Below are 288358 nucleotides of genomic sequence, written 5' to 3' on the forward strand. Positions count from 1 at the left end.
GTGCTGATCCCTTGAATTAAGAAGGGGATTGAAAAATTTTAAAAGAAGCAAAAGTGGAAAACCTTTTGTGAACTTGCAGTGGGAAAGAAAATGGTTAGGGAGCTTCTTCAAATAATGTAAATTGAGCAGAAACAGGTTAAACCTTCTGATTATCTTCCATTTAGGAAAAGAAGAAAAATAACATTTGAACCTCTAGTAACTGAAATTTAGTAAATGAGAAGAGCTATGGAGCTTGGCAGGCAGCTTTGATCTCCCCCCTCCTCTCATCTAACACATCCTAGACATTTATGTCAGCCATCTGAAACTGAATTTGAGCCCAAGTAGTCCATGAACTAAGCAAAGGGCTGATAGGGTTCTCTACTAAGTTTGACATACACTTATAAGGCCTAACAATATGTCACCTGCTTAGACCTCAGAAGCACAGCTTCGTTGGGTCTTTGAAGCAGCACATGATGAGCCCTTGCCAGATCAACTAGATCTTATAAATGTGGGATATATCAGCACTTACTAGGACATCTGCAGTTTTGAAAAGCTTAAAAACTCCATGAACAGACCAAGCACCAGATAACAGTTACTCACAGAGATACCCCATCTTTTTTCGCCTTCTTCCATGAATTTTTGGATATTCTGTTTACTACCAACCTTTGAGAACCAGGTCCAAACTACACCAATTCTCATTCCATTTTTGATGTCCACAGTGGGAGGATTTCTTCCAAATAAAATGCCATTATACACTGACCTGATTCATATAACCTTCCTGAGTTGCTTAACCATGGTTTATTGAATCAATGAAAATTGGCTGGGATGCATAGCTCTTTGACATAAACACTATGTTTGGTGGTGTGTAAACACATCAAAGTATCAGCCTATTTAGATCAGGACTAACACTCTAACTTTTTGGTCCTTTTGTAAGGTCTCAATAAGAATTGACAAGCCGGTACGAGCGGCACTTCCAGACATGCAGGAACAGTCTGCTTCCTGCCGTCCATTTCTTTCTTTTTGGGAGGACCCTGAAAAGGGTCAAAAATCACCCTGGAGGGGCGATTACTGAGGGGAGGACTTCCCTGCAATCACAGAAGGGCGACAGCCCTCTGCTGGAATCCGGGATCATCTCCTTTGGCCCAAAGAAGAAGAGACCGGACATAAAGATGGCCGATCACTAAGCCACTCCCTGCCAAAAGCCAAAAGCACTACCTAGCACTAAGAAACAATCTGGAGGACCTGGGTGAGCTTTTACCTTTTCTATTCCCTTAACCATCTTCCTGTGGGACTTTCCTGAAAATCTCCTTCCCCGTTTTTTGAGAAAACGGCGAATATCTACTTTGGGAACAAATCTTAAAGCCTCAAAACTACAAAAGAAATTCAATTAATTCAGCAAAGAATTTAAGCAATTTCATCTGTATTTACTAAAAAGCTTCTATTTGTTGCTGAGGATCCACTATCCTATTCTCTCTCTAAGCTGTAAATTAAAGAAAAACTTTGGACTAATCCTATAAAAGTTCTATATTAACTTGAAAGAAAAGAAAGAAAAAGAAATTCTTACATTGCATGTTATATGTTATTGATGACATCTTGTGGTGAAATCTGGTACAGCAAGTAAATTTCCTTTTTCTGTTGTGAGAGCTGATTGAATAACAGAGCTGTCCTTGAAACAATGCTTAAAGAACGTTATATTATGGAGTGGAAAAAATGGATTGATTATATCCAGAACAAATATGGGACTAAAAAGTTTCATTTAGCATTTGAATAAGTTTTCCTTTCTTTTTTCTTTTCTTTTTTTTATATGTAATATTAATATTGCTTGTAGTTATCTTATATGAGCTAGAGGGCGATAGAATTAATAGTTTATTGTTGTTAGCATATGGATGTTTATGATTGTTCTTTGTTTTTATACCTTGTACTTAGCTCTGGGAAGTCGGGGGGGAGGGGGGAATGGGGGGGAGGGACAGGGAGGGGTAGGTAGGGGTGGGGGGAGGGGGGGATTGTTAAAGATAAAATGTACTGTAAAACTTTTCAATAAAAAAAATGCTTAAAGATAAGTGTGGGAACATCCAGCACTGAATACAACTCTTCAGGAGGTGGAAAAGCTTTGACTACTATTAAAACAGCCTACATGGAAGATTTAACTGCAAACAACAAAATGGATGAATACATCCCACCACTTGATTATAAACTGATACTAGACACAATCTTGGCAATGACAGAGCAAATTAAAGCCAAACTCCAAGAAAAATCTGACAACCTAAAGCCACCAAATGAAATTCTGACTGTAAATGAGGAAAAGATAACCCAAAACCAAATAGAACAAGTGGAAACTAACACTAAAATAGGAAACTTCAAAGAACAACAAAAGCAACCTACAGAAAACCTTAAAGTCCACACATTTTCCTTGCAAAACTAACATTTGGATACGCTCCCTGGATTCAAATAAGGGGTATAGGAAAGAAAGGAAGATACATGTGAGAATTTAAAGATGCCAAGAGGGAAGTATGATTGGCACAAAAGGAAGGCAAGAGTTAGATTTTAAAAAATGAACTTGTTTTTCTTTTGGGATTCCTAAAGATAGACTATAAAAATATCTTTCTATAGATTAAAGGGAATCTTTAAAAAATATCACTGATTTTACATTTAACTTTTAGATCTGTAAAGGAAAACAAAAGTAAGCTGTTAGAATATAACTCCGAACTGTATTATAGAATTTGGAATGACATATTAAAAGATAGTATTTTAATAATTGATGTATGGTCAAGATGACTTATAGAATATTCAGTGGTTACTTCTGAACTATAGTATAGAATCTAGAATTTTATATATAAAAGATAGCATTTTAATGTTGAACAGTCAAGGCAAAAAATATATTTCTACTAACTGGTGATTTGTTAAGATGAAAACTAGACTTTAATGGTAAAACATAAGAACGTTTTGTAATGAACAATATAAGTTTTGTAGACAAAAGAATTATTCATTATTGAAATAGGGAATTGTGGGTTACCCAAAATTAAGCTTTTTCCTATATACTATAGGCTATGCTAGAATATCTTATTGCAAATTTTAAAAACAGGATATTGATATGTATTAGTGAAAATATATTTTAAATTTTGTTGATTGACTAGGTGATAATTAGAAGTGTACTAACTTGCCTATTTTGACTATGTAATTACAAAGGGAATTAGAGAGGGCATTTCTGTTGATATAACCTGAACTATTTACAACTGGTTATTTCTTAGTTTAACTACCCAACCACCATATTGTTTCACAAATACATGTTTATGTAAATATTAAAAAATCAATAAAACTTGGGGAAAAAAATAAGAATTGGCAAGCCTAGCCAAGAAGTGTAATTCCCAGGGAAGGACTTGAGACCTTTTGCTTAAAAGTATTTTGGTCTACAACTCAGTAATAATGATTAGCATAATGAATAAAATGTATCCAGAAAATCTATTTTTAAAATACTTAATAAAGGATAGATAGGTTATTTTAGGGAAAAATATGATGCAAAATTAGTGTTACTTTTATTCGCATTTTGTTTCAGCTAGACTTGTCTTTGGAGTAAATTCTTAACAAAGCACCCTGTTCTGCTGAGTTACTTGTTTAAGATAAACATAAATTTTCCAAATGATAATATACTTCAAAATATGACTTTTCCACAGATCTCATTGAGATGTGATTTCAATTTTCTAAATTCTCCAATTTCCTCACTTTTTCTTCTTCAGAAACAAAGCTAATAAATGTCTGTCATTTCTAAAATTTATACTTTGCTCCTGAACAAAAACGTTGTTTTGAAAAAGTGTTTTGAAAAAGTGACGAAGGATACAATCCTTACTCTAAAATATGCCAGAATGAGACTATATAGAAATAAAGCACAAATCAGTCTGTAACAGAAACAATATTCTGCCAGTTAAAACCATACCTTGACTAGTATGTATGAAAACTTCTAGCAGAGAGTTGCACATGTGGAACAAAGTGAAAAGAAGCCAAAAAGGAAGATGAAAAACGTAAGGCAGTGGAAGAGGGAAATTATACCAAAATCCCAGTGAAATAGAAACTCATATCTGATGTTCCCTTCTTTTGCCTGTGTTGAGATGTATTTCTAGCCACCATAGATTCAGCTGACATAATAGTAGTCCAAATAGCTTCAGGATAAGCTCACGTCCAGTTACAATCCAGTTATATAAAATTTATGTATGAGGTCCACTGACATGAACAGGACTTAGCTCTAAATAAAAGAACAGCATTCAAAATGTTTTTACAATTTAATATTCCAATTAAAAAAAAACTCCAAACTTTTATCATTTTATCAGATTTTAAATAAACAATGCTGAAATACATAACAGTTACCCACAGAACAAAATGAGCGGGGAAGGGGGAATTTGAACCAGGCATTTGTGAGCCAAGTCCAGCATTTCATCCAACTTCTGTATCAAAGCTCTGACCTTTGTAGTACTAATAGAAATTTTTCCAGCATACAAAATCAACAATTTGGGTAGAAGAGAGGAAAACTGTCTGTCATGCAGCTGCTAAGTTCAGAAGGAACACTCTTTTTAATAAACTACTTAAAAATTCAGTTCAAATTTCACTTCAGTGGAAATGTGATGAATATCTGTTTTATTATTAATTTACATAGATTTATTTATTTATTATTTATTTATTTATTTATTTATTTATTTATTTATTTGATTTCTATACTGCCCTTCTCCCTAAGGACTCAGGGCGGTGAACAGTGACATAAATATCAGAATGCACAGATAGAGATATTGAAAACAAATTAAACCCTAATTTTGCCCAAATGCAGAAGATAAATTACCTTAAAACAATAATTACAACAGAACACGTCAGACCAGACCGGATTGCTCAAACAGATATGTTTTTAGGTCGCGTCGGAAGGAGTGAAGGTCGGGAGCCATCCGGAGCTCAACCGGTAAACGGTTCCATAGGTCAGGTGCACCCACACAGAACGCCCTCCCTCTGGGAGCCACCAGACGGCATTCTCCGAACGGCAGAACCCTTAGGAGGCCCTCTCTGTGGGAGCGCACTGGACGGAGGGAGGTTAACGCTGGCAGCAGGTGATTCCTAAGGTACTCCGGACCCATGCCATGTAGGGCTTTGAAAACCATTACCAGCACCTTGAATCTTACACAGAGGACAACTGGGAGCCAATGTAGCTCACGGAGTAGAGGTGTAACATGGGAGTATCGGGAGACTCCCAACACAACTCTCGTGGCTGCATTCTGTACCAGTTGGAGCCTCCGAGTGGTCCTCAAGGGCAGCCCCATGTAAAAAGCATTGCAGTAGTCTAAACGAGAGGTCACAAGTGCATGAGTGACCGTACGTAGGGCATCCCGGTCTAGATAGGGCCGTAATTGACGCACCAGGCAAACCTGGGCAAACGCTCCCCTAGTCACAGCTATTATGTGGTCTTCCAAGGAAAGCTGTGAATCTAGGAGGACTCCCAAGTTGCGGGCCCTATCTGTGGGGGGTAATAACTCACCACCTATAGAAAGAGATGGAATGTTCTGAATATCCCGAGATGCCGGTACGTACAGCCACTCAGTCTTGTCAGGGTTGAGTTGAAGCCTGTTCCTCCCCATCCAGACCCGAACTGCTTCCAGGCAACGGGACATCACATCAAGGGCATCACTGAGGTGGTTTGGGGTCGAAATAAAAAGCTGGGTATCATCAGCATACTGGTGATACCCGATTCCAAAACCATGAATGATCTCACCTAGCGGTTTCATGTAGATGTTGAATAGGAGAGGTGAGAGGACCGATCCTTGAGGGACTCCACAAGTGAGAGGCCTCGAGCTCGATCTCTGCCCTCCTGTTAATACCGACTGCAAACGTCCCATGAGATAAGAGGAGAACCACTGGAGAACCGTGCCTCCCACTCCCAATCCCCTGAGACGCTGCAGCAAGATACTATGGTCGATGGTATCAAAAGCCGCTGAGAGATCTAGAAGGACTAGGACAGAGGAACAGCGTCTGTCCTGAGCTCTCCAGAGATCATTTATTAGTGCAACCAATGCCGTCTCTGTGTTGTGTCCGGGCCTGAAACCCGATTGGTACGGGTCCAGATAGTCAGTTTCCTCCAGAACCGAAGGGAGCTGATGTGCCACCACACTCTCAACAACCTTAGCAAGAAAGCGAAGGTTGGAGACTGGACGAAAGTTGTTTAATATAGTTGGGTCCAAGGTAGGTTTCTTGAGGAGGGGTCTCACCACCGCTTCTTTCAAGACAGAGGGGAAACAACCCTCACTCAGGGAGGCGGATATCACTGCCTGGAGCCAGATTCGTGTTTCCTCTCGAGGTGAATAAACCAGCCAAGAAGGGCATGGATCTAATAAACAAGTGGTGGAGCTCAGCTTCCTCATAATTCTGTCCACTTCCTTTGGGGTCACAGGGTCGAACCCGTCCCATATAACATCGACAAGACCACCCATGTTCTGATCGTTAGACTCTGCCCAGTCGGAGTCTAAGCCTGTCCGAATCCGAGTGATTTTGTCCGACAGATGTTGGCAAAACTCCTCGGCACGACCCTGTAATGGATCCTCCCTCACCTCTTGATTAAGGAGGGAGCCAGTTATCCTAAACAAGGCGGCCGGGCGGTTATCTGCGGATGCAATGAGTGTAGTGAAGTAATTGGACCTCGCCATCCTCATTGCTGCGAGATAAGATCTAGTAAAGGATCTTAGTCGTGATCGGTCGGATTCAGATCGGGTGGATCTCCAACGGCTCTCTAGGCTCCAGCTCCGACGCTTCATCTCCCGGAGTGCAAGAACACTCATTTCACAAATGAGCTCTGGCATTGTATCACAAATTCCAGCTCCTGGGAATCCTTACTCCCAAATTGTACCCATTTTTTTCTTTATGAAAGATGTACTTTAATGAACATTTATCTTACAAGGCTTTGCTGGAAACAAATAAATTTTAGACTGCAGCAGAAATAGGTGACACTGAGATTGTCAATGTGCCTGGACTACATTAAATCAAAATTTGAACAGTTCACTAACTTTAGGAAAAGCTTCTACCAGGAAATGATGTTAGTTTAATTTATTTTTATCACAGAGATTTCAGGTGCTAGAAATCCAAAAGAGCTTTTAACAGCCTAAGAACAATGTAAAGGCAAGGGTGAAAATATTTAAAGAGGATTTCAAATCCATTTACAGCTGCAGTTGTGGTGACAGTTTATTAAGCTTGCAAGGAAAGAGATATTTTTAAAAGTGAAATATTTACTATAAGCCAAATAGAATTGTCACAATGTCTTGACTTACTGCCATATAAAGCTGAGCATTAACATTTCAAAATGAGAACATTATCTGATTGATTCTTTAAGTGAAAGAAATTTGATCAAACTTAAAATATGAAGAAAAAGTACCAAGATAGAGAAATATGTAGGTTAGAAATACAGTAAGGCATATATAGCAAAGGTAAGGAGATATGGCATTTTATTCATCATTAGTCACTTTGTTCTTATAGCTGGAAGCATTATTTATTGACTCGTATATGAATTTAACAAATGAATGGTTTGACCATTGTACTAGACATTTTACAAAAGCCATTAGTGACATTATTTAGACTCCAGTGGTTCTGTTTCATTTGAGGCATAGTTTTTTATCAGATGTTTGTTTCTGCTAAAGGAAGAAGAAGAACATGATTTTGCAGGTTCCTGTGCAAGTTCTTATGCCCTTCTGAAAACTACATTCACCTCATTGTGAAGGTGATACAGGGATTTCAAATGTGGAGGGAAAACTGGACAATCCTCTTTGCTTGTATCAGAAGCACCTGCAAGATCAGAAGCTACCTTACAACAGATGTGGTAAGGACAGTAAACAAACTTTTTTCTCTACTTCTCAGTATCATCCAGAAGAGCTTTTCTACCTGTTGGAATTTTGGACAAAAAAAAGGATATTGAACATTTGGTACCATGTGAGAAATTTGCAGAACATTTTGAAATTACAGTTCTTTGCATTTGCCACAACTTGATTTCTAGAGTAGGGCTTTTCAACCAGTGGTATGGGTACCACCTGTGGTACATTGGCACCTAGCAGGTGGTACGTTACCATTCTATAAACGTGGTAGCAGGGGAGGGGAATGAGCTGAACCGGTGATAGCACCGCACAAGCCTGAGCGAAAGATGGCTGGAGCTGCAGGGCTGTCAGGGCTCAGCGGAAGTGCCAGGATCAGTGCCAGGCTCCAGGTGGAGCTCAGCGCTGATCCTGGTGCTTCTTCTGAGCCCAGAAGAAGCGTCGATCAGCTGGAACATTGCATAACCTCCAGTGTCTTGTGATTTACTTTCAGATGCTTGGCAACTGATTCATATTTATGACGGTAACAGTGTGCCAGGGTCATGTGAAGTGACTAAAACCTGCTGCAAACACCCAGCAGTTGGGGGGGGGGGGTAATAAAAACCAAACACCCCCCACCCCACCCCTGCTGCCAATCCTCAACAGAAATGCTCACAACAATGAAAACCTCGGACAGGAGGAAGAGCGCCGGCAGGTGGGCAGGCAGGTGTCTTGCTCGGTTTGGCTTGGGGGGCACTTTTTTCTTCTTCTTTTTTTAAAGCTTTTTATTAGTGCTTTTTTCCTTACATACATATGTTAATTTTTCAACCAGCATGCAGTCTGGGTTCAAAAACGCTAATACATAGTCAAATCCTAATCTTTGGTTCTTTCCTCTAGCCATTTGTAAAATGACTCCCAGCTTTGGTAGTATTCTGTTTCTTCTTTATCTTTCAATCTCATAGTTAATCTGTCCATCTCAGTGCATTCCAATATTTTTTTAATTACTTCTTCCTCTGGTGGTATTCCTTCATTTTTCCAGTATTGCGTGAAAGTTATTCTTGCTGCTGTTTTAATATGTAGAACCAAATATAAACTTTGCTTATTAATCTTTTCTGGTATTATACCTAATAAAAAAATTCAGGATTAAATACTACATGTTCTCCCAACATTTTTTCTAACCAAGCATGTATTTTTTTCCAATAAGCCTTTGCTTTACCACATGTCCATCAGATATGATAATACATGTCTGAATTATGTTTACATTTCCAACATCTATCTGACATATTTTTAAACATTTTTGCTAATCTTGCTGGTGACAGGTGCCATCTATAAAACATTTTATATAAATTTTCTTTATGTGCAGTTGACATTGTCAATTTATAATTTCTCTGCCATAATTTTTGCCATTTTTCTAGTTCTATATTATAACCAAAGTTTTTCGCCCACCTTGTCATTGTTTCTTTAGTTTGCTCACTTTCCATCTCTAAAATTAACAAAAAGTTATACATTTTCTTAATTAATTTCTCAACAGAAGTTAACAATATCTTATCAAATACAGTTTGTTCTTTATAAAATCCATACAGTTTCACATCTTTTTCATATCTATTTTGTATTTGTAACTGTACCCACCATGACAGGATGATACCCTGATTTTTCAGTTCTTGTTTCGATTTTAATGTCCCATCAGTATTTAAAATATCTCTATATGTCCAAATTTTTTTCAAAATCTACCAAATTTGGATGTCAAAAAGCTTCCATCATTGATAGCCACCCTGGAATTTTTACATATATTTTTGTTTTGATTTTTTCCCCCATACTGTTATCAAAGCATTTCTAATATAATGATTTTGGAAATACTTATGATTTTTATTTTTCCCGTACCACAAAAAAGTGTGCCATCCCAATTGTAAGTCATGTCCCTCCAAATATAACAACCTTTTCTTCCTAAGAGTTATCCATTCTTTCACCCATGTTAATACAGATGCTTGATAATACAAAGCCCACTCGGGTAGGCCAAAACCTCTATTTTCCTTAGCATCTTGCAACGTTTTCAACTTTATTCTAGCTTTCTTTCCTTGCCAAACAAACTTCAAAATTAATGAATTTAACTCTTGGAAGAATTGTTTCTCAAGTTTTATCAGAATTATTTGAAATAAAAATAAAATCTTAGACAATATATTCATTTTAACTTTAGCAATTCTTCCTAGTAGTGACAATTGTAAGTTCTTCCACTTTTCCAAATCTAATTTTATTTGTTTCAATAGCCTTATACAGGGCTTTTTTTGTCATAGAACACTCAGAACGGAGTTCCGGCACCTTTTTTGGATGGAACCTTGTAGGGTAGGCAAGGCAGGTTGTATGACATGTGTGAGTTCCGGCACCTTTTTCTTTTACAAAAAAAGCACTGGCCTTATATAATTGTCTTCATTTATTGTTGAGCATTTGGCTGATAAATATATACCCAAATATTTAACCTTTTTCACTATCTGTACCTCTATTGATTCTGACAATCGTTTTGGGTTTGTTTTTTTTTGCTTATCCGTGAGATTCTTTACTATTATCTTAGTTTTTTCTTTATTTATTTTTAATTTTGCTATTTCTCCATACTGTTCTATCTTTCTCCACAATTTGGGAATCATCCCCAGTGATTCTTCTAAAATAAAATCATCAGCAAATGCTTGTAGTTTATATGTTTCACCTTTTATTCGGGGGTGCTTTTTTCAGTGCCATTGTAACTTCAAACAGTCACTAAGCGAACTGTTGTAAGTCGAGGACTACCTGTACTTCATCACTTTTTTTCCTTTTTTTTTTTGGTCATCAAGTTTTTGACACCTTGCTAGGCGACTGGTGGTACTCGGATGTTGCCATATCCTAAAAGTGGTACAATGGGTGAAAAGGTTCAAAAGCCCTGTTCTAGAGTTAATATAATTCCAGAATTAGAATCCTTCTCTATTTTATTGGATGAGTTTATCTCCTATGCTTTTTAGCATCTACATGCTAAATGAAATCACTGAGATAAGATATCCTCAAATAGGATTGAGATGCTATTAATATGCAGAATATGAATATTAATATGCAGATTATAGCCCAGCCAACTTCTACTTGTCATGTAATATGGATGAGTATCAGGCCCAACCCAAGAACAATACAAAATAATCCAGTTAAAGTTCAGCTTTTTTATTTGCTTAGATCCAATAGACAGAATCTTGCTAGATTAAACATTTAGTACTCTCATCCTAATGGATATACTCTAGTAGCTATCCTGACTCTCTTTTTCTGTCTTTTATCCAGTTCTGGGCTGGGTGTCTCTTGTCTCGACCCCCATTCTTTTGAATGTGCTCACTCATACCTGGGAAAATGCCAGTTTACAGTAGTCCATCAAAATGAGGTAGTTGGCATCCTGAATCAATACTTGATTAGGTAACAGACTATATGAGGATCAATAAACAAAGATTAAATCCATAAAAAATGGATGTTTTTTTAATGAGTGTCCTGCTGGTCCTAGATGGGTTTTCTTTTACCCTAAATGCACATATTCATGCTTGGAGATGTTCCTAAATCCAACACTGACACTCGAATGCCAACTGTTTGGTAATGTGGTATACCTTTTATTACACAAACACAGAGAGAGACAGAGACTATATACTATATACCATATACCATACACTATACACTATACACCATATTATAATATATATGATATACTAACATATTATATTATATTTACAGATTTGTATCTTATATTGCAAGCTACAACCATATATTATTATGGTCTCTATATTTCCAAAATTGGCCTCTTATTTTACAATATTGCTGGATCAGGTTGTATTTCTATTGCAATAAATCACAAAAAACAGGAGAATTATATTTATTTGAATTGAATTTATCTACATCCATGTAATAGAGACTGCATACAAACTGAATGCTTTGAATATGTATACGTGCATTTTGCAATTTTTAGTATTTAAGTCTCATGGAATTGCTGGATAATAAACTCAGTGCAATGTTTCTAATTAAAATTACCTGCATGTAATCACATTAATAGATTCAGCATCTTAAGCATCTGTGATTCTAATAGTTATCAAAATAAACCAGTAAAATGCCAGGAACGAAATCTAAAACCGTAGCTACCAAAAGTTGATATATTTAGCATAATACTTTTAATAATACAGGAACAGCACATTTTGCTTCACCTATAATGCAAAGAGCTTGTTTAAAACAGAATCATGAAAATTGGAGAGAATAAGAGAACTAGCATGTTAAGTAAATTTACATAATTATTTCAAGACTCGAATCAAGCTAATGATTTTAAAAATTGTATCTGTCCAACAGAAGCATCTGTACTCTGTTTCCCTTACACAAAGCTTAATCAATTAAATTATTAGTACTCTGCAAAGAGCACAACTTTGCTTCACAGAGTTTCCTCACTAGGCAATTTATTCAAGATAGAGAGGAAATTGAAACAATCCACCTTGGCATCTCCAATCAAGATATCAAGAAAGACCATTTCTGCTAATTATTCAGTCCTGTACTCAGTCCTGAAGTGTAGTTAGTGTTATGAATCCTCAGTAGATACTTAATGACATTGGAAAACACATGTAGATGAAAAACAGAATAGGACTCAAAATTATATTAAAGGTTTTTTTTAGAAAGAATTGAGTTTTACCTTATATGGATTTTTTTCTTCATGGTTTATTATCTTATTTTGTTTATCAAATATATATGGCTGCCTATTTTACACCAGGTGATTCTAGGTGGCATGCAGTATGATATATTACTTAAGAGTACCCTACATATCTCACAAATCTGACTGTTTTTGTGAATTTTGTACATTTAGAGCCTTGGTGGAGCAGTGGGCTGATGCCTCCTTAAGTAACACCAGCTGCCTGCAATTAGTGCAGGTTCAAGTCCCACCAGGCTCAAGGTTGACTCAGCCTTCCATCCTTCCGAGGTAGGTAAAATGAGGACCCAGATGTATCTTATTGTTGGGGGCAATAAGCTGACTTTGTAATAATGCCGCTTGGGGTGTGTGTGAAAGCCCTAACAAGCAGGCATATACATAGAATGAAGGCTACTGCTAAGCTTGTAAGCCGCCCTGAGTCTTCGGAGAAGGGCGGGATATAAATGTAATAAAAATAAAAATAAAAATAAATTTATGCAATACTAAAACCATTTAATGGTCTTGCTCTCATGAAGAAATGTGAAAAAAATAAATGTAGAAAAATGATTAATTGATTGATTATATTTCAGCCACTGAAAACTAGGACAACTAATGAAGTGTGATCTCTACACAGCATATCATTGATCATATCTAACCTATATAAACATACACATGTGAAAAAGTATCATGCCAAAAGAAAAGTATAGTCAAAGCTGATGAATCATTTAGTCTGACTAAATGTTCTAAAGAGACTTTTGAAACTCAGAATGGGAAATGGATAAACAGGAATATATAATGGAAGTGCACTCTTTAATTTTTCCTTATAAAGAAAGCTTTTTTCATATATGCTGATAGAGTATTCATGTTGCTATAAAACTGTAGATTTTAATGTAATAAATCACAGCTGCACATGTTTATAACATAAATTTACTTTAGGTTTCTTCTGTGTTTTGTCAAGAGACAAAAGTCCACATTGTAGAATCATCTTGAACTGTAGAATCTGAATAATTTTAGTGAGATTTTAATTACTTTTATTGCTGCAATCTATGAAAGTCAATCTGGGAGAACAGTTGCAATGCTAGGAATTCTCATTATAGTCCCATACAAATAGCCAATGAAGATTTTTTTCCCAAACACTACTGAACTGCACAGCTGTCCCATTCAACACTGTTGCAATGAGCATGACAAAATAGGATTGTATCCATTGTCACAATTATTCTTAGTATAAACTTAGCTTTTAACTTCTAAAAGAAGTACTTCGTGTATGCAAATAGATTCTACTTTTGTAAAGTTTCCAGATGTAAGTTCAAAATGTCTGTGATATATCCCTTAATTATTTACAGAAACATGTTGAATGCATAAATGTAAAGGCTAGCTAGACAATTCATTCCAGCAAAGGCAACCCCATTCCACATTATGTAGAACTGGGTAAGGTATTCAGATTCTCAGATTCTCTTGGCCTGAAACTGTCAATTAAATGAAGAGATGGCATGAAAACTTCTTGAGACAGTTGCAATGAGCCTTCTAGAAATCATGGTTTTGCACAGCATCATTTGAATGTACTGCACAGGTCTAGTATTCAGTTAAAACCAAACACGACTTTGCATGGATTTTACACAGATCAGTTTTAAGAAAATGCCTGTCCCAGCCCAAACAACAGCAAGTTCAACAGGTTTTATGTCTTTAATCAACCAATATGACTCTCAACAAGAGACCAACATGACTTTCTTTTCTTCATGGGCATACCTGTAAAAATATTCTTTCAATAAACCCACACTTCCCTTGTTATGTATTGGTGTTGTGGTGTTACACCACGTGCGTGGCTGAAAGAGCTAACGGTTCTCCAATTGGTCAGTCCCAGGCAGCAAGCGTGGGTTCAAACCTATTGGCTGCCACCTAGGGGCTAGGCTATATATTGTGGCTGGTTGTGGCTGGTTGTGGCCCAAGCTTCAGTACAGTTCCAGCAAGAATAAAAGAATGAGTTTTCCTGTACTCAGTCTTGTGTCATCATTCCTGCTCACCAGAGCCCATGACTTAACAGTGGCGACGAAGGTGGGATCCTGCTTCGCCGTTTAAAGGGCTGAAGTCAACAAGGGGTCGGCAGTACACGCTGGAGGGAAGAGGCATTCCCCCCCCAAGCCAGCTAGTAAGTTACGCTAGCGGCCGCGTGCTCAGAGGACGCATTCCCTGAGCCTAGAAGCAGGATCTGAAGAATGCAGGAATATAAGGAAGATGCCGAAGGTTGGCAAACTAAGAGAGTTTGATGTGAAGCATCCAGAAGAATGGTCGTCTTACCTCTCACAAGTAGAGAACTATCTAAAAGCTAATCAAATTGCAGAGGAAGGCCTAAAGGCCGCCATGTTGCTTTGTGTGTGCGGCCCAGCAACTTTCGACCTAGCAGAGAAACTTTTTGCGCTGACGCCCATCGAAGCAGTATCATATGCAGACCTTAAGAAGAAGCTGACCGGGAACTTCCAGCCCAAGATGTTAGAGATGGCATGGCATTTCAAATTCAACCAAAGAGTGCAGCTACCCAGGGAGACAGCTTCGGAGTTTATCGCGGGCCTAAGGCAGGCCGCACGCCTTTGCAAGTTCTCAAATTTAGAAAAATGACTAAGAGACTGACTCGTCTGTGGCCTTTGGGACAGAACCCTTCATCAGAGACTGTTTGCTAGACCAAATCTCACGTTCTCCGAGGCACAGGACAAGGTCATGGCCAATGAAGCTGCCGGGGGTGCAGTGCAGACAGTGCAACCTAGCAAAACTTCAAAGGTCAAAGATTCCGTCTATCTTGAGGTCGCCAAATGTGTCGGAGAATCATCAGAAGATGAAGAACCCAAAATCAACAAGCTCCAAAGGCAACCAAACACGCAAAACCGTGGCAACCAACAGCACGAGAACGATTACAAGGCAGTTCTTTTACCTAGATGCAAGGGGTGCAGAGGCAACCACCTTTGCGCCAATTGCAGATTTCGCTCGGCCATGTGTAGAGCTTGCGGAAGGACAGGCCACATCACGGTGGTTTGCAGAGCCCGCCAGAGAGACAGGCCACCCAAACACCAGTCGGAGGAACTGACTAGGAGAGGTACTGGGGGCCAGGGGCCAGTTAGTGTGGGGTTCTTCAGAAGCTTGAGAAGCATTTGCCGCACCGGGGCTCAATGCCCCCTCAAGCCTAAACTTAAGCTCTTGGTAGAACTACAAGGAGTTCCATGTAAGATGGAGTTAGACTCCGGCTCTGCAGTATTGATCATTTCGCAAGACACATTTGACTTCGTGTGTAGGCGCAGTAACAATTGGGCTAAACTAAGACCCTCAGATATCATTTTAATGGATTTTCAGAATGCTCACATTAAAGTTAAGGGTGAAGCTACATTATTGGTAAAATTTTAAGCGTTTTTGGGACAGCTGGATGTAATAGTAGTAGGGGGCCAAAGAACGAGTCTTATTGGACTTGATTGGTTTGATGCTTTAGGTATTCAGATTACTGGCATAAATTGGACACAAACTGTAGACCTCATGACTGTTTGCGAAGAATACACAGATGTTTTTGATTCAACCCTGGGGACATACACCGGCCCGCCAATTTATTTTAAGTTAGATCCTAACGTTCCAATTAGGGTTGAACTTTGCAGGGTTCTCTTTGCCTTAAAGCACAAAATTGATTCCGAAATCGATAAACTTGTAGAACAGGGTGTGTTACAGCCTGTTGATGGTGAGGGAGTAGGAAATTCCTATTGTCACCCCACTGAAGTCCAACGGGGAAGTTCGCATTTGCACTGATTATAAATGCACATTAAATAAGGCCCTCAAGCAACATGCTTACCCGGTTCCTGTAGTCAACCATATTTTAGCCTCCTTGCAAGGGGGAACCATTTTTGCTAAACTTGATTTAGCACAGGCTTATCAGCAATTGCCGGTTGACGAGGCCACAGCCATGGCTCAAACAATCATGACTCACAGAGGGGCATTCAAAGTCAAACGCTTGCAGTTTGGAGTCAGTGTTCCACTGGGTATTTTCCAAGGGATTATGGAACATACACTTAAGGGTATTCAGGGCATCTGCCCTTATTTTGATAATGTTCTTATTGCTGGGGAATCCCCAGACATGTTGGCCAGAAGGCTCAGGGCTGTTTTGCAGAGGCTTTGCGAAGCGGGCCTCAAATTAAAGAAGAACAAATGTAGTATTGGGGTCTCATCAATGGAATTCTTGGGGTTCCTCATTGATGCTAATGGTATTCACCCCACTGATTCTAAAGTGAAGGCCACCAAAATGGTTCCTAGAGCAAAATCAAAAGGAGAACTGCAAGCATTTTTGAGCCTCCTAAATGTTTATCAAGGGACGCGGTGGCTCAGTGGGTTAGGACGCTGAGCTTGTCGATCAGAAGGTCGGCAGTTTGGCGGGTCGAATCCCGAGTGCCGCGTAACAGAGTGAGCACCTGTTACTCGTCCCAGCTTCTGCCAACCTAGCAGTTCGAAAGCACGTAAAAATGCAAGTAGAAAAATAGGGACCACTACGGTGGGAAGGTAACAGCGTTCCGTGCGCCTCTGGCGTTTAGTCATGCCGGCCACATGACCACGGAGACGTCCTCGGACAAGCGCTGGCTCTTCGGCTTTGAAACGGAGATGAGCACCGGCCCCTAGAGTCGGAAACGACTAGCACGCATGTGCGGGGGAACCTTTACCTTTTTTTTAAATGTTTATCATACATGCCTACCTCATAAGGCAGCAATAGCAGAGCCCCTCCACAGGCTGCTTGATAATTTAATTAATTAATTTTTTATACCGCCCTATTCCCGAAGGACTCAGGGCGGTTTACAGGGCAGCATAAAATACAATATAAAAATAGTATAAATTAAAATAGATTAAATTACATAAGCCCAACAATTAAAACAATATTAAAAGCTAAAACCCCTTCAGTCCAGGCCTGATAGATCAAAAAAACAGGTTTTCAGATCCCGGCGAAATGAACGCAGATCGGGGGCGGTCCGAAAAAAGCTCCTTGGAAATGGACTAACTTACATGAAAAAAGCTTCCAGGATCTGAAAGCCCTTCTATCAGAAAAGTACACTGTAACTCATTACATAGAGTCTAAACCTGTATGTCTTGCATGTGATGCTTCTCCCTATGGGGTGGGGGCAGTCTTAAGCCACACAGAGAAAAATGGGAAACAGGTTCCTATTGCATTTTACTCTAGGACCTTATCCTCTGCTGAGAGCAACTATTCACAGATTGATAAAGAAGCCTTGGCCATAGTTGCTGGAGTTAAGAAATTTCATGATTATTTTTATGGTTGGGATTTCACTGTCTACACTGACCACAAACCTCTGTTGGGATTGTTCACAACAGACAAACAAACCCCCCACATACTATCTCCCAGAACGTTGAGATGATCTATTTTTTGTCTGCATACAATTTTAAGTTAATTCATAAACCAGGAAAGGAAATGGGCCATGTGGATGGCCTCAGCAGACTACCACTGCCACTAATGGATCCTGATCCAGCTCCTGCTGCTAGAATACTGTCCATATAGGACTTACCTGAGTTTCCCCTCCACGCAGGGGATATTGCTGCTGAAACTGCCACAGATAAAATTCTGAGTAGAGTGTTGTCATGGGTATACACAGGCTAGTTGGAAAAAAGTCCAGGCTCTGAATTTCAAAGTTATTTTGTCAGGAGACATGAGTTGTCTGCCCATAAGGGCTGCATTTTATGGGGGAACAGAGTCATAATTCCCACTTCATTAAGAAACAGGGTCTTACACTCTTTACATGAAGGCCATCCAGGCATTGTCAGAATGAAAGCTTTAGCTAGAAGCTACCTTTGGTGGCCTGTCCTTGATAAGGCTGTAGAGGATCAAGTTCATGGTTGTTATACATGCCAGCAATCTAGGCCTGAAATGCCTCAGGCCCCAGTTCACAGGTGGGAGGAAATGCACACTCCCTGGTCTAGGATTCACATAGACTACGCTGGGCCTTTTCAGGGGCAGCTTTTCCTGATAGTAGTGGATAGCCACTCCAAATGGCTGGAAGTAATTCCAATTTGTAATATGACTACTGCTAGGCCCATCCAGGTGCTGAGAAAACTCTTTGCAACACATGGGTTGCCTGATGTCTTAGTTTCTGATAATGGGGCCCAATTCACTGCTGCTGAATTTCAGGCTTTTCTTAGAGCTAACCTCATCAGACATGCAATGTCTGCACTGTTTCATCCTTCTTCGAATAGACAAGCCGAATGCATGGTGAGGACAACAAAGGAGCCACTCTAGTGTACTGTCACATGTGACTGGCATCACAGATTGGCAGATTTTTTACTCTACCAGCATTCTACGCCCTGCACTGCTACAGGTAAAAGTCCTGCTGAACTACGTTGGGGAAGGTGTTTAATTACTAAACTGGACAGGTTGCATCCAGACAGAGTGGCAACAGAAGCCTCTCGACCAAAACCCCTGAGGGGACTGCACATGGGTGATTGGGTTTGGGCTAGAAACTATGGGCCAGGGAATTTATGGGTTCCTGGTCAAATAACCAAGGCATCTGGACCCCTATCTTACGAAGTGGAGTTGGAAGCAGGGCGACTGGTCAGAAGACACATTGACCAACTCAGGAAAAGGTTTCCAGAATGGTCACTAAGTGAGGACTGTGGCATAGGTCCCTCCCAAGGTCCTCAAACTGGCAGCCAAGCCAGCCCACACTGGAACCACCAGGGTTTGCCCTTCTCAGCAGAAGTGGAATCTGAGGAGGAACCGGGAAGCACAGAAGTGCAACATGGAACCCCTGACCAAGCAAGCCAGCTGAACCTCAGCAACCACTGTGCCTACTCTGCAGAACAGACTGACTCTGGGGTGGACCAACCTGGTGAGGCCAGTCAGAGCGTTTTGATTCCCCTTGACACTGGAGCGCAAGGGGACATGGGTCTACCCAGCCCACTGGGTAAACTGGTAGACCACAAAGTGAGGGAAACTCCAAGATGTTCCTCTAGGCCACACAAGCCTCCTGCGTACCTCACAGACTATATTGTAAAATAAAGTAATGTATAGTGTTGTGAAACTTGTACCACTACCTACAGAAACTTGGGCATTTTGAAACTGCCAGTACTGTTTTGTAAGCATGTTCATCAGACGTTGTTTAATCTCATTGTAGTCCTTACTGCATTAGTAAGCCTGTTCAGACATTGTTTAATGTCATTGTAGCCACAACAAATTTATAAGTATTATTTATTTATTATTTTTTTATTATTTCATTACGGTTGTTGGGAGTGATTAATAAGTCTGACAGTTGTTAAGACTATTTAAAGGGTGTCATAGTCTGAGATAAGAAGGGAGGGGTGTTATGTATTGGGCTTGTGGTGTTACACCACGTGCGTGGCTGAAGGAGCTAACGGTTCTCCAGCAACCCAGACAGGCCATCTCCGGTCCTGCAATTGGTCAGCCCAAGGCGGCAAGCATGGGTTCAAACCTATTGGCTGCCATCTAGGGGCTAGGCTATATATTGTGGCTGGTTGCGGCCCAAGCTTCAGTACAGTTCCAGCAAGAATAAAATAATGAGTTTTCCTGTACTCAGTCTCGTGTCATCATTCCTGCTCACCAAAGCCCACGACTTAACATCTCTTATTACAAATTCTTCATAAATACATGCATAGATGCCTATTTGGCTTTATTAATTATGGTTCTTTTAAATGTTATTCAGCATTCAAGGTATCATTATTTTTGCTTTATCTGGAATCCTTTATAAAACCAGAGTTAATTTTGAAATAAAAGATTGAATTACAGAGTGCATTTTTAATGGTTTGCCCAAAATTTATTGTACAGTACTTTGCATTTGTTGCAGTTTGAAAGGAGAACATGCAAACACTGAGATCAGTGAATAAGTGACATATGGCATTGCATTTATTTCAGGGTTTGTGGTAACTTTATTTTAAACATGTGATCATTTCTTTTTCTTACTGCAAATCTTCCTTGTGATTTCCTTACTAGCAGAGCAAACACTTCATCTTGCATTCTTACCTTTAAAATTGTCACCTGTCTATACAATTGTTCAACCATCCATGTAAGAAGAAGAAAAGGAAGATCAAATCATATATACTTTCTTAAAAGTTCTGTTCCTGTGGAACTTATTTTTAGTCTGTCCTGATCTGAATCGTTATATATATATATATATATATATATATATATATATATATATATATATATATATATATATATATATATATATATATATATATATGGATCCTTGTATATATATATATATATATATATATATTGTGTGTGTGTGTGTGTGTGTAAATTACTAACAAAGAATTTAGGGAGGCTGATATGCATTTCTGACTCATTAGTCTTCATCAGTCAGTCATACCCTTCTGAGATTCGAACCTGGGCTGCTTGCACGTTAGGCAGTGTTTTTACTTCTTGAGCCACAGGTTCTCTCTCGCTTTGTTAGCTTTTTGCAAGGGGAGAAATATGTGTCATATGTTAACTCTTAGATTACCTTGCTAGGCCCCAAACATGGGGCAAATCTTTATTTCCTGTTTTCAGCCTTATCTCAAAGGCCATCGAACAGGCTGTAGTCACACCGGACAGTTCATATATTTGTGTAAATTGTGTAATATATATATAATTATTAGTAATAGAATTATTAGTAATAGAAGTATTATTAATTAATAGAAGTATTATTAATATAAAAATTACTATTATTATGATTTATGATTTATTAATAAATTATTATTAATAGAAAAAACGATTTCAATTTTATGCATAAATTATCAGATGGAATATTTTAGGCCTTTGAAGTGTTTTCCTCTTTTCTATTAATTATCAAGTAGCTGACTGCTTGAAAGTGGTAAGGATGAGAGACTTCAGTAATTAGTTAACCTAAGTATTTTTAATAGAGGCTGTGATCCATCATATATGCCAGGCAGGCATTCCTACTGTTGCTACTACTAAAAAGTGCCTTTTATAGTGATTATGAATTTGGTAATTAGCATTATCCCCTTCATGGATTACTGCCTTGTCGTGGCGAAGAGGCTTGCATAATTCAATGAAGCTATGAGCTACGCCATGCAGGGCCACCCAAGACGGAAAGGTCATAGCAGAGAGTTCTGACAAAACATGATCCACTGGAGAAGGAAATGGCAACCCACTCCAGTATCTTTGCCATGAAAACCCTATGGACAGTACCAAAAGGCAAAACAATATGACGCCTGAAGATGAGCCCCTCAGGTCAGAAGGAATCCAATATGCTAATGGGGAAGAGCAGAGGACTAGTACTAGTAGTGCCAGAAAGAATGAAGTGACTAGGCCAAACCTGAAAGGACGCTCAGCTGTGGATGTGTCTGGTGGTGAAAGGAAAGTCCGATGCTGTAAAGATTTTTTCTCCATAGGAACCTGGAATGTAAGATCCATGAATCAAGGAAAGCTGGACATGGTCAAACAAGAGATGACAAGAATGAACATCGACATCTTAGGAATCAGCGAACTAAAACAGACAGGAATGGGTGAATTTAATTCAGATGAACATCAGGTATACTACTGCGGGCAAGAATCCTTAAGAAGAAATGGAGTAGCCTTCATAGTCAATAAAAGAGTAGGAAAAGCAATACTGGGATACAATCCTCAAAATGACAGAATGATCTCAGTTCGAATTCAAGGCAAACCATTCACTATCACAGTAGTCCAAGTCTATGCCCCAACCACTGGTGCTGAAGAGAATGAAATTGACCGGTTCTATGAAGCCCTACAGCACCTTATAGAAGTAACACCAAAAAATGATGTCCTTATCATCATGGGGGATTGGAATGCTAAAGTAGGAAGCCAAAAGATAACCGGAATAACAGGCATGTTTGGCCTTGGAGTACAAAATGAAGCAGGGCACAGCCTGATAGAATTTTGTCAAGAGAATACGATGGTCATAGCACTCTTTTCCAACAACCCAAGAGATGGCTCTACACATGGACATCACCAGATGGTCAACACAGAAATCAGATTGACTATATGCTCTGCAGCCAAAGATGGAGAAGCTCTATACAGTCAGTAAAAACAAGACCAGGAGCTGACTGTGGCTCAGACCATGAGCTTCTCATTGCAAAGTTTAGGCTTAAACTGAAGAAAGTAGGGAAAAGCACTAGGCCAGTCAGGTATGAATTAAATCATATCCCTGTTCAATATACAGTAGAGGTGACAAATAGATTTAAGGAATTAGATCTGATAGACAGAGTGCCTGAAGAACTATGGACAGAGGTTCGCAACATTGTAGAACAGGTAGCAACCAAAACCATCCCAAAGAAAAAGAAATGCAAGAAAGCAAAATGGCTGTCTGAGGAAGCTTTCAAATAGCTGAGGAAAGGAGGGAAGCGAAAGGCAAGGGAGAAAAAGAAAGATACGCCCAATTGAATGCAGAATTCCAGAGAATAGCTAGAAGAGATAAGAATGCCTTCTTAAATGAACAGTGCAAAGAAATAGAAGAAAACAATAGAATAGGGAGGACCAGAGATGTTTTCAAGAAAATTGGAGAGATGAAGGGAATGTTTCATGCAAAAATGGGCATGATAAAGGACCAAAATGGCAAGGACTTAACAGAGGCAGAAGAGATTAAGAAGAGGTGGCAAAATTACACAGAAGAACTATACAAGAATGAGCTTAACGTCCCTGATAATCACAATGAGGTGGTCACTGACCTTGAGCCAGACATCCTAGAATGTGAAGTGAAGTAGGCCTTAGGAAAGCTGAGCAACAACAAAGCAACTGGAGGTGACAGTATTCCAGCTGAGCTATTCAAAATCTTAAAAGATGATGCGGTAAAAGTGCTACACTCAATTTGCCAGCAAATTTGGAAAAGTCAACAGTGGCCACAGGATTGGAAAAGATGAGTTTACATTCCAATTCCAAAGAAAGGCAGTGCCAAAGAATGTTCAAACTATCGCACCATTGCACTCATTTCTCATGCTAGTAAAGTTATGCTTAAAATCCTACAAGCTAGACTCCAGCAGTACGTGGATCGAGAACTACCAGAAGTACAGGCAGGATTTCGAAGAGGCAGAGGAACTAGAGATCAAATTGCCAACATACGCTGGATCATGGAGAAAGCTAGAGAGTTCCAGAAAAACATCTACATCTGCTTCATTGACTGTGCTAAAGCCTTTGATTGTGTGGATCATAACAAACTGTGGCAAGTTCTCAAAGAGATGGGCATACCAGACCATCTTATTTGTCTTTTGAGAAACCTATATGTGGGCCAAGAAGCAACAGTGAGAACTGGACACGGAACCACTGATTGGTTCAAAATTGGAAAAGGAGTCCGGCAAGGCTGTATACTGTTGCCCTGCCTATTTAACTTATATGCAGAGCACATCATGAGAAAGGCAGGGCTAGATGAATCAAAAGTTGGAATTAAGATTGCCGGAAGAAATATCAACAACCTAAGATATGCAGATGATCCCACTCTATTGGCAGAAAGTGAAGAAGAACTAAAGAGCCTCTTGTTGTGGGTGAAGAAGGAGAGTGCAAAAGTTGGGTTGAAACTTAACATTAAGAAAACCAAGATCATGGCATCCGGCCCTCTCAATTCCTGGCAAATAGATGGGGAAGAAATGGAGGTAGTGACAGATTTTATTTTCCTGGGCTCCAAGATCACTGCAGATGGGGACTGTAGCCAAGAAATTAAAAGTCGCTTGCTCCTTGGGAGGAAAGCCATGGCAAATCTAGACAGCACACTAAAAAGCAGAGACATCACCCTGCCAACAAAAGTGCGTATAGTCAAGGCTATGGTCTTCCCAGTTGCAATGTATGGCAGTGCAAGTTGGACCATAAAAAAGGCTGAGCGCCAAAGAATTGAGGCCTTTGAACTGTGGTGCTGGAGAAGACTCCTGTGAGTCCCTTGGACTGCAAGGCGATCAAACCGGTCAGTCCTAGAGGAGATCAACCCTGACTGCTCTTTAGAAGGCCAGATCCTGAAGCTAAAACTCAAATACTTTGGCCACCTAATGAGAAGGAAGGACTCACTGGAGAAGAGCCTAATGCTGGGAAAGATTGAGGGCAATAGAAGAAGGGGACGACAGAGAATGAGGTGGCTGGATGGAGTCACTGAAGCAGTAGGCGTGAGCTTAAATGGCCTCCAGAAGATAATAGAGGACAGGAAGGCCTGGAGGAATGTTGTCCATAGGGTCGCGATGGTTCGGACATGACTTCGCAGCTAACAACAACAACAACAAATTAGCATTATAATTACTACCTCCCCAAAAGTAAACTAATGTTTCATTTAAAGACAACATTTTCTGTTTCTGATCTCTGGCTACTAAATAGCTGCTCTGTCAATCTCTCAAGTGACACAAAAGATCAGTCAAGTGAAAAAGCTTTAATTGAAATCATTAAATAAACTGCTCCAAACAGAATTCAATGTGAGAATATGTGAGAATATCATTTAATTGAAATGAAGTCCAACTTACTAGAAATTATCAAACACTAATACTTTCTAAAAAATAAGTCATGAGATCAGCAGGAATTCTGATATTCTAAGAAGGGTAATTTTGAAGTATTTAAAGTTCAACTTCTTTCCACTCTGTTTATAAAGAAGATATATGAATTGTCCTAAATTCTTGTGGAAAAATATACCCTAAATAAATATGAATCATTGATTTTTGAAAAAATCTGTCATATTTTGGGCATTTCTTGGCTCTTAACATTGCATATTGAATTAAAATAAATTATATTATCTCTTATTCACTTTAATTAGGTAACTCTAGGTACGTGTTTTATTAATGAACACTCTTGTGGGTTTTCTGTCATTTTAAAACCTCATTAAAGGTTAATGATTAAATATTATTAATGTCATTGTCTTTGTTCCTCCTATTCTTGTTTTCAAAAATGACTCATGGACTAGAAACCGTACAGGCTTTCTTTAATAAAAGAAACTACCAAAAATGGGTCATGAGAATTCCCTACTTTGTGCAGGGACAAATAACAGAAAACAATTGTCATTGTGTATTCTTCAAAATCAAGGGCAAATATTGTCTAAATGCTAAAAGTGCCAAGTTTATATTTATACATAAAAATACCCCCATACAGAAGCTTTGTGATAACAAATCTCATGATTATGCAGACTGAATCTTGCTTGGCACATATAGGTGCAGTACACTCTAATTTTTCAGGAATTTTTTTAACATAAACATATGTTTGGGAAAGTTGCATCAATATATTTAAAAAACTTGTGCTAAAATGAAATATTAGAGCTAAGGTAAGTACCAATCATGGTTAATTTATTAATAAAAGAACATGCTAAAATATTGAATTTATGTATTTTAATAATATAAACATCATTGTTTAATAATTTAATCATTAAACTTTCTTTCTCTTTTGGGGTACTTCTATACCATTTTTGCAATGGATATCTAATATCTTCAATTTTATTTAGATGTTTTATTTCTAGATTGGTTGATTGATTGTTAATTTGGTATTAACATCAGTAGATTTTTTCCAAGATGATCTGTTCTTAATCTGGTCCTTCAATCTTCCAAAAGTGCACCCATAACTACTATAACTGCACATCCACCTTGATGCTAATTGTCCTCTCCTTCTCATTCTTTTCACCTTGACCAGCATTAGAGTCTTCTGTATAGATAGGTCTTCATATAATATGTCCTAAGTATAATTTAAGCCTTGTCATTTGTGCCACAAGTGATAATTCTGTGTTTATTTGTGGGATTTTGTTTTGTTTTGGGTTGGGTTGGGTTGGTCATGGTATCCTCAAGTATGACACCTTTCTTCTATATGCTCAAGATATTTAACATGGGATTTATTTTCATATTATTTTCAAGACTGCAAGAATGTGAACTTGTTTGGGCAACTCAGTGAATTTATATGACATGAGATTTTAGCCTGTATTTCTTAGTCCAATATCTTTATTCCTACATAATCCCAAGGCTCCGATATGGACTTACTTATTGCCTTGTGATCATAACTACCATAAATGCCTATTGATCTTTGTTTAGCCTTTCCAATAATCTCTCCCACTTTCAAAGTACAACTTTTATAATTTTCACAATTCATAATGTTTTTGAATTGTCCATAGTTTTTACAGCTCTTTTTGTATGACACGCAGTCATGTTTAATGTGATACAGAAAGCTTTTTGCTACACAGATACATAATCTGTGGGTTTGCACAGAGTAATTTGGTTGTAAAAAAAATTGCACTCTAAAAAAGGGAGATTATTTTGATTGACAATTTGGACAGTGGAAGTGTCTATGCTGATTTTTCCACTGCTTGATAGCATTGACCTAAATTTTCAGATTAAAGCTTTACATTTTATTTTAAAAAGTGGTATAACAGCTGAAATGAAACTTATCTAAGGCATCTATTACTACTAACCTGAAGAATAATTGGGATTATCAGTTCATTTAGGCAAATTTTCTGCACAAATGGAGCTGAGCATTTACTGGCTGGATGCCTTTCTTTACACCACATGAAGTTCACAGCAGGGGTGGGTTTTTGTTTTTTTTATTTTGCACCCTAAGAAAGAATGTGTGTTATAATTTCCCTCTGCTTTATATGTTCTTAATATACATACATACATACATACATACATACATACATACATACATATATATATATATATATATATATATATATATATATATATATATATATATATATATATGTTAAATGCTTGTTAACTATCTAGACCACCTTGCTAGGCCCCAAACATGGGACAAATCCCTATTTCCTGTTTCAGCCTAACCAAAAGCCATCGACAGGCAGTAGTCACAACAGTGACAGCTCATATCTGTGTAAATTTTTTTTTAGATTGCTAACAAAGAATTAAAGGGAGACTGATATGCATTTCAAACTTATTTGTTTTCATCAGTCAGCCATACCCTTCTGAGATTCGAACCTGGGCTGATTGCACATAGGCAGTTGTTTTAACCTCTAGGCCACAAGCTCTATCTCACTTTGTTAGCTGAGAAGCAAGGGAGATATGTGTTAAATGCTTGTTAACTATCTAGACCACCTTGCTAGGCCCCAAACATGGGACAAATCCCTATTTCCTGTTTCAGCCTAACCGAAGGCCATCGACAGGCAGTAGTCACAACAGTGACAGCTCATATCTGTGTAAAAAAATTTTTTTATTTTATATATATATATATATTCATTCATATATATTTTTTATATATATTCATTGAGCGTTTTAACAACAATAGTAAGAACTAATACAAAGTAAAATAGAATGGGAAAGAAGAAAGAGTAAGGAAAAAAGAAAAGAAAAAGCTAAAAGGGCAAAAAAGAAAAAGTAAGGATAAGAAGAGAAAAAGAAAAATAGAAAGGAGACGATATTTTAAAAGACATAAAGATGTGACTATTAGATTATCTTGTCCAATCATTAAATTCATAAATTGCAAGTTCATTTTTATGCCCCCCCAAAAATCACAAATCAGTCATTGATACATATAGATGTTGTGTTTTCCCTGCTCAAAAAACTGAATTTCACCATTTCAGAAGGTCTGTCATTTTCACCAACTTATTTTTCCATGTAGTATTGCCAAACCTTTCCATCTTTGTGCATACAATAATCTCACTAAAGTTATTATAAAAGAGTATCCCATGGCTCTTTTCTATCTGTTTTCAGTTTCAGGTTCTAGAAGGAAAAGTTCTAGTTTCAATTGAATATTAATCTTTAAACTCATCTTAATCATTGTATGAATTTGAACCCAATATTTTCTAGTTCTTTTACGAGTCCACCAAGCATAATAAAATGACCCTTCTTCTTGTTCACATTTCCAACATAAATTCAAAGTAGCCAATAGAATTATTTAATAGTTCACTGTGGAATTTAAGCCAAACAACAGCTGTAGTGCGAGAACACGAAGGATATACAAATATAGAATATAGGAAGGATTGAGGAATTTAAGCATATTCTTCCTTCTTGGGGTTTTTTTCCTTATAAATACTCCTGAATGTCTTTTTTTAGAGTAAGAAATAATCAAATGCCTTCTTTTCCTTGAGTAATTTCTTTTCTTCAAATAGCTGCAGCTGTTTTTAATAATGATGCCTTCTGTTTATAATGGAGAGGCAATCTCTAATGTGCATATTCAAGGTTAGAGTTTCAGACTCCTCATTAAAAAATCTACTGTTATACCAAGATGATTCATGCTACAATGCTTTTACTAATTGAATTAATAGTTACACTTGCTTACTAAAGAGATTAACTTCTGTATCACCTTCACTAGATGGGTTAGTTGCTAGACAGCCCACACTAGGGGTTTAGTCCATGCTTCCTATGTCTAGGGATAAAAGCTGTAATACATCTTTCATGAAGAAAATAAATGCTACTCTGCCCTCAGTAGGAATATCTATCTTTATATCTTAATTGTCTCATTTTAATCATTGTAATCATTTTTCTATTGTAGCCTTCCTTTTGTTGTTTGTTATTGTCTACAATATATCTTAATTTATGACAATATAGAGAATTCATCTTTAAAATATTTCCTTTTTTTACATCCTAGCTTTTGGATATTTTTTTTCATCCCCTTTATTATTATTTTTTATAAATAATTCAATAAGTAGTAGTACCTAATGCTACCTAATAGTACTTCCTCCTCCTATTTTCTTCATAACAACAAGCCTGTGAAATTGGGCTGACAGACACTGTTTGCCCTAAAGACACCTAGCCCATTTGATGCCTAAAGGTGCTCTAGAACTCACAGTTTCCTAATTTCTAGTCTGTTGCCTTAACCACTAGACCAAATTGGCTCTTTTTTTCCTTTTATAACAGGGGTCTTCAAACTTGGCTCTTTTATGACTTGTGGACTTCAACTCCCAAAATTCCTCAGCCAGCGTGCCTGGCTGAGGAATTCTGGGAGTTGAAGTCCACAAGTCATAAAAGGGCCAAGTTTGAAGACCCCTGTTTTACAACATCAGAAGAAGTATTGGTAATGTTTTTAAAACTTGGGGTAAAAGGGTATAGGAACCAAAATGTTAAAATATACAATAATTGGAATCTTGTGAGGTTAGCAGATCTCTCATAATTTTCACAGTATCATACATAGTACCGTATATATCCACATGCAACAGCACTGATATCTTGCATAATATTATGTAAAAGTCTAAGGTCTCACATTTTAGGATGTTCACTTAAAATAAAATTTAACAGCATTTTTTAAAAAGAAAATCATTATAATCAGTGTTTATAATCCACGGAGGCCACCCAGACAGAAATATGATGTCTTGCGAATCCCTATGACAGCATCTTGTATTCATTACCTTTGTCTGACTGGACAAAAGAAAACCTACATGCTTTTAAAAATTCATTTCTATGAGCTTCATTAACTCTTTTCTAATAAAAGGTATTGCATTTCTAGGTACTATATTCTTTCACTGTATTCCAACCAAAGGTAACTACAGTACTTGTTCAATTTATTTAATTGGAAAAATTTGAAGAAAATTAAAGAGACTTAATTTTGCCTTGATTGCATCTGCATAAATCAAAAGATCTCATAATACACTTTTTGTCTCAGTTTTGAAGTTGCAAACATTTAAAAACATAAATATGTATATGTAGGTTGAATTTGTATAAATAAATATCTGGATTTATGTTGTTTTGCCATGCATACATATACGTGTGTGTGTGTGTTTGTGTGTGTGTGTGTCTGTGTGTGTGTGTGTGTATAAACACACAATGGATCCTCCATCTTGGGGATTATTGCTGAGGCAGTCCTGCAGCAACTGGAGTCTAAAGTGATGTCCGACTATTGACCCAAATTTTGGGCCAGATATGTCGATGACATGTTCACTATTGTCAAATGGCAAGACAAGTCTATCTTCATGAAGAAACTAAATTCAGTGTTTCCAGACATCCAATTTACAGCAGAGGAGGAGGCCAATGGCACTCTGGCCTTTCTAGACATATTGGTCAGTTGCCAAACCAACGGCACCCTCCATATGACCGTTTACCAGAAAGCAACCCATATGGATAGAATGCTACACTATAGAAGCAATCATCCAACAGCTCATAAGGTTGACTGTATCCAAACGTTATTCAAATGAACAAATACACATTGCAACATGAGAGCCAAGGAAAAAGAACAAGCCCACCCATATCATATATGTAGGTGCAATGGCTACCTGACCAACTTCATTTGGTGATATAATAGGCACCAATGGCCCCGCAGAATGCAGAATGATTCAGTAGCGACAACCCGGACATGTCAATGGGGTATCAGAAGTGACGGCACGAATATTAGCACCATACAATATCTGTGTGGCCCACTGGCCAAATCAAACACTCTGTGCTAAGGTGATGTGCCCCAAGGAGCCACTAAATGAGGAAGAAAAGTCATCGGTGATCTATAGAGTACAATGCAAAGACTGCCAGTGTAATTATACTGGAGAGATGGCCAAACGGATTAAAACCAGAATCCATGAACATAAGTTGGCTGTCAAAAGGCAGGAGCAGTACTCACAAATATGGACACACATGGTCAGCAATGACCATTCTTTTGACTTCATGGGAGCAGAGGCTATTGCCCAGGACACCTCCATCTACTGAAGGAAGCCTGGCTGTTGGACATATATTCAATTAATCACCATATAGAAGCACCACCGGCTTATCAGGCATTAAAGGCTCATGAACAGCAACTAAAAACACTGCCCATGCTTGGAAAGAAAGGAGCCAAGGAAGATCATGTGAGTGAGAGAAGGTTAGATACACAGTAGGTTGGAGGAGGGGAACAAGTAAGGAGTGATCCAGTGACAACTCCCAACAGCCAGACGCAGATGGGGCAAGGAGAGAGAGGATTGCATTCAGCCTATGTACGAATGGACGGAGGGCAGCTGGAGGGAATGGGATCAACTGGGAAGGGTGACAAAGAGCAATAATGGTAGGGGAGCAGAATGAACACACTAAGACAGGGGTGTCAAACTCAATTTCATTGAGGGCCGCATCAGCACTGCAGTTGCCCCCAAGGGGCCGGGTGGGTGTGGCCTGGGTGGGCATGGCCTACTGGGTAGGCATGGCTAGAGTGCGTATGGCCTACTGGGTGGGCGTGGCCAGCTCTACATCGTTCACATCAAGGGTGCCTATGGGGGCCTGGGCAGGAGTGGGACAGATCTGGGGGTCTCTGGCAGAAGGAGGGTCTCTGGGCCAGGGCCAAGGCAGTGGGGGCCGTTCCCTCACTGTTTCCAGGATGGCTTTGTGGGCCGCATGAAACCACTTCGCGGGCCGGATCTGGCCCCCGGGCCTTGTGTTTGACATGTCTGCACTAAGATGACCAACCAGAGGGCCGGAGGAGATCCGGCAGACTGGCAGAGGTGGAATGATGCAAGGGCCATTGGGGGAAGGATGACAAGTGAATGAGGATGGCACAACTCACAAGAAGGAGGAGATGAAAGATGGACAGCAGCCTGCTGAGATCTGGTGATGGGAAAAGGTGAGGAGTGATCCAGCAACAACTCTCAATGATCGCATACGGATGAGGCAAGGAGAAAGAGCACTGCAACGCGCGCACACACCAGCGTGCAAAGAACAGCCGGTGAGGACGAGACTCACTAGAATGGGCAATGGAAGACAGGAGCGACAAGTGGATGCACTAGAGGAGGAACAGTGGACCGACAATGGAAGGGCACACATATCATTGGATTGGGACACGCAGCCAGCAAGGGTCACAGGAGAGGAAGGATCGGAGGATAGACCAGCAATAGCATCAAATAGTCGAGTGCCTTGGTGGAGCAGTGGGCTAATGCCTCCTTAAGTAACACCAGATGCCTGCAATTAGTGCAGGTTCGCATCCCACCAGGCTCAAGGTTGACTCAGCCTTCCATCCTTCCAAGGTAGGTAAAATGAGGACCCAGATTGTTGGGGGCAATAAGCTGACTTTGTAATAATGCCACTTGTGGGGGCCACGAAAGCCCTAATAAGCAGGCATATACATAGAATGAAGGCTATTGCTAAGCACATTGATTTGGCCGGCTGTGTTGTTACATCTTGATTGGTTGATGGTGTTATTGTTTGCAGATTAGTTGGCTGTTTTGTATCATCTTGTGTCTTTTGTGTTGTAACGACCTGGATAATGGGCTGTGTGATGACTTCATGAGCTCTAGTGTAGTGATATCCTGAGTTCTGTGTTGCAACATCTTGGGTGGTTGGCTGTGTTGTGACATCCCGAGCTTTAGTATTGATTTGTGCTTAGATTGTAAGCCGCCCTGAGTCTTCAGGGAAGGGCGGGATATAAATGGGATTAAAAAAAATATTTATAGAGAGACGGCAGCTCCGATCACGCTTTGCTCGCACAAGCATGAAGCCAAAGACACCAGGCTGAAGATGACGAGTGGGACCTCATCGAAACGTTGCCAAGACACTCTCAATCTTACACGGGAAAAGACCCGAATACACAAAGACCTACATACACACACACACACCACACACACACACACACACACATTGTTAAACATTGTGACTTCTGTATTTTATTAGTCTCTTACCTAAAACTGTAGTCTCTGTAAATATGGTTATTTATTTTATACTGAACTCAGTCAAGAATGCTTCTGAAGTAACAAAGATAGGATTGCCATGTACAGTCCTATGATATTAATGGCTCCTGTCCAGTTCACACTGTTCCAAAGGAGCTTGGGAGGAATCAGCTTAGTGGAGATCAGCTGAAAATCTCCTGATCATCTCAGGCTGATGATATGACCTTAAAATATGGGTTAATTTTGGTCTGAGAGCAGACCAAAATGTAAGTCATATACACATTTTTAAAAGGGCATGGGGAAGAATAATTAGCTCAAGTTATTTTTATTTTTGCATTGACAATCTAGAAGTAACAGGGTATTCAGTTAGGTGAGAATCATTCACGTTTTGTAGTCATGCAATGGGACTGTTGCAGTATAAAATAGTTCTTAAATTGCATCCACTCCTCAATATATTTTCTGCTTATGAATAAATACAGAAGAACTGAAATCTAAATACTTATTCATCTGTTCCCTCTCTTCTCTCCAAGTTGCTGAATTGATTTAATGACTTTAAGATGCTAAATGCAATTTAGATACTTTTTTATTTAATGCTCAGGAATCAATGCATAATCCTAAAGGTCATATGATAATACATGTCAGGCAGCATTATTTCACTGACAGGTGTTTTTCTTCATTGGTGAAGGATATTTCATGATGTCTAAAACACTGGCAATGAGGGAATGTTTTCTTAAAGATTCAATATAGCAATTTTCAAATATCTGGATACAATGTTGTTTACCTTCACTAAGCATGGAATCTTAATTTTAAAGCATACTTTATTGTATGTATGTAGAATATAACTTTCCAAGCCATTTTTGAAGGTTTTCCTATTATAATAGGAAAAATATACAATGATTTATTCTATAAATAAATTATATTTATTGCTTGTCAATTATATTTGACTTTTCCTATTTTTAAATAAAAAATATGCTAGCAGAATTTTGTTACACATGCTTAAGAATAGAAATAAAAAAATTATTCACCCATATTTATGTTTAATTTTGCAAATAAAGGATGGACATTATATTTTTGTAAGTTCAGTATATCAAATATTATCGTATATATAAATATTAGAATGCTAATTAGGAATCGTATGAAAGAAGAGCCAGCCGTGCCATCATTTTTGCTTGGAGCTGAACTCAAAAGGGATGAAAACCCAACAGTGAAATGAAAATCCATTCAAACTGAACACATCATCCCTCTGTATAGGTCATCAGGTCCATAGTCTCTTCACCTCCATTGAAAACTTTCAAAGGCAAGAAAACAATAAACATCAAAGCCATTCTATAGTTGTATACTGCCTTTTCAACACTTCATATTTTGGACCTTTTTAAAAATGCAGTGTCAGCAGTAAATCCTTTATGGATTTAGTCAGGCTTTTGAATCAATATCCCACAGAGCATCACACTACTGTGCCGTCTATGAAGTGCTTAAAACATGAGGGCAGAAATGGGACTGAAAGTCTGAAACACTTCCTTTCAATGGCTTTCATCCGCTTTTTCAATGTGTAACCTTTGAAGAAAGAAGATGACATAGTAACTATGCTTACAAACAGCTATAGAAAACTACATGGATGAATCCATAAAGTCAACAAAAGTCAAACTTTATCTGAAGTGACTTTATCTTGTTATCTTTGAAAAAGAAGTGGGCTAAGTACAAATGTCCACTGATTTTGGTTTACCAAAAAGTTGATAAGCCTTAACTTTGTCCTTTTCTTAAATGCCAGTTCAACCTTTTGGATTTATAAACTTTAGCCTTTAAATCCTATCCTTTAAAGATACTTTAATTCTAATGTCTGAGGATATTTACACAACAGGATTAGTATTTTTTTATAAATACATTATTAAGCCAGTCTAGTCCTGGTTATCTCATAATCAGTCAATGATCCACTAATAGATTGATATCTGTTTCTTACCTACTTTTGCATTAGTCAATGGTGAAAAATCACATATTATTTATTTGATAAAATGTGTATAATGTTTAATGGGTTTTTTTATTTTTCTGGAGAGGCATTATATATGTACATATATATGGCCATAAGTTGTGGCAGCCTTTAAGCACGAGCTCATGGTAGGGGTGGGGGAGTGGCGGTTACTATTAGGGAGACCTTATGTCCGCGGGAGACCACCGTTTCTCAGATAGTCGGGTGTGAGTCTCTCTTTGTGAGATTTGGTTCTGGGGCGCAGTTGGGCTTGCTGCTGGTGTACATTTCGCCTAGTCGCACAGCGGCAGCCCTGCCCGAGCTGCTCGATATCCTCTCAGGGTTGGTGGTTGAGTTTCCCAAACTTATAGTTTTGGGAGACTTCAATCTACCATCCCTGGGAGGTTCATCTGAGCTAGCTCGGGAGTTCATGGCTTCCATGACGGCCATGGACCTGACGCAAGTAATTTCTGAACCAACTCATGAGGGAGGTCACACCCTTGACCTGATTTTTTTATCTAGACGGTGGTTGGATGATCTTGGTGGGGGCTCTCCATTTATTATGCCCCTGTCATGGACCGATCATCATCTCCTGCGGATGGTCTTCCGTTTTGCCACCCCCTGCCGTGGGGATACGGAGCCAATCAGATGGTACCGCCCCAGACGCTTAATGGATCCTGATAGATTCCAAGCGGCGCTGGGGTCCCCACCTGCCTCCATTGCTCACAGCTCGGCGGATGCCTTAGTGGAAGCCTGGGAAAGGGCAGCCACTGAGGCACTTGACCGGGTTGTACCCTTGCGGCCCCTGACCCGGCTCAGATCCCAGCGAGCTCCATGGTTTTCCGCGGAGCTCCGGGAGATGAAGCGTCGGAAACGGGGCCTAGAGAGCTGTTGGAGGTCTAGCCGATCCGAACCCGACCGGTTGCGGTTAAGAACCTACATTAGGTCTTATCTCGCAGCGATGAGGGTGGCGAGGTGTAACTACTTCTCTACCCTCATCGCGTCCGCAGATAATCGCCCGGCCGCCCTGTTTAGGGTGACTCGCTCACTTCTTAATCAGGAGGTGAGGGAGGATCCCTTGCAGGGTCGTGCCGAGGAATTTAGTCAACATCTGTCGGATAAAATCGCTCGGATTCGGACCGGTTTGGACTCCAACTGGGCAGAGTCTGGCGATCAGGACACGAGCGGTCTTGTCAATGTTACCTGGGAAGAGTTTGATTCTGTGACCCCTGATGAAGTGGACAGGATTATGGGGAGGCTGAGCTCCTCCACATGTTTGTTGGTCCCGTGCCCTTCCTGGCTGGTTTATGCAGCTAGGGAGAGGACACGAGGCTGGCTCCAGGCGGTTATATCTGCTTCTTTGAGTGAGGGTTATTTCCCCACCGTCTTGAAGGAGGCGGTGGTGAGACCTCTCCTCAAGAAGCCTGCCTTGGACCCAGCTGTATTGAACAACTTTCGTCCAGTCTCCAACCTTCGCTTTCTTGCGAAGGTTGTTGAGAGTGTGGTGGCGCATCAGCTCCCTCTGGTCCTGGATGAAGCGGATTATTTGGACCCCTACCAATCGGGTTTCAGGCCCGGGTACAGCACGGAGACGGCATTGGTCGCTCTGGTGAATGATCTCTGGAGGGCTCGGGACAGGGGATATTCCTCTGTCCTAGTCCTATTAGACCTCTCGGCGGCTTTCGATACCATCGACCATGGTATCTTGCTGCGGCGTCTCAGGGGATTGGGAGTGGGAGGCACAGTTCTTCGGTGGTTCTCCTCCTATCTCCTGGGACGCTCGCAGTCGGTGTTGGCAGGGGGGCAGAGATCGGCCCCTAGGTCTCTCGTTTGTGGAGTTCCTCAGGGGTCGGTTCTCTCGCCTCTCCTGTTCAACATCTATATGAGACCGCTGGGTGAGATCATTTGTGGTTTTGGAGTTGGGTATCATCAATATGCCGATGATACCCAACTTTTCTTTTCGACCCCAAACCACCCCAGTGATGCCCTCGCTGTGATGTCCCGTTGCCTGGAGGCAGTTCGGGTCTGGATGGGGAGGAACAGACTTCAACTCAACCCTGACAAGACTGAGTGGCTGTGCATTCCGGCATCCCGGGACATTCAAAATGTTCCATCTCTTTCTGTGGGGGGTGAGCTCTTACCCCCCATGGATAGGGCTCGCAACTTGGGAGTCCTCCTAGATTCACGGCTTACCCTGGAAGATCATGTGGTGGCCGTGACTAGGGGGGCTTTCGCCCAGGTTCGCCTGGTGCGCCAGTTGCGGCCCTATCTGGACCGGGATGCCCTGTGCACGGTCACTCATGCGCTCGTGACCTCTCGCCTTGACTACTGTAATGCTCTCTACATGGGGCTTCCCTTGAAGACCACTCGGAGGCTCCAACTGGTACAGAATGCGGCCGCGAGAGTTGTCTTGGGAGTTTCCCGGTACTCCCATGTTACACCTTTGCTCCGCGAGCTGCATTGGTTACCAGTTGTCTTCCGGGTGAGGTTCAAGGTCTTGGTTATGATCTTTAAGTCCCTACATGGCATGGGTCCGGGTTACCTCGGGGACCACCTGCTGCCGGCGTCAACTCCCCTCCGCCCTGTGCGTTCCCACAGAGAGGGCCTCCTCAGGGTGCCTCCGGTCAGGGAATGCTGACTGGCGGCCCCCAGGGGGAGAGCCTTCTCTGTGGGTGCCCCGGCTTTGTGGAACCAACTGCCGGTGGAGCTCCGGATGGCATCAGACCTCCGAACTTTCCGTCGTGGCCTGAAGACCCATTTATTTGAATTAGCTGGTCTGGCCTGACGGGGGATTTGGGTTTTAAATTGTTGTTTTAGAATAGTATTATTGTTTTTAACTGGGCACTGATTTAATCTTTTTTTAACTTTTGTATTGTATTGTATTGTTATTTATATATGCCCTGTGAACCGCCCTGAGTCCCTAGGGAGAAGGGCGGTATACAAATTAAATAAAACGTAAACGTAAACGTAAACATAAGATCTTAGGATACCAATTCTTAATCTGATTACATTATGCCATCCATAATGGACTTAGATTTATGTAAGATGTAAAATGCAACATATCAGAAGGCTGCTGAGCTGGAGACCATTTAAGATACTCACTTTTTGACAAGCCACTTAAATTATGCTTTTATAATATTAGTATTATATAAAGTTATGTGAAACAGAAATACTAATGGGATGAAGTAATGTAATATACATGCAGGATTCTTTGCAAAAGAAACACAATCTCAGTGCTTTTTTAAACTTATACTTAATTTTAAACAATGCAAGTTTTATATACCCAGAAGCATGTTTCAGCTACTACATATTGAATTAAGTTTACATTACAGATTATCTATAGGAACATCGAAATGTAGATTGAGATGCACTGGCCAGGAGTCAAAACAATCCATCACTGTAAAAGATACTTTGAACTATTACTCTGGAGACATTAACCTCATTAATTAGGAATGTATTTATTCAAGAAATTTTCTTCACAAAGACATTTCTTTTAGGATCTAAAGAAATACATATGCCAAAAGAACAAAACGGATTTCATGAATTATATTCTGTTTGCAGATTCATGATCGTGATAAAATATTGACAAATATTATCCATAATCACATAGAGTCAAGGAGTCTATTCTATATGTTATATACTGGGTTCTGTGCTTGACTGAAGAGATGAGGCGAGTGAGTTCAGCAAGAATCATTCTTTATTTGCTTACAGGAACTGAACTGGGAAAACAGGGCTGTGAATGCAGCTATTTATACCCTGGCCTCAAGGTGGCAGCCAATAGGTTTAAAGCAACCTATTGCTGCTCTAGAAGCAGCCAATGGCAGTGCTGGAGACAGGTTGTCTGAGAAGCTGGGAGCCGTTAGCCAGCTTCCCTGCTTAAGCAACCTTCCAGCAATTAACCCCATGTGATATTCTTTAGTAAGACAAAGCCCAATGCATTACACCCCTCCCCCCTAGAATGTACACACATTATAGCAACAAAAGTAATGATTACAGCAATTACAGAGTTTACAGAGATACAAAAGTAATATGCAAAAGTACACGTTGTTCCGTATTTTGCTAATACAGAGGCTCTCCTGGCTAGCAGCAATTCAATGACACATACAACATTATAGCTCAGTTATTTTGGAACAAAATCCTGTAAATACGCAGGAGGCTTGTGAACCCTCGTGGAACACCTGGGTGATCCGGGCATTCCCCAGACTACCAGCTTGCCCACCAGGCTGGGTAGACCAGGGTCCATGAGTTCAAGTGAGTTTGGCTGACTCGGAATTCTCTGGCTGGCCATTCTAGGTCAGCCCATCCCAGAGTCTAATTCTTCCACAGAGTTAACACAGCGGTTGTAGTGTTCTGGTTGACTATCTCTGTCAGGGGCCCCATACTCCTGGGCTTTGCCCCTCTACAACCACCTCCCTGTTGCTCTGACTGCTTGGGACCTCAGAGCATGTGGATAATTTGGCCTGGCTGCCGGTTTGAGGTCCGTGGATAGGACCTGGGACAAAGTCCTTGTTTTGTGGGCGTTCTGGAAAACTCTTCATAAGCTGATCGATATGGTGATGAACAACTCACCCACCCTCTAGGCCCACTTCGTATGAGAAGGGCCTGACATTTTGGTGATTTTTCCTGGCACCCGCAAGTTCCCATGCCCATAGTTCTGGGCCCACACCCCATCACCTACTTTCAACCCCCTCAGGGGCCTTGGGCAAGAGGCCTCTGCTGCCACCCGGTCTGCAACCTGTCCAGTTTCCTGATTAGTTGCCTCCCCAGCGCAGCTCTGCTGGGCTTTTGCCTGTTGCCGTGCATGGTGTGGAATGTTGGCAGAGCAAAAACTCGGCCAGTTTGTGGTGCCAGTCCCCAGTCACTATGCACTTCAGTGATTCTTTTGTGGTGCGCACCATTCGTTCATCTTGCCCATTACTAGATGGATGAAATGGAGCCAATGTCGCATGCCTAATGAAGTTTGCCCTCAGGAAAATCTGAAATTCTGTCACAGTGAATTGGGCCCCATTATCAGACACTATGACGTCCAGTAGCCCGTGCATTCAAAGAGTTTCCTAAGCACCTGGATGGTCCTAGCAGTAGTCATATTTGTGATTGGTACAACTTCTAGCCATTTAGAGTGGCTGTTGACCACTATACAAAATAGCTGTCCCTGAAAGGGCCCAGCAAAGTCTATATGAATCCTCGACCGGGGGGTGTCTCCTCCCATCTATGGACAGGACCATGTGGCATTTCAGGCCTAGACTGCTGACATGTGTAACACCCATGTACTTGAGCTTCAATGGCTTTATCTAATCCTGGCCACCATAAATAGCTTCATGCCAAAACTTTCATGCGAACAATACCCGGATGACCTTCATGAAGCTATTGTAATACGCTGTCCCTTAATGATGTGGAAACATTGACCCTGTTCCCCCATAGAATATAACCCTTATTAGCTGAGAGCTCGTGTCTTTGTGTGAAGTAGCTCGGGAACTCAGTATCAGGGCTTTTTTCTAGCCACCCCATGTGGACCCAAGATAGCACTCTGCTTAGAGTCTTGTCTGCCACCGTTTCTGCAGCTATGTCCCCTGTGTGGAGGGGAAATTCCGGCAAGTCCTTAATGGACAAAACATGGGCTGCTGGGGCTGGATCTGGCTCGATTTGAGGCAGTGGAAGCCTGCTCAGGCCATTGCCGGGTTTGTGAATTAGCTTAAAGCTGTAAGCTGATAAAAAATGGACCAACATTCTAGGGGATAAGATGTGGGGCGTCTGTCTGTCTGTAGTGAATAACCCCAATAGTGGTTTGTGGTCTGTGAAGATCATGAAGTCCCTGCCATACAAGTGGTCATGGAATTTTTTTACTCCAGCTACAATGGCCAATGCCTTCTTATCAATTTGTGCATAATTACACTTTGCAGAGGACAGTGTCCTGGAATAAAAAGCAATCGGGACTTGAGTCCCATCACTCTCCAAGTGACTTAGGATAGCCCCCACCCCATATGGGGATGCGTCACATGCAAGGCATACCAGCATCGATTCCTTAAAGTGAGCGATTGTTGAACTGATGGAAAGTAGAGCCTTCAATTCCTGAAAGCTGCTTTTATGAACACTAGTCCACTTCCATGCAGTATTTTTGTCCAAGAGCTGGTGTAATGGCTCTGCCACTGCAGCCTTGTTAGGAAGAAATGCATGGTAAAAATTTAGGAGGCCTAGGAATATCTGAAGCTCTCCCTTCATTTTAGGGCTGGGTGCCATCTGAATGGCTTTCACTTTTGACTCAGCCATCGGCATGGATACGGAAACCCAAGAACTCAGTTGAAGGGACTCCAATGCTACACTTATTCTTTTTAAGCTTGAGGCCTGCTTCATGCAGGCTTTGAAGGACGGCTCTGAGCCTCCTTGCCAGCACCTCAGTGGACTCACCGGTGATGAGCACGTCATTGAAATAGGGGCAAACCCCCAGAATGCCTTTGAGCATTTGCTCCATAATGCCCTGAAAAATGCCAGGGGCTATGCTGACCCCAAATTGCAGGTGTTTTACTTTAAATGCCCCTCTGTGGGTTACAATTGTCTGTGCCGCAGCTGTGGCCTTGTCCACAGGAAGCTGTTGGTAGGCCTGAGCCAAATCTAATTTTGCAAACATTGTACCACCTTGCAAGGATGCCAGGTTGCGGCTTACTACTGGTACCAGGTACGCATGCTGTTTGAGAGCACGATTAATTGTGCATTTGTAATCAACACAGATTCTGACCTCCCCATCTGCTTTTAGTGGCATGACGATTGGGGTTTCCCATTCACCCCCATCTACAGGCTGCAGTACCCCTGTTCTACGAGTTTATCTAACTCAGCAACTATCTTGTGTTTAAGAGCAAATGGCACTCTATGAGGTTTAATCCTGACCGTTACTACAGTAGGATCTAGTTTAAATGTTATTGGCGGGCCCGTGTACATCCCTAGACCTGAGTCAAACACATCTGTGAATTCCTCGCATACTGTCACTAGACTCGCGACTTGCTTCCGGTTGATTCCAGTTACTTGGATGCCTAGTGCATCAAACCAATCGAGCCCAATCAGGGCACCTAGGACAACCCCTTAAATTTGACAGCCAATGTGGCCTCACCTTTGACTGCGTCTTTGGCATTCTGGAAGTCGGTCAGTATAATGTCAGATGGTCTGAGCTTGCCTCATCTCTTCCTGCGATTGCAGATGAAATTAAATGTCTCAAGTGATATAATGGAAACGGCTGAGCCCATGTCCAGCTCCATCTTGCAAGAGACCCCTTGCAGCTCCACCTGAAGTCTGAACTTTGGCTTAATAGGGCGGCGAGCTCCCGTGCAGCAAATGCTTCTGTGACTGGAGCAAAACCCTATGCTATACTTCCCCGGGGCCCTGGTACCTCTCCTAATCGGAATGTCCGACTGGCGATTTGATTGCTGGTCCCTCTGGCAACCTCTACAGAAGGAAGCGATGTGGCCAGTCTTCCCACAGGCCCAGCACGTGGCTGTCCGGAACCTACAGTCTGTACATTGGTGGCAGCCACCACACCCTGGGCACCTAAGGAAGGGATATGCCTTGTAAGTTGCCCCTTGTTGCTTGTTGCTGTGACGCTGTTGGTCGTTGTGCCTTTGTAGCTTGTCAACTTCCATGTTTTCTTCGGGGTCTTCCACATGTTCAGCGTCCTCATGGTGGATGGCTTCCTCATGCTGTGCTGTTTGGCAGGCCACATGGCTCGTACGGCCCCGCTGGTGGCTTCATCCACCATGATCTCTTTCAGTGCATCTGGGAACGACAGGGTCTCTTTGACAAAGAGTTTTTACTGTAACTCTCGATTCCGTAGGCCACAGATGAGCCAGTCCCAGAGCCTCTCCTCTACACTGGAGAACTGACACAGGCATGCGGCCTGTCTCAATGGCGCAATGAATTCAGATGCTGTTTATCCTTGCTGCTGAACCCTCTGTTCTAACGTGTGGTGCCAAGCAATTACTGACAGCTTGGGCTGGAAATGGTCGCCAAGCCGTTTCTTCAAGTCCGTGAACGTTACAGACTCCAATGGCGTCAGCGCGAACAAGTTCTCTGCATTGTTGAATGTGGCTGGGCCGCAAACACACAGGAGCGTAGCAACCTTCAGGCAGTCCTTGGTGACTTGATTGGCACAGAGATAGTTCTCGACCCTGGATAGATATGAAGACCATCTTTCCGGGTGAGCTATATCAAATTCTTCCAGCTTTCTGACCTTTGCCATTCCTGTAGGTCTTCACAGCTGAGGCCCATCATATTCTTATCCTGCTCCTCCGTATGCCCAGGGACTGGTCCTCTAGGCACATGGTCGCTAGCGTGGCTGTGCTAGACCGACCGTAGGGGGTGGGAAATTGCTTTTCCCACCAGGTGCATTCCAGCCTCTCCCCTAGTGACTCTTAGCTCTGTTGGAGGAGCAGGATCCCATCCTCATCGCCAGTGTTATATACTGGGTTCTGTGCTTGATTGAAGAGATGAGGCGAGTGAGTTCAGCAAGAATCATTCTTTAATTGCTTACAGGAACTGAACTGGGAAAACAGGGCTGCAAATGAAGCTATTTATACCCTGGCCTCTAGGTGGCGGCCAATAGATTTAAAGCAACCTATTGCCACCCTAGAAGCCGCCAACGGCGGCTCTAGAGACAGGTTGTCTGAGAAGGTGGGAGCCGTTAGCCAGCTTCCCTGCTTAAGCAACCTTCCAGCAATTAACCTCACGTGATATTCTTTAGTAAGACAAAGCCCAATACATTACACTATATTTTTACTGCTGTTCTTTTTAATCAGTGATAGTCAACTTCCTGTTCTCCTTACTGCATGGTAATAATTGTATTATTACAATTCTTATGTAAAAATCCTTAGAATTTGATTGTTGGAACTAAAGAATATCTGTAATACTAATGCTGAACTATCTATAATAGTATGCAGTATTTCTCAACAGAATATCAGACAAGTAATCAGGTGTATTATTTAATCTATATCAGTGCCTTGCTAACTGAATACCTCAAATATCATAGGAAATTATTTTTACAAATGATGGAAGTTACACAGACACACACATGCATTTACACAAAGAAAAAGAGAGAGAGATAGAGGGGGTGAGAGAGTCTGCATTTGTCATAATTTACATTTATTTCTGTGTATCTTGCTTCAAATACTTTTATCTAAATGCAATTTTGCTTTCTCAATTTTTCTTTTTCACACCTTTCTAAAATGTAACTTTCTAAAAATATTCATGTCATTCATATTCTATTACATTAGCCTCATAAATATTTTGTAAGTCAAAACACTGAGAAAGTAAAATATTATTTCACCAAAAATAAATTACACAATTTAATGTACAAAATTCCCAAGGCTATCATAGTGTTATCTGATTTTATTCCCAAAAAATCATGTGAGTAATTTACATTTAAGTCTAAGATATGCCATTATAAGACTCCAAGCCATAATTAGGGAACTGGATGCTAATATAAGAGAGCAAGTTTCATGTTATGGTAAGGCATCAGTCTAGAAACTGGGAAACTGTCAGTTCTAGTTCTATCTTAGGCACCAAATGAACTGAATGAATCTTAGTATTCATTTACTATTATGGAATTTATAACAGATTTTATTTTTTTAAAAAAATCTGCCACATGATTTCCAAGACTTTTAATAAAATATAAAATTAACATATTTTGTCTGTACATTTAATTCAGGATTCATAATGTGTCTCCTTGTATTATACAAGTGTGATATAAGAATAAATCATCACCAAGGGGTATTTTAAGTATTTATAGTATCAGTATTGTCATATAAACCCCTAATAAGTAGAAGCATCTGCCTCGAAAGGTCAGATTGTTGACATGTTAATAATTCCTGCCATAGTTTTGGGGGGGGAATCTGCACATTTTTAGACTGCCTAAAGAAAAATCTTGTGGTAAATCTTCAATTGGATAAAAGGCAAAGCAATCCATTGCGAAAGACTCCATTTATCTAAATCAGCAGAGACACTTCCCACTGCATTGACCTTCACTGAATCTTGATTTCAAGACCTTAAGAGCTGCTTTTTGAGGAGAAAAAAACCCAAGGGACCTCTGTATGCTGCCTTTCCCTCTGTTATGATAAAATAAAGGGGAATTATCTGAACTAGGGATGATGGCAGCAAGATATATATATATATATATATATGTATGTATGTATATATATGTATATATATGTATATATATGTATATATGTATATATGTATATATGTATATATATATATGTATATATATATGTATATATATATATATATATATATATGTATATATATATGTATATATATATGTATATATATATATATATATGTATATATATATGTATATATATATATATATATATATATATGTATATGTATATATATATATATATGTATATATATATATATGTTATATATATATACATATATATATATATATATATATATACATATATATATATATATATATATATATATATATATATATATATATATATATATATATATATATATATATATATATATATAATATATATATAACACTTATATTTATGTTAGGAAAACAAGTCATTGATGCTTTCATCCACAATTCTCCTTTTTGTGATTTTGTTCCAACTGCTCAGTTCCAGCAAATTATAAAAAACTGCCAGTTTCCTAGCATTTTTCCTACTACTCTCTCACCTGAACTATAGTTATTGGTGAAAAAATCCAGCTACAATATTCAACATCCTTCAGAATGAAAATATTTCCTCAGTCTAATGTAAAGTTGTTATTGAAGACAACAGCTATGAGGAAGTATATGTGAGTTCAGTATCAAGAAAGTATCTAAAATTCTTGATTTGCTATTTATTTGGGAACATAAAGGTTTTTTAAAAAAATCAGTCATGGAAACTGTTATATTTTCAGTTCGAAGGCATTAAGCAAGACAAGGTGTTGAAACAGCAACAAGTTTATTAACTCAGAACAGAACAGAAGCAAGCTAATGGCTGCTGCGCAGCTATTTATATGGTTGGTCTCTAGGCAGCGACTAATAAGTTTAAAGTAGCAGTTTTCTGCCCCAAACCTAATTATCAGCCTGGAGACAGCAAGTCTGGCTCAGTAACAGCAACTGTTACATAACACAGAAAAAGTAGGTCAGACATTAAGCAAGTGATCAGACCTTAAGCAAGTGATTTTAAGCAGAAATGGCCAATACATTACAGAAACATTAGTCAGAAATGTGGACAAACAGAAGCTTTGTTTAGACTATGCATGGCATACTGTTGGAACCACGGTATTTGCTACTGAAATTTAAGTACATTTGAAAATAAGCTAAATTTATTGCCATTTATTATTGCCAGATATCTAATTTGTTTGTTTGTGTTTTTAAGTCACCACATTAAAAATACCCCACAAAAATATAAAATAATAAAACTAAAACTAATAAAATTGCTTAAAGCCATTATAACAGGCACAATGGTGACCATTCCCTTCTCACCACCTCTCTGGAGGAATTCTGTCATTAAGAGTTTCTGGATAGTCAGATAATTTCTGTTTGTGGCCTCTATATCTTCATTTCCTTTCTGCTATTTTCTTTGCCTTCTCCTATCCAAATATCAAGTTATTACGGTAAGTGGTCTTGGGGCAGGAACAAGGGTTATTATTATCTGAATTATTTGTACTTGCTGCAAATAATTCAGGTTATCAGACAACAATACGGTATTGTTTGCAAATAAAACTACATGTACATTCATATCTTCAACCAATATACCTCTATTCTCACCCCAAGAATTCCTGATACATTTTTCCATACTTTAAAAATGAAAGTGACATCACACATTCATGTCATATTCTTTTCTCAATGTTAAACCATTTACTAAGCGTTCCATTTATTTCCATGCATACTGCCATCATACAGCATTCTTACTACATTCAGAAACAATCGCAACTCAATATGCATACAAAGCATTTTATAATTTAATTGTATTCACTTCATGTGTTCTCTACCATAAACTTATTTTTATTATATATAAATTTGCCTGCTGAGGGACAAAATAATTCAAACCAATTTGAATTATTTGAATTCCACCCCCTTTCAGCTTCAGGCTATTACTTAGAAATCTTGTTTAAAATGGCTAATTCCCTTTTAGAGAATGGGAAACAGATATCCATTTAGTGCTGTTTGGTTGACAAAGCCACTCAGATATGCCAAAATTGCAACACGACTTGTCATTTAGCTCTGTTATCTGAGGTCTATTTTGGTAGGTGAAATTGATAGTGTGGTCTTCTGGTTAACCCTAGCCACTGGCAGCTTAATTCCTGCCTCTCCAACTCTTGAATAATCACAAAGACCACATCCAGCTTGCTTACATTCCAGGTTCCTATGGAGAATAAATCTTTACAGCATCGGACTTTCCTTTCACCACCAGATGCATCCACAGCTGAGCATCCTTTCGGCTTTGGCCCAGTCGCTTCATTCTTTCTGGCGCTACTAGTACTAGCCCTCTGCTCTTCCCCAGTAACATATTGGACGCCTTCCAACCTGAGGGGCTCATCTTCCGGCGTCATATCGTTTTGCCTTTTGGTACTGTCCATAGGGTTTTCATGGCAAAGATACTGGAGTGGGTTGCCATTTCCTTCTCCAGTGGATCACGTTTTGTCAGAACTCTGCTATGACCTGTCCGTCTTGGGTGACCCTGCACAGCATAGCTTACAGCTTCATTGAAATACACAAGCCCCTTCACCACAACAAGGCAGTAATCCATAAAGGGGCATTGATTAATAGTACCATATAACTTTCAATGTCATTTCACACCTAAGAGATATGCATTCAGGCAAAAAGCACACATTTTTGTTACTTTGTTTCTTTGCTGTTACCTCTTCCCTGGATTGCTACCATTTATAGATAGCTTTTCTGTGATCAACTATTTGTGCGAGCTTTAATACTGTTTCTGGCATATCATAAATATATGCAACTATGCATGTTTTTATGGTGCATCCTGACATTTTCAATTACATTTTGGAGAGCCTTGAGTACAGCATTCCTCAGTCACCCACATAAATTTCCTAGGTTCTACAGAGTCCTCTGCATGATTTATTTACTCAGTGGTTAGCTCTGGTTATGCAATCAGATTCTACTGATTATTTTGGATAAATTTATGTGCAGAAGTGGTCTATTTAAATGGAAAGTAAGGACAAGGTCAAATTAGTAGTTATGTTTGCATACTTAAAATTATGGAATATAAAGACCTGGATCTTCTTCTATTTTTATTATTTTTGTAATATTCTGTACCTTACTGGGTTACTAAATAAGGAATAATTGAGTATAACCTAGTATCCAGTTCAATTTTCAAGTTTCAATTTCCTAGATATATCCTCCAAGAAGAAAGTACACTTCTCAAGATATATTGTCTATTTCACACATATTAGCTTTTGTCCCTCACAATATGAATTTTTCCACCATCACTGTTCTCTTTTTCCTCAATGTACACCTTTGATTCTATTGTCTCTTGCAGAGTTGAGAATCATTTTTGTTATTCTGAAATAAAAAGATTTATTGAGATTGAACCTTGCCTTCCATGTGCAGAGCCTCAAATGATGATACAGGCCTCTATCTGATTCATTCTTTCTTGCTGCTTTTCTTCTATATAGACTACTTCTGCTGAGAGCAACATTTGTTCCTACCTCTTGAACACCAAGCTTTTCTCTGGTAACATTCAAGAAGAGTTTACTCTGTGATATGGGTATGCTCTTCACTTTATGATAGTTTAAAGAAAAAGGGTGAGCTTTCAGTCCTATCATTTTCTCCTCCAGCAAGGAGAAAATCTTGCACTTGTAATATAATAAATATAGTATATTCTTCAGGTAAGAAAATAAACATATCACACATTTGTCAGCTCTCCAGCATTGTTTCCTTGGGTACCATCTTTTAGGCAAAGGTCAAGATTTGACTTTTCTGCCACTCTTTATAAAACTCCCCTATAGCATTTTGTAGATTGTCCTTGAACAACATTCCCTGACCCCTTTCTAAAGAATGTTGTTTTAGATTGAGATATCAGTTGTGAAATGTGTTCTATTTCTAACTGAATAATGAGACCCAGGCCCAGCTATAAGCTGCTCTGGCTCAGACCATTCCCATAGCAAATATCCCATTTCACACAAAAAAAAACTATTCAAAACTATCCCAAACGATCGGCCAAATTCAGGAACTCAGCTTTCTTGGAAAACTCTTTTATTTCTGATTGTTTTCGTTTGGTTTTTTTTTTTTTTTGCCCATTCTGATCACGAACTCACAATTATTATGTATCACTTGTATTTATCTTGATATCTTCAAAAGGCAATGTATGCATGTTTGTGACAGGATAGTCAACAAACCCAAAAGCCTTAATTCTCCAGATAATCAGATGCTTCAAATCTTTCCATATTTCCAGAAATAACATGAGATAGTGGTTTTGCTGCATAGATTATATGAAAAAATGGATATTTCCATTCAGTTCAAGATACAGTTCTGTTCATCCTTAGGAAATCAATCACATATCACAAGACAGATTACATAGTGTGCCATTAAACTTGTTAGAGAAATGAGAAATGGTTATGACAGTAGCATTTTCTTATTTAATAAAAGAAATTACAGAGGTACTGTATGTATGTAAAAATCTATGGCAGAAATATTACAACTCCAGTATTAAAACACTAAGAAAGGAAGGCAGGCTGCCTGGAAGACAAGAAGAAAGGAAGGAATTATTTCAGTATGTCTGAATAAAATTGTGATGGTTTTTTTCTGGGAGAAAGGCAATATAAATTGAAGTTGCCTACATTCCGGGCATTTAGAGCAACAACCCAAAAAAAAATTTCTTGTGTTCCTACAAGCTCTTTCAGCTACAGTGGAACAGTGCAAATTCATTGGAGAATGTAATATCTTATGGTATTCCAATTTATGTGTAAAGCACAGGAAATAATTATAGGTCTATTGTATGCTAATGTTTCCTACACAATTTGAACTACTAATGGTCAAAGTAAATTGATGGTAGATAACAGTATATAAGGAATTCAAGGTGGGCTGGACTTAGATCTCTTATGGATGTAAAGGTACTCAAGACTGGTAGCACATTTAACCCCTCCCTCAGGCTCAGACTGGTTGTCTCCTACATCATGTATAACTTATTGATTAGTTTGATTAGTTTCCTTTCATATCACTGATAGGATGGAGACTAGACTTGGATTAAGGATAATATTCTGAAGATCATTTGACTATTTCAATTAACTTCAATTTCAATTAATTTCACAAAATATGTGAAATCTGGCAATGTCATATTGGGACATTTAAATGGTTAAAAAAAATTAAAACTGCGTCTCCTTATCCCAATCCTAAATGATCCAGATAACTTTGTTGTGGGAATTGGTCTAATGTAACTATGTCATTATTATCAGATTTCTCCTATTTCAGGAACAGCTGCAGTTAATATAATAGCCTTATCTGTATGTATATATTTTTGGCTATTTCCAAAATGTATCCAGAATTGTACACATTAAATCCATAAACTGTCTGGGCTAAAAACCTTAGTGAATCTGTAATCCCATCCTACAGAAACTGAATCCTTATTTCATATAGTTCTGATCAGATTCTGAACTAAATCTTGATTTTGATCTTACCTCTGAATTTTAAGAAAAAATCATATTTAAATCCATTCTGTCTTCTGAAACATTACTACTGACTGCAACTTAAGGAACTAAATTAGAATAACACTCATCATATAATCCAGGGGTGTCAAACTTCTGGCTCGTGGGCCGGACACGTCATGCCCACCCCATTGCCAGCAATGGCAAAAAAAATTCTGAAAGGTCACACGAGGTCACATGATGTCGCGAGTTTAACATGTCTGATATAATCTGTGCGTTATGTCTTCTACTTGTGCCATTATGATATTTAGAAGTGGTATTCATTATCTATATCTGAAAGAGTTATCTTCTTTGCTTGGCACTCTCATAGAAGATAGAAAGATAAATAAAATGGGCAAAGAAGTAAATGATAACTTTTGCTAAATTATATAAAATATTTTAATTATTTTAGTTAAACATCTTATCTTAAACTTTGCCACACTAGTATTTGTAGAAAAGTTCAGAAATATTAAGGTGACATCACAATTTTACTAACTTTTTCCCCTTTCTCATTTTTTCTAGTTTTTTCCACTGCTTGCTTTTGGTCACTTATATTATCTTGCTGTGTCTCCTACTATAACATTTGCCAGTTTTTCCATTTTTCAACAATGACATTGGTTTCTTTCCCTCCTAAAAATCTAGTTACTGGCTATACTTCTATTTTCAGCTCTGCTGAAATCATTACATTTTTCAATTATCATTCAAATTTAGATGGACTGCTGTGGAAAACAGCTGCTTTTCAAGTCTGCCTTTAATTCTGCGCCTGTTATCCAATTGCACTGCAGGTAAACTGGCTTAGTCTGTAGAGTGTTCTGCCTATTGGTCAGGATAGTTAAGATGGAATCTTCCATGACATAGTTGTACTCCTGTTTTCATTTACAACTGAACTTCTAATGTGAAGTCAAGAAAAACAAATTTGAGGACACAAGGATTGGGTCACTTTATTTATTAGACTACTGGATTTGGAAAGAAACGTCTGTACCATGTAACTTGGGTTGGAGGCATTTAACATTTCTGATATTGCGCTGACTTTTCTTTCTAAAGATAGCGACTCTTTATGCTGCATATTAAGCTAAAAACTCCAGCAGATTTGGCACAGTTGGGGGACAATCATTCAGTGGCTTGTAAAACTGAATTTAAGATCAGCTATAGCAAGCAGTATTTCTGCAAATAGAAAAAGGGCTGATTGTATGAGAAAAAAAATCTTGGGGGTGTAAAGATTTTAAGAATCTAACCATACCCTACTCTCTTATTTCTGCATTCATTATTATTATTATTTTGTTTACAACTCAGTTTTTTTCGTTCTGTGTGTAAATTAATGAATTCTTCATGAAAGATAGATGGATGAATCTTTGATGCATAATTTTTTCTTGAATAGTTCATTTTTAGGATTATATTAATAATGCATACCAACATATATTTTATTTCAATATTTATGAAGCATTTATTGCAACTCATTTTTATTTGAACTCAGTTTTTTGCTCTCTACTTATGCTCATACATTTTGTCTCAAATAGATTTTACTTTTCAGAGGACATAATTCTTTTAGTGACATCGTTCACTGCCATTTCTAATCTGATGTGATTTTATTCAAAAGTCAAAAATGTCAAAAAAACAACAAATCAGACCTCTCATTTTTGATCCATAAATTTTCATCTGATACAGTTGATCTCAATTTTTAGCATCCCTTCCATGTTTATAGTATAATCTGATGATATTTAAATATTTTTACATGGAGATACCTTGATTGCTTAAGCTTCCATTGTAATTCCACTACTAAAAGCTTGTAAACACAGCCTTTCCAATGGGAAGGAAGCTGATTATATTATATCCATAGCCACAATTGATAATGTAAAGCATTTAAGGCTTATTGAAATATGCAAAAATATTATCTGGTACATTTTTATTTGATTATACCATTTCAGTTTTCAGGAAATTAGATATCTGAATATACTCTAGAACTAAATACAGAAGTATTTCAGTCCCAGCATCTACTATAACTCTTACGCTCTTCTGCAGAAATATGGAGGTTACTGATATTATCATCACATTTATTTGCTGCCATCTCTCAGTTAGAATTGATATGCTAAACTAGCACTACAGATTACTTAATTTCAGAAGAATGTGGCAAAAATTACTAACATAGGAGTCTCACACAATCAGATAGCTCATGTGCCTAATCTAGTACTCTCCAGATGTATCAGAATTCTAGTCTTAAGACATTATTACAAGGAAAAGAACAAAAGTCACAATTCAACTCACAGTAGTCAGCTATGTAAGTATATCACTGTGGTTTTTTTTTACAGTTCATGACAGTTTGGGATAAACTGATGACATCTTAAAATCTCAAATAGAAACTACCAATAGGATTTATTAAACATCTCCCAGCACCACCTTTTGGATATGGTAATCCAGGTATGAGTGGAACCACTTCAAGGTGATTCTATGAATACACCTTGGTCAACCTAGCCGGAATAATACTATGATTGGTGCTAATAAAATCATTGAGAAATCAAAGATAATTAACAGAGCTGCATTATATAGTCTATATTCTATATCCAGAAAATATTGTCCAGCATGTCAAACAAGACTATTTCAGTGCCAAGGCAGGCAATGAACCAGGCACATAAAATTCCTGGAAAAATGTAAACTATGAAATCAATAGACATTGATTAAATTTGATAAATTTCAGCCTTGTAGCTTGAGAATAGGTGTTTATTGCATTTTCCACCATCTATTACTCTTTAATTCTACACGACATACATAGGTTTATAAAAATAGGTTTTTCTTTGGGCTTGATTCTATTATTGATCTTCTTTAATTTAGGAATATTTTTCACTGATTAATAAACAATTCCTATAGGAATATTACACTACTCTTTAGCTTTCTTTTAACAATCACTATTTACAGTTTTAGTAACTGAGCATTTTTAAATACCACTACTTGTTTACCTTTTTTTTCTTAATAGGAGCTATTTAAAATATTCTTAATTCTGAAAAGACACATAAAACAAATACATACAACAGATGTGAATTGGTTATTGTTTTCTTATACAGAGCAACATGAGCCTAGATTATATGCAAACAGCTCCCCTACTCATTGGAGAACTAATGCTGCAGCTGGGACTGAAATCCATGTCCCACAGCTAGATTGCTTACAAATCTATCCAAAACTAGTAAATCATTTGAGAAGTGAAAAAAATGTAAAAAATCATGAGACAGAATGGATGTACAGCACTATTTGGGAGTCCTGCGGGAATGTTTTCTTGGCTGGATGGGCAGACAAATAGTTATTGATGTTCCTTTGATATTTTTAATTGGCAATATATATTAGTACTGTCTACAACAAAATGCTTTTATTACGAAGAAAATATTTTTTAAAAAATCACATCAGGAAAGACAAACACTATTTTAAATTCAAGTTGTAATAATGCCATGATTTACCTCAGTATAAAATGGAAAAATGTACATGACTTAATGTATTTCAGCTTTAATCATTCAACTTTTTCCCCTCTTCATGTCAAATGTATTAAGAATGCAAAAACAATTGTAAACTATTTAATAGTGATTGCAGAAAGTGGAAAACAAGAAATGTTAATTATACATATCACAATAGAAGTAACAGCCATCTAAAGAGTGTCCCACATGGCCATGATAAAATCATCTGGCTGTTTCACTTAGTGCTTTTCTATGGGTATGGACTTTGCATTTTCTAGGAAGTAGTACATTTATTTTCACTTGTCCAGTTATTAAAAGCTTTTTATTATTCATCCTATTTTGTGTACAATAGACCTGTTATCTCTTTAGAAGCTATATAGTGTTTTCCCTCACTTAATTGCTTCAAGTATGCAACTCTCAATTCATCATCTCTGCATTTGCGTTTTCCAGTATACACACACACACACACACACACACACAAATGCTGACGGCTTATATGTTAGTTACACATAGGTTTTTATAAGAGCAGTGTAACACTTCCTTCTAATGAAAACCTGTTCAAAAGAAAAGGATATGCTTATTCGTTCAGTGGTAATGACAGAAACTGTCAGGAACCTGCACTTCATATACCAGTATGTAAATAATGAAATGCCTCAGGCCTAAACAGCAACTACAAATTTCTTCCATTGTGAAATGATAGTTTCTATATGTTAATGACTCAAAAAAAATTCTACTTTGAGGTTGAAAAACACTCTAGCTGTAGTGTTCCAAAATGTCTAACTTTGGACAGCCCAAAGAGTTAGTCTTAGAATTCAGATAGCATTGACAAGCTCTTGATAATGGGAGAAGGAAAAAAAACCAATTAGGTCAAGAGAAAAGACTAAAAGCCCTGAGATATTTATATTTAAAAAAAGATTACAATTTCATACTTTTCTTCATCAGATTGTTAGTTGTTGCTTTTGCTTTTTTTTATTTAGTTTTTAGTTGTTTCTGGATTTCAACTATATCAATTCAACATCATCAGCCGGTGCCTTTAAAAGAGGTAACATTTCAAATTGTTTTCTTTCTTAGTTCAATGTACCGTATATACTTGAGTATAAGCCGACTCGATTATAAGCCGAGACCCCTAATTTTACCCCAAAAAACTGGAAAAAGTTGGTGACTCGAGTATAAGCCGAGGCTGGGAAATGCAGCAGCTCACGGTAAATTTCAAAAATAAAAATACAGGTAGATAACAATAAAATTGCTTTAATTGAGGCATGTGGAAAAGAGGGTCAACAAAAACAATATATTATCAGTATATTCAACAAAAACAATATATTATCAGTATATTCAACAAAAACAATATATTATCAGTATATTCAACTAAAACAATATATAATATTAAAGTATTAACAATAACTTTAAATGTACAAAAACCTTAACTCAATAAGCAACCAAGCTAAAACACAAGCATCAAAATCCTTCAAAACTGGATTCCTCCTCCTCATCTGTATCTGCAAACAGAGCTTCAGCTGTAGCTGGTGTGAGGTTATCATCATATACATTGTCACAGAGTTCGCTGTCATCACTATCACAGTTGTCTTCCTCATGCAAAGCAGTGTCTTCACTGCCATCCATAGCATTACTTATGCCACATTTCCTGAAGGCGTGCTTCACCATGTCCTCTGGAATCTCTTCCCATGCATCACGAACCCACTTTGCTATCAGTTCTATGTCAGGCTTCATCATATTTCCACCTTTTGTTAGTCGGGCTTGACCAGATGACATCCATTCGCACCACATCTTTCGCACACGGTCTTTGAAAGGTTTATTTAAACACACATCTAAGGGCTGTAATACAGATGTAAGCCCACCTGGAATAACGGCTAAAGTAACTTGAGAAGACTTTGCCAATGTTTTTATGTCATCAGATGTGTGGGCTCTGAACATATCCCAAACTAGCAATGATGGTTTTTTCTTTAAGGCTGCTCCTGGTCGTCCATTCCAAACTTCTTCCAGCCACTTTTTTGTTCCATCTTCATCCATCCAGCCTTTAACATGTGGGCGCACTGTAATTCGTGGTGGGAATTTGACCTTTTTAGGCAAGGTCTTTCTTTTAAAAATAATGACAGGCCGCAGCTTAGTTCCATTAGCCAAACATGACAGAACAACTGTAAAATGGTTTTTCTCATTACCTGTGGTTCTGAGTAAAACAGTTTTGTCTCCCAAACTTGCCACGGTTCTGTTGCTTGGAAGATCAAAGGTCATAGGTGTTTCATCCATATTCCCAATATCTCCCAGGTCATAGTTATGGATCTTTCTTTGTTTTATGATGAATGAATGGAATGACATCACTTTTTCATCAAGGTCTTTTGGCAACTTCTGTGAAATCTTTGTTCTTTGCCGCAAACATAGGCCATACCTATTCATGAAGCCAGTACACCATCCTGCTGACGCAACAAAATTTTCAATGCCTGGTACTTTTAATTTGTCATCTTTAGCCATTTGAAGGGCACGTAAGCGAATTCCCATGCGTGTTACGCAGTAACCATTTTGACGACACTCCATAACCCATTCATGCAATTCAGTCTCTAGAGCCACATATGGAGTTGTTAAACCACGTCGAGCTTTTTTTGCCTTTGGAATCTTTTCCAACTCAGCTTTCATTTTCCGCCACTCCCTCACTTGTTTTTCATCAACACCAAATTCCCTACTTGCAATACTGTTATTGCTTTTTTCTGCTCTTAACACAACCTTTAGTTTGAAAGCAGCTTCGTATGACCTGCGTCTTTGTTTTGGTGCAGGAGTACTAGAAGTACTGGGCTCCATTTCTAACAGGAATGGGGAGGTCTGCTAGGGAGGCGGCAGTCAAGCGTTGTTTCCCTCCTCGTGGGTGTGTGTGGGGGGGAGGGGGCAGTCAAGCGTTGTTTCCCTCCTCAGTCAAGCTTGTTTCCCTCCTCGTGCGTGCGTGTGTGTGTGGGGGAGGGGCTTGTTTCCCTCCTCAGTCAAGCTTGTTTCCCTCCTCGTGCGTGCATGTGTGTGTGGGGGAGGGGCTTGTTTCCCTCCTCAGTCAAGCTTGTTTCCCTCCTCGTGCTTGCGTGTGTGTGGGGGGGGCTTGTTTCCCTCCTCAGTCAAGCTTGTTTCCCTCCTCGTGCGTGTGTGTGTGTGTGTGTGTGTGTGTGTGTATCAAGCGTTGTGTTGTTTCCACGTGGGCCCCGCGCTGCGTCCCCGGCGACTCCGCTCCCTCCCCTCACCTCCGGGCCGGGCTTCTCACCGGCGGGCTGGCTGGCTGGTGCTGGTCCCCGGGCGAGGAAGCGAGCAAGCGGGCGAGCGGCAGCGGCATTTTCGGGGCGGCACGGGTGAGCGATGGGGGGGAAAGCACGGGTGAGCGACTCCGCTCCCTCCCCTCACCTCCGGGCCGGGCTTCTCGCCAGCGGGCTGGCTGGCTGGTGCTGGTCCCCGGGCGAGGAAGCGAGCAAGCGGGCGAGCGGCAGCGGCATTTTCGGGGCGGCACGGGTGAGCGATGGGGAGAGAAAGCACGGGTGAGCGATGGGGAGAGAAAGCACGGGTGAGCGATGGGGAGAGAAAGCACGGGTGAGCGATGGGGAGAGAAAGCACGGGTGAGCGATGGGGAGAGAAAGCACGGGTGAGCGATGGGGAGAGAAAGCACGGGTGAGCGACTCCGCTCCCTCCCCTCACCTCCGGGCCGGGCTTCTCGCCGGCGGGCTGGCTGGCTGGTGCTGGTCCCCGGGCGAGGAAGCAAGCGAGCGGGCGAGCGGCAGCGGCATTTTTGGGGCGGCACGGGTGAGCGATGGGGGGGAAAGCACGGGTGAGCGACTCCGCTCCCTCCCCTCACCTCCGGGCCGGGCTTCTCGCCGGCGGGCTGGCTGGCTGGTGCTGGTCCCCGGGCGAGGAAGCGAGCAAGCGGGCGAGCGGCAGCGGCATTTTCGGGGCGGCACGGGTGAGCGATGGGGGGGGGGAAAGCGGCAGCGGCATTTTCGGGGGCAGCGGGTGAGCGATGGGGGGGAAAGCGGCAGCGGCATTTTCGGGGCGGCACGGGTGAGCGATGGGGGGGGGAAAGTGGCAGCGGCATTTTCGGGGGCAGCGGGTGAGCGATGGGGGGGAAAGCGGCAGCGGCATTTTCGGGGGCAGCGGGTGAGCGATGGGGGGGGAAAAGCGGCAGCAGCATTTTCGGGGGCAGCGGGTGAGCGATGGGGGGGAAAGCGGCAGCGGCATTTTCGGGAGCAGCGGGTGAGCGATGGGGGGGAAAGCGGCAGTGGCATTTTCGGGGCGGCACGGGTGAGCGATGGGGGGGAAAAGCGGCAGCGGCATTTTCGGGGGCAGCGGGTGAGCGATGGGGGGGGAAAAGCAGCAGCGGCATTTTCGGGGGCAGCGGGTGAGCGATGGGGGGGGAAAAGCGGCAGCGGCATTTTCGGGGGCAGCGGGTGAGCGATGGGGGGGAAAAGCGGCAGCGGCATTTTCGGGGGCAGCGGGTGAGCGATGGGGGGGGAAAAGCGGCAGCGGCATTTTCGGGGGCAGCGGGTGAGCGATGGGGGGGGAAAGCGGCAGCGGCATTTTCGGGAGCAGCGGGTGAGCGATTGGGGGGGAAAGCGGCAGCGGCATTTTCGGGGGCAGCGGGTGAGCGATGGGGGGGGAAAGCGGCAGCGGCATTTTCGGGGGCAGCGGGTGAGCGATGGGGGGGGAAAAGCGGCAGCGGCATTTTCGGGGGCAGCGGGTGAGCGATTGGGGGGGGAAAGCGGCAGCGGCAGTTGTTGGGGGCGCAGCAGGCGAGGCAGCTTCTCTCAGCAGCCTGTTCCGAACGAAGGGACAGTTCTTTTTTTTGTTGACTGGAGTATAAGCCGAAGTGGAGTTTTTCAGCCCAAAAAGTGGGCTGAAAAATTCGGCTTATACTCAAGTATATACGGTACTTCTTCCAATCTTGTAATCTGCTTGATTCTAGCTCTTCTCTTTTTGTTCAGAAACAAATAAGATAGTTTGGTAGTTCCCTATTCTTGTTTTACCCAGTTTCCCATTTCTATAAGATTTCAATTATAATTATCAATCTGGTAACAATTTTTCAAACTACAGGTATCCTCAACATACGACCACAATTGAACCCAAAATTTATGTTGCTAAGCAGGTGAGCTGTGCCACATTTTACTATAGTCAGGGATTTTTTTTTCATAGAACGCTCAGAACGGCGTTCTGGCACCTTTTTTTTTGCAAAAAAAAAACAAAACCTCCCTCTATTGGCTTTCGAAAGACTATTGCAGTGGTAGGCAATCTTGGCTCTTTTTTATGACTCATGGACTTCAACTCCCAGAAATCCTGAGCCAGCCATGTTGAGGGGAAAGAGAGAGGTTTCCAAGCTGAACCATGCTGGCTCAGGAATTCTGGGAGTTGAAGTCCAGGCATAGAAGATGATATAATTTATGCCCAAATAATTTTTACACTTGAAGTAAGTTAGGCAAATAGTAAGGAAGAGAAACGACACTACAAAGGACAGTTAATTTTTCCCTCTTGGACCTCCAATTACTCTCTTTCATGTAGAAATTATATTATTTTTTAAAAAAATCTCAATTAACAGCAAATGAGATTTGATCAAAGCTTAATTGCTGTGCAAGAAGATAATTATAAGGCAAGGGTGTCAAACTGCTGGCCCGTGGGCCAATTGCATCATGTGGAGGCCGCGCCCACCCCAGCTCCAGCAATGTGGAAAAAAAGTCATGATACATTGTGACAAATCATGTGACGTGGCGAGTTTGACACCCATGTTATAAAATATATCTCAATATGGGGGAAGGGAGGTAGGTGTATTCCTTCACATCCCCATCAGAGATCTATTGAAAAGATTTTCACACCCCATGAAGCAAGTAGGTCTTATAAACACTTCTATTTAGTGTAAGTGTAAAATGTTTAAAAACATAATTACCATTATGGAGAGATGAAAGTTTTATAGGCCTACAATGGAAGTCAGTAGTTTAAAGCATGCTACCTTTGAAAATTTGTGCCAAACAGTTCTTGAGTTGCATGAATGCAATAAATATGTTTAGAAAGGAAGGGGATTAAATCTTTTTCCCAATAATTGAAATCCCAATGGGAATTTCTATCCGAGAATGCTGTTTGACAAATGAGGGAAGCATCCAAGTTGTGGGGCCTAGAAATATCATTCTGTAAGCTGGTATTAATTTTATTATAAATTCTAGACGTGGTAATTGCAGTCCCATTTCTCTCAATTTCTATCATGCTCGCTGAATTGAAACAGATATTTTCATCTGTACACAAAGGACAATCACTAGGTATGATTACAACTTCCATAAGCAGGGCTTTTTTTCTCATAGAACACTCAGAACGGTGTTCTGGCACCTTTTTTTTGCACCAAGAAAAAAACCCTCCCTCTGAAAGCCTATTGCAGGGCTAGGCAATCTTGGCCCTTTTTTATGACTCATGGACTTCAACTCTCAGAAATCCTGAGCCAGCCATGCTGAGGGAAAGGGAGAGGTTTCCAAGCTGAGCCATGCTGGCTCAGGAATTCTGGGAGTTGAAGTCCTTGAGTCATAAAAGAGCCAAGGTTGCCTACCCTGTACTAGAGGAGGATATTAAAATTATTTACAAGGTTACTTCTTTAGGAACTAAACTTTTAGAATCTAAAAAAGCTAATTCAAAAAAGCCAACAGGAAAGAACCTCACATTTTTCATCTGCTTCTGTCTTTTGGAAGGTAAAATTAGATAACAAAATAATCTATTTCCTATGTTAACATTTCTGCAATGAAATCAATAAAGGTAACAGGAAAGAAATGAGAAACATTTTTAACAATGTAATATGTCTAATTTAGCTGATGCTAGAAAAAAATAGTATCTTTTGTACATACTCTATTACAACTAAACCACTTTAAATTAAACAATTCTTAAGAATGAACTATTCTTAATTTGGACTTTACTTTTACTGTTTGGACTGTTCTGTGTTTTGAAAAATAGATTATTTAGAATCTAGTTATGTTACACTTCAGTCTTTAAATAATTAACCTAGTATATACATAACAATATATGATGTTTTCCATGGTGAGCTTAACATCAATAACAACATTTATTAAAAAGGCTAAAATAATTTCTGGTGGTATTATCTGTACATTAAAATTTTGTTTAGTCACAATCTTTCACTTTTCACATTCTGGACAAGCAATGGTCATGTATCCTAGCAAAAGATGTTATATATGTGCATAAGCGTAGTCAGTAGCATATGCTTTTTTAAAAAATATCAAACATGCAAAGAAACAAAAATAAGTCCAAAATATCTGTCTTACATCCAGAAATGCCAACTTTGCAACCAATATTTCTCATCCATAACTATGGCACCCTAAGGATACCTGCATACATGGAAATGCTTCTCTAGGATCAGTAATGCAGCAGGGATTGCTTTATCCTTCCAGTAACAGATTGCTGGGAAATACCAAACATGGCCTTGAGAATTCCAATGTTTGTTACAAATTTTTCTGGATGTGATTGGAAAGAGGCCTAGAAATGCCAGCACAAATACATCACACTTGCTGAACGTGCACACGCAACTAATTACAATCTTCAATTATATGTGATATATCTAAAATGAGATGGGCTATCTCAACTGCAACTTGCAAAGCGTTCCGTTTTGCGGCAAAACAATCCAGAACAAGCTGATCAGTAGAGCTTAGAGAGGACTCATTAACACAATTTTTGGGAAGGAAAGAAAAGGACAGTTTAACATCTTCCAGTTGATGTTATGTTATGTAACATCTTCTGGGAGTTGAAGTCCATGAATCATAAAAGAGCCAAGGTTGCCTACACCTGGCCTATTGGCTTTCGAAAGCCAATAGGAATTGCTGCTGAGGATGCCAAAAGACCCAGCCGGCAAATGTTGCACAGGCAAGTTGTCTGCAGTGAAGGCAGGAACTTTGCACCCCTCCCTGCTGCCCAACTATACCATCTCAACTAGGTTCAGTAAGTAAGATATTATTTGCAAATAGGATGGCAATAAATAATTTAGGCTGCATTTACATCAGGGCTTTTCAACCTTTTCAGAAATTGTACCACTTTTAGGACATGACAATATTCAAGCACCACCAGTGCTTAACAAGGTGTCAAAAACTTGATGACTAAAAAAAGGGGTGGGGGTATTTTGGGTTTCATTGGTTAGATTCATTTATTGTTATAGAAATGGCTAGTTTATAATATTATAGAAAAGTAAAAAGTTGAGGTTCAATGTTAATGCTTCCTTCTACTCCTGTAACAGAGGAAGTCAGAAGTCAGTGCCTTTTCTTTTTCCCTTCTTCCCCTCACTTTTCCCTTTTTCTCTCACCCTTCGCTCGCAAATGACCCCCAACTCACTCACACTTTGCTCACAAAAGCCTCCAGTCACTCTCACTCACTCCTCCGTCTCTTTCAAAGGCACCTCGTTCAGTCTTTCCCCCACTCACTCCGTCTCTTTCAAAGGCCTTTTGCTTGCTCGCTCACTCACTTACTGCCCCATCGCTTTCAAACGCCATTTGCTCATTCACTCACTCACTTACTGACCTGTCGCTTCCAAATGCCATTTGCTTGTTCACACACTCAGTTACTGCCCCATCAGTTCCAAATGCTTCCAAACGCCACTTGCTCACTCACTCACTTACTGCATTTGGAAGCGATGGGGCAGTAAGTGAACAAGTGCCGGTGCTGGAGACCACTGCCACAAGGAACAAGCTCTGGGTTGGGGTTCGGAGCAGCTCCGGGTGGGGGCTCAGCACAGGCCACGGCGTGGCAACTGCAGGGAGGGGAATCCCCATGGCAGCTGTGGTGAGGGGAATCCCCGCAGCATGTGGCTCTGAGCCGCAGGGGCAGGGGTGCAAAGGACAAGTGGCGACGCCATAGCAAGTCACTGGCATCACTCCCAGTGACAGCACCTCTGAGTTCCGGCACCTTTTTTTTAGAAAAAAAAGCACTGACTATAGTTTATTTTTTTTTTATTTTATTGAATTTGTATACCGCGCTATTCCCGTAGGACTCAGGGCAGTTTACAGGGCAGTTAAAACCATGAAATACTAAAAAATAAAAACAATAAAAACAATTAAATTAAATTCAAGCCCCAAGAGTAAATCTAAAACCCAGTTAAATTAACAACCCCACAGTCTGGACCAAACAGATCAAAGAGCCAAGTTTTCAGGTCCCGGCGAAATGAGCGAAGGTCAGGGGCAGTCCTAAGTTCCATGGGTAGTTGGTTCCATAGGGCAGGCGCACCCACAGAGAACGCCCTTCCCCTGGGAGTAACCCACTGGCATTCATTAACCGGCGGTACCCTGAGAAGGCCCTCCCTGTGGGGGCGCACAGGATGATGGGAAGATGATGCCGGCAGCAGGTGTTCCCTTAGATAGTCTGGACCCAAGCCATTTAGGGCTTTATAGGTCATTACCAGCACCTTGAATCTCACCCGGAGGGCAACCGGAAGCCAATGTAGCTCACAGAGAAGAGGTGTTACACGGGAGTATCGGGAAGCGCCCATCAAAACTCGCGTGGCTGAGTTCTGCACCAGTTGAAGCCTTCGAGTGATCCTCAAGGGCAGCCCCATGTAGAGGGCATTGCAGTAGTCTAACCGGGAGGTCACAAGTGCATATTTGATTCTGCTGCTGTGATTTTGAGATCAAAATTTCCAGATAACACTGGGATGTGATCTGGAAAGCTACAGCTACTGACAGTTTGCTGGGATTTGGGAAGAACTTGGCAGAATTCTAGTCCCTAATAAATGAATTGTCTATTTATTAGAGATATCTTCTGTTATGTAGCCGGTTCTTTGCAGGCAATAAGCGAGACGGAAGGTTGCAAACAGGAACATGCTTTATTTGAGTCAAGCAGAACAGAACTGAAACAGTGGCTGCTATGCAGATACTTATATGGTTGGCCACTAGGTGGCCAATAGGTTTAAAGGAAACCATTCCCACCCCAAATATACCAAAACTTCTTGAAGACAACAAGTCTGGCTTAGTCAGTAACCGTTACACAGACACACCATTAAGCAACCTTTAAGCAGCATTTAAACAGACATGTGAATCAGTACAAGTAAAAAAACCCAGTACATTACATCTTCCCTTCACTAAGCTATGTATTTGCTTAGGATGCACAACTTTCAATCCATTTAGAAATAAGTGTAAGTATTAAATTGCATGTTTATTTAGAAAGTGCAAATTAGGTCACACTAAGAGTTTTGACTCACTAAAATTTCCTGACAGTTAGAACAATTAATCAGTGGAACAACTTTCCTGCAGAAGCTGTGAATGCTCCAACACTGGAAGTTTTTAAGAAGAGATTGGGCAGTCATTTGTCTGAAATGGTATAGGGTTTCCTGCCTGAGCAGGGGGTTGGGCTAGATGACCTCCAAGGTCCTATTCAACGTTGTTGTTGTTGTTGTTGTTGTTGTTGTTGTTGTTATTTAGTCCAAATACTGTTTTATCTACCATGAGTCTTCTGCTTGAGATTAGATCAACTGATTCCAAAAGAGATTTCCAAGGGTTTCCCCAGTAGTTCCTTAAAAAAAATTCTTTAAATTATTCTCTTTCGTGCTGATTATGCCGATATAATTTTTAGTTTTACATGAATTTATGCTTGTGGAAGTTAGAAAAGGCTATAAAACTTGTATCTTTTCCATTATAAGATTTTTTTTTCATATTTGCCTACAGTTAAGCATCATGTTAGCTAATAAGAGATAAGTTGACAGAATTGAATGAAAGTCAAGTGAATGACTTACTTATGTCCACATTTAAGTGGACAAAGTTAGAAAGATTAGAAAAGCTGAAGTTAGAAAAAGCTTTAAAACTTCTATCTTTCCCATTATAAGATATTTTTTTCAATTTCATGTGCAGTTAAGTATCAGGTCAGTGATAATATATATCCGAAGGATGGAGTGAAAATCAAATGAGTAAATATTTCTGCCCACATATATTGCCAGAAAACAACTTTTTATGCATTAGAGTAATATAAAAAAGTAAAATTCTAAAAAAAGAAATATAAAGTTAGGAATAATCTCTCTCTCTCTCTCTTCCTCTCTCTCCCTTTCTCTCTCTCTCTCTCTCTCTCTCTCTCCCATTAATTAACACTCTAAAAATACAAAGTGAACACATTTCAGTTCAAGCACAAGTGTTTATAAGGAAAGACAATTGCTGTGGGAAAAGATTTTGCCTTTGCAATAAATCATTAGCAATCTATCATAAAACAAAACTAAATTAAACTTCCCCCTTCAAATGCACACTAATTTACAAGGGAATTAAAAACATCCCTGTTCCCAAACCTGGCAAAAGAATATGAAAAATCGAAAAATGTTGGCACATACATTTTCTTTCTTTGACTGCAGGATGGGGATTCTTGTGTCTAATCTTCTAGTCCAGTAATTGCATCAAATACATTATTTCATAATTGCATCTAATGCAATTATCAGACACAGAAACAATTTGTTATTCAGAAGGGTTGAATTTAGCCTTGCCTCTTCCGCTTCCTATTAAATAGAACAATTAAAACATTCTTTTAGGTAGAGTTCCCAGAAATAATATTAATAAATGAAAACTTTCCTTTCAGTTCTGACTTTTGCTGTTAATTTAGCAGAGCTTGCTACAGCTAAAATGCTGAATGTTGCTCACTACATGTCTTGTTTTATTTGTTGCACAAAACAAGGTTGGAAAAGGAGACAGAAAGCAAATGATATGGAAAAGAAAATAACCTAAAAGCATAACTGAGAGAAGAAAATGGTAGCCTGAATAAGAAAATATAAAAAGCAAGACTAAAAGGGGGAAGATGAAGTGACACTAAAAATAGATCACATATTCCAGACTGAATCTCTCCAGTCCTACACCAATGTGTATATCACTTCATGTACTACTTTTCAGAGAAACTAAAAAAAAATCTATATCAAAGACATTGAGAGTAATCTACATCAAGTGATTTCTTTCTCAGAATAAGGTATTAAGAGTCAAGATCCTGGTAACTTTATTTATTTATTTATATTTAACTTATAAGCACCTCTACTATGAACAACTCAAGGTATCATACAATACATAACAGTCCTGCCTTGTAATTTCTCCAGCTCAAACAGATGACTGCTTAAGAGAAAATTAGCACTTTTCCAGTTTCTAGTCCAACACTTTAACCTTAAGGCCATTAGCCATTGTAATATACTGTAATTGATTATTCCTGTTGCTACTGTCCCACTGATACACAAAAAACCCATACTACTGTCAAACCAAGCTGTAGGCCAGGGGTCTTCAAACTTGGCCCTTCTATGACTTGTGGACTTCAACTCCCAGAATTCCTCAGCCAGTGTGCCTGGCTGAGGAATTCTGGGAGTTGAAGTCCACAAGTCATAAAAGGGCCAAGTTTGAAGACCCCTGCTGTAGGCTGATAGACTAAGACTAGTAAAAGAAATCTAATTTAACTTTCTAAATCAGCATGACAAAGTCTGCCTAAAACACCATTACAATCCATGTGACAAGATTGTTATTGGCCAATGTCCTTGTTACATGCTTTAAATTAAACATTATTAGTTTAACTTGCTTGTTTCTTCATTTTATTTTTCTTATTATGGATTGCTAGAATAGAAAGTAACCTATGAATCTTTTAAATAAGCAAATTTTGGAAGCAATTTTTTTTCTGCTTCCTAAAGGATTTAAAATGACTTTGGACTTTTAAACTAAACATCAGTTGTAAAAACAGGTAAAAATGCCTCTTATTATTCTATAAGGTCACAATTTATAGCATTTTTTAAATTTACTATGCTACATACAGGCAAAAATATAATATATTGCTGACATTCCTCATAATGCATCCTCATGAGCAGGAAATTTTTCCCAGCTGACCATAATTTATTTGTTGTAGCAGCACAAAAAGCAGCTACTGTATGATGTGTAAATGAGATGATGTGTAAATGAGAAAGTTGAAATCATGTCTGGATCTCATGTTAGATCTCCTTTAGGATATAAAATTTAAAACTAGAGATATAAAATTTAAAACATCAAATATGTACAGTGCAAAATGTCTCAAATGCTCACAATTGAAACAAACATGATGCTAATTAAAATTTCAATGTTATCATTACAAAACACATAATTGCATATATACTACAGAAGTCATATGAAGCAAATTGTTATATGAAGCAAATTATTCTTATACTGAATTATCTTAAGATGTATTCAAATTCCTAATGCAGTAAAAAAGATAAGCTTTTCCACTTTACCTGTAAGCAAACCTTTTTAAAAGTTAGATATCTCTTTTTTACTCACTGAAGAATACATTTGAAGATCTTAAAAAAGAACTAAAGAAATAACAGAATAAAACATCTGTCAGACTAAATATGTAAATTATAAAGGTGAGACTGAGGTGGACACTTAAATTACAGTACTAGTTTTCAAGAAGTTGATGAAAGTTGTTATCACTATTAGGAGGCAGCTGATTTTATCTGTGACATTTTTAGCCTTCAAAGCCTACTGAATTTTTTTCCTGTGAGATCAAAGAAAATGCAATCAGATTTGCATATGGTTTCAGAGTATATTTCTCTGCATGCATTCCTTCCCTCTGTTTGCTTCTTTCTTACTTCATTTCAAACATTGCAAAATAGTAAAAAAAAATAACTAAAAATGGTGCAGGAAATGCGAACCTAATCCTCTGTTGCAGACAGGTGAAATGTGCAGTGAAATAATTGGTAGCTATATGCCATTATTTTCTAAATCAAAGTAATAATAATAATCAGACTATTTTTAAAAAGACACTCTTTTAATGGAATTAACCAATCTCCAGAGAAGATAGGGAGAGACAAAATGATGACACACTTCCAAATTCTGAAATAAACTACCAGCTTGCAACAAGCCTTACCATTTTTGGCTTAATCTGATGCCCTAAAGTCAAGGCCAACAAAAGTACTCAGACTAGCCCCAGCAACTTTATTTGGTCCCATAAAGCTAACAGGGTTAGTGAAGATGCCCATTATTAATCAATTGTTGTTTTAAAAAAAGAATTAACCATGTTAATATAAATCATATAGCAAAACATGCCCAAGTGTAACTGTACTTACTTTGACCAACATCTACTTATTTAATATGTTTGCTACATGAATGGACCTCACTTAAAGTCAGATGAGTATCTCCTCTATGTCATGAAACTGAGAAAGGCATCAAGCAAGGCTGCTTATTAACCCCACTCTTATTCAATTTCTATATCAACTTCATGGTAGGCTATTTCCATACCCCAAATTTTTACTTCCTGAAACATTCTGGAAGAAACATTTCTGTCCTACCTTATGCAGACAAAACAGCAATACTGTGAATAAAGCCTATTGGCCTTAAAAGAGTACTAGGAACAGTAACTAGTACTGCAAGGAAAACTATAACTCAATTATCAAGAAACTAAAAACATGGCCTTTGCCAAAAGGCCCAAGAGCCATTTCTTGAGCATAAGTGGCCACAAAATTGAGCAGGTCTCTTGTTTCAAATGGAAATAGTCTTCCATTCTGCCAGCTGTAGGAAAGCTCATATATAAGACTCTGATGTGTTTTCTATGCTTTTTAATTGACTATACCCCACTACCAGAATAAAGATTTGCTGTGATATTACCAATTTAAAAATCACAGAAGACAGGTCTTTTTTACAACTTTCCTAAAGCTAGGCAAAAATTAAACCAATAATCTGTTGGTGACAGATAAATACTCTTGGATTGCACTGACTAATTTATTTCAAATCAATAATCACACTGAAGTAAATTATACCTTTTGCATATTATTTGGTGTTACATTAAAATATATGAACAATGTGTACATTTGAAGAACTTGCATACCAAAAGTATATTGTCATCTATCTTTTGGTCTGCTTCTCTCTCTTAAAAATGGGACCTCTTTGAGCATGATTAAAGTCGTCACACTCCAGATTTTACTCAGTTTTGCTGTTTATCTATTCCTGATGCATTTTGTCTTTCATCTCTTCACTTGAATGTTGGTTAATACATGTTTATTCTTGATTTTGATCTCTGTCTTCCATGATTTTGGATTAGGGTTTGACTATTGGGCTGGATTGTTTGCATAGAAGCAGATATTATTCAACCTGTGACATAGGAACTAGGAGTCATCTTAATTGACCCAAGCTCTGACACAGGATGGTGGCCAAAAGATTAGCCATTCCCTGAATTTGCAAGATAAAACTCATGCTGCTTTTCTAGGGAGCTCCCATTAAGCAAGCAGAGAAACAGGTAAATAGGCTAATGATCAATGCCTCTGCAATATCAATCCTTTTGTTTGAACCATGAACTCTGAACTTTAGCAAAATAGATCTTAAAAATAATGACATTCTTTTCTTTTGAAATTTTGTCATGTTTTTCCTTGGCATACTAAGGTTGTTGGTGAAATTAGTATTTTTTTAAAAATTAAAAAGAAAAAGAAATCAAGAAAAAGAAAACAAAGCTGACTTATTCATGGTATAATCTCCATATGTAATATGTAATAGAAAAGGCCCTAACTTGTAGCACTTAGGGAGATCTTTGAAATGAATAAAAATTGGCCAAAGGTCTAAATATCCAGGACATATGGAGAGAAAGGAATCGTGAGGCTAGACAGTATACATATTATTCTAATCGACATAGTTCGTGGTCTAGGATTGACATGGTGTGGATGTCAAGGGAAATTAACTCTGAAGTCGAAGACGTGTGCATAGAGACAAGCACCTGGGCAGACCACAACCCTGTGAAATTTAGCTGGAAAGGGTCCAAGAAAACATCTAGATGGACTATACAAAGATCAATATTAAAAGAAGATGACTTCAAATTAAAGATGGAGAATTGGACTTCTTTTTTAAAGAAAATAAAGCTGAAGACACCTCTGTCCAAAATCACTATGAGAATACACTATGAAGAAGAGGAGAAATAAATTATAGCCCAGGAATTTTATGAGAAATTATATAAGGAAGATAGCCAGGAAGATGAGGAGAAAACGGAGGAATGTTTCAAAAAAGCAACACTACCAAAAGTTACAGAGGAAATTAAAAATATGTTGAACGAAGAAATTAGGATGTCAGTGATAATTTATGGCCATTAACAAAGAAAAAAATAACAAAGCATCGGGTCCTGACAGCCTCCCAATAGAAATTTATAAGGAACAACAAAACATTTTAGGACAACCTTTATTGGATGTGTTTAATGCGGTCCTGGATGAAGCAAAAACCACAAAGTCATGGTCAGAGGTGAATATTGTCCTGATTCCAAAAGATAACACAGACCATACATCAATTCAAAACTATAGACCAATATCTTTACTTAATTCTGACTATAAGATATTCACAACAATTATAGCTGAGTGATTAAAAAGGTTTTTAAATAATTTTATACATGTGGACCAGAATGGATTTCTAGCCAAAAGACAAACTAAACACAACATTAGGATAATATTGGACACCCTAGAACACGGGTTGGCAACCCGCGGCTCTCTTTGAGCCGTCTCCTGCGGCTCCCAGTCGCCCAGTGCGCACACACCTCTCCGAATGGGGAGTGGTGCGCATGCACCTCTCCAAATGGAGAGTGGCGCTACCCACTTGGAGAGGTGCGCGCGCACCTCTCCGAATGGGCGGAGGTGCACGCGCACCTCTGCCTGAACGGGCAGTGGCGCCACACATTTGGAAAGCTGCCGCGGCCCGTTTGCAAAGCTACCGCCTTCAGAGGAAGGCGGCAGCCTGCAAACGGGCCGTGGCAGCTTTCCAAATGGACAGCGCCACCGCCCGTTCCGAGAGGTGTGCGCGCAGCTCTCCAAACCTTTGGAGAGCTGCGCGTGCACGCCCGCCCAAACGGGCGGTGGAGGTGCACGCGAGGTCCGAAGGTGGTAGCTTTGCAAACGGGCCGTGGCAGCTTTCCAAACGGACAGCGCCATTGCCCGTTCGGGCAGAGGTGCGCGCGCACCTCTCCAAAGGGGAGACCCATCGCCGCACAGGTGCCTCCCATTTTGCACATGCGCGTGCATGGACGCACACGTGTGCACTTTTTGCGGCTCCCACTTTTTTGTTTGTGTGATGGAACCAGTTCCGAGTGGCTCTTTTCCTTTTTCCAGTTGCCAACCCCTGCCCTAGAATATTACAAAATACATAGTGGACAACAAATCGTACTATTATTCCTAGATGCCCAGAAGGCTTTTGATAACGTTAAGTGGCTATTTATATATCAACAACGTAGGTATATGGATATGGGTGAAAAATTTATAAATATAATAAAGGCAATATATACTAATCAGGAAGCTAAAATAATAATAAATGGGGAAACAACCAGGAAATTTCAAATACAAAAAAGAACATGACAAGGATGTCCTTTATCCCCATTACTATTTATACTGACACTAGAGGTCCTAACGAGGATAATTAGGAACAAACCACATATAAAAGGATTAGAAATTAAAAAAGAAATTTTTAAACTTCAAGCATTTGCGGACGATTTGGTCTTTATTATGGAGGATCCACAACAATCGGGACCAAAACTGTTGGAAGAATTAGATAAATATGGGGAAGCCGCTGGGCTGAAAATAAACAAGGGTAAAACTAAAATTATTGTTAAAACTATGACGAATAAACAGAAAGAAAACTTGGCTAGGATTATGGATACACAAATAGTTAAGTAGATAAAATATCTAGGAATTACTATTACAGCCAGATGCACTTCGATCAAAGAAGACAATTATGACAAAATAGTGACACAAATAAAAGAAGACCTGGAAAGATGGGGAAATTTGAGCCTTTCATTGTTAGGGAGAATTGCTGTCATAAAAATGAATGTATTACGTAAAAGCCTAATCCTCTTCCAAAATATTCCTATACAACTTGATCAAAAAATTTTGGGGAACCTGAACAAATTGGCATTAAATTTTATATGGCAAGGAAAAAAACCAAGGATTAAAATGAAACATCTGCAGGATGTTAAAGAAAATGGGGGTTTTGGACTACCAGACTGGGAAACATATTATCATGCATATTATTATCCAACTTGGATTAGAGAATGGATAATTTTAAAGAATAAAAGATTATTAATTCTAGAAGGCCATGATCTGCAATTAGGCTGGCACGCATTCCTATGGAATGAGAAGCAAGGTTTATATGAACATTTTCAAAACCATCAGATTAGACAAGCGCTACTTAAAATTTGGAATAAAATTAGAAAATAAAATTACATTAAAGTACCAGTCTGGTTGTCCACCCTTGAAGCGATAGTCTACCCAAATTTGTTTAATTTGGAAAAAGTACTACATACAAGGATATTACGAATGAAATGGGAGAACTGAAATCTAGACAGGAACTAGAACAACAAGGGATAAAATTGGAATGGTGGGCTTACCTACAGATACAAACACGATATGGGAAAGATAAGAAAGAGTGGGGGATAAATATTCAAGAAACTGCATTGGATAAAATTTTATTGGGGTCAGATGAGAAACAAATAAGGAAATTGTATAGTTTGCTACTGGGGTACAAAATGTTTGAGGAACAAGTTAAAGAAGACAAAATAGGATATACCTGCTGTGGAAGTAAGGAAAGACTCAGGAGGTATACCTGAAGAAATGAATAAACAATTTAAGGAATTGTCATGGCAAACACATATACAGTAACTCAGGTTGCCAGCAAATGTTACAATACTACAAAGAATACTTTAGAGATAGACAAGACTCAAAAGTGTATTGCTGAAAAAAGATTGAATTGGCAGATTTACAGGATCATAGCAGAAGAGTGTAAGAGAAAACTGGAGCAATCAATCTGACTACTTATCTCTAAAATTAATGACCTGACCTCTGATTAGAACTTAATGGATGAAGAACAAGCTCACCAGGTATACTTTCCTAGAAACTTACAGAAACCTAAAAACATTTTGTTCAGATCTGTAATCCAAATACAAAAGAAAAAAAATAGAAGAAAAATCCATGAGATTAAATGGAACGGTGAAAGAATATCCTTCTTCCAAGATATCAGCAAAGTCTACACAGCGGTGGCAGAACTACTGACAGAAAAACCTTGGGGTGATCGGTGGTCTAGAAACATATAAATGTAACATAAATAAATAAAAAATAGAAAGTCAAATCTATTTTATTTATATTTATTAAATTAAATTAAATTAAATTTGATTGTTGATTTGTTTTAGAAAGAAAAAGAACTTTACACACAAACAAAAGCTTTTCTCCTCCCCCTCCTCCCCCATTGAATGGATTCAATAGTCTCAGTGAATTCATCAATTCAATCTGGAAACTTTGTTTTTTGGATTCAGTGAAATAAGTGTGCAATCAAACTTCCAAGTCAAATACACATCTATCAATATTTTTTGGGACAACAGAGTTACAACAGAACATTGATCATTTTTAGATGTTTGATTATATTTTCTTTGTAACATCTTTCACAGAAATTGATAAATGACTTGATTAAAAATATTGGATATATCAGTACAAGTCTGTATATGTGCACATGCACCTGTGACAGAGAGACATATTGACAGACATAACTTTCATGTGTCATTTTAAATATAGACATTGCTCAAAATGCATTCCCAAGTGAAACCAGGCTAAATAGATTTCACAGTATATGAACTTATGAGAACTGACATCCCCTTTTTTCAACAGAATTGTTACAGATATGCAAATACTTAATACTCTTTAAAAAATTTCCTTCCTTGTCTACTTCAGGTGGCTTTCAAAACTTCTGCTTAATTATCCTCTTTATGACACTGTTGGTAATATGTTTTCAAATGATTTATAGACACTGTAAGAAAATATAATGTCCAAATAAAATCATGTATAGTAAGAAAAAGATGAAATAAAAGTAAGTTTATTTAAGAGAAAATATGAAAATTATTTCTCATTTGTTAAGAAAACAAAATATGTTCAATTTATTTTAGGATATGCATAAAATATTAAGGAGGGCAGGTAAAAAATTTAGAGGGATATCATTTTACAAATTATTTACTGTTGTTGTTTGAGTGTCATATTACTGGAATTCCTATGGCCATATCAGTTCAAAAAGTTAAATCAATGTTTTCCAGATATATTCTACACCAGGGGTCCCCATCCCTGCAGCCTACTATCAGGCTGTGGGCTGTTCAAAACTAGGGTTCAGGAAAGATGGGCAAGCACACACATCTGAACCTCTAATCATGTGAGCGACAGGCAAGTGCGTGCGCGTGTACAAATCTCCACTCATGCGAGCGGAGGACACTTGCGCGCAAAGCTCCACTGCACTCAAGCACACTTTGCTTGTGCTCAAAGCTCCATTCACCACTCATACTCTTTCCCCCCCCCCATGTTGGGCCGGGCCACCAAGCTGGAAAAGTTGGGGACTTTCCATTCTTGATAGAGCGGAACAGTAAATTCAGTTTTAATGCAGTTAATTAACCAGATAATAACTATATTGTACAAATAAGTCGCAGTACAATAATCAGTATCATGAAATGTATTTGTCAAGCATCATGTAATCTAAAATCAGGCCCTCGTATTTGGACTGTAGCAGAGCAAATTGTATGTACATTTAATGAACTCAACTTGTGATATTTATTTCAATATCAATTTGATCAACATGAATCTTGACAAATTTTCATTTCCTTATTTTATTCATAAGGGACATACCCAACTTGAAGAATGCAGAGACAGCACATATAAAGAGCAAAATAGATAGCAGTATTTAGAGCAGGGGTGTCAAACTGCAGGCCCGCCGCATCACAAGGAAACCAGGCCCACCCCATTGCTGGCGATGGGGAAAAAGCTCCAATACATCGCACGATGTCACGTGACGGCACGAGTTTGACAAGTCTGATTTAGAGGATTAAAAACTATGAAGAAGGAAGGATGGAAGTAAGGAAAGAAGAATGTATAGCAAACTGAAAACTGAAAACCTGTTGCTGAATGACAACTCACGTTTTGGGGGGGTTTCCTCAGGACAGTTGGATAGGTACAAGATAAATTTTAGCCTGATCTAGAACTGTTCTTAAAGTAAACTAAGAAAAATGAAAGGAAATAATGTGATTACCAGTTTCATAAAGATTTTCCTTTAAGTATATGTGTAAAATATACAAGGTTGCAAATCAGTTTAATCTTGCTATTGGAGAAATAATGAATAACATCCAAATATACAACTATTTTTGTTGTATTTGACGTTAGTTAGTTGTTCTTCCCTCTGTCTTCATTTTATATTGATATATGTAATGTAGTTATAATATATGTAATAATATAAAATAAGTTATTTTTCTTTTTCCAAAAATGCTTTCTTGCTTAATCATTCACTTAAAAATAGTATTAAATGTTTTACACACATTGTTTTCTTGTAAATCCTTTGTGTTCATTCACTGTTAAGTACTTTATCCATTTTCAAGAGGATCATACTGATCAATAGACATGAAAAGAAAGATTATATGCTGATATTTCCAACTATAATTGCTTTTTGGAACTTGTATAAGCCCAACAATTTCAAAGATGGGGCATATCAAATTTTTCAATTTTCAACTTTCAATTTCCAAACATTAAGGGTGCTCATATGTTGTGACATGCCTTGGGGATTATAAAGATATTTTGGTTACATTAATACAATTTAGATGTGCTTGGTAAATAACTACATAAATATTTTATTTATTTATTTATTATTTAAACTTGTATACTGCCCTATTCCCATAGGACTCAGGGCGGTTTACAGGGAAAAATTAAAAATACATAACATACAAAGTTAAAATCGATTAAAACTAAGATTAAATTAAGTCCCTGCATTTAAACTAAAACCCCATTAATAAATAATTAAAACCCCTCAGTCTGGGCCAGACAGCTCAAAAAACCAGGTTTTCAAATCCCTGCAAAATGAGCAAAGGTCGGGGGCGGTCCTAAGCTCTGTGGGAAGTTGGTTCCAAATGGCCGGCACGCCCACAGAGAACGCCCTTCCACTGGGAATAACCCGCCGGCATTCCTTGACCGGCGGTACCCTAAGAAGGCCCTCCCTGTGGGAGCGCACAGGACGATGGGAAGTTGATGCTGGCAGCAGGTGTTCCCTTAGATAATCTGGACCCAAGCCATTTAGAGCTTTATAGGTCATTACCAGCACTTTGAATCTCACCAGGAGGGCAACCGGAAGCCAATGCAGCTCGCAGAGAAGAGGTGTTACACGGGAGTATCGGGAGACTCCCATAACAACTCGCGCAGCTGCATTCTGCACTAGTTGAAGCCTCTGAGTGGTCCTCAAGGGCAGCCCCATGTAGAGAGCATTGCAGTAGTCTAGCCGGGAGGCCACAAGCGCATGGGTGACTGTGCGTAGGGCATCTCGGTCCAGATAGGACCGCAACTGGCCACCAGACGAAGCTGGGCAAAAGCCCCCCTGGTCACGGCTCCTATATGGTCTTCAAAATTGAGCCGTGAATCCAAGAGAATGCCCAAGTTGCAAGCCCTATTGATGGGGGATAACACCTCACCCCCCCCATCATTAGTGGTGGAACAACCTGGTTTATCCGAGATGCCGGTATGCACAGCCACTCAGTCTTGGCAGGATTGAGACACAGCCTGTTTCTCCCCATCCAAACCCAGACCGCTTCCAGGCAACGGGACATCACGTCGAGTGCATCACTAGGTTGGTTCGGGGTGGAGAGAAAAAGTTGGGTATCATCAGCGTACTGATGATACCCCACTCCGAAACCACGAATGAGCTCGCCCAGCGGTTTCATGTAGATGTTGAACAGGAGGGGAGAGAGAACCGACCCCTGGGGGACTCCACAAATGAGAGACCTTGGGGCAGACCTCTGCCCTCCCATCAACACTGACTGCGAGCGGCCCTGGAGGTAGGAGAACCACCGTAAAACAGTGCCTCCCACTCCCAACCCCCTGAGACGCCGCAGTAGGATACCATGGTCGATGGTATCGAAAGCCGCTGAGAGATCTAAAAGGACTAGGACAGAGGAACATCCCCTGTCCCGAGCTCGCCAGAGATCATTCACCAGTGCGACCAATGCCGTCTCCGTACTGTACCCGGGCCTGAAACCCGATTGATATGGGTCAAGATAATCCGTTTCCTCCAGGAACAGAGGGAACTGATGCGCCACCACACTCTCAACAACCTTCGCCAAAAAGTGAAGGTTGGAGACCGGACAATAGTTATTTAAAACAGCCGGGTCCAGGGCAGGCTTCTTGAGGAGGGGCCTCACCACCGCCTCCTTCAAAGCAGTGGGAAAGATACCCTCCTTCAAGGAAGCAGATATTACTGCCTGGAACCAGCCTCGTGTCTCCTCCTGAGCCGCATAGACCAGCCAGGAGTAAACAGGTGGTAGAACTCAGTCTCCTCATGATCCTGTCCACGTCATCAGGGGAAACAGGGTCAAACTCAGTCCCGGTAACATGCTCAAGACTGCTTGATTCCTCCATTCCAGACTCTGCCCAGTCAGAGTCCAAACCGGTCCGGATCTGAGTGATTTTGTCCACCAGATGATGACTAAACTCTTCAGCCTGTCCCTGTAAGGGTTCCTCCCTCATCTCCTGATTAAGGAGAGAGCGAGTCACCCTAAACAGGGCGGCTGGGCGATTATCTGCAGACGCGATGAGGGCAGCGAAGTAATTAGACTTCGCCATCCTCATCACAGCGAGGTAAGACCTTGTAAAGGCTCTTAGTTGCAATCGGTCAGATTCAGACCAGGTGGACCTCCAACTGCTCTCTAGACCCCGTCTCCGACGCTTCATCTCCCGGAGCTCCATAGAAAACCATGGGGCCCAGCAGGATCTGTGCCGAGTCTGGGGTCACAAGGGTACAACACGGTTGAGTGCCTTGGTGGCCGCCCTTTCCCAGGTATCCACCAAGGCATCGACCGGGCTGTGAGTGAGGGAGACAGGTAATGACCCAAGCACCATCTGGAACCGTTCTGGGTCCATTAGGCGCCTGGGATGGAACCACCTGGTCGGTTCCACAGCCTGGCAGTGGGGGGTGGCACAATGGAAGACCAGCCGCAGGAGATAATGATCGGACCATGACAGGGGGACAGCAGTTGGCGAGCCCCCTCCCAAATCATCCAACCATTGTCCAGATAGAAAAATCAGATCAAGGGTGTGACTCGCCCCATGAGTCAGGCCCTGAATTACTTGGGTCAGGTCCATGGCCATCATGGAAGCCATGAACTCCCGAGCTAACTCTGACGACTCTCCCAGGGAAGGCAGGTTGAAGTCACCCAGAACTATAAGTCTGGGAAACTCCACCGCCAACCCTGAGAGGGTGTCGAGCAGCTCAGGCAGGGCCATTGTCACACAGCTGGGTGCCAGGTATGTTAGCAACAGGCCCAACTGAACCCGAGGGCCACATCTCATGAGAAGGGACTCACTTCCGCCTATCTGGACAACGGTGGTCTCCCGCAGACATAAGGTCTCCCGTATAACCACCGCCACCCCACCGCCCCTGCCCTGAGCCCGAGGCTGGTGCAGCACACAGAAACCCAGAGGGCAAAGTTCAACCAGAGGGACACCACCCTCTGGGCCCAACCAGGTCTCATAACTATCATGACTTTTTAACATTTTGTTTGTTTCATTTCACAGGTTCATCTGTCTTTTTCTATTTGTTAAATGTTTTATTTTATCTGAGAATCTTAATACTGCTGGCCTTATTTCTTTTGAGTGTGATAACTGAAGTAGTGACAATGGTAGAAACTACCCAGCAGCCAGTCTTACAAAAGACTTATCCAAAAGTGCTTGAAAAGTGGGAATGAGTGAACAGTTCTTTTGTGAACCCTGTTGTAAATTAACTAGTGGCAATCTTTAAGAAGATCCAAGAGAGCTGGGATCAAGACAAAAACATATATCTTAGTAGAGGAAAGCTGGATTTCAAAGAGAATTTCACTTTGAAACTTGACAAACTATTTGACATCTTCAAATGCAAGTGTCCAATTGTTCTTTGTGCCACATTTGGCTGCCCTGCTGGTTGCAAAAAAGAAGCTTACATTAACTGTACTTGCCCTAAGGAGAGAAAGAAACCATAGAAGGAACTTGCTTTCATTAAAGGTAAGAGATACAAATTGGTTCATTTGGATTGCACCAGACTGGTTTGCAGAAATGACTAGTCAAAAGGCAAAACAGCGAGAGACAAAAGCTCACTAAATATAAGCAGAGAAGTATTCCAGATATTTCAATACTGACAAATGAAGTAATTATCTCTTATGATGAAAATGAAGAACAGACAACTGATGATAAAGATGAAGAGAAATGTGATGGAAGTTATGAAGAGGCTTAGACCAAACACATATGCCCTCTACTTCAAAAGAAAAGACAAAATACAATAGATAACAAATGTTGCTATGCAGAGTATAAGATAAGGTATTTATCTATGTGCCTTTGCTGCCATTACCACAGCTGCCTTCATAGATGCTAGCTTGATCATCAAAGAAAATAAGAAACTTGTGGTTGACCATTTGTAGTAAAGAGAGCCCAGAAAAAAATATGAGTCCCTAGATCAAGAATTTGATGAGCTCTATAAGAACAGAATAGAATGCATCTTCTTCAACAGCCATATAGATGCAACTAAAGTTATGCTGAAAGCAAACAATTCAGATTAGCAATTCTCCCACTACTGTCAAAGAAAAACATTATTCTGTGTGCAGTGAGCCAGGTGAAAAATATATTTATCATTTCACTCCAGAGAAAGGCTCAAAAACAAGAAAACCTGCTCAAAAAAGGCATTGACAAAAGCTTGAAGGCCATTGGAGGAGATTCTACAAATGTTAATACTGGCTATGAAGGTGAGGCCATGCACTGGTTAGAGGTCAAGCTTGACCAGAAGTTGATCTATTGGTGTGTGCACTCCACACAAATGAATTACCCCTATGATACTTAATCACAAAATTGGATGGGAAGACCATGTCTAACAACAAATGAGCAGGTAAAATTGGCAACGTGCTAGCTACTGTAACAGAACTGGACACTAATCCTTCATTCATCAATTTCAATTGGTGAGCCTCTCATTTCACTGAGCAACAGTGTTGTAAAGGATCTCTCTAGTAATCAAGTGTATGGGTATAGGATCACACAAGCAATAAGGACAGGAGAACTTCCCATAGATCTGGCTCTTCTGGAAATTGGCCCCATAAGCCATTCACGCTGGTTGACAACTGCAAATAGGTTTGTTGAATATGGGTTTAAAAACATGGCTTTAAAGGCAAAACTCTCCAAAACTTAAGAATGATAGCGGAATACATTGTTGGTGTGTAATACCCTTGTTGGTTCAACATCAAAGTAAAACATTCCTGGATTGAAGGCCCACATCATGTGTTGTTTCAGCTGCAGCAAGTCAGACTGCAAAAGAAGGCTGTAGTAGATGCTGTTTTGCCAACCATTCAGCACTCAGCATGGTATGCTTTCAGTGAAATAATAATCCAGACACACTTGTATTCAGATGACATTCGAGAAAGGAGAGCTGGTATGCAAAATATCATTGACCTGAGGGGTGCAGACGATGACGCGCTGGGAAATTTTTCTGTACCTGCAAAAAACCCCCCACCTTTAATCAGTGCCAGAACATCCAATCTGCTGGAGCTGATTGATTGGTCTGAAGGTGCATTTGAGCCACTTTTGATGTGCAAATTGACTACAGAGGAAATAAAGAAGTTAATTGATGAACCAATGTAAGTACCACTGTGGCCCTGTCATGCCCAATCAATACAGAGATGTGTGAAACAGGTCACAGAGGCAACAAGTAGAGTGTATACACATTAGAAATGTGAGGGTTATATCAGAGGCCAAGAAGCAAGTTGGCAGCTGATGTCACAGAACGAATCAAAACAAGACTTGATGAAATATGCTTAAACATTTTTGTAACTCAGATAATTGCTTTCTGAGTTTATAATTGCATGGATTATTTTTTGCTTAGCTAGATAACATTCATGCAGAAAAAACTTTAATTTTGGTAGCACAACATGTAATTTTGAGAAGATAACATTAACAGTATTTGGGTTACAAAACACTTTTGTGGAGTATATGATCAGACATGGATTTACCAAGGTAAATGTTGTACAATTGCAAAAATAACAGCAGATTTGAATTATTGGTGTAAAAACACATATTTTTAGAACCTGTCACTGAAATAAATTAATTTTAAATTGTAAGAATTAATTTTCACCCCATTAAATGAGACACGCTAATATACATACATACATACATAAACATACAGAGAGAATAAAACTTTTATCACAAGTGGTGGATGTGTACAAAATTCAAAAATTTGGAAAGAAATATATAACACTATTCACAGAATTTTAGAAATCAAATTTGAAATACACCACAATTATTCTTACTAGACATGATTCCAAAACATATTAACAACAACAAATCATATTACATTAAGATACATCTTTATGGCAGTAAAGATAAACTTAGCACAACACTGGAAAAGGGATACATTGCCAAAGATGTAATGTACAGACTAGAAATTTAAACTTGAGACAATGTATTAAAGCAAAATTAATAGCACATATCCACAATATAATTCTAACAACATTTAAGCATGAATAGTTTCCCTACATACTACATTTGTTCTGTTTTTCCTTCTGCTTGTTCTTTGTGTTCTTTTAAAATATTAATAAATAATGAAATTTTATTTAATGAGAAAAATGAAATAAAACTTGTTTTAATAAAATTCTTTATTATCCCTTTATATTTAATATATTAATGATACATTTCATTTGATTAGTGAGTTTGTATATGATGGTATATTTCATCCATATTTTGAATAACAGTTGTTAAATCCTAACATTATTTTAATTATTTTGAATTTTGGTTTTAATTTTAATTGCACTGATTTTACTGCAGTTTTATATTTTGATTTATATTTCTGTATGCCACACTGAGCTTTTCAGTAAATAGAAAGTTGCAGTATAAATAAATAATATATTTTGGCTGTACTGAGTGCTGAAAATCCAAAGTTATAAAACCTTTTTAATTATTATTTATTTAAAAGTTCATATTATCTAATATTTTTATCCACACAAAAAATTGGTGATATTTTATGTTATTTCAGAGTAGCATCTCAATAATAACGTGATTAAATTCTGTTCATTTATTGATCAGTACTTGCTTGGTCTTTTTTTTTTTATTAAAAAGTTTTAACATACATTTTATCTTTAACAATCCCCCCTCCCCCTCCCACACCCAACCCTCCCTACCCCTCCCCCCTCCCCCCCCCGACTTCCCAGAGCTAAGTACAGGGTATAAAAACAAAAAAAACCACTCATAAACATCCAAATGCTAACAACCATAAACTCTGAAATCTATCACTTTCTAGCTCATATAGGATAACTACAAACACTATTACTATTAACTATAAAAAAAGAAAAAAGAAAAGAAAGGAAGACTTATTCAAATGCTACATGAAACTTTTTAGTCCCATATTTGTTCTGGATATACTCAATCCATTTTCTCCACTCCATAATGTAACGTTCTTGCGAGTGATCTTTCAAATAAGCCGAAATCTTTGCCATCTCTGCCAGGTCAGAAACCTTTAAAGTCCATTCTTCTATAGTCGGCAGTTCCTCCTTCTTCCAATATTGACCTATTAAGAGTCTTGCTGCCGTAGTTAAATTCAACATCAACTTAGTGTCCACAACCGCAGCATCTGTAATTATACCTAACAAAAAAAATTGCGGGCAAAACTTTATCCTTTGCTTGAAAATCTTCTGCATGTTCCACCAAATTTTTATCCAAAAGGCCTTAACCTTTTTACATGTCCACCATATGTGAAAATATGTTGCATCTTCATCGCCACACCTCCAGCACTTGGGCTGATAATTCGGATACATACTTGCAAGCTTTTTAGGATCTAGATGCCATCTATAAAACATTTTATAAAAGTTCTCTCTTAAATTTTGAGCTTGTGTAAATTTTACGTTCCTCACCCAGATCTTTTCCCACGTGTCCATTGTAATAACTTCTTGAATATTTTGGGCCCACTTTATCATACAATCTTTAACAAGTTCTGTTTCTGAATCAATTTCTATCAATGCAAGATATATCCGTTTAATATGTGCTGGACCCTGCTTTCTAATTTGCTTTATCAGATTTTCATCAGTCATTGTAAAACCAGTTTTCTGATCTTCTTTCCACCTGGCCCGTAGCTGAATATATTGGAACCAAGTTTGAACAATCTTCTCATCTCGCAAGAGACTGTACGGTTTCAGACGCCAAACATTTCTTTCCAGACTTAAAATCTCCTTATACGTAGTCACATCATGTTTGAAACCAGTACTTGCTTGGTCTTGAATGGATCCCAAATCTGGAATATTTCCCACAGCATCTTCAGGGAACATTGGCATTCCAAAAAAAAACACACCCCAGAACTGATTGAGCATAAGTATGCCAGCAATTGAAGCATATATGGCTATTATGTATATCACACAGTGTTTGTATCCTGAATCAATGATACAAGTGTAGATCACAAAACCTGCTCAGATTAAACCATCCATTCATTTAGCTTCCACCTGAGCTGCCTAACACAATATATACTCTTTCTAGGTATTCCATTTCAGAGTATAAAACATGATTCATTTTGGTATCTAGTATTCAGTATCTTAATAGCATCTTCAACTCCCAACCCTGGCTTCTCAGAAACTCTGATCATGGAAATAATTCTTCTTCCTTCTGTAGGCATTATACGTCTGCCAGGTCTGCAATGAAAAGTTAGAAGTAAAATCTAATACTAACTTAAAAGAGTACTGAATAAAGGGCTGAGAAGTTCATTAGTCAATGTGAATTAGCTGTTCTCTGAAAACACTTAAAGATGTTTCTAATCTGTACACCATAAATTTACTGTAATGTACAGTTAATGCAAACCACAGCCTTTTTTTTTCTTATCATTGATAGATGATTCAAAAATGGATGCATTCATAAGAATTCAAACAACATTTTAAACTGAATGCATACATTTATTCAGTAAACAATAAATATTTGAATATATCACATTGTGTTAAACAGGACATCAAATTCTATAGATGATGTTAGAAGCCATCAAAAGACCTACAAGGAACTGTCAAAGAGGCTGCTTTACAAATATGAGCTAATATCAGAGAGACTACAAAGTTCAAGCATGATTCCTGCTTCATTGACATATTTCCTTCAGACTGACTTGACAGGGGGTGAAGAGCATTCACCCTAATCAGAAAGAATACAGAAACTAGTTCAATCCTTTTGTTGAAAACTTAACTCAGAAGGCAAAGGTCAACAAATCTCTTCCTGCTATCCATTTGTTATGAAATCAACAAGGCATTGAAAGAAAGTGAGCTGAATATGGACAGCTTAGAGATAACCTCAAATGTTGGTTACATTGTAGAACCTTTTAACAGATACAAAGGTGTTTGCAATAGTTGGCAAATTTATTAGGCTACTACTGTACCACAGGAAAGTTTGAGACAAAATAAGGAGAGGGTCACAGCCTATAATTTTACTGAAACACAGTATTAGTCTTTTTGTCTTCATGGCCCACAGGCCATTATGGAATGAGAAACTGCTTCAGTAATGGTATACATTTTCACTAAAGTTACAATACATATTTTGTTAGAAATTTTTACAGAAATAAAGGATACACACGAAAATATATAAATAACAGTTAAGAAAAAAATGGATCAAAGAAAAAATATGAAGAACAATATAGAAAATGAAAAAGATAAAGAAACAACTTCCAGCAGTTACAAATTAATCTCTATAAAGTTAAACCTTTTTAATCAGCAAGAGTAGAAATCACCATTTCATTTTTTATATTTTCAGCAAAAAGTTCATAAAAGGTTCCAATCTTTTAAAAAAGTATTTGTTTTCTCCCTGATCAGACAGGTCAGTTTTGCCATTTCTGCTAATTCTGCCATTTTCATAATCCAATTCCCCATTGTAGGTGTTTCAGTATTCAGCATTTCAGTGTTGTGCATATTATATAGTCTTACTTTGTTATGATATACAAAACCAATCTGCTCTGAGTCTTTTCCAATTGACTATCCATACATTCCTATGAAAAGTTGTAGTTTCATCTGAATATTAATAATTAAATTTGTTTTTTGTTATCTTAAATAACAGAGTTGGAAGGGACCTTGGAAGTCTTCTAGTTCGAACTCTGCTCAAGCAGGAAACTCTATACCATTTCAGAGAAATGGTTGTCCAATGTCTTCTTAAAAACCTCTAGTGTTGGAGCACCTACAGCTTCTGAAGACAAGCCTTCCCACTGGTTAATTACTCTGTCAACAAATTTCTCCTTAGTTCTAAGTTAGTTCTCTCCTTGATTAGTTTCTATCCATTGCTTCTTGTCCTACCTTCAGATGGTTTGGAGAATAGGTTCACCTCCTTTTCTTTGTGGCAGCCCCTTAAATATTGGTACAAGTACTGTCTACATATTTTTATACAATATTTCTCTGCTTTTTCATGCACGATAAAATGTTCCTTCATGTTTTTTTCCATTTCCAGAATTAACAGGAAGTACCTTTATATATTTTAAATAATTTCTTTAGTATCATACACTAATAGCATTGCACAATGTGAATTTCAATCACTTTATCCGTATTCTTTCCCACTGATTCATTTGTACAAAACCAATATTCTTAACCAACTTTATCATGCACTCTAATTATTTCTTCTTCAGTTTCAAATCTCAACCAAAGTTTATATATTTTAGCAATCACATATTCATCGTTTGTGCATAATTCAGTATTGAATTCCATCATGGTGTTCAGTTCCAGTTAACTATTTATCTACATTAAGTCTTTCTTTTAATTGGGCATATGAAAAGTAGGGTATTCATCCTACAAATGAAAGAAAGTGAGTAGCCCAATGAGGACCAACTAAAATTAAACTAAAATTAAAAACTCATGATCTCCTGGTTTAATCACTCCAAGTTGACTCCTATTAAAGGAATGATTAATTTAAAATATTTTGGATACTGTTTTAATATTGGTACACCTGAAAATTGGAAAGAAAATGCTGAAGCTTAACAAGATTTGTAAAAAAAAAATGAAAATTGAAAAAGGAGAACAGTTTTTGTTTTTAGAAAATGATAATAAAATGAAAAATAATTTGGGAGAAAAAAATACCATGATTGTTGCAAGCAAATTTATATAAATAATAGTAGATATAAATAATATATCATTATTATAAAATAATAAAAGAAAAAATCTGCATTGTTTCCAAACCTTGACCCAGACCTTATTAGAGCAAAATGAATGTATTTGTAAATTACAGTCATACCTACTGCTTGAGTGCTAAATTTGACAAGTTTTGCAATACCGAAAGAGAGCTATTGGTCAGGTTTTATCAGGCTGGAGTTCTGAGAGATCATAAAAAAAAAAAATAATAATTTCACAGACTGCACAGTGCATCGGATTTCTCTATGTGCTACAAGCTGACTTACTGATGATGCTAATGTATCATGATCTGTAGGTATAATGATTTTTATGCAGGGGTTTCCTGAGTCCAGACAATTATTTAAAAAATTGGTCTATTTTTTAAAAAAAAGTTGAAAAAGGACAGTTTAGATATTATTGACAAGTTAAAATTAAATCAAATAAAACTTGAGACCTCTTTGGAGAGTTGATAGGCTTTGCAGGGGAGAAGATTGGACTGGTCAAAACACAATGTTAGTAACTATAATCATGACTGCATTAATTTACAAAAAAATTATTCATTTAACATTTTAGTGTTAGTGATTTTAGTGACTCTAGATTCATAAATTAATTTTGCTATTTATTATATTTCCATATTTTGGCATATCAAATCCTCACCACTCAGCCCAAGAAATGATATATTGATAATAGAAATTTGTTGTTGTTGTTAGCTGTGAAGTCGTGTCCGACCCATCGCAACCCCATGGACAACATTCCTCCAGGTGTTCCTGTCCTCTACCATCTTCTGGAGTCCATTTAAGCTCATGCCTACTGCTTCAGTGACTCCATCCAGCTACCTCATTCTCTGTTGTCCCGTTCTTCTATTGCCCTCAATCTTTCCCAGCATTAGGCTCTTCTCCAGTGAGTTCTTCCTTTTCATTAGGTGGCCAAAGTATTTGAGTTTTAGCTTCAGGATCTGGCCTTCTAAAGAGCAGTCAGGGTTTATCTCCTCTAGGACTGATCGCCTTGCAGTCCAAGGGACTCGCAGGAGTCTTCTCCAGCACCATAGTTCAAAGGCCTCAATTCTTTGGCGCTCAGCCTTTTTTATGGTCCAACTTTCACTGCCATACATTGCAACTGGGAAGACCATAGCCTTGACTATTTGCACTTTTGTTGACAGGGTGATGTCTCTGCTTTTTAGTGTGCTGTCTAGATTTGCCATGGCTTTCCTCCCGAGTAGCATAAGTGTGAAAAATGGTCATAAGTCACTTTTTCAGTGCTGTTGTAACTTCAATCACTAAGCGAATTGTAGTAAGTCGAAGACTACCTATACTTTAACATTTTTTCCTTTTTTTTTGGTCACGTTTTTGACACCTTGCTGGGCGACTGGTGGTACTTGGATATTTCCTTATCCTAAAAGTGGTACAATGGGTGAAAAGGTTGAAAAGCCCTGATCTAGTCCAACCCCCTGCTCAGGCAGGAAACCCTATACCATTTTGGACAAATGGCTGTCCAGTCTCTTCTTAAAAACTTCCAGTGTTGGAGCATTCACCACTTCTGGAGGCAGGTTGTTCCACTGGTTAGTTGTTCTAACTGTCAGGAAGTTTCTCCTTAGTTCTAGGTTGCTTCTCTCCTTGACTAGTTTCCATTCATTGCTTCTTGTCCTGCTTTCAGGTGCTTTGGAGAATAGCTTGGCTCCCTCTTCTTTGTGGCAGCCCCTGAGATATTGGAACACTGCTATCATGTCACCCCTCACCCTTCTCTTCATTAAACTACACATACCCAATTCCAGCAACCGTTCCCTATATGTTTTAGCCTCCAGTCCCCCAATCATCTTTGTTGCTCTTCTCTGTACTCTTTCTAGAGTCTCAACATCTTTTTTACATTGTGGTGACCAAAACTGGATGCAGTATTCCAGGTGTGGCCTTACCAAGGCATTGTAAAGTGGTATTAGTACTTCATGTGATCTTGATTCTATTCCTCTGTTAATGCAGCCTAGCACTGTGTTGGCTTTTTTGGCAGCTGCAGCACACTGCTGGCTCATATTTAAGTGGTTGTCCACTAGGACTCCGAGATCCCTCTCACAGTTACTACTATTGAGCAAGGTAACACCTATACTATACCTGTGCATTTGATTTTTCCTGCCTAAATGCAGAACCTTACTTTTTTCACAATTGAATTTCATTTTGTTAGATAGTGCCCAGTGTTCGAGTCTGTCCAGATCCTCCTGTATCTTAAGCCTATCTTCTGGAGTATTGGCTATTCCTGCCAGCTTGGTGTCATCTGCAAATTTGATGAGTTCCCCATCTATCCCCTCATCCAAATCGTTGATGAAGATGTTGAAGAGCACTGGGCCCAGAACAGAGCCCTGGGGCACCCCACTACACACTTGATTTTGATTTTCTTCATCTAATAAGATTCTGTACCCATTTCCATCAAATCAACAGTTTCTATTCTTCAATTCTAAACCACAGCCTTTTCAGGAAGGCATCCAGTCTGGAAGAAAAGCCTGGAAAAACATCCAGGGGATATGCTGGAATGACTGGATGACAAAGCTTTCATTGTGAAACTCCACTAATTTTTTGTTCTAGGTTGCTTCTCTCCTTGATTAGTTTCCATCCATTGCTTCTTGTCCTGCCTTTGGGCACTTTGGAGAATAGCTTGAGTCCCTCCTCTTTGTGGCAGCCCCTGAGATATTGGAACACTGCTATCATATCCTCTCTCGTCCTTCTCTTCATTAAACTAGACATACCCAATTCCAGCAGCTGTTCCTTATATGTTTTAGTCTCCAGTCCCCTAATCATCTTTGTTGCTCTTCTCTGTACTCTTTCTAGAGTCTCAACATCTTTTTTACATCATGGTGACCAAAACTGGATGCAGTATTCCAAGTGTGGCCTTACCAAGGCATTGTAGAGTGGTATTAATACTTCATGTGATCTTTATTCTATTCCTCTGTTAATGCAGCCTAGCACTGTGTTGGCTTTTTTGGCAGCTTCAGCACACTGCTGGCTCATATTTAAATGATTGTTCACTAGGACTCCGAGATCCGAGATTTGTTTGGGATACTCTTAGATTTTTCAAAAAAAACCACATATCTTCACTACATGAGCATCATTCTCTTCATAAACATTTTCTTTTTCATAAGTATATATCTACCCTTTGGTTTATTGTGTTCCAAAAATTAGTTTAAAATTTATCATGGATTAACAACATTATGTTGTTAATTCATAGAGCCAATTGAAAAATTTATAGATGCCTTCACTGTGATAGCAGACAAAGTCAGATATAGGCTGTAGAAAGATAGGTTTAAATCTACTCTTAGCTATGAAAACTCACTCTCTGACTTTTGATGAATCACTGTCTCTTAGAGTACCTTTGCAGAGTTGCTATTGTAGGGCTAAATTGAAGGAACATGTCTCGGTGTGTTGCCTTTTATAAAGAAAGACAAGATACAGTAGATATTTAAAAAACTAAAAAATAAAATCATATTTTCACCTTCTATCATTTTTTCAGAGAAAATTCACATAAAATGAATGCTTCTACTCAGAGAAAACCCTTTCTATTTTGTATCTATACCTGTAAAGACTTCCTTTTTGAACATAAGAATAAAACAAGTTATTTATGCATCAATATTCTAGGTTTCATTCTCCAAAGTCAGATCATTCCACCTGTCTCTTTTTATAGGAATAAAGATGCAGCTGTTTCTTCCCAGCACAAAGAACTGTATCTCTGAATAAGGTATGTAAGTAGTGCTTGTCTTTGAATGAGTATACAAATTGCTTGTGTAAGAGAAAGAAGAAACTCTTAACAGTGTTCACACTCTTCCCATACTGATATGATATACTCCATTTTTGCAAAACTTTCATATAGTTTTATAAAACAAAGTCTCTTGATGATTAACTAAAAGAAAGCATAATCAGATGTCAATCCCCAAAGACATCAATCTCATTTTTACTAGCTGCATCTCCTCCCCAATGAAAAGGAGTTACTGGGCCTACAGTGGGGACAGAGGCCAGAATTAATTTGCCATATTAGGTTATTTTTTTTAATTGCAGTTGAAGTATTCATTTTGTAGTATTTTTTTCTTATTTCTCAGATAATTTAATTATGTTGTCTACATTTATATAACAGACAGATACAGATATTCAGTTATTTGCAGAGATATAAAAATGGTTTCACAGCTCAAAGAATACACCTATTTTATAAAAAAAATGATCAGTGTTTAGCTGAAAGAAAGCCAAGAATCACGAGGGATCCCTGAACCCAAGGTGGTTTAAGGTTATTTATTACTCTATAGAAACCTTTGGAAAGTGAACTTTCAAACTTGATTCCTCAGTGAGTAGTTAACAGGCAGGACAAGTGAGAGCAATTTAAGAAAGAGGACTCCAGGAGATAAAAGATAATTGGAAAGTGTCACCATTTCCTTGCCCTCATGGGAAACGTTAAACACAAGAAACAATCTGAAAATGTCACCATTTTCTTGTACCCAGTGAAGTAAACATGGAAATTAGTGTTTTCAGCACAACAGATTAGAAGACCAAATAAAAAGTATTTAACTGAAAGAAAGGCCAGCTCCTCAAAGGCTATCCTTACCTTTCTTTCCAGGTTCTCACCAAACAATTCATCTAGTAAATCAATTCTGTCTTCTTGCTTTCAGAAAAAAATGTCTCATTGTTTGTTTTGGTAGACTGCAATACAAAGCCTTATTAAGTTGATTTCTTCCCTTAAGGGCTCATTATCTCAAACTGCATATTAGGTGCGAAATATATTTCAGTGTTAAACTGTTTCAGACTATGAATACTGGTTCACATTGTGGGAAACGTCCATTGAAAAAGATTTTTTTATACGGAGAAAAGCTGAGCTAGGGTGGGATATTTTCTATTCTTATTTATTTATGTTTAAATAAAACATTCTAGTGAGCAGATTTGCCATCTGAAGCCTGTTGTCTTCTTTTGAATGTGGGCTAATATGAGCCTTTGCCCCTTCATGGATTACTGCCTTGTCGTGGCGAAGGGGCTTGCGCAATTCAATGAAGCTATGAGCTATGCCGTGCAGGGCCACCCAAGATGGACAGGTCATAGCAGAGAGTTCTGACAAAACGTGATCCACTGGAGAAGGAAATGGCAACCCACTCCAGTATCTTTGCCATGAAAACCCTATGGACAGTACCAAAAGGCAAAATGATATGATGCTGGAAGATGAGCCCCTCAGGTCAGAAGGTGTCCAATATGCTACTGGGGAAGAGGGCTAGTAATAGTAGCGCCAGAAAGAATGAAGCGACTGGGCCAAAGCCGAAAGGACGCTCAGGTGTGGATATGTCTGGTGGTGAAAGGAAAGTCCGATGCTGTAAAGATTTTTTCTCCATAGGAACCTGGAATGTAAGATCCATGAATCAAGGCAAGCTGGACGTGGTCAAACAAGAGATGACAAGACTGAACAGCAACATCTTAGGTATCAGTGAACTAAAATGGACAGGAATGGGTGAATTTAATTCAGATAACCATCAGGTATACTACTGCGGGCAAGAATCCCTCAGAAGAAATGGAGTAGCCTTCATAGTCAATAAAAGAGTAGGAAAAGCAATACTGGGATACAATCCTCAAAATGACAGAATGATCTCAGTTCGAATCCAAGGCAAACCATTCAATATCACAGTAGTCCAAGTCTATGCCCCAACCACCAGTGCTGAAGAGGATGAAATTGACCGGTTCTATGAAGCCCTACAGCACCTTATAGAACTAACACCAAAAACTGATGTCCTTATCATCATGGGGGATTGGAATGCTAAAGTAGGAAGTCAAAAGATAACTGGAATAACAGGCAAGTTTGGCCTTGAAGTACAAAATGAAGCAGGGCACAGGCTGATAGAATTTTGTCAAGAGAATACGATGGTAGTAGCAAACACTCTTTTCCAACAACCCAAGAGACGGCTCTACACCAGACGGTCAACACAGAAATCAGATTGACTATATGCTCTGCAGCCAAAGATGGAGAAGCTCTATACAGTCAGTAAAAACAAGACCAGGAGCTTACTGTGGCTCAGACCATGAGCTTCTCGTTGCAAAGTTTAGGCTTAAACTGAAGAAAGTAGGGAAAAGCACTAGGCCAGTCAGGTATGAATTAAATCATATCCCTGTTCAATATACAGTAGAGGTGACAAATAGATTTAAGGAATTAGATCTGATAGACAGGGTGCCTGAAGAACTATGGACAGAGGTTCACAACATTGTACAAGAGGTAGCAACCAAAACCATCCCAAAGAAAAAGAAATGCAAGAAAGCAAAATGGCTGTCTGAGGAAGCTTTGCAAATAGCTGAGGAAAGGAGGGAAGCGAAAGGCAAGGGAGAAAAACAAAGATACACCCAATTGAATGCAGAATTCCAGAGAATAGCTAGAAGAGATAAGAATGCCTTCTTAAATAAACAGTGCAAAGAAATAGAAGAAAACAATAGAATAGGGAGGACCAGAGATCTTTTCAAGAAAATTGGAGAGATGAAGGGAACGTTCAATGCAAAAATGGGCATGATAAAGGACCAAAATGGCAGGGACCTAACAGAGGCAGAAGAGATTAAGAAGAGGTGGCAAAATTACAAAGAAGAACTATACAGGAATGAGCTTAACTGTGGCAAGTCCTTAAAGAGATGGGTGTACCAGACCATCTTACTTGTCTCTTGAGAAACCTATATGCGGGCCAAGAAGCAACAGTGAGAACTGGACATGGAACCACTGATTGGTTCAAAATTGGGAAAGGAGTCCGGCAAGGCTGTATACTGTCGCCTTGCCTATTTAACATATATGCAGAGCACATCATGAGAAAGGCAGGGCTAGATGAATCAAAAGTTGGAATTAAGATTGCTGGAAGAAATATCAACAACCTAAGATATGCAGATGATACCACTCTAATGGAAGAAAGTGAAGAGGAACTGAAGAGTCTCTTGTTGCGAGTGAAGAAGGACAGTGCAAAAGTTGGGTTGAAACTAAACATTAAGAAAACCAAGATCATGGCATCCGGCCCTCTCAATTCCTGGCAAATAGATGGGGAAGAAATGGAGGTAGTGACAGATTTTATTTTCCTGGGCTCCAAGATCGCTGCAGATGGGGACTGTAGCCAAGAAATTAAAAGACGCTTGATCCTCAGGAGGAAAACCATGGCAAATCTAGACAGCACACTAAAAAGCAGAGACATCACCCTGTCAACAAAAGTGCGTATATTCAAGGGTATGGTCTTCCCAGTTGCAATGTATGGCAGTGAAAGTTGGACCATAAAAAAGGCTGAGCGCCAAAGAATTGAGGCCTTTGAACTCTGGTGCTGGAGAAGACTCCTGCGAGTCCCTTGGACTGCAAGGCGATCAAACCGGTCAGTCCTAGAGGAGATCAACCCTGACTGCTCTTTAGAAGGCCAGATCCTGAAGCTAAAACTCAAATACTTCGGCCACCTAATGAGAAGGAAGGACACACTGGAGAAGAGCCTAATGCTGGGAAAGATTGAGGGCAATAGAAGAAGGGGACGACAGAGAATGAGGTGGCTGGATGGAGTTACTGAAGCAGTAGGCATGAGCTTAAATGGACTCCAGAAGATGGTAGAGGACAGGAAAGCCTGGAGGAATGTTGTCCATAGGGTCGCGATGGGTCGGACACGACTTCGCAACTAACAACAAATGAGCCTTTGATGCACATTAATTTCAGATGTTTTGAAGGACGAAGACAGGAATGAATTTGCCCCAACTTTATGGCTGCTATAGCAGCACAGACAAAAAAACCAACAACTGAAATGCATACCAACAGTAATAATTAGACTTGTAGCAGAACACTTTATGAAAAACTAATAGTATGTATGTATAGGTGTATGCCCATTGTCTATATAGAGAGATTTTATCCCCACAGAGATTAAACTATATTAAATGTTTGAATTAGTTGCCATGTTCTTCTAACAATTTCTTTGCAGGCTCACATTGATTCAGGTGTGTCTCACCAGTAGACAAGAAAGTTACAGTGGATCTTTTCTTTCGCCCACCCTGAAACCTACAATGCCTTATTCTCTTGAAGTGGACAATATCTTTGCGCAAGGATGAAAATGCTTTTAGATTTTTTTTTTCAGGCTCCAAGAAGCATGGTAGCAATATTAATTGAAACAGAGCAAAATTTGTTCCTATTTTTAGATGTTCAGTTGGAGCTTAATAAAATGACTGCATGCCATATTTGTAAATAAAACTATAAAAAAACCTGCATTGTCATGATTAGCTAGTTTGCAGTTGAATTTTGGTGACATTATTTGGCCCATATATCAATGATATTTGTGGTGTCCATGTCAGTGTGAAATAGAGCAAAATCAAACCTAGACTCATAATATGGGATAGTTTATTGAGCCAAGTTGAACCCAAATCAGAAAGACACAAGCTGAGGCCTTAACCCATGCATATTTAAGAAAACAAATAAACCTCTTTACTCAATCAATATTGCATCCCAGTAAATGTGTAATTTATCATAATTTGATAATGTGCTTAAATCACAAGCTATATAAATTAAAACTAAAATATGCTACTTCTTTCATAGCATATTTTCTACTCAAAGTATATATAGTAAAATTGAAATTATGAAGACTTGTCCAGCATAGAATGCATCAATCCTTTTTCTGCCTTAAGATTACTTAATAATATTTTTAATTTCATCTTTGTCTTTTCATATTATCATTTGCAAAAACTCATGGCCAAGAATTTGGCTCTGGTAATAGATGGCTGTTCTCTTTAATATCATCACTTCTTGTTGTTTATGGGAAGGCCAACATTAATTGTGATTAGCAAGGGACAGTCCTGTCTGTCTAGATTATTCAAAAATAGTTAGCAGTTCATGACATGCATGATAGGTAATTGCTGGACAAAAAAGATAGGCATAGAAAGTAAAATGGGAAAAGCACATACATTTTTCTCTATAAGTAACAGGATAACACTGAAATCATAGAACGTCTGTATTTTATTTATTGTCTTGATTTGAAGTACCGTAAACAATATGGTTCCAGGAAACACTATGTTTCTTGTTGTGGCAATTTTTTCTCAAAGTTTGGTAATTTTATTTTTAACTCATGATTTTGAAACTGGATTTCTTTGTTGCAAAGATAACAAGGGATACCAACAACAGTCCTTGGTCAGTCTATATAAAGTTGTTGTTTTTTTCTCAGTAGTCTCTCGGTGATGCTAAGTTATTATGGAAAGTAGATAGTAAAATCAATAAAGAAACAACTAAAACCTACTGTAAATGCAAATGTCTCAATATGTCTAATTTAATTTCTTTTTGTCAAACAATAAATCTCTCATCACTTTTTTAGAATGCCTTGAACCCATCTGCAAACATTCTAGAGGGATAGATTAGATTATTCTTACTGAATATTTTTGAAGAATTCAGTTTCCATGAGATGGGAGGGTGAAGGTTGCTCATTTTATATAAAAAATAAGACTTTAATCTTTTCATCTGATAAATAAAACTAAGAAATTAATAAGAAATGAGCATTTCATAAGACATGTATAGTCACAAGATACTGATCAAGAGGTTGTCCAGATCAACAGACTCCACAAAAAGACTCAAATTAGAAGTGAAATTTATTAACAGAACAGAACAGAACAGAACCTTGTAATTCTGTTTGTGCTTTTCATCCCTTCCCTCTTATAATCTGTCTGTAAGTCTGTTTAGAGAGTTAGGAAATTTAGTGTGATTACAGTATGCAGAAGCATACTATACAGTATATAGTACAGTATTGTAGTACATATCCTTTCAAACTTTCTAACTCCAGAACAATACATAACATTTAGAAATGGCTCACAATCACTTCCCCATTCATTCAACTTTAAGGAGGAGGAAAAGGTACCAGAAAAAATCTGACTTGCAAGCTTCTGTTAGTAAAGCCAATCTCAATAAAGGCCTTCCTGTGGGGTTAATTTCCTGTTCTGGTTTACCTAATGAGGTTAACAATCAGGGAAGACTCAGCCTGAATCTCCTAATATTATCTCCTTTCCCAGGATTCCAGAAATGCTTCTGCATTTTTTAATTGTGTAATAGCTTCTGTATATTTACTTCAAGACCATCTCATGACTCTTTCTAAGTGGTGATCTTTATCCAAAATTCTTTCAGACTGGATGTTAACCAAAACAAATACGGTGAATAAAAGAGGATAATCCGAGCATAATGTTGCTTATTACATCTTTTTCTTTTGCAATTCTCTATTGCATAAGGACCTACATATTGAAGTTAATGATAGAGAAAGTATGAATAATAGCTAGATTTTATAATATATAATTGTGTGGGAAAGACCATTACTCTTTAATTATTCTTACAATATCATTATTAAATCTTATGAACATTTCTGAATTTCAGTTAGGATTCTTGCAAACAGAAGTATTTGGAGCATTAACATTATGCCCAGCCTTTTTTCTATTTGCCAAGTTGTTTTGCTTAATAACCAATCTTGAAAACTGATCTGCATAATTCAAACCCAGCTTATTAGTTGATTTGATTTGATTTGATTGATTTGATTTATTATATTTATATGCCTCCCTTCTCCCTAAGGACTCAGGGTGGCTCACAAACAATAAAAACTAAAAAAGAACATGAAAATAAAAAATTTAAAAAAGAATTAAACAATAGATATGTTCAATACATAGTAATTTAACCCCATAAAACCAAATTTAAAACCATAGTCAGTCCAGGCCCGATTGTTGAAACATCCATGTCTTCAGGTCACGGCGAAAGGACCAAAGGTCGGGGGCCATCCGCAGCTCCGGAGGCAGCTCATTCCAGAGGGTCAGCGCGCCCACAGAGAAGGCTCTCCCCCTAGAGGTCGCCAGCCGGCATTGCTTAAACAACGGAACTCTGAGGAGGCCGACTCTGTGGGAGCGAACCGGGCGATGGGAGGTTGACAATGGCAGCAGGTGGTCTCGCTTACTATAGTTGGGTATAATTTTCAAGGATGTTGTTTGAGATTTGTATTTCATGTGCAAGTTGAGAGTTATATTATTGAAAAACTAAGACATCTTTTCCTAAGTAGATTTCTTTTGCTTTCCATTCAGTTGTGTCCAATTCTCAGAGACTACCTCGACAAGTCACTGCAGTTTCCTTGGCAAGGTTTTTTAGTAGTGGTTTTCTGTTTCCTCTTCCCTAGGACTGAAGACAAAGGAACTAGCCCAAGGTCACCCAGGTGACTTTGTGCCTCAAGCAGGACTAGAACTCATGTTCTCCCAGTTTCTAGCCTGGTGACTTAACTACTACACCAAACTGGTTCTCAACTAAGCAGATAGTAGCACCTAAATGACTGATGACCTCATACAATTTAGGCAGGGTTACATCTGGTTAATAATTAAATTTGGACTGGACACCATCAGAAAAAAAATACAGATTTGATTGTCTGCACACACATATCCAATTTAACAATTCAGAGAAGAAGGTAATGATAAAATATTTCTGTCTTGTTGAAAACAAGAATAAAATCATGAGCTCGCTTAGATTCAACCTTGACTCAGTGCAGACTTTTAACATCCTATTATATTAAAATTCATTTGTAATTCAGTGGATGAGGCACTTACACTATTTTTATATTTTACTACCACCCATGTAACAATCCATGCATGATCAGGATAACTAAGGACACCTTATGGATGTCCTTTTGTTGTTGTTGTTAGGTGCGAAGTCGTGTCTGACCCATCGCAACCCCATGGACAACATTCCTCCAGGTGTTCCTGTCCTCTACCATCTTCTGGAGTCCATTTAAGCTCACACCTACTGCTTCAGTGACTCCATCCAGCCACCTCATTCTCTGTTGTCCCCTTCTTCTCTTGCCCTCAAACTTTCCCAGCATTAGGCTCTTCTCCAGTGAGTCCTTCCTTCTCATTAGGTGGCCAAAGTATTTGAGTTTCAACTTCAGGATCAGGCCTTCTAAAGAGAAGTCAGGGTTTATCTCCTCTAGGACTGACCGGTTTGATCTCCTTGCAGTCCAAGGGACTCACAGGAGTCTACTCCAGCACCATAGTTCAAAGGCCTCAATTCTTTGGCGCTCAGCCTTTCTTATGGTCCAACTTTCACTGCCATACATTGCAACTGGGAAGACCATAACCTTGACTATACACACTTTTGTTGGCAGGGTGATGTCTCTGCTTTTTAGTGTGCTGTCTAGATTTGCCATGACTTTCCTCCCCAGGAGCAATCGTCTTTTAATTTCTTGGCTGCAGTCCCCATCTGCAGTGATCTTGGAGCCCAGGAAAATAAAATCAGTCACTACCTCCATTTCTTCCCCATCTATTTGCCAGGAATTGAGAGGACCGGATGCCATGATCTTGGTAGTCAATCTGATTTCTTTTTTTTAATTGAAAAGTTTTACAGTACATTTTAAAAAAAACCTTCCCTCCCCCTCTCCCCCCGGGTGGCAAGGCTCCGTCAATGGCGGTCATTTTGACCGTCAGCCCCGGTACTCTTTTACGGTGGTTCTCCTCCTACCTCCTGGGTCGCTCGCAGTCAGTGTTGGCAGGAGGGCAGTGGTCGGCCTCGAGGCCTCTCGTTTGTGGAGTTCCTCAGGGGTCGGTCCTCTCACCCCTCCTGTTCAACATCTATATGAAGCCGCTGGGTGAGATCATTCGTGGTTTTGGGATAGGGTATCATCAGTATGCTGATGATACCCAGCTTTTCATCTCCACCCCAAACCAACCCAGTGATGCCCTCGATGTGATGTCCCGCTGCCTGGAGGCAGTTCGGGTCTGGATGGGGAGGAACAGGCTTCGACTTAATCCCGACAAGGCCGAGTGGTTGTACATACCAGCATTTCAGGAAATCCAGCCTATTCCATCTTTAACTATGGGGGGTGAGGTGTTGCCCCCCGTAGATAGGGCTCATAACTTGGGTGTCCTCCTTGACTCACAGCTCAGTTTGGAAGAGCATATAAGAGCTGTGGCCAGGGGGGCTTTTGCTCAGGTTCGCCTGGTGTGCCAGTTGCGGCCCTATCTGGACCAAGATGCCCTATGTACAGTCACTCATGCACTCGTGACCTCTCGAATAGACTACTGCAATGCTCTCTACATAGGGCTGCCCTTGAGGACCACTCGGAGGCTTCAGCTGGTGCAGAATGCAGCTGCACGAGTTGTGATGGGGGTCTCCCGATACTCTCATGTGACACCTCTTCTCCGTGAGCTGCATTGGCTCCCAGTTGCCCTCCGGGTGAGATTCAAGGTGCTGGTGATGACCTATAAAGCCCTAAATGGAATGTGTCCGGATTATTTAAGGGAACACCTGCTGCCGGCATCAACTTCCCTTCATCCTGTGCACTCCCACAGAAAGGGCCTTGTCAGGGTGCCCTTGGTCAGGGAGTGCCGGCTGGCAGCCCCCATGGGGAGAGCTTTCTCTGTGGCCGCACCTGCCCTTTGGAATCAGCTGCCTGTAGAGCTCCGGATGGCTCCCGACATTTGCTCTTTTCGCCGTGACCTGAAAACCTGGCTATTTGAACAGGCCAGCCTGGACTAAGGGTTTGGGGTTTACTTTTAACTTAATTTATTGGTTAGGGCTAATTAATTTAATTTATTTTTAACTTTTGTATTTTATATTTTAATTGCCCTGTACACTGCCCTGAGTCCTTTGGGAGAAGGGCGGTATATAAATCTAATAATAAATAAATAAATAAATAAATAAATAAATAAATAAATAAATAAATAAATCGTGAAAACAGCGACAATCAGGTGTTTTGCAGTTTGGGAAAAAAAAAACCTCGGGAGAAGAGGGGAGGGTGAGCATTCAGGTAGAGGTAGAGCTCCCCTAGATCCCCAGAATGATTAATCTGGGGGCCGAAGGGTGAGAGCTCCCTCGGAGCCTGAATTTAACTCCAGACTCGGGGACTCCTCTGTTTTAAGGCTTTAGAACAGAGCAGGACGCTGCAACCATCCCTGCATTCAATACTGAACTTTGGATTACTCGGACGCAGGCAGAGCTGAGCAGGAGAATTTTGAAATAGCAAGTACATGATCTTTAACTCCGGGGTGCTACTTTTTTTTTTCTTCTCCAAAGTTTAATTTAAAAGAAAGGGAGGAAGATGGCGCCAGAATGAATTTTCAGAAGAAAGTGGGTCTCTAAAAGCTGTAAAAGACTCCTTTTAAAACATTTGAAGCTGGTATAAAAGTGATTTAAAAGATTTGGAGATTTAAAAGGGAAGTAACAAAGTTGCAACTTGGGTTTCTAAGCTAAATCGCGACTTTCTTATAAGGATTGATTACAAGGATGCTGAAGAGTTCCAGATATTTAATTATTTAATTCCTAGCACCAAAGCACTTCTGATTGTTGCTTACTCTCAAAGCTCAAACATGTGATTACACTTCAAAACAACTCATATAGACCACTCAGTATCAGGCTTGCACTGACATTTGCTAAATCAGAAATCGTCTTCCTTAGAGAAATGTATTGCAAGGGTTAAAAGAAAATCCTTATATGAAAGTCATTGACCCAATTGCATAGATAATACAGTTATCTACCTATGTTACATATTTTCAAACACAGCAGTACAAAAGGTTGCCTATTCTGATTGTTCATATTCACATTTATTTTTTTCTTTGTTTTGTTTCCTTTTTTCTCAAAGGAGTTCTAGATTCAGGAAGGTTGCTTTGGACATTTATCCTATATCCTGATCATAATAAAGGCAAAGTGAAATATTTTCACATTCAGTGTCTCCATAGGCAAGTGATTATTCAATTCATTATTACAGCCAAAGGCCACACATAAATCAAACATCCAAATAAAACAAAACTAAACAGAACCATCACAAGAGGACATAGCAATACATCACAATCAATGATGAATGCTCCAACACTGGAAGTTTTTAAGAAGAGACTGGACAGCCATTTGCCTGAAATGGTATAGGGTTTCCTGCCTGAGCAGGGGGTTGGACTAGATGACCTCCAAGATCCCTTCCAACATCATCATCATTATTATTATTATTATTATTATTATTATTATTATTATTATTATTATTATTATTATTATTATTATTATTATTATTATTATTATATCTAAAATGATTATTTATGTTTCTGGTGAATCCCCAATGCTGCTGCACAGAATCTGGCCATCTGCACCGTGATCTTTGCCTGCTCTTCCTTAAGCAACCACTGGAGAGTAATACTTTCCGAACGACCAGGATAGCTATCAATTATGGGGAGGATATGGTTTTTCTAAATGTCTCTGTAGAAGGAGCATCGAAGGACTATGTGTCCAATGGTCTCCACCTCTCCTGAGCCATAGGAGCAGAGTCTTTCAGACAGTGGTGTCTTTTTGTACTTGCCATACAGGACGGCCGATGGAAATGCATGGCACTGTGCAGGCGAGAATGCTTTCCGGTGGTTTACTGACTCCAACTAAGATACCTGGCAGGTGTGACCACGTATCTAATAGAGTCTGGAGCCAGAAACAGCAGAGCTATACCTAAGTCCGCTTGCCTCTCGATGTCCTCTACCCTTTGACACAAGGTTAGTTTTGCTTGGTCGTAATCCAATTTGAGAATTGAGGCTGACGAGAAGCCTAGTTTGGCAAGGTTGGACTCAACTGCCTTGATCCACAAAGAGGAAAATTTAACTTGTAGACTTAATGGAGCAAGGCCTTGTGGAAAGCAATTAAGCCTTAGCCAGATGTTTAAGGAAGCTATACAGATTCTTGCTTTGACTTTTATCAATCCTGTCTCCAGGGGCAGAAGTGCATTAGGAACACAGCGCGGCATCTGGAGAATTGTACTGATAAATTTGCATTGAACTCTTTCCAGTGGTGTAAAACACGAAGCTGAAGGTCTGAGCAAGGTCCCGTAAAGAAGCTGTGCTAGCAACTTGGCCAGAAAGAGCTTAATTGCAGCTGGAACATAGTGTCCTCCCTTTGTGTGGAAAAATTTAAGAATGGCATTCACTGATCGTTTGCCAGAGGCAGCCGCATATTCTCCATGGGCTTTTTGTGACCCGGTGGCATGAATGACCACCCCTAGGCAGGTGGTTACCTGCTCTATTTTGTGGCTATTTAAATGCCAGGTGTAGTGTTTTGGCCTTTTTGCAAAAGACATAACCTTTGTTTTCTCATAATTTATGTCCAGTTTATTATATTTACAATACTTAACAAGGGCTCGCAAGGCTGTTTTAAGGCCAACTGGAGTCCTGGAGAGAATCACAGCATTATCTGCATAGAGCAGCAGAGCAATGCTTTGGTCACCTATTTTTTGGGGGGTGGTAATTTGGATTATTTAAACATTTTACCATATCATTTATGTAAAAATTGAAAGCAAGGGAGCCAAAATGCACCCCTGTTTAACCCCCTTTTGGGTTTCGACTGACCTCGAGAGAGACCCTTGCATATTACACCTAACTTTGAGGGATGTTTTGGTATGTAAGGCATGTACAGTAACAGATGGAGGAGTCTGTGATCAATTGAGGCAGCTTCCAGCTTCTCCCATAGTTTAGTCCTTGTAACTATGTCAAAAGCTGCCTAAATATCTACAAAGGCAGCATATAATAATACAGGTCTATCTGATGTATATTTTTCACTCAAATTATGAAGAACTAAGCACTAATCTATGGTGCCTCTCCCCTCTCTAAACCCGGCTTGTTCTTCAGCAATCAAGTTCTCAAGGTCCAGCCACTCCTTTAATTTATCTTGAAAGTGTTTGGCATAGAGTTTGCTGATTATATTTAGCACACTTATTGGTCTGTAGTTGGCAGGGTTGTCTCTCTTTCCTTTTTTATAAATTGGGACCACAATTGCCAAGCCCCAATCCTCTGGGACAAGGCCAGTGGAGTCAATATTTAATTTAATTTAATTTAATTTATTAATATTTCTATACAGCCCTTCTCCCGGAGGACTCAGGGCGGTGTACAGGGCAAGAATAAAACACAGAAATTTACAAAAACTAAAAGATAATTAAATGCATGCCCGATTAAAATACAATTGATACATAGTAAAAACCCCAATAAAAATGATAAAAAACCCCACCAATCCCCCCTCAGGCCAGGCCGGCTTGCTCGAACAAGTATGTTTTCAGATCGCGGCGAAAGGAGCGCAGATCGGGCGCCGTCCGGAGCTCAACCGGTAACTGGTTCCATAGCTCCGGGGCGCCCACAGAGAAGGATCTCCCCCTGGGGGCCACCAGTCGGCATTCTCTGACCGGTGGCACCCTGAGGAGGCCCTCTCTGTGGGAACGCACAGGGCGCAGGGAGCTTGATGCCGGCAGCAGATGTTCCCTGAGGTACTCCGGCCCCATGCCATGGAGGGCTTTGAACACCATTACTAGCACCTTGAATCTCACCCGGAAGACAACTGGCAACCAATGCAGCTCACGGAGCAGAGGTGTAACATGGGAGTATCGGGAGACTCCCAACACAACCCTCGCGGCTGCATTCTGTACCAGTTGGAGCCTCCGGGTGGTCCTCAAGGGAAGCCCCATGTAGAGAGCGTTGCAGTAGTCTAGACGAGAGGTCACGAGCGCGTGAGTGACCGTGCATAAATCATCCCGGCTTAGATAGGGCCGCAACTGGCGCACCAGGCGAACCTGGGCGAAAGCCCCCCTAGTCACAGCCACCATGTGATCTTCCAAGGTAAGCCGCGAATCTAGGAGGACTCCCAAGTTGCGAGCCCTATCTACGGGGGGTAATAATTCACCCCCCATAGAAAGAGATGGAATATCCGAATAGACCCGGGATGAAGGTATGCAAAGCCACTCGGTCTTGTCGGGGTTGAGTTGAAGTCTGTTCCTCCCCATCCAGACCCGAACCGCCTCCAGGCAACGGGACATCACGTTGAGGGCATCACTGGGGTGGTTTGGGGTAGAAAGAAAAAGCTGGGTATCATCAGCGTACTGATGATACCCAACTCCAAAGCCACGAATGATCTCACCCAGCGGTTTCATATAGATGTTGAACAGGAGAGGCAAGAGGACCGACCCCTGAGGAACTCCACAAACGAGAGACCTCGCGGTCGACCTCTGCCCTCCTGTCAACACCGACTGCGAGCGTCCCTGGAGATAGGAGGAGAACCACTGTAAAACCGTGCCTCCCACTCCCAATCCCCTGAGACGCCGCAGCAGGATACCATGGTTGATGGTATCGAAAGCCGCTGAGAGGTCTAACAGGACTAGAACAGAGGAATGACCCCTGTCCCGAGCCCTCCAGAGATCATTCACCAGCGCGACCAATGCCGTCTCCGTGCTGTGCCCGGGCCTGAAACCCGATTGGTACGGGTCTAGATAATCCGCTTCATCCAGGACCAAAGGGAACTGATGCGCCACCACACTCTCAACAACCTTCGCAAGAAAGCGAAGGTTGGAGACCGGACGAAAGTTGTTCAATACAGCTGGGTCCAAGGCAGGCTTCTTGAGGAGGGGCCTCACCACCGCCTCTTTCAAGACGGCAGGGAAGCTGCCCTCACTCAAAGAAGCTGATATAACTGCCTGGAACCAGCTGCGTGTCCTCTCCCGGGCTGCATAAACCAGCCAGGAAGGGCACGGGTCCAATAAACATGTGGTGGAGCTCAGTCTCCCCATAATCCTGTCCACTTCCTCTGGAGTTACAGAATCAAACTCCTCCCAAGTGATATCGACAAGACCACCCGCGTCCTGATCGCCAGACTCTGCCCAGTCAGAGTCCAGACCGGTCCGAATCCGAGTGATTTTGTCCGACAGATAATTGTTAAACTCCTCGGCACGACCCTGCAAGGGTTCCTCCCTCACCTCCTGATTAAGGAGGGAGCGAGTCACCCTAAACAGAGCGGCCGGGCGATTATCTGCCGACACGATAAGGGTAGCGAAGTGATTAGACCTCGCCACCCTTATCGCAGCGAGATAAGACCTAATATGGGTTCTTAGTCGCAATCGGTCGGATTCGGATCGGCTGGACCTCCAACCGCTCTCTAGGCCCCGTCTCCGGCGCTTCATCTCCCGGAGCTCTGCGGAGAACCATGGAGCTCGACGGGATCTGCATCGGGTCAGGGGCCGCAAGGGTACAACTCAGTCAAGAGCCTCAGTGGCTGCCCTTTCCCAAGCTTCCACTAAGGCATCTGCCGAGCTGTGAGTGGGGGAGGCAGGTGGGGACCCCAGCGCTGCCTGGAATCTCACGGAATCCATTAAGCTTCTGGGGCGGTACCATCTAACTGGTTCCACACACCCACGGCGGGGGGTGGCAAAACGGAAGACCAGCCGCAGGAGATGATGATCGGTCCATGACAGGGGCATAATAATTGGAGAGCCCCCACCAAGGTCATCTAACCACCGACCAGATAAGAAAACTAGGTCAAGGGTGTGGCCTCCCTCATGAGTCGGTCCTGAAATTACTTGCGTCAGGTCCATGGCCGTCATGGAAGCCATGAACTCCCGAGCCAACTCAGATGATCCTCCCAGAGATGGTAGATTGAAGTCCCCCAAAACTATAAGTTTCGGGAACTCAACCACCAACCCGGAGAGGACATCGAGAAGCTCAGGCAGGGCTGCTGCTGCGTGACTAGGCGAAAGGTACACCAGCAGCAAGCCCAACTGCGCACCAGGGCCGCATCTCAAGAAGAGAGACTCACACCCGACTATCTGCGGAACGGTGGCCTCCCGCGGAGCTAAGGTCTCCCTCATTACAACAGCCCCTCCCCCACCCCTACCCTGAGCCCGAGGCCGGTGTAGCACCCGGAAACCTGGTGGGCAAAGATCAGCCAGAGGAATACCGCCCTCTGGGCCCAACCAAGTCTCCGTGATGCAAGCCAGGTCCGCCTGCTCACCCTCAACCAAGTCACAGATGAGAGGAGCTTTATTAACGACAGACCTGGCATTCAGGTACACCAGCCGGAGCTCAGGCGGCTGCACATCCTCACTCCCGGGACCTCGGGGTAGAACAAGAGGGTCGGAACGCCTCACCGCTTGCAAGTAGCGGAGAGGCCTTCCCTGAGATCGATACGGCCCTCTGTTCCTGCACCTGCTGCCATTCCCTAACGTCGTGGGAATAGGCATTCCCACGACTTGCCCTGGAGCCCCAGGGGCGACCGACCCCCGCTCCTCCCCTCCTCGATCAATCCCGGCCCTGGCCTGAACAGTGGTTGCTGGACTGCCCCCCATATCCGAACAACCAAAAGAAGTTCCCACCCCCCTCCCTAACCTCCTAAAAAATTTAACCAAAAAACTAACCAGGGGCCTCCTATTTGGCTTATATCGGAGGCCCCTACCCATGCCCAGCCATCTCTCAGGGTCCCAACACTCGGGCCCTTCATCAAGAGGAGGTGTAAAAAGTAAGGCGGGTCGCTCCCAGGATGGGGGGGCCCCCCTGAGAGCGTATAAGGTCGTGCTAGAATAAGTCAGACGCATGATCTTAACAAGTCCGACAAAAAAACAGCAAGGCAGACCAGATCAACATGGGAGGGTCTCAAAATAAATAAATCGAAGGCAAATGACCAGAGAGCCAGCCCAGCTCCACTGCCACTAGAGCTGGGAAATCCCGGAACAGATCGAATCCCGCCCTCTCACGGCGGTCAAAGCCGGGGGGCAACCTGGTACATACAAACCGGGGGAGCAATACCCCCCAGAGCTCTCACCTCTGGGAGGCAGCAGATGTAAAAACTTAACCACTCTCCCACAGTGGTTGTACCCCGGACCTTCCAAAATTATAGGGGAGGGGAGGAGAGAAGAGGGAATTAGAGCAAGGGAGTCAGTGGAATACATCAGGGCTGATAAGCCTGTAGAGATACAGAATGGTAGGAGAACTCCGGTTACAGTTCAAAGTCATGTTGTAAGAGGACCAGATAATAGTCGGCCAGGAAGGGAAACCAAGACCATGGTAGTTCAACCGAACCACAAAACATGGTCTAGTCAGTTTCTGGCGGCGCAGAGGTTAAAATTATGTCTCATTAACGTCCGAGGCATCAGTGTCCGCATTCCCCCACCAGGCCAGGTCACCATACCAGAGAGGCCGCGGTACTCCGCGGTACTCCACTCTCCTCGCCGCCAGCCATCTCAGACACCAGCCAGGCAATATCTCCACCACTTGAACACTTCTACGCCAACGCTGCTCCAAGCCGCGATTCATAGTTAGTCAGTCAACACGCAGCTCTCCCAAGCAGCTGAAAGGCACTCCGGAACACCACCAAGCTCTAGAAAGTTGTCCCGGGCTCCGCAGGCTTCAGAACACCACCAGGATCCGCAGACTCCAGCGGGGGCCGACAATCAGCTGGCCGACAATCAGCTGGTCCATCAGGGGCCGACAATCAGCTGGTCGGCGGAGCGTAGGCCTCCAAAATCCTCCACCCGGCTCCAACGAGTTCTTAGTCAGGCTCTTAAAATTCTCAAACTCCCCCGGCATCAACATTCACTGGTCGGCGCCGCGTAGAGCAGAGCTCCGAAAAATATCTAGATCTTCCCGGCACTCCAGCCGCCTCCGCTAAGATTTGCCGAGTCCGCCGATCCCCCGCGGTCCGACAAACAGCTGGTCGTGCGACACGGGGAACTACTCAGCTCCTCCGCGTCCTCTAGGGCCTCCAGCAACTCTTCCGGGCTCAGATGGAGAACCTCGGAGAGTCCGGGGCTCGCGGGGCTCGCGGGGCATTCCGGGGCTCGCGGGGCGTTCGCGGGGCTCGCGGGGCGTTCACGGGGCCAAAAGATGATAATCCAGAAGCTCACCTCGTCCCCCATCCCATGTCCATCACAGGGGAAAATCCTGTGAGGCTCCCAAAGGTCGCCACATTGCCGGAGCTCCGCACGGAGCTCAGCCGAGCACGTCCGCCATCTTGGGCATGCTCAGTGTAAGAATTAGCTAGAATTAGGTGAATAGTGCTGCCAGGATATAGGTGAATAGTGCTGCCAGGATGGTATCCACCACTCCATATTATTCTTTAGTAATTCGGCTGAAATGTAGTCAGCTCCTGTAGCGTTGCCAATCCTGAGTTGGCCAATGAGGGATTTGTTTTCAGACTCTGAAACTGGAGGCCACTCAGGTAAATCCTTCATTATAGACCTTGTACTGTCGCTGGCGGGGTCTTCATACATTCTCCAAAAGTGAAGTTTCCAGGTTATAGGAGATATATGACAGTCTAATGGGGTATAGATTCTTTCAGAGTGGCAAGCTATTAGATGCCAAAATAAAGAAGAGTTCTTTTGCTTTGTTGTCATGATGAGATATTCCCAGGAAGACCTTGTGTCTTGTCTCTTCTTGAATGCAATCAATTGCTTGAATTGTTTTTTGAGTGTAAATAACTATTTAAGAATTGCTTTATTGCCACATCCAGTTTCGCTTTTGTACTCCTTGTATGCCACGTTAAGGGTTTTCTATACAATCCTATCAAACCATGGTTTGGAGGTGGTACAGGACCTCTTAGCTGAGAAATTTTGCTCATGTGCTAATAACGGTTGTAGCTCAGAAACTAAACTTTTATATAGTTCTAATAAATCTTGAGTTGGGTTGGCTGATATAAAGGCTGTGCAGATTTTTTGAAAATTATCCTGTTAGGGCTCTCCTTACCTTCTGATCAAGTTGTTGGGTCCATTTGACCCAGCAACTTGTAAGGCTGGCTGTAGAGATTGAAGGAATAAAATGGTCCTTGGAAGGTATCTGCCTGATAAAGGGCTTCATGTATATACACAGAGGAAGATGATCACTTTCTAGGTAAGGCAGGACTTCAAAATTTTCTATATGATGTACTAAGTCCATAGAAGTTAAGATTTAGTCAGTGGTGCTAGTTTTGGACCCTGCTATGAATGTAAAGTTGCCAGGATAGTCACCAGGCCATGAGCCATTTGATATGAAGAAGTTAAATTTATTTGCCAACTTGGCAAGACAGAGACCAGCATAGTTAGCTCTAAAGTCTTTAGATAGTTATTTAAAGTACAACAAGTACAATCTACTGAGAGCCTTGATGCCCAAACATTGATTTCAACTATAAAACCTACAGTCCAACAAGCAACAGAAGCTGAAGAAAGCAATACTAAGATGGAGGATGCCAAAGGTCTTCAAATACAGTACACCAAGACTTCAACCAACCAAACAATAACTACAACACCAGACATGACCTCTTACCTAAGCCAGATGGATTTGAAAGAAGAAGAAGACCAGATTGAATTAATATATATAAGTTTTTATTGATTAGCCCTTGGGCCATATCAAAGTGCAAAGTTCCAGCAACAAATTGTTACTAAAATTTGATAAAAGCAATTTAAAATGGAATTAGAATAAAATACGATTTAAAATGAAATGGTAATAAAATACAATCTAAAATGAAATTGTAATAGTGTATAATAATTTAAGATATAGATAAAATATGATAAAATTATATTTCGGAGTCGCCCTTGCAATCTACCCCAATCAGTCCCACATATGCAGTTCTCAACTAAACCATTTTGTTTAAGTACTGTGCTATGTTAAATGTTATTTTCAAGTTCTGGCCAGACATAAGGTAAGTTGTTTTGATATGGGGATCCCAATGGGTCATTCGTTTGGTATATAGACCAAGATACCTGTCTCTCACCCTCTTATACAGACAACAGTCAAATAGGATGTGAGCCAGGTCTTCTACCTCTGCTGCTCCGCAAATGCAGACATGCTCATTGTAGAGTATAGCATGAAATCTCCCATATCTGACCATTGTGCCAAGCTGTTCGAATCTCGCTCGCGTAAATATCTCCCTAAGATGTTTTGGGAGTTGTAACTTCAAATAACTGTCTACTTGAAAAGTACATTTGTATTTACTCAGCCATTTCAAGTTACCCACCTTACCAAGGATAGCTATATCAGTTTGTGCTTCTATATCCTTAATTCTTTGGGCAACTGTTTTTTGGATTGTTCTCCTGTTACACAAGAGACAGAAAGGCCACAGCTTCTTACAAAATTTGTTAGTTTGGTGATCCAGGAGATTTGTGATTGTAGTTTTATTTGCTCTAGTAGGCATAACTTGGGGAGTCTATCACTCTCCATTTCATTAACTTTGCACCAGTAGTTATAAGCTCTAATTTTAGATAATGCATGAATTGTATGAATTCCCAATTCAGCTCTAACTGCTGCAGCAGATGTTCTTGGATCTACACCCAAAATACATCTCAAATGCTGGGACTGTGTTTGTTCTAGGACTGTGATTGAGTAAAGACCCCAAATTTCTGCTCTATACAAGAGCATTGTGGTAACCTTAGCCTTATAAACCTTGATTAATGGGGCTAGGGACCCTGGGTAACTATGGTTCTTTAGTTTGAGCAGTAAATTCAAACAGGCTTTTGCTCTAAATGTACTCCATTGATGATGGCAGGCCCAAGATCCAGTCTTGGAAAAAGTTATACAAAGGTGTTAACCTGTTTAATTGGTTCACCATCTAATTGCCACTTATGTCTCTGATGGTTTCTTCCAAACAGATTGAATTAATGACAACTGCACTATGCCAAACATGGAGATTGGATTTAGTGGAACAAAAATTTAATGACTACAAAGGCGTCACTCTCTATGAAAAATTGATAACTGGATGGTCTCCCTGGATTCAAACAACGTGCGTAAGAAGAAAGGGAGACACATTTGAGAAGCTAAAGGCAATGATATGGAAACCTGCCTGGCACAAGAAAGCTAGAATTAGATTTAAGGGGGGGGGGGGAATGAACCTTTCTTCTTTTTCTGTTGTAAGTGTTGGGACTTGCAATAATAAAGCTTAATTTTTTCTCTCAACGGGCCAAGGAGAACTGTTAAAAGATATAAACTAAGTCTATATTTAGGATCCAGATTTTTAAGGGAATGAAAATTAGCTACAAACAATAAAACATACTTTGTTAACCATAGATGAATTGTAAGGATGACAAATAGAATATGTATGTATTTCAGACATGATAATTACTATATAATCAAATAGATCAGCTATCAGAAAATAACTTTGAATTATATTATAGAATTTGCAATGATATAATAAAAGATATTATTTTAAAAATTGATGAACTACTAAGATGATAAAGAGAATATATTTATTGTAATGATAGAGCTAAAAAAATTTCTTAATGGGATAAGGGGAATCTTTAAAAGATACATATTGACTTTATACTTAACTTTTAGACCTTTAAAGGAAAGGAAAGTTAGCTATTAGAATTGACTTATATTACAGAATTTGGAAGGAGACAATAAGTGATATTTTTCCAATAATTGGTGAACTATTAAGATGTTAAATAGAATAAATTTGTATAACATAAGAATGCACTGAAATGGACAATATATGTATTTTAAACAGGATAACTATTATATAATGAAATGGGGGAAATGTGGGCTACCCGAAAATTAAGTTTTCTTTTATATATTATAGGCTAGTTCGGAATATCTTATTCCAATTAGGTAAAACTTAAAACAAGACATGGATATGTAAATGTGAAAATATATTGAAAATTGTTCTAACTGATTGTGTTACAATTAGAAATGTATTAATTTGATTAATTTGACTATGCTATCATAACTAAGGGAATTGGAGAAGCAATTCTTGCTGATATAACTTGACCTATCTACAAATGACTTTGTTATTTACTACTGTTTACTTTTAACTACCCAACCACCTTATTGCTTCATAAATACCTGGATGTAAAACTAAAAAATTAATGAAACTTCTATTTTTTTTAAAAAAATGCAGTGTTAAAAGGGGTTAAAAAGTTTTAAAAGTTTTAAAAAGTTAACATAAAAAGAAAAGAAAAGAAAAGAAAAGAAAAAAAGAAAAGAAAGCTTTTACTTTTGGAGGAGCTCTTTACAGCCTTTGCTGCCTGTCCACCATCTTGGCTCCTCCCCCAACAACTACTGTGAAGTTATTATAATTTTCAATGCTCTCTGCCAGTTTCCTACCAGAAAAGTCAATGGGAAAGCCAGCAGGAAGTCAGAAGTCACTTCCACTGCCACCATTTCCCCTCCACCCAATCTTTCTATTTAACTGTTTAGGTAAATAAATATTGAATTATTATTATAGCTTGTTTTCCACTACAAATATTTTTATGTGTATGATATATACTCTTCTTAGATAATGATGGAACTGTCCAGCATTGGGATAAAAAATATATGGTCAGCTTAAAATTTAAAGTTCATTCTGGTAACATCAAACTGTTCTATTTTTCTCTCAAAGGGTGAGCCGAGTGTCACAGGGTTGCCTAATTACTTACAATATTAAAAAGAATACATCTCTATTTTCTTCTGTCTGCAAACTAATGTAAATAATATGGATAAATATAAGATAAATATATAATCTTAGCTGGTTTATTTTATAAATCAGAGTTGTATTAGCATTTCTATTTAATACATGTGTATATATAGACAGTAAACATATATGGAGAGAAATTATACAGAGAGAGAGAAAAGGAGAGAAAATGTGTGTGAGAGAGTATATGATTTGTTTAACTATTGTAGGGTTTACTGAATAAACCACAATTTACTAAGCCATATTATGCCATAAATTAAGATTTGTAAATCAAATGATTATGTTTACATATTATGCTAAGCCAAAACCAAGCAAAATACTATATATTTTATGAATGTGAAGAGTCAGGCATGACTTAGTGACTAAACAACATCAGCAACAAATATTTTATCAATTCAGCCCATCACTGAAGCAGCTTGACATGTCTGGAAGGAAAGTTCAGATAAAGATTTTTTAAAACTACTGGTTAGTACTTTTGAGGCAAAAGGGGTTTTCCAATGGGAAATATGCTTAAGGTTTAATGAGGTCACATTAATAGCCAATTATTTTGCAGAATTGGAAAGCCAATATCCCTCAACTGGACAAGTGAAACATATTTCACAAAATTGCAGCTAAAAATTCAACTCTAGTTTGAAAATTCTTGGATGTGTAGACAAAATCCCTTCAGACTCACAATCCATTTTAATGGATATAATTTTTAAATTTAACTCATATGTATGAATATGTATTTTATTTAATTCTGTATTACTTATGTGTCATATTTTTATTCATGATGCATTTCAGAGTTCATGGTTTCTGCTATGTGGAACTGAAAACTAAGTGGATTTGGGGAAACTAAATTGGACTAACTTATTTGGAATGCAAAAATCTGTCAATGTATGGCAACAAAGAGATACAGGATATTACAATTCTTTCATGCAATTGAGTGATCCAAATCTATAAACCACTATATTAAAAACTTACTTAGGAAGTGGAAAGGAGACAACAGAGGAAGGATTCAAAGAAGAGAGACAACTGCTGGTCCATGTTAAATTTCTGGAAGTATATTGGGAAAGAGAGTACATCATTATTTTACAGTTTTCAATTTTCTGCAGCCAATGATATGGGGATAAGAGCTGAAACATTTTAACAGAAAGGGCAAACAGAAGGAAAACCCAAGAGGCTGGGGGAAAAGAGCTGAAGGTTCCAAAGGTCAATTTAAGTTCTTTGACAGCTATATTAATGGACCCTTAGCAGCCTTGTGACATAAAAAAGACAGTTGTGTCACTAAAGCTTAAATAGTGATAAATATCATGTGATGCCTAAATTTTGACTTAAGTCTTCGAGAAGCAAGATAAGACTGCCTAAGGTATTTCCCTTTCCATCGATGAAGCCATAAGAATCCACAAATAAACTTTAACCTGACTGAAGTAATATTCATTTCTAATATGACAAGCAACTGCAGTATTTTTTTCATCTTTCCCATTTTAAAAAATGCCCAAGCCAGATTAAAATATTCTCTCTGTGTGTAAGTATGAATAGAATAGGAAGGTATGTGAATGGAAGCTAGGAAAGTAGAACCAAGCAGTTTCCAGGCTAGAGAGATCTGTTATATAAACATGCAAAAATAGATCAAGTGTCTTCCAAGGCCATCAAGAGAATGGTCAAGCATCTATTGACTTGGAAAAATGACAGGAAATGTATAAAATCACCCTTAGCAATAAATATAAAGACTTTGAATGCTGGATAATATAATGAAAAAATATTCTGTGTACATAAGGATGCATTCTTCTTTCTTTTTTTTGCAATAAAGGAATTTATGTAGTCAAGTGGCATCAGTGTGCCTTCTGCCAAATAAACCAATTACTGAACTGGATTAAAGAAATAGAGTGCTGAGATTTACAGCTAAAAATTCTAAGAATCCTGACAGGAGACAACAGATAAAAGTATTTGTTCATATGTCAGGGAGATTAACAGTAATATCTACACAGGTCAATTTCAGGTCATAAAAATGTATTTCATATCTGACAGCAAAAAACTGTGGAGTCTGTTCTGGGCTCAGTAATGTTCAGTAAATGCTTTCAGTCCTTTTTCCATGAAAAAAACATTTAAAAGGTTTTGAGAAGTGAAAGGTGAACAAAAAAAATCATTGAAGTTGTTTGCTGCCATAACTACCATTTATCTCTGTTTTTTGGTGAAGCCAGAAGTTTTCAATTCTTCTCAAAACATACTTCAAAATATTGTGAAGATATATTTACTATATTATTTCTATACAGTTCTTTCAAACAAGTCCAGAGCAGTTTACAAGTACAAACAATGCTTAGAACATTAATGTAAAGTTAGGTCTACAAAACAGAAGGGCAAAAAATAGAAATAAACTTAAAAATGTCTAATCCTGGAATTATGGTTAACCTATTTTATTGCTATTTGAAGAGAGTTGACTTTTGGATTGTGTAAGAGAAAACACAGGAGAGAATTATATAATTGGTGTGTTGTTATATTCCTGGCCATCATGGTTTAAGCAAAACTCACCAATGGAACAAACAATGAGATATACTCTTATGTACTCACACCATAAACTATTTAGGGCTTTATAGACTAATAGCAACATCTCAAATTGGTTGTGACAATCTCTCAGACAAACGCAGCACTGAATGAGATGCCATTGTGTCATTACACTTATCACTTATGCAGATTCAGTTTGCCCCAGTTGTGAGGAGGACTAGGATAGAGTACATATTCCAGAAAAGAACTGAGATTCAGAACATACTTGAAAATTCTCTTGAATCTTGATTACTCCATGCGAACATGCCCATGTGATTTTCTTGCCAACAGCACATAAAGAGTTTATTGTTATCCTCTTTTATGATGTTTCTTCAGCTCCCTAGTATGACCTGTGGCCCTGGAATTGCTTTTAATAAAATTACATCATTTATCTGATTAATAAGGATTAGTCACAATTAGACAATATTGGTTAAGACCACCTAACATGACATTTAACATAAGGATAAGACATAATATTGATGTGTAGCATATTGAATAGGGTCAGGGAACTTGTATTCCAATATATTGCTAAAATGCAAAAATGTAATCACCCATCACTGACACTCTTTGATGAAATTCTAGGAGTTGTAAGTTGTAACATCAGGAAGAGCATAGATTCCCCATTCTTAATATGGAGTTTCTAAAAAGGAAGATGTTGAAAATAAGATTGAGGTACGCTTTTGGTGGAATGGTAAATTCACAATAATTGTTGGCATATATTATGGAACAGAAAAGGCAAAAAGTTCTATGCACCATTAATCTGTGGCTTATGGCCAATGCAAATCAAACAGATTGGAGAAGAAAGCTTACTGTATTTTCCAGCGTATAAGATGACTGGTCGTATAAGACGACCCCCTACATTTCCTATTAAATTATAGGGTTTGGGCTATACTTGCCATATAAGACTACCCCTCTTCCAATGCACACCAAATAAAAATTAAAAAACATCAGATTTGATTTTAATATGGTAATTTTAATTCAAATGCTTATGACATGCAGGTACTTAGTAGGAAAACTGTCACCTATAAACATAAGGCTGTTTGTCATCAAACATGTAAATATAAAACAGTGCAAGTGGATTAAACTTTTCCTAATTCACTCTAAAGCTTTCCCTGCGCAGACCAAATGGGAGATCCACTCCAGGTTTTCCAGCCAGCCCACCCAGTTCCTGAGTCAAATGTGTCCTTAGAGCTAAGCAGCTGCTCTGGCTGCTGCATTCCCCACCTGCCTTTCAAGTTGGGATAGACTGCAGATGCTCTTCAACTTTAGAAGGAAAGACGCCCAGAACCCAGCCTGTAAAAAATCACAGACTGCAGCTTCTTCTCCAATTGGTCCCACTTTCCCTGCGCAGACCAAATGGGAGATCCGCTCCAGGTTTTCCAGCCAGCCCTGTCCCTAAAGTTTCAGCACCCTGCGTATAAGACGACCCCTGACTTTTGAGAAGATTTTCATGGGTTAAAAAGTAGTCTTATACGCCAGAAAATACGGTACTCCTTAGCTGCTTACTCCTTAATTTTGGTAAAATTAAAGCTTAGTAGTTTAAAACTAAAACAGCTAAGAAAAAAACCTGTGAGTTGGACTTAAAACTAAATAATAATGTACTCTTCATACTCCTATTTTTTACTTTGATCTTATCCATCTTGCTCAACTCACAATGGCTCTCCCCAAAAAAAGGTCCTCTATTCTATACAAACAAACAAAAGAAGATACCTTCAGGTTACAATTGGCATTTATAAACTCATATAAAGATTCATTGAATAGCCATGATATACTTAGAAGTGATCATTTTTTTTCCATTTACATTTTATAGCATCACCAGACATTTACTGTATGACAGGTGATGCAGGGACTGGGCACAGATTCTTACTGAGATAAGTATGGTCTTATTAAAGGCATAATTAAAAGAATACAATATGGGAGCTAGTTTTGTACTTTGTTGCATGATGTCAGCAGTTGTTAAGAGTGCCAGCAGGTAGTCCTGCTAGATCAAATGTAGTCCGTAAGATGGGCTCTGTGTTCATAATATTTTAAAAAAATGTTTCAACTTTGTCACTCTTTAGCTTCCCCATTTCTTAAACAAATTTTCATTAGAATTCTATTTATTAATCATTAGGATAACTAAGGTACCTTTGATACCAGACACTGAGTTCTCCATCCATAATTTATGACCACCTAACTCAGATCCCAGAGGATTCTCTGGTGCACCTTAACACCAGAAGCTAACAGCATTGCTAAGTGGCACCAATATCCAACTGTCACTTTCTTTAGTTGTATAAAAAACCGTCATTTAGAAAAGTTTGTATGAACTTCACGTCTGAAAAGAAAAGCTATTAGAGGCACCCTGGGGCTTTAAAATCCATTTTATTTATTTTATTTACATTTTAACAATGTTGAATGGGATAAACCTCTTAAGAATTACTGTATCATTTGTGAGGAGAGCTACTGAATGTTAAAGAGGCAAATACACTCAGCCATAACAAATGCTTGACTCAAAGCAGAGTGTCAGAAAATTGCTATTGTCAATCATGAATGTGACTTTATCCCTAAAATGCATGAATAAAATTATTATTAAAGTATTATTGTTATCTATCAATTTACAGTACCAGGCTGAAAAAGAATATAATTGAGAGAAACCTTAGAGGCACATAAGTTATCATTTTTCAAGGAGGTGTAAATGGTTCAAATGTTAGAACTGGATGTCGAAAAGCAAGTTTTAAACATTTGTTTAAGTATGATCTTACTCAAATAAATATCTCTCCTCACAAACTGACTAAGTAAAGTGAACGTAAGGCTTTCAAAAAAAGAAAAACACCTGATCTCCTTGTAAGAATGTGTAACAACGTAAATACAGTATATTCTTGCGTTGACTCAAACATGTCATTCAAACTTCTCATCAGTTGTGAGGCAACTGAAAGCAATACATCAGTTGTTTTATAAATCATAGCGAGAAAGGCATGCATAGCATCACTTCTATAATTCTTTCCAATCTTATCAGCAGTGGCTATGTGCTTTTGTATACATATGCTTTGAAAGCACACGTGGGCTTCATCTACATTCTATTCATGTCACAGGACTAGAAAGGATAAAGAACATGAGGGGCTTATCAAAAAACAGATTCCAGCAGGTTGTGGTCCAGCTTCCTTTTCTATACAGATTCATTGGTGCTTATTTATTGGAATCTTTTTATTCTGTTTTTAGCCATAAAATGTTGTCAGATTAACTATTAAAAAAATACATCTGGTCAGCAATGTACAAAGCATGAATACAAATTTCATTCTGGAAAGTCAAACACTTCTCTATTTGTCTACTCAAAAATGTATTTTAGCCCTGCCTTTGCAATAGTTCACCTCTATTGACCAAATTACATATTTAAACAGATATAATTTTCTCTACTTTTGTGGGCACTCCTATTTATATCAGTTGGGGCTATCCCACTGGATGACACATGGTTGCAGTATAAATCAGCAAGTAATATATAAGAGAGTGAGGAAGGGTAGACCAAGTATAGGTCTCAGTCAAATTTCAGACATTAGGAATTAGTTTTGTGAACATTGCAAAAGTAATTGAACTAGTGGTTACATTGTCTGAGATAAAAATCCAAAATACAGTATGAAGTATCTATGATAGTCATAATAGGGTTTGTATTCCAACTTGGGGTACTTATCAACACAAATAATGGCCAGGAGAGAGTAAATATGGTGTTCTATGTTTACCAACACTTGAAAAGAAAAGATATGTCTTTTAGTTTAACTCTTTTATTCAATCTCCTTGCTGAGGTGTTAATCAGTCCTGTTTCAAGATACCGGTAATTCTTTTCAAGAAAAAAGGAATAAAATAAAGGAACGTAGAAGTTGTAAATTAAGTTCTGTCTAGGGGGCAGTATAAAGTTAGTTTTTAATTTTAATTTAATTTAATTTAATAATATTTCTATACCGCCCTTCTCCCGAAGGACTCAGGGCGGTGAACAGGGCAAGAATAAAAATACAGGGTTACAAAAGTTAAAAAATAATTAAATACATGCCCATATACTAAAAATACATCTTAAAACCCCAATAAAATAACAATAACAACCCCCCCAGTCCCCCCTCAGGCCAGGCCAGCTTGTTCAAAAAAGTATGTTTTTAGCTCGCGGCGAAAGGAGCGAAGATCGAGCGCCGTCCGGAGCTCAACCGGTAGCTGATTCCATAGCTCCGGGGCGCCCACAGAGAAGGATCTCCCCCTGGGGGCCACCAATCGACATTCTCTGACCGGTGGCACCCTGAGGAGGCCCTCTCTGTGGGAACGCACAGGGCGGAGGGAAGTTGATGCCGGCAGCAGGTGTTCCCTAAGGTACTCTGGACCCCTGCCATGTAGGGCTTTAAACACCATTACTAGTACCTTGAATCTCACCCAGAAGACAACTGGTAACCAATGCAGCTCATAGAGCAGAGGTGTAACATGGGAGTATCGGGAGACTCCCAACACAACTCTCGCGGCTGCATTCTGTACCAGTTGGAGCCTCCGGGTGGTCCTCAAGGGCAGCCCCATGTAGAGAGCGTTGCAGTAGTCTAGTCGAGAGGTCATGAGCGCGTGAGTGACCGTGCATAGATCATCCCAGCTTAGATAGGGCCGCAACTGGCGCACCAGGCGAACCTGGGCGAAAGCCCCCCTAGTCACAGCCCCTATGTGATCTTCCAAGGTGAGCCGTGAATCTAGGAGGACTCCCAAGTTGCGAGCCCTATCTACGGGGGGTAATAGTTCACCCCCCATAGAAAGAGGTGGAATATCTGAATAAACCCGGGATGAAGGTATGCAAAGCCACTCAGTCTTGTCGGGGTTGAGTTGAAGTCTGTTCCTCCCCATCCAGACCCGAACCGCCTCCAGGCAACGGGACATCACATTGAGGGCATCACTGGGGTGGTTTGGGGTCAAAAGGAAAAGCTGGGTATCATCAGTGTACTGATGATACCCAACTCCAAAACCACGAATGATCTCACCCAGCGGTTTCATATAGATGTTGAACAGGAGAGGCGAGAGGACCGACCCCTGAGGAACTCCACAAACGAGAGACCTCGCGGTCGACCTCTGCCCTCCTGTCAACACCGACTGCGAACGTCCCTGGAGATAGGAGGAGAACCACTGTAAGACCGTGCCTCCCACTCCCAATCCCCTGAGACGCCGCAGCAAGATACCATGGTCGATGGTATCGAAAGCCGCTGAGAGGTCTAATAGGACTAGAACAGAGGAATGTCCCCTGTCCCGAGCCCTCCAGAGATCATTCACCAGCGCGACCAATGCCGTCTCCGTGCTGTACCCGGGCCTGAAACCCGATTGGTATGGGTCTAGATAATCCGCTTCATCCAGGACCAGAGGGAGCTGATGCGCCACCACACTCTCAACAACCTTCGCAAGAAAGTGAAGGTTGGAGATGGGACGAAAGTTGTTCAATACAGCTGGGTCCAAGGCAGGCTTCTTGAGGAGAGGCCTCACCACCGCCTCTTTCAAGACGGCGGGGAAGCTACCCTCATTCAGAGAAGCCGATATAACTGCTTGGAACCAGCTGCGTGTCCTCTCCTGGGCTGCATAAACCAGCCAGGAAGGGCACGGGTCCAATAAACATGTGGTGGAGCTCAGCCTCCCCATGATCCTGTCCACTTCCTCCGGAGTCACAGAATCAAACTCCTCCCAAGTAATATCGACAAGACCGCCCGCGTCCCACTCCCAATCCCCTGAGACGCCGCAGCAAGATACCATGGTCGATGGTATCGAAAGCTGCTGAGAGGTCTAATAGGACTAGAACAGAGGAATGTCCCCTGTCCCGAGCCCTCCAGAGATCATTCACCAGCGCGACCAATGCCGTCTCCGTGCTGTACCCGGGCCTGAAACCCGATTGGTATGGGTCTAGATAATCCGCTTCATCCAGGACCAGAGGGAGCTGATGCGCCACCACACTCTCAACAACCTTCGCAAGAAAGCGAAGGTTGGAGATGGGACGAAAGTTGTTCAATACAGCTGGGTCCAAGGCAGGCTTCTTGAGGAGAGGCCTCACCACCGCCTCTTTCAAGACAGCGGGGAAGCTACCCTCATTCAGAGAAGCCGATATAACTGCTTGGAACCAGCTGCGTGTCCTCTCCTGGGCTGCATAAACCAGCCAGGAAGGGCACGGGTCCAATAAACATGTGGTGGAGCTCAGCCTCCCCATGATCCTGTCCACTTCCTCCGGAGTCACAGAATCAAACTCCTCCCAGGTAATATCGACAAGACCACCCGCGTCCTGATCACCAGACTCTGCCCAGTCAGAGTCCAGACCGGTCCGAATCCGAGCGATTTTGTCCGACAGATTTTGGTTAAACTCCTCGGCACGACCCTGCAAGGGTTCTTCCCTCACCTCTTGATTCAGGAGGGAGCGAGTCACCCTAAACAGGGCGGCCGGGCGATTATCTGCGGACGCGATAAGGGTAGCGAAGTGGTTAGACCTCGCCTCCCTTATCGCAGCGAGATAAGACCTAGTATAGGCTCTTAGTCGCAATCGGTCGGATTTGGATCGGCTGGATCTCCAACTGCTCTCTAGGCCCTGTCTCCGACGCTTCATCTCCCGGAGCTCCGCAGAGAACCATGGAGCTCGACGGGATCTGCACCGGGTCAGGAGCTGCAAGGGTACAACTCGGTCAAGAGCCTCAGTGGCTGCCCTTTCCCAGGCTTCCACTAAGGCATCTGCCGAGCTGTGAGCAAGGGAGGCAGGTGGGGACCCCAGCGCCGCCTGGAACCTCTGGGGATCCATTAAGCGTCTGGGGCGGTACCATTTAATTGGTTCCACGCACCCACGGCGGGGGGTGGCAAAACGGAAGACCAGCCACAGGAGATGATGATCGGTCCATGACAGGGGCATAACAATTGGGGAGCCCCCACCAAGATCATCTAACCACCGTCCAGATAAGAAAACTAGGTCAAGGGTGTGGCCTCCCTCATGAGTCGGTCCTGAAATTACTTGCGTCAGGTCCATGGCCGTCATGGAAGCCATGAACTCCCGAGCCAACTCAGATGATCCTCCCAGCGATGGTAGATTGAAGTCCCCCAAAACTATAAGTTTCGGGAACGCAATCACCAACCCAGAGAGGACATCGAGAAGCTCAGGCAGGGCTGCTGCTGTGTGACTAGGCGAAAGGTACACCAGCAGCAAGCCCAACTGCGCACCAGGGCCGCATCTCAAAAGGAGAAACTCACACCCGACTATCTGGGGAACGGTGGCCTCCCGCGGACACAAGGTCTCCCTCATAACAACAGCCACACCTCCGCCCCTACCCTGAACCCGAGGCCGGTGTAGCACCCGGAAACCTGGTGGGCAAACGTCAACCAGAGGAATCCCGCCCTCTGGGCCCAACCAAGTCTCCGTGATGCAAGCCAGGTCCGCCTGCTCACCCTCGACCAAGTCGCGGACGAGAGGAGCTTTATTAGCGACAGACCTGGCATTCAAGTACACCAGCCGGAGCTCAGGAGGCTGCACATCCTCACTCCCGGGACCTCGGGGCGGAGCCAGAGGGTCGGAGTGCCTCACTGCTTGTAAGCAGCGGAGAGGCCTTCCCTGAGATCGATACGGCCCTCTGCTCCTACACCAGCTGCCATTCCCTAACGTCGTGGGAATAGGTAATCCCACGACCAGCCCTGGGGCCCCAGAGGCAACCGACCCCCGCTCCTCCCCCCCACGATCTACCTTGGCACTGGCCTGAACAGAGGTTGTTGGACTGCCCCCCTTGTCCAAACAACCAAAAAGAGTACCCTCCCCCCTCCCTAACCCCCTAAAAAAATTAGAAATTTTTAGTTGTCTGTGAGAGTAGATATACTTGTTCTGATGTAAAATTAGAGTTATATTAACAAGATTATTACCTACATCCAACCTTTATTACTTTATGCATGCATTGTTATACAAAAAGGTTGACCCATATATTGTACTTTATTTAATCCTGTCTGTAGTCAATTGATTTTTATTTAGTATAAAGTGTGTACTATTTCCTCCTATAAATATAGGGACAGTTGCATCTTCAAATTAAGTAAAAATCAATTTATCTGATCTAATCAATAAAAAACCAACTCCTGTTCAATATGCAATAAATGTCTGAAACCAAATCCAAGTTCAAATCTTGGAAAAAGAAGAAAGTCTAACAATAGCAAATCTAGGCTAAATGGTTAATTTAACATTTTAGAATGTATGTTTGTAAAAGTCCTATTTACAAAGTTAGAATGCTTTATATTGTAAAGATTATGATTTGCTTCTTTTTAATTCTATGTCCAGCTACTATTACGAACTAACATAAAACTTGTTTAAAAACAATAATTGATACATATTACATATCTCCTTTGCTAGTATTGAAAAGCATTTAAAATATGGTTAAACCTACATCCCAATTGATATGCCCTCTCTAAGATGCCCACAGTTATGTAAGTTCTTTGGTAATGTTGCAGGTTGGGATCCCTGGTAATGATACAATTGGACAAAGAGGCATTTTGGGCTTGTGTATAGAAGTGTAGAAGGTTGCTTTTCATCCATCATTGCTTTTCTTTTGTAACTTGACCTTTCTTAGTTAGGTCGTTGCGAGTTCTCTTGATAAGGTTGTAGGCCATAGTTTCTATATTGGATTGGAGTTGAGATGTAAGTTTCTTTTTTTCAGTAATTATTTGGCATTTTACATTTATTGTGTTCTATTCATGATAGCCATGGTTTGGCCTATGATCAAATATCTTCAGTAAGTGAAAATCTATCACCCTTAACTACTACTATTTTCCTATATTTTATAATCCATTAGTATTAGTTTCTTTCCACATAGTGAAAAATGTGAATATCTCTATTTCTCTTCACTGTCTAATACATGTTTATCTTGTAAGTGTTGAATAATAACAATAATTAAAATACTGGCGACCAAAGCATTTTGTATTTATAAAGCTAGAGTTTATCATCAGTCACATCTTCCGTGACTGCATGGCTGACAAGCCCTTTAGACTTCCCATATGTCAAATGAGTTTATCTAGTGATCATTGTCTGAGTGTTCCATATTTTTTTAAAAAAAGTTTATTTGGTGCTGAATGGATAGGATAGCCATAGAAAACTAGAGATCTTAATCTTATTATCATACTGAGTTTTGGACAAAGATTGCCAACCTAGCTGGTAACACATGTTTTATTCTACACAAATACTGTATGTTTATACAAAGTGGAGCCATAATCAAATAACATGAGTAGCACAGTGCAGAGTTTAGCAGCATAGAAGAAGCATTATATGTACAGTATAGTACGTATATCTAGCTTTATGTAGATTATTCAGAGAATTATTATCTTATAAGCATACCAAAAACCTATTACATGAACTTCAGTATCTAATATAGCTTATTTTGTAACTATGCAACTAAGGTTTCATAAAATAAAGTTTATCAGTTAATTCTAGTTTTGCACAATCATAAGCTGTATACAGCTAATTTAACCCACTTTTCAAATTATAATAAATAAGTTATTTGATAGGAAACCATCTTAGTTTACATAAGACCATTAGTCCAGTGGACACAATATTGTCTACACTGGCTTGCACTGCATCTCAAGGAAACTCATATCTTTTGCAATGAAACTTGTATTGTATCACTCAGATATATGCAATATGATTGCAGCCAATAACTGATCATTATGAAAGGATTTGCACAAGTAATGACAGTCTAAAAATGACACTGAAACTTACCTTCAAGTTCTAGTATTAAGTTTGACAGAGTATCTGGGATGATAGTAACCTTTGTGCTATTGCAGCCCTTTTTGCATACTTTGATGGCTCATTAGGAGGAAAATTTAAATAAAAGGTTATCCAAGGTAAGAGGTAACATAATGGAAGAGAGCTCATATGAGCCAGTAGCATTTTATTAGCCTTCTATCACTTCCTGACTTTTAATATAGATAACTTACAGGATATATGTAAGCGTATGCATGCCCTCAAATATCTGTCTCTCCTTTCCCTGACTCTCATCTCAGAAACCAGTATGTGTGCTTGTCCTTTGGCTCCATAGTAGTTCGGCTCTTCAAACCTCTGAGTAGTCTTTGACATATGTGCAGTCTTGAAGCAGTTTTCCATGTAGTCACAGAATATTTTCAGTGAAAAGAACATATCTTTCAGTAGATAGGACTTTTAAGTTCATTCATCAAGGTAACATTGTAAAGATAAAAATTATAACATTTGTTCTTTCACATTGGTTTCACAGAAAGTGTGGTTATACTAATTCTCTGACCCTAGTGAGATCTGGCCTTTTGCCAATAACAGTACAAACCAGCATGTTCAACAAATTTGTTCATTAAACCTGAAAATACCATAAACAGCTTAATATTCTAATACAAGTTTTAGTGTCATCCTCCATTCTGTATCTTCAAGGTGTACTGTACATTGCATTTGCACATTAACATAGTGAGTAGTTGTTGATTTGGCATATTTTCCATTTTTAGAAAAATATGAAAACATTTACTTCCTGTTGAGAGAATGTTAAATACCTCACTGGAACTATTACAAATTTTGGCATTAACCTTGAAATAATGTCTTTGTACAACAGCTGTGTAATCAAATATATTTTGTTTTTGAAGAGAAAAGGGGGGGGGATAATGACCACCTGAAACCACATCAAAAGTAACTTGATTTCCTGTAACTTCCCACTTCCATTTTTTATAAAGGAGAAGATAGGCAGGCTAGTCAAGAAAGCCAAAGTAACATTTTACAGATGAGTAACCATGCATATGTATTTATTTTCTTTATGTTGTTTTCCTGATTAGGCTGTTTCTAAAGTTATAAGTGGCAAATTGTAGGGTTAAGTTATCCAGACTGGTGAAATATTTAAGAATCTTACATGAGTATGTGATCTGTTCCAACTCCATGAGAAGTAAGATCGATGATGTTTCTAGGTTGTGCTCCAAAGGTTACATTTATGGCAATCTAGCCTCATTCGAAAATTTCTCAAGACAGAATTATTCCACAGAGCCTTTGAAAACTAATTTCAGCTTGTGTTAGATGACTGGAAGAATGATTGCAGGAATTTGATTTTTTTTCCTTGTGCTTTTATCTGCATTGTTTTTCTTCTTTTTTATAATCGTAATGTTTCTGGATTCTAACAATACTTTAACTAAATAAAATTGCATTAAATGCAAAAATTAAAAATTTGTTTAAAAGAGGTTATTCATTTTCATAAATACTGGGAGACTGGTGGTGTCTTCTTTGAAAGGAACAGTTCATGACCTGGGGGCACATAGCAGAATGTTAGCTTTGGCAGTAGGCAAATTCAAAAACAAAAATGTCCCTTCCTACTTCTGTAAGGTACCAGGAAAATTATGGCAGGAGAGGTGGCCATTCATAAACCTCTTTAGGATTTAAATACTAGTTATTTAAATAGTACCCAGTATGGAACTAATAATCAGTCCAGATATATCATTATAGGCTCTGGGAGAGATCATCCGTAACTTCGCGGTGAAATATCATCAATATGCTGATGATACCCAGCTATTCATCTCCACCCCGAACCAACCCAGTGATGCCCTCGATGTGATGTCCCGTTGCCTGGAAGCGGTACAGATTTGGATGGGAGAAAACAGGCTTCGACTCAACCCGGCCAAGACTGAGTGGCTGTACATACCGTCATCTCGTTTAGTCCAAGAGGTTCCATCTCTGACTATAGGAGGAGAGATGTTACCTCCCATTGATAGAGCACGCAATCTGGGCGTCCTCTTAGACTCATGACTCAGTTTTGAAGATCATATTGGAGTCGTGGCTAGGGGGGCATTTGCACAGATTCGTCTTATATACCAATTGCGCCCCTTTTTGGACCGAGATGCCCTACGTACAGTCACCCACGCACTCGTCACCTCCCGTATTGATTACTGTAATGCTCTCTACATGGGGCTGCCCTTGAAGACAACCCGGAGGCTTCAGCTGGTGCAGAATGCAGCTGCACGGGTTGTGATGGGAGCACCCCGATACTCCCATATTACACCCCTCCTGCGTGAGATGCATTGGCTACCAGTTGCCCTCCAGGTGAGATTTAAGGTGCTGGTACTTACCTTTAAAGCCCTACATGGCTTAGGTCTGGGATACTTGCAGGACCATCTGCTGCCGGGAACAAATTCCCATCGTCCAGTACGCTCACACAGAGAAGGCCTCCTCAGGGTACCGTCAGCTAGGCAATGTCGGCTGGCGACCCCCAGGGGGAGGGCCTTCTCTGTGGGAGCGCCAGCCCTATGGAATCAGCTCCCCCCTGAGCTTCGGATGGCCCAAAACCTCCAATCCTTTCGCCGCGGCCTCAAAACACTCCTGTTCCACCAGGCTGACCTGGACTGACAAGCACTTTAATTAATTTATATTTAGAATTTTTAATTTATTTTTAATTTCTTTAAATTTAATTTATTGCACAGATGATTTCAATTTTATTTTTATCTTGATTTCTGTACTTATTATATGTTTTGTTGTTAGCCGCCCTGAGTCCTTCGGGAGATAGGGCGGGATATAAATCCCATCAATAAATAAATAAATAAATAAATAAATAAATAAATAAATAAATAAATAAATAAATAAATAAATAATAAGATATGTGTAGCCTGCACTAGTTAGCAAACTGGCTCCTGTGCATTGCACCAATTTCCAATGCATGGGCATTCTCAAATAAAACACATCACAGTGATTAATATGGGATGTAACCAAGGCACAGATAATTGTTGCTAAGTACAACTGACTGCAATTATGCAAAATACACTTTGCCAAATATGAACTTCTTCTATGTAATGGAATGCATTCATATCTACAGCAACTTTCATCTCTATTCTTGAATCTAGATTTTGCTTTCAAAACAGCACCTCCATCTTGTTTTGGTTTAATTTTAGCTCATTCTTTCTTATCCAGACCATTACTCAAGGATGCTAATTGCTTCCCTGGAATTAGACACCAAGAAGCAATAAGATATGTGATTAGCATACTAATTCAAAACTCAGACAAAATACAGCCTGGTGAGATATTGTATGTCAGTTAATTAAGATTTAAACAATTGTCTTCTAGCATCATTTTCTGGGTGCATCACAACAAAAAGATTAGAACCACTGCAGGACAGTGACCTCAAGTCCAAATCCCAGTAGATAGCCAAGAATGATACTGTTATGTATTGCGTTGGTTCGAAGCACGAGGCAAGACGAGTTGGTGAAAACAGGAACATGCTTTATTGAGCTGCTGGAACAGAAGAGAGCTGCTCGTGCATCTGCACCGCTATTTATCAGGATGGCCACTAGGTGGCAGCCAAAAGGTTTAAAGTATTACAGTTCCCGCATAAATCAACCAGTGGCTGAGCAGGAGACTCTAAGTTGGGCTAAAACCCCCAAGCTGTTACACAGGCAACCATTAGCAGCAAACACAGACACGTGAACTTTGCACACAAGAAAAACCCCAATACATTACAGATACCATGACTGATAGTACCAAATGCTGCCAAGATATTTAGAACCAGCAGGACTGCACTGTTTTCATCAAATGTACCACGTAGATCATCCATCAAAGCAATTGAGGCAGTTTCAGGTTCATATCCTAGATAAAATACTGATTGAAATGGGTTCAGGTAATAAAATTCATCCAGATGCTTTTGGAACTCCATGTTAGCCACATTCTTAATTGTGTGATCTAAGAATGAAAAACAGTAAATAATCTACCAGATCCTTTTCAAAATCCATTTTATGAAAGCTTTTTCACACATCAAAGGCAATATATCTTTGCCTTTAGCTAACTTTAAGCACTGTATGTTCCTTACCACATTTTTCTATTGTCTTCATTTCTTTGTTTTTCCTTTTCTCCAGCACAGTAGCTGTGTGACTACTCTCTCACATAAAGCCAAGATTTGCAGTGCATAAGCTCAGTTGTTTTGGTGCCATTTATTTGCAAAATAAAGGCAAATGCAAGCATGGAATAAAAATGCTTTCATAAGTAATTAAAAAACAATATTCTGCATTTTCTGAAAAAATTTGTACACTAATAGTACTGTTGTAGTAGTGATGATAATAATATTGCAAACATTTCTTGGAAACATTTTCAATAAGTAAAAGAAAGTACAAAAGTTGATGATTGCTTAAAAATGTATTTGTAACTTAACTGAAGAGTTTTTAATCTTCAGGTTTTGACCAGTATTTTGTTGTTGTTGTTGCCTGGTTACACAAATCTAATTTGCACAAAAAAAACCATTAAATGTTTATTGTTGGTTCTCCTTCATCAAATAAATGTTTGACAAGAAACATGTTTCCAGATACAAGCTAAATTATTTGGAAGTTGCAATGTCTCCATGTAAAAAGATTCTCGTGAACCATGAAATGTTCTTTGTTGCATTATTTAGTAGTTATAAATGTCAGGTTAGTGTTCAGAGAGCATCATGAATGCTACAAATGGCATTTCAGAATAGCATCTGCCAGAGTTCATGTCAATACTCCTGTCAATGTCATCTTAAGTAAATCAAGTCTTTGCTATAGGCAATGGGGAAAATCCTCAAAGATATATTTTATAAAGAGAAAAATCTTATCAATAAATTTTAAATGGAACTCATGATCCAAAGCAATTATTTTAACAACAAAAGATTCAGTATAACCATTCATCAATATATTATAAAACAAGAACCAAGCTACATGTTTGAAGAATTGTAATCTTCCTTCTCTCTATTATTGTGAATCTTCCAGGTAAAATTGAGGAAATTGTTAGATATAAGGCTTTTAGTGCCAATGATCTTGGTTTTATTTTGCATATAGTGTAAGAATATTAGGAATTAATAACATTGGAAAACCTAAACTTCTATTTAGTCTGAAGTTTTTTCCATTAGTCTGTTTCCTATGGTATATCCAAAAATTAATAATATCTTATCTCATATGAAATGAGAAGATACAGACCTTAAATATTTAAGAGATATTTGGATGGATGTTCAATTTTTCACTTGAGGTCATGTATTGGATGACAATGAAAATTTTTTAATTATTTTCTCTAAAAAAATCAATACCATTTGTCCATTGCCACCCACTGACATTATTTACAATTACAACAAATATTGGAATCTTGATTTGGATCAGATGCATTTTCAGCTTCAGAGACATAAATTTATTAGAAATTATCACTTATTAGAAAAAAAATAGACCAGAATTAATATTTATAAATACCAAATAAATAAATTTGACATGCAAATTTTAAAGATTAGATTAACCAAGAACGGAAATTCCCATTTTATCTAAACTCTTTTTATAATCCTGATCAAAACTGCCAATATTTATTACATTTTTACTTATTCAATAAAAAAATAACATTGTGGATATATTATACCCCATGCATTTGTATAGAAAAGAATAAATAAATCATTGTTATGGTAATCAAAGTGATTAAATGATTGATTGATTATGTACTTTCATTAAAACATGTTTTGTGTTGTCAAATTATTTTGTGTATATCATTACTTATATTGTTATTTATATTAGTTTGACTTTAATGTGAGTTTAATACATGCATATATTCATATTATTTTGTACTATATACCTATTACATGGGAATGGAAGGTTTGACAATGAAAATGGATTCAACATACCAATCTTAAAAGATAGTTCTTCAGCAATTGCTCAGTGGATTGAAGGCCTGATCTTATATGCAACATGTATATAAACAATTACAATAAAATATAACCAACCTTTATCAAATCTGTTGTATAAAACTGCAAGTATGAAGGAATATGGGTGTGTGAGAAGCTATTTATTTATTTGTTCATTTGTTTAAAATTTTGATTTAAAATTTCTTTGACTTTACTTTTACAATCATGGAAAATAGTTTCTTGTTTAGAACCAGGGAAGATTCATTTCTTCATACATTATTTGCAAATCTTCCAAAAGAGTCTAGTTACCTACTGGATATATAATTTATTATATTTCTACAAAATATAAATATAAAAACAGGGAAAAAACCATTGAAAAGCCAAAAGGTAAGGAGGGATTTGTAAGAAATAAGGAGGGGGAAAAGGAAAGAGTAACTTGTGACTTTCTTCAATACAGTTGCAGCTATAAAATACATTAACGTTTTGCTATAAAAATCAGTAATACACAGTATTTCTATAATATAAATAATAATCTCCAATTTTATTCATAGTCATAGACTGGTAAAAAGAGTTCAAGTCCTAACCAAGGCCTAAGAGCTGTTAAAGTAGCATGTGATATATAGGCAATTCTGAGTAGGGTGTTTTTTTGCAGTCAGGATATTAAAGTCTAATAAGTCCAAAATTTCCATGTATCTAGGCATCCCTTTGGGTATTGTTCCAAGGGCTCCTATTACTTGACATAACCATTGATTTCTTCCTCCATAATCAATTTGTAAATCATGATATTTTGCTATTTTTTTTCTAGCTGTTTCTCTTCAATTTGTGCACACTGGTATTTCAATATCAATGAACCAGACGTTGTTTTTTTTTCACAATAATGATGTCAGGCATGTTGTGGGCCAGATGTCTGTCTGTTTGGATCTGAAAGTCCCATAGGATCTTGATTTTCTCATTTTCAAGAACTTTGTCAATTTGGTGTTTCCAGTAATTTTTGCTGCATTCGAACCCAAACTTCTAGCAAAGCTTCCAATGTATAAATTTGGCAATTCAATCATGACATTGTAGATAATCAGTCTGTGAAATTTTGATGCAGCCACTGATAAGATGATCCACTATTTCATTTTCCCCATTGTATAAGTGACATTTTTACTGACATGTTGGATTTTTGCATTCATGGAATAGGTCTGCAAGGCTTGTTCTTCGGCAGCCAAAATGAAGCCTTCAGTTTCTTTCTTCAGTACTCCTGATCTCAACTAGTTCCATGTTAGCTTTGTATCTACCTTTCCTTCAATGTCCTTCAGATAGTGACCGTGCATAGACTTCTTTTTCCAGTTAGAGACTCAATGCTCAATTGTTTCCTTTCGATATTCTGCTTTAAATCTTGTTGTTTTTAAGGGGTTTCCCTTATTCACCTCCTTCAGCAGAGGTTTTTTTGCTTTTTTAATGTAGTCATTTAAGCCATGTTTTTCCTCTTCCATAGTTTGTTTCATCTGTAAAAGTCCTCTGCCATCCTGAGATCAATTGGCAAATACAATTGATCAATATCACTTATTGGGTGCAGAGTATGAAGCATTTTATTAGTTTTCTTTCTTATCAAGTTCTAGCTGAGTCAAATTAATTATTCCAGCTGAGTATCATATTATAGGCACTGCCCAGGTGTTAACTGGCTTTATGATATTTCCTCCACTCAGCTTTGATTTCAAGATTTTCCAGACTTGCTTTATGTATTTTGTTGAAGTAGGTTCCTTGACTTGATTGTGCAACAGGTCAGAACCTTCCAAAACTCCTAAGTACTTGTACCTTTTTTTTTGTTTCATTGCTGTTGTGTGCTGGTTCTTTGCAGGCATTGAGTGAGATGGAAGGTTCAAAACACCAACATGCTTTATTGAAGGTCAGAACAAACAGAAGCAACAAGGGAGCTGCTGCACAGCTATTTATACAGTTGGCTGATAGGCGGTGACCAATAGGTTTGAAGTTAAGGTTTCCTGCCCAAAGACCTACTTAGCTGGCTGGAGACAACCAGTCTGGGCCGGCTAGCAACCGTTACAAGTATACACGTGAACTAGTATTAGCAATTGAATTAGCAAACAGTGCAACTCCAGCAAACACTTGCAACATATATAAAACCCAATACATTACACCCCTTCCCCTGGATGGTACACACATTCATTTGGTTACAAAATCTTTAAGCTATTTTGGGGGTCTTCGGGCTCGTACCGAGCGTCGGGGGGTGTCGGAATCTCCCGGTCTACTGGTTCATCTGCTGTGCTGGGTAGACCAGGGCTCTGTGGTTCAGTGGAGTCAAGACAACTCAAGTCCCTGGCTGGCCTGTCCCGGTTGGCCCAGCCTAAAGTCTGATGGTGCCGCTAAGTCAGCATGGCTGCTGCTGGGTGTCAAGTGACTGCCCGGCCCCTACGGTTTGGTTGGGGGAAGCCCTTTTATGGCCCCGGCCCCATTCTCTTCCATTCAAAATGTTTCAGAGTATCTGAACTGCTCTGCTGAAGTGTGAGGCTGTGGACTCCAGGTCTGCTCCCCTTGAGAGTCCTGGGCCAATGACTGTTCCGTTAGTCGCTGGCACAACTGTTCAACATGTCAGCGAATGACTTGCCCATCTTCCAGGACCACCTCATAGGAGACTGGTCCTGACTTTAACAACCTTCGCTGACACCCATAACTACCCTTACCCATAGTTCCAAGTCCAAACCTGGTCTCCCACCTGTAAGTGCCTAGGTGCTTTCAGTCATGCCATGTCAGAGGCCACTCTATCGGGCTGCAGCCTGTCCAATTTTCTTAGTCTCTTGCCCCAATGCAACTGTGTGGGGCTCTTGCCTGTAGCTATACAAGGCATTGTATGCTGGCATAACAAGAAGTCGGTCAGCCTGTGGTGCTAGTCCCCTGTAGTAATGCATTTAAGGGACCCTTTGGTTGTGTGAACCATCTGTTCTGCTTGCCCATTCGACGACAGGTGAAAAGGAGCTGATGTGGTGTGCCTAATGAGATTGGCCCTGAGGAAGGCCTGGAACTGGGCTCCATTGTCAGATACTTAGACGTCCAGCAGCCCATGCATTGCAAACAGTGAACGCAACACCTGGATGGTCCTTGCAGAAGTCATATTGGGAATTGGAACCACCTCCAACCATTTAGAGTGGCTATCGACCACTATTAAAAACAATTGTCTCTGAAAGGCCCAGCAAAATCTACATGGATTCTTGACCATGGTGTGTGTGTTTCCTCCCATCGGTGGACAGGGGCCTGTGGCATCTCTGGTCTGGACTGTTGACACATGAAACACCCGTGTACTTGGGCCTCAATAGCTTTATCTAGCCCTGGCCACTAGAGGTAGCTCCTCGCCAGTGCTTTCATCCAGATGATGTCTGGATGGCCTTCATGCAAAGACTGGCGAACCCTGGGCCTGAGTGAACTGGGGACTATGACCCTGCTACCCGAAAGGATGCACCCCTTGTGAGCCGAAAGCTCGTTTTTCTGGCTGAAGAAACTCTGGAACTCAGGGGCCCCACTATTTTCCATCCACCCTGTGTGAATCCAAGCCAACGTGCAACTTAGGATTTTGTTGGCTGCCGTTTCTGCAGCAACATCTCCCGCATGTAGGGGAAACTCTGGCAAGTCTTGAATTGCTAAAATGCATGCAGCTGGAGCCGGATCGGGCTCCACACGTGGCAATGGCAATCTGCTAAGGCCATCTGCATGGCCCATCTCTTTGCCGGGTTTGTAAACCAGCCTGTAGTCATAGGCCGAAAGGAAGATAGACCACCTCAACATTCGTGGCAACAGAATTTGAGGTGTCTGCTTGTCCATTGTGAACAAGCCTAGCAAGGGCTTGTGGTCAGTAAAGACCATGAACTTCATCTCATATAAATAGTCATAGAACTTCTTAACACTGGCCACGATGGCCAAGGCCTCTTTGTCAATTTGCATGTAATTGCGCTCCGCTGAGGACAAGATCCTCGAGTAATAGACAATGGGTGACTGTCTCCCATCCACCAATAAGTGACTTAGCACAGCTCCAACCCTGTATGGGGACGCATCACAGGCGATCGAAACTGGCAGCTTTTTGTTAAAGTGCACGAGCACTGAGTTCGAGGACAACGCCTTTACTGCCCGAAAACTCCTTTCGTGGAGCTTGGTCCAATGCCATGGGGAATTTTTGTCTAAGTGTAGTGGCTCTGCCACTGCAGCCTTGTTGGGGAAGAATGAATGATAAAAATTCAGGAGGCCCAAGAAGGCTTGAAGCTCTCCCTTGGACCTGGGGCTTGGTGCCAGCTGAATCGCTTTCAGCTTTGACTCTGCAGGATGGATGCCCTCAGCATCGATTCGAAACCCAAGCAATTCTGTGGACGGAACCCTAATCTTGCATTTGTCTCTCCTTAATCTAGGTCCCGCGACGCGGAACTGCTGGAGGTCGGCTCTAAGCTGCTCAGCTAGAATTTCTGTGGACTCTCTGGTGATGAGTACATCGTCTAAGTAGGGGCAGACCCCAGAATGCCCTTGAGCATGCGCTCCATGATCCCCTGAAAAATCCCTGGGGAGACACTTAGGTGTCTGCCATCCAGACATCATCACCAACTTGCTAGTGGTTTCGACCAGAATCCATGCAGTTCATTTAAACCAGGGGCACTCAAATTCTTGACCTTCTTTGCTTGTTTTTGCATCATTTGTTAGGTGAACATCTTCCATTCTAGTCACTTTTACAGTGCTTTCAACTTTGCATTCCTATTGTGCTTCTTGTTGGTTTTCCATAAGTTCTTCCATAAGTTCTTCCAAAATTTTAGTGTATTTTCTTTATTAGGTTTTTCACTTGGGATAGCACCATGTCCACTTTCAGGAGTCTTATAGAAATAAAACTGAAGTTGGAATAGGAAATGGAAGAAAAGAAAATCATGCCATGATTTATTGATAAAATTTCACTTCTAAAAATATTCCTTTTTATCACCTAGCATGGTAAAAAATATAAATGCAGGCATAATAAAAACTACAGCAATGATATGAAGTATTAGCACTACTGATTCAGAGTAAGGGAACCATTAATTCTAATTCCATTTTATTTGTAACAAAGAAATGTGTGTTTTATAGAAACATGGCTCTTATAGTACTAGTTTTCTCAGTTTTGTAGGTTACATAACTTGCACAGTAATGCTATACATTTATCAGTAAAGAAATAGTAAAGAATATTTATTAACATTTGAACAAATTTATACTTTATTAGCAGCCTCTATCCTAAATTATTATTACTAGTCTGTTAGTAATATCATCATTTTGCTTACTTAATGAGCTCATAGCTGAAGTTCTATATTTTATATCATTTCTATAGTCTATTGTGTATGTATGTATATGTAATAGACTACCATAAAATAATTTTAAAATCAGCAATAAAACACTGTTTATATGGTAAAAACTATTATAGTAAAAAAAGATCTATAAAATGGCATGGGCCCAGATTATTTACAGGAGTATCTTTTGCTGGCGTTAACTTCCCATCATCCTGTGCGCTCCCACAGAGAGGGCATCCTCAGGGTGCCGTCGGTCAGGGAATGTCAACTGGTGGCCCCCAGGGGGAGAACATTCTCTACGGGCGCGCCTGCCCTCTGGAATCAGCTCCCTGTTGAGCTCCAGATGGCTCCCGACCTTTGCTCTTTTTGCCGTGACCTGAAGACTTGGCTATTTGAACTTGCCGGCCTGGACTGAGGGATTGGGATTTTAGATTTTAAATTTTAAATTTTAGAATGTGTTTTATTGTTTAGGGTTACTTGGTTTAATTTATTTTAATTTTTGTATATTATGTGTTGTATATAGTGTTTTAATTGCCCTGTACACTGCCCCGAGTCCTTCGGGAGAAGGGCGGTATATAAATCCAAATAATAAATAATAAATAAATAAAATATCTATCCAGGAAGAAAACAGTTTTAAAAGACAATTTAAAAATATTATATAGTTAATAAAATAATGCATTAAAAGCATGGGAGAATTAAGAGGTTTTAGCTTGTGCACTTTTTCATTAAAATGAAGTGTGTAATATATCTGATAAGATCACAACTTAAAAAAAGCCCACTAGAATATATCCAAATCATCAGCTAAATATGGGTAATGCTGTGTTCAAAGTAATTCTAAAACTAATCTTGGTAACAAATGTGTTGCCCTTATTTACTGCCTGTATTTTGACATGTGATTTTTTACTGTATTTTTATTGTTTCTCTAATAATTTTGAGCAAATAAGTTTAATATTGTGCCAAAATGCAAATGTATTTTGATCTTCTTGAATTGTTTTTAGTTGTCTGTTTTGATGCCTAAAGTTATTTTGTCTGATCTAACCCTTGTTTGGTAAATTGATCTTTTAAAAATGTTTGAATTACTGCAGAAATTAAAAAATTGTTGTTAGTTGCAAATGTCCAACCCATTGCGACCCCATGGATAACATTCCTCCAGGCCTTCCTGTCCTCTACCATCTTCTGGAGTCCATTTAAGCTCACGCCTACTGCTTCAGCTACTCCATCCAGCCACCTCATTCTCTGTCGTCCCGTTCTTCTATTGCCCTCAATCTTTCCCAGCATTAGGCTCTTCTCCACTGAGTCCTTCCTTCTCATTAGGTGGCCAAAGTATTTGAGTTTTAGCTTCAGGATCTGGCCTTCTAAAGAGCAGTCAGGGTTGATCTCCTCTAGGACTGACCGGTTTGATCGCCTGGCAGTCCAAGGGAACATTCTTTGGCACTGCCTTTCTTTGGAATTAGAATGTAAACTGATCTTTTCCAATCCTGTGGCCACTGTTTAGTTTTCTAAATTTGCTGGCAAATTGAGTGTAGCACTTTTACTGTGTCGTCTTTTAAGATTTTGGATAGCTCAGCTGGAATACTGTCACCTCCACTAGCTTTGTTTTTGTTCAGCTTTCCTAAGGCCCATTTCACTTCGCATTCTAGGATATCTGGCTCGGGGTCAGTGACCATCCAATCATGGTTATCTGGGACGTTAAGCTTATTCTTGTATAGTTCTTCTGTGTAGTTTGGCCACCTCTTTTTAATCTCTTCCTCCTCTGTTGGGTCCCTGCCATTTTGGTCCTTCATCATGCCCATCTTTGCATGAAACGTTCCCTTTGTATCTCCAATTTTCTTGAAGAGATCTCTGGTCCTCCCTATTCTATTGTTTTCTTCTATTTCTTTGCACTTTTCATTTAAGAAGGCATTCTTATCTCTTCTAGCTATTCTCTGGAATTCTGCATTCAATTGAGTGTATCTTTCTCTTTCTCCCTTGCCTTTTGCTTCCCTTTTTTCCTTAGATATTTGCAAACCTTCCTCAGACAGCCATTTTGCTTTCTTGCATTTCTTTTTCTTTGGGATGGTTTTAGTTGCTACCTCTTGTACAATGTTGCGAACCTCTGTCCATAATTCTTCAGGGACTCTATCAGATCTAATTCCTTAAATCTATTTGTCACCTCTACTGTGTATTCATCAGGGATATGATTTAGTTCATATCTGAGTGGCCTAGTGCTTTTCCCTACTTTCTTCAATTTAAGCCTAAATTTTGCAACAAGAAGCTCATGATCTGAGCCACAGTCAGCTCCTGGTCTTGTTTTTACTGACTGTATAGAGCAGGGATCAGCAACCTGAAACAGTGAAAGAGCCACTCTGAACTGGTTCCCTCACAAAAGGAAAAACTGGGAGCCGTAAAAAATGTGTGCACATGCGCGTACATGCGCACATGCACAGAACAGGGTTTGACTGAAGAGTGGAGCCAAGGCAAGATATGCACCTACCCTGCATATTTGAATTGATTGGTTGAACTTTTTTAGTCCCACTTTTTTTTGGGGGGGGGGCAGCACATGGCAGAGGACTGGGAGCCGCGGGTTGCAGACCTGTGGTATAGAGCATTTCCATGTTTGGTTGAAGAGCACATAGTCAATCTGATTTCTGTGTTGACCATCTGGTGATGCCCATGTGTAGAGCCATCTCTTCGGTTATTGGAAAAGAGTGTTTGCTATGACCATCGTATTCTCTTGACAAAATTCTATCAGTCTGTGCCCTGCTTCATTTTGTACAAAGCCAAACTTGCCTGTTATTCCAGTTATCTTTTGGCTTCCTACTTTAGTATTCCATTTTAATTTGCTGATTCCTAAGATGTCAATGTTCAGTCTTGTCATCTCTTGTTTGACCATGTCCAGCTTGCCTTGATTCATGGATCTTACATTCCAGGTTCCTATGGAGAAAAAATATTTACAGCATCGGACTTTCCTTTCACCACCAGATGCATCCACAGCTGTGCGTCCTTTAGGCTTTGGCCGTCACTTCATTCTTTCTGGCGCTACTAGTACTAGCTCTCTGCTCTTCCCCAGTAGCATATTGGACGCCTTCTGACCTGAGGGGCTCATCTTCCAGCATCATATCTTTTTTCCTTTTGCTACTGTCCATGAGGTTTTCATGGCAAAGATACTGGAGTGGGTTGCCATTTCCTTCTCCAGTGGATCACATTTTGTCAGAACTCTCTGCTATGACCTGTCTGTATTGGGTGGCCCTGAATGACATAGCTCATAACTTCATTGAGTTACTCAAGCCTCTTCGCTGTGATAAGGCAGTAATCCATTAAGGGGAATTAAAAAATACACACACTCTGCTCTACATGGATGATTTAAATACAGACACACACACACACAAACCTACTGACCTTGAGATGATAAATCCAAATAATTTAAGCACAGCTTCAAGTTGGCTATAGAATGAATAAGAAGGAGACAGAGCTTTGTTTAGGATGCTCTATGTTCACATTTGGACTGTGAAGCATGAGCTAAATGTGTTTATTTTGGGGTTTTTTCATAAATATCATTCCTTTTTAAAAAATTTCATATTCAAAATCTATCAGAAAATATGATGATTCGCATTCTTCAAGCACACCTGCATATTTAACACAAAAAAACACCAGCAAATGAAGGAAAAATAAATTCTTCAGTTGTTCCACACTGACCTAGCTTTTGGCCTAAAGGAAGGTACTGTTCAGGTGTTAACTGAACTTGAGACGAGTGGTAAGAAGCTCTCTTTCTTATTTTAGAGCTGAATTATCAATTACATTTAATGAATATGGCTCCATGTGCCTACAATGCTTCCAAGGATCTGCAAAAAATGTATTAGGCAACACAAACTCTATGTTATATATTTTTATAATTATATTAAAATTCATGCACTATACTCACATCAGATAAATATCTTTCAGTCTATTTTGGCAAACTAGTGGTTTGTTTTAATTCATCCCTATCCCAGGATCACCAGATGACATCAATGAAGAGAATCTATACAACTGTCTACAACAAGGATCCTTACTGTATATACCGTATGATCATTTCTCATCAGAAAACATAGGCGGACTATACCCCTGTTATGTTAAATGTTTCTTTACTTACATCAACTCATCTTACCCGGTCAAGCAGGGAGGGAATGGTGCGTATTCCATTGGTCAAGGAGTTTTGATTAGTGGGATCTAGGAGGAAGGCCTTCTCAGCTTCTCATTAGACCCCAAAGGTGAGGCAAGCCTCCACTTAAGACCTGGCTTTGCCAATTAACATGGGTCTAAAAGTACAATGCAACTCTGGGGATGGCTGGTGAGCTGAGGAAGCTCCTAATCCTGGTTAACCTCCTAGCCTTTTGAATTTTGTACCTTTATTTTTATCTTTACTCAGAAATTTTTAACATTTTTAATTTTGCTTTTTTTAATTGATGCATTTATTTAGTTTATATGGTTTAATTATTCCCAAAGTCTTTATGGTAAGATGGATGGCATAGCAATTTGATTAAATAAATAAATAAATAAATAAATAAATAAATAAATAAATAAATAAATAAATAAATAAATAAATACTTTACCACTAAGTTTAGGGTAGGGATGAGATATAACGGTAATGCCTTCAAAGCAATGAAATTTGTTATGGAATCAAATGATGTTGAAGTATCTGCATGAATTTCTCTGCCACCACAGTTCTTTGTGATAGGCCAGTGTTTCTCAGCCTTGGCAACTTTAGGATGTGTGGACTTCAAGTCCCATAATTCCCCAGCCAGCAATGCTAAGCCATTTCAATGAATATGCCTTCAGTTACATTTGCCTGCAAGCTTGACATAGTATCAATGATGTTCAATTAGTGCATTGAATGGACCATTTATATTACTTTGAAAACCTATGTAGTCTATATTTTTCCTAAAGCAATATATGTTGTGTAACTAAACTATATGGCACCAAGAGGATAAAACTTTTCTGAGACCATTGGCTCTGCAGTACTAAGTTTTAGTATTGCCTCCGTATTATTTTACTGGTACAGCTTTGTTTGATGGGAATAATTTATCTAGTGTGGTGGTAATTGGCTCAACATTTTAGCATTCACCTTAAAATGTTAAGTCAAAGAAATGCAATGCAATATAGTTGCCATATTTTAATTCACATTTTAATGCATGTGGTAGTGGACATCCAATTTGAATTCATAGATTCTAATCCAGGCATGTCAAACTCGCGACGTCACGTGACGTCGCACGACGTATCGGAACTTTTTCCCGTTGCCAAAAATGGGATGGGCGCGGTTTCTCCGTGACACTCCGGCCTGCAGGCCGGCAGTTTGACACCCCTGTTCTAATCCAACAATTGATATATGGGCTTTTAGCATAAACCTCATTCTCTATTCCCAAGAATCACTATCTATATTTTATACATTATTATAAGTGCAATCAAGCTGTGATATATGAAAAGTTTTAAATACCTTATTGATTGGGAAAAAAAATATATGAATTTAAAAAGAATCTTCTCCATAAAAGAAATATTAAGGAAAGGAAAAATATTTTGGCTCTGTAATTATATCTTCAGTGAATTTAAAGTAACTACCTCATTTCAAAATTTTAGGGGAAAAACTTTCTGTCAGTAAAGTGCTCACTCAAATACTGGGTATAAATAGCCATAAAAATCCTTTCTACTGATAAAATTGTATCAAAGCCCTATTTATACACTTTTAATTATTTTTTTTGCTGAAAGGATACATAGGAGCTTATAAGCAGGGCTTTACATTTCTGTATGTAATTCATAACATCTGAACAGTTTTTTACAAATATAATAGTCCCTTTTTAAAGCACAACCATAATAATGGAATTTCTTAAATAATCTCTCAACTAGGGAATTCTGGGATTTGTATTCAATTTAATATATAATATTTATTGCAAATATTACGTTCTAAATAAATAAAAGTTCTGATGAAATCTACTTTTGATATTTACAAACAAATAACTTCAGATTGGGGAAAAAGTAAGCAAACTAAAAAAACTCTGACAGGGCTAAGAAAAAAGAATATACAATGGTGCCCCCAAAACTACTTATTATATATTTTTTAAAAATTATTTACTGTATGTCTCCATTTTTAGCAGAGAAGTATTGAAGGGTTTTTTCTTGCACATTTTTTCCTTTACATTATACCCATGGTTTGAATGAAGTCTTCTTTGTGATTATATTTTATTCTGTAATTTGGTGATTAAAAATTAGAGCAATGTCACCCATAATTCTTTGAGTCTGAATCTGAATTTGAAATTCAACATTTGGGTGGTCAATATTGATATAATTCATATCAGTTAATATTTATATGTTAACTCTAACAAAAGATTTGATTATCTTTCTATTCTCTTGTCTAAAGAATCACTAAGTATTAATTCCAGAAGAGAGGAAGAAAAAAAAAAGAAAGAGTTCTCTGATTGAGTTTCATGTAATCATTCCTCCTACATGATTAGCTTTATAAAGGGTTTGAACCTATTTTATTGTTTAAAATTCAGCGCTTTTCTGCATCACACAATCTTTGTTAATAGATGTAGTGCATAATAAATATCATTTTGTATTAATGGTAATAATATTAGCATTAGTATTAATATAACTAGAGAGAAAGAAAAATGTTCACACATGTGTGCATCTGCACAAATGTATATTGATGCATATATTCCATATCAAGACTAAACAGCTTCTATTCTGTACATTTTAAAAGATCTGAATTCAATATTTGACAGCTTTTTGTTAAACTGTTCTTGATAACCTGACAAAAAGACTTGTTTTTATGGCTACTGGATGACAATCCAGTATTTTTAGTTTCTTTGAAACCCAACACATTTGAAGGGCATCCTTCAGATTACTGAGACAGTCTGACAGTTGAGACAGGCCATCATAATAGTTTAAATTGTATTTCTGAGAGATTCTCAAAGACAGACAAGATAGGCTGCCTTGAAAGCTGAGTTTTCACCAGACTCAGCTTTTGATTTCAGGTCATCTTTTGTTAATGCAATTAACCTATGCCAAGATCTTTCATATTACCATTTTTTAAAAAGGAAAGCTTTGAAGCACATCTTTATTCATGCCTTTCATTCTGTATAACAATACTGGACACTTCAGTAATAATGGAGTGTATTATTCAAAGATGTTTCATAATTATAAAGCAGTAATTAAGTTTTACAATAATTAATGGATGTAGCATTTGCTTGATAAAAAGGCAACCCAGGAGTAGTCTTGTGGAAAAAAAATTGTTTGCTTTATATTATTTATGTAAAAAAGATAGAAAGAAAATAGATATTGTCAATTATCTCTATTCTCTTTTTCCTTTGAAATGTTAATCAGCATGCATGAAGGAGCAATGTTGGAACAAGAAGCAAATATTAGAACTTACAAATGTAAGGAGCATATTCAGCATAATAGGTTTAACCACATTAACCTAATAAATATTTATATTAGTGACAGTCTCGTGATAGTAGTCAGTAGATTTTTTAAAAAAGATAATATATTGATAGGTTAAATTATTGTCATTATTATCATCATGTGTCTCATCACTGACTGCTAATGTGCAGCACTTTGGATATGAAGGCAAGAGGGTAGTAGAGAGTATTCAGCAATGCTTGCAACTATCTGCATCTCCTAAAAGCAATAGCATCTTTTACTAGGATCACATGAGCTGCAACACAAAGATTGTTACATTTAAGGATTTGCAGAAAAGTGCTGCATATATGCCACTGTGAATTCCAAAATATCCTTTTCCCCTTGAAGAGTTACACAGTCCAATTAACTCTAGGAGGAGCACTAATTTGATCTTCTGCAATAACTTTGAAGATCTCATTTTAAATAGGTAAGTGTGGAAAAAAAGCCATGCAGTGAAAGCATGATCTTTTCCTTCTCCTTTTCCCCCTTCTCTGGACTTTAAAACAGCCTAAAGCAGACATGTCAAACACAAGGCCAGCGGGCCACATCCGGCCCACAATGTAGTTAGATCTAGCCCACAGGGCCGCCCTCAGAATGACAGTGCCCAGGAGCAGCTGCAGCTCATTTGCTTCGTCCTGCCTCGCCCCACCTTGCCTCACCATGCCTGGACTCTTCACATCACATCCAGCCTCTCCTGGCCTCTCTGTCAACACTGCTAACATCGAATGTTCTTGCTTGACAAGAGATGAAGAAGCAGCTATTTTATATGTTAAACTTGTGTATTGCTTTAAGAGATAGGGTTAAGGCTGGGAGGAGGGAAGAGGAGGATTGTACCTCAAGGCCATGAAATTAAAGAAGATAAGAACTTGGCGGGTTTTCTAATGGAAGGGAAACTGATTCTTTAAATTAATTGGAGAATATGATTAATGACAAAATTAGAAAGGTGGAGAAATATATTTAATATATTGTGCAAGGGGGTGGAGATTTCAGATTCCAGCTTTCTTTGAGCAAGCATTTGCCGGTGTATTAGGCTAAATAAAGGACTTTTAAGTTAAACAATGCCTCAGAGTCACTTGAAAAGCCCATACTTCGGAAACTTGACATCAAGCTGGAATCATTTTTTAAACTAATTAGGGAGTCCCGATCTCCTGTCGCTGTCTCCAAGTTTGGGAGGCAGTCTGCCAAAGAGTTGGGGAAGATCCCATCATGGAGGAAGAAAATTTACCTGAAGCCAGCTCCCTGCCACCAGCAGCGACCCCAGCGGGGGAAGGGCCAGCGAAGAAGCCGGCATGGAAAGAGTTTCAGCAATCCTCCCAGCTGGGAGCTAGACCCAAACAACCAGGAGAAATGGTCTGTCGTCAGAGTGGATTAAACCCAGTGGAGGCTCCAGGCGCCTTGGAGCAGCCTTGCCATCCCTACGGGCTTCAAAGGCAGAGGAGGTGGGACAACAACAAAGAGAATCCTGCACATCGTATTCCCCAGACCGGTGGGGAGCAGCCAGGCCAGCTGAGATTGAATACTCGGGTGAGTGGAAATATCTGTCTGCAGCCCAAAGTCAATCAGTTGACAATTTAGCAGAAAGGTTTGAAGTACTAGAAGTGAGAAGCACAGAACAGCTCCTGCCAAAAGAGGCCCCCAGCCCCCTTTTCGCAGAGCTAACGGCCCTCCAACCCATGGAGTTCCCTGCTAAGGCCTCCAGTCCCACAGAAGAAGAGGAACTAGGGTCCCCTCAGCAGTGGGGAGTGTGGCAGCCCCCACAGAAGGAGGGGCAGCAACCTCTGAGCCTAAATCAGCTGATAGAGGCCTTGCAGCAGATTGGGGTGTTGCAGAAGCTTGGAGAGCAACAGCCAATTGGGAGATGACAATCTCATGGAGACTGGTCACCACCCCCAAGTGCCAAGCAACCACTGAGGGGCCCGCAAGTGAGGGAGGCACCACAGCCTTTGAGACTAACACGTCTGTTAGTAGGTCATCAGCAGAGGGCGCCACTATTCCCTGCAGCCAAAATCCAGAGTAGACTATAAAGGTCTGAACACTGTGAGTGTGGAAAACAAATACCCTCTCCCCCTCCTGAAAGACTTACTAACCCACCTGGTGAAGGGGAGTGTCTTCACTAAATTAGACCTGGGAGAAGCTTATTACCGGGTGAGAATAAAGGAGGGGGATGAGTGGAAGACAGCCTTCAACTGCCCCTTGGGAAGCTACCAGTTCAAAGTCATGCCATTTGGAATGTAGGGGCCCCCAGACGTATTTATGCAGTTGATCAATGAAGTCCTACATGATCACCTATACAAAGGGGTCCTAGTATACCTTGATGACATCCTGATATACAGCACGAATATGACTGACCACATAAAACTGGTCAGAGAAGTTTTAAAGAAACTATTAAATGCCAAACTTTATGTCAAATTGTCAAAATGTGAATTTCACCAAACCCGATTAGATTATCTTAGCTATAGAATTTTCAATGAGGGTATTGAAATGGACCCAGCCAAAGTAAAAACCATAATTGAATGGCAGCCCCCAAAAACCCGCAAGCAGCTCCAGAGCTTCCTAGGGTTTGCCAACTTCTACCATCAATTTATGCCCTCTTTTGCCAAGATTGCTCTACCTCTTACAAAACTACTCAAAATGGGCAACGGAGGGGGAAAACTGTGACCCGGCCAACCGCTAGCATGGACTATGAGTTGTCAGAAAGCTTTCGAGAATTTAAAAAACTATTTGCAGCTGAACCGATCCTAAAGCACCCCTGCCCAGTGGAGCCCTTTGTAATTCAGGCAGACGCCAGCAACGTGGCAGTCAGAGTGGTGTTATTGCAAAAGAATAAAAGTGGGGTCCTGCAACCTTGTGCTTACACCTCTAAGAAATTTACTGAAAGTGAGAGAAGATGGACAGTCTGGGAGAAGGAGGCCTTCGCTATTAGGTGGGGGCTATTAAACTGGTGGCACTACTTAGAAGGGAACAAGATGCCTTTTGAAGTATGGACAGATCACAAAAATTTAGAGGCACTAAAAACTCCCCACAAATTGTCCCCAAAACAAGTACAATGGGCACAGTACTTCAACCATTTTAACTTTATTCTAAAGTACATACCAGGAAGAAAAAACTTCCTAGCTGATGCGCTCTCCCGATTGCCATAGTACAAAAGCGAACACAAAGAAGTTCACGAGGCAATTATCCCTGGTCCACAAACTGCAGCCCAACTCACACCTCACAGGACCCCTAATCCTGATGACCCCTGGGTAAAGAAAATAAAGTGAGAACTCCTCACTGATCAATGGTTTAAAGACAATCAGATATCCCTAACATGCAGGGATGGTCTGGCTTATAAGGGGGGAAAATTGTAGTTGCCTGAAGCTCTTTGTCTTAATGCCCTCAAACACAGCTATGATGTCAAACAGGCTGGACATTTTGGATATCTAAAAACTCTACATCTCACTCGCCGGCAATTTTGGTGGCCGGGACTAAAATGAGATGTAGAAAACTATGTCAAGAGCTGTACTGTATGTGCCACCATAAAAAGAATCCCAGGAAAGACCCCTGGGTTACTGCAACTGGTGGCCGAACCTTCTCAACCATGGGAAGAAATAGCTATGGACTTTACAGTATAGTATAGTATAGTATAGTATAGTATAGTATAGTATAGTATAGTATAGTATAGTATAGTATAGTATAGTATAGTATAGTATAGTATAGTATAGTATAGTACCCGACAGTAGAGGAAATACTGTCATTTGAACTGTGATAGACCTATTTTCAAAACAGGCTCACTTTATCGCCTGCAAAGGACTTCCATCGGCTCAACGCCTGACTAAATTGTTCCTAAAACATATCTATCAACTACGTGGTGCCCCTAAGCGAATAATTTCAGACAAAGGGGTGCAGTTCACAGCTAAATTTTGGAGAAACTTTCTTAAATTAATTGGATCGTCTCAAGGCCTATCAACTGCTTTTCACCCGGCTACCAATAAAGCCGCAGAATCCGCCAACATAATGGTGGAACAATACCTTACATGCTACTTCTCTTACCAACAAACAAACTGGACCGACCTCCTCCCTTTCGCAGAGGTGGCTTACAATAATTCAGTACATAGCAGCACCAGCTACACTCCTTTCCATGTAGCCACAGGGAAAGAATTCAACCCCATACTAGAACACCCTCAGTTACCCTCTGCTTCCCAGACTCTTGAAATTCTTGGGGCCTTTCCCCATTGTGAAAATCATCAACCCAGTCACAGTAAAATTGAAACTACCCAGATTTTTGGGAAAAATTCAGCCGGTGTTCCCTTGTAGATTGCTGAAACCTTTTCGAACCTTCACTTTAAGACCTACCGCTAAGAAAGCACCTGGACCCCTTGTAGTAGCAGGCCAGACCCATTATGAAGTGAAAGGTATTGTTGACTCTAGAATCTTCAAGGGAAAATTGCAGTTCCTAGTACAATGGAAGGGATACCCATTGTATGAAGCCATTTGGGTGAAATTTAGTGATGTGAAAGCTGACAGACTTATCAAAAGGTTTTATGAGAAACATCCCAACAAACCAAAAACCAGTTCCTAACTTGTGTTTTGTTTACATTACAGGATATGTCCTTTTTGTAAGTGGGGCCGGATGTCAACGCTGCTAACATCGAATGTTCTTGCTTGACAAGAGATGAAGAAGCAGCTATTTCATATGTTAAACTTGTGTATTGCTTTAAGAGATAGGGTTAAGGCTGGGAGGAGGGAAGAGGAGAATTGTACCTCAAGGGCATGAAATTAAAGAAGATAAGAACTTGGTGGGTTTTCTAACAGAAGGGAAACTGATTCTTTAAATTAATTGGAGAATATGATTAATGACAGAATTAGAAAGGTGGAGAATTGTGTTTAATATATTGTGCAAGGAGGCGGAGATTTCAGATTCCAGCTTTCTTCAAGCAAGCATTTGCCGGTGTATTAGGCTAAATAAAGGACTTTTAAGGTAAACAATGCCTCAGAGTCACCTGAAAAGCCCATACGTCGGAAACGTGACACTCTCCTTTTCTCACCAAGCCCACCTTTGTCTTGCCATACTCAGCCTTTCCTTGTGTGGCCTCTCCTCAATGTTAGGTAGATGACTATGGCCTAACTGGTTGGGTTGGCAATATATATATAAACTATGATTGTGTTGTTGTAATAGAAACTGTATTGTATCACTTTAAATGTGTGATGATTGGCCAATGCTGTTTTTCCAACGGCCATAAGAGGGAGCTAGAGATATAGCTTCTCTCTCTCTGTTATTCTCTCTGTAACGTTTGCTGTTACTTGCTGATTATTGTGGTTTGTGGGTTTACTACTGTTTGCTAAACCTGAAGAACTGTGTTTTGATTTATGGACTGGTAAGAAGACTCTGAATTGGATACTCCTTGGACTATTGTTATTTGCTATCATCTCTTATGACCTGGACTGTTTATCTTGGACTGTGCTATTGTATTATTCTATAAGTGAAGTTTTTAACACACCTCAGTGTATCTGTGTGGTTGCTGCGTAAACCTGACTACTCTCAGTATCCCCTTTTTCTGTGCACGCTCTTGTTAACTCAAGAGTTACTCTGCACATCTTTATCACTCATCATGCCCAGTGTCACCTTTCTTTGTCCGGCCTCTACTCATCACACCCAGCCTTGCCTAGCCCAGCCTCTCCTCTCCTCACCCAGTCTCTCCTCACCATGCCAGGCCTTGCCTTGCCATGCCTGGCCTCACCTTGCCTGACTTCACCTGGTCTCGCCTTGCTTCGTCATGGGACGAAGCAGGCCTGGGCTGGGCTGCAGGCTTTGGGAGCTCGAAGGCAGGTTGTGCACTTGTCCTCTGCTACCCAGGGCTCTAGGCAGCCGAGGGAACTGTCATTAATAACTGGGTGCCCAGATCCTTCTCTGGATAGGTCTTCATTTGTCCTCCTCTCTGCTCAGGTCATGGTGTTCTACAGGGCACAGCTGTCCTTGTCCATGGGTGTCTCATGCTGCCCCCCACTCCTATCTTCCCATCTGCTGTGAGTGCCATGTTCCCCTCTAGAACAAGTATAGAACAAGTAAATGAAGTTGACTGTGAGTTATCTGGAAATAGTTAGGGTATGATAGAAGGTCCTGTTTTCATTGTAAAATCTTCAGCATTCTGTAGTTTTATTAATTTTACATATTTTAATTAACACCACAAGAAATTCTAAAGCAACCACTGAACAATATTTTCCTCCTTTGGAAAATTGGAAGATGTAATTTGACACATTAACTTTCATTAAGTATCAGTGGGAAGACAAGAAACAATGGTTGGAAACTGACCAAAGAGAGAAGCAACTTGGAATTAAGGAGAAACTTCCTAACAGTGAGAACAATTAACCAGTGGAACAGCTTGCCTTCAGAAATCGTGGGCACTCCATCAGTGGAGGTTTTTAAGAAGAGTCTAGACCACAGGTCTGCAACCCGCGGCTCCGGAGCCGCGTGCGGCTCTTTCAGCCATCTCCTGCGGCTCCCAGTCCTCTGCCATGTGCAGTCCAAAAAAAAAGTGGGACTAAAAAAGTTCAACCAATCAATTCAAATATGCAGGGTAGGTGCATATCTTGCCTTGGCTCCACTCTTCAAACCCTGTTCTGTGCATGCGCGCATGTACGCACATGCGCACACATATTTGCGGCTCCCAGTTTTTCCTTTTGTGAGGGAACCGGTTCTGAGTGGCTCTTTCACTGTTTCAGGTTGCTGACCCCTGGTCTAGACAGTCACTTGTCCAAAATGTATAGGTTCTCCTGCTCGAGCAGGGGGCTGGACTAGAAGACCTCCAAGGTCCCTTCCAGCTCTATTCTATTCTATTCTATTCTATTCTATTCTATTCTATTCTATTCTATTCTATTCTATTCTATTCTATTCTATTCTATTCTATTCTATTCTATTCTATTCTATTCTATTCTATTCTATTCTATTCTCTGTGTATGGATAACCATACTCAACAACTGGTTTACACTGTCCTTTTTCCCTCTTAGTTTTGCCCCACTATGTGGAATAATTTAAACAGTCTCTAAAGTCTTATTTTGGGAATAGGCGCCAAAGTGCCCATTAAACATATACTGTATATCAGACACAGAGCAACAATTGGACCTAGACAGATCCCCTTTTTGTGTAATTTATTTTTGTATTTTATATTTTTATGTTTTAAATTTATTGTCCCACTCTCCTTATGCTGATCTTTGACTGGAACAAAGATTGATTTGATTTGAACATCTTTTGAAACTTGGAAGATGTATTTTGACACATTATTAATTTTCATTAAGTGTCAGTGGGAAAGCAGATTATTTCTCAGATCAGCAACTCTCCTCTCTATTCACATTCAATCTTCCACATGTCCACTGTAACAGAAAAAAGACAGATGATCCACATATATCTCAGAACTGTGGAACCAGTAGCCCTTCAGATGCTGCTGAAAATGCCTGCCATTAGTCTCAGTCAGGATAACCAATGGCCAACAGTGAGGCCTGCTAAGTTTTAGTTCAGTAACCTATGGAAGTCCAGACCTTTTTCTTCCTGATATATACCATGATTAGAATTCTCTCTTATGATGGGTTCTATGAAGCAAAACATTCAAGAGAAACCAAGAGCTTACCTCTATGTTACTTTCATCTGAATAATCTGGGCAAAGCCAGAATTTCAACAACTACAATAAGATTTCATCCATTTTTATTTCTTAGATATTAAGTTGCGCTCTCTAGAGCACAGGTCTGCAACCTGCGGCTCCGGAGCCACATGCGGCTCTTTCAGCCGTCCCCTGCGGCTCCCAGTCCTCTGCCATGTGCAGTCCCAAAAAAAGTGGGACTAAAAAAGTTCAACCAATCAATTCAAATATGCAGGGTAGGTGCATATCTCGCATGTACGCCCATGCACACACAGTTTTTGCGGCTCCCAGTTTTTCCTTTTGTGAGGGAACCGGTTACGAGTGGCTCTTTCACTGTTTCAGGTTCCTGACCCCTGCTCTAGAGCAAGTTATTTTAAACTAGAAGAAGGTACGAAAGCAAGACAAAATGCCATAGATTTGTCAGATGGCAAAAATGAGAAGCAGGGAAACAGTGATCTTATAAATGAGACTTCTATTAAAAACTGGTTTGAAGTAAAGATTTGTTTACAACAAAAGAATTGCATTATTGCTTCTTATTTTTAATTAATATCTTACAAATGTTTGCTATTTATATTTATTTATATTTCCAATCATGTCTCTATTACATATGGGATTCAGCTGGTACTGGCAGAACTGGTAGCTAAATTTTGTTGGGTTCAGAGAACCGGCTGAATGCACACTGCTTCTGGAAGTCTGTTCTAGGCCTCAGAGGCCTGGAAAAGGCCTCCCAGGCCTGGAATGGCACATAGAATAGAATAGAATAGAATAGAATAGAATAGAATAGAATAGAATAGAATAGAATAGAATAGAATAGAATAGAATAGAGCTGGAAGGGACCTTGGAGGTCTTCTAGTCCAGCCCCCTGCTCAAGCAGGAGAACCTATACCATCTCAGACAAGTGACTGTCTAGTCTCTTCTTAAAAATCTCCAGTGGTGGAGCGCCCACAATTTCTGGAGGCAAGCTGTTCCACTGGTTAATTGTCCTCACTGTCAGGAAGTTTCTCCTTAATTCTAGGTTTCTTCTCTCTTTGTTCATTGTTTCTTGTCCTCCCCTCTGGTGCTTTGGTGAATAACATGAACCCTACTTCTTTGTGGCAGGCCCTCAAGTACTGGAATACTGCTATCATTTTTCCCCTATTTCTTCTTTTCTTTAGACTCACCAGACTCAAGTCCTGCAGCCATTCTTCATATGTTTTGGTCTCCAGGTCTTTGATCATTTTAGTTGCTTTTCTCTGAATTTTTTCCAAACTCTCAAAATCTTTTTTGTGATATGGTGACCAAAATTGACCAAAAGTGTGTGGATGCCAGTTCCGGAAGTCCATTCTAGGCCTCAGAAGCCTGAGGGAGGCCTCCCAGGCCTAGAACAGCCTTCCAGAAGTGTGTGGATGCCACTTCCAGAAGTCCATTCTAGGCCTCAGATGCCTAGGCCTGCATACATAAATAAAATACATGCAGAGAACCGGTTACTCAGGCATTTGAATCCCACCACTGCTCTATTATTGTAGTTTTTAACACACTATTTCTGTGTTCAATCTTTGCATTTTTTTTCCTCTGTCCATTTTTTCACTTGTTATGTTTTCATATGTTTTCTTAAACTTTTAACTCATCCCTTGGAAAAACAAGCTGGTTCATTCATTCATTTATTCGCTCACTCACTCATTTAATGAGTCTTCTAATCATATTCATTTTCATCATATTTATTATTGCTTTTTGAACATGAAACAAAACTTCCAGTTTAAAATTGAGCTTACCAGAATAATTGTGTTGCACTCTGGCTTCTAAATTCAAAAGGGAGAAGATACAGATGCAATGAAGTTCTTGTAAGTAAATATCCCCTTTGTTGATATATTCTGGTTCTAGGCAATTAAAGGCACAAGACCTAGGATTTTTCCTCCAAACTGATTCACAAAAATTTCTTGCTAACTATATGACTGCTGGTAGCAAGAATTAAGTTCATTCTGATTCTTTGCAATGCTAGACATACTATGGTTATTGCTGCATGAAATTGCATTTTACTGTTACATGAATGATCTCTACTAATATTTAGAGATCATAAGACTGTGAGGAGATAATTAAGATTATCAACTTAAAAAAATAGATAATGTTAACTTTAATTATACTTGGGCAAATGCTTGAAAAGATAATATGAAGAGTCCTGTCTAGCTATGAGTTAAAGCTCAGAAAAGTTAGATATATTAATAAACAAGCAAAATTCAAGACAATTATTCTGTCTACCCAGATAGAAAGCCAAGTTACTATCCTTACAGTTAACTTTATATTGACCAATAGACTATATAACAATTGTATTAGTATGATATAAAGATTATTTTAGTACATTGGCTATTATGTGGAATGATAAATCTGTGTCATATTAATTATAAATATATTTTCAAAGCCTATTTGAAGGGGAAAGTATTTAGAGTTAGGTCATATAAATTTAATACTATATTAATTTATAATAATTATTAAGAAAAAGAGTTGTTTGGGCTCGTGTGTTTGGGCTCGTTTAAATAAAGTCCATACACAGCTTCTCTTGTGGGAGGTTGGGTTGTTGCTTTGGTAGTAGAGCACCTGGTTAGTATGGGTGGTTTTTCTGTAAAAAGTCCTTGACCACTCAACCCAATACAGTAAAACCAATACAAATCCTAAAAAGAATTACACTGCCGTACACCAAGAATATCTCAGAAACCTCAAATAGGCTACTACAGTCACATGCAATAAGCATAGCACACAAGCCAACTAAAGCCCTTTGAAACATCTTAAGAAAACAAGAAGACCCAGCAACCCTAGAAGAAAAATCAGGAGTCATCTACAACATACAATGTAAGAACTGCAACAACCACTATTTAGGACAAGCAAGCAGAAGACTGGCAGAACGCATCCAGAAACACCAACTGGCAGTCAAAAGGCATGACGAAAATTATTTAATTTCACCACATATAGACAGATTTAACCATAGTTTCAATTGGGAAAATGTGACAATCCTAGACCAGGCCAAATCCAAAAATGCCAGGGAATTTCTAGAAACCTGGCACTCTGACAAATCATCCATCAATAGACACATAGACATTAACAACATCTTTAGACTATGCAAAAGAGACAATCAACTAGCCCCAAAGAAAAAAAAAGACTCCAGCACCTCTCTACCAGTAATCAATACTCAGATCAGCATAGATTAACTCCAAGGTCACCTTCAGACCAACAATCACGTAAGCAATACCCCAATCAAGAAACTGCCAGAGAGCCATTAGTAAACAGTCCAACCAAAGAATCCCTAAGACTGCCCCCACCCACACAGACAGGCAAGACACCAGAATATAAACTGACAGCAAACAGCACTCCTACTAGCATGATGATGTTACCTAGTTAGGGAAATGAAATGTCTGCAAAAAAAAAGCAAGCTCAGAGAGCACCAAGGACCCCTCATTTAAACCCTTAGCTAAAAATATTCTTCGTCACTGAGACCTATAGAAGCCCAATTGTAGAACTAGGTAATAGAAACATCCTACCTTCTTATCAAAATAGTAGTCTAAATTAAGAAAACTTGGAGTACTCCAATTCATTCCAAAGAAACTTTCTCAGTATTTTATTAAGATGTTTGAAATATCTAGTATTGCCAGGTATCTTAACACAGGACATCAACTAGCAGTGTGTAAATTAATTTAAGACAGACACATAGACATATCTTGAATTAATATTTATTTTAACTACATTTTCTCTTCTCTATAAACTCATACGAATTTAAACCATTTATTAGTCAATATTAATCTGAATTAACATAATCTGCAATGTTTTTGAGTGTTTCAATTCAACAAATTTTAAAAAATACAAATAAGTAATAAACATTACAAATAGCAAATCAAAGTTATTACAAGAAGAGACAGGGCTTCTTTTCTCATAGAATGCTCAGAACAGCATTCTGGCAACTTTTTTTGCAAAAAAAAAAAAGCTCTCTCTATTGGCTTTCGAAAGCCTATTGCAGAGGTAGGCAATTTTGGCTCTTTTATGACTCATGGACTTCAACTCCCAGAAATTCTGAGCCAGCCATGCTGAGGGGAAAGAGAGAGGTTTCCGAGCTGAGCCATGCTGGCTCAGGAATTCTGGGAGTTGAAATCCTTGAGTCATAAAAGAGCCAAGGTTGCCTGCACTAGAAGAGGACATTAAAATTATTTACAAGGTTACTTCTTTAGGAACTAAACTTTTAGAATCTAAAACAGCTAATTCAAAAAAGCCAACAGGAAAGAACCTCAGATTTTTCATCTGCTTCTGTCTTTTGGAAGGTAAAATTAGATAACAAAATAATCTATTTCCTATGTTAACATCTCTGCAATGAAATCAATAAAGGTAACAGGAAAGAAATGAGAAACATTTTTCTCAATGTAATATGTCTAATTTAACTGATGCTAGAAAAAATAGTATCTTTTGTACATACTCTTGAAAAATATTTTGAATTATAACATCTATTACAACTAAACCACTTTAAATTAAACAATTCTTAAGAATGAACTATTCTTAATTTGGACTTTACTTTTACTGTTTAGACTGTTCTGTGTTTTGAAAAATAGATTATTTAGAATCTAGTTATGTTACACTTCAGTCTTTAAATAATTAACCTAGTATATACATAACAATATATGATGTTTTCCATGGTGAGCTTAACATCAATAACAACATTTATTAAAAAGGCTAAAATAATTTCTGGTGGTATTATCTGTACATTAAAATTTTGTTTAGTCACAAACTTTCACTTTTCACATTCTGGACAAGCAGTGGTCATGTATCCTAGCAAAAGATGTTATATATGTGCATAAGCATAGTCAGTAGCATATGCCTTTTAAAAAAATATCAAACACGCAAAGAAACAAAAATAAATCCAAAATATCTGTATTACATCCAGAAATGCCAACTTTGCAACCAATATTTCTCATCCATAACTACGGCACCCTAAGGATACCTGCATACATGGAAATGCTTCTCTGGGATCAGCAACGCAGCAGGGATTGCTTTTTCCTTCCAGTAACAGATTGCTGGGAAATACCAAACATGGCCTTGAGAATTCCAATGTTTGTTACAAATTTTTCTGGATGTGGTTGGAAAGAGGCCTAGAAATGCCAGCACAAATACATCACACTTGCTGAACGTGCACACGCAACTAATTACAATCTTCAATTATATGTGATATATCTAAAATGAGATGGGCTGTCTCAACTACAACTTGCAAACCGTTCCGTTTTGCAGCAAAACAATCCAGAACAAGCTGATCAGCAGAGCTTAGAGAGGACTCATTAACACAATTTTTGGGAAGGAAAGAAACAGAAGGATAGTTTAATGTCTTCCAGTTAATGTTATGTTAGGTAACATCTTCTGGGAATTGAAGTCCACGAGTCATAAAAGAGCCATGGTTGCCTACGCCTGGCCTTTTGGCTTTCGAAAGCCAATAGGAATTGCTGCTGAGTGCGCCAAAAGACCCAGCCGGCAAACGTTGCACAGGCAAGTTGTCTGCAGCGAAGGCAGGAACTTTGCACCCCTCCCTGCTGCCCAACTACACCATCTCAACTAGGTAAGTAAGATATTATTTGCAAATAGGATGGCAATGAATAATTTAGGCTGCATTTACATCAGGGTTTTTTAACCTTTTCAGAAATTGTACCACTTTTAGGACATGACAATATTCAAGCACCACCAGTGCTTAACAAGGTATCAAAAACTTGATGACTAAAAAAAGAGTGGGGTGTATTTTAGGTTTCATTGGTTAGATTCATTTATTGTTATAGAAATGGCTAGTTTATAATATTATAGAAAAGCAAAAAAGTTGAGGTTCAATGTTAATGCTTCCTTCTACTCCTGCAACAGAGGAAGTCAGAAGTCAGTGCCTTTTCTTTTTCCCTTCTCCCCCACACTTTTCCATTTTTCTCTCACCCTTCGCTTGCAAAGCCCCCCTCCATTCACTCACACTTTTCTCATAAAAGCCTCTAGTTGCTCTCACTCACTCCTCCATCTCTTTCAAAGGCACCTCGTTCAGTCTCTCCCCCACTCACTCCGTCTCTTTCAAAGGCCTCTTGCTCGCTCACTCACTTACTGCCCCGTTGCTTCCAAACGCCATTTACTCGTTCACTCACTCACTTACTGCCCCGTCACTTCCAAATGCCATTTGCTCGTTCACACACTCACTTACTGCCCCGACGCTTCCAAATGCCATTTGCTCACTCACTCACTTACTTTATTTGGAAGTGATGGGGCAATAAGTGAACAAATGCCAGTGCTGGAGGCCATCAGCTGTTTGGAGCTGGAGACCGCTGCCATGAGGAACACAGCTCTGAGTCAGGGTTCAGAAAAGCTCCGGGTGGGGGCTCAGCAGGGAATCCCCACGGCGGCTGTAAGGAGGGGAATCCCCATGGCATGTGGCTTTAAGCCGCAGGGGCGGGGTGCAAAGGATGGGCAGCAACACCATAGCAAGACACCGGCATAGCTCCCAGTGACAGCACCTCTGAGTTCCGGCACCTTTTTTTTAGAAAAAAAGCACTGAGAAGAGATATGGGATATTCTTGATGAGTTTGCAAAGCATCAATGTCAGTGAAGAAATAGTTCCACAAATGTTGTCTCACCAAATGGATAGGAATAGCACCTCTTAATATACCGTAATTTATAAAACTGAAGAAAAATCTTGAAATTGAGACTACACCCTATCAAAAGCTTTCTATACAAATATCTGATTATAAGTGTAATATATTTATTAATAATATAATATCATCTGAAGGCTAAGGCAAAATGTTCATAGCTAAACAATAGAAGATAATAAATACTGAACTCTTTGTGTCAGAATTTCTCTCAAAATTTTAGCCTCAATATATTGCAATGACACTGGGGAAAAAATATGTAGTCAAAAAGTACAATACTAGCCTTCAAATTCATACTTGGAAGAATATTGAAGCATAATTATCTAATATCCAAGATGGCATCATTATCCAACTATAATCAAGAAAAGCATCATTATTAATCAATGTCATAGAAGCAAGCAGTTAGTAATGTCTTCAATCTATATCAGGAGCTTAGGCTACTTTCATTAATTTAATAGTACCTATTATTTCTTGAAGTAATAATGGTCTTGGGTAAACTTCAGGAAGTTCAATGATGACATTCAAGCAGAAACCTCTTTGTAATCTTGTTCACAGTAGTAGTCAGTAAATAGAGAAAGAATAAGAGTCTAGAAAATGTATCTATCATTCTCAAGTGACTTGAGAACATTCTTAATTTTTTGTTTAGTTTTTGTTTTTTTTCCAGGTCAAAATAATGATCAGGCCAAGAATTTCTTTTACATATACAAAATTCTCCATTCATTTCAGAAGAAAGAAAAAGATGGAACCTAGGTTGGCAAAATACAAACAAGTTACTGCATTTTTCAAAAGTGAAAGAAGTGTTATAAAAGCAAGCCTTTTGAGGCAGTGTAGAAAAATATCAAATATCAAAATATCAAATCCCGAGTGCCGCGTAACAGAGTGAGCGCCTGTTACTCGTCCCAGCTTCTGCCCACCTAGCAGTTCGAAAGCACGTAAAAATGCAAGTAGAAAAATAGGGACCACTCTGGTGGGAAGGTAACAGCATTCCGTGCGCCTTTGGCGTCTAGTCATGCCGGCCACATGACCACGGAGACGTCCTTGGACAATCGCTGGCTCTTCGGCTTTGAAACGGAGATGAGCACCGGCCCCTAGAGTCGGAAACGACTAGCACGCATGTGCGGGGGAACCTTTACCTTTACCTTTTTAGAAAAATATTGTATAACTATTCTGCCTAAACTCTACTACATAAAGCAAATTTTATAGGCCATGGATGTGGTATATTTTTTGGGGGAAAAACCCTTTGATTAGCAATGTGTCAAAGAAAACTGAGATCAATTATATTCTGCCACCCAAGAGTGATGCATTTGTAACCTTAAAGCTATACACATTCTGGTTAAACTTAGTGTCACTGAAATGAAAAATAATTACTCGCTGCTAGCTATAAAGTAAGTAAGTTTATTTTCCCAAGGGCAGCTCTTACCACAAATTTGTAAATAGCTGGCAAGTGAAAAATCATGGATATTATAACCTAGCTAATTAAATTCTGCATCTAATGGAATGAAATGTATTGACAGCTCAGTAAAATGAATTAAGAGAAGCAATAACTGCATGTTGTAGCATATAATAAAATGTTAGGTGTGGGGTTTATTCAGTAAAAAAAGTTGTTAAATTATTCTGGGTCAATCCATTAACATATAGCACCCACTTACTATTCTTTAATCACTGCAGACATTTCTGATATTGAAAAATAGCTTACTTTGGTCATTCTTTTAACTTTGTCCACATCTAAGAAATTGAATACTTATCAAATATTCACATTTTGAAAGACAATAGATTGATGTCAAATAAATGGCATTGTTATATCAATTCAGATAGAATTAATTTTATTTTCAATCACTCAGACACTTTCAAACTATAATTTTGTTCATACTCAGAATTAATTTATGTAGGTTTCATTAAAATAGATAGATAGATAGATAGATAGATAGATAGATAGATAGATAGATAGATAGATAGATAGATAGATAGATAACCTTTATTGTCATTTTTTACTGTGGACACAATGGCACACATTAAAAATGAAATTTTAGTTGCTTGTTTTCAAAGTGTACACATACATAACATACTTTTAAACATACTAATTACAACATATGTACAGACCTACACACTGTTCTGTCCCAGCCTACATGAGTCCTTGTTATGCTCAAAAGGAGAAACCCCTCTTCCAACAAGCAGGCAGGAACCACAAGAAAAATCAACCCCTTTTATTATTCACAGTCCTGAGTCAATGTCCAAGGCAAACAGAGTTCACAGAAACTCGAACCTCAACATGAACAGTTGTATTCAGCAACCAGCACCTCCCACACCTTCCCTTTTATTATTCATCCAAGGTGTGGCTTTCCTAATGCCTGCTCCTTTGCCTTTGGAGCTGCCCCATTGCATTCCTCTGTCCTGGTCTCTTTTCTTGCCGGCACTTCTATGCCTCCTGGATAGTTTCCAGCTGTGCTTCATCACTGTCCAACTCAGACTCCCAGCACAGCTGTGTCTTAGCCTGAGTGCGAGCAGAGGGGCCAGGCTCCTTGTCAGACCGTAAGTCTTGGGGGTCCTCAGAGCCTTCCTCTCACTCTAATGTCCCTCCAGGCCCCTCCTCCTCATCTGATTCCTCAGACTCAGCTGCCAGATCCACAGGCTGGAGAGGAATCACAACACACTGTTACATATAAGTAACATATAAATATTATTCATTGTCCATCTTGAATACATAACGGAAGGAGGAAGCTTTAGCATTCACAAGGTTAATACTGTATGGAACAAAACTGTGACTGAAACCGGAAGGAAACAAGGAAAACACATTGTGAAGAGGACGTGTAGTATCCGAGACAATCTTACGGACCCTGCTCAAGCTTATGTGCTAAGTCCTGGATGGAAGGGAGGGAACTGCCAATAATCTTTTCAGCCATCCTCACCATTCTCTGCATCGCCTTCCTGTCTGAAGGAGTGACGCTTCTAAACCAGACTGTGATGCTGTATGACAGGATGCTCTCGATTATCCCTCTGTAGAAAGTGGTAAGGATAAGGGAAGGAAAATGTGCTTTTCTCATGTGATGCAGAAAATGCAGGCGCTGCTTTGCCCGCTTCACCAGTGTCTTGCTGTTGAGGGACCAAGCCAGCCTACTTGTTAACTGCATACCCAGGAATTTCATGCTAGTAACCATCTCCACAGGTGAATCATTAATCCACAAAGAAGTGTGGCTTTGCCTGCCTTTTCTGAAATTGACAATGATCTCTTTGGTTTTTCCAGTATTTAAAACTAGGCTGTTTTCCTTATACCAGTTCTCGAAACCCTCAACCTCCTTGTGGTAAGCACCCTCACTGACATGATGAAGAAGGCTCACTACTGTTGTATCATCTGCAAACTTAACAATATGGTTGATGGCAAACCTAACACAACAGTCATGGTCAACAGGGTGAACAGCAGCAGACTTAGGATGCAGCCCTGAGGAGAACCTGTGCTCAAGAAAATGGTGTTCGAAATATTTGTTCCAGCTCACCTGTTAGTACGAAAATCAAGAATCCAATTGCACAAAGAAGTGTTTAAACCTAAAAGACCCAGGTTGTCTACTAGATGTTGGGGAATGATTGTGTTAAATGCTGAACTGAAGTTGACAAACAATAAACGCGCATGAGTATTTCTTTCCTCTAACTGCTTCAAGCTCAGATGGAGAACAGAAGAAATAGCGTCCTCCGTAGAGCAATTTGGTTGGTAAGGAAACTGAATAAGTCAAATGCTGGCGGGAGGATAGATACAATAATGTCCTTTATCAGCTTCTCAAAGCAATTCATAATTATGGATGTCAGTGCAACTGGATGGTAATCATTGAGGCCTGTAATTGTGGACTTTTTTGGCACTGGCAAAATGATGGCCATCTTAAAACACGATGGGACCACTGCCTGCTGCAATGAGAGATTGAAAATATTTATGAGAACACACGCCAGCTTATCTGGGCATTCCCTAAGAACATGTCCAGGGATATTATCTGGGCCTGCTGCTTTCCAAATGTTACCTTTTCGTAGTGTTTTCCAGCAGAGATGACATCAAAGCTAAGCACTTACTCATCAGGATGAGGCACAGCTTTCCTAGCAGGAATACTATTTGATGCCTCAAATCTTCCAAAAACAATGTATTCAGCTTCTTTAGGAAGTTTGTGTCATCCTTGCATCTCAATGGAGTCACCTTATAAATAAATGAAATTCTATGAAGAACCATAAAGACCTACCCTTCAGAGGTTTGATGAGATCTTTTTATAGAGAATGTGCTTATAAATTCTAGGGATAGACAATATATATTTTCTGCTTTCTCTGCAACTGTCAGCTCCTTGCATGCTGCTGATAATTTTGCAGGATCCCTTGACTTATCTGTGTTGTAGTTCTTGGGTTATTTTACTGGAAGGCACTTATGTGAAATTTCCCCTGCTCCATCACTCTTCTACCATCTACAGAAGAAAAAACGCATATGAATACATTTTTGTGTCTGTTCAAACATTAGAACACTTGATTTTTCCAAACTTTCACCTAGAGTTGCATGTGGCCTTGAAGGAAAAAAACAACCAAAAGGCTATCCCATATAGAGTCTGGGATTTAAAAATCAAATTCTCCATTTCAAGGAAAAAGTCAAAATGTACTATCAGGAACATGATCATACTGATAGGAAAAAAGGGCTGGGAAGAAAGATAAAAATAGAATCAGGGAAGATATTTCATCTCACAACAAGGAACAACATTTTCCTCTTAATTCCAGAGACACATGCATTCATTCAAATAGAAATTAAAAAAAATGTAACATTAAAGCCTTACTTCTTGCAACATTTAAGTTTCTGTAAAAGTTTTGTTTACGATAGCATTTTAAATTAAAAAGCTAGCCATTCACAGAACATCAACACCGTGAAATTGTAATGATAAAAATCCCCCAGACTGCAGTTCATGATAGGAAAAAATAACTTATTAATGCAAAAAAATGTTGCTATTTCTATTCATGTATAATGTCCTTGTCAACATTATTATCTCACAATTTGTTAGTCCATTTTTATACACAAATTTTGATTTGTTCAAAAATCATATTTTCCAATAACTGTAATAAAATTATGCTGCTTAATTAGTTCTATTTTTATTTTTAAAAGGTAAAGAAACCTTGATATTGGCAGCACTGATTTGTTAAGTCAGGGTTTTACCAGGTAGTTAGGAAATAATGTCCTCTGAATGATTTGGTCTGTTTTGCTTGACAGAGCATGGAAGGTGGTATGCAGGGAATAAGTAAAGGCTCTTTTTTTAATTTTTCTTTTAAAAAAGTATTAAGATAGCAAATATGCTTACCTAATGACCCTGGTCAAAAAATATTCCCCAGCTCATTTCAGTGGATATTTATTTATTTATTTATTTTATTGGATTTGTATACCGCCCTATTTCCATAGGACTCAGGGCGGTTTACAGAGCAGTTAAAACTATGAATACAAAAAATTAAAAACAATTAAAACAATTAATTAATTAATTAATTAATTATTATGCAGGAGAATACAAAATACGAAAAAACAAAAGAAAGCAGGAAGGGAAAACAGACGAACTCCACTGCATAGATTGCTAAGAATAGAATAGAATAGAATAGAATAGAATAGAATAGAATAGAATAGAATAGAATAGAATAGAATAGAATAGAATAGAATAGAATAGAATAGAATAATAACTTTATAGTCACTTTGAATGTACAGTAATCGGCATACATTAAAATGAAATTTCGTTGCATACAGCTCTCAAAGGGTCACTACCTCCGATATACACTACATAGATATGACAAAAATAAATAAATAAATACAGAATTATGCATATACCCACATATATTATATGACACAGAGAAACAACAGTCTAGTTTGAATTATGTATACATGTGCATGGCGAGAAAAAAGAATCTTGCAAGTTTACCAAGGAAGGGCAAACTGTATGCTGTTACATCAGCTATAAAAGTATTATGCAGTGCATAGTTGGTTAATTTTGTGTTATAGTGAGTTAGATATACATGGTTAATTCTCCTCTAGGGATTATCATATTGTGCTGCCATCATGTGGTCATTTTGGGAACTACAATATGATCTGTTCAGTCAATCCCTCCCATTTTGTGATGTATTTCCTCCTTCTTGTTAACCTTGAATATTATCACTTCCTGGACACCATTACATGTGGTCAGCTCTCATGGTAGGACCATTACTGTCTTTGACCTTGAAATACCATCCATTTCATCATCTGCCACATCCTGTTGTCTGCTGTAAACTTCCTGCATGCAATAAAGATCTTTGTGGATGAGAAAGGTATTTTGTGAGTTCAGCTATCTGATAAAGACTGTCAACGGTGATTATATCTACTTATACAGGCCAGGCACAGAGGTCTCACCAAGGGGATTTATCACTATACAACAGTTGGAGTCAGAATAAAGTGCATAAATCCATTTTGTCACAGACTTTATAATGAAGTAAAGAAACTGTGAAAAAGCAATCGGTGTATGACACAATACAAAATTATGTCAAAGGTATGAATCAGAACCTATGTATAAATAATATTTTGCAAACATATGTAATGCAGTTTTATGTAGAATGAGCAGATAAGAGGGAATATCTTTCACAAAAAAGTGCACCATGAGTGTGCAGATTAATATGAAAGGAGGATCAAAGTATTAGATACAGAGGAAAATGAAAGTTGATGGTTTCACTCTGTTGAATCTTTTTTACTTATCCAACAAAATATACTTAGTCAAGAATAGTGGGGGGGTGGGTTTCCTATAATTGGCTTGACTTCCTCTTCTAGAAAATTTAAAACCAGTGTGTCTGGGAGAGTTAACTATGTAAAGGAATGGGTAAAGTGACAGAGTACAAAAAAAGTGAAAAATATCTTTTTTTTTAATGATACACTGCAATGTGAGGATCAGAAAAGAAAGTACTAATTGTTCTGATAAATTGGCAGCTCTTTTCTTGTAGCAATACATACACCTTATCTAGGTCATTAATTCATATAGGCTTAGTCAACTTCAAGTTCCTAGAAGCAGGTTCTAAAATAGAGCAATAGAGTATTCCAGGTACGGCAATAAAAATATTTTAGGCAAGAATTTGTGCATGGCTGCTGCCCAATATTCTATTTAAAATTATTTCTGCCTTCCCTGAACATTCAGAAGCCTTGTACAGGAGAAAATACACTTTATAAACAGTGTTGATCTGGCAACATGAAATAAATCCTTCACTCCCAAAAGTGGCTGCACTCTACCATGTATATGATTATCCCTGTAAACACTTGCAAATAATAAGGTAATGGACAGATAGATTATTGGAAAATGATAAAAACTCTCTTTAAAATTTTATTCCTTAATTGACAAAGCTCTGAGAACAATTGGGGAAAGCAGTGAATCTGAGTATCATTACTTTTGAAGGGGGGATGTGAATACTGCTTGACTGATATTCACCAATAGGTTAGAGCAGGGGTGTCAAACTGCCGGCCCACGAGCCGGACACGTCACGACGAAACCGTGCCCACCCCATTGCCGGCAATGGGGAAAAAGCTCTGATACATCGTGCGACGTCACATGATGTCGACGTCACATGACGTCGTGAGTTTGACATGCCTGGGTTACAGTATTGGAGGGATCAATACAGTCTCTCAAAAAGGTACATATTTGTAAATATTAAATGCTTCATAAATTTTATGCAGTAAAATAGAATTGTGTATTTCTTTTCTATTAGTATTAATGGGTGTGTGTGAGAGAGAGAGTGAGTGTGTGTGTGTGTGTGTTGTGTGTGTGTGTGTAGGAATAGCAATAGCACTTAGACTTATATACCACTTCAGAGTGCTTTACAACCCTCTCTAAGCAGTTTACAGAGTCAGCATATTGCCCCCAACAATCTGGGTCCTCATTTTACCACCCAAAAGAACAACAAGTAATATTGGTATAATGATGGTATCTTCTCTGCTAGTCCAACAGCCACCCCAATATAGAATTTTAAGTACAGTGAGTTCATAGTTAAGTTCAAAAATATTATAATATTGATCATTTAATGTTTTACTCCTTTCATAATGATTCGTCAGGTCTGATTTGTTTTTACAAATGCTGGGTCAGGCCCCTTATTCCACTATCCTTTATAATTTCAAGGTTGCTTTCCTGATTGAGATCTCAGCAGTGTGTGTGATTATTTGAGACGGGGAATGTTCAATATTATCACTTTATGCCTGCTGGCACTGAGTTGAATTTGCTTTTTTAACACTACAATGCATTATTGTAATTGATGGTCTTCAGGGTACTCTGCATTATCACTGTAAGGACTGGAATTTTCCTTTTCTGATTTAAGCCTGTGTTTGAGCTGCATTGGAAAATAAACTTTCTCTTACCTTTATAGATATCCAAGTCTCAAACATCCAAGTGCTATGTTGTATCTCATGCCTTTTGATTTGTTCAAAAATTAACTGAGTGAATAAAATATAAGTTCCCAACTTCACATGTTTCTAGCTGTTCTTTTATGTCTTTCTCTTTAGAAATTGTTGAAAGCCCTAAAAGTGTTTCATCCTTTACTTCTTTCCATCTTGATTCTTTATGTTTCACTTTTATTTCTTAAAGGACGAAGAAAATTTCATGTGGTTTTTCAGGGCCCAATCACTGAATAAAATAATAAATGTTCTATGAGACTTTCAGATCTCCAGCATGCAAAAAGATTTGTGTATTTTTATATTGGCTTTCAGGAGTACCAAATTTTCTATAGTAACATCTTTCATATTTATCTGGAATATAACTGAAGAATAAATTGTATTCCATGGTCTAAAAGACATCTTCTAACATGTTTTTTCCAGATTTGCTGAACTATAATTCTAAGAAGTCTCAGTCACAATTGCCTGAACATTAGAATTTCTTCAGTAATTAGCATTCCTTCAGAATCTAGCAATAAACTAGGGAGACTGTATTATGACTATGAAAACTGTTGACTTGATTGGTGTACTCTAAGTGCCCTTTTGAACACTGAACCATGCTGCTTGAAATGTCTTGGTAAAGATATTTGAAGTGCACATTGGTACATTCCAAGACATTGTGGGGAGGCTTCAAAATAGCCATGCTGGACCTTCTATCTGACATGGCATTGTAACCACTGTTCAAACATCAGGTTTTAAATGACAAAGTATTTCAGTCTCTTCACTAAGCATTCCTCATGTTTGCATGATCTTATTGAACAGTGCACTCCATAGTAAAACCACTAAACCATAACCACTGCATTTATTGACAATTCTGCAAGAACTATTGCCTGTGAATCCACATTTGTGCTTTATGGGAGGGAAAGCCCACAAAGTAGCTCTTCTACTGTTCAACAGAATGAAGCCATAGAGATATGCCTTCTTGCTTAGTTATCATATGGTTATTCAATTGTCAGTAGACAGTAAACTTTGAAATTATATTTCCACCAATAAAATTAAATCATGCCTACAATGATCAAAGGGGAAAAAATAATAGGATTTGATTTAGTTTCCACTATGACTTATCTTGATAAAATACTGGATCCTTTAGTCAATTAGCTGTAGATATTCACACACTATCAATATGTTGCAAATGTTTATATTCAGGAATGTACTGTGAACAATACTAAATGTATTGTGCAAGATTGCCCACAATGTGTATTCTCTGGTTCCCTAGAAGATTTGCATGAAACAACGCCAAAGGCAACCACCTGGATAGCTAAATTGGACTTCCAGTTATGAGGCCACTGACATACCTCCATAGAAGTTTTTATATATGATTACAAGGACTGTGTCTATATGTTTACTTCTCTTCTGTTGTGTTGTTATCATATGCTAATTAATAAATAAATAAATAAATAAATAAATAAATAAATAAATAAATAAATAAATGTGAACAGTAGATGCTAGTGTTCTCTTATACTACAATACAAGACATAATCCAGGAAGAATCAGAATTTGTATTATATGTTATGAATATTGATTATCTTAAAACATTTAAGCTTACTTTTTTGCATTTGAAAAACAGGACACATTGTAAGGACAGCAATTCATTTCCTGCATAGTGCAGAATGTAAAGAATGAAATATAAAGTATTTATATTTATATAAAGTCAATGGATACAAGGGTACTAGGGAGTGAAGTGATGTTTAAAAACCACAACTAGCCAAAACGGCCTTTCAAAATTCTCCATTAAGTTTATACCAGACAAATTAGGCTAAAAAGCTGTGATTTGTTCTCCTTTAATGATCTTGGTTTTTTCCTTCTGCTTTCTCCAGGTTACTATTTGTTTACCAAGAATTCTTGGAGGTATTTGATGGAAAACAACTGGTTGTGAAAAGAATTTTTAATGTTTTATTAACAAATTACAAAGTGCTTTTGGGAACAGATCAATCATCAATGCAGCAATTATTAAATACTATTATATGGTACCATTTTCCTTATTAGAAAATATTAAATATAATGTAATGTATGTTATTACATCCCTATTTTTGTGTTTGTCAGATAAAACTGTGTCTATATAATCCATAATTAGAATGAAACATGTTTAGAAATAATAGAAAATAATCAATAGAACAGAAAAAGGTCCTATAAGAAAAGATTAACTGAACTTGAAACATTTAAAACATAGAACATAGTATATAGAATAACAGAGTTGGAAGGAACCTTGGAAGTCTTCTACTCCAACCCCCCACTCAAGCACAAAAACCTATACCATTTCACAGCAGGAAACCCTATATAACTGTCCAGCACCCACAACTTACGAAGTCAACAATCCATTAGTTGATTGTTCTGTTAGGAATTTTCTCCTTAGTTCTGGGTTGCTTTTCTCCTTGGTTATTTTCCATCCATTTAAGGGTACAGAAGAAGGGAACAGAAAAGGAAAGAGAATCATGCTACTTTACAGGTAGCCAGATGTTTGTCATACAGAAGAGGAAAAAATATGTTGAATAACCTCTTACATTTAGAAGCAATTTGTCAATGGGATCGACTACTATTAGACAAGTCCCTAATGTTTTGGATAGGTGATTGGAATTGAAGACAAAACACTCGAATTCACTGGAACATCTATTGATAAAGCATACTAATTCTGAATTTCCTGTAACAAATTGGAATTTGAAGTATCTAATCACTTGACTTGGGGTTTTTTAATTCTAGAAAATTCTGAAATAATCAGAAAAGACTATAGAACACTAAGGGAGAAGGAAAGGATAAACTAATAATATAGATCAAAAGTCAGAAATAGCTGTGTGATATAGGTTATTTTATTTTATTTGCAAAATTAATTTTAATTTCAATTTTTTCATCCTATAACTTAATAGAAGAATATTTCACTTTTGAAATTAATATGTATTTGGCAGAACAAACTTATTCTTCCAGCTAAACCTGAAAGAAAAAAAAAAGAAATGCAGGTAATAAAATCTGACAAATTGGAAATGGGAGAAAATTTATCATAAAAAAAATCTAATAATGCCTGCTAGCACTTTTTAATCACAGCTACTGAACCACTGTATCTTGAGGAACAGTGCTTGTTTTAATTATTTATTGGGAAGCAATGGTTTATTTGGAAGAAAATGTAATTACTTTGTGACACTTTAATCACTATCAGTTTGTTTTGTTCCCTTGCCATTGCTAAGAGGAAGGTTATCTTCCTATGGAAATTCTGACATTTCTATAATTGGCTTTCTGAATCTTCCAAGAGACTGTAAAATATCCATATTATTACATTTGTGTACAAAGTGGAGTTAAGATTTTATTAAGATTGATGGCTAATAATGTTGATATTCTACATGTCTAGTTTTGATTAAATGTTCCTATTTCTTTAAAGGGCTGCACTGTTGGACAAATAATAAGCACTGTATATTCTACTCAACATCCCATGAAGACTAGACACTCTCTCTGATGATTCTGAATTTTATTTGCCCCAGGGATGCCATTGAAAAAAAAGTGATTTTTTAAAAAAAAACACCATTAAACTGTCTTCAGTATTTATCTTACAGGGCGAATTCATATTATGTTAACTACTAATTTATAAAACATATATCAAATCATCAGGGATCATAGGCCTACAGACTATATGATCATAGATTTGGGGGTAGGAAATTTAACTTAGTCTTTTAGAAAATGCTTCTATTAGTGTTATGTCAGTAGCTTTGTTGCAAATATGTCAGTAGCTGGTTGCAAAGAAGGTTCCTTGAAGCGGGAGATTCTGGTGCAACTATTGGTTAAAGTTGTAAAGGCGGGAAAACCCGGACTTGTGATTGGATACAGTTTAAACAGCTCTAGTATAAAAGCCAGAGTTATTTTGACAGTTGTCAGTTGACATATGTGTATTGAATAAACCATTTTGCTGTTAACCTCTCTGAGTCATTCGTCTGCCTGAACCAAACAACTGGCGACGAAGGTGGGATAGACGGCGGACTAGAGAAGGATCGGCGGAACAGCTGCGCGTAAGGCGGCAAATTTAAAAAGAATTCACAGTCAACCACAAGCGGCCGCAGCGGAATCAACAATCCTCCGAATGGCGCAAATTGGGTCCTTAAAAGAATTCAATCCAAACTTCCCAGAGGACTGGGAAGAATATGTGGGACAGGTTGAAGGGTTTTTGCTCGTTAACAGCATAACCGATGACCGAAAAAAGGTGGCTGCCTTACTAACCATTTGCGGCACACCAGTGTATCGGGTTGCTGTGGGACTTTGTCAACCACTGCCGGTTTCTAGCGTTCCGTATGCCGATTTATTGGCCAAATTAAAAGTACACTTTACGCCAAGGAGATCAGAACTCTTTTGGTGGCGCATTTTCGAAAAACGGAATCAGAGACCGGGCGAGTCAATCCAAAAATTCGTTGCTGCAGTCAGAGAAGCAGCAGTACGTTGCAAGTATGACAACTTAGAAATAAGAATCCAGGACAGAGTGGTGCTGGGCTTACGAGACGAGCAACTACAAAACAGAATTATCGCTAAGCCCACCGGTGACTTGCAAGAAGTACTCGACGAACTCTTGACTTATGAATCCACCGGGTATCGCGACCCCCCCCCCCGAAATAGCATGGCCGCTCCTACCAAAATAAATCAAGAAAGCCTTGTGGACTGCGGGGAGGTGGACCAACAATGGGAAGCCGACATTGCCGAAGTCACCAGACGGTTTGGAAAAATGGCGGCAAAACCATCCCGAAGCGACGGACCTGAACCGAGTCGTCGATTCCAAACAACAACACCACAACGACAAACAACAACAACCCAACGACAACTGAGAGACACTGCAACGAGACCACGGGACAGCGACAACAGATGCGGCAGCTGTGGGGGCAATCATCCCCGAGCAACTTGCAGATTCCGTTCTGCCAGATGCAGATTGTGCGGGAAGACCGGCCACATTCAAGCCATTTGCAGGGGTCGTGCACGCGACAATCGTCTACACGAAGTCGACGTTTGGCCCGAAGGTAAGGTAACCCCTTACTATAGTGGCAAAGAGACCCCTAGACCTTGGGCTCAATACCCGAACCACGGGGAGGTGGCACGAGTCAATCACAGTAGAAAGGGAAAAATTAACAATATTTTGGGATCAAAATTAAAAATTGTAGTCCAATTGCAAGGAATTCCTTGCAAAATGGAAATCGATTCTGGGGCCTCAGTGTCCATAATATCCAGTGAAACCCTTAAAAAGATTGAACTAAAAAGTGGCAGAAAGATTCCACTTAGTTCAACCAAAATCCAATTGACCGACTTCCAAAAAACCCCAATAAAAATTAAGGGAAAAGTTACCCTTAGAGTTAAATATAAGGGGTTTAATGAAACACTAGATTTAATAGTTACAGAAGGCCATAGAACTAGTTTAATAGGCCTTAACTGGTTCCCTGCCCTGGGAATTTGGGTAGGGGGAATAAACACAGTTATTAATAATAAGACCCTCAAATCAGTCTGCGATGAATTCGCAGACGTATTTGATGGGTCTTTGGGTAAATATAAAGGGCCCCCAATTAATTTTAATTTAGACCCATCGGTTAAACCCATCAGGCTTAAGGCCCTAAGGGTGCCTTTCGCCCTTAAGCAAAAAATCGAGGCCGAGCTCGATAAGCTTGTAGGCCAAGGCGTCCTAGAACCGGTCGAGGGTGGTTTGTGGGAGACGCCGATCGTCACACCCCTTAAACCTAATGGGGATGTGAGGATCTGCGCTGACTACAAAGCCACCCTGAACCTCGGAATGAAAAAACATGCTTACCCGGTCCCGACGGTGAAGCAGGTCCTCGCCACGATACAGGACGGCGCCATATTTGCCAAGTTAGACTTGGCGCAGGCGTATTTGCAACTTACTGTTTCCAGGGAGGCTGCTGAAGCTCAAACTATTGTTACCCACAAGGGGGCGGTCCGAGTCCACAGACTGCAATTTGGTATTGCAGCAGCTCCAGGGATCTTCCAGGAGGTGATGGAGAGGACCTTAAAGGGCATACCTGGTGTATGCCCTTACTTTGATGATGTTCTAATAGCTGGAAGAAATGAAGAAATATTAGCTGAGCGTCTGGAACAGGTATTGGGAAGATTTAGGGGGGCTGGACTTAAATTAAAAAAGGATAAATGCTGTATTGGGGTTAAATCCACAGAATTTTTAGGATTTAGGATAGATAAAAATGGAATTCACCCTACACCTGATAAAATTAAGGCAATTAAATTGGCACCAGAACCAAAAAACAAGGCTGAATTACAAGCCTTTTTAGGATTAGTTAACTTTTATCATACATTCTTGCCTCATAAAGCTGCCATAGCAGAACCACTACATAGACTTTTAGATAAAAAAAAAACCCATGGCAGTGGCATGATAAACATAGAGTCAGTTTTCAAACATTAAAAGATATTCTTTCAAGCCAATCCACAGTAACTCATTTTATTGAGAATAAACCAATCTATTTAGCTTGTGATGCTTCACCTTATGGCGTGGGGGCTGTTATCAGCCACTTGGATAGTCAAGGTATTCAAAAGCCAATTGCATACTATTCCAGGACGCTTACCAAAGCTGAACGGAATTATGCACAGATTGATAGAGAAGCATTAGCAATCGTGGCAGGAGTAAAAAAGTTCCATGATTACCTTTATGGTAGGAACTTTACCATATTCACTGACCACAAACCATTATTGGGACTGTTTACCACTGATAAACAGACACCCCAAATAATGTCTCCCAGAATGCTGAGGTGGTCAATTTTCCTCTCAGCATATTCATTCTCACTTCAACATAGACCTGGTAAGGAAATGGGCCATGCAGATGCCCTTAGCAGACTGCCCTTAACCAACACAGAGGAGGACCCTGCTCCAGTGGGACAAATTATGTCATTACAGGAAATTCCTGAATGCCCTTTAACTGCTAAAGAAATAGCTGAGGCTACCAAAAAAGACCATATCCTCAAAAGGATCATGGCCTGGGTTCTTAGTGGGTGGCCTAGTACTAACCCTGATGCCAAGTACATTCCATATTTTAGGAGGAAGAATGAACTATCATCCCATTTGGGATGTATATTGTGGGGCAACCGTGTTGTCATTCCTGAACTCCACAGATCTACAGTTTTATCGGAATTACATGAGGGTCACCCTGGAATAGTACGTATGAAGGCATTAGCTAGAAGTCACTTGTGGTGGCCAGGACTTGATAAAGATATTGAAGAATGTGTTTCAGGATGTTATTTGTGTCAGCGATCTAGACCTGAGCTGCCACACACACACACTCATAAGTGGGAATTGGCCAGGAATCCTTGGTCTAGGATTCATATTGATTTTGCTGGACCTTTTCAAGGTTTAACCTTCCTAGTTGTGGTGGACGGTTTCTCTAGGTGGCTAGAGGTAGTGCCTGTTAGTTCAATGACATCTTGTAGAACAATACAGGTCTTACGGGGCCTCTTTGCCACTCATGGGTTACCTGATGTGATTGTATCGGATAATGGGCCCCAATTCACCTCTGTTGAATTTCAGGATTTCCTCAGGGCCAACTCGATTAGACATGCAACATCAGCACCCTTCCACCCGTCCACCAATGGCTTGGCTGAACGCAACGTGAGAACCACCAAAGACGCCTTGAAGCGAATCATCCGTGGCGATTGGCACCAAAGACTGGCAGACTTTTTGCTGACCCAACACACAACCCCTTGCACGGCTACCGGGAAAAGCCCGGCGGAAATGAGGTGGGGCAAACGGCTAACCACCAAACTGGACAGGTTACATCCTCACAAACTACCCTCAAGTGCTGAACCTGACATTCCAAACAGGTCCTTCAAAATTGGAGACTTAGTCTGGGCCAGAAACTATGGACAGGGGGACAAATGGGTTCCGGGGGTGGTCACTGACATAATGGGGCCGTTGTCTTACACCATTGAGGGGGAAGGGAATAGAATAAGTAAAAGACATATTGATCAGCTAAGGAAGAGAGTTATTGGAAGTATGCCAGTAGATGGGGGTCAAAGCGTACACAGGGGGGACACTGCATCTTGGCTTAATCATAACAACTTGCCAGCTAGCGGGGAAGCGGAAATTCAAACCAGTGTGTCCACAGCTAACCCACAACATGGTCAAATTGACTGGGAGCTGTCCTCTATGAGCAGGCCTGCAATACCTGAGCAACAACATCAAACACAACAACAATCACAATCTGTTAGTAGAGAAGCGTCAGAGCCTGTAATTCAAAATTCCAGACCCATAAATATAAGCCAGCCAAGCAGACAGTCAGTTAGCAATGACTTAAGTAACCAAACCAATAGATACCCATCTAGGGTCCATAGGCCACCCAAATACTTGAGAGATTACGTCAACAAATAACATCAACTGGGGGGGAAGGGGTGTTATGTCAGTAGCTTTGTTGCAAATATGTCAGTAGCTGGTTGCAAAGAAGGTTCCTTGAAGCGGGAGATTCTGGTGCAACTATTGGTTAAAGTTGTAAAGGCGGGAAAACCCGGACTTGTGATTGGATACAGTTTAAACAGCTCTAGTATAAAAGCCAGAGTTATTTTGACAGTTGTCAGTTGACATATGTGTATTGAATAAACCATTTTGCTGTTAACCTCTCTGAGTCATTCGTCTGCCTGAACCAAACAATTAGTTTAACAGCAGCTGCAGCTTTCTGTGAACCTGGAATATTTTTCATTTTCTTCTCGTATCCTTACTCAGTTCTACATTATAGCAACAGTAGGAAAACTGGTGATGCCTTCTGTACACAACTACTCATTATTTATTCATTTGAAAGAAACAAAATATTTAAAAATGAACCAAAGGACACTAAGAGTGCTGTATGCTAATGCCAAATCCATCCTTGTAATGCTAATACAGCAAAGAGCCTCTTGCTTTGGTCTGAAAATCAGAAACTAGATACAAAAGTACAAAAGCATCACCAGAATCTCAATAATTGTAAAGCAAAGCTATTTAAATTTGTATATATTGATATACTTTCATATTTAATCATCAATATAAGGATGGATTTGCAGATATACAATCTTCAGAGCCACAGCCATCCATAACTAAATAAAAATAATTTATCAAACCAGGTAGACGTAGTCCTTGAAATATACCAGGTCACTTAACAAATGTTTAAATTTACAACAGACACCCTAAAACTATATACAACCCTGTTTCAAAGTTTGGATGGCTGCAGGGTCCCCTCAGTTATTCACCCTTATGACAGACTGTGGGGATGCTGCCTCTTTTCTCCCCATCCCATCTGTTAAGACCCCACAGTACTTAAGCCTAATACTGTACCTTTGCCTCCTGGAAGCAGCCACCATCTTCAGCACTCCAACAATTCCTTGAGGAAATGGTGGCTGCTTACAGAGTTTTCTGTCCCAATCAACTTGCCAGCAGAAGACTGCAAACACCAACACCACCACCACCATCACTACCCAGGCTTTTGCTAGGCTTTGGGAAAACAGACACTGCATGCTAAGGAAGAAGCTTCAGAATGAGATTCTCCAAATTTTGTCTTGCTTCAACCCCATCCCTCCCCCCAAAATCACATTTTTTATCTTTCTCTATCCCCCATTAGATGCTAAACACATGTCCTTGCTGGGTCCTAAAGGTATCAAGCATTCTGAGATTTAAAAGAGCTTTAAAAATCCAGCTCTATTAGCAGGACTGGGCCATGACAATTTGTGATCCTACTTCTTACTTTTTTATCCATTTTGTACCTTTTATCATGTGTTTTCAAATATTTTATCTGTGGCACTTTGAATCAGTCATGATACGGAGATCTTATAAATGGAATGATTAACATTTATTACGCCTAAACTGACAATTTTGGAGGAACAGAATACAATTTACAAAGGTGACATCTAGCATAATAATAGGAAAACAACACAAATTCTCTAAAATACAAGCTGGTATTTTGTATTGATTATGAGTAATGATTGTATCTGAGGTAAGTAAATATTATATATTTGTTTCATTGATTTTTAACAAAACCTGCTACTGTAAAATCAAGATAATCTTGAAATTTTATCATATTTTGTGGAGCTAAAGCACAATTTAGACAGGCAGACAGACAGATCTTGCTTCAACATATAAAGCAATTTAAGCAAACTTTACATGGATCAGGGAGACTAAAGCAATAAATGTTTCAACCAACAATAATTTAAAAATGGAAAACAAGCCCACAAAACCCCAGATTAATGGGTAATGACAATTATATAAAAGCAAAATGTACATGACTGCATTAGTAAGACTTGATAATTATTATAGAAATAATATGGTAAAATATATATTATTCTGTTTTCTTCAGCTTATCTTTCAGAGCTATAAAAACCTCTAAGGCAAACTAAGGATTTTTTAAAAAAAAAAACATGCAAAATTTAAATATTTAAAGAGCAAAGCTACTCAGTGCTGGAATCAGAAATTCCTTCTTCTGTTTTTGATCTGTATTTGGAGGAAGAGGAAAAAAAAGAGTTCTTTAGACACACATTAAAACTTTATTATCACAACCTGAGCTCCCAGGGCTGCAATAAGCTTCTTTTTTGTGTTTGTATATAATTCATGGATCTCCTCAGATTAAAAAAACAATGTCAGTCACTCATACTGTTGCAGTCTTCAAAAAACCCACCAGAAATGTAATGTCAAGCTATAAGTAAATAATACTGAATTAATAGCATTAGAATAGTAACAATTTAATTCATACAACACAGATAAAAAACATCATTTGAGCAATAACTTTTTAAAACACCCCCATTATGTGGTAGAAGAATACATGCTATGTATGTAGAAAATCCTAGGTCTATTGCCTGCCATTTCCATTTATGTTAGAAAGACGCTTGCTAAAAACCCTGGAGAAATGCTGCCAGCTATTGTCCATAAACTGGACAACTTTTCTACATCCCTATGACTTTCACACAGATTTGTGTAAAGTTTTAAAGGCAGGAATCTGTATAAAGAAGAGCTGATCAAATCATCTTCATTTGTTCATTTACCAGTAAATTTAGATGTTTGAGTCTAGTCAAGCTGGGCAGTTTGAGCTGAATGTGAAGCAAGGTGATGTCCTGAAGGAAAACAAGGGTCTTTGACCAGTGGTGGGACTCAAATATGTGAACAACCGGTTCTCTGTGTGGATGCTGCTTCCGAAAGTCCATTCTTGGCCTGGGCAACAAAAAATTAGCTACCAGTTCTGCCGAAGTGGTGCAAACCGGCTGAATCCCACCAGTGTCTTTGACTTACCAGAGGGATTTCAAGATTTAATAAAGTGTCTAGCGCTGTCTGGCTTTGCAGAATTTCAAACATTGCATTAGGCTTTCCATAAAGGGAAAAAGCTGATTGGGGGGGGTGGGGTTATCACTTCCAAAGCCTTATATATCAATTCTACTCCTGTTTCACCTTTTCCCTCTATTCATATAGAGGAAAAGGCAGACTGAACTATAATTTATTTTACAGATTTTTTTTTAAAAAAAAGTATCTTGCTTTTGCTTTCTTGAATCTGATCCTCTTCTTTCCCCCAAATCTATACCCTTTTATCCTCTTACTCTCAATTTCACACAAGAAAGCAGGTAGTAAGAGAATGAACAATTATTTGTATTTTCAAGTGTTGGTTTTTTACAAAAAACATGGGAGTTGCATGACTTATTGATTAACTGAATGATTGCTTTGATTACATAGCCACATAATTCACATTACATGATATTATATAATTTCTAATTTGGGATTATTGTATAAGATTCACAAATAGGCTACCTTTGTCAACAAAAATCAAAATAAAACCAGTTATAATAATTCAAGTAAAATACTACTACATTTTAAATATCAAATACATATCAACTGTTGGATGTTTGCCAATACTTTCTTCCAGTTACAAGGGAGGAAAAGTTACCTCAACATTTTCTATTATCCAGTATCTTCATCAGATCTGTATGGTATAGAATAGGGGTTCTATATCCCTACAGCTTATCAACCCCTTCATGAAATTTCAGGTTTAATATATGAAAATAAGTTAATAAATGCTGTTAATAGTACTACAAATAATATATGGAACTTAAATACCGAATGGCCAAATGATCAAAAACCATCAGGATGAAGCCTACAAGTATCTGAGCATTTTACAGTTGGATAAATCAACATGGACAAGTTAAAAATGTGATTAGTAAGGAACACATCCAAAGTAAAATTGAACAGAGGAAACACAATCAAAGCCACCAATGACCGGGCCATACCTGTGATATGATACATTGCTAGAATTATTAACTGGACAGAAGTTAAAATGGACAGTTAGGATTGAAAAACAAGAAAGCTAATGACTATTTACTATGCATTATATTCCCATGGTGATATTGATAGATTACCTCCCACACAGAAATGGAGGCAAAGGTTTATTTCAGGTCAACAAACTTTTGAAGAAGAAAAGTATGCATTGGTAATTTGTATAAAGGATAGTCAGGAACAAGCATTAATGCAAGTTAAAAATTGGAACTTACTAAATGTATAAGAAACAAATAGTGAATATCAAAATAATGTAATAAATGAAATGAAATGTTAATGAAATAATGTAAAAATAATATAATAAAATAACAACAGAATACTGGCAAGGAAAATCATTCCATAGTGAATTTCTACAAAGGATTAAAGGGAAGCAGATAAAGATAAAACATGTTCATGGCTTAGAAATGGAACATTAAAAAAAAGAAACTGAAAACTCAAGAACAAACAATTCAAATTAATCCAATCAAGACCAGAATTGAAAAGTGACTCAAGGTGCAGATCATTCAAAGTTGAAGAAAAAAGTGGTATATCATACAGTATTCTCAGCTCTTGCAAGAAGATTGCACAAAGTTATTATAAACAATGACATAACACAGTAGCCAGTGATACATTGGAACATCTGAAAAAATTGTCATGTGCAAGTGATGAAAAATTGTTGGGAACATATAGTTGAAAAAGTAGTAAAAAATGAGCCAGTTAAATATGATTATGTTAACATTATAATATTATTATAATATTTTCATAATAAACAAATTCCAATATAATGAATCTTAAATGTATTAATGCTTATAGTAGCAACTTTGAATTTATCTTAACTTATCTTATCCATGCAATATCTGGGAACCTCAGGGAAAATCATTAAAATATATTGGCCCATCTGACCAGGAGATAAGAGAAGAACAGAAGACAATAACATATTTCTTTGTTCCTCACAATTAAAAGAGACATTGGTCATACTGAAAACGTATTTCAAATTCATTATTAAGCAGTATCTTGCTTTTCAGATATGGTTTTTATTTAAAGTCATTTCCTGCGGACAATTACATACATTACGACACAAAACCAAGATACTAAAATCCAGTGAATGAAGATCATTCAGCTCAAATTCTGTGTTCACAAGTTTATAACAAGGGGGAAATGCTACATTGTTCTTTTCTTTAATCTGTATACTGACTAGAATCATTAAGGATATGAGAGGCCTCCAAATTGGATAAATAAAATAAAGGGTACATCTAGACTGAAATAAGACTCCTTACAGAAAATAAGGACAGCACTTCAAATATCTCAAAGAGTATCAAACAATATTATGTAACAAAGAAAAAAAATCAGAAGGAACTTTTGTGCATTTAAGCAGCCAGGTGATGTTAACAGCTGGGCTCCACAAATCTCATTACCATCCATAAATGATGACTGATCCATCACTTTGGCAATTGTTTTTCCCAGGATAGTCCTTTCTGCCTGGTTTGCAGTACTATGCTTCTTGGTAGAGATGTCAAGACCTACGTACTGTCAACCAACTGTTTCACCTACAAAGTAATCGACTTCATCTATCTATATATATATAAGGAAAAAAGTATTACATTACAATATTTGGCAGTATTATATTACATATTATAATACATATAACATGTATTAATTATATTACATACATATTACATACATATTACATACATTTAAAACAATTTTGAATCAGCACGTAATTTGGCAGTATTATATTATACTGCTTCAAAATTGTTTTTACCAGGACAATAGTTTTCCTGCCCTCATCCTTCTCACCTGCTGGAAGTTGGTCAAAACATAGCATCCAGCCTTAGCATTGAAATGTTTGTTATTGGAATATTGTTTGAATCTAAATAAATGCTATTTTTAATGATCTTAGTATTTTAATTTATACTGTTGTATGGTGTGTGCTTTTATTTACTTGTGACATGAATCACAATATTGTGACAGTTTAAATACATATTGTACAAAAATATATGTATAACACACATTCTAGGCAATTTTCAGAAGCCAAGGGGACAAGTTAACATTGTTTTAAGACATTTAAAACATTGCATGTTTTACCATTTTAGCTTCAAAAAAGTGCTTTGGAGACTTGAATGTTATTCTGTAGGCAGCAGGAGTCAATTAGAATAATCTTTGTTTCTTTAGGACTTAAGTACAGGACATTTCATGTTGGTAGACTGGACATCAAGCAGGCACCTAATCAAAGAAGAAATTGCTTCCCTGGAGATTACTCTACAGAAAAATAAACCAGAAAAGTGTAAGTCCAATTGGTGGTGGTTCAATTATGTCTGTTCTTGATGGCACCTCAAAGAAACACATAAGCAAAACAGCATGTGGACAAAATTTAGTTCAGTAGAAATGCTTAGAGCAATGAAAATATCATTCTGATCAATGGATTGTACAAGTAACGCTGCATGAAGTGACTATGGAAGCCATTAAATATTTACTATTCCTTGAAATATAGTTTCTAACTGCCACAATCTCAGTTAGGCAAAGAAAACATTAGGGTTATGCTGCTGCCTAAGAATTGCTTATATTGTAAAGGCCATCTGTATGACTGAAAATCTTATTCAAAGCACTATAACCAGGGCTTTTTTTTTCATAGAACACTCAGAACGGAGTTCCGGCACCTTTTTTGGATGGAACCTTGTAGGGTAGGCAAGGCGGGCTGTATGACATGTGTTAGTTCCGGCACTTTTTTCTTTTACAAAAAAAGCAATGACTATAACACACCTAAAATTAAAAAATCTATTCTGCACCTGAATTTAATTGCCTTCCAACAGCTGTTACTAACATTAATTCAAGACAATCCCTATGGAATTTAGATTTTGTTTATTTGAAATTGGAATAGTTAAAATAGTAGAATATGTAGTGATGGAATGTAGTTTTCATGATAGTATTAGAAGCAAATTTATTGCCCCACTTTTGGCCTCATTTCAGGTAGGACAAAAGACCCACTATATCTCCTTTCTGGTTTTGACAAGATAATAACTGTATGTCTTGTTGCTGTTCTCATACTATTTGATGTTAATATACAAATAAGGTAAAGGTAAAGGTAAAGGTTCCCCCGCACATGCGTGCTAGTCGTTTCCGACTCTAGGGGCCGGTGCTCATCTCCGTTTCAAAGCCGAAGAGCCAGCGCTTGTCCGAGGACATCTCCGTGGTCATGTGGCCGGCATGACTAGACGCCAAAGGCGCACGGAACGCTGTTACCTTCCCACCGTAGTGGTCCCTATTTTTCTACTTGCATTTTTACGTGCTTTCGAACTGCTAGTTTGGCAGAAGCTGGGACGAGTAACAGGCGCTCACTCTGTTACGCGGCACTCGGGATTCGACCCGCCAAACTGCCGACCTTCTGATCGACAAGCTCAGCGTCCTAACCCACTGAGCCACCGCGTCCCTAATATACAAATAGTTAACATCAAATAATTGACAGCAAAATACAAGAGAAACTCGAAAAATTAGAATATCGTGCAAAAGTTCATTTATTTCAGTAATGCAACTTAAAAGGGGAAACTAATATATGAGATAGACTCATTACATGCAAAGCAAGATAGTTCAAGCTGTGATTTGTCATAATTGTGATGATTATGGCGTACAGCTCATGAAAACCCCAAATCCATAATCTCAGAAAATTAGAATATTACATGCAATCAATAAAACAAGGAGTGTACATAGAACAATATCGGACCTCTGAAAAGTATAAGCATGCATATGTACTCAGTACTTGGTTTGGGCCCCTTTTGCAGCAATTACTGCCTCAATGCTGCGTGGCATGGAAGCTATCAGCCTGTGACACTGCTGAGGTGTTATGGAAGACCAGGATGCTTCAATAGCGGCCTTCAGCTCTTCTGCATTGTTTGGTCTCATGTCTCTCATCTTTCTCTTGGCAATGCCCCATAGATTCTCTATGGGCTTCAGATCAGGTGAGTTTGCTGGCCAATCAAGCACAGTAATCCCACGGTCATTGAACCAGGTTTTGGTGCTTTTGGCAGTGTGGGCAGGTGCCAAGTCCTGCTGGAAAATGAAGTCAGCATCCCCATAAAGCTTGTCTGTGGAAGGAAGCATGAAGTGCTCCAAAATCTCCTGGTAGACGGCTGCATTGACCCTGGACTTAATGAAGCACAGTGGACCAACACCAGCAGATGACATGGCTCCCCAAATCAACACAGACTGCGGAAACTTCACACTGGACTTCAAGCATCTTGCAGTGTGTGCCTCTCCATTCTTCCTCCAGACTCTGGGTCCTTGGTTTCCAAATAAGATGCAAAAGTTGCTCTCATCAGAAAAGAGGACTTTGGACCACTGAGCAGCAGACCAGCTCTGTTTTTCTTTAGCCCAGGTAAGACGCTTCTGACGTTGTTTGTTGTTCAGGAGCGGCTTGACAAGAGGAATATGACATTTGAAGCCCATGTCCAGGATCCGTCTGTGTGTGGTGGCTCTTGATGCACTGACTCCAGCCTCAGTCCACTCCTTGTGAAAGTCCCCAACACTTTTGAATGGCCTTTTCCTGACAATCCTCTCCAGGCTGCGGTCATCCCTGCTGCTTGTACACCTTTTTCTTCCACACTTTTCCCTTCCACATAACTTTCTATTAATGTGCTTTGATACAGCACTTTGGGAACATCCAACTTCTTTTGCAATTACCTTTTGAGGCTTTCCCTCCTTATGGAGGGTGCCAATGATGGTTTTCTGCACAACTGTCAAGTCAGCAGTCTTCCCCATGATTGTGATTCCTACTGAACCAGACTGAGAGGCCATTTAAAGGCTCAGGAACCTTTTACAGGTGTTATGGCTTAATTAGCTGCTTAGAGTGGGATACTTTGAGCCTAGAATATTGCACCTTTTCACAATATTCTAATTTTCTGACATTGTGGATTTGGGGTTTTCATGAGCTGTAAACCATAATCATCACAATTATGACAAATCACGGCTTGAAATATCTTGCTTTGCATGTGATGAGTCTATCTCATATATTAGTTTCCCCTTTTAAGTTGCATTACTGAAATAAATGAACTTTTGCACGATATTCTAATTTTTCGAGTTTCACCTGTATATTGTGTGTTCTGTAATGTTTTATGAATTTCCATATGGAAGACTGAAAATGTTCCTTATCTGTGAATTGTAGAATGGCCTTTGCAGATCTTGTTTAATGTTTTTAACTTCTCTTTCCTTCATTTTGATTGAAAAGTCTTGCAATACAAAAATTATGCTCCTTATATTATATTAAACAAATTATTATTTTATTATTTTTCTTTCAATCAACAATTGCATGCATGCACATTTACTGTTTGATGGGGAAAAAAAGTAAATGTACACTGTGAAAGAAATCATGATTGCTGCCACTTAACTCCATTTATATGTTAACTATTTTTTCCAGAAATCAAATTCAGTTGCATTGAGACAAATTGCCAATAGAGTTGTGATAGGTTTGTTACCACTATTATTAATATCAGGCTTATAGTAATTTGATATTTATTCAGGTCCTCAAATCACAGTTTCCTAGTTTCTAGCCCGTTTCTAGTTTCTGCAGTGGTGGTTTGGCCACTCTACCACTTGTTAGTCTGTAAAATGGCACAATATCATTTCTGTCATATCACCTCCTAAAGCAGAGGCCCCCAACTGGCACCAGGGACCAGTTCTATGGAGAAAGATTTTCCCATGGACCAGAAAGGGCATGATTTCATGTGCTGCCTGCATCCCGCAGGTGGGGCTTTGCTAGTTTGCATGACCCATTTGCTGGCATGCCGTAGCCTGGTACTGGTCCATGGACCGGGGGCTGGGGACCCCTGAGTTAGAGCATCTTCTTTTGTTTCCAGTTTCCTGGTTCTGAGGCCTTCAGCAACAAGAGACTGCATATCTTTATGGAATTTATAATTCCTGAAGCATTATGAAAAAATACTCATAAATATTTTGAAAGCAATGCTTTATTTACTATAAAGAACCTTTATTTACTATAGATTTTCTTAGACAATTAGCAGCTAACTTGGCTACATATTTCAGTAAATAATCCCAGAGACACAGTGATGTTACTTTGGTTTGCTGAATGCCAGAGATTTTAGCAGTTGGTCAGGACTAACCTTCATGGATTACTGCCTTGTCGTGGCGAAGGGGCTTGCGTAATTCAATGAAGCTATGAGCTATGCCGTGCAGGGCCACCCAAGACGGACAGGTCATAGCAGAGAGTTCTGACAAAACGTGATCCACTGGAGAAGGAAATGGCAAACCACTCCAGTATCTTTGCCATGAAAACCCTATGGACAGTACCAAAAGGCAAAACGATATGACGCTGGAAGATGAGCCCCTCAGGTCGGAAGGTGTCCAATATGCTACTGGGGAAGAGCAGAGGGCTAGTACTAGTAGCGCCAGAAAGAATGAAGCGACTGGGCCAAAGCCGAAAGGACGCTCAGCTGTGGATATGTCTGGTGGTGAAAGGAAAGTCCGATGCTGTAAAGATTTTTTCTCCATAGGAACCTGGAATGTAAGATCCATGAATCAAGGAAAACTGGACGTGGTCAAACAAGAGATGACAAGACTGAACATTGACATCTTAGGTATCAGCGAACTAAAATGGACAGGAATGGGTGAATTTAATTCAGATGACCATCAGGTATACTACTGTGGGCAAGAATCCTTCAGAAGAAATGGAGTAGCCTTCATAGTCAATAAAAGAGTAGGAAAAGCAATACTGGGATACAATCCTCAAAATGACAGAATGATCTCAGTTCGAATCCAAGGCAAACCATTCAATATCACAGTAGTCCAGGTCTATGCCCCAACCACCAGTGCTGAAGAGGATGAAATTGACCAGTTCTATGAAGCACTACAGCACCTTATAGAACTAACACCAAAAAATGATGTTCTTATCATCATGGGGGATTGGAATGCTAAAGTAGGAAGCCAAAAGATAACTGGAATAACAGGCAAGTTTGGCCTTGGAGTGCAAAATGAAGCAGGGCACAGCCTGATAGAATTCTGTCAAGAGAATACAATGGTCATAGCAAACACTCTTTTCCAACAACCCAAGAGACGGCTCTACACATGGACATCACCAGATGGTCAACACAGAAATCAGATTGACTATATGCTCTGCAGCCAAAGATGGAGAAGCTCTATACAGTCAGTAAAAACAAGACCAGGAGCTGACTGTGGCTCAGACCATGAGCTTCTCCTTGCAAAGTTTAGGCTTAAACTGAAGAAAGTAGGGAAAAGCACTAGGCCACTCAGGTATGAATTAAATCATATCCCTGTTGAATATACAGTAGAGGTGACAAATAGATTTAAGGAATTAGATCTGATAGACAGAGTGCCTGAAGAACTATGGACAGAGGTTCGCGACATTGTACAACAGGTAGCAACCAAAACCATCCCAAAGAAAAAGAAATGCAAGAAAGCAAAATGGCTGTCTGAGGAAGCTTTGCAAATAGCTGAGGAAAGGAGGGAAGCGAAAGGCAAGGGAGAAAAAGAAAGATACACCCAATTGAATGCAGAATTCCAGAGAATAGCTAGAAGATAAGAATGCCTTCTTAAATGAACAGTGCAAAGAAATAGAAGAAAATAATAGAATAGGGAGGACCAGAGATCTTTTCAAGAAAATTGGAGAAATGAAGGGAACATTTAATGCAAAAATGGGCATGATAAAGGACCAAAATGGCAGGGACCTAACAGAGGCAGAAGAGATTAAGAAGAGGTGGCAAAATTACACAGAAGAACTATACAAAAATGAGCTTAACGTCCCTGATAATCACAATGAGGTGGTCACTGACCTCGAGCCAGACATCCTAGAATGTGAAGTGAAGTGGGCCTTAGAAAAGCTGAGCAACAACAAAGCTAGTGGAAGTGACAGTATTCCAGCTGAGCTATTCAAAATCTTAAAAGACAATGCAGTAAAAGTGCTACACTCAATTTGCCAGCAAATTTGGAAAACTCAACAATGGCCACAGGATTGGAAAAGATCAGTTTACATTCCAATTCCAAAGAAAGGCAGTGCCAAAGAATGTTCAAACTATCGCACCATTGCACTCATTTCTCATGCTAGTAAAGTCATGCTTAAAATCCTACAAGCTAGACTTCAGCAGTATGTGGATCGAGAACTACCAGAAGTGCAGGCAGGATTTCGAAGAGGCAGAGGAACTAGAGATCAAATTGCCAACATACGCTGGATCATGGAGAAAGCTAGGGAGTTCCAGAAAAACATCTACTTCTGCTTCATTGACTATGCTAAAGCCTTTGATTGTGTGGATCATAACAAACTGTGGCAAGTTCTTAAAGAGATGGGAGTACCAGACCATCTTATTTGTCTCTTGAGAAACCTATATGCGGGTCAAGAAGCAACAGTGAGAACTGGACACGGAACCACTGATTGGTTCCAAATTGGGAAAGGAGTCCGGCAAGGCTGTATACTGTCGCCCTGCCTATTTAACTTATATGCAGAGCACATCATGAGAAAGGCAGGGCTAGATGAATCAAAAGTTGGAATTAAGATTGCCGGAAGAAATATCAACAACCTAAGATACGCAGATGATACCACTCTAATGGCAGAAAGTGAAGAAGAACTAAAGTGCCTCTTGTTGCAGGTGAAGAAGGAGAGTGCAAAACTTGGGTTGAAACTTAACATTAAGAAAACCAAGATCATGGCATCTGGCCCTCTCAATTCCTGGCAAATAGATGGGGAAGAAATGGAGGTAGTGACAGATTTTATTTTCCTGGGCTCCAAGATCACTGCAGATGGGGACTGTAGCCAAGAAATTAAAAGACGCTTGCTCCTGGGGAGGAAAGCCATGGCAAATCTAGACAGCACACTAAAAAGCAGAGACATCACCCTGTCAACAAAAGTGCGTATAGTCAAGGCTATGGTCTTCCCAGTTGCAACGTATGGCAGTGAAAGTTGGACCATAAGAAAGGCTGAGCGCCAAAGAATTGAGGCCTTTGAACTGTGGTGCTGGAGAAGACTCCTGCGAGTCCCTTGGACCGCAAGGCGATCAAACCGGTCAGTCCTAGAGGAGATCAATCCTGACTGCTCTTTAGAAGGCCAGATCCTGAAGCTAAAACTCAAGTACTTTGGCCACCTAATGAGAAGGAAGGACTCACTGGAGAAGAGCCTCATGCTGGGAAAGATCGAGGGCAATAGAAGAAGGGGACGACAGAGAATGAGGTGGCTGGATGGAGTCACTGAAGCAGTAGGCGTGAGCTTAAATGGACTCCAGAAGATGGTAGAGGACAGGAAGGCCTGGAGGAATGTTGTCCATAGGGTCGCGATGGGTCGGACACGACTTCGCAGCTAACAACAACAACAATTTTGGATTAGCAAGGATTTTTGCAATGAAAAATATTTTCTTCAGGAGCACATGAGAATTTGAATTAATTTTTACATGCAAATCTTTCCCAGCTTTGATTTATTACAAACAACATTTTCAAAACTATAAGAGCAAAGTATTCTAGTTATATTAGCATTCATTGTATCTAAATGTGTTGTACTTAAAGGTAAAGGTAAAGGTTCCCCCGCACATGTGTGCTAGTCGTTTCCGACTCTAGGGGCCGGTGCTCATCTCCGTTTCATAGCCGAAGAGCCAGCGCTTGTCCGAGGACATCTCCGTGGTCATGTGGCCGGCATGACTAGATGCCAAAGGCGCACGGAACGCTGTTACCTTCCCACTGTAGTGGTCCCTATTTTTCTACTTGCATTTTTACGTGCTTTCGAACTGCTAGGTTGGCAGAAGCTGGGACGAGTAACAGGCGCTCACTCTGTTACGCGACACTCGGGATTCGACCCGCCAAACTGCCGACCTTCCGATCGACAAGCTCAGTGTCCTAACCCACTGAGCCACCGCGTCCCTTGTGTTGTACTTAAATGCATAGAAAGAAAAGAAAATCAGAGATCAGGCTTGTCTGTTTATTTGTTTAATCCTGGAAGTAGTTCTTTTATTTCCAGCATATTCTCCCAAAAACTTTTCTATTAATTTAAAGATCCACGTTTACTGTCTTTTAAAAAGTTTGCAAATTGACAGCCAGGCCTATACCTCCCCACTATTCAAGTATTTGGCACAGCAAGCATTCCGTCTTAGAAAGAAAAGCAATATGGTGTGACCAAATGCTTCATCTCTGGTAGTCTGACTAATGGTGAGGAAATCCATTAATTAAAAAAAGAAAGGAAGAAAGCAAAATGCATAATTGAAAAGGAACATACAAAAATTAATTCTCAGCTAAGTGAGATTGCATATAAATGAGCTGAAAACAGATTTTCAGGATATTATTAGGACAGTTCTTGTTTTTGAACTAAAATATGTGCAAAGAAATACAGGAGCATATTTTTCCCCAAAAAAACATGTTTAGCAAAATTAGAAGGAATTAATCTAATTAATGGTTATATGTTGTATTTCAAATTCCAGTTCTGAAGGAAGACATGTTGTGACATGGTATGCCAGGTATACTTGCAAGGACAAGCTATGCTAAAAGAGCCATTTTTCAAAATGATAAGCCAGTAGGATATAGCAGTTAATTACGGAACAATTCCTGAATTATATTGGGGAAATCTGGTTTCCAATTCCACTCTACTATTGCCCTTTTAGAGAAGGAAAGAATATGTTATAAATTTGAAATAAAATACAGCATAAAAATGTTTATGATTTTATGATTAAGTTGCATCCTATTGCATTCACTAAATCTTGTTTCCTGCTAAGATACTGTATTTATCATAGAAGACTGTTTTTGTATCATGCAGTTTAGAACATAATTTATTCAAATAAGTTTATCAAATAAATAATCAGAATGTGCAGAGCAGTGAATTTTATTTCGTCAGTTCTGTATTCTGCCTTTGATGGAGGTACTCAAAGCTTAGCTTCTAGTTTTTTCTAGATGAAACTGGGAGATAGTTTTTGAATCATGTAGTGATTGGTGTAGTGATTAAGACATAAGCTAGAAACTAGAAGCCAGTTAGTTTTTGTCCCACCTTAGGCATAATGCTAACTGGGTGACCTTGGGCCAATCACTCTGTCTCTCAGTCCTAGTATGGATACAATGGCAAATCACTTCCGAAAACTTGCCAAGAAGGCTCTAGAGGCTAGTCCAGGGAGTCAGCAGGAATCAAAAATGTCTCAAAGGGACAAAGAAAAGAAAATAACTACATCCTTTCATCTTTAAGGTTTTACTGATTAAGAATGCTTCTGCCTCTGCTCTGTTTTTAAAAGATTGGTAAAATAGCATTTTCCATTATATGCAGAACAGTTTGTGAGAGAGGTGGAGTCTGGAAGCTTTTGAGTTCTTCCTTAAAGTTTTTACCCCAGTATATTCACTGTTCCAAGTTTATCACATTTAATGATACTTTTTGTTTTCCTCTTGAATTTTTCATTACTTCTTATAATCTTTATTGATGGGATTATGCTTCCTAGACTGGTGTGCAATCTGGAGTCCTCTTGGCCTCAAGTTCTTGCTTGAGGACAGGTAGCAGTTGTGAATAGGAAGTCTATTGCAAATACTTCTACATCATATTGTAGGCTTTCCTTGATTGGGAGCTCTGCTAAAAAGCAGAGATTTTTAATCTGACCTAGATTATGGGGAGGGAGGATTGTGAAAGCAAAACCAGAATACATTTGGTTGTGTCAAGTATCTTTTTCTCTAAAAATGTGTAATGGTTAACATTTCAAAGGTTCTTTGTACCTAAATATTTATTCAAGACACTAATATTTTGATAACGGTATGTGAGCATGATTTCCTTTGCAATACATTCCATATCTATTTATCTCAGTTATATAATTACAGTTTTTCCTCAGATGAGATTTGTATGTTTCATCACTCATAAAACAAGAAGGAATTAAGATACTTGTTGCTGTCCTACTAGGCTTATCTTAGTGTTTCAGTTCCAGAAACTCAAACTCTTCGATAGCGTGGGCTGGACCGTGAGGGAACAGATGACAGCCAGAGGTTCAGTAACTCAGCTTTATTGTGGTAGTCACATCACTCTCCCACAGCCCCTTTTAGCCCTTTAAATACTCTGGCCGGCGAGCTCTTAACCAATCGTTTGCGTTGGAATGTCCCGCCAAAAGCTGGCCGGCCAATCAGAGCGTATGCTGACGCCACCTGCTGTTGCCGGGCGCCGAGCTGTCAAATACCAATAACTATGTACACAACACAAACAGTATAATTTTTATCCAGTGCCTGCCACTTGCCAATGCTTCTCCTACAGTTTCCTCATCACCTCTGTCATCTCTAGTAGTTTCCTTTTCATTGGCTACAAACACTTGTAGCTTTCTGTTTGGAAGTCTTCATCCAACTGCTTCTAGTTACTACTTCCATTACTATTTGTCTCACTCCAGAAATCATACACTCATTTAGACTTCCTTTTCTTAGACTTCATTATCTTAATGTTGCAGTCACTTCTAGTGTTAATGTTATATAAAAGCCTCCTTTGTGCATTTGCCTGCACTCCTGCTTGCTCACTCTCACCACATTTATCTAATCTTCCTCTTTTCCTTCTGAAATACCAGGTAATACCATACTTTTATGCCATAGTTCCTGTCAACAACTGTTGTGGTTTTTTCTTGTGCTTTCATCTTTCCTTTTTGTCCATGTTTTACACAGCACAAAGAGACAAAAATCTGGTAGAATTTGAAACCATGTGAAAATGGATCAAATGGACAGCCATCCAAATGTTCAGATAATATTTAAATCCTATAATAAAGAAGGGTTTCTTCACATTTTAGAATTTTATTCCCATTTTTCATTCTATTCATTAATTTTATACTAGAGCTTGGGAATTATTTGCATTTTAAGCCACAAAATTAGTGTAATCTGCAATAGAGGTTATTTATGTTCCTTCTACCAATTTTAAAACCACCCTATTTTTTTCCCCAGTCAGGTTATTTTAAGCATATGTGCTGAATAAACAAGGAGAACATAGACAGCCTTGTCTTACTCAGTTGCAGTTTTAAATGTTGCCACATATTTCTAGTGTAAACCATTTTTGTGTAAAGAAGTATGCTCATATATTATCATATTGTCAACCAATTACCCTCTGAAACTGCACAGTATCTGACTGTAAATTATTAAACATGTTAATGAGTGAAATGCATTCACAGCCAAAAGATTGACCGGGGACTAAGAACATTTTCATGGTCTGAAGCAATACATGATGGTAGTCTGATTTCTCTTCAAATCACAAATTGTTCACAGTGAAGCAATAAATGCCACATTTGTCACAATTTTACACATATTTTTTCAGTTTGTCAACTGAATCATGATCTTATTGTTTACATTTGCAGATAATTGAACCATTTTAAATCATTATTAGAAAATAATTGTTAGAATGGCATGCTGAATAACATCTTAATGATACTCACTAGGAACCAGGGCATTATTAACACACATAGGACTTTTCTTGAATTGCAATTATATGTAACTAGATGATAGTTATGCAAAATTATCTAAAGGTGAAATATGCGTATGATGTTAGTCTTAGGCATGTAAGGTTTTTTTATTAATATACTCTCAATTTTAACTTCTGCTAAATTAATATAATAATTTCCTTTTGAATACTTGAAAAATCAATGAAATATTGACATATATTTAGTATTAGTTTTTCTTCTAGAACACCAAAGTACCATAGATAATTCTTTAACCATTTTCTCCCTTTATTTTAAATACCAGAGAAAAGTTAGCTTGAGAAAGAACAGTGTGTAATACTATAGTGAATGCACAAAATAAGTAGAAAGATATGGATTATTTTTGGCAGCTCCATTCATTTTACTTTCAAATCATTATTTTTGTCCCTCCTGTCATTCATTTCTGTTTCATTCTTTTTTCTTATTTGTTTTGCTTCTACATTGAGTATAATAGAAATCTAAAATATTTTCAGATGCAAATCAATTTAGATGCTTTAAACCAAATTGCATGTATTTATCAGGTTCTACACTATATCAATGCACATTAGATCTGACATGTTTTAGACAAAATAATCAAAAAGACTCTATTTTCTAAGTAAGGGTTCACCACCACTTTGACTTGCAGGCATATTTGGAACTTGAAGTGCCAAGGACACAGATAGAAATATTATGCAGGCTTTCCCATTCTCAAAATGTTTGCATTATAGAGCTGGCCAATCACAAAACACCTTGTTATTAAATAGAAATTAATAAAATTTTAAGAAATTAAATTGCCAAATATAATACAAAGCCAAGATTGAAATTAAGCTACCAACATAAAACAGCTCTTTTGAAACCATTGATCAGTACCGCACTGAATAGCTAACTGTATCGTTCAATATCCCTTGTACCATGAAGCCAACAAATCTCTATACCTAATATAAATTATGGTTTATTATTTAATATCACTCATTCATACCAAAATGTATCATAGAACTGAGCTCCATACCCTTAAAAATAGTGTTTAAATTAAAAAAAATCTAAAAATCCTTCAGGTCACATATCAAAACTATTTTGATCAAGCCCAAATTCTTGCACAACTAAGATGTTTTGAATGCTCATATCCACATACATATCTCTTTATGAGATATATTCTTGTTCTTTAAAACTGTTATTCACTACCTTCTGAATATCAAATACTGCACCATCTCTTCCCATCATTTTCCACAAGAATTCTTTTTCAGAATCTTTGTAGGAACAACAGCAAAGAAGGCATCATTTCATATTGAACGGGAGAAGGTGATGGCAAACCTCTTCAGTATTTTATTAAGAAAACCACATGAATAGAGAAGACAAATTGATTGACAATATGGTGATAGGCTCCTTAGGTTGATGGCACTCAGCACACCACTGAGAAAGAACTGTTGCTTCTTCCCATTTTTTCTTCTCTCCTTAAGTTTACACCAGTATAGCAGCAGCTTCCTGGTCTCAAATCCATATGCCAAGGACGTAAAATACAAAGAACAAGCAACATCAGGAAGGACATGGCAAAACAGCATGAAATCAGTGATGGAATACTATCAAATGGATCTGTGGATAACACTTTAATATTGATGGTTAATCGAGTTAATGATATTGATGCAGAAGAAGAGGACACTGACAAAATGTATAGATAAGTTCAATATGAAAGTGACAGTACATGCAAGCAACGTGTGCTGTTTGTGATTAAGACTGAAATGCCAAAGCTAAAAATATTAAGGAGAAAAATGTAGCTGAACTGTATGGCCTAGAAAACAGAAATAAAGCTGGAAAATTACTACCAATCCAATTATTTATTAATTGCTAAAATATTATTCAGAAACAGGAAGTATTTTGAAGTTATAAAACTTTGTTGATAAGAAATCAATTGGAATGAAATCAAAAAGCTGCCAAGAATATTTGTAAAAAAAGAATAACAATGACCAAGAAATAGAAGATACTAAACTGATTATCAGAACAGTTAGTGGAAATTGCCAAGAAGAGATTCCAAAGTCAAAAAAGGGTCAATATAGAATTTCAGTGACCCGTTATACAGACAAGAAACAACATTATTGTTTTAAAACATTTCTTATAAAAATACTGATGACAGAAACCAATATAAAAAGGCAATAAATACTTTCCAAATATTTTCCAGATCTTCAAACTGAGGATTTCAATTGTGAAGAGCATAGCCAAATAAGATCAGGTTCATACAGTATAAAAACAATATACTGAAATCAAGCAATATATTGAAATTGCATATCAACATCCTAGGTGTTAAGTATTGTGGGTAGACCGATCAGGAACAGATGACATGACACCGGGTCAGTGCTCAGGTTTATTGTGGATGGAACCGGCAGAGTCTCCACAGCTCAGCTCCTTTAAATACTGTTGCCGGCAAGCCGGCGACCAATCCACATCCTAAAAGGGTCCCGCCAGAACGGCCTGACCAATAGGACGGGAGTTACGACGCCACCTGTTGTTGCCGGGTGTTACACAGCTGATGCCCAGCTGAGCTGTCTGTTTAACAATTAACACTCAATATATAACACTAGGTATTTTAGATTTTTTATTAGAAAACATCTAATTCTAGGTGATAAAGATAGATGAACATTCCATTTATTACCATGTTGGAAAGCTACAAAAATTGAATGGAGAAAATCTAGAAATCTAGAAAAACTAGAAAAAATCTAGAAAAAAATTTCTAGGAAATCTGAAAAAATATGGCAAGCAGAAAAACAAAAACAAGTAAAAATATCTAACTAAAGTTAGCAAATCACAAGAATGATACCATGATATTCATTTTAGAAGAAATACATCTGTATACCAATACCAGAGACAGGAGATTTAACAGAGTGTGCAAAGTATTACATCGTAATCCCTTATTTCGCATGCCAGGAAAACAATCAGCTAATACAGAGTAAGGCCCATCATAAAAGGGAAATGTCAGATTTTCAGGCTGTTTTAGAAATGGTTAAGGAAAAAGAAACATTATTGCTGTTGCACACTGGAAATTGAGAAAGCCAAAGAATTTCAAAAAGAAATCAATAGATGTTTCATGGATTACAGAAAGAACTTTGATTGTGACAACTACTGTATATCAAACTGTAGAATGTCCTTGGGAAAATGGAAATTCTAAAACATCTTACTGTCCTTCTGCAAAATCTATACATAGGACATAAATCAAAAGTCCAGATGGAATAGGGCAAAACAAACTCAGATTAGCAAAGGACTCAGATTAGGCTGTATAATTTATCTTTATTTATTTCAATCCATATGTCAACACTGCAATGATCTTGGCTGAAGCCATTTTTTCTTTGTTTTGGTTGCCAAAGAATTGGAAGGGGAGGATGAGTGGTTTTAAGGTTAGAATAAACAATAATTTGTCCTGTGGTAACCAAGGTCATAGCTGCCTGACTTTTGCGGGCTGAGCCTTCCAGTAGAAAGCCCACCAAAGTATTCTATTGGGGAATGTGAATAATTACATAGTGCTAGGGTGGGAAGTTCAACTTTGTAATGCTTGGGAGGAAACTCCAGATTTGGTTTCACTTTTGCAGATACTTTGTAGCCAATAAACATGTTCTTTAAGGAAGCCTCTTGCCTTGGAGTCCTGCTTTTACTAGTCTCATCTATCGGAACCATGACATTAAACCAAGTCTCCTTAAAATTTTAAAACTTGGGGTCTTGAGCCCCAGTCACCTACCTAAGCCTTTTAGAAGGACGACAAAGACTCTGGAAAGAGATTGCGATGGAGAAGAAGGGGGAGTCAGCCACTGGCCTTAGCACAACGTCAGCTGATGGAATGCAAGCTACAGCCCAGGGGGAGAGTGCAGCCCCTACAGCTGGAGTGAGGCTGAAAACCCAGGTGATCCCATTAGAGAGGCTGATGCAGCAAGAAGGAGTACTGACCCTCAAAGGGAATTGGTGATCAGATGCTGCCCTGCAGCAGAGAAGCACCTTTAAGGCTGCTGAGGTTGAATTCCCATTGATCTCATCCCACGGCTCTCATTCACCTGTGCTGAGGAATGTGAAGTGGCCAGCTGGATGAATCAGGGGAATGGAGGTACCTGACTGCCATCCATAACCACTCCGTCGAGTGGCTGAGGGAGAAATTTGATTGACTCGAGATGGGAGAAATGGAGCCAATTGCCCGCCAGCTGATTTCCAGTGGACGAGGCAACAGGTGCTCCCCAACACTTCCACCTCCTTGGTGAAGTCCCAGTCCCATAGTGATGGCTCGTGCTGCCTCCCCGCTGCCTAAACCAGCCCTAACATTGAAGCCAGTGTGCTGGTGGAGCCCCGACCAAGATCGATGCCTGGCCAGCCCAGGTGCCCAGCCAAGGGGTTTCCAGGAATACAACAAGCTTACTGGGTGCAACAGCCTGTGGACCCACCCCCTATCAAACCCATGTTTGATGGGGACCCCAAGAAGCTGTCTTTCTTCCTGAAATCAGGTGTGGGCTCACCTGAATCATTATGCAAATGCTTACTCAGACTGGGCTGGAATGGCTGATACCGTAGCAGCGAAGCTGGAAGGGGAAGTTGCCATATGGGTGACTAGCCTACAAGATGAGAAGGCACCAGAATTGTGGGACATCAATCTGTTTATGGTTGAGTTGAGAGCCAGATTTGAAGATGAATCCGAAAGCTCTGCAAGCTGAAAAGGACATCCATAATTTGAAGCAGAGGGACCAGCCAGCAAAACAATCTGTAAGAGAATTCCAAAAGGTGGCCAGATGACTCAGGCAGTGGCCTGAGTGATCACTGATTCACCACTTCAAGGCAGGCTTAGATCATGAATTATTCCATGTGTGTACCTACAGGGGGATCCCTGACTAGCTCTGCAAATGGTACCACCTGGCTATACCTTAGACATGAAGCTGGACCATTACCAGAGACCCACAGCATCAGAGTCCAGACGAAGACAAGCCCAAGAAAGACATCAGGTTCCCCAACGTCCCCTACCTGCCCCAGCCCCTGGCTTTTCTAGAGTACATACTGGACCCCCAATCAAGTGTTTCAGATGTGGGCAGCTTGGTCACTGAGCAGCTGATTGTCCAGTCCCATTTTCTCCAACTAAGAACATGCCTACTGCCTACACAACACCCATGAGGAAACCTCATGCAGTGTGACAGAAGTCAAATTGGGTTAGCCAGGAGCAAGCTGCACAAATTACTTCTCTTCCCCAGGGGAAACATGAGACCCCAGCAGAACGTCTGCCTATGCCTGCCCCTTATGACAGTGACAATGAGGGAGAAGACAAGCCCAGATGGACTTGCATGTTTTAATTGACTCAGGCTGCACCAGAGTCAACCTTCCCATGGTACTTAAGCTAGGCATTTGTGCCAAATTATTGCCCATAGCTGTGAGGTTTCAACAAGCAGATGGATCTCTTATAGGGGAACTCCAGCCACTCACCTAACTGAACCAGTGAACCAGGATATGGGGGACCGCTGGGAACTCATCTATTTCATAGTGGTCCCCAAAATGACTGAGGCTGTAATTTTGGGATTAGCCTGGCTTGATAAGTGGCACCCTATGATCTGGTGGGAAAATGGAGTGACGATTTTAAGATTGGCAACAGGGCCCTTGCCTGCTACTCTGGCCAGCAGTATGCAAGAATCTACAACAAATGAGGACCAGGGCAGTCCCTTAGCACTCTGATATCCATCGTAGACTCCCTCCCTGGGACACAACTCATCCCAAGTGAATATTGAGCCTTAGCTGATGCATTCAGCAAGAAAGAATGCAACATCCTCCCCCCACACTGACTGCACCACTGAGATTTTGCCAGGGACCAAACTTCCCAAGCCCAAAATGTACTCTATGGTCCCCCAAGAGTTGAAAGAGATGAGAGAGTACATTGATAAGAACTTAGTTAGGGGATTCATTCAGCCAGCTAAATCCCGTATAGCTGCCCCTGTGCTCTTCAAAGAGAAGGATGGGTCACTGAGGCTGTGTGTAGATTTTAAAGGGTTAAATGCTGTCAGATGGAGAATATATACCACCTTCCTTTAATGAAATACATGCCAGCCCATTTAGCAAAAGCAAAGTTTTTTTACCAAATTAGACCTAAGAGAGGCGTACTATTGAGTGAGGGTTAAAGAAGGAGATGAATGGAAAACAGCTTTTAACAGGCCCCTGAGGAATTTTCAATTCAAAGTTATGCCTTTTGGTCTGCAAGGGACCCCACCATATTCGTGCAATTGATCAATCAAGTGCTGCATGATCACCTGTACAAAGGGGTTCTACTCTATCTTGATGACATCTTCATTTGCACAGAGACCATGGCAGAGCATGTTAAATTTGTGTGCGAAGTAGTCAAAAAACTGCTGAATGCCAAGTTTTGTGCAAAACTCTCAAACTGTGAATTCCATCGAATGCATCTAGACTACCTAGGATATGGAATTTCCAGTGAAGGAGTGGAGATAGATCTAGCCAAGGTTAAAGCCATAATAGAATGGCAACTCCCACGGACCCATAAACAACTTCAAAGTTTTTTGGGATTTGCAACGTCTACCAGCAATTCATCCCCACTTTTGCTGAGATAGCTTTAGCAATTACTGAGGTATTAAAGACTGGAAAAAGTGGGGGGAAGCCATGACTTTGTCAACCCCTGCCATGGTCTATTGAATGCCAAGCTGCATTTGAGAATTTTAAAAGATGGATTGCAGCTGAACCAGTTCTCAAACACCCCAACCCAGATGAGCAATTCATCATTCAAGCCGATGCCAGTGATGTAGCTGTGGGGGCAGTCATTCTGCAAAGAGACCAAAGGGAAGACTTACAGCCCTGCGCCTACACCTCCAGGAAATTAACAGACACTGGAGAAGGAAGCTTTTTCAGTAAGGTGGGCCCACTGACTTGGCCTCGAGGGGGGCAAGGTGCCTTTCGAAGTATGGACTGATCATAAAAATTTAGAGGCACTGAAAACCCCCCGTAAGTTATCTCCCAAACAAGTTCATTAAGCCCAGTATTTTAACCATTTCAATTTTAATTTAAAGTATTTTCTGGGGGGAGGGGGAATTTTCCCTGACACCTTGTCCAGAATGCCCCAGTATAAAAATTGCCATGAGGAGATTGTGAACTCCATCATTCCACTACCACAGTCAATCTCTCAGATAACCCCTGGATGCCAGGTGCAGGCAAAACCATCTGAACCAAATAGCCCATTGACAAAAAAACTTAAGGAGGAACTAAAGACCAATTCCTGGTTCTAGAGAAATAAAACCATACTGACTTATCGAAATGGGCTAGCCTGGAAGGGATCAAAACTGTACTTGCCACGAACCCTTAGAGTTCAAGCACTTCAGCACAGCCACGATATCAAACAGGCTGGTCACTTTGGGTTTCTAACAACTTTACATCTGTTCAAAAGGCAATTTTGGTGGCCAGGTATAAAAAAGGATGTTGAAAGTTATGTGAAGAGCTGTGGAACTTGGGCAACCATGAAAAAAATGTCCTGGTAAGCCTCCTGGATTATTGCAGCAAGTAGCAGATCCCTCCCAATCCTGGGAGGAGATTACCATGGATTTTATTGTGGAATTACCAGAAAGTAGGGGAAATAATATGGACTGTCATTGACCTTTTTGCAAAGCAGGCTCACTTCATAGCCTGTTCCGTTCTCCCCTCTGCAAAGAAGTTAGACAAACTGTTCCTTAAGCATATATACCATCTTCACGGAGCACCAAAATGGATTATTTTGGATAGGGGAGTCCAATTTACTGCAAAATTTTGGAGGGACTTCCTTAAGCTGATCGGATCCACACAAGGGTTATTGTCAGCTTTTTATCCAAATACGAATGGAGCAGCTGAGAAAGCAAACTCAATGTTGGAACAATACATTAGATGCTATGTTGATTACCAACAGACAACCTGAGCTGACCTCCTCCTTTTTGCTGAAGTAGCTTATAATAACTGCATAGCAGCATTGGACTTACTCCTTTTAAAATAGCCACTGGTTGAGAATTCATTCTCATGCCTGAGTACCCACAGAAGCCTCCCACCTCTCAAACCTTAGATCAGTGGATGACCTCCTGGAAAACTGTTTGGAACAATGCAAAAAAAGTTTTAAGGAAAGCCTCAAAAATTTACAAAGAGAAGGCAGACAAGAAACAGGCTCCTCAGAAGCCGTTTCATGTGGGGGAGAAAGTGTATCTTTCTACAAAGTATTTAAGACTCAAATGGCCTAGTAAAAAATAGGACCAAAATTCCTTGGTCCCTTCCCCATAGTTCAAATTATAAACCCTGTTAAAGTAGAATTAAAGCTCTCTCTTCTCTTAGGAAAAGTCCACCCTGTTTTCCACTGCAGTTTACCAAAATCTGTCAGGAGTCCTCCTTAAGACCTGTTCCCAAAAAAGCACCTAGTCCCCTTTTGGTAGAGGGAGAGACCAATTATGAAATAAAACAAATTCTTGATTCTAAGTTGTACAAGGGGAAATTACAGTATTTGGTACAGTGGAAGGGATACCCCCCTGGGGAAAAAATACTGACCTCAAGGCAAATAGGCTAATACCTAGATTTTTTGATAAGCACCCTCATAAGCCTTGGGATGATTCCTAACTCTAACTTTTCTTCATCTGCAGGATTTATTCTCTCTCTAGGGGATCTGACTGCCAATACTGCAACAAACTTGGCTGAAGCCATTTTTTCTTCGTTTTCGGTTGCCACAGTACTGGGAGGGGGAATGAGTGGTTTTAAGGTTAGACTAAACAATAATTTGTCCCATGGGAACCAAGGTCATAGCTGCCTAACTTTTGGCAGGCTGAGCCTTCTGTTAGAAAGCCGACCAAAGTATTCTATTGGGGAAAATGGATAATTACATAATGCTAGGGTGGAAGTTCAACTTTGTAATGTTGTAACACTTGGAAGAGAACTCCAGCCTTGGTTTCACTTTTGACTGTGCTAATACTTTGTAGCCAATAAACATGTTCTTTAAGGAAACCTATTGCCTTGGAGTTCTGTTTTTACTGGTCTCATCTATCAGAACCATGACACCATATGTTGAATATATATTGGAGAAAGCAGATTGCAAGAAGAGTATTGTTTGAAAATTGGAAGGAAAAATATCAATAACTTGCACTATGCTGGTTATGTAATAATGTTCAAATGGTTAATAATCATTCAAATAATATTGTGAACAGGTAAACTAATTCTTATAATACAGGTCATTCTAAAAAAATCTTCAATAAGATATTCATAGATAATTCTAGATACTCGTCATAGCTATTCACTGTTCAACACATAATACTTAAGGCAGTGCTATAACTAGGATAGTGATAAGTGCTCTCTTACACAAAAAGTGGGATTTCAACCCATGTTTAGCAAAACATTAAAGGCATTTATCTTTTTCTTAGATTTGTTATAATCAGAATTTGAGATGGCATATCAAATGGAGTATACGTGAATAGTATATTCAATCATCATTCATCCCAAGTATTATTGACATTATGCAAACTTGAGCTGAATTTCTATAAGCAATACATTACCATAAATTGAGAATGTTCCTTATTTTTTGAGATTACTATGATGATCAGTCAAGATTTCAGTGTCTAAATATTGCAATCAGGTAGTTGAGATGCCTTTTAAAAAGTACATTCACTCTTACAATTCCTTTTAGCAGCTTGATACTTGTGAATGTTGGCAGTTGCTTCATTAAGATTCATTATTATGTACAAACACAATCTCTTCAATGGCATTGCCATTTTCTATCTCAAAGAAAGCTAATAACATTTCAAAATGCAATTATAACTTTTCAACAGAAAGTGCAACCTGTGTTTGGATAATCTAGCACACTCACCAACAGCACACCAAAGCTAATAAATTCTTCTCATGTCTTCATATTAACACACCTACCAGCAATGTCAAGATGTTAGTTTAAAGAATTTCAAATCTGCAACAGTTCAATAATCTGGTTGGCAAGAACTGACAAGGCTAATTAACTGCCTGAAGAAGATTCTTTATAAATGAAATCGCTTCTGTCTGAACACATTTCCAAGAGGAATAAAATGTTATTTTTTTTCCATCACATGTTCTGTCTTTCCTGTCTTCTTAACCTCACATACCATATTTCTAATAAGAGGGAAATCAGATATCCTTTCAGCATTGTTCCAATAGTTCAGTTTTGTTACTTATGATACAACATAAGTTGTTCATAGCTTTTGAGTGGTTCCCTTGCAGCCATCATTAGTTCTATTGGGTGACGTATTAGAATATTATTCAGCTTTAAGAGTGCTTTGTATATTCAAATGCATATCTGGTCTTCTGGCCTGAAAGGAAAAAAAATGTGTTTACAAACACAAATGCAGAGAGAAACAGTTTAAGCAATTTAGATTTTAAACATCTTAACTTTCATCCTGAATTACAAGTAATCTCCTTTATTATTTTTACAAATAACTCAAGGCAATAAAAAGACCTATTGCAATATCCTTTGCTTTTCCCACAACAATCCTGTGAGGTGAGTTGGGCTTAGAGAGAGTGACTGGCCCAAAATCACTCAGCTGCCTTTCATGTGTAAACTGGGATTAGAACTCAGTTTCCTGATTTCTAACTTAGTACCTTATTAGAAGGGTAGGCAACCTTGGCTCTTTTATGTATTTTAATTCTTGTTAAAATTGTATTGCTTATCAATTTGCACTAAGATGGAACTGTATTGAAATTCCCACGAAGGATCTTAAAATCCATCAGAACTAGCAGAAATGGCAAAACAAACCGGTTTGGTCAGGGGGGAAAACCCTGCTTTTTTAAAAGATTGTAAATATTTTATAGACATTTTGTTAAAAGAATAAAAAAAATGAAATGATGATTTATGAATCTAACGTTTGAAACAGATTATAATTAAATAAGGGGTTGAAGGGATTTCTGGAACTGTTAAGATGGAGGGAGATTATAGGTTTGTTTAATATCATTTGAATAGAAGTTGGAAAGTAGTTATATTTTATAAGTTTAGGTTTTTTTCTTGCTTTTCTCTTCTTTTTATTTAGATTTGCTTTTCACCTCATGTAAAATATTCAATAAATATAAATAAAATTAACGTTGTATAAATGTCATTATATTGAAAAAATAAGATATATATGAGATATATTTTTATATATCAAGATATATAAAAATAAAATAAAACTTTAAATTTTAAAGTTTTAAAATTTAAAACTCTTTAAATTGTACAAATATTGCTTTTCTTCCCAAGTTGCCTTCCATGTTAACTTTTGAATTTATTTTTATTTACCTGATATCCTATATGTATTTAATTTTCTTTCATTCTAAAGAGTACTTTTGATGATAAAATATGGTTATACATTTATTTAGTAAATGTAAATATATTAGCTTAAGTTTTTGGTTGCTAATTTAATTCCTGAGATTTTATTTTCCTGACATACAGTATCTCCTTTTCAAAAGTGCCTATGCCAATAAGAATAAGGAAGGGGGGAAAGGACAAGCTTGCCTTTTTTCTTTTATTATAGCGAATTATGAGATTCAGCCTGAAATATTTCCATTAAATTTCATGTGTTGTGCATTTATTCAACATACACTATGCTGATAACACATATGATAACAGCTACAAGGATTTCATACACCATTTATTGGAAAAGATTTCTGATGCCCTCTAAGGAAAAATACGCTTTGTTGTCTAGAATAATTTCATATCTAAACAATAAATCTGATATATAGTTTTATTTATAAACATTTCTGGAGTAAAGTTTTACACTTAATAACAGTGTAATAGAATATATTTAGCAATATGATAGTTCAAATTTCCTGGTTATCTAAGACTTATTAGTTACCCATCTCTACTGCATTGCTTATATTGGCTTTTTTAATCTTTTCTCCATTTTTACTATACTTTATATATTCTTTTAAATCTGTATTTGTATTATTTATTAATTTATTTATTAATTTATTTATTAATTCTATACCGCCCTTCTCCTGAAGGACTCAGGGCGGTGTACATGGCAATAAAATGCAATAAAAATACAATATACAAAAGTTAAAAGGAGAATTAAATAGAATAGTCCAATTGCAGTAAAAAGTTAATTAAAATTACAATTAAAATACCCCAAACCCATCAGACCAGGCCGGCTTGTTCAAATAGGTGAGTTTTCAGGTCACAGCAGAAAGAGCGAAGGTCAGGAGCCATCCAGAGCTCAACCGGTAAATGATTCCAAAGGTCTGGCGCACCCACAGAGAACACCCTCCCCCTGGGGGCCGCCAGCCGACACTCTCTGACCGACGGCACCCTAAGGAGGCCCTCTCTGTGGGAGCCCACTGGACGAAGGGAAGTTGACGCCGGCAGCAGGTGCTCCCATAAGTAATCCGGACCCATGCCATTTAGGGCTTTATAGGTCATCACCAGCACCTTGAATCTCACCCGGAGGGCAACTGGAAGCCAATGCAGCTCGCAGAGTAGAGGTGTTACATGGGAGTATCGGGAGACCCCCAACACAACTCGCGCGGCCGCATTCTGCACCAGCTGAAGCCTCCGAGTGGTCCTCAAGGGCAGCCCCATGTAAAGAGCATTGCAGTAGTCTAAACGAGAGGTCACGAGCACATGAGTGACTGTACGCAAGGCATCCCAGTCCAGATAGGGTCACAGCTGGCACACCAGGCAAACCTGGGCAAAGGCCCCCCTGATCACAGCTCCTATATGATCTTCCAGGAAGAGCTGTGAATCCAGGAGGACACCCAAGTTGCGAGCCCTATCAACGGGGGGTAATACCTCACCCCCCATGGTTAAAGATGGAATAACCTGAATTTCCCGAGATGCCGGCACATGCAACCACTCAGTCTTGTCGGGATTGAGCCGAAGCCTGTTCCTCCCCATCCAGACCCGAACCGCCTCCAGGCAACGGGACATCACATTGAGGGCATCACTGGGGTGGTTTGGGATGGAGATGAAAAGCTGGGTATCATCAGCATACTGATGATACCCGACCCCAAAACCACAAATGATCTCACCCAGTGGCTTCATATAGATGTTGAACAGGAGAGGTGAGAGGACCGACCCCTGAGGAACTCCACAAACGAGAGACCTCGGGGCAGACCTCTGCCCTCCCATCAACACCAACTGCAAACGGCCCAAGAGGTAGGAGGAGAACCACTGCAAAACAGTGCCTCCCACTCCCAACCCCCTGAGACGCTGCAGTAAGATACCATGGTCAATGGTATCGAAAGCCGCTGAGAGGTCTAATAGGACTAGGACAGAGGAGCAACCCCTGTCCCAAGCCCGCCAGAGATCATCCACCAGCGCGACCAATGCCGTCTCTGTGCTGTACCCGGGCCTGAAGCCCAATTGGTAAGGGTCCAGATAATCAGCTTACTCCAGGAACAGAGGGAGCTGATGCGCCACCACGCTCTCAACAACCTTCGCAAGAAAGCAAAGGTTGGAGACCGGACGATAGTTGTTCAAAATAGCCGGGTCCAGGACAGGCTTCTTGAGGAGGGGTCTCACCACCGCCTCCTTCAAGGCGGCAGGAAAGCTACCCTCACTCAAAGAAGCAGTTATCACTGCCCGGAGCCAGCCTCGTGTCCCCTCCCGAGCCGCATAAACCAGCCAGGAGGGGCACGGGTCCAATAAACACGTGGTGGAGCTCAGCCTCCTCATGATCCTGTCCACATCTTCCGGAGTCACAGGATCGAACTCTTCCCAGATAACATCACCAAGACTGCCCATGTCACCACCGTCAGACTCTGCCCAGTCGGAGTCCAGACCGGTCCAGATCTGAACGATTTTGTCCGACAGTATTAGTATTATTTTTTATTTGAAATAATAATAAGAAATGAATAATAAAGGAGAAGAGAACAAGCACCAAGATGCAACAATTTGGTTAATGATGGGAAATGTTGTCCTCTTCAGCTTTTCCTTGGTTTGGCAATCAGAAAATAACCTGGTGCAGAAATAACGATTAATGTGAAAAAATGAAGAGAAACCTCATTTATGAAACATTTAAAAGGAATGTTTTAGGCCAAAGAAAGAGGCACAGAGCCATGACCACATCTTCCTTTACCACATACCAACACCCCCCCATAGGACCTAGCATTTAATCACAATAAGACAGTAGCATGCCAGTCAAAGAAGATGCAATACCACTAATCAATATATCCTGCAGATCATGTTACCTAGTCTAGTAATGAAATGTCTACAAGAAAAGAACCAAACTCAAAGAACATCAGCAATTCAACCTTGAGCGACATATATTCTCCACTCTTGCAATTTCTGAAAATTTGCATTTGATGAAGCTGCTGTCATTTCAAATGACTAGAATCAATTTTACGATTGCTTTTCAGTTTGAATGCCTGTCTTTCTGTCTTTCTGTTATCTAATTAGCCTATCTTGTTGGTTTCTATGTACATGTACAAGTATATGTAGAGTATGTACATGTGAGTATGCATAACATGTATGCATTTTTATGTTCTTTGTAGCTCTACCTTTAAGAAAGACATAGGTTTTATATTGTGGAATGGATTATTGGGGGGGGGGGAAATAAGCTCTCTATTACATGACAACCTATAATGACTCTTGATGAAGCCTGCAAACAGCTGTTGAAAATTCCACTTGAATGGACCTTTCTGTATATCAGTAGCTTAGGACATTTTTTTACACTTCAGTTGCTGAATCATCTGCTCATTATACATATAATTTGAAAAATGAAAATGGAACACTAACGCAGCTTAATCAGTTTTCATTACATATTTTATTTTTGTCAGAATAGTAATGTGTTCTTATTGAATAGGTACATTATGAAGCATCATATCAAGCCTTCACCTTTTTAAAATAATGTTATATTTCCAAGCAGAAAATGAATGTTACTATACCAATGTTCCTTGCATTCAAGTCCTTACTGAGAAGACTTTTTTAAAAAAGACGGATGGTCTGAAAATTGCTAAGAATTTAATCAAGTCAGTAATGTTCTGTCTTCCACCATTAATACTTAGAAATTCAATACATAGTTTAAATTATCTTCATCCTTTTATATTATGATTGGGATCAAAATAAATGTATGAAATCTAGATTTACAGTGCATCCTTGTATGCATTATTCAGAGCTAAGTAGAAATCAATGGGAGAAGTTAGTCATAACTTAGGTCCAACTTATTTCATTGGCAATTCAATTTTAATAATGTCTGTTTTATGTCAGTTTATGTCAGTTACTAACCAAAACTGTGTGAGTTGACAAAATGATTAAATAATTAAGCAGTTTCTATTTCAAATCAATTAAAAAGAGCATAAAATTATTACAAGGTCAACAAAGCAGTTTACACTCTAGCTGACAGATATACAAATATTTAGCCACATTTAAGGACATGAATCTGTATTTAAAATAAATGAAAACTGGTACTTTGACAATAGAGAATCATCCCAATGCAACTGTTTTTCAGTTATTTTATGGTGATTTTATCACTGGCTTGAAAAATAATAGATGTTTATTTTTAGTCAGCATAATATTCAAGTTGAATAGTTTTGCTTTCTTACCCTGAGATTCAAAGCCCATTTCAAGGCCTCTATTAAAAAATTTAAATTAAGAAAAAAACAAGAGAAAATACTTTTACTACTATGTCATAAAAGTATTTACCTTTCGATAACCAATGTACCATTATCAATATCCCATTGTGTTAACTAAGGTATCCAGGTTCACAGTTTCATTGAATCTCCCTCCCACACAATCCCAAATTTATAATGATTATAACTATTGTTTATCAGTTTATGTGGAAAGATTTCATGTTATATTATATCCAGTATTCTAAGCCAGGGTTTTCCTATATTGGCACTTGGCAGGTGGTACACAACCCTGCCTAGCCTAGACAAGTGTAGGGGGAGGGAATGAGCTAAAGTGGTGCAACACAGGACTTGCCATGAGAGTCATCAGGAGCTGAAGGACAAAGGCCCCAGGATTGGCACTTCTAGCACACTGAGAAGAGAAAGGAAGAGGAGAGTAGAGATAGGAAAGGATATAAAAGGAGACAGTTTTCATGAGAGAGGGAGAGACAAAAAAAAGACACCGGAGAAAGAGTCAGAAGAGAAAAGGCTTTTGTCAGAGAAGCAGTGAAAGAAAGAGAGGAAAGGCTTTTTGGGAGAAGTGTGTGAGAGAGGAAAGGCTTTTGGGAGAAGTGTGTGTGTGAGAGAGAGGAAGGGCTTTGGGGGGAAAAGTATGTGTGTGTGAGAAAGAAAGACTTTTGGGAGAAGTGTGTGTTTGAGAGAGATGAAAGGCTTTTGGGAGAAGTGTATGTGAGAGAGAGAGGAAGGGCTTTTTGGGAAAAGTATCTATGTGTGAGAGAGAAAGGCTTTTGGGAAAAGTATGTGTGTGTGAGAGAGAAAGGCTTTTGGAAGAAGTGTGTGTTTCAGAGAGAGGAAAGGCTTTTGGGAGAAGTGTGTGTGAGAGAAGAAGGGCTTTTGGGAAAAGTATGTGTGTGTGAGAGAGAAAGGCTTTTGTGAGAAGTGTGTGTGAGAGAGAGGAAGGGCTTTTGGGGAAAAGTATGTGTGTGAGAGAGAGGCTTTTAAGTTTAAGTTTAAGTTTATTGAATTTATATACCACCCTTTTCCCGTAGGACTCAGGGCAGTTTACAAAGTATTTTAAAAATGTTAATACAATACAAGAGTTAAAAACAGTTAAAAATAATAAATTTGATCCCTGAAAAAGAATATAAAACCCCATTTAAAAACTCTCGGCCTGGGCCAGAAAGCTCAAAGAGCCAGGTCTTCAGGTCCTGGCGGAATGACCGAAGGTCGGGGGCAGTCCTAAGCTCCACGGGCAGCTGGTTCCAAAGGGCAGGTGCACCCACTGAGAAGGCCCTCCCCCTGGGTGTTATCCGCTGGCAGTCTTTTACCGGTGGCACCCTGAGAAAAGTGTGTGTGAGAGAGAGGAAAGGCTTTTGGGAGAAGTGTGTGTGTGAGAGAGAGAGGAAAGGCTTTTGGGAGAAGTGTGTGTGAGAGAGAGGGGAAAGGCTTTTGGGAGAAGTGTGTGTGAGAGAGAGGAAAGGCTTTTGGGAGAAGTGTGTGAGAGAGAGAGAGGAAGGGCTTTTTGGGAAAAGTATGTGTGTGAGAGAGAGAAAGGCTTTTGGGGAAAGTATGTGTGTGAGAGAGAGAAAGGCTTTTGGGAGAAGTGTGTGTGTGAGAGAGAGGAAGGGCTTTTGGGAGAAGTGTGTGTGAGAGAAGAAGGGCTTTTTGGGAAAAGTATGTGTGTGTGAGAGAGAAAGGCTTTTGTGAGAAGTGCGTGTGTGAGACAGAGGAAGGGCTTTTTGGGAAAAGTATGTGTGTGAGAGAGAGGCTTTTGTGAGAAGTGTGTGTGTGAGAGAGGAAAGGCTTTTGGGAGAATTGTGTGTGTGAGAGAGGGGAAAGGCTTTTGCGAGAAGTGTGTGTGAGAGAGAGGAAAGGCTTTTGGGAGAAGTGTGTGTGTGAGAGAGAGGAATGGCTTTTTGGGGAAAGTATGTGTGTGTGAGAGAGAAAGGATTTTGTGAGAAGTGTGTGTGAGAGAGAGGAAAGGCTTTTGGGAGAAGTCTGTGTGTGAGAGAGAGGAAAGGCTTTTGGGGAGAAGTATGTGTGTGTGAGAGAGAGAGGAAAGGCTTTTTGGGAGAAATGTGTGTAAAGAGAGGAAAGGCTTTTTGTGAGAACTGTGTGAGAGTGTGGTAAGTGGGTGTACTTTATCACTTTTTCCTTTTTTTATCATCATGTTTTTGACACCTTGTTAAGCTACTGATGGTACTCAAATATTGTCATGTCCTAAAGGTGGTACAATCTGTGAAAAGGTTGAGAAGCCCTGTTCTAGGCAATATTTCCTATCATAAAATATTAATAGGGTAGAAAGAAATATTCTTCAATAAAATTTCTAAGAACTTTTGTATTTTTTGTAAAAACAAAATGTAAGCATATAATAAAAGTATTGCTGGATCAAGTTAGAAATTCATTACATTTAGCATTTCCACACAGACCTTAAGAAAGCCTAGGACAAGATGGCTAGGTGCTATCAGACAGGAGTTCCCAACCGGGGGTGCAAGACGATATTCCAGGGGGTGTGAAAACTTGGGTTTTCAAAACTATATTGTATATGTATAATTTGTTGACATTATTTCAAACTTTTTAAGGGGTGTGAGAATATATCAGAAGAATTCTAGGGGTGTGGCATATAGAAAAGGTTGGGAGCCACTGCTATAGGACAAACTTTTTTCTTGTTATTAAAGACAATCCTGGTAATAGAATTCTGTTAGATCATAAAGATCAGAAGCAACTGAATAATTAATCAAATATATGTAATTATTATGCCATCCACCTTCCACATAAAGGGCTTGCTAATGAGAATTACATGAGATAGCTTCTCAAAACATTTGCTGAAATCAAGATATAGTATCTAAACAACATTCCCAGAGTCTACTAGGGAATTTACAGATCAAAAATTACTCTTATTAATCCTATTCTTGACAAGTCCATGCTGATACCTAGTCATTACTGCATTGTTTGCAAGTTTTAATATCTATCTCTTTGTGATTTAAACTAACGTTTTCTCAGATACAGATCCTTTAGAGTTTTATGTTTACTTTTTTTCCTCCAGACCAGCAAAACATAGGAAAGAAACTATTTAAAGGGAGTTGGTATTTTGTCCAACAACATTTGGACAATTTAGACTAATTCTCTAAACTTGAATGAGATCCAATTTGGTACGCAGAGAGAAACTGAGAAATAAAGATTAGGATCAACATTTGGACTAATCTAGCCAGAGAAAACAAAAGCATATTCTCCCAAAACATCCTTATGAATAAGCCAGTTAATCAGTGATTCAAAACATTGATGTCTGTCTAGTCTAATCTCTCCTCCCTCCTACTTATGTCACCCAGAATTCTGGGGTCTGGTAACACAAGGGGAAAGCAGAATGCATTATTTAATTACACTGAAGAAAATATAGACATCTCTTGTAGCCAGTGCTGATAAAGTTTAGAAAGAATAGGCATAGACATTTGGATGTTTTCTGTACTTTGTTGAAAGTAAAAATAACATTTGACCTGATATTGTATCCATTTTTCAGAATCTCTCAAAAAATAACACAAAGGGTTTAGGAAAACCATGAGATGCTTCATTTATTACTCTTGGATGCAATTTATTTAACCCTGGAGTTTATTCTCTAACCTTGTTTCTATTAATATTAAACTTTAATTCTACTTCTTCATTCTGCATTTCACAGTTTCACAAGTGGAACACATACTCTCTTGTTGGAAGAGACTGAAGTAAAAGCTTTCCTTTTTCTTTATTACCTCTTAGTATTTTCCCCTTCAGCAAAGATACTGATTTTCTCTTTTAGTTGAGTTGTTTGCCAATACCTGGTCAATATAAGTTAAGCTTTAACTTTCTGACACTTCTATGATTTTGTGATACCTCTCCATATTCTTCCTTGACGAACTGTTCCTCTTTCCATCTCCTTTATGTGTATATTTCTTCATCACACTTTTGGGCAGCCACACTGGTTCTCTGATAGCCCTTTTTTCTCTTATTGTAATTATTTACACTTGAAATTTGAGTGTCTTTTTAAAAACAACCATCACTCCTCTTATTAGCTTCTTCTATCATTCAATGTGAGTTATTTTAATTCATTATAATATGGTTTAAAGTCTAAGATCTGTGTTGGATACACTAATATTATGAAAGATATAAAAATCTATTTTTGCTATTAGAGATGGATATCATGAAGTATTTCCTTTTGCAAACACATGCTACCTTGAACCATTAAATTGAACCTGCCTGCCAAAAATGAATTACTGGCAAGCCTAGGGTTTCAGTTTTTAATTAGAAAATGTATGTGTTTAAACATTGTGAAATCCAATAGCGCTTACTGTTGTGAAGAGACATGACTCTTAAGCAGAAATTTTCTTAATGGAGGTAGTGAGGAATGGCAGGGAGCTAGGGAGAATGCATGTTTAATTGGTGACAATGATTATTTCAGACTTTTGAGGATCAATCAAACATTTGGAAAAAGGATACTTATTTCTAAAATTTGAATGAATATTTGTGGCAAAGTAAAGTTTAATGTAAAGCTATTGTCTTAGTCATTCTGAGATTTTCTTTACCCCTTTAGAGAGATATAACTAGGGGGGCCTAGTGACTAGGGGGGCCTTTGCCCAGGTTCGCCTGGTACGCCAGTTGCGGCCCTATCTGGACCGGGATGCCTTGCGTACAGTCACTCATGCCCTCGTGACCTCTCGTTTGGACTACTGCAATGCTCTCTACATGGGGCTGCCCTTGAGGACCACTCGGAGGCTTCAACTGGTGCAGAATGCAGCCGCGCGAGTGGTGTTGGGGGTCTCCCAATACTCCCATGTTACACCTCTGCTCCGCGAGCTGCATTGGCTTCCAGTTGCCCTCCGAGTGAGATTCAAGGTGCTGGTAATGACCTATAAAGCCCTACATGGCATGGGTCCAGATTACCTACGGCAGGACCTGCTGCTGGCGTCAACTTCCCTCCGTCCAGTGCGCTCCCACAGAGAGGGCCTCCTCAGGGTGCCTCCGATCAGAGAATGTCGGTTGGTGGCCCCCAGGGGGAGGGTGTTCTCTGTGGGCGCGCCAGACCTGTGGAACCGCTTGCCGGTTGAGCTCCAGATGGCCCCTGACCTTCGCTCCTTCCGAGGCGATCTAAAAACCTATTTATTTGAACAATCTGGCCTGGTCTGATGGGTTTGGGGTTTGGGTTTGGTTTTTAGCATAGTTTTTAATTATTGTATTATATTGGGCATAATTATTTAATCTGTTTTAACTTTTGTATTTTGTATTTTGATATTTATTGCCCTGTACACCTCCCTGAGTCCTTCGGGAGAAGGGCAGTATAAAAATTTAATAAATAAATAAATAACCTGGTGCTAAGTTAATGTTCCTTCAAAATTCTGAAAGATAAGTGGAAAACAGATTGTCAGTGCATACTTGGAAAACAGTTTTTTCTTTTGTTTCTCTTACAGTCCCTCAAAGAGATGAGCTGAGTTGAAAAAATACAGACACAAAATGCCTATATTTATAAAGACATTGATTATATTAATTTAACATTTATAAAAGTTTTTAAAAATTACTTTCGTATATTATTTTTTTACATTAGTATATCCACTTAGATGAAATGTTTTGGCCATATCCATTATTCTGAATCAAGCTGCTGTATTGTGATTGATCCCCTTGTTAAGACCCTGTGGTCTGTATAAGCAGATATTATCACTATTAACAGTTCTCTTCAGATAGCTGAACTCATGAAATACCTTGATCATCCAGAAATACCTTTATTGCATGCAGAGTAGAATACAGCATGATAAGGTGAATTAGGAGATATTGTATAGTATTCCAAGGTCAGAAGATGGTAATAACTCACAGCGTCTGCACGTGAATCTGGAGCACATGTCTGCTGGTTATCACATGTCTGCCAGTTGTGAAGAAGCACGTGTGTGTGCCAGTTATGGAGGAAGAAGCCTCCAGAGAGCAAGAAGGAGGAAGTCCATCTCAGAAAAGGGGAGGGGAGAGGAAATATATCATAGGATAGGAGGGGTATGGCTGCCCACATTGTAATTTGCCCAAAACAGCCACGTGGTGGCAGCACAGCCATTCTATTTTAAATGCTAATGCCTAAATCCTGCTGGCTTCCAGCAGCATCCAACAAACTCATTTTGGTCTTTGCTTTGCTTGCTGACTACGTATAAACATAGGACTCATATTAACATAGGACTCACATTCTCATAGAAGCAATGGCATATGCAAAATTTTCCAACAGAAGAAGTCTTAGAAAGCTCAGGATTGATAAATTACCACCAGAAATAATTAATATGAGTGATGGGAGAACTGTCTGGAAGCTAATATTGCTACAATGGGTAAAATTGGCTAGGCAGTTCATATGACAGCTGAAAATGGACCACCGGACAAACCACCTGCATATCCCATCACTACGCGGATGTGCTAGAAATGACACGAAAGATAGGGATAAGGAAGTTCCATTATTCCACATATTCTGTGAAAGTAACGATAGATCTATTAGTATTATTGCATTATGGCCCCAAACAATACAATAGTATTATGGCAAAAAACAATGCTTATTAGCTTCATTGTCTGACGTTCAATTCAGTTACAATAGCAACTGGTGTCATAGTAGAGGTTTTTTTAACATAAATGTATAGCTTTTGTTAATTCTGAATCAGCTTTCAATAGCTTCTTTCAAGGCTGGACAGTAAATTACGTTTCTGTTGGTGCTGTTGTTTTCACTGCAGGAGTGAAGTTATACACCTTTATGATTTTTATGCCTGTTCCCTCCAACTTGACAACAGTAAAATCCTGGCTCTTATTCATCTGTCCCCTACAGTGATCTGTTAATAACTGACTCAAAAGATATGCTTGCTCTTGGTTTACTACATTAGAGTGAGACTAGCTGGTGGCAGCATGTATGTTGTCTACCTAAAAAGACAGATTGTTGGCAACATGACAGCTGTTGACTGCTTGGTGGTTTAAGCAATACTAAGGCCCTTTATACCCTGCGGTAATCCTATAGAAGAGCTGGGAATCAGCCAAGCCTCAAGTATAAAGAATGTGTCTGTTGTGCCTACTTGTGACTTCTTCTCTCGGCTTCTTTTTTATATTTTATGACAATATTATATTTTTATGAAAAAGGAAAGCTAGAGAAAGGGGGGGGGGGAAAGTAACAGAACCAATTGTGATGGTTATTCCCACTATATGATTGCTTGCTTTATGCTTATTGTTACAGTATGTACTGGGCTCTTGTGAAATACCACATGGGTTGCTGGAGCAGTTAACGGCTCTCCAGCAACCCAGACTACAAGTCTCCTGTGCTGCAATTGGCTATCTCCAGGCGGCAATGGTTGATTCAAACCTATTGGCTGCCGCCTAGGGGCTAGACTATATATTGCAGCTAGTTGCAGCCATTTCCCCAGTACAGTTCCAGCACGAAATAAACAATGAGTTACCCTGTACTCTGTTCCATGTCTTCATTCCTATGCCAAAGAACTCGCTATTTAACACTCATGATATGATTTTATTATCATACTCACAAGTAGGATTACGTAGGCTATTAAGAAGATTCAGCTCTTATTGCCAGGATAACTCCCTAATTATTAGCAAATCTAAATAAAAAATAATGTTGTTTGGAAGACACCATCAGAGACATAAGTGGCAATTAAATGGTGAACCAATTGAACAGGTTAACACCTTTGTATATTTGGGGGTAACTTTTTCCAAGACTGGATCTTGGGCCTGCCATCATCAATGGAGTACATTTAGAGCAAAAGCCCGTTTGAATTTACTGCTCAAACTAAAGAACCATAATTACCCAGGATCCCTAGCCCCATTAATTAAGGTTTATAAGGCTAAGGTTACCACAATGCTCTTGTATGGAGCAGAAATTCGGGGTCTTTACTCAACCACAGTCCTAGAACAAACACAGTCCCAGCATTTGAGATGTATTTTGGGTGTAGATCCAAGAACATCTGCTACAGCAGTTAGAGCTGAATTGGGAATTCATACAATTCATACACTATCCAAAATTAAAGCTTATAACTACTGGGGCAAAGTTAATGAAATGGAGACTGATAGACTCCCCAAGTTATGCCTTCTAGAGCAAATAAAACTACAATCACAAATCTCCTGGATCACCAAACTAATACATTTTGTAAGAAGCTGTGGCCTTCCTGTCTCTTGTGTAACAGAACAACCCCCCAAAAAAGAGTTGCCCAAAGAATTAAGGATATAAGAAGCACAAAATGATTTAGCTATCCTTGGTAAGGTGGGTAACTTGAAATGGCTTAGTAAATACAAATGTACTTTTCAAGTAGACAGTTATTTGAAGTTGCAACTGCCAAAACATCTTAGGGAGATATTTACACAAGCAAGATTCAAATGGTCAGATATGGGAAACACAATGGTCAGATATGGGAGATTTCATGCTATACCCTACAATGAGCGTCTCTGCATTTGTGGAGCGGCAGAGGTAGAAGACCTGGCTCACATCCTATTTGACTGTTGCCTGTATAAGAGGGTGAGAGACAGGTATCTTGGTCTATATACCAAATGAATGACCCATTGGGATTTCCATATCAAAACAACTTACCTTATGTCTGGCCAGAACTTGAAAATAACATTTAACGCAGCACAGTACTTAAACAAAATGGTTCGGTTGAGATCTGTGTATGTGGGACTGATTGGGGTAGATTGCAAAGGTGACTCCAAAATATAATTTTATCATATTTTATCTATATCTTAAATTATTGTACACTATTACAATTTCATTTTAGATTGTATTTTATTACCATTTCATTTTAAATCGTATTTTATTCTAATTCCACTTTAAATTGTATTTTATCAAATTCCATTTTAAATTGCTTTTATCAAATTTTAGTAACAATTTGTTGCTGGAACTTTGCACTTTGATATGGCCCAAGGGCTAATCAATAAAGACTTGTTATTATTACTGTATGATTTCAGGCTTGAAATGATGATTTCAAGTCTCTGCTGGAGGGTTCTGTCTCGAAGGCCACAGACGAGCCAGTCTCTTAATCGTTCCTCTAAGTTCGAGAACTTGTAAAGGCGTGCAGCCTGCCTTAGGCCCGCGATAAACTCTGAAGCTGTCTCTCTGAGTAGCTGTGCTCTTTGGTCGAATTTAAAATGCCACGCCATCTCCAACATCTTGGGCTGAAAATGCCCGGTCAGCTTCTTCTTAAGGTCTGCAAACAATACTGCTTCGATGGGCGTTGGTGCGAAAAAATTCTCTGCTAGGTCGAAAGTTGCTGGTCCACACACGCATAGCAACGTGGCAGCTTTTAGGCCTTCCTCTGCAATTTGGTTTGCTCGTAGATAGTTCTCCACTTGCGAGAGGTAAGACGGCCTGTTCTGTACCAGCCTGCTACCGGCCCTGCAGAAAAGGCAGGGACAACCCCTTTTACAAGAAGGCAAGAGGCTGGAACTAAGCCTGCCAAATTTATGGATACAAAAGCAAACAGAACAAGACATGAACCATGAAACAGGAGCTATTCAAGCGGTTGCCTTCAGCAAACCAGCCCTCCCACGCATTCCCCTTTTATACAGTTCAGGGCGTGGCTTCTCTCTGCCTCCTTCCGAGGTGCCCCATTGCCTTCCTCTGTTTACTCCTGATTGACTGCCTCCTGCGTCGGGTGTCCTTGAACAGGGCCAGCTGTGGGTCATCTTCATCCACGCTGTCAGGCTCACACAGCTGGGTCTGCGTCATGACCAGGTGGGAGGGGCCTGGCCGAGGGCTCTGTGGAGCCTCAATATTATTCTCAGCAAGCTCTTCAACACCCCCTTCCTCCTCCTCTGAGTCGTCCGACCCAACTGCCGAACCCACAGGCTGACCCTGAATCACAACACGGCCATTCTTCTGGATGCTTTACATTGAACTCTCTGAGTTTGCCAACCTTCGGCATCTTTCCTCAATTCCTGCGTTCTTGGATCCTGCTTCTTAGGCTCAGGGAATGCGTCCGCTGAGCATGCGTCCGCTAGCGTGGCTTACTAGCTGGCCTAGAGGGGAGGGGAAATGCCTCTTCCCTCCAGCGTGTATTGCCAACCCCTCGATGACTTCAGCCCCTTAAACGGTGAAGCAGGATCCCACTCTCGTCACCACTGTTAAGTCGTGGGCTCTAGTGAGCAGGAATGACAAAAGCCTGAGTACAGAGAAACTCATTCTTTTATTCTTGCTGGAACTGTACTTGAGCTTGGGCCGCACCCAGCCACAATATATATAGCCTAGCCCTAAGGTGGCAGGCAATAGGTTTGAACCCGCACTTGCCACCTGGGGCTGACCAATTGCAGGACCAGAGATGGCCTGTCTGGGTTGCTGGTGAGCCATTAGCTCTCCAGCAATGCACATGGTGTAATACCACAAGCTTAATACATAACAGCTTTTGTAACAGTTGTCACTTCCTTTGTAACAAGGATGGCTGTTTCTTAGATCTGAGAATTGAAAACTGTGTTTTGTTAATCTCACTGCAACAGTTTTGGATTGCAGTCACAATGGAAATAATAGTATACAATTATAAAAATAACCCCAAACCTACTTACCTATCATATAACTTTACTTAAAAGACTACAGTAAACAATTGCATACCATTCTCAGCATTTGTTCACAGCCACTTTCATCAATCAGTCTGCTTTATTAAATAAATGTTTTCATATCCTTTTAGATGAGTATACAAAGCCTCTATTTAAATGGTAGTGTGCTGAATATTAATTATTAAGGGACCCAAGTAGAAAACTTACTGCTTTTATTTCATATTTATCTCTTTCTCATTCTCATTCTCCTTTCCTGCCTTTCTGTTCATACTTTGATTCATAGTAACATCGAGTTAGTTATTCTGGGAAACAGATTTCTGTATTAGTTGTATCTTTATGTCTATTTACTGATAAAAAAAATTAATAGTCATGGTTTGAGTGTGTTAGCTCATATATATGAAAGAAATATAATTGTACCATATGGACTAAAAAATCATAAAGGACGTGGATTGGCATTACAAAAAGAAAAAAGAAAAGAAAACTTCTCTGATAACTAGTTTGTTGAGATGGAGGGTAATGAGGAAATAAAAATATTTAAATGTTAGAAATTAAGCATCCGTGATATGAATGTAAAACTAAAATATAAAAACTAAAAAATATTTAAATGTTAGAAATTAAGCAGCTATGATACAAATGTAAAACTAAAAACTACAACTAAAATCCTAAAACCAAATAATTTTCTGATTGCCAATTTACAACAATGCTATCCTACTACAAACTTAATACAACAGTTTCGACTATTTTTTTCCTAGTGCGATCACAGAACTGCATGGGTGATACATTTGAGTGTCATTACAGTGAAGGGATCTGCAGATGTTCTGAAAATTTGTCCCATATGTATCTTGAATACTGTAGACAGGAAAAGAGATTTGCATTGACACTGTGGCAGAAGGAATACAAACTACATTTAGGGAAGGAGAGATTTATGTCTTTAAAAAGATACTTTGTGCTGCACTTAAAAAAAGTTCTTAAATCTTTAAATGCTTGTTTTTTTCTCACGCTCATCATTATAAATTTTAATCTGCTTTAAAAGAAACTAGAGAGATATTTAGCAGATGACATGAAACCTCATTAATGCCTCTGGAATAGAGCAGCTTGCATAAGTGACCCTCAAGTATTTCTTCCTTCTGTTAGAAGGAACAGAGAAGTCATACCATTGATGCAGGCAGCACCCCTCCCCCCATTCTTTATCCCCATTGTTTTTTTTTTAAAAAGGGAAAAGCTAATCTTGACTTAGGAGACACAAAATACCTATTAACATTTTAAGATGTCTCTGAAATTTTATAATTGGTGGAGCTCTTGGTGCTCTCTGAGCTTAGTTGCTTGCCTGCAGATGTTTCATTATCCTACTAGGTAACACCATCAACGCAAATGAGTGTAAGGTTTCCACCCTGATTATATGGAGTAGCTTGCTCCACCAGTTTTAGTGGTGGTGGGGGGGGGGTCTTTTCTTTGGTAGTTCTTTGATTAAAGCTTTGTTTTCTGCTTGACTATTTGCCTGTCATTAATCCCTGGTTTGGGTTGCTGAAGAGGATGTATTCTGTTTTTTATGTTTTCTTTTTAGTTTTTTATGATCTCTTTTGAATCACAGCTCACAGTTTCCCAGCTGAAATTAATGGTAGAGTCCTCCATGTGTCGTGAGATTAAAGAATTTTCATCATGTCTTCTTACTACTAGTTGGTATTCATGGATGCACTCTGCCTATTCTGCATGGACCACCTAAACAAAATAGAAACCCATACAACATTATTAAAAAGTGCTTAACATTTAATCTACCACAGCACAACAAACACAATGTCAAGTTTCCAACGTATAGGCTTTTCAAGTGACTCTGAGGCATTGTTTACCTTAAAAGTCCTTTATTAGCCTAATACACCGGCAAATGCTTGCTCGAAGGAAGCTGGAATCTGAAATCTCCACCCCCTTGCACAATATATTAAAACACAATTCTCCACCTTTCTAATTTTGTCATTAATCATATTCTCCAATTAATTTAAAGAATCAGTTTCCCTTCCATTAGAAAACCCACCAAGCTCTTATCTTCTTTAATTTGCTGCTGCCTCCCCTGCTGTGGTTGTCTGAGGGGAGGGTGCTGTTGGTCGGCGGGATGTTGTGGCACCATCTGCTGTTGTAGGCCTCTCAATGGTTGTTGGAAGGCCAGGGGTTGCTGTTGTCTACTCTGGATTTTGGCTGCAGGGAATTGTGGTGCCCTCTGCTGCTGATCTACTAACAGACTTGTTAGTCTCAAAGGCTGTGGTGCCTCCCTCACTTGCGGGCCCCTCAGTGGTTGCTTGGCACTCGGGAGTGGTGACCAGTCTCCATGGGATTGTCATCCCCCAATTGGCTGCTGCTCTCCAGGCTTCTGCAACACCCCAATCTGCTGCAAGGCCTCTATCAGCTGATTTAGGCTCAGAGGTTGCTGCCCCTCCTTCTGTGGGGGCTGCCACACTGCCCACTGCTGAGGGGGCCCTAGTTCCTCTTCTTCTGGGGGACTGGAGGCCCTAAGAGGGAACTCCAGGGGTTGGAGGGCCGTTAGCTCTGCGAAAAGGGGGCTGGGGGCCTCTTTTGGCAGGAGCTGTTCTGTGCTTCTCACTTCTAGTTCTTCAAACCTTTCTACTAAATTGTCAACTGATTGGCTTTGGGCTGCAGACAGATATTTCCACTCACCCGAGCATTCAATCTCAGTTGGCCTGGCTGCTTCCCACCGGACTGGGGAATACGATGTGCAGGATTCTCTTTGTTGTTGTCCCACCTCCTCTTCCTTTGAAGCCCTTGGGGATGGCAAGGCTGCTCCAAGGCGCCTGGAGTCTCCACTGGGCTTAATCCACTCTGACGACCAGACCATTTCTCCTGGTTGTTTGGGTCTAGCTCCCAGCTGGGAGGATTGCTGAAACTCTTTCCCTGCCAGCTCCTTCTCTGGCCCTTCCCCACCTGGGGTGGCTGCTGGTGCCGGGGAGCTGACTTCAGGCAATTTTTCTTCCTCCATTATGGGATCTTCCCCAACTCTTTGTCAAACTGCCTCCCAAACTTGGAGACAGCGACGGGAAGTTAGGACTCCCTAATTAGTTTAAAAAGTAGCAAGATTCCAGCTTGATGTCAAGTTTCCGACGTATGGGCTTTTCAAGTGACTCTGAGGCATTGTTTACCTTAAAAGTCCTTTATTAGCCTAATACACCGGCAAATGCTTGCTTGAAGGAAGCTGGAATCTGAAATCTCCGCCCCCTTGCACAATATATTAAAACACAATTCTCCACCTTTCTAATTTTGTCATTAATCATATTCTCCAATTAATTTAAAGAATCAGTTTCCCTTCCGTTAGAAAACTTGTCAAGCTCTTATCTTCTTTAATTTCAGATGGCCTTGAGGAACAATCCTTCTCTTCCCCCCTCCCAACCTTAATCCAATCTCTTAAAGCAATACACAACTTTAACATATGAAATGGCTACTTCTTCATCTCTTGTCAAACAATAACGTTCAATGTTAGCAGTGTTCACACACGTTATGAAAAGGAGAACAGTACCATACATAAAAAAAATCAGAAACAACCAAAATATTTTTGGAACTACATAGCATTACTGTAGCACACAAACACACCAATTAATTTAAAGCCCTCCAAAACATCTTTAGTAACCCAAAAGATCCAAAAGATTCTTGACTCTAGAATCTTTAAGGGAAAATTGCAGTACCTAGTACAATGGAAGGGATACCCATTGTCTGAAGCCATTTGGGTGAAATCTACTGATGCGAAAGCTGACAGACTTATCAAAAGTTTTTATGAGAAACACCCCAACAAACCAAAAGCCAGTTCCTAACTTGTGTTTTGTTTACATTACAGGATCTGTCCTTGTTGTAAGGGGGGGCCAGATGTCAACACTGCTAACATCGAATGTTATTGCTTGACAAGAGATGAAGAAGTAGCCATTTCATGTGTTAAAGTTGTGTATTGCTTTAAGAGATTGGATTAAGGTTGGGAGGGGGAAAGAGGAGGATTGTTCCTCAAGGCCATCTGAAATTAAAGAAGATAAAAGCTTGGCGGGTTTTCTAACGGAAGGAAAACTGATTCTTTAAATTAATTGGAGAATATGATTAATGACAAAATTAGAAAGGTGGAGAATTGTGTTTTAATATATTGTGCAAGGGGGTGGAGATTTCAGATTCCAGCTTCCTTCGAGCAAGCATTTGCTGGTATATTAGTCTAATAAAGGACTTTTAAGGTAAACAATGCCTCAGAGTCACCTGAAAATCCCATATGTTGGAAACCTGACATCAAGCTGGAATCTTCCTACTTTTTAAACTAACTAGGGAGCCCTGACCTCCCATCGCTGGCTGAGGAATTCTGTGAATTGAAGTCTACAAGTCATAAAAGGGCCACGTTTGAAGACCCCTGGCTTAAACTATGGAGTCCTTAGTAGTCTCTGAGGCTGATTATTTGCTAGGTAACTTCATCAGTGTGACTGAGTGCAAGTTTTATATACTGTGGATTGCCCTGTTGTTTTCTGCTTGTTCAGTGACTATGTCGATATATTAGTGGTGGCTTTATTTATACCTCAGCTACTGATTATGTGTACTGTGTTTTTGTGTCTTTTTATCTGTTGTAGGTTTTATGGTGTTTTCAACTCCTGTTAGCCATCTAGAATCATCAATTAATATGGGCAGCTATATACATTTAAATAAATATATAGCTATGTATACACATGGAAAGAGAATGAGACAGAAAGTGACAGAGACAGACAGTTTCTCTCTCTTTCTTTCTTTCTTTCTCTCTCTCTCTCTCTCTCTCTCTCTCTCTCACACACACACACACACACACACACACACAAACACACACAACTCCACTTACAAACTCTAAGTTTTCTCCTCTGCAAAAATGTGGGTTTTTAACAGCATTGCTCACAATATTTGTAACAGATTTGGACCACGTTCCAGTAAAGTGGGAGGAGCAAGCAAAACTGAGGCTAATAATCAAGCATACTAAATCAAAGAAAAAGTGAGTATAAGAGAGATATTGGTTTGTTTGTTTTTCCCCTTCCTGGAAAATAGAGTTTGACATATTAAATAAAAGTTTCATTATATTTTAAGGACTCTAATCAAAGGTTAATTGGTTTTAGACACCTAATAATTAGAGCTTTATGAATACTTTTGAAAAATAGCTTTTATAGTATTTGAGAGTTTTCATGATTTGGGAATGGACACTTCAGTTTTGCAGTAATGTTATAAGGAAAATAAAAAAAACAGTGTCACCTCTATAACAGCTATAACTATTTGTTTTTATTCATAAAAATAACAAATAAAAATCAAATCCTTCTTCTTATTCACCTTGCAATTCCATAATCCCAATTGTTTATTGAAATTATTAATCTGTTTTATTATTTTAATTGTCATATTTTACATTTCCCTTGTTGTATATCATCCAGATGGTTACTATAAATATTATAAAATAAGAAACTAAGCCTAAAATAATATTTATTTATACCTTGTCTTACATAGAGTATTGTTGGAAGTCAGCACCCATCCATCCTCCTAGAGAAGGAAATATTTTGGGGAATATTAAAACAAGACAAAATATTACATTTCCCCAAAGGAATAATGGAGAAAAATCTTAGGCAGAAACCAGTCTTCTTCCCCTAGCAAGCCAGCTTTTAGAAATGCAGATTTGGGGCCACCTATTCATAAGCAAAATGCCTTCTGCCACTGCCCCAGAGAAGCAGGACATAATCTTTAGGGCATAATAGGATTAACCCACCACCATTAGAATTCCAAAAGGGCACACTCAAGCTCAGGTCAAAGTACATGGAATAGGAACAGGAAAAACCTCAAATACAAAGACCAAAGAAGATATAAAAACCCACTATTCCCAGCTCCATTTTTGTCAGCTTTCCCAGAACCACATGTTGGTTCTGTTCTTCAATAAACAGAACCTTTTTTTCATAACCAGTTTCCATTTTGTTTATTCCCGGCTTGGACTGGACCTGATGATTATTATTATTATGTATAAATAATAATACAATTTTATCTTTCTATCCAATATAAAACTATTTTCTGAAGAAAATACTACATTACTAAATTAGTGATAAATAAAATATTTTATTAGAGCAATAAACTATACTAAATACTAATCTAATAAATTATTGCAGTATTACCATGCTTAAAATGTGACTTTGTTGGTCCATTGATCAATTAGTTTCAGTATTTAAATACTTTATATAGTATTCTACATACAGCATTTTTAGCTCACTACTTATCTCTCCCATATTACATTACAGAATTTTATACATTGCTATATAAAATTCTAGTAGAGGACAGGAAGGCCTGGAGGAACGTTGTCCATGGGGTCGCGATGGGTCGGACACGACTTCACAACTAACAACAACAACAATATAAAATTCTGCTACTTGCCATATAAATTTAGGGGTTTTTATCTACAAAGAGATATTTTATATGAATATCATTCAGAACATTGGTTTTTTGTATTTTGGGGCTATCAGAATTCTGCAAATATTCCTATCCAGGCAATAGTACAGGAGGATATGTATCAGTTTTTCTAATATACTTCTTCACATAAGTAGTCTTGGGTATCATTAAGAATTATTCTGCTGCTTCATGAGTCAAAAGTGAGAGATATAAGACTGCACAGTAACAACAACTCAGGGTTAACGATTTTACCCACATAACAGTTATTTAAAAGAATTTTGGGGGATTGCCACTAGCGTAGAATTTTTTATCGCTTTTGTAATATAACCATATGTAGAGGGACTTTCTAGCCACTTGAAACTCATCGAAATATGCTTGAGATTGACAATGTGTTGAGAACATCTGTCAAACTTGGCCAAGATTTCAATCAAGTGCGATATGAATGTGTTACTCTGATACACTTGAGTCAATAAATGAATTGGCTGCTGTTGATAGGAGAAAAGTTTGGTTGTAATTGCCATCTTTTCCTATAAATGAACTTTGTTATTTCAAGTGCAGTTTCATATGATAAATTTACTAACAGAAAATCAAGTAAACAAGTTCGACACATTCTTTTTTAATTTAATTTTATAAGACTTTTTATTAAAAAACAAAAATACAAAAACATATACTAAGCAATGATAAAGTAAAATTAAATATGTGCCTTCAAGTAGTTTTGATTTTTGACAAATTCCATGCAGTTCTTGGCAATAATTTCAAAAGTGATTTGGCATTTCTTTTTACCTTGGGCTGAGAGAGAGTGACTAGCCCAAAGTCACCCAGCTAGCTGTGTGGGGCAATAAGTAGGAATAAAACTTCCCATCTCCCAGTGATTGGACTGATGTCTTTAACTAAACTGGCTTTCCTAAACTAAACATACTGTATACAAGAAAAAAGGAGAAAATACAAGCTATCTAACAACTGAGAACAAATGTTAGATATTATATCTATTAGAATAGTGTTCATGTATTTTGTACAACTACAGCAGTATTCAGTAGAGAGATATATTCTTCAACCAGTAGATGGCAGTGTTTATGGGTTTGTAGTTGCATCTATAATATAAGTCTTTTTCATGAATAAAAGTTTCCTGTTTCCTTGTCACAATTAAACAGAAAAGCACACGTGGACTATGCACTATCTGTTTTGTAAGGCTATAAACCAAATTTCTAACAATATCCACATTTTTAAATAAAATAAAATAAATTATAACTTTCATTTGTTGGAAAAATTTCATGAAATCTATTCCAAAGTGAAAGTTTTTTTTTATTAGTAAAAAAGTGCCTTTTCAAAAATGGATAGATTCACAGCTTCAGAACACAATTCTTGATATTCAGACTAATATTAATTTTCCAACTTTTGAAAATAATATTTCAGCAATACTTCACTTCCAGTTTAGCCATAATTCCTTAAAAATGATGGAAGTTCAAAAATTTTGGAACAATTCAAAATAATCCTAGCATTTAAAAGATATTCTCATAAATCTGTTTATATATTTTAAAATATTGTTCCAAAAAAGATGCCAATGACTCAAAAGACCAAATCATATGAGTCAAATATCCCTCAATTTTTTCATACGTTGCCAATAAAGTAATATGTCATCCATCATTTTAAATATGAGGGATGGAAGAAGATCCAAATAAAATACAAAATGAAATATTTTGATTCAATTTTAGTCCATTAATGGATGCTCCAATTCTTTCATCCATAAATCATAAATGCCAATAATATCAACTTTGAACATATTCTTTAATATTTAATGCATGCATGATGATTCAGACATAGATGCTATCAGAAGAGAATACACTTCAAATTTCTTTCAAGTAGCCAAAGCATCTTGATCCAAACAGATAAAGTAGAATTTTTCCTTATTCCTAATACTACAAAGCCTTAGAAACAAAACAGAGCTCAACTATGATTTCTAGGAAGATGGTGAACTGAAAATAGCTCTGCATCAGGAATTTGAATCAAGCTATGTTGTGTCTACTTGAGGACATTTTGTTCCCAGAAGATTTTACAGAACAAGATATGCAGCAAAATTTACTGCATTCAAATGATCCTTTGAATAAGAACTTATCATCAGATATAAAGAGTAAACTGGGTGAAGCTTTAAAAATGAAATAAAAAATAACAGTTCCAAAGAGCAATTGGAATAATTTTTTAAATTATATCTATGAGGAGAGAGAGAGAGAGAGAGAGAGAGAGAGAGAGAGAGAGAGAGAGAGAGAGAGAGAGAGAGAGAGAGAGAGAGAGAGAGAGAGAGAGAGAGTGTTACATTTTCTATAATGTGCCATGGTGGCCTGAAAAAAAACACCATAATCCATGATGCTACAAATGTCAGAGGCAACCTAGGAGCAATCTCTCTGGTACATCTTTTGATAAACAGGTACTTTGTAACTGAACAAACAATTGCAAAAGGTGGTTTACCAAAATGTTCGCATATATGTGCTTTCTGAAGCTGCATTTCACAGTCAAAGACCTTTCTGGAAGGCCACTGCAGCCAAGAACCGAGTTATGGATTCAATGGCTCAGTTCTCGGCTGCAGAAGCCTTCCAAAAGGCCTCTGACTGCAAAATGCAGGCCTGGGGATTCTACAAAAAAAAGTGGGCCTGGCTGCAAGGTAAGTGGGAGCGGGGTGGTTGGGCATCTCCACACCCCACCCTAGCTTGATTTTTAGGTGTCTGCCTCACCCCAAAACTAGGGCTTATTTTGGGGTAGGGCTTACTTTTGGGAAACACAACAGGAGATGGGTTTGCTGTCAGTTTACTGTATATTCTAGTGGCTTGTCCTGTAAATGTTGGTGGGATTGGTCTTTAGTTGGATTGTTTATTGTAGCTTGTTTGGCAGTTTCCTGATTGGGCTATTATCTACTTCTTGATTGTTGGTCTGATGTTAATCTATGCTCATCTGTTGATTGCTGGTGGGGAAGTGTTTTGGGGTTTTTTATCTTTTTTGGCTTGTTGATTGTCTCTTTTACACAGTATGTAAATGTTGTTTATGACTATGTGTCTATTGATGGCCAATTTGTTAGCATTTCAGGCTTCCAGAAATTCTTAACATTTTTGGACTTGGCTTGGTCTAGAATGGTCATAGCTCCCAGTTGAAATTATAATTAAATCTGTCAATACGTAGTGAAAATAAAGAGTTTTCTGACTGCTAGTTTGTGTTCATGGATGCATTTTGCTAGTCTTCTGCCTGTTCATCTTACATAGTGGCTGTTGCACTGCACTGCTTTACTATATAAAGCTGTTGCAAGCTTTAGGTAAAGGTAAAGTTTCCCCCGCACATGTGTGCTAGTCGTTTCCGACTCTAGGGGCTGGTGCTCATCTCTATTTCAAAGCCGAAGAGCCAGCACTTGTCCGAGGACGTCTCCGTGGTCATGTGGCCAGCAAGACTAGACACCAAAGGTGCACGGAAGGCTGTTACCTTCCCACTGTAGTGGTCCCTATTTTTCTACTTGCATTTTTACGTGCTTTTGAACTGCTAGGTTGGCAGAAGCTGGGACGAGTAACAGGCGCTTACTCTGCTACGCGGCATTCAGGATTCGACCCGCCAAACTGCTGACCTTCTGATCGAAAAGCTCAGCGTCCTAACCCACTGAGCCACCGCATCCCTTTCATCTTCTTTACTACCCTCTCTTATTGGTATTATGATTATAATTATTACTACTCTATTGCTTTGCATGTATTCTGAGAGCTTCTACACTGGCAATAATTTTCTTGGGTATCACACTTGGCCAAATAGAATATTCTATTCTATTTTGCAAAGAATTCTAATTAATCAATGTATCTAATGTATGTGTTAGGGAATGTGATGGCTCAGAAGTTAAAGATGCTGACTTTGTCAGCTCAGGTTTGAAACTCAAACGCTGTGCGATGGGATGAGCTCTCATTACTTGCTCCAGTTCCTGCCCACTTAGCAGTTTGAAAGCATTCAAATATGAATAGATAAATAGGTACCCCTTCAGTGGGAAGGTAACATTGTTCCATGCAGCTTGGCATATAGTCATGCTGGCCACAACCATGGAAATGTCTTTAGACAATGCCGGCTCCCTTGGCTAAGAAATGGAGATGAGCACCACCTCCTAGAATCAAACACAACTGAAAGGGGAAACCTTTATCTTTAATGTATGTTTACTTAGAACTAATTCATACCATGCTGAATAGAATGCAGTGGGCATATGTATAAATAGGACTGCAGATATAGACATCTGTTTGAATTACTCCTGCTTCTCTATTCATCATGTCTTTCAGGCAGCTTTATCGTCATGTTTCCTTAGTTTCTGTTTTAATTTCACTCTCAAAGTTTGAGAATTACTGAAAGGCAAGGCATACATTTTTAGATAATTTAATGACTGGGAAGAGATGTGGAATCATCTGGCCCACAATCATTTGTGAAAGGTGATTTATTCTTTTTTCAGATGTATTGTGAATTGACCTGGACTCTGACAAAAGACTGATACCACTATGAAAAAGGAAGAGGGACAAGTTGAAGGACTGCATGCCTCTTACTGAATTTGTATATCAGAATATAGCTCTGTATCCTAATTAATCTGAGATGGGTAGGTTTAATAAGCATAGATGTGTGCAAAGAGCACTAAGTAATATTTTTTACACAATTCAAAAGTAGAAGAAACTCTTGTTTGGTTGCTAATATACGTAGTAACCCCTGATAGAAAAGATCAATCTACTCCCAAATGCTTCTCCACCTCTGATGTTTTAGTCTTAGTCCAGGGCTGCAAAGATGTGGAAGATCTTCCTGTTTGCCACCATTATATTTTTGCAAATATATTTTCTAATTTGTTTCATCCAGATATCAGAATTCTGAAAATCAGTCCCTTTGGACAATGCCAGATTGGCAGAAGGCTGCACTAATCTATGACCACACAATGAGTACGTAATCCTGCAGCAAAAATAATCTGAATAGAAATACATAATTTTTTCATGGGATAAAGGCATCGGTTTTATTTTTTCATATTCTGTTGTGGATTATCACTGTCAAATTAACCATCTCTAAAAATTACACAGCTGGAATAGACTAGGTTATCTGTTTAAATGAAATTCTCCTAATGAAAACTAATAACATACTTGGCAGTTTTATCTCACCCATTTCAAGATAGCATTGTTATTAAACACATGGTTAATATTGCATATAATATCATTTTGATGGGACAAATATCTGATTTTTAATTACCATACCCTGACAAATTTATTTGGAACAATTTTACAATTTATGCAAATATTGGCACGCTGATTAAAATTTAATACCTTGTTTACTCATTCTTTGAAACTTCAAAACTAATCTGTTCAGAAATGTCATTATATTAAGTATATTGGGTTGAGTTCTAGTATAAAATTGGAGGAGGAAACCTGAAAAAACTAGCTTCCATTTTCAACATCTTGATGTAACAATCACTTTAAAAAGAGTGTGTGAATAACAGATTCATCTATAGTGCACAATGTTTTGATATTTGCATAATGTTCTTTGGCATAATAAATGAGAAGTTATGTTTTGTAGTTTAATTTTCAACATCTTGTATAAATGGGCCCATTTTTAAGACACAAAAGAAGGACACTCAGACAGAATCCTAGCTTTCTGGCAGAGAAACCTAAAGTGGGGTGAGGCAAACATGTTTCCTTCCATTTCCAAGTGAAACATTCTTCACTGAATTGATGGGAAATAAGGGTAGGTAATAAAATACTAAGAAGGATGATTGAGTGATAAGAACCTCAGAATGATGTATAAAAGCCACAGAAAGAGTAAAAAAAGAGAGAAACATTGATAGGCAGGCATAGTGACAATATTCAATGTAGAGAAAAAGTGCTCTGCGAGATTGTTTACATGTGATAAATATTCAATATCCTCTTCTACGATCTGTTTGCACAATAATATTATTTTTCCTCTGTCAACTGACACTACATTCAGGTCTTGCTGTTGTTGGTTTTTTTTAAAAAAAAATCTCTCCTGGGCAACCTTGCCTTTGGCATCATATATCATTGTTTTGGGCATTTGTCAGACATCCAATGACAAAATGTAGCTAAGTGGAAAAAATGTACCGCCCCCATCCTAATTCTTTCTACAGCCATCAGTGAAGTCATACTGATAGATGAAGTCATATCTGTAGACTCTGTGTGTGTGTGTGTGTGTGTGTGTGTGTGTGAGAGAGAGAGAGAGAGAGAGAGAGAGAGAGAGAGAGAGAGAGAGAGAGAGAGAGAGAGAGAGAGAGAGAGAGAGAGAGAGAGAGAGAGAGAGAGAGAGAGAGAGAGAGAGAGAGAGAGAGATTCTTTGTTGAAGATTATGGACCATGGAAGGTTGTTATATCATTTTTTGTTGTTGTTTACTGCCTAGTCTGGAGCTGAGAGAATGTGACGTCCCAGCTTCTCTGCCTATAGAAAGACTATAACCTGAGGTTATCTGCTTCAGGTTCGACACCATAACTACTACACAACCTAGGGTTTCTTACACAGACAGATATACAGACATAAAAGTAATATGTATAATACATTCTAGATTCCTACAGAGATAAATGCTTTCCTGATTCCTTTTCAGGAGTATACTTTTTGGCAAAATAATTGTTTTGAAGAACCTTTACTTCTAACAATATAGTTGTTTTGATAGTGAAAAGTAGTTGTAGCATCTACCTACACAGTCCTTTAGAAAAACTGAAGTATTTTTTTAAAAAAATAAAATAAAATAATAAGATAAACTGTCTCAAAAGAATAGTATAACTTCTAGGTAGCTCTTTGCATTAAAGTAATGGCAGAGAGGTGTAATGGTCATTTTGTGCCAGTTTAATTTAGAGCAATGTATTTCTGCTTTTTTAAAGAACTTTTTTTAAGTCATATTTGAAAGCCTGAAATTTTCTTCTAATTAATTCTGTTACAATTGCATTTCACTGTAGTTACAGCAGAAGTCCTATGAAGCAAAATAGCATAACTAATATGAAAAAAATCTAAATGAGGTGACTGAGTTTGTGCTATGAAAATCTATTTAAGTATATGCCAACAATTAAAGAGGATCCAACATTTTATTAAAGTTAGCAAATTATTTATTTATTTATTTGATTTGTATACCGCCCTTCTCCCTAAGGACTCAGGGCGGTGAACAGTGACATAAATGTCAAAATGCACAAATACAGAAAATTGAAAATAAATTAAGCCCTACTGCCCAAATGTAGAAGATAAGTTAAAACCACAATAAAAATTAAACCCGTCAGACCAGACCGGATTGCTTAAATAGATATGTTTTTAGATCGCGTCGGAAAGAGCGAAGGTCGGAAGCCATCCGGAGCTCAACCGGTAAATGGTTCCATAGGTCAGGCGCGCCCACAGAGAACGCTCTCCCCCTGGGAGCCACCAAGCGGCATTCTCCGAACGGTGGAACCCTTAGGAGGCCCTCTCTGTGGGAGCGTACCGGGCGGAGGGAAGTTGATGCCGGCAGCAGGTGATTCCCAAGGTACTCCGGACCCATGCCATGTAGGGCTTTGAAAACCATTACAAGCACCTTGAATCTCACCCGGAGGATAACTGGGAGCCAATGCAGCTCACGGAGTAGAGGTGTAACATGGGAGTATCGGGAGGCTCCCAATACAACTCTCGCAGCTGCATTCTGTACCAGTTGGAGCCTCCGAGTGGTCCTCAAAGGCAGCCCCATGTATAGAGCATTGCAGTAATCTAAACGAGAGGTCACAAGCGCATGAGTGACTGTACGCAGGGCATCCTGGTCCAGATAGGGCCGTAATTGGCGCACCAGGCGAACCTGGGCAAAGGCTCCCCTAGTCACAGCTATTATGTGGTCTTCCAAAGAAAGCTGTGAGTCTAGGAGGACTCCCAAGTTACGGGCCCTATCTACGGGGGGTAATAACCTACCCCCTATAGAACTGAGTTACTGGTCTCCTGTTAAGAACAAAGAGCACCAGAGATTAGTCAACCAATTTCTTATAGAAATTGAATATGGATATATGTATTCATCTGTTGATATTTATTTCATAACTGATAAGTACAGATAGGAGTACACAAGAATTTAGGCATCCATGACCATAAAGAGAATACTTTGTAATTCAAGATGATAATTAGCCTTGGAAAAGTGTGAGTGCCAATCAAATTGATTGTTAGCCAAACATTGCAACTTTGTATCCCATTTTGAACAGGGAAAGTTGTAAACATACACATCATCAATATCCATCAGAATGTTGTAGTTTATGGAAACTACATGGTGTGAATCAAAGGCCATTCATTAATTAACAAAGGTTGCAACTCCAAGATATAGGTCATGAGGATATATTTATGTCATACACAGAAGGAAAACTATTTAGTAATTAAGATACATTGACTTTTACAGTAGACAGGCAAAGGCAAAAACAATCACTGATTATCATTGACCTAGATATAAGCATTTACAGAAATATAACAATTTCCTCCCCTCCCCGCTGCTTTAACCTTTGCAGGGATTTTCATGTGAGTTTCATGAAGTGCAAAATGTGAGTTTTCCATTCATATTGCCACCCAAAAGTCCCTGTATGAAAAAAGAAAGCAAACATAATCTAACCACTATCCCATTTCTACTCAATTCTATAGCCATCAAAATATATATTAAAAAAACTCCATAAAAGAAAAATGTTGCCAATAAAGTCTGGGCTGTCTTAATTTCATGCACTGTGAATTCAACAATTTCTTCATTTCTCATTTATTTCTCTAAAAGTAGCTTCATTTAAAAACAGGGAAACCACATTTCATGCTCCTCAGTTTCATTAACATTATACAAATGCTTTTATCAAAAGGAGACTTCTCTAATTAAACCATTGTAGCAGATAAAAACATTTAAAATGATAAATCTGAATAGAATCTGACATTCCATATATTTTGTTGCATTTCTTTTCATTATAGAATGTTAAAGATCTAAAACTATGTTAAAACATCGAGAACTGTTTTATCAATAACAGAATTTGATCAACTCATTCATTTCTAAAGTTTTGTCAGAAGTCCTGGTGAAAATTGATCAATATTGCAAAAACTAACTGCTGTGACAAATGAAAAATAACTTGTTGACTAAGTGAAAGATACACCAAATGTGGTCTCCATTTAAATGAATTTGGTAAGTCAGATCTATCATAATTCAATAAGAGTTATAGTATATGGAGCTTTATGAGATCTTGAAATAAAATGTTTCGGGAAATGAGAGTCAAAGATAATGGTACTGTCAAGCCCCGTGGGCTCGCCATTTATGGGAGAGGGGAGGGAGATGACGATGCTTGGGGAAGCCAGCGATGCTGCTGAACAGCTGGGCAGTTTCCTGGCTCAGCGCCAGACCGGTGACGATGCCAACTGCCTAAGCGGCCCCTTGGTTCAGCCGCTGGACAGCTGGTGGGAGCAGGAAGCCCCACGAAGGCTGGCAATAGAGACAATACCTGGGGAGGAGCTGGGGACGGTCCTACCTGCCCTGTAGGTGCACTGCTGACAAACAGCTGATTGGCGCAGGAATGACAGCTGGCAGCAAGGACTGAAGCAGCAGACCAGAGAGGAGAGCCAAGGGCCTGTGTTACTGCTTTTCAAGGTCCTCACCAGATGCTGGCTACCTGGATAGGGGGTGGAGCTGAGGGGAAGCACTGTATGTAAGGCGCTGGGAGGAAATCACTCCCAGCGCTGACTTTGTTTGCCATAATTAAATGCTGGTCAGACCATTCCTGTTTTGCCAGCAATTTTGTCATCCACCACTTGTCTCCTGTGGGAACCAGGGCTGGTAAGGACGCTGACAGAAAGTCAGTGCTGGTAAATTTTCAGTCCCTGAGTTTTAATACTTAGGGGAAAAACTTTCTCATCTTTTGTCAGAGTCCATTCCACAGCAGTAAGCATGGCTTTCTCCAGTGGGTCACCCACCAGTATCCCATCATCCAGCTGCATCAAGGAATGACATGTGGCAATGACCCGATGAGTCTCAACTAGAATGTCTGACATGGGGGTCACTTCTTTCCCCTCTCTAAGCCCAGCCACACCTCTCACCACAAGGTTGTCACTGGTGAGTGTGCCAGTTTTAGCAAAGCAGCAAATCTGGACCTTGCCCCGCAAAAGGGATGCAGAATGGCTCTGTGCAGTAAACATATAATATGGCAAGAGCAATGAGTGAGGTGTTGATGGCTAAGGAAAGCCCAATGGGAAGTTCAGGGGGAACAACCGAGGTTAGTATTAATGTACATTCCAGAAAGAGCTTGTAACGGTTCCTGCTGGGGTCTTTAGTGCCTTCGATCCATACATAGGCTTTAGCAGCAATGGCAAAGACAAGGAGGAAAAGAACAAAGATCAAAGTTTCCAAGTTGTTGGCTGTTACCCGTTTGACCCCAAAGAGGATTGTACATAGGAACTTCCCCTGAGAAGTATTAAAGCCTATCCTCAGAACATAGGCCACACACTTCATATCCTTAGGGGCAAGAAAATAAGCATTTTGTCTCACACCGTTCAAGATGTGAAAGTAATGATAATGATTATTCAGAAGCACAGTAAAAAAGTAAAGAGGAATGTATTACAGATATTTTTTGGTGGTGGTGATGGTGGTGTTACCTTAATTTATTTGCATGTAATATCTGGTTATAGAAGAAAGCTATAGAATCCTTTTGCTTAGATAAACAAAGCTGACACATCACCCAGCAGCCATACCCAATAATATCAAGTAGATGCTATTTCTTAGGGTTCCATTTCTTGAACTAGGATCAATATAAACATAAATTTAATAAATAAACAAATGAACAAATAAATAAATTTGTTTATTTAATAAATAAACAAATGAACAAATAAATAAATCATCCAATGATTCCATGGACATGATCATGTTATTGTGTTTTTTTAAAGCAATCCTGCAAAATAATATTTACATGGCATAAAGCATAATCTGGTTTAATTGCTTAGTAATGTTGTATAAAACTACCCAGGGTGATTTACATAGCTTGAGATAGGACTTAGGAGACGGTGTAATGTCACCTGATTATGATTTATTCAATAAAGCGTGTTTGTGGAAATTCTCAGTCATCCAGGTCATACCGTGTTGCCCTGAAAGTAAGACCTACCCTGAAATTAAGCCCTTTCTTGTGTTTTGGAGGTGGACCTAACATAAGCCCTACCCCAAAACTAAGCCCTACTTAAGAGCCTGTGCAGAAGACTGACCGCCAATTCCACCTGGTTGCTACCATAGACATAAGATGAGGAAGGGGGAGCTGCCAGTACCACTGTGATGAGGTGAAGCCAATGGGGAGGAGGGATCTGACCCATGCACCCTGCTTACTGGTACCCTGCTGCAGCCTCTCATGCTGCCCCACTGTTTCTGTGGTTGGTTTCGACCGCTTGCAGCACGACGCTCCTACCAATGCCACTGCCATGAGGCTTGGCAGATTCCCCCCTCTGACCCACTCGGCACCTGCTTTCCACCTGTGATGCATTTTTCTGCAGCCATGGAGCTGGAGAGCTTGTCCCACCACCATGCAGATGCCCTCGCTTTCCTGATTTCCAGATCTGTCGAGTTCCTTCATCATGTTCTTCCACTGCCATCAATCAAGCAATTCCAACTTCTCATTAAAAAAAATCTCACAAAGTTGGAAATGATAGATTGATTATTTTTTTTAGTCCCACAAACTTCTTTTGTTTGTGGGACTGCACACAGTGGTGGAAGAATGCAATGGAAGAATGTGATGGAGCTGAAAATAAAATAAGCAAAGAAATGTTTTGAGGAAGTAAGGGGATCTGGGCAGTGGTGCAGCAAGCTTTCCAGCTCTGCAGCCATAGAGAAGTGCAACTGGGCTGGAAAGCAAGTGCTAACGTAAACCTCCTAAGGGTGCCAGGCACTGAAGTAAACTGAAGTGAAGGCCAGTATTTACTGGCACTTACGGTAAATGTGGCATTCCAGCTCTGGTGGGGAAGAGGAAGCTGGTATGAGCACTGGTGGCAGGATGCCCGCTCACTTAAGCACCCTCCTCTCCAACCCTCTGGCACTCTACCTGCCACTTTAGCCGTGGGCTGCTGCCTCCCCAGTCACTTCTTGGATGGGCCAGGCCAGAAAGGCAGCCCCTCAGCATCCGTGGGGCAAACGTCCCCCACTCCACCTGGAGGAGCATTGGTCTGGCCGCCCCTGCCTACACACCTTGCCTGCCACCACCCAGCATGGCCACCCCAGGGCTGCAGGGGCTGGCCTAGCACAGGAAGGGCTCCCTGCCTGCCCAAACTCTGTCATATGGTAACTTTACTGTACAATAGTTGGTCCACCACTATGCTCTGAGGTTGGCCCATTGCCACCGCACTGTGTCTCCACCCCATACAAAGGCCCTGCTCTGTCCCAACCCTGAGTGCTTGCTGCCTGCTGGTAATGTAAGACCTACCCCGAAAATAAGTCCTAATGTTTATTTCAGAGCCCAAAAGAAAATAAGACTGGGTCTTATTTTTGGGGAAACGTGGTAGTTTTCTCAAAGGTGCTTTTTCAAAAGGCAACTGCAGCTCTTCTCCGCGAGCTGCATTGGCTTCCAGTTGCCCTCCGGGTGAGATTCAAGGTGCTGGTGATGACCTATAAAGCCCTAAATGGCTTGGGTCCGGATTATCTGAGGGAACACCTGCTGCCGACATTAACTCCCCATCGTCCTGTGTGCTCCCACAGGGAGGGCCTTCTTAGGGTACCGCCGGTGAAGGATTGCCGGCGGGTGACTCCCTGAGAGAGGGCCTTCTCTGTGGGTGCGCCTGCCCTTTGGAACCAACTTCCTATGGAACTCAGGACTGCCTCCAACCTCCATTCATTTTGCCGGGACCTAAAAACTTGGCTCTTTGAGCTGTCTGGCCTAGACTGAGGGGTTTTTAATTAGGTGTTAAAGTTTTAACTTTTGGGCTTAAATTTAATTAATTGTTTTAAATTTATTTTAACTTTTGTATTGTATGGTTTTAATTGCCCTGTAAACCACCCTGAGTCTTATGGGAATAGGGCGGTATATAAGTCAAATAAATAAATAAAATAATAAATAAATAAACTGGCCACTGATCCCCTGTCTACAGCACAGTCCTTTCAGCTGTCCCAAGAAGATTCCACTCCCATTTGCACTCTGACACAGGTGGCCCTGCTAGCACATACTGCTGGAGTCTAGCTTGTAGGATTTTAAGCATAACTACTAGCATGTGAAATGAGTGCAATGGTGCGATAGTTTGAACATTCTTTGGCGCTGCCTTTCTTTGGAATTGGAATGCAAACTAACCTTTTCCAATCCTGTGGCCACTGTTGAGTTTTCCAAATTTGCTGGCAAATTGAGTGTAGCACGTTTACTACATCGTCTTTTAAGATTTTGAATAGCTCAACTGGAATACTGTCATCTCCACTAGCTTTGTTGTTGCTCAGTTTTCCTAAGGCCCACTTCACTTCACATTCTAGGATGTGTGGCTTGAGGTTGGTGATCACCTCATCGTGGTTATCAGGGACGTTAAGCTCGTTCTTGTATAGTTCTGTGTAATTTTGCCACCTCTGCATAATCTCTTCTGCCTCTGTTAGGTCCCTGCCATTTTGGTCCTTTATCATGCCCATTTTTGCATGAAATGTTCCCTTCATCTCTCCGATTTTCTTGAAGAGATCTCTGGTCCTCCCTATTCTATTGTTTTCTTCTATTTCTTTGCACTTAAGAAGGCATTCTTATCTCTTCTAGCTATTCTCTGGAATTCTGCATTCAATTGGGTGTATCTTTCTTTTTCTCACTTGCCTTTCACTTCCCTCCTTTCCTCAACTATTTGCAAAGGTTCCTCAGACAGCCATTTTGCTTTCTTGCATTTCTTTTTCTTTGGGATGATTTTAGTTGCTGCTTCTTGTACAATCTTGAGAACCTCCATCCATAGTTCTTCAGGCACTCTGTCTATCAGATCTAATTCCTTAAATCCAGGGCTTTTTTTCTCATAGAATGCTCAGAACGGTGTCCCGGCACCTTTTTTTTTTGCACAAAAAAAAGCCAATAGGAATTGCTGCTGAGTGTGCCAAAAGAGAAAGGCATGTTGTCTGCAGCGAAGGCAAGTTGGCAGGAACTTTGCACCCCTCCCTGCTCCCCAACTTTCACCATCTTAACAAGGTAAGTGAGGACCAGGAGGCAGGGGTGGTGGCACTACTGCAGGCAGGGGCACAGGGGGCATCAGTGGTGGTCTGCCCCCCAGGGTTGGAGCGACTGGTGCCGTGGAAGCTGCAGGGCCCGCTCTAAACGGGGCTGCGTGGGGCGGGTGGCATTGATGGTGGGGCAGCTTTGGGCAGGGGGGGTTGGGGTGGGGGTGGGCTGCCCCCCAACACTGGAGTCAGTGCTGGAGCAGCTAGTGTGGCAGCCGCAGGGCCCGCTCTACACGGCAGGGTGGGCGGCGCTGCCAGGGTGGCTGCAGGTGCTGGGCACGGAGGTGATTTAATTTAATTTAATTTAATTTATTATCATTTCTATACCGCCCTTCTCCCGAAGGACTCAGGGCGGTGTACAGGGCAAGAATAAAACGCAGAAATTTACAAAAATTAAAAGATAATTAAATGCATGCCCGATTAAAATACAATTGATACATAATAAAAACCCCAATAAGAATGATAAAAAATCCCACCAATCCCCCCTCAGGCCAGGCCGGCTTGCTCGAACAAGTATGTTTTCAGATCGCGGCGAAAGGAGCGCAGATCGGGCGCCGTCCGGAGCTCAACCGGTAACTGGTTCCATAGCTCCGGGGCGCCCACAGAGAAGGATCTCCCCCTGGGGGCCACCAGACGGCATTCTCTGACCGGTGGCAACCTGAGGAGGCCCTCTCTGTGGGAACGCACAGGGCGCAGGGAGCTTGATGCCGGCAGCAGATGTTCCCTGAGGTACTCCGGCCCCATGCCATGGAGGGCTTTGAACACCATTACTAGCACCTTGAATCTCACCCGGAAGACAACTGGCAACCAATGCAGCTCACGGAGCAGAGGTGTCACGTGGGAGTATCGGGAAACTCCCAACACAACTCTCGCGGCTGCATTCTGTACCAGTTGGAGCCTCCGGGTGGTCCTCAAGGGAAGCCCCATGTAGAGATGCACGTAGGGCATGACAGGCAGCTGACCTTCCACGAGCCAGGCCAGATGGTGGCCTACCCGGTGCTGGACGCCAGCCTCCGCCTCTGCTTCCCCCCCAATGCAGCTGCTCCAATGCTGATTCTGGCCTCGGGGGGCAGCCCACTGCCGCCACCACCCGTGCCTCCACTCGCAGCTGCCCTGGCAGCGCCGCCTGCCCCGCCATGTACAACGGGCCCTGCGGCTGCCACAACATTAGCCGCTCCGATATGACTCCGGCCTTGGGGGTCAGCCCACCACCCCCAGCCCACCACCCCTAGCTGCCCCAACAGCGATGACGCCCACCCTGCACAGCCCCATGTAGAGCGGGCCCCACAGCTCCCACAGCACCAGCTGCTCCGGCTCCTGCCCCAGGGGACTCCGCCAGTGACACCCAGCCCAGCCACATCAGCAGGTTCGTCAGACATCAAAAAGCAAGACAAAAAAGGGTTTCCTTGCAAGCAGAAGGGGAGGATATTCTAAATAAGTCCACACATCATATTATTAGGCCATAGTTTCCTGAGTATGCCCCAAACTGACTTATTTAGGACATAAACTGTGTCATAAATGTTGCTTTGCAATGACTGGATTCAAACATCACTTTAAGCAGCAAATGATTGATCCACTTTAGCCTATTTGCCGAACCCAGATTAGATGCATAATTTATGGTATATATAAAATATGAATAAATATAGTATACCTAGACTGTGGGTCCATATGTATGAATCCTGCCAATGGTGATTTATTACAGCTAAACAATATGGCTCAGCATAATGTGTGAATCCATAAAAAACCAGCATTATTTCAGACAAGGATTTCCCTGTTTTCAAAAATAATCTATACTACTCAGTTCCAGAATACAGTAATAATACAATAAAACTACCACAATACAAGCTTCCCCCTTTTGTACTGGTGTTGTGATGTAAGGGGTGGAATTTGTGTCTTATTTTAATACATCCTGCTTCCCAGTGATTGTGCAGCTAAGGCTGAGTGACAAAAATCCAGATAATCAGTAAATATATAATTTTTAATTATATAAATAAATATATAAATAAAATTATATAAATAAAAAATTAACAAGATGAGAGTTCTGGCACCTTTTTTTTTTTAGAAAAAAAGCACTGCTTAAATCTATTTGTCACCTCTACTGTATATTCAACAGGGATATGATTTAATTCATACCTGAGTGGCCTAGTGCTTTTCCCTACTTTCTTCAGTTTAAGCCTAAACTTTCCAAGGAGAAGCTCATGGTCTGAGCCACAGTCAGCTCCTGGTCTTGTTTTTACTGACTGTATAGAGCTTCTCCATCTTTGGCTGCAGAGCACATAGTCAATCTGATTTCTGTGTTGACTATCTGATGATGTCCATGTGTAGAGCCGTCTCTTGGGTTGTTGAAAAAGAGTGTTTGCTATGACCATCATATTCTCTTGACAAAATTCTGTCAGCTTGTGCCCTGCTTCATTTTGTACTCCAAGGCCAAACTTGCCTGTTATTCCAGTTATCTTTTGGCTTCTTACTTTAGCATTCCAATCCCCCATGATGATAAGGACATCATTTTTGGTGTTAGTTCTATAAGATGTTGTGGGGCTTCACAGAACTGGTCAATTTCATCCTCTTCAGCACCAGTGGTTGGGGGCATAGACTTGGACTACTGTAATACTGAATGGTTTGCCTTGGATTCTAACTGAGATCATTGTGTTATTTTGGGTTTTGTATCCCAGTATTTCTTTTCCTACTCTTTTATTGACTATGAAGGCTACTCCATTTCTTCTGAGGGATTCTTGCCTGCAGTAATATACCTGATGGTCATCTGAATTAAATTCACCCATTCCTGTCCATTTTAGTTCGCTGATTCCTAAGATATCGCTGTTCAGTCTTCTCATCTCTTGTTTGACCACATCCAGCTTTCCTTGATTCATAGATCTTACATTCCAGGTTCCTATGGAGAAATTTTTTTTACAGCATCGGACTTTCCTTTCACCACCAGATACATCCACAACTGAGCGTCCTTTCGGCTTTGGCCCAGTCGCTTCATTCTTTCTGGCGCTACTAGTACTAGCCCTCTGCTCTTCCCCAGTAGCATATTGGACGCCTTCCGACCTGAGGGGCTCATCTTGCAGCATCATATCTTTTTGCCTTTTGGTACTGTCCATGGGGTTTTCATGGCAAAGATACTGGAGTGGGTTGCCATTTCCTTCTCCAGTGGATCACGTTTTGTCAGAACTCTCTGCTATGACCTGTCTTGGGTGGCCCTGCATGACATAGCTCATAGCTTCATTGAATTACGCAAGCCCCTTCACCACGACAAGGCAGTAATCCATGAAGGGGATTAAAAACAATACCAATCACAATAAACAAAATACAAATTAAAAATAACAAACAAAACTATTATTAAAAACTATATTTTATAGTTTTTATATATACATATACATATACATACAGTATGTATAACTTCTTAACATAGTAAGGAGAAGGAGTCCTATCTGCCACTGTAAAAATTTCCAGTATAAGACAGCTAAAGACTATTTTGGTAAGTTTTGAGAAAGGATTTCTTAAGATCAAAGCTCTTTTTCCAATCTCAAGTTTCCACTTTAACTTTTTATACATTTACCAAACCAAATATTATTAATGGCCAACACACTATCCTGAAATTACATATCAATAATTCTCCATTTAGGAAAAGTATCTCATTTTGTACATAATAAATCAGTGTTTTTCAACCTCACCAATTTTAACTTGCATGGACTTCTCCTCCCAGAATTCCTCAATCAGGATGTTGGCAGGAGAATTCTGGGAAATGAAGTCCATAAAATCTAAAAATTGCTGAGATTGAGAAACATTGTATTAAAATACTGTGAAGGACTCCAATTGCTGTAGTATCAGAGAAAGGAATTAAATTAAATGCATTAATGTGGTTCAATCTTTAATTAATTCATAATTCAAAATGATGTCCATCTAGTAATTCTTTTCAAAAGTAGAATACTTCAAACGTTTACATTTTTAAAAAGTCTTCCTGTAATTACTTCCTGCCTTTTTCTATATTAGACCAATATTTCTTCAGATTTAAATCAGAAAAACCTATACACCCAAGAAAAATAGAATGGTGTAGGCTTGTGATAAAGTAGATTGGTAAAAAAAAAAATCACAAACACAAAAGTCATTTAATGTGCTCAAGTTATTTGAATTATTTAGACTGAAATGATGCCCATTTTCTATTGCCATAGTTAGCTAAGAACCAATTTCTTGGCAACAGTATAGAAATGGCTTGCCACTGCTATCTTTTCACTTGTTCCCCCCCCCCAAATTTATGGATAGCCATAAATTTAAAAACAGGTTGGTCAAGCTGAAGATCTTTTTAATTTAAGAATAGAAACAATAATAAATAAACACATGCAGGAGGACTTAAGGTGCCTAATTTGAAATTATATTATGATGCAGTGGTTTTAACACTGGTTAGTGATTGGCTTAATTTAACCAATAAAAGTATACTTTATCTTGAGGGATGGGATTTATTATTTGGGTGGCATGCATATTTGATTTATGATAAAAAAAAGTTGATACGGCTTTTAAATCTCATATTTTAAGAAGTGCTTTATTGCGTGTTTGGAGAAAGTATTAATATAAACTGAATTATAAAATACCAATTTGGGGGATTCCTGGACACGCAATAGAGGGGGTATCTATGGGTGTGAATTTAGACATGATTTCTTATCAGCAATTACTTAGATTGGTAGGGAACGATTGGCAACTAAGGTCGGTAGCTGAGTTAAAGCAAGAAAATATTGTACAGTCTTGGTTTCAGTATACTCAATTGCAAGCTAGGTGTAAGTTAGATCAGAAGGTTGGTTTGACACTGATGGATGAAAATTTGGTAAATCAGATCAAAGATCAAACTCGAGCGCATATAAAGAGAATTTATAATGCTTTAATAGAATTGGACTTGGAAACGGAATTGGTAAAAGATTGCATGGTAAAGTGGGCTCAAAATATTCAAGAACCGATTCCATTGGATGTGTGGGAGGTAATTTGGGTTAGAAATGTAAAATTTACTCAAGCCCAAAATTTAAGAGAAAATTTTTATAAAATGTTTTATAGATGGCATTTGGATCCTAAAAAGCTGTCTTGTATGTATTCCAATTTACAGCCCAAATGTTGGAGATGCGGTAGTTTGGATGCTCCTTATTTTCATATTTGGTGGACTTGTAGAAATATAAAAGCTTTTTGGATTAAAATTTGGTGGAACATTCAAAAGATTTTTAAGAGAAAGATAAAGTTTACTCCACAATTATTTTTATTGGGTGTTATTACAGATGGTGATACTAAAGAAATTAACTTGATGTTGAATTTGATAACAGCTGCGAGGTTATTGGTAGGGCAATATTGGAAGAAGGACTGTCTGCCTACTATAGAGGAGTGGACGCTTAAAGTGTCAAATTTAGCAGAAATGGCTAAGATTTCTGCTTACTTGAAGGATCATTCACAAGAAAGATACATTTCGGTTTGGAGAAGATGGATAGATTATATTCAGAAAAAATATGGGACTAAAAAGTTCCATTTAGCTTATGAGTAAATTTTAGATTGTTATAATTTACCGTATATACTTGAGTATAAGCCGAATTTTTCAGCCCACTTTTTGGGCTGAAAAATTCCACTTCGGCTTATACTCCAGTCAACAAAAAAACTTACCGAGGACTTGTGCGCGGCCGAGGCTTTGGTGCTTCCGGGATCGCGCGCACCTCTCCCAAGCCACCGCTGTCCGGAGACCTGCCGAAGTTTGGGGAGGTTTGGGGAGGTGCGCGCGCACCTCCCCAAACCTCCCCAAACGTCGGCAGGTCTCCGGACCTCCGCGCCCTGCCTGCCTGCTTCTTTCCGCAGCGGAAAGAAGCAGGCAGGCAGGGCGCGGAGGAACGGAGACCTGCCGACGTTTGGGGAGGTTTGGGCGCCTCCCCAAACATCGCCGGGTCTCCGTTCCTCCGCGCCCTGCCTGCCTGCTTCTTTCCGCTGCGGAAAGAACAGGCAGGCAGGGCGCGGAGGAACGGAGACCTGCCGACGTTTGGGGAGGTTTGGGCGCCTCCCCAAACGTCGGCAGGTCTCCGTTCCTCCGCGCCCTGCCTGCCTGCTTCTTTCCACAGCGGAAAGAAGCAGGCAGGCAGGGCGCGGAGGAACGGAGACCCGGCGACGTTTGGGGAGGTTTGGGGAGGCCTGTTACTTGTCCCAGCTTCTGCCCACCTAGCAGTTCGAAAGCACGTAAAAATGCAAGTAGAAAAATAGGGACCACTACAGTGGGAAGGTAACAGTGTTCCGTGCGCCTTTGGCGTCTAGTCATGCCGGCCACATGACCACGGAGACGTCCTCGGACAAGCACTGGCTCTTCGGCTATGAAACGGAGATGAGCACCGGCCCCTAGAGTCGGAAACGACTAGCACGCATGTGCGGGGGAACCTTTACCTTTACCTAGATATAACATTATATAAGAACTTTTTCATTCTTCATTACATACTTTCAATTCTTTGTGGTTTTTTTATACTTAGGCAAACAGTAAATAATCTTCTACCAGTATACTGTTTTTTAATGTGATCCATTTGAATTAAAATTCAAATATAGCAAGTTTCATAGTGCCCCCACCATGGAGGAATTTGATTCCATTTGTTTAGGAATGTTTGGTACTTTCCTTAAAGAAACAAATACATTGTGATGAGACAACCAGAAGAGGGAGACTGATTTCTTACTTCAATTATACAGGAATTGTCATGCTATCAGTGCAAAATTAGAACTAGCTAGATAAATACATGGTAAAGAATATATGGTTCTCTCTGTCTCCATATGTTACAGATGCATAATTTGTAGAAGTAAAACCAAATGCACAAATCAGAAGGGCAGTTTTTGGTTCAAGCATAATTGCCCTTAAATTACATTCACAGTGCAGTCTGTGAATGCTTATTCAGAATTGCCTAATTATACTTGCTGAGTTTTACCCTCAATTTGAGTGTGCATAGAATTGCAGTTTTACGGCATAATCTATGTGGACTGATCTCAGAACATGCCCCAATGAATGCAATGAGATTTCCTTCTGAGAAAATAATGCACCTGGTTGCACTGCTACTAAACCAATTTAAAGAAACAGTTGATAAGAACAATTAATAAAGAATAAATTAATAAAGAATAGCAAGTTGATGGAGATAAATCTATGGGCTTATTTACATGAACAAAAGACAAGCAGAATGATGCCTGTTTTTTCAAAAGAGAAAACTAACATAATGTGTGGCAACAATTTAAATGAAATTCTCTTTTCTAAGTTTTGCTTGACAATAATTTTCACGGCAGTATCCTGATGTTTCAATGTCTGTAGGATACATTGAAATAAAAAGTCATACACCAGCTAACATAATAACACCCAGCACAACTTATGCAAAATTTGTAACAGTAAAATTTATCAATGGTCTGAAAGAATATTTTTTAGACGTCACTAACAAAATCATTTTTAAAATGTGCTAATTAAGGTTTGTATTTTATATTATATTTATTTTAATGTAGCAATAGCTAATCCTTGGATGAATACTAAACCAGAAAGGTTTCTGAGGCCATCCTACAATAATTGACCTTTTGATCTTCCAATTTCATTTGCCCTAAATGTTAATTGACTTGGAAAAAGCAGCATATTATCCTTTTAAGAGTTGTAGGAGTGGGGGAAGGAAAAAAGAAAAGAAAATGATCTGAGCATGCCAAAATCAGCATCAAAGCTTTGTTAAATCATAGTGCAGTGGAGCCAGAAATTAGAATCAAGAAAGGGGAGTTAAAGAATAAAGGGAAAAACACTGATGTGAAAGAGCTCCAGTGACATCTACAGGCAGTCTAACTGGGGGAACTGGCTTTATATTTCAAAATATCAATCCTGCATACAGTATGCATACTTTCTGATTTACAGAACTCAGATTCTAATGATACTTTCTCCAAATTGAAACTAATGCACAGTACTTGAAATGTAACTGCATGCAATATGTAGGAAATTTTCAATATCTTCACATGGTATTATTTTAGATGTATACAGAAAGAGAAGAATTATCAGTGATACTGTTTGTAATCTTTCCAAACTAAATCAACTTTTCAACCTTATGTTGTACAATACGTAAACTGAAAAAAAATTCCATATTCTGGTATTCAACAATATTCAGTTTAATACTCAACACACAGGGCTCAGCACTAAAGTATTTAATTTGGCCAATTTTAGATTCATATTACTATTGCAATAACAAACTATTATAACAACAATATGATCAGTACAGGTGATATTAATTGTACAAAACGTTCTTAAGGCAATATTTATGACAATGACGCTGCATGAGCACTTAAAGGTTGCAAGGTCAAGCAGCATTTTAATGTGCAAAAGAATAATTGCAAGCCATAGAGCTTTTATAGAAGAAGAAATAAACTGGCCCATCATGACTAGGAGGTTAAACTGTGACTGGGAGAAAACAATAGTAACTAGTACATGCAGCTAATTGGATGTTCTTAAGTTATCTCTTAGGTGACCTGTTCACACAATTATTTTATGTGAAATGAAAATAAACTACTTTGACTTTCTCCAAGAAAGCATACTACATCAAATTATGTACACAGATTACGTGGCAACCTTTAAATACATTAAATACCGTATATACTTGAGTATAAGCCGAATTTTTCAGCCCACTTTTTGGGCTGAAAAATTCCACTTCGGCTTATACTCCAGTCAACAAAAAAACTTACCGAGGACTTGTGCGCGGCCGAGGCTTTGGTGCTTCCGGGATCGCGCGCACCTCTCCCAAGCCACCGCCGTCCGGAGACCTGCCGAAGTTTGGGGAGGTTTGGGGAGGTGCGCGCGCACCTCCCCAAACCTCCCCAAACTTCGGCAGGTCTCCGGACGGCGGCGGCTTGGGAGAGGTGCGCGCGATCCTGGAAGCACCGAAGCCTCGGCCACGCGCAAGTCCTCGGTAAGCTCCGGGCGGTCACTTGCTTCGCGTCTCCTGAGGGAAGGGGGGGCGACTGGAGCGGGCGTGTTTCCTCGCCTGCTGGGCGCCGCGATTTGCCCGGGGAACGCGCGGGCCCCGAATGGCAGCGTGGAGCGAGGAAGCGGACAGCCAGGGCTTCCCCGAGAGCCGCGGCCACACAGGGTATTCCTGTGTATTCAGGCTTGCAAAATGGCGGATCGAGCCTCTGCTGGCGGCAGAGGCTTGCAGAGCGCGGATCCAGCCTCCGCCGGCAGCGGAGGCTTGCAGAACGGCGGATCGGCTTATACTCGAGTCAATAACTTTTTCCAGTTTTTGGGGGTGAAATTGGGGGTCTCGGCTTATACTCGAGTCGGCTTATACTCAAGTATATACGGTAACTATTTTTGTAACTGCAGTTTTTTTCCTGTTTTTTTTATCTAATTCACGTCTTCGGACCATGTTTTTACAGAGAGAGAGAGAGAGAGAGAGAGAGAGAGAGAATTCATGGCTGAGCACCACCTTTGATGCAGGGGACCAGGGTTCAAATATCAGCTGACACCTGTCTTATCAGTAGGGCTCCTTGGTCCAAAGGTCTTGCACTGAATGTTTCACCTGCTTATCTCAAATATGAGAGTGATATGAACTAGGACATTCCTGGCTAGATTAATAAGATCCATATCACATGCTGGGGAACTAGGAAAATTTGACAATAAATGGGCTATTAGAATAAAGACAAGACAAGAAAATCTGCAATTGATGGAATGCTATAACAACAGCAGACCTAATGAGAGAGATGTATGAAACATATGAGGGAACTATGGATGGACAGAAACTCTACATCCACAATTGAAAATTACCTAACACTTCAACATAGTAAAGAGGTGAAAGTGAAATATCTAGGAATACACCTAACAGCAAGATGTGCAACGATAAAAGAAGATAATTATGTAAAATTATTAAATCAAATAAAAACTGACTTTGAAAAATGTAAAAAATTACAATTACCAGTGCTAGGAAGAATAGCGACTGTGAAAATGAATATTTTACCAAAACTTCTTTTTTTATTTCAAACAATATCTGTAAAAATAGGGGGGGATTTTTTTTGATGATTTGAATAGATGGATCTTGAAATTTATTTGGCAAGAAAAGAAAGACAGAATTAAATTGAAAATGCTACAAGAAACTAAGAAAATGGAGAATTTGGACTACCAGATTGGGTCTTATGCTACCAAGCATCTGTTTTAACATGGCTAAAAGAATGGATAACTCTCAGAAATAAAAGGTTATTATATTTAGAAGGACATGACTTACAATTTAGATGGCACACATTCTTATGGTATCAGAAGAATAAGACCATAGATATTTCCAAAATCACTACATAAGAAATGCACTATTATCTGTATGGGAAAAGATAAAACCTAAAATATACATGAAAATCCCAGAATGGTTATCAAAGATGGAAGTTTTCACACATCCAAATTTAATTAAACTTGAAAAAATTTTAAGGATATTCTGAATACAGATGGGAAATTAAAATCTAAACAAGAGCTAGAAGACCAGGGCATTGACTTATCATGGTAGCCTGATTGCAAATGCAATCGAGGTATGACAAAGATGTTAAAGCATAAAAAGGTAAAGGTAAAGGTTCCCCTGCACATGTGTGCTAGTCGTTTCCGACTCTAGGGGCCGGTGCTCATCTCCGTTTCAAAGCCGAAGAGCCAGCGCTTGTCCGAGGACGTCTCCGTGGTCATGTGGCCGGCATGACTAGACGCCAAAGGTGCACAGAACACTGTTACCTTCCCACCGTAGTGGTCCCTATTTTTCTACTTGCATTTTTATGTGCTTTCAAACTGCTAGGTTGGCAGAAGCTGGGACGAGTAACAGGCGCTCACTCTGTTATGCGGCACTCGGGATTCGACCCGCCAAACTGCTGACCTTCTGATCGACAAGCTCAGCGTCCTAACCCACTGAGCCACCGCGTCCCTTTGTTAAAGCAAACAGCTTTTATAAAGATCAGTCAGTGTTTGATCAGGTGTTGTTGACTTCTGATGAAAAAATGATTAAAACATTGTACAATTTTCTGTTGAATTTAAAAATGGAAGACAAACAAGCGAAAGAAACAATGATTATATGGGCAAAAAACTTTGGGCATAACATAGAATTAGAGAAATGGTAAAATCTATGGGAAAGAAATTATAAACTGATAATGGCTACTTTATAAAAAGAAAATGTATATAAAATATTTTATAGATGGCATTTTCCACCTGTTAGATTAGCAAAAATGTTTAAAAATATGTCTAGCAAATGCTGGAAATGTAATCAGAATCCTGGTACATATTATCACTTGTGGTGGACTTGTGTAAAAACAAACAAAAGTTTGGATGAAAATACATATGTGGTTAGAAAAAATGTTAGGAAAACGTGTAGATTTTAAACCTGATTTTTTTTTACTAGACACAATGCCAGAAAAGTTTGATAAACAAAATGTATATTTAACATTACATGTATTAACTGCAGCGAGGATTATATTTGCACAGCACTGGAAAAATGAGACAACACCATTGGAGGAAGCAATAATTAAGAAATATTGGACTGTGTGGAAATGGATAGACTTACATTGAGAATCAAAGGAAAAGAAGACACAGTATACTTTCAATCATGGAACTTATTTTACCAATGGTTGGAAAAGCGGGATAGAGAGTAAGAACTTAATCTTTAAGGCAAATGATAGGAGCAGTTGACTCCTAAACTGAGAGATTGCTTGCCACAGAACACAGGAACAATATCACAGCTTTCCTTCAGAAGAGTGCAGTGCTAGGAACAACTAAAATACTGTGCAGGACCCTCAAACTCCCAGCAGAAGAGCAAGATTGAGGCATATCATTCATGGGGATGAGAAAGTATTTTTTATATATTGCAGTAGATATAAACACATGACAATATTTGCTGTTGCAAAATCTATTAACATTTACAAAAACAACATGCAATTTTTTTCTACAAATGATGCAAGGATCAGGATGTCCATAGAAGCTAACAAACAGGTTATTTATGAGGTGTTGCCCAGCAGGCCTAAAGCTTTGGTCATTGTGTTAGCAGCAGAATAGATTTTTGTTTACTGTGTGTTTTATTATCACTGTGTTAGCCAGGTTTATAGTGCCCACCCACAGTCAATGAAAAATAACCAGAGAAGCCAGGCAAGTCAGATCATTGAAATCAAGTTACGCAAAATAGCAGAGACATAGCTAGCATTGAGGAAGCAGGAGGCAGGGTGCCTTAAGGGAGCTCTAATAGCCTATGTGCTGCTTGCTCATTTCCATTCTAAGTAGGATTGTGCTGCTTGTCACCTGCACAGCTTTCTGATTCAGTTCAAAGCTATGCATACTCATTTGCAAGTAAATCCCACTGATTTTGAGAGCACTTACTATTCTGGGGTGTGCTTAGTATTGCAGTATAATGTTACCATTCAACATGTGTGATTAACAGCCACAAAAAAAAGATGCATATACAATGTTACATTAATATCACAAACTCTGTTCTTTCATTCAATCCTGACATATTGTTTCTGTACTAATCAACGCAATATACAGTGTGTTAGTATGTTTCTGTAGACTTTATCATACCATTAATAATATAATGTGTGAAACAAACAAGAGGATTGCGTGCTTTTGCATGCATTTTTCTCTTTGTATGGCAAAGTCCAAGAATTCTCAAATGGACTTCTAGAGCATTAAGTCTTGGAATTCCAATGAACCTCATATACCTACTATATGTCTATATGTTTACAGAGATCTCCTTTGACAGCACGTCTCTCTCTCTCTCTCTCTCTCTGTGTTTGTGTGTGTGTGTGTGTGTGTGTGTGTGTGTGTGTGTTTTGGGTTCCCGCCAAAACACACACACACACACACACACCAGGGGGTTCAACGCCCCCTGGTGGTGACTGCTATGGAAGTGTGTATGTGTTCTCTTCACCTGGATACATAACAATTTCAAACTGTAGAGCATTGATAAATGGGCACAGTAAGAAGTAGATGAAAATAGCTGGGAGTTGGGGGGGAATAAATGTAGCAAAAATTACCATAGTTTCAAGATAAACACACACACACACACAAAATAGTAGATATCTTGACTGTAATAAATAATGTTAATACATAAAAGTTCATTATTAAATTTCAATGGAATGGTTAAACAACCATGGTTTCTCTCTCAAAATTACAGCTTTCATATTATTTATTTTAAGTTTCATTATTTTAAATTGCACCATTGAACATATTTGTTAACTTCAATACTGCTGAATGTATTACAATGAATGCGATATTAAATATATAATATTATCACCCAAGTGGAAAGCATCCTTGGAATTCTAGTAAATATTTGGTTCCATTATTATAGCTATGACCTTTCCTTCATATTTCCAACACTGAAAAGATTTGGATATTATTCGTAAATAATTAAATTTATCTTAGTTCACATAAAAATTGGTTCAAAATAGTGGGGAAAACTCTTTCTTTGGAAAATTTGGAAAGACTAAACTAAGTTTCTGTTTTGTAAAGGTTTGAATTGTTCTTAAAAATGAATAGTGGACATTTTTATGAAGATTTTACTAGTAATTAATATAGTATACATATATCGCAGAAAATATACAAGCAGTATGGCCTTTTGTAGTTGATATATAGAAATCAGTGGGTAAGGATGCTGAGCTTGTCGATCAGAAGGTCAGCAGTTTGGCGGGTCGAATCCTGAGTGCCGTGTAACAGAGTGAGCACCTGTTACTTGTCCCAGCTTCTGCCAACCTAGTAGTTTGAAAGCACGTAAAAATGCAAGTAGAAAAATAGGGACCACTACGGTGGAAAGGTAACAGCGTTCCGTGCGCCTTTGGCGTCTAGTCATGCCGGCCACATGACCACGGAGACATCCTCGGACAAACGCTGGCTCTTCGGCTTTGAAATAGAGATGAGCACCGGCCCCTAGAGTTGGAAATGACTAGCACGCATGTGCAGGGGAACCTTTACCTTTACCTTTATATAGAAATTGCAGGTAATTTTCTAAGTGCCATCCAATATGATTTGGTATAGCATCCAGTATGCCAATAACCACTGGAATCCCATGGCCAGTTTATGCCATAATCTTTCAATTTTGTATTTCAGATCTTGACAATTTCTGATCTTCTCCAATTCTTTGTCCTCTATTTTATGCTCTACTGGTATTGCCATACCAATTAACCACACTTTCTTCTTTTTTACCACAATTAAATCTGATGTGTTATAAGCTATAAGTCTGAAACAACATACGGTCTCCTGTTTGAGCAAGAGGTTGGACTAGAAGACCTCCAAGGTCCCTTACAACTCTATTATTCTGTATTCTGTAAGCCAAGACTTTATCAATTTGTATTCATAAATCCCACAATATTTTAACTGCTCTTTTTACTACTTTTTCAACTATATTACCATCATTTTTCTTATTACTGGTACATTATCATTTTTACAGAAGTCCCAGTGAATCATTTTGGTGGCTGTGTTATGACATTGTTTATAATCATTTTGTGCATTCTTTTTTGCAGGAGCTGAGTATAAGATTTACTGTTTTGTCTGCTCTTTGCACAATATGCATTCTGAATCATTTGACTATTTTTTGATTCTGGAGTCAATTGGACTAGTTCACATAGCTTGTTCTTGAGCACCTAAAATTAAGTCTTCGATTTCTTTTTTTGATATCCCAGTTATATATCATTGCCAGGTTTTATCTTTGTTCACTTTTCCCTTCATATTTTTAATAAATTGTCCATGTAATGTTTTTCCTTGTCAGTATTCAGTTCATGTTTTTATTACTTTATTTTGATCTTCATTTTTTTGTTTCCTGCACATTTAGTAATTTCCAATTTTAGTTTGCATCAATACTTATTTTGGCCTAAAAACGTTTGCCTCCATTTCTGCAGGGCAGATATAACCTGTCAATATCACTGTGGGAATGTAATGCATAGTGAATAGTCATTAGTTTTTATGTTTTTCTCTCCAAAATCTCCAATTCAGCTTGTGCTCAGTAAAAATTTCAAGCAACATAGTGTATCACAGGTATGACCCAGGTATTGAGGCTTTGATAGTGTTTCTTCTGTTCAATTTTGTCTTTAGCCCTTTCTTACCCTTTGGATGAATTCTTTACTAACCACATTTTTAACATCCATATTTTATATTATCCAACTGCAAAAAGCCCATATATCCTTAGGCTGATTGCTTCTGAGAGTTTGGCTTTTAAGAATTGTAATTTAATTACTGTTTGTGATTTTAACCTGATTTATTGATACTGTACCAGATTTCTCTAGGTCAAATTCTATTTCTAATAATTAATATTATGGGCCATCACCAAACTGCTTTGGAGTGTTGTGTTGTGACTGGATTTAGAATTTTTATCCACCAGTGGATAATGGTGGATAATTTATCCACCAATGACCTGGGATGGGGAGATGTTTAACAACAACAACAACAACAACAACAACTATAGAGTTGGAAGGGAAATTTGAGGTCTTCTAGTCCTCCCTGGCTCAGGCAGGAAACCTTATACCATTTCAGACAAATGGCTGTCCAGTCTCTTCTTAAAAACTTCCAGTGTTGGAGAATTCACAGCTTCTGAAGGCAGGTTGTTCCACTGATTAATTGTTCTAACTGTCAGGAAATTTCTCCTTAATTCTAGGTTGTTTCTTTCTTTGATTAGTTTCCATCCATTGCTTCTTGTCCTGCCTTCAGGTCCTTTGGAGAATAGCTTGACTCCCTTGTCTTTGTGGCAACCCCTGAGATGTTGGAACATTGCTATCATGTTCTTCTCTTCATTAAACTGAACATACCCAATTCCAACAACCGTTCCTTATATCTTTAACCTCCAGTCCCCTAATCATTTTAAGGGTATCATCACAGGATATAAGCTGTTCCAAGTAAAGTGTGTTTTGCAATTGATTGGTGGCGATTTCATCAATGCCAATGATTTCCAAGTGTTTGGATTCATCCAAGGCACCTATTACTAATGGTACTATCTTTGCCCTTCTTTGCCCCAGTCACTGTAAATCTATTTGCAAGTTTAGTATTTTGTATTTTCTCCTGTTCTTTCTCTTCTATTCTCCTATCTCCAGGTACTGCCACCTCCACTATCCAGACATTTTTGTCCTTCTTATTGACAGTTGTTAGATCTGTGGTATGATGTGCTTCTTTACATCATCTAACTGGAAGAACTACCCATTTTGTTCAAAATGCAAAATAGTGGTTACAATATGTAAACTGTCAGTACAGTGCAGTGTTGCTATGTCTTAAATAAAATTAGTATAGAAGAGGAAATTTCTCTTTTTCCTATTCTACATTTGCTGTAAGCTCTTCAGTGCAATTAATAAAGGTTGCTTAGAGGCATATTTCATCTTTATAATTTCTATCTTATAACCTTTAATTTGGAAGGGAAATATTCTTAAATAATAGAGAAATATAATACTATACTCTAAGCAATAAGAATTAATAAGCAAAACTCTCTCAACTTTTATTTTTTCCTATGCCTCATTCCTATACGTTCTGTATGTTCTATCTATTGACTGATCTATCTGCCATCATAAATTTATCTGATGCAATTTCAAACACTTCTATAATTAAAGAAACAATGAGGTGTCTGATATATGTTATCCTGCCAGACATGACATTTAATTAACACGGATATGTAAACAGAAATCCTGGGAGAGATATGTAGGTACATTGATATACAGTATGCATGATACTTCCAAAGTTAGTTTGCATTTGAATTTGTAAATAAATGCAAATGCAAACAAGTAAAAGGAAAATAAATAAATCTAACATTTCCCTCCATGCCTTTGACAATAGAATAATTACCCATTAAAAATTAAAAATACTATGTTGTTGTTGTTAGTTGCGAAGACGTGTTCGACCCATTGTGACCCCAAGGACAATGTTCATCCAGGCCTTCCTGTCCTCTATCATCTTCTGGAGTCCATTTAGGCTCACGCCTACTGCTTCAGTGACTCCATCCAGCCACCTCATTCTCTGTCGTCCCCTTCTTCTCTTGCCCTCAATTTTTCCCAGCATTAGGCTCTTCTCCAGTGAGTCCTTCCTTATAGGGACGTGGTGGCTCAGTGGGTTAGGACGCTGAGCTTCTCGATCAGAAGATTGGCAGTTTGGTGGGTCGAATCCTGAGTGCCGCATAGCAGAGTGAGCACCTGTTACTTGTCCCAGCTTCTGCCAACCTAGCACTTCGAAAGCATGTAAAAATGCAAGTAGAAAAATAGGGACCACTACAGTGAGAAGTTAACAGCGTTCCATGCGCCTTTGGCGTCTAGTCATGCCAGCCACATGACCACGGAGACGTCCTCGGACAATCACTGGCTCTTCGGCTTTGAAATGGAGATGAGCACCGGCCCCTAGAGTTGGAAATGACTAGCACGCATGTGCGGGGGAACCTTTACCTTTACCTTTTTATCTGCATATCTTAGGTTGTTGATATTTCTCCCGGCAATCTTAATTTCAACTTTTGATTCATCTAGCCCTGCCTTTCTCATGATATGCGCTGCATATAAGTTGAACAGGCAGGGTGACAGTATACAGCCTTGCCAGACTCCTTTCCCAATTTTGAACCAATTAGTGGTTCCATGTCCAGTTCTCACTGTTGCTTCTTGACCCACATATAGGTTTCTCAGGAGACAAATAAGATGGTCTGGTACTGCCATCTCTTTAAGAACTTGCCACAGTTTGTTGTGATCCACACATTCAAATGCTTTAGCATAGTCAATGAAGCAGAAGTAGATGTTTTTCTGGAAGTCCCAAGCTTTCTCCATGATCCAGCATATGTTGGCAATTTGATCTCTAGTTCCTCTGCCTCTTCGAAATCCTGCCTGTACTTCTGGTAGTTCTCGATCCACATACTGCTGGAGTCTAGCTTGTAGGATTTTAAGCATAACTTTACTAGCATGAGAAATGAGTGCAATGGTGCGATAGTTTGAACATTCTTTGGCACTGCCTTTCTTTGGAATTAGAATGCAAACTGATCTTTTCCAATCCTGTGGTCACTGTTGAATTTTCCAAATTTGCTGGCAAATTGAGTGTAGCACTTTTACTGCATCGTCTTTTAAGATTTTGAATAGCTCAGCTGGAATACTGTCACTTCCACTAGCTTTGTTGTTGCTCAGCTTTCCTAAGGCCCATTTTACTTCACATTCTAGGATGTCTGGCTCAAGGTCAGTGACCACCTCACTGTGGTTATCAGGGACGTTAAGCTGGTTCTTGTATAGTTCTTCTGTGTAATTTTGCACCTCTTCTTAATCTCTTCTGCCTCTGTTAGGTCCCTGCCATTTTGGTCCTTTATCATGCCCATTTTTGCATGAAACGTTCCTTTCATCTCTCCAATTTTCTTGAAGAGATCTCTAGTCCTCCCTATTCTATTGTTTTATTCTATTTCTTTCCACTGTTCATTTAAGAACACATTCTTATCTCTTTTAGCTATTCTATGGAATTCTGCATTCAATCTTTTTCTCCCTTGCCTTTTGCTTCCCTCCTGACCTCAGCTATTTGCAAAGCTTCCTCAGACAACCATTTTGCTTTCTTGCATTTCTTTTTCTTTGGGATGGTTTTAGTTGCTACTTCTTGTACAATGTTGCGAACCTCCGTCCATAGTTCTTCAGGCACTCTATCAGATCTACTTCCTTAAATCTATTTGCCACCTCTACTGTATATTCATCAGGGATATGATTTAGTTCATACCTGAGTGGCCTAGTGCTTTTCCCTACTTTCTTCAATTTAAGCCTAAATTTTGCAATGAGAATTTCGTGGTCTGAGCCACAGTCTGCTCCTGGTCTTGTTTTTACTGACTGTATAGAGCTTCTCCATCTTTGGCTGCAGAGCACATAATCAATCTGATTTCTGTGTTGACCATCTGGTGATGTCCATGTGTAGAGCTGTCTCTTGGGTTGTTGGAAAAGAATGTTTGATACAACCATCATATTCTCTTGACAAAATTCTGTCAGCCTGTGCCTGGCTTCATTTTGTACTCCAAGGCCAAACTTGCCTGTTATTCTTTTTATCTTTTAGCTTCCTACTTTAGCATTCCAATCCCCCATGATGAGAAGGACATCATTTTTTGGTGTTAGTTCTATAAGGTGCTGTAGGGCTTCATAGAACTGGTCAATTTCATCCTTTCCTGTCCATTTTAGTTCGCTGATTCCTAAGATGTTGCTGTTCAGTCTTGTCCTCTCTTGTTTGACCACATCCAGCTTGCCTTGATTCATGGATCTTACATTCCAGGTTCCTATGGAGAAAAAATCTTTACAGCATCGGACTTTCCTTTCACCACCAGATACATCCACAGCTAAGCATCCTTTCGGCTTTGGCTCAGTCGCTTCATTCTTTCTGGCGCTACTAATACTAGCCCTCTGCTCTTCCCCAGTAGCATATTGGACACCTTCCAACCTGAGGGGCTCATCTTCCAGCATCATATCTTTTTGCCTTTTGGTACTGTCCATGGGGTTTAATGGCAAAGATACTGGAGTGGGTTGCCATTTCCTTCTCCAGTGGATCACGTTTTGTCAGAACTCTCTGCTATGACCTTTCTGTCTTGGGTGGCCCTGCACGGCATAGCTCATAGCTTCATTGAATTACGCAAGCCCCTTCGCCACGACAAGGCAATAATCCATGAAGGGGAAAAAATACTATGCATTTACTGAAATCCAGTTGAACACAATGTGAGGAAGAGAAGACAAAAAAGAACAAGAGGAATTCCAAGTTTATCCATCCCTAGTTGCTGCATTAGGTAATAAGGGGCTGATCTACCCCAAAGCCATGACAATCATGAGATCAGAAGACTTGAATAAGTTAGAGGGCCAAAACTGAGCTCCAGTAGCTGTTTCCATCAGAAATAGGACAAAGCTTTCCTTATGGTGTAGCAGAACATATTGTTTTCCTTAAAGAATAACACTGTATTTCAAGAAACAAGCTTGATAAAATGCATTCTGAAAGAAATAGAAAAAAAATGTGTTCCTGATTCAGATTGCTAAAAGCTGGTGGTAGATTTGAACAAACATTAACTACTAAATGTGATACTAAAAATAATAATGGCTGGCATTTCTACAGCATCTTTCATTTGAAGTTCTCTAACAAGCTTCACATAATATTGATTTACAAAAGCTGAACACAAACTTTCCAAAGATTAAGCATCTAAGTAGTCTGACATGCATGACTAGCACCATCACAGTCAATAAGAGGACTAGTCATGCATATAGTTACTCATATGCTCAAATTCATAGTGATATTGAACCAAACACCCACATATCTAAGTTAACATTTCATCTCCTTATGGGAGCAGTAACAAACTCTCAGAGCCAATCTTCAATAAGAACGGTATTCTAAACTCTAGGATGATTTTTATTATTACAAAAATTGAATAAGTCTTAAAAATATGGCTTGATTTAATTATATAATCTATCAAAAACTTCCAGTGAATGACCTACACAACTGTAGAAACAAAGAGCAAAGCAATTTAATGCACTAGTTGACTGCATTTGTAGGTACTGTTTGAGCCATTCTCAAGAAATGAGGGGGAAATGTACTATATAAAAATTCTTAGCCTTGTATGGAATAAGATAAGATAGTTTGAACAAATGAACCTATTTCTACCTGTCTTATTAATAACATTAATTTTATTAAAACGGTAATCATTAAAATTAGACCACTGGGAGATTGAAAGTGAAGTACTGCAGTGCCATCTGCTGATAGTACAAATCTTTTTTAAAAAAAATAATCACTTGAACGGCAGTTCTTCCTTCATCTGAATCAAAAAACACAGTTGCAAGATTCTAAAATATTATTTTAAAAAAATCTTTGAAGTCTTTGCATTTTTTCAGCTGAATTAATTAACTTATTTTTATTTAAAGTAATAGATTTGTCACATATCATATCTGTTATAAATGCAAGAATTGCTGAGGTGTACAAACATATGTGTGCACACACATAGAACACACACACACACACAAAAGGACTGATAACAGTTTGTACCAGATTATGCCATTTGGATAAATCTAGTTTGCTGAACACCCTTTTTGTTTTTTATCATCACCATCATCCGTTCTCCTTTCTCTGGAGAAAAATATAAAATAGAAAAACAAACACCAAACTGTGTTTTCACCTTTAAGACAAAAACATTAATAGTGAAGTTCTGCTTTAGACCCAGTACCTGCTTTACTTCCCAGTTCACTACTTCAAATTAATGCTTTAAAGTAGTATCGGTTTTGTTTTTATGCTAATTTTGATTATTAAATTTACTAATTCCATTCTTTAAAAAGAGAGATGAAAATATAGCACCCTTGTAGTCTTATCTGACATCTTCCACAAAGCTAAATTATTTTGTTCTTCTTTTCTCTTTAAAATGCTTTAAATAGAGATGCAATTATGTAAAAAAAAAAAACTGTTAATGGGGGGTTACCCTAGAACAGGGGTCAGCAACCTGAAACAGTGAAAGAGCCACTCGGAACCGGTTCCCTCAAAAAAGGAAAAACTGGGAGCCGCAAAAAATGTGTGCACATGCGCGTACATGCGCAGAACAGGGTTTGACCGAAGAGTGGAGCCAAGGCGAGATATGCACCTACCCTGCATATTTGAATTGATTGAACTTTTTTAGTCCCACTTTTTTTTTTTTGGACTGCACATGGCAGAGGACTGGGAGCCACAGGAGACGGCTGAAAGAGCCGCATGCGAAAGCCTCTTGAAAAGAATGCCAGGCAGAAGAAGCAGCATTGGCAGATTACCCACTCAGGTTTTCCACATCCATGCCCCCCCCCCCCATTCATATATTCACATAGGATAACTTCAGGCAATACAGAATTTGAGTTCTATAGTCAAAATTATGCAAAGGAAAGAACATTTCTAAATAAACGTTCATGGAATAAAACTGCTGAACCTGCTTTTCCCAACTCTTCCATATCAGCCAAAGACAATTTCCTGCCTTAAGGGCAGCCTAATTCCTCCTGCTTTTTCACATCTTGAAAGATCTTGCAGTACAATTCAAATGTCACTTTTTACTTTCCTTTATCTACAACTTGATGCTTCTGCCTGAAGCAGGTAGCCTTACTTGCTAAGCCATAAGCTCTTAAAACTTTAAAGCATTTTATCCCTCACATCTGGTCAGTTATCTGAATGGCTTTTCTAGCAGGAGCACAATGATCTGCTGAATATTACTTTTTTAAAAATACTGAATATTATTAAAATAAAGAATCGTGTTCTTTTTCCAGTTTTTTCTGAGGTTTCTTATAGCCACACATCAGAAATTTCCTTTCATTCACTATCTCATTATTTCTTTATCTCTATTCAGGATTCCTCCAATCCTTATTCTTACTGAATGAATAATTTCTGCGCTCATTGAGATTTATAGCTTGTTTTTTCAGTCTGTTGTTCTGAATTTTGAAATAGGCCTCTATTATCTAGTAATGATGGCTTGCAAATTAAATTCATTTTTAGTGGCATAATCAAATGCTAATTTATATTTTGGAGTTTTGTTTAATTCATTTAGTTATAATGCAATCATTTTCTTTTATTAACTTACATTACCCAAAACCTGGTGCTGGAGAGAATTAAACACAATAAATGTAACTTTCTGAGATTTGTTAGACATCCTAGGCTCTTAACCATCATCGGTCATAGCTCATTATTTACCAGAATACCTTCTCACATAGATAAATACCCAATCTCATAGTGGTCTTCTATTTACAAGACGTTTTGAAGCAAAACAACAGAGTTGTGAAAAACAACCTTCATTCAAGGCAATGCAGCAAATACTTCCAGATCAAGATGGGAGCTAAATCACAAGCCATGCTTGTGACTCAGCTGCCTTAATGACTCTGCCTCCCCTTCCCTTTCTTTTATTTACATAAACAACAAAGCAACTTCCACATTCTTTTCTTTTCTCTTTGGAAGGCAAAGGGGAATTTGTACTACCATAGTATGCACAGAGAACAGTGCGACCATGGGGCTGGCTAGTCCCTTGAGAGTTCTCCCCCCACCTGTAATAATCCAACATTAAATAACTATCTTAAGGGTTTTTTTTCATTTTTGATCTTTCATTGTTATTATTCTATAATTTTATTTTTTTAACCCTGATTTAATTTTTAAATGTTAATGTTAATTTTTCTATATTGTTTTACTTATTTGTTATATTATATTGTATGCCACCCAGAGCCCCTCCTTGAGGGAGATGTGTGGTTCAGAAATATTAAATATAAATAAATAAATGTGATGTCATGCTTGCATTAAACTTAGCCTAAGCCAGTAATGCATTTTGTAATCCACAAAACTTTTTTTTTTCAAAAATACATATTTTCAAAAGAATTAGAAATATTTTAGAAAGGTACTAGCAGAATATTGAAGTTAGTTTGATAGAAGTTTGGATCTTTATTTAAATGGCATTTCCATTTATGGAGTATACATACTTCACTGTTACACAGTCTATTTCAAACAATAGACAACTACTTGTCAACGTATATAACATTTAAACAGATATAAAATCTAAAAAAATGCATTGAAATACTTAACTAAAGTTAAAAAAAGAAGTTAGGTCAAAGATTGAAGTAATGTTGCTTCTGTTTGAAAGCTTTTATCACATTCTTTTCATCTTAGGTATCCCTGAAATGAACAGTAGTTATTCCCAAATAAATTGTCTAAGACAAAAGCCTCATGTTCTGTTCATAGCATTTTGTTCTGTTTAAAGTAAATATAAAAACCTAACCCATACATTTTTTAAACCTCTCCAGATCTAAATAGTTTCCCAGCAAAACCCTACACCAGGCATGTCAAACTGCCGGCCCACAGGCTGGATGCATCACACCAAAACTGTGCCCACCCCATTGCGGGCAATGGGGGAAAAGTCGCAATACGTCACACAACATCACATGATGTCGCAAGTTTGACATGCCTGCCCTATACCATCACTACCACTACAACTATTGAGAAACTACCATACACCAGGCAGGATGAGAGTCAAAGAACTTATGTTCCTTGGAGGTGTGCCTGATAAGAAAGGTCCAGTTACTCAGCCAGATTTCAAAATGTAAGCAGTAAGCAATATTTATAAAGTACAGGCAGTCCTCACTTACTGATCACAATCAGGGCCAGCAATTCTGTCATTAAGCAACATGGTCAAAAAAGTGTCTTAAATATTCCATCATGGGTGGACGAGTATCAGTTATGCTTGAGACTAGTTATCTTGGCAGTTATCTGTCTACGGAGATTCTCAGTCATTCCGGTTATGGTTGTCCCAAAGTTGTTGTTGTTGTTAATAATAATAATAACAACAACAGTTGGAAGGGACCTTGGAGGTCATCTAGTCCAACCCCCTACTCAGGCAGGAAACCCTATACCATTTCAGACAAATGGCTGTCCAGTCTCTTCTTAAAAACTTCCAGTGTTGGAGCATTCACAGCTTCTGAAGGCAGGTTGTTCCACTGATTAATTGTTCTAGCTTCAGGAAATTTTACTAAATCAATGGATTACATTAATTTAATACTTCAACCAACAAATTAGTTGAATAACAAATACTAGATGACAAGTATAATTAACTAATATTTTCACTTAAAAAAATAAAAATAATTACTTTGCTAAAGATGTGGTTGTGTGTCTTTGCAAGTCTTTATTGATATAGATTGTGGGTGTCCAATCATTTGCCTGGCCTCAGACGCATTCAACAAAGAGGAATTTTCTTGGTCCACAAATAAAATGTATAGTACAGATAATATGTATAAACTTTTATGTTAAAAGTTAAAAGACAGTAGCATTACTGGCTGTCCAGGATCGCATACAGCCCATGGGTCATCAGTTGGACTTGCCTGATATAGATGATGAATATATAGAAATAGATGTAGATATAAAGATATAGATGACAGTAAGTGGCAGCTCCTAATTAATGTGGATCAAACCTGCTGGATATTCAATGGAAAACTATCAGTAAATCTCATAATTTTAATGCAGACTTGGAAAATTGGGGGAGAGGGAAGAATCCCAGAAAAAATGTCAAGCTAGTTTTATTTTGTTGCCAAGATCAAATGGAACTACATCAGAGGTGGGGAACTATGGCCCCTTTATGATTTGTGAACTTAAACTACCAGAATTCCTGAGCCAGCATGGAAAACCGAGGAATTCTGGGAGTTGAAGTCCATAAATCATAAAAGGGCCATAGTTCCTGAACCCCTGGATTACATGGATATGAAGTTACACGAATCAACAGGATTCAAATTAGATTTACCGGCTTTTATGAGGGGGAGGGTGGGAGGAAGACACAAAGCTGAAATATATTTTAGGCTTCCCAGTATCGCAGTCAAATATTGCCTATTGTAAAATACAATTATACAGAGAGCATGGTAACAATCTGAAGATTCATGTACTATATGAGCCTCAGTGTTTAGAACAAAAAGGCAATTTTTGTTGAGGAAAACCTTTTGAGATGTGCTGGACTGAAAACTGACTGAATTCAATTTACTGAAGTGATATTGAAATATTGGGGAGAAGTGGCTGCAGAATGATTACAGTTCAAAAGCTCTATTGCTAGTTCTATCTCATGAACCTGTATGTTCAGTTGTCACCATGGCAACATGGTCATCAGAGCTATTCAGAAAACTGGCAACTTCATTTACATTTTTATGTTAGATATTAAGAAGACTATCAGAGAAAAACACAAGAAGGCTCAATATACACAACTACCTTTTAACCTTCCCATAATTCAGAGTAAGAAAGGAGGAAGGGGGGAGGGAGAGAGGGGGGGATTTCTCTAATTTTATAAAAATATGCACTCAGAAATGTATTCTTAACAACAATAATAATTTCCCTTTGTGTTTTTAAACAGTGTACAAATATGGCACATTTGTATAAGGGATACATACTGTACAAAAATGATCACAATCACACAAGAGTAATCAACTTGTGGCCCCCAATTTATTGCCAAAAGCTTTCTGTTTAGCCATTAATCCAGCTCAACGTCAAGAGCAATCTACCTTAACCATCAGGATGAAAAATGGAGATCAGACTAGAAGCATAGTTAGATTCTTCAAGAATCTATAATGCATTTATTATAGGTGGATTTAATTTAGATTGATATACTTGCCCAAGTTAAAACACTAGAGAACATCCACCATTTCATCCCTTATGGCCCTTTGCAAATTCTCAACAACATTTTCATCTACTAATCCATGATTTTCCTGCTTTCCTGGTAGTAAGTTGTGAAGTTGTATTTGTTTAATCATAGCTCTTCATATATAACAATGTGAGAATGACAATTCTTGCTTTGCATTTCATGTTGTGTAAATATAGAAAGGGACAAGTATTATGCAACTATACTGGCTGATTTTATGGTTAGCATGCATACAGTAACAAAATAATACTAAAACTCTTGTCATTACCCTTAACTGGATGAAAGGGTGGATGATGAGCAATACTTTTTAAGCAAAGATATCTCAAATTAACTTAAAATTGTGTGCAAAAGTCAAGACCCATAACTCTCAATGGAATGAAATTTGGGGAAGTTGCACCTGTACAGTCCAAGTGACTGCTGCTGCAGTCATCATGTAATCTTCATGTTCAATGTTCCATGACAGTTTCCCAGCCAATCTTGCAATCCCTCAGCCTGTCCCCCAACCAGCTGCTGCCACTTAATTGGCTGCTGGGAAGAGAAGGGAAGGAAGGTGTAGTGCTACCCCAAAAGGGCTGCTAGAGTCCGGGTTCTCCTAGCCCTCTTAGTATAATTGCTGGTCCACAGTAGTCCCTACTTAGGCACTTCTGCTTGGCTGGGACATATGATGGGATGGTGGTCAGTCTCTCTCAGCAGGCAGCTCACATAAGGTGATGGTGGTCAGTGTGTCTCAGCAGACAGGTCACATGAGGTGATTTTGGTCAGTCTCTCTCAACAGACAGGTGATGTGATGTGATGGTCAGACTCTCTTAGCAGGCAGATCACGTGCAGGGAAAGTATTCAGGTGGCTGGTCAGCCCTTCTTCTTCTTCTTCTTCTTCTTCTTCTTCTTCTTCTTCTTCTTCTTCTTCTTCTTCTTCTTCTTCTTCTTCTTCTTCCTTCTCTCTCTCTCTCTCTCTCTCTCCCTCAGTCTTACCCCATAGAAGCCTTTACTCTTCTATTTCCTTCTCTCCCTCAGACTTGCCCGACAGAAGCCTCTCCTATTCCATCCCCTTCTCTCCCTCAGGCTTGCCCCACAGAAGCCTCTCCTCTTCTCTCCCTTTCTCTCCCTCAGGCTTGCCCCACAAAAGCCTCTCCTCTCCTATCCCCTTCTCTCTCTCAGACTTGCCCTCTAGAAATCTCTCCCATTTCTCCCTATCACCTTCTTGCTCAGGCTTATCCCCCCAACCCAACTCTTCTCTGCCCTCTCGCTGACTCCTCCCCCAGGCATCTCCTGGCACTGTCTCTTCAGCTCACCCCACCCCCTCTACAAAGGGAAGAGAAGGGTGCTTCCCCTGGGTGCCTTCCTCAATTCATACCACCTTCTATGTGCCTTCTCTAACCCAGACAGCACTTCTTCCGCATCCCCATTCACACACTCTTACCCACACCTGCAGCTTTTCTGACAAACATGGCACCATTTGTGTATTCCCATGCACCCTTCCCTGAACCACACAGCACCTCTTGTACACCCCTGAACATTCTTCCCAACACCTCTCTTGACCAGTGCCACCCCCTTCACCCTACATGCCATCGCTGACCTGCACAGCACTTCTTACATACCCCCAAGCATCCCCAGGCATTCTTCCCAATCCATGCCACCACCACCCATGTACCATCCCCAACCTGTGCCATGCCTCTTACAAATCTCATTCATTGCCTTCCCATACTGGTCCAGTCTAACATGCACAGCACCTATCACATACACTGGGCATCTTTCCCAAGCTATGCCACCCACCCATGCACACTCCCCAACCTGCATGGCATCTCTAGTGTACATCCACACCCACACACCCTTTCCAGCCCATGTGGCACCTCCCACATACCCTCACATACCATTCCTGATGTACACTTGTGGACATCTTCTGCCAGTGCTCTCCCCATTCCAGCAGCAGTCACTTACTATCTGCTGCCCAGGGCCTTCTGGGAGATTTCTCATGCTCCTTGCCAGCATCTGACAAGAAAATTCAAAGGGAAATCCAGCAGGAAGTTGGAAGCTGCTCTCATTCCCACAGCTTTTTTGCCCACCTCTAGTCATTCTGTTTCTCTATTTGGGAAAGAAAATATCTCTGAAACAATGACTCAACAGGACACGTTGTCTAATAATTATAAGAGACTAGCTATATCAGATAAGTGAAAGCCTCTTAGCATACAGGCAAAATAATGTAGAATTTGCATTTTATTGTAATTTCAAATCTTTCATAACCTTTTACTGTACTATCTCTAGAGGTGGTTGACTTTTTTTCACTTGCCCGCATCGTGTCTGTTGAATATGGCTGCATGTTTACATTCTCTGAATTTCAGCTTTCCATCTTCATAGCTCCCTTAGGTTAGTATGGGAACAAAATTCTGACACAAGCACTCACTTAATCTGGATATCTATTTAGCACCATGATTTACTTTCTTCAACCAGTTGCTCTCTAGATATCTTCAGTCCAAACTCTCATTCTTAAATGGCACAGCTGGTGACTGCGCTGCCATAACAATTAACACAATTGTGAGTAGGGGCAAAGGTGATTCCTTTATATGTCCCTAAAAGATTATTTATTTTACAAAAACAAACATAAAAGTGATATGTGAGTCCTATATTCTGTTTTATTGCTATCTCTACACAATGACAATTACTATACCATGACTTTGGTTATGACAACTGCTAAAGTCTATACCAGGGGTCCCCAACCCCCAGTCCATGGACCAGTACCAGTCTGCAGCATGCCAGCAACCGGTCCACCCAAACAAGGAAAGCCTCATCCACAGGATGCAGGCAGCACACAAAACCACGTCTCCTCCAGTCCGTGGAAAAACCTCTCTCCATGTAACCGGTCTATACCATTTCTATTCAATATATTATACGCTATTACAGTGCCCCATACTATCTTTTATAAATACCTGCAGTGGAAGAAGATGGTGAAGCTGATGGAATAGGTAGAGATGGCAAAAATTACAGAAAATGATTTGATTAAAAAAAAAGACTTTGAACATTTTTATTTCTACTTGGAAATCACTTTTGGATTTTGTGCAAGAAACAAAGAAATGAAATGTTGATTTGGGGATTTTAGGATTAAAATTATATGGGATTGCAGAAACAATGTAGACAAATATTAATCTTAGAATAAGGCTCTGATATTTCTTTTTATTCATATGTATACCAGACTTGAAAGTCATTTTTTCTATTCTTTTTCTTTTGTTTTTAACACTTCTGTCTTTGTATTATTTTAAAATCATTTATCCTTATGTAGCGGGGCTGGCTGAAAGGCTTTCCAGGAGCCTGGCCAGGGAGAGAGAAGCTCAGACAGCTGCTGCCAGTTTTGAGTGTGGCGGGCGTGGATTGGGCAGAAGGAAAGAAAAAGGAGGAAAGAAAGGGGATGGGGGATTGTTGTTGCTGTTGTCGGAGAGAGACCAGGTGAAGTCGAAGAAGGATTTGAGGTTTTAAGCTGATCCTTTTCTGTGAAGAGAGGGAAGGGGAGAGAGAGAGAGTGAGAAGGTGGAATTTTACTGCTTCCTTTCGCAAGGGGGATATCCCAAGCGGAGGCAAGAGAGTGAGTGAGGAGAGAGGAAGTTGCTGGAGTTGCTAAATTCAGATTTTAACAATAAAGGACAGGGGGAGGGTTTTTTCACAGACGAGACCTGATACTGCGAGCAATGACAGAAGAGAAGGAGAGGCTGGTCATTACTGCTTTGGTGACTAGCGGCCATCCGAACTTTGATTATTGTTACTGGTGCAAATTATAGACACTGTGGGGAGTTGCTCTTATGGGGTGAGCTGTTACTGTTCCCTACCCCATTGGTAGGGAACAGTAACTATTGCTGCTATGACTGCCTGGCACTGTTAAACACCGTCACACATTGACTATCAGGGCTAGAGGCTGGTCATCTTTGTTCCAGAAAGCCCCCCCCCTTTTTGACGAAGAGAGTCTGCAACCTCCTCACTTTGCATGAGCTTCTTCTAGAAGAGCCATTTTACTAACACCTTGAGAGCACAGCTGCAGAGTGCGATGGAGGGGAGCAGGGCTGGAAGGGCCTGGGCTTTGGCGGCCTCTGAGGGGATAACGCTACACTTGTATACCTTTTTAATTTCCTATCTTTGAATATAAATAAAGTTGTCTTTCTTAAAAAAAATCAATAGAAAAAAATTATTGTATTCTTCATTCACTCTTGCTTAATTTATATAAAACTGAGGAGGGAGAATTACCTAAGAATTACTTAATAAAAAGCAACCTTGTAAGGCAATGAAATTGTGCAAGTTCTTTTCTAAAATCATAACACCTAAATTCTACACAACTTGACACAATACTGTTGCCTCACTAAGGTCATACTTTTGGATGGTTCTTTGTTTTATTGTTGAATGAAATAATCTTTTGAATGAAATAATAAGGTTCAATAAAAAATATTCATATACTTTCACACACTAATTCTGTCGTCTCTCTACACTTTCTCTTAAGCAGAATTATTGTGCAAGAAAATCTTAAAATAAGAAACGGCACTTCATTCCTTTTGTTAGTTTTGATTTGGTATTGTACCTGTTTGGTATAAGTGTTTAATGTTTACATTTAGTTTTCTTTTGCTTCTATGGTATCTAGAAACAGTTTTTCCACTTCTTTATACATCTTAAGCTACTTTCCAACTTACCTGTCTTACTAATCTGTGCTATAAAATAACTTTAGAGGTTTGAGACATCACAATCCTCATAACTGTTTCTTGAGACTTCAATCAAATCATTTTTCCATTGACAACATTATCCCTTGACTAGCTTTTCCTGTTTTCAGCTTTAATTATTTTACATTTCCCTGTGGTAATCATGTTCATCATCTTCTGGACCAATGCTAACATCATCACTGAAAAAATACGTATGAATTTGAATGTTGAACAATTCAAATCTGTATTTTTTTTTCTTATATAAGATACAATAGACATAATCCAGGATACACCTATCTAGAAACTTTAATCTAAAAAACAAAGGTTCATGCAAATTCAGCAATCCTACTAGTTTCATTTCTTAAAGACTATGGGACTTGTATGTGTTTGTGTGTTAGAAGAGGATAAAGCAATATTATTTATCTGAAGGTTTGATATTTTAGCATTTATGTTTTTGAACAAATGGCAGCTTTAATAAAGTGAACAATGTGTGTCCTGTAGTCTGACCCTTTATATCAACTGGCTTGTGATATGTCATTCAGTAAAATACAGCAGTGCAGTGGCCCTTTGGTGCTGCTTCTTATCTACTTGTCTTCACTCATTCAGGCAGCCAAATAAGATTTATTGCATTTTAAAGCATACGTTCACTCCTAGCCACTTTAAGCTTTAAAAGCTAAGACATATTTCCTCCTGTTTGAATTTTATCCTCTATTTCAGGGCTTTCCAATCTTTTCACCCATTGTATCACTTTTAGGATATGGCAACTTCTGAGTACCACCAGTTGCCTAGCAAGGTGTCAAAAACTTGATGACCAAAAAAAGGGGAAAAAGTGATGAAGTACAGGTAGTCCTCAACTTACAACAGTTCGCTTAGTGACTGTTCAAAGTTACAATGGCACTGAAAAAAGTGTCCCCCAAGCCACAGCTGAGCAAGACACCTGCCTGCCCGGCGGTGCTCTTCCTCCTGTCCGAGGTTTTCATTGTTGTGAGCATTTCTGTTGAGGATTGGCAGTGGGGGTGGGGTGAGGGGTGTTTGGTTTTTATTCCCCCCGTCTGCTGGGTGGTTGCAGCAGGTTTTGGTCACTTCACATGACCCTGGGACACTGTGACCGTCATAAATATAAATCAGTTGTCAAGCATCTGAATGTAAATCACAAGACCCTGGAGATGCTGGAATATTCCAGCTGACTGGTGCTTTTTCTGGGCTCTGAAGCACCAGGATCAGCACCAGCTGGAGCCTGACGCTGATCCTGGTGCTTCCACTGACCCCAGACAGCCCCAAAGAAGCACTGATCCTGCTGCTTTCGCTGAGCCCTGACAGCCCTGAGCTCCAGCCATCTCTCACTCAGTTCATTCCCCTCCCCCGCTACCACTTTTCTAGGATGGTCACGTACCACCTGCCAGGTGCCAATGTACCACAGGTGGTACCCGTACCACCAGTTGAAAAGCCCTGCTCTATTTCAGTTGACAGAAATGTATAAAGTGTAATATCAAAGCACAGATGATATCTGAATATATGCGAAGCTGACAACTATTATCTAGTCACAATGTAGCTATTTTTTTCATTATTAATTGTTTTTCCATTGTGTGATAAAGAGAGAAATGAAACTGTCACCAAAGACAAAAATAGACAAAATACCAACCAATTTGATCTAGTGGTTAAGCCACCAGTCTATTAACCGAAGAACCGGTTCCATCTAAGCTGCCAGCACGGGTCCAGGTATGCCTGCAGACCCCCAGCAGCCCGATCCAGGCTCTGGAGGCCTGGAAAAGACCTCTGCTACCCAGATCTATGGCTGCAGAGCAATTTTGTGCTCCCCCCATGGCTGATCTGGGGCTCTGGAGGCCTTTTCCAAGCCGCCAGAGCCTGGATCCATGACTGCAGAGTGATTTTACAGCCCCTCAGTGGCCCAATCTGGGCTCCGGAGGACTTGTAGCTCCCCAACGGCCCTATCCAGGCTCCAGAAGTCTTTTCCAGGCCTCCAGAGCCTGGATTGAGCCACTGGGGCACCGCAAAATTACTCCACAGCCATAGATCTGGGCTCCAAAGGCCTTTTTCAAGCCTCTGGAGCCCGGATCCATGGCTGCAGAGCAATTTTTCAGCTCCCCAGCGGCCTGATCTGGGCTCCGGAGGCCTTACAGGGGAGCTGTCAAATTGCTCCATGGCCATGGATCCAGGCTCTGGAGGCTTGGAAAAGGCCTCCGGAGCCGAGATCAGGCCACTGGGGGGCTGCAAAATCGCTCCCTAAAGCGGCTTCTTCTCCCCCCCCCTCCATAAAGTTCTTTTGACTGGAGCCGGAGTTGTGCGTGAGTTTCTTTTTCTTCAAAAAAAGCACTGAATAAAACAAACAAGCACACCCACACATACATACATTTGAAGTACATACAATAAAATGTACTGATGATAAAAATGAGTGTTCATATAAAAGTGAATGCTTCTATTTGCCAAATATACAGAAAATACTGACATTTTATCTTGCTATGCAAAAAGAAGATGATTAAAAAGGCTTCAAACCATTTAATGTGCACTTTAAAAATCATGTTTGATGACAATATCTTTTATATTTCTTTCTGTGCATATGACAGGAAATGACTGCAAAAACTATTGCTCTGCAAACTTTCTTCATAACTGTTGTGTCTTAGTCAGGGAAGAACAATTTCAATTTGGTATGACAACAGACAACTAACAACTACAGATTATATCAGCATAAATTATCATTACCATTTGCTGTTTGTCTTTTCCGATAGATACTTGGAAGAATCTTACAAATTGTGAGATATAGTGGTTGTAGAAGGCTGAATGTGGCTAGCTCTCATTTCTGATAAGAATCTATCTTATTATCTATTTTCAAAACAACTCTTTTTTTTCTTGCTTTCTACAGTGAAATTGGTATTTCCATCATTTAGGGATCTAATTTCTTTTTAAATCATACAGAATTCTCTTTGTTAGCAGATGATTTTAAAATAAAAGTGTATGTCTATCTATAAATCAGAAGATTCTGGGACGGCATAGATAAGGTTATTTCATAACACAGATCAAGCACAACAGTTTGTGCTAGAGTCCAGTTCAAAATATTTTAGCATTAAGATATATCCAACCCGATTAAGACTTGACTATGTATAAAAACAAATGTAATAGAATTTAAAAATACTAAGAACTAAGAACTGAATAGCAAAATAGATTACAAACCAATCCAGCTAAGTAACTGGTGTGTATGTTATTATTGTGAAAGAACAAGGAACCTGAATGTCTATTGGAACTTCATCAGCAGGCATTGTTCCAATTTCCTTTCCTCAAATATGTAAGTTACCTGTGATGGAATATAAACATTACCATAGCCTTTGTAGAAAAGTCATACGGTGTGCTTGAATATAGTGCTGTAGCTTTTTGCGACTTCTACATGGCACTGATATACCTTGAAATCCAGTTCTGTGTTCCTCATGTCCTGTTGTACAGCAAGCTATATTAATTCCAATTTTGGAGTTGGTTTGGTCTAGGATGATCACAGTTACCCAGTTGAAATTATGGTTTAGTCTGTCCATTTGTTGTGAAATTAAAGAATTTTCATCATGTCTTCTGACTGCTAGTTGGTGTTCAGGGATGCATTCTGCCTGAATCTTTTCTCAGAATGTTTGTCAGATATTTTTTTTGTCAATCTTTTGACAAATCTTTGACAAATCTTTTTGTCAGAATATTTGTCAATCTTCTGTTTTTTTATCAGGCAGAAAACTGGCAGAACAGATCCATAAACACCAATTAGCAGACCAACGATTAAGTAAACTATACCCCAATCAAGGAAGTGCCAAACAAGCCAACAGTAAACAGCCCAACCAAAAAAACTCTGAGATCACCCCCATCAACAATGACAGGGGAAGCCACTAGACTATAAACAAACCCCACTCCTTACTATCATTGATGATGTTGCCTAGTTTGGTTATGTAACATCTGCAAGAAAACAACCGAATTCAAAGAGTACCAATAACCCCTCATTTCAACCCTGAGCTACAAATATTCTTTTTATTGGAGCCATGTTTTTCTTCAAGGAGACAATCTGCATTCTGAAAACAATGGGATCCTCTCAGGATTGTGATATATTGATTAAAAAGTCTGGTTTTAAGGTTGAGATAAAAGGTGAAATACGGTATTTGGGGTTTATGTTGACAAATACAAATATAAAATGGTTTCAAAATAATTATGTGCCTCTCTGGAATGATATTAAAAAAGATTTACAAAGATGAGACAAATTACATTTATCACTACTGGGCAGAATTTCTGTAATTAAGATGAATGTTTTACCAAAGATGGTCCTTTTGTTTCAGTAATACCAATACTTGCAACTGATACTCCATTTAAACAATGGCAGAGGGATATTTCCAATTTTATATGGCAAGGGAAGAAACCAAGAATTAGATATAAGTTACTGCAAAATGCTAAGGAAAGAGGGGGTTTGGATTTCCCAGATTTGAAACTGTATTTTGATGCATGTTATTTGGTCTGGCTAAAAGAATGGGTGAACCTCCAAAACAAGAGGCTACTTGATTTGGAAAGTCATGAATTAAGGTTTGAATGCTATAGTTATTTATGGTATGACAAAGTTATAGTAAATGTTGATTTCAACAATTATTTTATTAGATGTGCCATATTAAGGGTTTGGAATAAACATAAAAGGTTTTTTATGAAGTTGTCTCTTTGGATGTCCCCCCGAGAAGCTTTTTTTTAGGAAAGAAATGGTGAGGCCAGACTGATGGACATATAGTAAAATAATAATATTTAATTTTGGTGACCCTACCCTCAAGTCAAAAGGAGTTAGAATTAGGTCATGTCTGCCATTGGTTTACATACTTACAAATGAAAGAAAGATTCAAACTAAATAAAAAGAGTCATGGGTTTAATTTTGTTAAAACGAATTGGAAATTTTACTATATGATAGTGATGACCATATTATTGCTAAGGTTTAAAAAACATTATTGAAATTGAATTTGGAAAAAGAACATGTAAAATACTGTATGATTCAGTGGGCAAGGAACTTTGGGCATTATGTGATGCTTGAACAATGGGAGAATATGTGATTAAAATTAATACTAAACTATAAAAGAAAACTTTTATAAGATGCTATATTGCTGGTTTTTAATATCAAATAAGTTATCTAGAATGTATAAAGGTATCTCAAATGAACGTTGGAAATGTAAATGTAAAGAAGTGACTTCTTATCATTTATGGTGGACATGTGATAAGGCAAAGAAATATTGGAGTAGGATTCATATTCTAATGCAGAACATTCTTAAAGTGAATATAAAGATAAAACCAGAAACTTTTCTTCTAGATCTAATGAAAAAAGACTTGGGGAAAAAATTGGAACTCTGATTTTATATATGTTGATGGCAGCAAGACTACTCTGTGCACAAAAATGGAAGGGTGTTTTGATTCTGACCATGGACCAATGGCTACAAAAGTTGATGGAATTAGCAGAGATGGCTAAATTGACTGTTTTGATAAAAGAAAAGAATTATAAGTACTTTTGTTTCTACTTGGAAACTGCTTCTGGACTTGTGCTTGTGGTGGGGGAAAATGATACTTTGATTTTGGGTTTTACTGATTAGATTGATTTGTTGATATAGAAATGGCTAGTTCATACTACTACAGAAACGTAAAAAATTGAGATTTAATCTTAATGCCTTATTTTACTGCAACAGAGGGAGTCAGAAGTCAACGCCTTTTTTTTCTCCGCCCCCCACGTTTCCACACTTCTCTTTTTCCCTTTCCTTTCCCTTTGTTCCCTACTATTTGCTTTTGTATTGTCATATTTTATAAATGAATAAAAAATAAAAACATTTTTAAAAAACAATGTGATTTTCTTCATCAGTGCTGAGAATATGCAGCTTGCCCAGTTGGGACACTCTGAACCACTTTTAGATCTTTTCTGGCAGTTCTACTAGTGGAAGTGGTGGTAAAACATTCCAATCCTATCTTCATAACATTTAAGGATTGAAAGAGAATAAGTGAAACCTTCATCTGGAAGGATATCTTCCCATTATTTTGTGAAATATGAACTATGCTTGTGCATACACAATATTTAATACTTATTCCAACTGACCCCTCATCTATAGTATGACCAGGACTTTTTTTGTCATAGAACGCTCAGAACGGAGTTCCGGCACCTTTTTTGGTGGAACCTTGTAGGGTAGGCTAGGTGGGTTGTATGACATGTGTGAGTTCCGTCACCTTTTTCTTTTACAAAAAAAGCACTGAGTATGACCTATTCCAATCTGGTCATGATTTGGCACACTTTGAATGCTGTCATCAACAAAATCCTCCTCCTCCTTCTTAGTCTTGTACCACATTAAATAAGAAGTGAAGCTTCAAAATGACAATATAATTAAATTACTCTAGAATCCTGGCTATCTACTAGTTTTCAGAACTGAAGCTACAGTGACAATTCAATTTCCTTAAACACTCAACAGCACCTATTTTCTCTGAAATTTCTTGCTAACAGTCTTTCAGTCATGTTAAGTGCTGAAAAGTGCACAAAGTTGTATTTTATTGTAAGGGCCTAATTGAGCTGTCTGGACTAAGGTAGCAGAATGTTATAAAAATATTTACTATATAAACCCACTTCATCTGAAACTAGGATAAGAGCATTTTTGTAATTTATAACCTGCTTTTTAAAAAGGGGGCTTTTTATCGCATCTCATTTTGGTGAATTATGTTTATAGAGATCCTCCACTTAAAGGAATATGGTTTGGCTCCAGCCAAAACATGAGAGGTGTCCCAACATTTCCTAAGTAATTCTCATATCTTGGTGAACCCTCATACAATAAAAGCAAATTTGTCTCTTTTATTTACAACCTGTTTCTTTCTTTTCTATACCATCACAGCCAAATTATGAGTCTAGCAACTTTGATTTAAAACCTTCTTAATTTAATCTGTGTTCCATCTCATATTCATTTTGTTGGATTTTATACCTTTTATAGCCTTATTCAAATGTTCTTGAATACGTATTATAAATTTCTCCTTTTCCAACAAAGTTGCATATTTATGGAATTAAAAATGGGCTTTCTCAAAGCAATGCATTATCAAATATCTTAAATATTATTATTAAACAAATCTCTAAAATTATAAACCAAACATAATAGATTTTTCAATTTCAAATATTAGCTCAATTAAAATGAAAACTGAAAACAGCAATGACCAAACTATTCATCTTGCAAGACTGTAAATAAGGTCAAGTCAAATTCAAGACCTAGACACTGTATGTCTGTGTACTTTTTCCAAAAATTAGTACAAAAGTAGTTTGCCATTACCTCCCTCCAGGGCTGTTTCATGGAATATTCTGATTATCTCTATCCAAGCATTAATAAGGTCCATTTAGGGATTTTTTTCCCCAAGATTAGCCAAGATTGTCTAGGTAGTGAAGAACAGATACAGCAATATGAAATAAAATGGCACTTGAGGAACTAGAGTGTTAGGTGCTGCTAAATATATAATGCCTCTGTAAAGTTAACATAGTGAAGTCAGAGAAAACCAAAAAATTCTTTCCTTTTCAGTATTGGACAGCTGTGAAGCCAAAGCAAATCTTCCTTTATTTATTGTAGAATCAAGGTGCACAGCCTTCATAAATTGATGCCAATACAAATTGACCTCTGTGGTGTATGGCTAATTTTTGCATTAGGAGTCTAACACTCAAAAGGTTGGATAATCAAGCAATCTAAGATTATTACATAGAATTGTCTTGGGTTTTTTAATCCAGGTTTCTGTCTCTGGAGAAAAGTGAATTATGCATATGCTTTCCCACATACCACATATTAAGATATATTACTAGGATTCTGACCCTTTGAGTATATGGCTGCCACATTCAGCCAAACTAAAAAGAAGTACTGTACCTTGTAGAACTGACTAATCTTCCTAGACTTTAATGACAACAACTGAGCCAACTGAATAAACATTTTAATGATCATCTAGGCAAATCTCTCACAATTGTTTGTATATGTGAGGGATTCCACTTCATCAAACAATTCCCGGTTGCTTTAATTTATAAATACTGAAAGTTGTGTTTCTAATGTATCTGGAAAATATTAGATTGATGTAAAAAGTCAAGGCTCCAGATTTCCAAAAAATTATCTTTACAGTACAATACCATTGCAGGAGACAGCCATTGGCCCTTTGATCTTACACTTATAGTAAAAAATGTGCTAAGAAAAGCCAATAGATGAGTTATGTGGGTTGTAGGAAGTTTCATTATGCTTAGAAAAGGATTGCATTCCATAAGACTAGAGTAATACTGTTCAGTGAAATGATTTGTTTCTCAAATCAAAGCTATGGCAGGACAACACATAGGATTACAACTGTGAGACAGAAAATGATCAATTCAATCATGCAATGTTCTCATTTTGTTAGCAAGACTTGTGCTACTTACCATATCTTTCTTCTGTGAATGTCTTCTCTATTAATACCTAGCTCACCTTGCTCTATTTCTTTTTCCTAAAATAACATCTCATTAGGATTCAACATCCACACTAGACTTACACTTTGATTGACTGAATTTTCTCCTTCTGTCCATACTTGGCAGGCATTTAATAGTAATTAAAGATTTCTTGACTATGTTCAAAGGGTATTCAGATAATCAACGAGCAATGACTTTGATTGATAGTCACTGTCAGGCATGCTGGAAGATGAGACCTTTGAATAGATTTGCTTGAAAAAGCTTTCTCATGTAAAAAAATACGCTCTGACTGGACTGAAAACAGACAAATTCTCTCCATATGCCAATGATGCCAAAAAGAAGGACAGACTAGAAAAGATTTGTTGCAGCCTTCAAAATTTCTTTATGATCCCATTTCGCTCCAGGGTGTCTCGTCTTTTCTGTGTTATCCTTGGCTCCTTAGTGGTATGACATTTCAAATAGATATCCACAGCAATAAAACTAACACCGAAGCAGCCTTGGCTGCTTAGGAATTAAGACAGAATGTGAATCCTGTGGGTTTTGAAATAATGAGAAGAGATGGCAAAACCAACAGTGGTAGTAAAAGGGCAGCAGCAGTTAAAGAGTCTCCATGGGTCATCTTTGGAAAACATATTATTTCTGTATACATTCACTTGATTTAGTGTCTGCTACATAAGGACTATAGTACTCCAAAAGCTAATAAATCATTGGTCTGGGTGACAACTAGAGCACCTGTGCTTTATCATACAGCAGGGAACCTTGTAAATTACCCAGAGAAGCAACTGGTGGCCATATAGCATGTCTGGAAGAATCATTCAGCACTCATCCTGACACAGTGATTAACTTCATTCCCTTTTCAATACCATATAAAACAAAGATGACAAGAAAATGTACAGTATTTTTATGATTAATACATAGAACTGACTTTAGGATCATGTACTAGCTGATGGTGTCCCTGAAAATAAGGAAAAATGTGTACCTGCTACTTCCACCAACTACATACTAATATAGAACTCTGGGCTATGAATATATGTGGCATTATTAGGGTCACTATAATTTGTCCTGCCTTCTGATTGCTTAGTATCATGTGCTTTCCTGGAGAAAATTTTGTAGGCCAACTGTCTCAGGAAAGGTAATGACTAAAGATAATATTTGTCCCTCCTAAGAAAAGCTATCTCATCTTCCAACATTCCAAAATTTCTAGTAATAGACATTCTGGCTGGGAAATTCTATAAAATCTAAACCTGTGGAGGGTGCCCATTACAAACATCTGCTATGAGGCTTTTCTTCCAAGTTACACTGGAATAACAACTGGAGGATGAAAAGTCCACATCTATAGAATGTAGACATTAATTTAAATATAGAGTAGTTTCAGAACTCACTAATGGAACCAAACAATGTAGGACAGGGGTGTCAAACTCGCAACATCATGTGACGTGTTGCGATGTATCACAACTTTTTTGCCATTGCCGGCAATTGGGTGGCTGCAGTTTTGCTAGGATGCATCCAGCCCTCGGGCTGGCAGTTTGACACCCCTGATGTAGAGTATAGATTACTTTCCTTGAAAAGATTGGATAATAATAATAATAATAATAATAATAATAATAATAATAATAATAAGAAGAAGAAGAAGAAGAAGAAGAAGAAGAAGAAGAAGAAGAAGAAGAAGAAGAAGAAGAAGAAGAAGAAGAAGAAGAAGAAGAAGAAGAAGTTGGAAGGGACCTTGGAGGTCATCTAGTCCAACCCCCTGCTCAGACAGGAAACCCTATACCATTTCAGGCAAATGGCTGTCCAGTCTCCTCTTAAAAACTTCCAGTGTTGGAGCATTCACCACTTCTGGAGGCAGGTTGTTCCACTGGTTAATTGTTCTAACTGTCAGGAAGTTTCTCCTTAGTTCTAGGTTGCTTTTCTCCTTGACTAGTTTCCATCCATTGCTTCTTGTCCTGCTTTCAGGTGCTTTGGAGAATAGCTTGACTCCCTCTTCTTTGTGGCAGCCCCTGAGATATTGGAACACTGCTATCATGTCACCCCTCACCCTTCTCTTCGTTAAACTACACATACCCAATTCCAGCAACCGTTCCCTATAGGTTTTAGCCTCCAGTCCCCCAATCATCTTTGTTGCTCTTCTCTGTACCCTTTCTAGAGTCTCAACACCTTTTTTACATCGTGGTGACCAAAACTGGATGCAGTATTCCAGGTGTGGCCTTACCAAGGCATTGTAAAGTGGTATTAATACTTCACTTGATCTTGATTCTATCCCTCTGTTAATGCAGCCTAGCACTGTGTTGGCTTTTTTGGCAGCTGCAGCACACTGCTGGCTCATATTCAAGGGATTGTCTACTAGGACTCCAAGATCCCTCTCACAGTTACTACTATTGAGCAAGGTACCACCTATACTATATCTGTGCATTTGATTTTTTCCTGCCTAAATGTACAACCTTACTTTTTTCACCATTGAATTTCATTTTGCTAGATAGCGCCCAGTGTTCGAGTCTGTCCAGATCCTCCTGTATTTTAAGCCTATCTTCTGGAGTATTGGCTATTCATGCCAGCTTGGTGTCATCTGCAAATTTGATGACTTCCCCATCTATCCCCTCATCCAAATCGTTGATGAAGCTGTTGAAGAGCACTGGGCCCAGAACATAGCCCTGGGGCACCCCACTACACACTTCCTTCCATGTAGATGCAGTTCCATTGAGGACAACTCGCTGAGTACGGCCTGGCAGCCAGCTATGAATCCATCTGGTGGTGATGCTATCTAACCCACATTTTTCTATCTTAATAATAATAATAATAATAATAATAATAATAATAATAATAATAATAATAATAATAATAATAATAATAATAATAATAATAATAATAATAATTTTATTTATATACCGCCCTTCTCCCGAAGGACTCAGGGCAGTGAACAGGGCAGATATATAAAAAATACAAAAATACAAAAGTTAAAAGAAAATTAAACATATGCCCAGCTAAAAACAATAAATACAGATATTAAAAATGAGATAAAAACCCAACCCATCCCCCTTCAGGCCAGGCCGGCTTGTTCAAATAAGAATGTCTTCAGATCGCGATGGAAGGAGCGAAGGTCGGGAGCCATCCGGAGCTCAACCGACAACCGATTCCATAGCTCCGGAGCGCCCACAGAGAAGGACCTCCCCCTGGGGGCCACCAATCGACATTCTCTGATCGGTGGCACCCTGAGGAGGCCCTCTCTGTGGGAGCACACAGGGCGGAGGGAAGTTGATGCCGGCAGCAGGTGCTCCCTAAGGTACTCCGGACCCATGCCATGTAGGTCCTTAAACACCATTACCAGTACCTTGAATCTCACCTGGAAGACAACTGGTAACCAATGCAGCTCACGGAGCAGAGGTGTAACATGGGAGTATCGGGAGACTCCCAACACAACTCTCGCGGCTGCATTCTGTACCAGTTGGAGCCTCCGAGTGGTCCTCAAGGGCAGCCCCATGTAGAAAGCGTTGCAGTAGTCCAGACGAGAGGTCACGAGCGCATGAGTGACCGTACATAAAGCATCCCGGTCTAGATAGGGCCGCAACTGGCGCACCAGGCGAACCTGGGCGAAGGCCCCCCTAGTCACAGCTACTATATGGTCTTCCAGAGTGAGCCGTGAATCTAGAAGGACTCCCAAGTTGCGAGCCCTATCTACGGGTGGTAATAGTTCACCCCCCATGGAAAGAGATGGGATGTTCTGAATATCCCGGGATGCTGGTATGCACAGCCACTCAGTCTTGTCGGGGTTGAGTTGAAGTCTGTTCCTCCCCATCCAGACCCAATAGGTTGTGATCTACTTTATCAAATGCCTTACTGAAGTCCAAGTAAATTATATCTACAGCATTCCTCTGGTCCACTAGTTTTGTCACTTGGTCAAAGAATGCAATAAGATTTGTCTGGCATTATATGTTTTTGACAAACCCATGTTGACTTTTAGTGATGACTTTGTTTGCATCAAGGTGTTCACTGATTTGTTGTTTGATTATCTTTTCCAGAATCTTCCCAGGTATTGAGGTCAGGCTGATAGGTCTGTAGTTTCCTGGATCTATTTTTTTCCCTTTTTGAAGATGGGAACTACATCAGCTCTCTTCCAGTCCTCTGGTAGTTCCCCAGTGCTCCAGGATCTTTGAAAAATATAGTTCAGTGGTTCTGAGATCTCATCTGCCAGTTCCTTGAGAAGTTTGGGGTGTGATCCATCTGGTCCTGGTGATTTGAAGTCGTCTAGGCTGGACAGGTGCTCACTTACCATTTTCTTGCCTATCTTAACTTGCATTTCTATTCTGTTTTTTATGGCACTGGTTTTGGTAGGTTGGACTGTTTTTTCCCTTTGTGTAAAGACAGATACAAAAAAATGAGTTAAATAGTTCTGCTTTCTCCCTGTTGCTTGTCACCTTCTTGCCACTTTCCCCCACTAATGGACCAATCATTTCCTTAACTTTTTTCTTGTTTTTTATATTTTGAAACAAGCTTTTTTTGTTATTTTTTACTTTGGTCGCAAGCCTTAGTTCATTTTGAACCTTAGCTTCCCTCACTTCATCTTTGCAGGCACGGGCTATTTGCTGATATTCTGCCTTACTTATGTGCCCCTCTTTCCACTTCTTATACTTGTCCTTTTTATCTTTCAATTTATCAGACAATTCTTTATGCAGCCATGCTGGTTTCTTTTGAGAGCTGTTATTTTTCTTCTTTGTTGGTATTGTGCTAGACTGGGCCTTTATTATCTCACTTTTCAAAATTTCCCAAGCTTCTTGAGTTGTTTTCCCCTTGAGGATTCTCATACATGGAATCCTTCTCAAACTCTCTCTCTCTTAAGTTTATTGAAATTAGCTCTCTTAAAGTCCAAGACTCTAGTTTGGCTGTGTTCTATTGCTTGTGCTTCCAGAATGTTGAATTCCAATATTGCATGATCAATTTCCCCCAAGGTTCCTATGGCTTCGACACTTTCTATCATTTCATCTCTGTTTGTGAGAATTAAATCCAATATGGCTAATCCCCTAGTTCCCTTCTCTACTTTTTGGGAGAGAAAGTTGTCTGCTAGGTTTGTCAGGAACCTGTTTGATCTTCCAGTTGGTGCAGAGTTTGTCTCCCAGTTGATATCAGGGTAATTAAAGCCCCCCATTACTATTGTGATGTGCTTCCTACATACCTTAGTTAGCTGACTAGCAAAAAGTTCACCTATTTCCTCTGCTTGGTTGGGTGGCCTATAGTATACACTTATGGCAATGTCATTTTTTCCCCTTTTATATTGATCCAAATGCATTCAAGTTTACAGTTTTCATCATTGTTGTGCTTTATTTCTGTAGAAATAAAGTTATTTCTTATATAGAGAGGAACTCCACCTCCTCTTTTGTTTAGTCTGTTTCTTTTAAATAGTTTAAATCCCTCTAGCTGTGTGTTCCATATGTGGGTTTCATCCCACATGTTTCCGTAATGGCAACTGTTATGTACTGGGCTCTTGTGAAACACCACGTGGGTTGCTGGAGCAGCTAACGGCTCTCCAGCAACCCAGACTTTAAGCCTCCTGTGCAGCAATTGGCTATCTCCAGGCGGCAATGGTTGATTCAAACCTATTGGCTGCCGCCTAGGGGCTAGACTATATATTGCAGCTAGTTGCTGACATTTCCCCAGTACAGTTCCTGCACGAAATAAACAATGAGTTATCCTGTACTCTCTTCCGCGTCTTCATTCCTGCACCAAAGAACCCACTATTTAACAGCAACAATATCATATCTGCCCTCATTTACCTGAATTTCTAGTTCCCCCTGCTTACTGTTCATACTCTGTGCATTGGTGTATAGACATTTGAGTCCTTTATGACTGTCCCTGTGTTTACTTGCTACATAACTTGTGTGGTGCCTGACTTCCCCTATTTTCTTAGATTGCCGGGGACAGTGATGTTCTATATCAATTAACTCACTGTCCCCATTATTTAGTTTAAATGTTCCTCCAGAAAAGCTGTGAATTTATTGCCAAGTAACTCAGTCCCTTTCTTGGATGGATGCAGACCATCTCTTTTGTACATTTTTTCATTGGACCAGCTACAGACATCGTGACTAATATAACCAAAGCCTTCTCCTTTACACCACTCCTTTAGCCACATATTAAATTCTGCTATACGCTGGCCTTTTCCATTTTGTAAAACCTCTGAAAAAGTAAGCCTACAGCCTATCCTGCTAAGTTCATGCCCCAAGCTCTGGAAATCATTCTGCACAGAGAGTACATCTTTTTGGGACAGATCATTAGTGCCAAGATGTACAGTAGCCTCCACATCACAGCCCTTGCTGGCATTCTTGATTATTTTAGAAATACGCTACTTGTCCCTACTGGCAGTAGCACCTGGAAGACACCTGACCTCTTTCAAAACCTCTGTGTCCTTTCCTAAATTTACATCCCTTATAATTGAATCAACCAGAAGGTGGCTTCTCTTTTTGGATGCCTTTCTGTTCTTGCATGACTGGTGTGTAATACCAGATTTGCACTTTTCCCTGTCGAAAACAAGTTTTTCATCTTGGACCACGACCCCCTGCTTATTTGAGTTATTATCACAGATACCTTTACCTGTCTCCTTAATGTCCCTATTAAGGTCAGAAAGGGCACTGTATCTGTTGTGCAGGGACACAGCGAAAGCTTTGTTTTTATGGTTCACAGATCTCACCCTGCCAGATACCATGGCTGTCCACACTGCCCTTCTCCTGCAGGATGTTTGTGGTAGAGGGGGCTGATAGCATGGAGGCTCAATAGGGTAGAAGGGCTGAACTGGACACCTAATTTCTGCCTGAAGAGCACAGATTACAGACCCTAGGTAAATAATCTGTCCTTGTAGTGATTTGTTTACAGATAGGACAATTTCCAAATTTGTAAAGGGTACTGCTAAAGACAGATGCAAAACAAGTGTTGCATTGAACTAGGCCAGACATTCTTGGATACAAGGATATGAGATATTTCCCAGACCAAACACATAAGAAGTACTTCTTACTTATTAATGGCTACATGAAGTCATGTAGTTTGCAGTAATATAAATCCCAGGAATTATTTTAATATTAATATTTAACTTTTAGGTTTGTGTTTAGAACAAACAGGTTCAACTTGCGGGAGGAGGATTACATGACAGAGTTATTTAATTAATAAATTGGGCTCTGCATCATGAATATGCTGAAAAAATGTTTCAATAAATAAAATGCAACTTATATGTTATTATTCAGAAAGAATAATATTATTCTTTTACAAGTTTATTTTACATATTTCTTGGAAGCAAGAGTAACTTGTTAAAGACTGGCCATTTCTATTTCAGCTTCTTTTTTTTACCTCTTTCTTTCTCCAAAAATACAATTTGACTTTTTCATCTTGTTAGATTTTTATGACATGAGCAAGGTTCAGAAGATTAGTACTTCAGCTTTCTGAAAATTGCAAGTAATTTCAAGAAAAACCATAATGCTTTCATTTTAAAGCATTTTAGTGCCCTGTAGTTTAATTGGAAGTCCATTCCATATGCTTTCAGATTTTCTACTTACTGCTAGATTCACAAAATGGTTGGTCACAGGTGAAACAATACCAAATGCAATTGCTGAGAGAACTGATGCTCAAAACATTATCTAACATCCAAATACATCATGGGTACAAGAAAGAAAATGAAGGAACTCAATCAAGAAGACCAACCACTCCAATATTTTCAAAGCACAAGTATGAAAGCTCAGAAGAATAGAAACATTCATTGGTGAAACAAGCTTTTTTATTTTTAAAAATGATATTTGAGAAGGAAAGGAGGTGAAAAAAATCTATGAAACATTACCTATTGTGGAAATGTATGAAATGCTTTTAAAATCAAGTTTTTCTTGTGCCGTGTGATAGGAAGTAATCCATGTCTGAACATAGTGACACTACACCACATAAATAACTAATGAAATACAATTGAGATTTCATAAAAAATAAAAGTTCACAAGCTTGTCTTTTAAAAGCTGATTATAATTAGAGATTTGTGATGCTAATACTTTAGGTTTAAGATTCAAATGAAAGACCTTATGTCTTTTTAATTTTAAATATATACTTTTCACTGAAAATTTTAATTGCAGCAATAAATATTAATACAAATTAAACTCAGCAAAAGAATGGAAAGTAAGAAGTACAAAGAGAGAAAAAGAAAAGAAACAGGCAAGAATGAAATAAATATATATATATAAAGAATTGATTTCCAATCATCATCACAAGTATAACCAAGTCTGGTAGCTCTTTATCCCCTACAGGGTTATAAACAGATATATTTTCTTCACTAATCTATAAGCTAGTAAGACATTTTCAGCCCTGGTACATGTCATATTTTAACCTTGATCAAATAAACCAACTTTACTTTCCTTCCTCTTACTCAGAATCAGAATCAGAACAGAGCTGGAAAAGATCTTGCAGATCTTCTAGTGCAGCCCCCTGCTCAAGCAGGAGACCCTATACCATTTCAGACAAGTGGCTGTCCAATCTCTTCTTAAAAACCTCCAGTGATGAAGCACCCACAACATCTGAAGGCAAGCTGTTCCACAGGTTAATTGTCGTCACTGTCAGCAAGTTTCTCCTTAATTCCAGGTTGCTTCTCTCCTTGTTTAGTTTCCATCGTTTCTTGTCTTGCCTTCTGGTGCTTTGGAAAATAAATTGACCCCTTCCTCCTTGTGGCAACCTCTCAAATACTAGAATACTGCTATCATGTCTCCTCTAGTCCTTCTTTTCTCTAGACTGGCCATACCCAAAACCTGCAACCATTCTTCATATGTTTTAGTCTCCAGGCCTTTAATTATCTTAGTTGTATTTTTCTTTGCACTTTTTCCAAAGTCTCAACATCTTTTTTGTAATGTGGTGATCAAAACTGAATGCAGTATTCCAGGTGTGGCCTTACTAAGGCTTTATATAGCTGTACTAATACTTCACATGATTTTGATTCTTTGCCTCTGTTTATACAACCAAGGATTGTATTAGCTTTTTTGGCTGCTGCCACACACTATTGGCTCATACTTAAGTGATCATCCAGTAGGACTCCAAGGTCCCTCTCACAGCTACTGCTTTTAAGCCAGGTTTCGCCTAATCTGTACTTGTACTTGTACCTTTGATTTTTCCAGCCTAAATGCAAAACTGTGCTTTTCTCCACATTGAAACTCATTTTGTTGGATGGGGCCCATTGTTCAAGATTGTCAAGAACTTTTTGGACCCTGAGTTTGTTTTCTGGGGTATTGGCTGCTCCTGCCAGTTTAATGTCATCTGCAAATTTGATGAGTTCCCCTTCAATTCCCTCATCTAAGTCATTTATGAAGATATTGAAGAGTAGTGGGCCTAAGATAGAACTTTGTGGTACCCCACTGCTTACTTCCCTCCATGTACATGTAGTACCATTAACTTCACCCTGTTTGTTCCCTAAACTTTGAGCATTAGTATATAGGCATTTGAGTCCTTGATCTTGGGTATATTTCTTGTATCTTCTAATTTGTAACTGGGATTTCCATCCCTTTCATGACTATTTCATTATATATTTTTTCTTCCCCCCCCCCCTCTTTACTCCCTTCCTCATGTGATTTATTTTAATTGGGGTTTTATTTATACAGGGATAAATTTAATCTTTTTTAAACTTGGTTTTTAACTTTTGTATTTTTGGTTTTTAATTACCCTGTAAACCACCCTGAGTCCTTCGGGAAAGGGCGGTATATAAATGTAATAAAATAAATAAAATAAATAAATTAGTTATCTAGTGGTTTTTGCTTGGAATTAGGTTCTATGGATCATGTAGATTGCCTCCCCTCCCCCCTCATTTTTATTTTAAAGCCCTTTTGATAAGATGAGCCAGTCATTTTCCAAATATATTGTTTCTAGTTCTTGTGAAGTATAGTCCATCCCTTGCCAGTAGCCTTTCATCTAGATAATGCAGACCATGGTTTAAGAAGCTGAAGTTCTGTGGATGACACCAGTTTTTAAGCCAGAGGTTCATTTCTAATATCCTTTGCTCCCTTGTTGGCCTTTTCTTGGAAGTATAGATGAAAACACCACTTATGCTCCTAATTCTTTAACTTTCTTCCCATAGCTGTCTCTTGTTATTGTTTTCAGATTCATTGTTGTGTCATTGGTCCCCACTTGTAGGAGAAGAAAGGAGTAGTAATCTGTGGGGTTGATTACTTTAGTAAGGTACTCAGTAACATTTTTTATTTTTGCTCCAGGGAGACTATATATCTCCCCAGATTGACTGCCTGGTCCGCAGACTATAATTTCTGTTCCCCTAAGAATTGAATCTCCTATCACCAATATTCGTCTTTTTTCCCCCTAGAGAAGTCTGGAATATTTTTCTTCCTGTTGTAAGAATGCTGGGTTGTGCCTCTTTTTTAGAAACTACTAATGAATGCTCTTTTGTGAGTGTCTGCATATTTTCTTCCATGGGAAGGCTATGAAAGCAATTGTTCAGTTCCAGAGGGACTTCATTGGAGTGGGCTAGGGTAGATAGTAGGGGCTTTGCTCTTGGTTATTTTCTTCTAAGAGTGACATGTTTCCATCGGTCTTGCTCTTTAGGTACATATGTAGGCTTGTTTTTTTAGAGAAGCTGTTTGTTCCTTATTACTCCTCTTATTCCTGAAAATATTAATCTTTACTTCATTGAAATATTTTAGGGTTTGATCTTTCTTTGATTCTTTGATTCTTCATCCCATCACAAAGATTTCTTCAAGGCTTTAGCAATTTTATAAATTCCATAAAAGTAATATCCAGATTATATTCTTGTTTATCATGTGTGTTTCTCCCTTATTTTTAAAAAGCCAGCTTCCTTTGTATTCCAATAAAGAGTCCTTATGTGGCCTATCACTTGTATTTCCACTTTAAAGGCCTTCTCTACTTTCTAATAACATTTTTACCCAACATTTTCAATTCTACTGTTTCTGCATGGAGCAAGGTTTGTTTCACATCTGTCATTCCTTCATTAATATTTTTAACAGTCTGCCTATATAAGCAGACATTGTTACTGATATGACATTGTGCTACTACTAAGGTTAGCAAACTAGTGAACTTTAAAAGGCTCCATTATGGTTGTGAGCTTAATGACTGATCCCTTCATCTCCCAGGACTCAAACCTGCAGCAGCCCACTCTCCCATGGAGCAAGGTGCCCAAAGCACATGTGAACGATTTCTCATCTTCTTTATTAATTGGAGAGAATCCAAAAAAATCCAGTCTACTCTGCATTCTTCAGTCTTTACTGTGTTGTGATTTCCACTCTCCCCGAGATGTGTTTAGTTTGCCATGCCTCGCTTGTAAGTCTGGAGCTTTTATGTCTTTAATGTAATTAAAGCTGTCCTCAATTAATTTGATGAAGACTTGAAAATAAGACTAAATATTGAAGTGGATATGATAACATTTGCATGTTAGATACTGACGTACTGTACAAACATGCATATATCACTAAGAGTTTAAATGCTGTTATCAAGGTTTATTTCA

Source organism: Vipera berus, assembly GCF_964194415.1.
Source record: "Vipera berus genome assembly, chromosome: 7".
Lineage (NCBI taxonomy): Eukaryota > Metazoa > Chordata > Lepidosauria > Squamata > Viperidae > Vipera > Vipera berus.